The sequence below is a fragment of the Gambusia affinis genome, linkage group LG06 (genome assembly GCF_019740435.1).
Source record: "Gambusia affinis linkage group LG06, SWU_Gaff_1.0, whole genome shotgun sequence".
NCBI classification, from domain to species: domain Eukaryota; kingdom Metazoa; phylum Chordata; class Actinopteri; order Cyprinodontiformes; family Poeciliidae; genus Gambusia; species Gambusia affinis.
Genome location: NC_057873.1, coordinates 21,799,267 through 22,066,896, shown reverse-complemented (window position 1 = coordinate 22,066,896; position 267,630 = coordinate 21,799,267). Strand labels below are relative to the sequence as shown.

Here is a 267,630-nt window from a genome sequence, read left to right as displayed (position 1 = left end):
AAAACGTGCGTGTTCTGTGTGCTAAATGAACACGACATTGTGGTGACACAGGAACACGCTTCTGTAACATCAGGTGTAGAAGTTGGATGAATATTACATTTATTAAGAAATTGGGATAGAGGTGCATTTTCCAAAGGCCAAATATCTTTGCTGGAAAATGTAAAAAAAAAAAACAAGAAAAAAAAAAAACTTGATATCATAATTAAACCACAATCCACATTTAAATTGTTCTTTAAACTGAAAAAGCACCACTACTACAAGTCCCCAAAAGGTTTGTGGAAGTATGTTGCTTATACTTTTCCATATACTGTATGAACAATAGCATAGTGTTATACCGTTCCTGCCGCTGTCACCTAAATTAATATGTATACTATATTAATTGGACTTCAATTACCCTTAGATATGTGTATGTGTGGTGTTAGTTGTTCTGTGTTAGTTGTTGCAGGATGGACTGGTGATCCTAACTCTCATCCTATGACTGCTGGAGATAAGCGCCGACCACACCTCAACCTAGAAGATGGACGGACGACATATATTTTAAAACACACTTTCTTGAAGCCTGTAATTCAATGACTATAAGTACGTCTTGGTTATGACAGTGACACCGATGCTGGGACAAATGGAAATGCTGAAACCTACACATCAGAGTAAAAAAAGCTGGTCAAGACCGAACTAAAAGGTCGCAGTAGGTTAAAGTCTGAACAGGAAGAGTTGTAAAAATGATGATAAACGCCCTTTAGCTGACTGCTGTCGGATGTAGGTGCAGTGTTTGCGGTTAATTGTTTTCACATGTCACTGAACTTTGGAAGTGATTTCTTCCTCCCGATAGATCAGATTTCATTGCCGTTTTCTAAAGAGTCCAACTTTTCATGCACAGAGTTTATTCCTCTCACTTGTAAGGATTCACAGCACTCTTCAAAATATTTAAAGTCCTAAAATTGGGTGCATTGTTTTCTATTAAAATCAAATAAATAGGGCCTGTTGCACTTGTTTTTTTCATCCGTCACATCTTTTTTGAAACGCTTGTGTTGTTGGCATCAAAGTTTGTGTGGCACGCAGAAATTATCCATTGCCATACAAATTCAACTAAACACGTACAACAAGTACGGTCAAGGAAAGAAATAATTAGGATGAAAAAACTATGCCATACCTACACAAAGTACATTTATATTCTAAAAATAATTCAGATTGAGTTTGTTCCCACAGCTTGCAGAGCTGGATAAATTTCAGCCTACGTATTTATAAACTTAAAAAAAAACGTCTTTCCATGGACCAAAGCCACCAACTTGCTGTTAGCTAACACCGAGGCTGCAGGGGTCGCCTGTCTGGCATGTTACAGTATGGCAGTGCAAGCGGGATTATGTTTTAATAAGCTTATGCAAACACCCCCCGCTGTGCGGTCTCATTATGGGAAGCTAATTGAGTCTCTGTGTCCTGTGGTCATCGGGGCCTCTTTGAACCACTCTGCTATAAAGAGGCCCCGTCTCTGCCCCTTAAACATCTGTCCTGTGCTCTTAAAGAACATGTGTCTTTCTGCGTGAGGCAAACCTGCTACCTGACATCCCTGAGAACAATAAAACATTAAAAATAAAAAACAAAACCAGCATTGCTCTTCCTGCTGTTGATGTAAAAGTATCATCAAAAAGAGACGGTAGGAGTTTCATTTTCTTGATTTGCAAAGGGGAAACATTTGCTCTCTAAAGAAAATCAGATCTTCTGGTATTAAGGTCTTTGGTATAAACTGAACACCTAATTCCCAGGAAAGAAAAGCTTATTAATTCTTAAATATGCCAGTAAGATGTCGCTGTAGAGCACTAGTGTCAAGTCCTTCAGGGCCGATATCCAACAACTTTTGGACGGGTATCTGCTGGGGTCAGACGCACATGTAAAAGTTGCAGGACACCGGATCGTGAGGTGATCAGAAACGGGCTGAACAAGAACATTTTCACACATCTCACAGCAAAAATTGAGAAGTGGGGCAGAATCTCCTGAGATTGATGCCAGAGGTCAATAAAGGCGGCTGCGGCTCATTGCAAAGGGGTTCATCCTGTTACTGGTGGGTTCCCAGTTGGAAGACCCTTCTGTATCAGTCATCATGACCTTGAGCAAGACACTTGCCTTGCCCGCTGGTGGTGGTCAGAGGGCCCGCTGGTACACCACAAACAGTGTGTGAATGTGTGTGTGAATGGCTCAATGACTGCATGTAGTAGAAAATGTCTGGATTTTATGAAGCGCTGTTCAAATGCAGGCCATTCATCATTAGGTGCTACAAGAAGCATTTCGCCAAAGTCTTTTTACTTGGCCCAAATTTACGATGTCTTCAAACAATTAGAAAGTATGATTGACGTGTTTTTACGTTTCATGTTTTCAACCACAAAAATGTGGTACAGCTTGGTCTTTGTGAAAACTCCTGTGGTTTTAACAAAATAATGTAACCCATCTCTGATGATGCTTGAGTAACTTGAGTTGGCTGATTTAATAGATTCTTGAAGACGTCATGTCACCGTATCATACCAAACACATTGAGGCCTGATTTTTCAAGCTCTATTTATGTGGCAGCTTCAAACCTATCTTAGGTTCTTGTGATCTGTTTCCTGTCTGCAGCTTCACTGCACAAGAAAAACATCTTTGCCATTAAAGTCTGCAGCTAATAATCAACTTCAGTTAAGTCGGATAGTCGGTCGATGCTGCAGTCATTGGGGTTCAGAGGCGCACTTTGCAGATTTATGCTCTTTGCAGTTCAGACATCAGCCAGATGCTGCAGGCCTCTTGATAAGGACATCTGCTGTTCCTTGAGCGTCTCAAGTTGCCTGCAGTGCTCTTATGTTCTCTGCTTGATGCCAAATTATATCTGGAGCATTTAAGTTCCCCTACGAGCAGCAAGCGATACCGCAGCCGAAACTGGAACACAGACGTAAGAGTCTGATTCGATAAGGTTTTGATCTCCAAGAGAAACGGCTTTGGTCGGGTTTTTATTTATTTATTTATTTTTTTCCTCGGCTGATCAAATTCCCTGTTTGGATCCAACTGAGCCACTGATGTCAGTGACGGTGGTTGTGATTGGCTTATGGCCGCGGCCCACTCAGCTGATGTTATCTGATTGGCCTCCAGATACACACATTGTTCTCTGAGTAGAAACGGCTCGAAATGTGATCTCTTTTAGACTGGGACGTGGGTGAATTTTTTATTTTTTTTTCACCTTGTTCTTCTTTGTCTCTTGCTTTCCCCCCGTGCCATGCCTCTGTTCATGTCATCCCTTATCAGTTCATTTTTCTGCCGTGTCTTCTCTTGGGTTTTGATCCCTCATGTGGGACTGATAAGAACTTGCGTTTATGAACTGGAAAGCTTATATGTGATTTTGTGGTGTTTGGTGTTTTATTACGCTTTACATGTTTACTGATTTATAAAGATTTGTGAAACCTTTGATAACTCAAAAGTGATTCCTACTCACAATGAACATTTCTAAATGTTTAAGTGTACCTGACTTGATTAAAAAAAAAAAAAAAAAGGCACAATTGGATCTGTAAAAGGAACATATTGCATCGAACCTATCCGCAGGCTTGGTAGTTATTGATTATTTCAAAGTTGGAAGCTGATTATTTACCTTCCTCTGCGACTCATTAGTAGCTTAACCAGCTCAACAGAACCTTTTGACCAAAGTGTTTCTTGTTTCCAAGTAAACATAGAAAATGTGGGTCGACACATGGAGGCCAGAATGAGCTTTGTGGTCATAAATTTTAAAGAGCAGCAGTAAAAGTTCCCCTTGAAGGAAAACGGAGCAGATCAGTGAAGATTTTCGAGCAGCAAAAGACCTCGAGCTGTGATTTAGGAACGACATGTGGAGAGCCGATAGTCTATAGTTGGAAAAGTAAGTATTTAAGCTGTATGTATTAGTGAAATGCACCTTTTTGCTTCATTGAGTTGCTAAGGTATTAACACCACTTGATGTTTTTCACTCTTTATCACGTAAAAACCATGAGGTGAGAACAAGGTGGCGTCTGATTGTGAAGTGTATAAAGAGGACGCATGGTCTTTTACATTCTTCCAAATGGATGTGTGAAAAGTAGCACCTTTCTCTGCAATTAAACCCTCCAGGTTTTCTTTGCAGATTTATGGACAAAACTTTTTCACCGTTCTGTTTTTCACTGCAGCACAAGCTCACTCAGACAGGAGAGAATGGAGACTGTCGGTAAATTACAGTTCTCAAGGCTGCCAAAAGGACCCAGTGAGACTTGAGAATCACACTTTTTAACGTTTAGCTGTACGTTCAGAGTCGTTCAACAGGAAGGTGAGCCTCTGCTCTAGGCTGCAGCCTTTAACAGTTTTCATCTGGGATGACTCCCGTATTCATCTCCAGCTATCTTCTCATCCACTCTGACCAGTTTTTATGTCAACCAGAGTATTTTTTTTTTAGGCCAAAAAGTTCATTTTTATTCTCGTCTAACCAGAGCAACTTCTTCTCCTTTCACTTCACAGTTATGCTCTAGCCTATGTTTATCTATCTGGTCCCAAAGAGAAGAAACAGTTTTGCAAAGTGTGCAAAGGTTTTTTTAACACCATTATAAATGCTTTCTGGTCAAAATAAAAACAGTAAATGAGAATATATATTCCTTTTTCGTCATTAGTTTCTGAATCTTTGAATTAAGGTGAATGAGAATGCAATTCCTCTGCATCTACCGGCACACGTCTGAAAAAGCAAGTTGATTCTCGGAGGTTTAGCAAGTCACTGCTTCCAGTATTAGATTGGGACCCCGGGCCAACCAGGACAGGCTAACCGCTGCGTAGCGCCAAGGATGTGTTTTTAGGATTTCAATCAAACTTTTCTTATCAAAAAAGGCAGTTATTGCAAACCAGAAATATTCTCCTATTAAGTATGCGTTTTTGTTTTTGTTTGTTTTTGTTCAAATTGTATGATCCAGAGAGCGGTGTGGAAAAGTAGTTTTTTTGTGTGTGATTTTTTTTTTTTTTAATCATCCAATTAGTAAGAAAACCCAGTGTGCATCTTGGGATCGATTTCCACACTCGTTTCTTCGTCTTCCACTGTGTGACCACCGATACACAGCGTTTATCTCATGCTGAAAGTTTGTCTTTCTGAAGCTGCAACCCATTACATTATGGCATCATTAGTGCTAAACTGTTTACAGTGACTAAGTGGCCTATAAACGAGACTGTGATGTCTTTATTTTTGGCACCTGGTCAGCTCACATGCTCTCCTACTCATCTGCCCGAGGAGGTTCATCCTGACTGGAAACAGAACTTCTCGTGGTCAGGGACACACTGTTCTCTTCTCGGCTCTAATGTACTTACACACATGAAATCTGGACCCGGACCCCCGAAAGGCTTTATTGCCAAACACTTGGAACGAGCCAGCTGTTGGCAGGTCCAAGACCAGTTATGTAAGCGCTCTCCACGCAGCCAGAGTTCTTAAGCGTTTTTTTTGTTTGGTTTTGTTTTTTTCCACCTTGCAATGCTGTGCAAAGCTCCTTATCAGAAACTGAGATAACGCCCGCAGAAAGTGCTCTGTGTCTCTGCACCGGTTTAATTTTACAGCTCGTTGGGAAACAGCAGGATTCAGCTTGAGTGTTTGACGCACTTTCGGGGGTTTGTTGTTCTTTCTTTGGCCCATTTTGTTAAATGTTCTTTGGTTTGTGCCTCCTTATTCCCGGCCAAGTTCTCTTTGTGTCCTTTCACACCCACACTCCAAATCTGCTTCTCCCTCCACAGGTTTCCCTTATCCCACGTATGAATATCTGCATTCATTTTCTCCATAGAACGTGAAAAAAAACAATGCTTCATTCATCAGTCGCTCGCCACTCGCATGACATCGTCTTTTTTTCTTCGTTTTAAATTTCTTCTTTGTCCATCCCCCACCTTTTGGTTTCATAACACAATCATTCATGTTTTTTGGCGGGGTAGGGGGGTTAAATTTCATAAGAATTGTGTAAAGCCTTTATCAAATCTCCAGATTATTCACCAATCCCCCCTCCTTGACCGCCATCACCGCATTAACACGCACGCACTGCGTGTTTTCTGAGCCGCCGATGTAGCTGTCGTTTATTTTCGACAGTGAGCTCACACTGAGGCTGTGTTTGTTCACTCAAGTCAAAATGCAGCTCTGCCCTCGGTGATTGATTGCTCAGTAATCCCACAGAGACAACTCAAAAAAAGAAAAAAAAAAGAAAAGAAAATTGCTGTTTGAGCGTTTGCGCTGCATCCATAGCAGGTAAGGGGCCCCTCACCCCGCAATTTCCCCCTGAGCGCAGAAATAACCCTCAACAGCCACCTTGCCTCCACAAAAGGATATAAACGCTTCCATTTTTAGTGCCTAATTGCGGAAGCCATTACTGCCATCCACAAGACGGTGGACGTAACTACGGAGCTAAACTACCCCACAGCGACCTTGTAACCTCAGCCTCCTGGCAAGCTTTGAAACCTGAGAAAGCGGCCCTAAACTCTGACCTCCTCCCTCCTACCTCCCATGGTAGGAGCAGCTCTCCCCTTGCCCTCCCCCTTCGGACAGGATGTGACCTAAGAGGGGAGCCCTGCAGGGGGGCCTTGACCCTAGACATTGTCCAGACAGAGAGTCTGAATCCAAGTGATTCAGAATGTGGCAACAAAACAGGAATTGTTTGGATAATTGTCAAGAGAGAGGGGGTGAAAAAAGTTGTTCTTTTTAAATGCCTGACTTAAACAAAAAAAATATGTATAAGTGATAAATGAGATTGAATACTAAAAGTGACTAAGAGCTGCACAAATCACCAGATGCTATTTTGTATTTTTGTCAAAGCGTGTCACGGTTTCCTCCAGGCATGAAACCCAGCATTCACACCAAAATGTTGTTTCTCATACAAAATGTATCTTTCATGCCTTTTGGTAAACTTCAGACTGGTCATCATGTGCTTTTTATTAAGTCGCGGCCGCTCTACCTTACAAGCCTGATTGGTGGATCGATTGAGAGATGGTTGTCCTTCTGGAATGTTCTCCTCTCTCCACAGAGGAATGGCGGCGCTCTGACAGAGTGACCATCAGGTTCTTGGTCTCCTCTCTGACTGTGACTGTCCTCTACTGATGGCTCACTTTAAATGAGTCCTGGTTTTTCCAAACTTCTTCCATTCTCCAACCCACTGACTTCACTGCAGCTGAAATGCTTCTGAATCCTTCACCAGATTTCTGCCTCAAGACAATCCTGTCTCAGAGATATATGGGCAATTCCTTTGATTTCATGCTTGGTGTTTGACCTTTGACCTTCTTCTGTAGAAAGTTGTGTTTCTTTTCTTCAGTCCGATCAACTGAAGTTACCACAAGAGGACTCCGTTTAAGCTGCAGAAACATCTCCGTAATAATCAGTGGAAACGGATCAGTTTGAGCTTCATCAGTCGTTTTGCGTGATTGGTATTTGTTTCTGGGAAAGAAATTAATTTAGCATTTTGGAGTAATGTTCCAAAATGTGGAAAAAGTGAACACTTTCCACATTCAGTCATTTTTAATAGGGATACTATCTCGGTTCATTTTCTCTTCAGCTCTTAAGTAAGGTAACTTTCATGCTGTCACAGATTTCTTGTCTTTCCACATTTCCTCTCTGCCCAGTAGCCATCTGTTCCCGTTCCACAAGTCAACATTGTGAACCCATTCAGTCACCTTGTTCAGCAACGTTTATAAGAGCAAACTTTCTTTGTGATGTCAACATGAATCTGAGTCACCCGTTCGCTTTTGTTTCTCTGTTTAGCCAAAGCTTTTCCTCAAAGCGCACCACTGAAAGCTCGCCAAACCAAACCGGCCAATCCAAGCTCCCCTATTGAGTTTCGAAAACGGCTTTGATGCTCTCCACTTAGGTGTTTTTGTCTGTTTCCTTTTCATTTTGGACAGCTGATTCTTCTCTTTGTTGGCCTGTAGAGTGTCGGCCAAACAAAACATCAGGATGAGCTGTGCTGCTGAAAGCAGGGAGAGCGTTTGGACATGTTTGGGAGAGAGGTCATGACGTCTGGTGTGTGTCAAGAGCAAAGCTGCTTTTGATTCAAGAATATTGAGAACAAAAACCTGCTGCAGGGTTTTATTGACTCCAAGCATTCACAGTCCAGCGAAATGCTGCTTGGCTGAATGAAAAGTATCCCTCTGGAATATCTGAGCCTACCAGACATATGGGACTCTGCTGATATGGCTTTGTTCGTATTGTTTCCTAACTATTAATAAACGGGAAAATGCTGTAAAATGTCAAGTGGAATGATGATTATATTTAAGCTTACTTTAGCAAACTCATTTTGAACCACTTGCCACTTGTATGTTTGATGATTTCTGAATCCCAACACGTAAAACAGTAAAACAGTAATTGTCACGTTGTGCGGTGGTGAAGGTGAGGCAGACACTGAGAAACCCAGCTTGGAGTGCAAATAAACGAGTTCAATGAGAACTTGGACAACAGGGAACAGGACGCCAAGTGCGACGAGGATCCGACCAAGACACAGAGACACAGGTGACACTAAATACACATGAGGTAATCAGGGGACGAGACACACCTGGGAACTAATCAAAGGGATAGACAGGACAACACAGAGACTCAGAGACACAGGAAACTCAAAATAACCACAGAAAAACACAGATCCTGACAGTAATAATCATCCAGTGAAAATCTGTGATTTGTTGCTCTAGATCTTTTCCGTTCCATTCAAAAAAGGAACTCTAATGTGAAAATCTTAAAAGCTGTGGGGAAAATAATGAAGCACTAAAGCTCCACTAAGCAGTTTTTGTTCGACAATGCAAAATCCAAAACTGTATGTGAGCATTTAAAGCAGCGCTTCTCAATTCCAGTCCTCAGAACCCCCCCCTGCTCTGCATGTTTTAGATGTCCCTCTACTCCAGAGCAGCTGATTCAAATGATTGCATGACCATCAAGTGCTGCAGAAGCCTGTTAATCACCCACATATTCAACCAGGTGTGTGGCAGAAGGGAAACACCTAAAACATGCAGGGCGGGGGGGAGTGAGGACTGGAATTGAGAAACACTGATTTAAAGTAATATGTTAGCTGTTTAATATTCCTTACTTGGCCTAAAGCCTCTGTTTGTCAATCACAATGAATGGCTCTCTTATAGTCGTGCAAGTGACCAACACAGAGTGGATCGGTGACTTTTTTTAAGTCACTGATGCTGGGTTGTCACTAATAACAAGCACGGATTTAACTGCAGGAACATTTCCCAGGAACCAGAGAAGTTTTCCAGGTCCGTTCTCCACCTCTCCCCCATTTCCGCTGCATTTGTTCGGGTAAAAAAAATAGAATGGAGATATATTTTTATATTTATATGTAATGTTAAAACTGTTCAAATGTATGAGAAATATTTGTTGTTTTCATAACTCTGTTTTGGTTTTTAACCATTTCTATTCTAATGATAGCAAATAAAACTTCCTGAAAGAAGAGTATGTGTGCCCACGTTGTTGTTGCTTCATTACACAGGCACTAATTTAGAAGAAATGCAATGATATTTCCCAGCTGCCAGGAAACACAAAGACCAACATCTTTTGAGACTGATTTGTAAAATACTTGTGCTTCAGGAATAAAAGTCCAGAATTCCAGACAAAATAAACCAGTTTTGTATTGGGAATCACTGCTTGGCTTCTGCTGACTCAGGTCATTTTTTTTTTCTGGCCTGTTTACAGTGAAGAAGGTTGTTGTTTCTCCTATTTCAACAGTGTGTTGTTGCCTCTTATCTTTTACATTTACAGTGACATCGGAGATGATACATTTTCAGTATTTAAAATGTAACTTACTTCCCTCCTTAGTTTTAAAATAGCCTTTGTTTGGAAATGGAGAATTTAAGTAATTCTCCGTTTGCGGATTTTCTTCCCTTTGTATCTCAGTTAAATTAAAATTCCAGCTTTAGAAAAATGATCCAAATGCTGTTGTGTGCCATCCTCACAACAAATGTTTCACGTGCTAAATGACATGGCTGACATTTAGCTTTTAGACACCCTAGTTGACTTACAGGTATCTGACAGAAGTTCATTGTCTTAATCAAGACTCGGTGGATCACATGGGAAAGGGTCACATTTATGAGGCTCCTACAGTGAAGACTTTGCTAAAACTTGTGGTATCCGGGAGGAAACCTGGAAACACACAGCAGATGAAAGTAGAAGGGGTTTAATAAAAGAAATTCTTGCTTTTGGTCTGACTCTGGAGGAAGGAATCAAATCACACATGCCGCCAGACATTTAATTCACCGAAAAGTTGTTTTAGCTGCTTGGTGATATTTTCATCAAAACCTGGGGACTGGGTGGGAGAACAAAATCAGCCTTTACTACTGATGGGATTACGGTGGAGGAGGAGGCAGGCAGAAAGAGATAGGCTGAATACCTCTTTGCAGCAGCTTCCTAATTGGTCTCATTACTGGCTAACTTCCTGAAAGCCGCTCTGACCTCGACCTCCACGGAGTCTCACAGCTACCACCGCCATCGTCTGTTAACCAATGTGTGCCACTGCGTACGCATTTAATGTAAGATGTGTCCGTTTGTAGAAAAAAAAACAGAAGCAGTTGTTGAAGCCAATAAAGGTCAATTTGATGTAAACCTGTAACTTCAGACTATTTTCATGAAACATAAAAAATATGTACTGACTTTATGATGATTTATTACTATGGTGAGAGCATATTTTGCACGTTGCTGCTAATATCAGGCTTCACGTTCAGAGAGTAAAAGGGCTCCCAGTTAGGAAGAAGCGTCCGCCTTTCCAAATTGCACATAAAGACTTGTTGCTGAGAGACCAAAGGCTTTCAGTATGCGGCTTAAAAACTAAATGTTTCCATAAAGTCAAAGTCAAAGCTATATTTAGGCGTGGAAACGAGAAGGCAGAAGCAAAAGCAGGTCTAAACATCAACGCTTCATCTTTGATAGACATTAAACAAAGAAATATCGGTATGTCTCATCATGGCAAGCAGGTTCTTCCCATGCCTTCGTCTCATTTTCTGTCTCATAGACACACACTCAGTCTATCCACGTTTGCGCTAACCATGAATTTGACTGAGAACACACCTCTTCAGTCTGCTGCTTGTCTCTCATTATGGCGCAGTGCGACTCCTTGCGCCAGTCTGATGTGGAAAATAAATGTTTGTCCGTTGACGGCGCTTGCCAGCTGCTGCAGGCAGGTCGCTGTGCAACCCAGACGATGAAAACGCAAAGCAGTCAGAGCCGGAAAATAGGAATATCCAACTCTGAGACTGCAATTCAAAACAACATGCATAATTGTTAGGTGCTGTTCCCCTAACGCCTCCATCAGTCAACGCCTCAGCTTTTCATAAAATCACTCTTTACATTTCAGACTCATCATCTCCTGCCCGTCATTAGTATCAGGTTTCCATTTAAGTCTGTTAAAGGTCGAAGTTCTGTTATTCATGGAAAACCTGAGCGCTAGCGGTGCCTGATATGTGTTTGAACAGTGCTGTCATCGCAGCGTCTGTCTGGTTTTCCATCTGGAGAAGCATGAATAACAATGTGTCTTTATCATCAGGGCTTATTTTAAATTCTGATCCCAAAACAGCATCCTATCTTTGTGGTTGGCAGACAGTGAAATAAAACACACAGATCTCTGGTACGCGTTGTTCCAGTGGAGTGGGCACGGTGGACGGCGCTTTTTGTTTTTAAAACAATACGCTGGTCGCGTTTGGGATCTTTGCTCCGCTTCTTGTTGCTGGGACAAAAATGTAAGCGTGTGCAGGGGTCAGCTGGTGGGAGTGAGAGGCACCATGACGGACGACACAGAGTGTATCTGTGTCTGCGTCAAAGGGCCTTATTGATGAGATGCTGGAGTGTGGCTGCTGATAAACAAGAGGCCTCTTTACTCAACAGGTCGCAGCATGGTAAGGCGCCGTACTGTGTGTCTGCGCGTATACATCGGTCTGCCCCCGTTACGTAACCCGCCCCAATCTGAACAATGGACTGACTGACAGAAACCCATGCAAACAAGATAGAAACACTAGAAGACAAAAGGCTTTATATACAGGACAAATTTCCATCAGACTCCCCTCCCCCCTGCTTCATCCTCCTGACTGTTTTAGCTAATTACTACACTCGCAGCTGCTGCCGGACCCCGCTGACTCGTGAGTGATCCAGAGGCTAGAAACACCCTGGAACATAAATAGAGAAAGATAAACAGAGCTGACAAGCTGCTGGAAGAGATTGCTGCGTTACAAAAAGCCGGTGGCCTATTTAAGAAACTGATGTGAGCGCCGTCTGGTTTCATCTCCCAAAATTAGAGAGTCAGCAGCCGCCACAACAGGCGACCCAGACTTGGTGAATATAGAGAACGGGGCGTGCCAGGTCATGCTGCTGGGGGAGAGCGGGGAGAACTTTACTCTTTTTATTTTATTTTTTTTTTCAAAGCTGTCACCACGGTTTTTGTAAAGTTTTTTTTTTCCACGTTGATGTCTACTCTATGCACTCAATTTGTTTTTTTTCTGTTAATAGTTTTAAAAAATTCGCAATTTTTAAAAAAGAACTTCAGTGTGAACCTCGGTATCTGCTATTGCTGTTACACCTGCAAATTCCATGTTGTGAGACAACATTTCAGTTTCTATTTCTGGGACAGATAACATATAAATTCTTTTGAATCGCATTAGATAGACTCAGACTCAAACTGGCATAACTAAATCTAACCTTTGACTCAGGTGATCAATCCATTTTACTGTACGGGCTTCGAATATCCCAAAGTGATTCAACCTATATCGCAAAGACAATAACTTTTCAATAAACACATGCAACGATTCAGCCACATTTTAGGATTTAAGCCATTTTGTTCAGGAAAGTTCAAGTTTTGGTCCAAAAACAAACTAAGCACATTTCAGGTTGAGTAAAAAAATAAAATAAAATAAAATAAAATAAAATAAAGATATTTGATTTAGATCAGATTTTTTTGCATTCATTAAATGTGTTAAATTATGCATTTTATCATTGAAAGATCCTTGCAAGAATTGTACTGTTTATCCCTCAGTGCAGAGATGCTTTCCCACAATTTTTATAACGTACTGAAATTCATTTCTGGTCAAGAGGAGAATACAGTAACTCCAGCAGCAGAGCTACTTGAAATCTGAGCTGCAGGAACGCCAGCAAGAACCAGTAAAGGAGGTCAGATCACACCAATTATCAAATCTCTGATTTGGGAACATGGGGATTTATGTTGGGGGTTTTTTTGGGGTTTTTTTTAAAGTAATAACACTCTTGCCAGCTTGCCTTACAGGTATCTGTTGTTCGTTTTTATCCTACAAGCCCTCCAGAGGCCCTCAGGCATTTTGTGAAAGTTGTTCTGCTGGTACTGTGGAGAAATATCCGTTCTCCATGCTGAGTTCTTGGTGTATGAGGTTACAGAAGAGTCAGTGAGTTAAATTCATGAATTACATGTATTAGTACCAAAATACAGCTGGTCCATATCACATACTACTTTTAAGAGCTAGCAAGACAAAATGGCATCCCAGAAGAGGTTGTGATCTCCTTTGTTAGCCTCTATCTTACGCCACAAAGGGCTTTCCCTAGAGTGTCATTTCCTCTACCCATAGCTCTCATTTGCATTTCCTAACATGTCCTTTTCTCTAGCTTTAGCTTAGCAACTAGCTAACAGAGATAGAAAGAAAACACAGAATTATTTATTCTCAAAGGTACCTAGAGCTAAAGCTAAAACTCAAGGTAAAGAATCATATATTCAGGAGTGCGTTGGAAATATTTTTACCAAAGGCGGCTGACACCCTTCATACTTACTAAGAAGATTAAATTAAAAACTCACCTTGAACTTCACTTGTTTAATTTTCATCTATATATTGGAAATTCTTAATCATATTTTTCTGTTTATCAATCTTTGCTCCAGTTTTGGTTCTTAAGCATTTTTCATTTGACATAAATACCTTCATTAATAGTTATATTTTAAATTACATTTGATGTGTTTTAGATTTCCTCATTACGTTTTCCTTAACTGACCAATGGAGATGCTTTTTATGTGACTCATTAACAGAAAACGCTGATTCAGTGTCACGTCTGCTTGGTCAGTACAAATGTACAAACGTTGACAACAGCAGATTAACAGGGGAGTCTGCTTCGCAATGGCACACGGACGTCTCTGTGTGTGAAAAGGCCTTTTGTGGGTTTGTGCCTGTGAGCGGATGGAAAGTGGGCAGGATGTGATGAGTGCTACTTTACGGCCCGCTGATTGACACAAGCCCCGAGGCTCCAGAGACACAGAATGACATAACTGGGGGAGAGAAGCAGAAACAGTAAATGATGGGTACAATGGCGCAACTCCAGGCAAGAAACAGTGGAAGGGAGACAGAGGAGGATACAATGGGGGAGGAGGACCGGCAAAGAGGGGGCAGAGGGTAGAGATAAGGAAGAGGGAGGTGAGATAAAGTGAACAAAACACACAAACAAAAAGAAAATTGTAGAATCTTCTGTAAAGAGAGCTGAGAAAACAAAGTGGGGGCAAATAGGGAAACAACATGGTAAATCTTCTGTTAGTGAAAGAGTCAAAGGATATAAAAACTGTCCTCTGGTCCGCTGTGAAATACGCTCTCCAGGCTTGTTGCTACTGTTGTAGCTTTGACTTCAAAACCTCTCAGTGAGAGTGAGAATAGTAAATGTCAGGCCGGCTTTGGAGAAGGTTTGTGGGGATTAGGCCCAACAAAGGACACCTGCTTACCGTAGCTGCTGCTGCTGCAAAAAGGGTATTTACTGGAAACCAGGCACATTCAAGCTGCCTTTGAAGGGTTGCTACAGAAAAAACTAGTGAACTTTGTTCTGTTGTGGAGCAGGCAAAGGCCCTTCCAGCCCTCCAGATAAGAGCGGGACGGCCTTTGTGTCAGTGTGATCATGGGACCATGCAATAAAAACAGCTCTGGAATGCTTGTAGATGTCCATTTGTTGGTTTAAGCCCCCTCTAATACATGCACTGCACACCTGAACAACTTCAATACACCCTGACCTCGTGGACGCCACTGTGACTACAGTAATATGTTCAGTGTCTGGAAATTCAGAGAGTTGCGAGTTCAAACAAACTAATCACACTTTTTTTTTTTTATCTTTATGACACTTAAATCCAATTTGCATAATAATTTCTAACACGGTGTATTGGAAAAATATATAGTTTTTGCATATTTGTTAAAGCTGTCACCATGCAGTGGCAGTATGCAATGAGTCATGTAATCTGTGACATGATCGATGTCCTCCTCCTTCTCCCTGATTGCGACCAAAGAAATTCTCCCCTTCCGGCTAGAAACAACCAATCAGAGCCGGGAGGAGGGTCTTAGCGCTGCCACTCAACGTGACAGGCTCGCGCTGCGCTGCGAGTGATTATGGCGGAGAAACAACTTGTTGTTACAGGAAAACCGTTTATTCGCTAGTATCGGTGGCTGTAATAACTAGCCTAGCATTCACAATGATGAATAACAATTCAGGATGCAAAAACTTTCATCAGCTGCTTTAAAATGTTTATAAAATTGAAATGGGCTTAATTTCTAACATGCAAGAACTGAAATAGGTATTCTGAATCTAAGTGTCCCCTTCATCACATCCTACATATTTATAGTCACTGTTGACCTGAGATGAAGGCTTTTTGAGAAAATGTGGAGTAGATCTTGAAATGTGGATAGTTGTAAACTGGTGATATGGTCATATGTTGTAGCTGAAGTTAGTATCAGATTGAAATTCCTTTAAACTAAAGAGATCTTTCCTACTACCGAGCGCACCTGATTATAAGCTGCACCCCCCTACATTTTTACAGGAAACACATTTTGTACATACATAAGCCGCACCGGTGTATAAGCCGCATGTGCCTACATTGAAACATGAGATATTTACAAAGAAAGACGGTACACAGAAGGTGTTTTTAAAGTTTTTATAATATGCTGTAGCTTTTCTTTCTGAACAGCAGCAAAATATAGCAAAACAACACTAAGAGGGCTGGTTTAAATAACATACGGTTAAAAGTCACGGAGAGCCGTCATCCTCTTCCTCCTGTGCTCTGAAAACCATGGAAGTCTTCTTCCTCAGTGTCTGTTTCCTTCTTTATCTGCCAGCTCGATTGCTTTTAACTTGAAAACTGCATCATATGCATTTCTTCTTGCATTCTCCATGATGACGGTCTGTTCAAGCTAATTTTATTCATGCACAAAGCACGATGTTACATTAGTCTTCCTCTACAGATATATTCCAGCTGTCTCACGCTTACCTTTTCTGCTCCAGCGCCCCTACTGGCCGTTGGAAAAAATTCATAAATAAGCCGCATCGTTGTATAAGCCGCAGGGTCGAAAGTGTGAGACAAAAGTCGCGGCTTATAGTCTGGAAATTACGGTACTCTTTTTGTTGTTGTTAATGAGTCGGGAGGATATTTGATCATTTCTACTGGTCGCTGCTGGTCTAACTTTAAGTTCTACACTAAGCATACTTTTAAAAACCAAGTTTTGAGGTTTATGTAGAAAAACATAGATTTCTGTTTTTATCTTTGGCCTCATTGTAACCTTAGATTTAGTCAGCAGTAAAAAAACAAAAACAAAACCTGTGTTCAAGCTCTTAAAGTCTGTTAACAGCGCTCGTGCGGGAGCTGCCTGCCACTGACTGAGGTGTGTTTCTGCAGAATGTTGTTGTTCCGCAGGCAGGCAAAAACATCTACTTAAGCCTTCTAACACATTTCCCCTTAAAATCCCAACTTCTCACTTTTATGTATTCCAGACATATATCTGCGCCTGCTGGATCAGAAAATAACACCATTAGTGGAAAACAGTTTTTCATGTGGCGCACAGTTTAACAACTGGGAGCGAGGGCTGATCAGTAATTGATAAAACATGTTGAGCAGCAGTGACAATACATTTTTGCTCCATGAGTAAATTGCAAAGTGGTAAACAAGTTTTGGCAGTGGGATAATGAAACGAGACAGGCCCTCCACTGTTCTGGGTCACAATGTTATGTCGCTTATTTAGTCTCAACATGCAGATCATGAATGTGGGCATGATGCGAGTGCACAGGTCTGCATCGGTAAATGCAAAACTATCTATGCTGTAATCGCACAGAGCGTACTTACTTCTCTCTTTCACCAGCAATTGCTCATGCACAGGCCGTACTAAGGCTTCAACAAGTAAAAAGCTTTTTTTTTTTACATTTCTGTAAAGAATGCACAATGAAGTACTTACAGAACCCTAATTGGAGACAACCATGCTCTCCCTTTCGGAGCTACCATAAAATCTGTTGCTTTGGATAAACACCTTAACACCAACTCTAAGTACCAAGAGTCTTTTTTTTTCTACTCATTTACAGATTTTATATATGCCTTTGAGAAGACAACATGAGAGTAAGTCAAAAAAAAAAAAAGTTTAGTCTCAACATAATTTAGTTTAAGCAAGCAGTGCAGCCAAGCATGAAACAGCAAGATAAAGCACCCCTGCTGGGGCATCAGGGCAAATAAATGGCATGTTTTCCTGCTGAGAGCAGAGTCCCTTAAAGCTCGGATTTAAAGGTTTAACTCAGAGTTCAGAATGGTTGATCATGCAGAAATGATGCAAAATATTAGATTCGGAGCTACATGGGCCTTGCATCTCACTAAGAACATTCACCAGTATGTTTTGGCTAAACGTTCTAATCTGAAAAAAGCAACCTTCGTCAACTAGCAGGATCTTTCTTTTTCTTTCCAAATTGGCAAATTCTGACATTTAGAAGGGTTTATAGTGTTCTCCAAGCCCCAGATTAACCCAAAAAATTTCCAGTTCACGAGCCTGTCTCAATATGTCGGCGTTGCTTTTGGAATATTTTACTTTCAGGTTTGTAATTGTTGCATCCTGCTAGCAAACAATCGCAGATAAATTACTTGCTCTCTTAGAAAAACTTGGGATTTCATCAGCACCTTCCTGTTTGCAACGTGACCGTCTCCTCCAGCACACACTGACTTGTCTCAGTGAGTGGAAATGCATAAACACAGGCACGTGGTGACGGCTGCACGCACAAACAGGAGGAAGAAACAGACGGGCGCAATAAGGGTAATTAAACGTTGGTATCCGCGCAGCAGGCTGGGGCAGCGTGACTAAGCTTTGCTGTGTTTTTGACCACCCATCGTCAGCGTTACGCAAGGTGTTTGAGCTTCTTGTTTCCGTCTTTGTCATATTCTCCTGCCACCCCTCTTCAGCTAAATCTTTTTCGACATTTTACACGTGTGCTCGAGCAAAGTGTCGGCTCGTGAAGCTGACTTCGTGAGCCGTTTACGACAAATTCTGAAACCTCAACAGCAATTAAGGCCGTAACGTTTGCATGAGTGTCACCTGACAGATGGGGATCTCTGTGCCTTCTCTGTCAGATGTCAGGCCAGCGCGCAACATAGCCTAATATATACAAATATAAAACAAATATCTGTGAGACAGATAAATGTTATTTCCTTTGCTTGGAAGATGTAAGCACATTTGATGAAATATGTGTTCCCGTCTCCAGTTGTTCGTCCTGGGTGGGATAGTTAAATGGGTTCATCTGTCTTTGTATCAGAAAGTCTAAAATAACTGAAAACACAATTTTCCAAGCTCTCCTTTGTTTCTGCAGGAAAATCCCCTTCTGTCCTGATTCCTTAAAACAAACACAACCCCTTCCTTTAATTTAACGTAACCACAGGGACTCGAGTAACACGAGCCATTAAATCATACCTTCACTACCACCTGTTACTACACACGAGGTGTTGTTGTTTTTTTTAAAACAAAGAACCTCACAACACCTCCTCGCGGGTTGTCTTCGCTTGTGATTCTTGCGAGATGTCAGAAAAGCTCGTTTGAAAGCAACAAAATTAGACCCTATTACACTTTTGCCCAAAGCTTTAGAAGCACACAAGGGAAGTCAAACACTTGTGTTTGTTTTAAAACGCGACTGACAGAAGTCTGAAAGATTTCCTCCCTGCCTTATCTCCGCATCAATTAATCAGCAACTTTTAAGAGGACATGCTCTCAGGCCTGCATGCATGCATTCCTGCGCTGAGATGAATGGCGGCCATTGATGCGTCTCCCTTTGAGGCCCGCTGCCAGAGTGAGCGTTGTGCCGAGCAGGTAAGTGGTTTTGGGGTAAACTGATCTCCCCGTGCGCTCTCCTTCACCCCACCTCTCAACCCAATAGACACACATACTGGATTAATCCTCCGCCTTCATCTTTTTCCCTATATGCGCTGCTTCCTGGGCCTCATGTCTACCTGCCGGCACATTCTTGCTCCATCCATGTCAAACCGCTTTGTTTTTTTCTTTTTGTATTAGCACTCTTTGTTGTTTTGCTTCCTCTCTGTCACTTTGTCTTCATTACCCAGTTTGTCGAGCCGTCTCTACCCGTGTTACCCGTGTATTATCCGTTGTGCTTGGGTGACCCGCCTCTCTCCACCATGACACGAGGTCAGGACGCTGAGACAGAAGCTGTCTGTGAGAACAAAAGAGAAGCCGAGCCAATAGTACAGTTTCTTTCACATCGCTCTAATAAAGTCTGTTGCAAACGCACTCATGCCCATTCGTTTTTCACAGCTTGTCAAGGCCTCAGTCAGTATTAATGAACAAACAGCATCATGAACACAACAGCAGGCAGGTCAGGGATGAAGCTGTTGAGAAGCAGGGCTAAGTTGTAAATCAATATCCAACAACAACCAACAGTCTCATGATTACCCACTCTGGAGGAGCGTCAGAGACCCACAGCTCGGGTACAGGAAAATCTGTCAACACGTCAACTAAGAGTCAGACAATCCACAAATCTGATTTTTATGGAAAGTTGTTTATACAGCTTGTCCCATTGAGATTCAGGATTTTATTTACAAGAGAGACCTGCTTTGATCCAATAAAACCAACAAATTACAAATAATATAAGCAATTAAGAAATCAGACTCGATGAAATAAGACAATTTTGGCTTAATTTAAATTCTTAGATTGAAATAATGAACACATTATTCTTATTGCACAACATAGTTGTGGCAGCATCATTATGTTAGACTGGTCAGGGACAATGGGAGTATTATTGGAACCTTTTTAAAGCTGTCAAATCAAATTTGACAGATTTTAATTTGTAAAAAAAACAAACAAACAAAAAAAAACAAGTTTTAGATCTTTAATCTGTTACAATTCAAGCTGTGGAGGCCATAAGCTGTTGCTTAGTTTGCTTATGCCTTGGGCCAGCTCTAAACTAAGAATTTGAATGTTTCAGATTTTTTACTTTTGTCATATTTTTAAAATCATGTAATCTTACATCTCACTTCTTTATGTGGGTCTGCCAGATGAAGTCCCCAATCCATTAAGGTGTAATAAACTGTAAATGACTGTAGTTTTGGTCAAACCCTGAAACATAATCCTTAAACCTTTTTCAGATGAGTAGGACTCCCTGCAGCCCTTGTTTTAATCTAGCTACTAATACAGCTAGCAATAATAAACATATTTATCAACTGACTATCCAGGTAAAACACGTTTCAGGGTTTTTCCCCCAAGAAATACTATGTCATATTTTTCATGTCATTGATTGTAAGACATACATTATCCAGTAATGCATAACAGTAAACTCCTAAACAAGTTTGTCCTCCACATAAAAGTCTTTGCTTGTTTCCCCTTCTGTTTGAGGTTAAATATTAAGTCTTAGTCTGTTGTGTGTTTTACTCCACCTTTTGAATGGGAATACTTGTTGAATGCTTTTTCTGCACAAACTGTCTGTGCTGTCATAAAATCGACCATATCTGTCGACCATGGTGGGACGCAGATGACCTTTACCGATGTGCACAGGAGACTATTTACGTCAAGCCTGCTTAACACTCCTGCAACAAAAACTGCAGCGCTTCTTGCACAGGAGTAAATCCCGGGAGGGTCGGCGGGGTGGGGCGCACCCCTCCATGCTTGGTAAAGTTTAGAATTGCCCCGCCCAAAAAATAGATATTAATGAAAAAAAATTGCATTTAAATAATATGCCCCCCCCCCAATAATGAGATGGGATTTACGCCCTTGGCGTCTTGTGTGCATGTCTGCAAAAAATCACTTTGTTTTTTAGCGCTTTCTCTGCCTGCTATCAAGAAAGTGTGATGCAAATGCAAAAATCTTTAAATAATGGGAACTCCAGGTGTTTGTGAAAATATTTCAAGTTTTCCTCTGTAAAGGCATAGTGCATTACCATTCAACCATTCGACGAAGAGAGCACTAATAAGAGTAGTAGCCAAAAAGATCTCTGGAGGAGTATCAGAAATCATGAGCTCAGGAAGGACAATATGTTGAAATAAAAAAAGGATTTCTTATAATCCAGTTGTTCTTCTGCCGGGACAGGAAAGCTGGTCAGAATTGATGTTGGAAAACATTAGACCGGTGAGGATGTTCACCTTCCAGCAAACACTTAGCAATTCCTCATACATGACAGAAAACAGTCTTCCTGTTGAAGTCCCGGTCTACGTTGGCATTGCAGTGAAATCTTTTCTTTTCTGAAATGGCTTCTAGATTCTAGGTATAAGCTCAATCTGTCAGATCGTTTAACACCCTGAATGCCTCCACTGTGGCTGAGTTCATGTTTCATGTCATCAGAAGACTGGAAAATGAATTTAAAACAACACAGTTTTGGAGAAAATCAGTTAGTTTTATTTCATAGAGGTTCAGTCAAATAAAGCGTGTTTGGGACGTGCTCCGGTGGCGTAGAGGTTAGCGCGCCCCACGTTTGGAGGCCTTCAGTCCTCGACGCGGCCGTCGCGGGTTCGATTCCCGAACCCGACGACATTTGCCGCATGTCCTCCCCCCTCTCCTTCCCCCTTTCCTGTCAGCCTACTGTGGTATAAGGGAAACATGAGCCCACAAAATAGACCCCCTGGTGGGGGAAAAAATAAATAAATAACTAAAAAAAATAAAGCGTGTTTAACTCCTTCAGGTAGCAGCGGTGAAACCTGACAGGACTTGGACTGCCTTTGTCCGTCCTCCAGTTATTTACCAAAACACTGTTGAACCCAAGCCTCATTTGCAAAGTTTAAAGCCTCCTTCTGTTCCCCCCCCCAATTCTTTGTTAAACTGACCCCCCCTCCCACCCTCCACCTACCATCAACAAATAGGTGTCTCTGATCTCTTTCCCCGTTCCTTAACCTACAGTAGTGGCGTCCCCCTCAAGTCCTGACCCCACACCCCTCTCCCATACCATCCGCAGGGGGCCCCCTAAGAACTCCACTGGGTGGTCTCCTCCCCCGGTTACGATTTTTTTTCGGGGTCAGAAGTCAGAGGTGAGCCCCAACAGTGTGTGGGAAACGTGCTGTGCTGTGTGCTGGGGTTAGGAGCGGGGGGGAGGAGCGGGGGCGGGGGGGGGGGGGGGGAACAAAAAGAGAGGAAGGAGTCCACCCGGTTTCCTCCTTGGACTTTACGAAAGCTGCCTTAATGGGACCCAACGGTGGTCAGCGGGACAGTTTGCAGTTTGGATTTATCGGCTCAGTTTCTCCCCAAAACGTGAGCGTGTTTGGGTTGGTAGGGAGGCAGGGCAGACTAGTTTAGGCCGAGGGATCAGGAGAGACGCCGTACAGGATAAGGGGAGGCGGGACTCGCTCATGTGCCTATGTGTATAATTGTGTCTGATGTCTGTATATGCATGAGGCAACGTAGATCCCTTGCTGAGTGTGTGCTAACTTGAAGTATTTATTAGGGACTGTCTAGCCAGCGCTGTGTCAAAGGAGCTTAAAGTGATTTATTGGAGGGGTCGGTAGAACCTGGTTATTTTTCTGACAAATCTCTGTGTGTTTTGGAGGTGATGGCCTTGATTTCTGTCCAGTGGGAGATAACAAGTCTGTTTTTCAGCATTTGTGCTGCGCTGTGAAGTCTTAAAATACACTTTGAAAGGTCCGTAATTTGTTGGAATTTTTTATTTTTATTTTTTTTTTTGCATTGCCTTATTCTTTATTTGAAGTTATTGATTAAAAAGCATCGCTAAATTGAAGAGTCCTGGTGGCTACAGTGTAATTTGAGGTCAACATATAATGACGCAATGAAAAACAAAAATGTTGTCCCCCCTCCTCCCCCCACTGCAGTGAATTCTGACTGTCTCAGTCTAATAAAATACTGTGAAAACTCTGGAGGAGATTGTTGTGATTTTTTTTTTAAAGTGGGGTTCTGCGGTGTGGTCAAGAGAAGTCAGTATCTTATTTCTAGAGATATATTTTTGCTGAGGTGCTGAGCTATTTGATAATGAGGGTGGGTTTGATGAAGCTTGTATTTCTGTGGTCTTGGTGAGTCAGAGTAGATGGAGAACATCTACCCTGACTTGGCAAAGACTCCTAATTGGATTTAATTCTGGTTGTTATATTGGAAGGTCAGTTACTCCTTCTCGTTGTCCTGTTCTCGCACACTGCAGGTTTTCTTTCAGGAATGCTGAATTTATGCTGAGAATAATTTTGCATAGCTGGACTCTGTTCAATAAAGAGGTGATTGTTAACGGAAATTGGTTGTGCTGGATTTTGTTTAGGCATGCCAGAGTACGTATTCCTGTAAACTCATATTTTAGATTTGCAAATCGGCAGAAGGATTTGGTGCCAACAACACTACTGAGCAACTAAATGTCTCAGAAGATTTAATTGAAGTGAGCTACACTAGCAGCCTGATTGCAGATTGGAAAATGTTCAACAATTAAAAAAAAAAAAGTATTCCAGCAGAACTTAATCTAATCGATGCGACTTTCTTCGTTTAGTTGTTCAGATTCAATATAAAAGCATAAAACGACACCGACCTCCATAACACCAAGACTTTATTTACGCATCGCTGTCCCACATTATGTAGGACATTTTGAAAACAAAGGTCTTACTGTAGATGCGCAGACATCTACCGCTACTAATAATACGCTTAGAATGCAAACAGATAGCATGGAGCATGTGTTTGTCAATGCTCCAGCTATAATAACATGATCTGTTGCTGCAGTAAACCTTGGCACCCTGCTGTTTTTGTGTGGTTGTGTGCTTTCTTGCCCTTCAGGCAGCAACTAAAACTTCAGGACATTGTGTCTTCATAAATGGATCTCCCTCCAACACGGAGGCTGCAGACAGATTAACACTTTGAAAGGCCCGTAAAATGTGGACTTGTTTTTATAAGTCCACATTTGTAAGGTTTGCCTGTTTTATCTGTTGCTCATGGACCTACACTTGCCAAAAAAAATTTGAAAAAATATCCAGTTTGCACAGTTCCAGACACATAATTATAAAACTGGCCTCTAAACAGAATAAAGTATTGTATTTACAAGGTGTCCAGGTTTTTTTCCTCACTCAGTTGTCCTATTGAACGGGGTCCCAATGAAACACTGGAGACAGATACAATCCATGGAAGCCCAGAGTAAACATCCTGAGTTTTTTATTTTGCTGTGCTCTTTGTCTCTGTTGAAGGACACAACTACAAACACTTAAAAATAGAAAGACGTGACGAGACACTGCTGACAGCTCACCTCTGCTGTGACTTCTTTTATTTTTGCTTTGTTTGAACACAGAGCCTTGCAAAAAATATTGGTTTTATATTTTCAGATTTTGCCAGCTCCAGAACATTTCTTTTGGATTATGTACAATCGACCAACACAAAGTAAGACGGTGGCTCAAAGAACTGGACGCATGGATTTAATTTGAAATGAAAGTGTGAAATGCAAATTAATTCAGTCTCTTATTTTTGTTTGAAACATCTAAATAAAATCCACTGCAACCAATTACATTACAGACGCTGCCAAATTGGTAAAAAGAGTCCACCTTACGAGACAAGATGGGCATTTTACTTTACGGTTTTCTGTGCTGTGTGTTTGTCTGTCGTGGCAAAGAACATCTCATATCTCAGACTTGCATAAGATCTGCAAAAAAATAAAAAGAAAACAAACATTTCAGTTCAGGTCATTTCCATCTCCCAACAGATGACCAAGAACCTTCATTCTGACTCTTTTTCAAGAGATCACAGTTACAGTTCGGTGCTGTTTGCTTAAGTCCTGGACAGCGTCGAGTGTAGTGGATAATTCTCAGGACGATGGGGGAGGGATTTTGCACTGGGAAGTGACATCATGGAAAGTAACTGCTGTGCAAACAGAGGCTTCAGCCCCTCAGGTGGGCCCTATGATCAAGAGATTACAAAGGAAATGAAAGAGCTTCAGAAAACACACACCTATATGCCTGTGCAATAACTCAGTCAAGCCTCGGTGTGTTTGTGGGCGTGTGCGTGGATGTGTGTGTGTGTGTGTATGAATGTCTGGAAAGTAAAGTGCGTGAGTCACACAGACAGGCCGGGATGTCTCCAGGAGGTGAAGGGCCGCAGATAGCCGGGGTTGCCCCTTCCTGCCGAGGAGCCACCCACAAGTAATTCAGCATAGCTACAGGCAAACAAATCCCAAATAAGCCTCCTTCATCCATTCTGGTGCGCGCACACACACACACACAAAAAGGAGTTGCATCTATCCGGCGCTGCGATTACTTGCCTTTGATTTTTTTTTTTCCGTACTCCTCAGTTGAATTTTTTTATTTATTTTATTTTTTTTTACCTCCAATCAAACATTCGTTACTAAGGTCTAATCAGTTTCACATGCTGTGTACTTTTACTATTAGATACATGTGTGAGGATCAAAGAGAAGACCTTACTCACTTTCCACTGCAATCACACCAACCCGTTTTACAATCCATCCCACATTCACGTGGGTGAACAGTAATGTTTGCCTTTGCATGTGAGGCCAAAAATAAATAAAAAATAACACTGGCATCTTGTGGGGTTTCAACATGTTGTCCATATGCTGCTCTCGGATTGTTTACAGGAAGGTAAAGTCGCACTTTAGGAAGAGAAACAGCAAAAGGTTTTCACACTTTCGACATGGGAATTTGATCAGCACCTCCGACGCTTCCCACTGAGAAATCCCAGCAGCAGAGGTTATTTGTTTGTGCCCTCGGGGCGGGTCGGAGGGGAGGGAGGGTGTTGGTGAGAGTGTGGTGGTGGGGGAGGGGGTTGTGGTTCTCTGGGAAAACTGTCACAGCTTAAAGGCCTGCTTTTGTCCTCAGAGATGAACAGGTTAATTGGACCCCGACCCTGTGAACATTCCCCTGCAGAAGAGTCGGAAAGCAGCTCAGAGTGCTCAACCCAAAGCAGCGACTGAAGTGATTCAAATGCGTCGCATGTTTACAGTAACTGGGCAGATAGTTGAAGAAATTGCAACTTTCCCACACAGGTGACACCTTGTGACCCCTTCCGCCTCAAAGTGAGTCACTTCTACAGAAGATAATGAACCCCGGGTCTTTTGTGCCTCGATTTAATCTCCTGGAAATGTACCATATAGATGTGAGTTAATCTCTAGTTTCTTCAAGTGCTGCTATGGGACGAGGACTTGCCTTTGTTAAATGAATCACTTAAAGTCACCACTGAGATAGAGCTGGAAAAAAAGTGGTTAAATGTAAGTAACCCACCATTGGTGGACTTACAATTTGAATAGAAGATCAGATTTCAGGGACGGTAAAGAAGATACCAAACTTTTTCAAGCTCCATAACACTGTGTATTATCTTACACTGTATGTTGACACATTGAGAAATAATAATAATACATTCAAATGTTAGGCAATGAAGGAGGAGAACAAATCTTTCTTCAAGTTTAGTCTACAGAAGAATAATTATTACCCTCGAACAACAACGTGCTAGAAGCTGCAGTGTACACTGCAACTTTTCTCTGTGGAAAGATTCTCAGCAGAAACGGCATGCCCTTTTACCGACGAATTCCTGCAACGTGATTGCGATATAACGTGTTGTCTGCATCGATTTAGTTGTTGTTGTTGTTGTTGTTGTTGTTGTTGTTTTTCAGCAAGAACATGTTCATTTTGTTCTAATGGTTGGAGATAGAAAAATGTCATTTCTAGCCCTGCTCTGAGAGCTCAGAGAAAGGAGTTTTTGTGAGCGCGCAGGAGATGGAATCGGGGACGGAACGGTTAAGCCACGTTTGCGTCTATAATTAAAGCAAGGTGACATGTCTTTGGCCAGTGTTTGCGGCAGGGACGTGAGGACACAATGAAGAGGTTGTTAAAGGACATACAGACCTACACACAGGCACACAGGTGCACTCCTGCTGGACATGAGATACAGTTTTGTTTGCACAAACCCCATGGTTTGAGGTGAGGAGCAATGGCAAGTGAGAGGAAACGAAGACAGAGTTGCCTTTAAAATCTCAGGACAACCTTATCATTAGAATCTTACTGCAACACGGTGGTTTGCATCCTCAGTTGGCCTGTAAAAGATTAGGAAAGAGGAAAAAAATAATTTGACCCAGCATCCAGAGCTGAGAACAAATCTTTGTTCCCTTGCTGATTTGTTCTGCTATTTTGTTTTTCTGTCCGACTTAAATGTTTCAGCTGGAAAGCAAATTTTTGGAAATATCTACAGATGAGACATTGTGTTACCTCAAAATTTAAAAAGATTGTAGAAAATGATATATTGAATTATATTAAGATGCCGCGTGAACGACACACTGCCTCTCAATTTTATAAGCTGCTAAGTTATAGTCTGAGTAGTGAATCGTTGAATATTAAACTTCTATGGCCGAAAGATTTGAGAAAAGAGTATACAAGAGAAGGATGGTTGAGGGTACTGTCAGAGAGTGGTAAATATGTGAAAGAGGCCAGAAATAAATTTATACAGTATAAGGTGCTACATAGATATTATCATACACCTACGAGGTTACATAGAATGAAAATAATGTCAAACAATAGGTGTTGGAAATGTAAGAAAGAAGTGGGCACATATTTGCATTGTTTTTGGGACTGCTCTCTGGTTTCACCATTTTGGATTAAAATCTTGGAGGCTCTGAGTGCATGGCTTGGCTCAGAGATCCCTCAGACTCCAGAACTGTGTTTACTGGGAGACCGATCTCAAATGCCAAACACCCCAAAAGGAGCTTTTGCAGTTGTGATGGTCGGTCTGGTGACAGCCTGCAGGATCATCTTAAGACATTGGAAGACCACAAAGTGTCCCGAGCTAAATGAGTGGATTAAATCGATGACGGATACAGCTTCTTATGAAGTCATGCTCAACAACATGGATGGGAACAGGGACATGGAATGGGATAGCTTTTGGGACTCATTGAAAAGAACTATGGCTTCGAGTAATGTATCTGGATGAAGTCTGATTTTCCCGGACAATTACCTTTCTCTCAACTACTGAATGTTTTTGAATTGACACTGTAACATACATATAATATATGACTGTACCCTGGGTATTGGGGGGCGGGGGGAGGTGGTGCACCAGCCTTTTTTGTTTTTGTTTTGTATTTGTGTTTTATGTGAGATAATATTCAGAAAATCAATAAAAATTTGAATTACAAAAAAAATGTTTCAGCTGGCGTGGTGTTGGTGCTGGTGGACAAATTTGCAGAGACTGTCAGTTCTCAACGCGACTCCTCTCGGTTTGACTCTTGGTCATTTATGGGATCTTTCCTTTTGCATTCTTGCACTCTTTCCGTGTCGTGTTCCCGTCAAATAAAGACGAGTGCTTAATGAGCTTTATTTGAACTCTAGTTTTGTTTTCCTAGAAAGTCCGGTTCACTTAGGGAGGTGTGAGTGGACAACTGGACTCTGATGTTGACCAAAAGAGTGAACGGAAACCTACCTACTGTAGGTTTCCGTTCGATTGAAGTGGACTCAGGTGCAGTTCGAATGCACATGTAGATGCCAATAAGACCGGAGACTACTCCAAAAGCAGGATGCGAACTATACCGCAGAGCATTATGGGTAAATACAACAAAAACAAACATGCAACAGTAGCGCTGGCAAGAGAAAATGGCTCGTGGTTTTTGCCAAAGACAAATGAGAAATCCTGAAACTGCCAAAATTTGACGCCATTCCATTTTTGTTTACATTTTGTGAAAAGGGAAGTTAAGCTCAGTGTCTTCTTCAGAGGTTTTTGTGTCATTTCCTTCTGTGGTTCTTGGTGCAGCTCCACTACAGGGGATGGGTAAATAGGTTGTTGAAAAGGGTTGGGATGTGTGATGCAGTGCACTGTGGAGGCGAACCGCAGCAGCTGAAAATGTAACAAATGTTGCATTTCGGTCCTCAACCGAACCAAGTCTAAAAAGTAGACTTTTTGCACTGTCAGGTGCAAAAAACACCCTTAGCATATTGTAGCAATCAATTAGGTTCACTGCAATATTGTGTACAGCTGAATCTAGAGCTACTAGCTCAGTCCCGGGACCATTGCATGAAAAGGAGACGAGGTAAAAAAAAAAAAAAGGGAACCGAGTGAGGTGGAGTTTGGCTTTTGTTTGAAGCTTTTCAGAGGGGATGTGGGCTGAGAGCGTAATTAGAGGAGCTTAAAGGAAGACAGAGGGAGGAGGCAGTATGGGCCTGACCCACACGCTCACCTGCACGAGTGGGCCAACCAGACGACCCCAGGTGCTGCACACCTGCACATCCCCACAATCCAACCCCATTTACACACCAACTCAGCTCAATGACTCTCTCTGTGCTTACACATAGGGAGGAGATTTTGTGAACTTTGTTTAAGATCCACGAGGAGACAGATTTGTTAGGTTTAAAACATGCTTGATTGTTTGTAAACCTGCTTCTTGTTGAACTTCAGAATTTGCCAAAACCCCATAAAAATAGTTACTTATTTTGAGGGGGGGAGGGGATTTTTTGTTTTTGAGTGCTTAACATCATACTTTAATCAGATACATAAATCTTTCGTTGGTCCTGATCACTGGAGTTAGTTTGAGAGCATCCATGGACAGAGCTGACATCTGGCACTGTAAAACAACTTTACTCTCAAAAATATCATATTGGCCTACGTTAACACTACGTTGTCAGTCATCACCTCATTTGCATAGGAGATGTATTAATTTCCTGTGCTCCTATGATTACTTGCACAGGAAATGGGGATAGGCGCTTAAATCAGAAGATAACTGCAGGTGAACTATAAAGCAACTGTGGTGTCGTGTCATGGTTTTTGAGCACAAAAAGAGGAATGGGGGCGTAAAAGTTGTGTGAATGGTCTGCAGTTAAATGTGTGTCCTTTAACGACCTCTTCATTGTGTCCTCATGGCCATGTTGCAAACACTGGCCAAAGACATGTCACCTTGCTTTAATTAAAGACGCTAAACTTGATTAAAATAAATAAATAAATTAATTAATTAAGAAAAAACTTACTGAAAGAATCTTGAAAACTGAATTTAAAAAAACCTGGATTTTGGAGGGTTACTTTGTGATTTGACTTGAATGCATGTAAGTGAAACAATGCTGATTACAATAAACTCCTATCACTTCACTTGAGAGATTAAAGGAAGCTACCCCTTTAAGAAAGTGGAGCGTCTCTTCTTTGATTTGTGACCGTGTGGTTGCTGTGGTCAGTCGGGTCATCCATCAAGGCCTCCTGACATCATGGTTTTCGGGGCGACTGTTATCTCTCACTGACACATGCTGCAGGACAGGCCAGTATTAACTTGCAAGAACACAGAAGCAATCAACAACAACAACAAAAAAAAGAAAAGAAAAAGAAAAAAGAAACAATCACTAATGGAAAACAACTATTCTTCTCCGACTTCCACTGCGAGTGTCTCCAGTATTTTTCTTTTCCCATTTCTCCTCTACTTTTGGCAACTTTGTCTTGCAATTAACCTCGTGATTTCTCCTCCCGTTGCCTTACATTGCAAACAGGCGTTGCAGCAGAAGATTTAATAATCGTGGAATTACACTTGTGCAGAATGGCTCAAGTCTTTTGGCAGATGTGTGAGGAAGGGGAAGGATAGCGTACGTTCACACGTTCAGGCCTGGGGGGGAGGTATATAAAACTAAGAGCTCGTGAGAAGACCAGAGATAACCTCTGGGACAGAAAACTGGTGACAAAAACGTAAATAAAGAAAGGAAAAGATAAGGTCAATGTTTGAAATTGAGTAGCTAATAATTAGTTTGTAATGTTTTTGAGAGTTTTTCTTTAAGGGGGATGTATCGATGCGGCTCAGAGTGACAGATTGCAGGCGATGGGGGTTAAGGAGCAGGGATTTTCTCCCCCTGTAGAGATGCAGCATATAGGAGATTTTTCTTGGTGTGTCCATGTGAAGCTTAACATTCTCTGATGCGGTCTTTCTTTGGTTTGGGGCCTGTTGAAAAGAGATCTGACAATTACATCAGAGCAGAAAACCCATAAATTAAAAAAATAAATAAATAAATAAAAAATAGGAATTCTTCTTCTTTTCGGGGCTTGAGAAAGGAAAACTGAACAAGCACCGACAGTCAAGAAGCAAGAGAAGATATTCCTCCCCTGACTCCGTCCCCCGGGAGAATCTGTATGAATTCCACACGTTGGGAATGACATCATGCAGAGATTCCTTAACAAGTTGCATCCAGCATATGTGCATTGCACTCCGAGGCTGAGATTGATCGTTTTAACAGGCCCAGGGAGAAGACAGCGGGGACGCATCGGGGCATGTTTCTAATCGGGATATTGTGTGGTAATGTTTCACCCCACCACAATTTCAGCAACAAGCTCTGCGTGATGACTCCGAGGTTTGTCACATCCAGCTGATGCGACGTGGAAAAGCAAGAATTCGTTCCAGGCTATAATCGAGGTGAAGTTTGGAAATACGGAGATGTCAAAAGTGAGACCAATTAGCAGCATTATTCCCTTCCCTCTCCCGGAGAGATAAATCTTTGGGCGTAACTGAAATCTCCCCCCGAGTTGGTCAGCGCAATCTCATTTTTACTCATATTTGGATAAACCTTGATGGGAGTCGTAAAAAATGACTCTCTTTTTTTATTATTATTTATTTATGTTTTCTTAAATTGAACAGAAGCTTTCTGAAATTTTTGATATCCAGAACTTTAAAAGAGCATTGATACCACAAAGGTTTGTGTGTATCATAGGGATCGTATGTACAAACAAACACAAAGCAGTGCAGTCGCTAAGTGAAAGACATAGAAAATACGTAATTCAAAGAAACTTCAGACAAATACAAATCTGAAAAGTGTGGCGTGCCCTTGCAGTCAGCCCTCCTCAGTCCGTGTTTTTCCTGTATAGGATCTCCTTTTTCCACACTTACATCTTTGCAGATCTGAAGAGTCGACTGGAAACTGCAGCCCAAGATGAAGTCACAGACAGGAAAACTCCAAGGTGATTTTTGGAGGTAATAATTAAAACGTGTCTCTTTTGAGTCATACAAAAATGTTGAAAGCAATCCTTTCCTCCCCGGTCACAATTTCTAAAAACTAATGATAAACTTTGGCTCAATTGCTTATGTGCATTTTAGCAATGCAGCAGTGCATAGTTTCGGAGCATAACTTTTATGAGCTTGAGTAATGTTCTCTCCATGTTTTAATTCACTGCGGCAATTCTTGTATCTAATTTAAATGGATCATAAATCCTTCTTCCAGCCAGCCGCCTCATATGGGATTGGTTTTGTGCAATTGCCATTAGTTTGTAAAGAGCTAATGTCTGTCTTCTACATCCAGACCTCTTCGTTTCCTGCGGGGGTGAAACAGCCAGAGAAGAAATTTGGTGAAGGGTGATTAGTGTTCTAGCCAAGAGATCAACTCACCATGTTCACGTCAGTCCAAGTAAGAGAATCTGATCCTGATCTAATCCCATCTGAGCTTCTCTGCTCAGAGTAAAAGCTTGAGAGACGTCCAGGCTGGCCAAAGCAAGCTTTCCATTTGAACAACAATTATACAGTTTGAAACATAGTTAATGTTGCAATACGCCGAAACTGTGCACTGTCGCTGAGGATCTATCAGTGATGAAGGATGCGTGGGGCTGAAGTTGCCAACTTGTACACGGAAAATTATTTGGTGCCACTGGCATAAAAAGCCCTACAAAAGCAAGGGATTTTACTCATGCATACATATATAATATGGGGCTGCACAGTGGCGCAGTTGGTAGAGCTGTTGCCTTGCAGCAAGAAGGTCCTGGGTTCGATTCCCGGCCCAGGGTCTTTCTGCATGGAGTTTGCATGTTCTCCCTGTGCATGGTGGGTTCTCTCCGGGTTCTCCGGGTTCTCCGGCTTCCTCCCACAGTCCAAAAACATGACTGTCAGGTTAATTGGTCTCTCTAAATTCTCCCTAGGTGTGAGTGTGTGTGCGAATGGTTGTGTGTCCTGCGACAGACTGGCGACCTGTCCATGGTGAACCCGCCTCTCGCCTGGAACGTTAGCTGGAGATAGGAACCAGCAACCCTCCTGACCCCATTAGGGACAAGGGTGAATAGAATAATATATTTTTTCATTATAAGAAGCAAAATATCCCACATATTTTAGTTCTTCTTAGTGTAGGATTATGCAGGAGAACATTCATTTACTTTACAACTTTTTGCACGTCTTAACAAACGAGTGCCACTGGACTTTTTTTCAGGACTTTTTCACTCATTGTCCAGGCTGCTTAGGAAATTCCTTCTCAAACTCCTGCCGATGTGTGCATCGAATTCGGTGTGGTGATTCAAGCCGAATTCATGCCAGGGATGGTCTGACTATCCCTGCTTCTGACAGGATGGTACGTGTTGTCTCTCCGTTTGATAGGTTGGTGTCAGTTAAAATATGATTAGCCAGACGTATTCAAGCCACCTACTCGTCTTCTTGAGTTACATAATAATAAATCGCTCGGTGAATCAAAGGAAATGATGAATTACATTTCTCCTTATCCTACTGTAAAGATTACAGTCCCGTCCCACACACAGACACAGTTATGCTAAACGATCTCCAAAAGCAACACATGATGATGTAATATAAAGACATTTAAAAACAGATGAGAAACAAAAGCCACCGACCACTTTCTGTCCACTAAGGTTTGCAAAGCCATTTCTGATGCTTTGGAACTGCAGTAAACCACAGTGAGGCCATTCTCCCATAATGTAGAAAACATGGAACAGTGATGAACCTTCTCAGAAGTAGTCGCCCAAATGACTAAAAGTGAGCATCAACCACTTGCCCACGACGTTGTAAAAAAAAACAAACCAACATCAGACGCAGTTGTCCCTTGCGTCATCTACAGTCAGTTTTCATAATTCAACTATAAGAAAGAGGCCGGGCAAAAATGACGTCCACGTTTCAAGAGCAAAAGCACTGATGAACGCACAGAGTACTAAGGAAAACGTCATCATGATCACCAAGACTACGGCCAAAATTGAAAATGTTCTTTAAAATTATGGGAGGAAAGTGTCACTTTGCCAAAACTGTTTTCAGAAAATCTTTAGTTTTCTGAAAACTAAAGATTTCAGAAAACAAGATCACATATTCTACGAGACTTTTTCAAGTCAAGTGAAATGATCAAAATCGTTTTTATTTGCATTCCAGTATAGTAAGCAAATGTTTTCAAAGACACTTCTCATGACTTCTTCAAATTCAGAAACGTACATATACTACGATTATGAGCAACCGACCTTTTGATTGGTTAATAAATAACCTTTGAGCAAGCTGGATGCAGGTATATTTCATGTCAACACTTCAAACACCTTGATTCCTTGTGTGACATCATGGAGAAATAAAAAATAATCTACGCTGGTTTTACACTGGTCAGGTTTCTTCATTTGTTCTAGTTTCCAGATGCCTGAAGGTGCCACGGTTATCTGCTAAACAGTAAAGAACAGTTCTATTCTATTCTAGTTAAAAAGCAACAAAAGAAAAACTACAGTAAGACTGTAAGGATACCAATGACTATCATTGGTATCCTTACAGTCTTACTGGAGATGTAGTTAAAACAAATGATCATATTCATGTGAGTCATCCTGTTTTTCCACTTCTTGCTTGCTGACCCTTCTATAGTTTCTACCAAACCCGTTTAGGATGTCGGAGAAGACGAAGACAAACTGTGGCAAACGACAAACACGTTTTTTTTTAACCACACATTTCTGGTTGATTGGACAATGTTTAAAGTGCGAATTATACTACAATAAAACAAGGGCAAATGCTTTGCATCTCCATTCAGGAGAAACAATAAACTCAGGAATGTTACACGCTACAACGTCTTTGTCAAAGCTTTGACATGAAAAAAGAAAAAACTAAATGCAAGTTGGTAGTTTGAGGGGAAAAAAAACAACACTTTTTGAGCGAAAGCCACTAGCTGCAGTTAAAAGATTTTAAAAACTCAGAAAAAGAGTTGAGAAAACTGCAGCTTAGAGGATTTTTGATGGGAATTAGCTTTTTCTGTGACATGATGCAAGGACATCCACACATTTGCACTTTTAGAAGGGCCTAGTCTGCTAGTGCGGTGTTAAAAGATCCAGCAATTGTTGCTGCTCAGGGTTTTCTGGACCATTGAATGCACTGACGTTATTCTTTTCTTGTCTTCTCCTCTGTAGGGGCATGCACTCATGGCCACCCACAAAGTCGGCTTCAATTTTCGGGGAAAGTTCACTTGTTGGCTCTGTTTCCGTATTGCACATACATGCAGAACTTTGACTGTTGTTTGGAGTTTATTTTCATAACCACAGCATTATTTTAGACAGGTATTCCAGATCTTCAATATATATTTTTTAGAGGGAATAATTTTTATTTGTTATTTTAACTTTAAAATGTTTGGTGTACGCCTACATTTTTTAAATGACATGTATAAGATGCACAAAGCACGGAGACATATGTAGTATCACGTTTACATAGTTTCTCCTCATCGTAACCAAGTAATTTATCAAATAGCCAGTTGTCCACTTTAGAAATGCTCCGTTTTAATGCTGTTGTTTGCTGCAGTTTTACTACATTTTCTGTAAAATTTTATTAAAGAGCAAAAACTTTCATTAAAGTAACATTTAATCAAACTGGAAAAAAAATACATGCAAAATAAAAACATTTGTATGGTTGAGCCAAACTTCTCCACAAAATATAATAAACGTAGAATTGAACAACAAATTACTCTGACGAGAATAATTAATAATAATTAACTAACTCCAGTAATATAGGCTGAACTCATTCAGTCCTACTTCAGTTCTGAAAAAATACATTCAAGTATGACATATGTAAACCAAACCAAGAACTTGATTATGATTTTTTTTATGTTACTGTATTGCTCTGAACTTCTTTTGCATTATATAGGCAGAGGACGTCGCCGATGTTAAGTCTGTGTACTGTTTGTCGTCAAAGTATGTTTGGATGGAGATTACATATTATAGTTTTGTTTATAAGGTGGTGTAAATGACCGATGTGCTCGTCCAAACATTTTTCAATTTGGGCGAAAAAATAATGGATCCCTATTCACATCTTTGTCGATTTTCAGCAGACTGTTTACTGTCTTTCTATGATTCTAGTTACAAGAGGTCTGACTGCATATACCAAACCACAGATACGTGGTAAACAAGACTGTTCTTTTTTTTAATTTTGGTTCATTTTGCGCAACATTCACACATACTGAGGGAAACTGTTTGCACGGCCTGCAACTGTGGCCCATTTTTATTCACGAAACCGCTCCAGTCGCTTTAACAACGGTTGCTCAAATGACCTCCAGTTCATGTTTTCATGCCTGTCTGAGCCAACCTACTGCTGGAGCTTAGCTGATATTGGCACCGCAAAATACAACTTTAAGGGGAGTTGAGGTAGAAATTGACGTGGGCGGCTTGGTGTACAAATAAACTGTTGCACAAGCAGTCCGGTGAAAAGTAGGTAAGGACATAAATACACCCCCTCAGACTGAATCAGAGTTGTGTTCTTTGTTTTCCTCATCTCCTCTGTTTCTTTTTTTTCTTTTAAGATAAGAAACACGTAATGTGTATTTTTATAGTCACCTATACTATCTTCAGTTTTTCAAATCCCAAGCAACAAACATTAAATAAATGTGTCTGCAGCCTTTTTTAGTTTTTTATTTATGCTCAAGAGTTTCTGTCAACTTTTTATTTGCGTTTCTGTGTCCCAGAGGTGAAAATATGATGTGACCCAGAGGCCACTCAACTAAACGGGAAAGAGATGAGAGCATTGAGTTCAAGTAAACCAGGTGTATCTCCTTCTGCATCAGTCAGGACGAGATACAAATAGCTGCAATCTAAATTTGCTTCTGTCTACCATCAGAACAATAATAAAATCAAAGAAAACAGAGACAAGTTTATTTTCCCATCACACACAATGAGGACGATGACAGGAATCTTAAATAAAATATTCACTGTTATCTCATTTTTGGCTTTCAGCAACAAACAGTTTTAGTATTTTGACCTGAAACAAAAAGGATGTTGGGGGGGGGGAATCTATGTTAATTTCTGTGAAAATAATCTGTGAGACTGTGGGCCTGTTCTTCTTACAGAGAGAATGGGAAAACGGTGTATGACATCGTGACCGCTTTAAGATACCAGGTGATTTAATAATGTGAAACATTTTTCCCAAATCAAAACCGAAACGGGAAAAAGACAATCCTTTTCTATGGCCATTTTAGATCTCAGACCAGCCCCATATTATATTTCTGTATCCTAAAACTTTGCAAAATGTAACAAGTGTCGTTTTTCTCACAAGAGGGTGTTAGACAAAGTATTGGAAGCATGGTAGCAATAATTATTTCTGGTGATTTCGTAAATTAAACGTTTCTTCTAAATGCTTCTGCATGGAATTGATCTGTTAAAATAAATGATCATTTCTATTAAGGCATCTTAAAGAGGGGTACAAGGAAATGTAGTTAGCATTGCATGAGAGTTGGACCTGCAGTCACCTGAGTCCATATTCGTGAAGTTTTTTAATTTTTTACCCCTCCAGGGGGTCTTTTGTGGACTCTAGTGTCCCTTATATGAAAGTAGGCTGACAGGAAAGGAGGGAAGACATGCGCCAAATATCGTCGGGAGTCGAACCCGCGACGAGGATTCAACGCCTCCAAATATGGGTTACGCTATCCCCTACGTCACCACAGCACGCCTCGTGAAGTTTTTTTGGCACAAAGCAATAATATGTTGTGGGTTTTTTTCCCCCCTCACAAAATTCTCCCACGTGTTTCGGCTCATTAACGCGTTCGTACATTTCATCTGTTCACACCGTGTTGCATCTTAATAGGCCTGACATCACAGCCATCGCACCTTTGTTCCCTCTACATAAAACGGTGGGGCTTCAACAATCCCTTTATGTTATTATTGTATAGACCGTGAGTCACAGCGTGACAAACACCTTTGTTTTTACATTCATGTCCTCCAACAAACAGAGCTCACCTGTTTAAAGAGGTGATTCACTCAAATTATGCTCTCCAGAGAAAGACTGTTTGCTGTAAACACTGAAAACGGTTTTATGTGGGGTTTCCCTGGTGTGCTCATGTGTTGTGATCGTGTACAAAGGTTGTTCTATGCTTCGAAGCAAGACATGATGCGATTTCAGCTCCTAACTTCTTTTGTTTTTAATTTTCTTCACGTGTTCCTGGTGTTTGGCTTTCATCTGTTAATCTGAACTGTGAATGAGTCAACAGTACAACTCCCACAGATGCACACAAATGCCTTGTTTGCCACACCAGTCAAACAAATATCTGCGCTGATGCAAGAAGACAAGACAGAAACAAGAGACACAAAAACAGAACGAGCATCAAGAAACAAAGGAAAGCACCTAGCGGAAGCAAAACCGCCTGCTTGTTGCACACCTTTGTGGGCAGCCTTTCTTATAGCCCACCTTAGAAAAACATCCGTGCCCCCACACGACGCTGAGCCTTGTGTTTCCTCTTGTCTTTAATCTTTGTGAAAAGAGCTTTTAACAAGGCCAGGGAGGATGAGTGGATCTGCCAAAGCAGAACAAAGGCAGGGAGGAACTGTGAGGGATAGCAGCAGAAAGGGAGGCTCTGTAATTTATCACCTGTTGCCCTTAGGCTGCCCGGCACTCGAAGCTCTGGGCTCCTTTTTTTTCTTTTTCTGCTTGTGTGTCTGTGTGTATGAAAGCAGGCATTAAGAGGTGATGAATGGGTACAGAAGGGGGAAAAAAAGGACACAGTTATAACTCGGTCTTAACACAAACAAACAAACAAAATATTCGGACCAACGACATCACAGTTCTGCATGCCTCTCTGTAGCACAGGAGGATCCTGATGTGTTTTGGGGCCAACAAATAGAAATTAGGTCAAGTAGAGCAAACAGAAAAAGGTTTCCGGAAGAGACTAATATAAATACATTTTAAAAATGACACAATGAGAGTAATATTTTCTTGCGACATTATACGAAGAGGTCTGGACTGTTGTCATGCTTATCAAACTAGGTTAATCTACATTTTGCTGTCTCAAGAAAACTCTGGACGTTTCATTATGTTTTTCTGCCACCCAGTGGCTTCGATACGCACTCACAGAAGTGTGTGTCTAAACGCTTGTGCTTAGATATGTATTTCACAGTATAGTATTTTATGGCATTTTTTCATAAAAGTACTGAGAAATACCAGTCAGGATGCAAGGGAACAAAGCACCTTCTAAACAAGTTTGTGTTTTACTTTTACATGCTGCATTTAAACTTGTCTCTATTGTTGCATATTTGGCTTTTTTGTTTGTTATCTTACTTTATATTCAAGATTGCTCAGGGAGAATGGAGTGTCTGGGGTGTTTCTAAAGGCTGGTTCTATAATAATCAAACAACAGCAGTGTCCCAATGTGGGCCTTGGCCTTCGTGTTTGTACAAATAAGCCACATCCTTTAGCGGAATGTCAAAAAAGAGAGTATGTTCTTTGATGCTGCTTTATAATATTGCAATCCATTTATAGTCTTTCATGCATGGCACTGTACAACCTCTGTTGTTGAACACGTTCCTTTTGTGTTTCAATTACAAAATTGCAAAGAAATTTAGTAAACGTTGGATTATATTGTAAATTAACTTGTAAAATATCACAACCCATTTGTTTCCCTACCAACTCAAGGTTAAATAAGTTTTTAATAATGTAAAAACCTGGAAAGATAGCGTCATCTGATGTTGCATTTAATGGATCTGTTCTAATTTCTAATTTAAGCTTGTTTAACTGCAGTTAATAGTTTTTAAAATAAATAATTTTAAAACCTATTTTTTATGTGTCTCGTCTGATTTAGAAATGACTGAATGCGTTTTAGTTCACCCAACAAATAGGACGTCAAAGGATGAATTAAACTTATGAAACTTTGCTTTTAACAAAGCTTGTGAAACTCGACTCCGACATTTCCGCGGAAATTTGAACGCCACACAACTGGAACGCCGATGACGTAAACACGTAAACTGCAGTGTTTGGTTGTGGTCAGAACGGAGGAAGCCAAGAAGGGGATCAAGGAAACCTCTAGCATCGTAGGTAAACACCCCTGAAGACGTGTGAACCCAGTGGTCACACAGCTGCAAATATACCAAAAAGAACCGTAAAAGGGTCCTTGACACAGCGAGGGTCAAGATGTCTGAGACATACGGTAGGTTTGTGGAGGGTTGGTGTGTAAATTTAGTTGTTAAACGTTCATGGCTATGTCCTGTACTCCTGTGTGACAGGTTGACTCTTAGCAACGCCACTAGCTAGCTTGGTGTAAATATAGCCTATGAGATGCTTCATTGCGCTTATAATGAGCATTTTAAACTTATATCTGTCATTTAACTGAATTACTTTGAGACCTCTGCGTCTGTTAGCTAACACTCTTGTCCAGCATTGAAGGATTATGTTGCCCCGTTAAGCAGTCAGCAGTAACGTGAGCAAACAGATGGAGAGACGTTGTAAGTGAAAGTTGACCAAACTTCTGGCGAAATGCAACAGCTCTTTGTCGGGCCACAAAGATGGTTCTTGCAGAAAATCCGATAATCTGGTTGATTGAATTTTAAGCCAGAGGAATCCATATTGGCTACAGTAACCTCGCCGTATTTTTGAGTGGTGATAGTTTAATAAGAAGTAGCCTTTAGTCCGAGGCCGAGAAAGAGGAAGCTCCTGTTCCGGAGCCGCTGTTCAATTATGCCACAGTTACCTGTATATCTGCAGCAGCTAAATGTGTCGTGCATCAGTTCCCCATCCTGAATCAAAGCAACTGCGAAGTTCTCCTTTTCATTCTGCGGGAGATACGTGAAAACCCAGCCGCTACCGTTTCAATTTCTTTACTTGTACTAATATTTGTCAGTTTTCTGTTCACCTCGACTCTGTCTGATACAAATTCCAAAAGCACACTGATTCTCGCATCACACATGTTTTGAAATGCCACCCCATCATCACCCTCTCCTGTTGCACTCCCAGTCCCACTCTCGCCGTCTGTATCTACTTGAATTCCCCTCGCCGCCTCACTTCTTGTATGAAACTTTATCCACGGGGGTTGTATATTTGAGGAAAAGTGCCAGCACTAATGGTAGCTATAATAGCCTTTCATCGATTTCTGCCTCAGTCTCCCTACACTGTCTTCATTGAAGCATCGTTTCTGCAAACAGCGACAGCGTCATGAAGCAGTAGCTGCATGTTAATTGGTTGCAGCTGGAATTTATTTAGCGTTTAATTTATGTTTGCATGTTGTTGCAATGTTGTTGTTTGCAGTACTAATCTGATAACAATAAAAATGACAATAGGAACTATTAATTACTTATATTTTAGGTAACTGTATGGCTCTGACTGCATGACAGAGCAGTCATATTCCCACAAACACAGATGCTGCTTTTGAAAACCATATCCATCTATAACTGCACTGGTGTGCTATTTAGGACACCAGTCACATAAACAAGTGGGATTTGTATCACTAAGCTGCATGTGGTAACTGCATGTAATCATATTTTTTGAAAGAAAAAATAATAAAGGTAAATAGGTTGAGAAAATAGGAAAAATATACAATTTGACATATTTGGGGGGGTTCCAAACATCATTAATTGGACTTTATTGTGACAATGATAAATGAAAATTCCTAGAAGAAACGATAAATGATGCAATTCACCATAAATGCCCATTCCTGCTCCTTCATTCCTACATTCTTTTTTCCTCATCTCTTGCCGTACTTTTGCCTCTGACTTTAAGCTCCAGAAATTTGAGTCTGGATAAAATATGGCATTTTAGCAAAGAGTTTTGTAGGTACCCCAGAAATACCTGCTGAGTGCCTTTTTTTTAAGCAGCAATATTAACAAATCTGTTCATGCTTAAGCTATACAAAATTGTTCTGAAATCCAAAATATAGCTAAGATTGCAAAAAATTGTGTGTGTGTGTTCTTGATAATTTTTGCAATACTTATTGCTTAATTTAGGCAACATGTGTCATGATGCCAAATTTTATTCATCTCTAATCGAAAGCATTTCATGTACAACTTTCACCGTCACTTTGACAACTTGATGGCTGTTTGCAGTTTTTATTAGGCAAGCTATCAGGTGTGATGTCTGAATAGCTGCGGCAAGCTTTTAGAATGGAAATGTTGCCTTTTGAGTCAGTTTTTATCTGACGGAAACTGTGTGTTTTGCTGCAAAACACTTCAGTGCATTCACCACTGCTAATCAGGTGGAATAAATCTGACCTCTAGCTGGCGTTGTTAATGGAATCACCCGCCTCAACAATGACGCACCATAAACTTGAGTTGGTGAAGGTGGCTACAAAACCGCACAACAAATAAATCTCACAGAAAGACAGAGTTTGCATTGTACTGGTGAGCAGCTCACAGGAGCAGGGTAGCCCAAGTGGTCTGCCCTTGAAAACCTGTCGGAAGCTGCAAAATCGTTGAGACTGGGTGTGGCGGGGTCGTCTCTCCAGTGAGCGGCAACTCTGACATGATGAAGAGCTACAATTAAAAGGTTTAATTCAAAGCTTTTTCGGGTGTTCGTGCGGCCCAGTCAAAGTCCGGGCTCAGAGCCAACTGAAAACTTGCGGCAAGATTTGAAAAAAAGTTGTTCATGCACTTTATCCAGGCCAATGAGTCTGAAATATTTTACAAAGAAAATGGGAGAAAATTTCAGGGCTAAACAGTACTAGGAGAAGTGTTTATAATGCTATTATAGAATATATTTTCTTTTTCATTAATACAATTTTAGTGACCATAGCCATCTCAGCCACTAAAACTTATCAATCATAAGTGGGCATCTAGGGCCATTAGTCCGTCCAACTGGCTATATAGGTAATTGCTGTGTTAATTGTGAATGCTTGACTGTTTATACAAAGTCATATACTATCCCAGTAGTCCTTTCAGATTATACTATTGCTAACTTTGATATGGCATTTAGAGTTCAATTGAAACCTGACAGACTTTCAGTGAAAGGTGATTCAACAAAAATATTGACTCAACGGTTCAGGTTTTAATCAGCTAAACATTTTTGGAAACCATTTATTATTTTTCCCTTTTGCGTCATAGGTGTCAAATTCCTCCTATAAATATCTTCAAAGTTTTTGTCTATGTCCAAGTTTTGTTTGTTTTTTTTCACCGTGAGACATGTAAAGTTTGCTTCACTAAAACCATTTTTAACCTCCGACAAACAGCCGTAGCCTGTACAGCCTGAAAGATTACATGCAAGGTTTTCTGATTAGTGGTGTGATTGGAGTTTGGGAAAGTAATGGCTTTGACAGGATTAGGAGTTTATCCGAGGCTCGTCTCTGGTGCAAAGAGCGACAGCCGATCTGCTGCCAACGTCGATGATTCACGCCGAGCTCTACCTCCTCTCATCTTTTTTGCAGACTTCCTGTTCAAGTTCCTAGTGATCGGCAGTGCCGGTGCGGGGAAATCCTGCCTCCTCCACCAGTTCATCGAGAACAAGTGTAAGTCTCAGTTAAAAGAGGTCAGCCGTCCTTCTTCTGAGGGGAAAAAATATATATTCATTGACTCACTGGTGCACAGAAGGAAACCACAACAAAGTATATGCCGGTCCTGTTTTCTGACATTTAGTGCAAGGTATTAATAACTATATTGTACTCTGCAGCTGAATGGCTTTTAACTGTCTTTTACAGACAATTTTCTGTTTTTTAATTTTAGAGTATTTGATGAAAATTACACTTTTTGTCATTCTGAAGTTCAGCAGTGTCCTGAGTGAGTTTAAATCTGAAAGCTGTTTTGACAGAACAGAACATTATAGCTGCATAAAAGTCAACATTGTTCAAGTGTATATAATAAACCTCTCATTTAGTTTCAAAACGTGAAAGGGACATTTTGTAAAACCGTATTTAAACTGTTTGGACTTTAAAACTGTCAAGATAATGTAAGCGGGACATTATCTTGTCCCGCTTACATTAGGATTACGCTTAAGTAAAACTTTATATTGTAAGTATTTCAAGTTTCCACGTAAATCTCTAGTTTAGTGAATGTTTGGTTTCAGTTTTTCTAGTGAGATCAGGAGAGATGCAGTAGTCTTGGGAAAACAAGTATTTTCCCACTTAAAGATTTCAGATTTTTTGTCACACTTTTGGTTCGGCTAACTCCAAACAAAGTTTGCCGATCCAAAAGTTTCAAACGCACAACACAATAACAGCAGTTGATATCAGGGTTAAAATGGTGGGAACACCTATAAAGCCGTGTGTCCTTCTTTACTGCAGTGTAAACTACATAAATATGACATTTCTTAGTTTTTAAACTATCCCATCACTCCTGTGCAGTCAAACAGGACTCCAACCACACCATTGGCGTGGAGTTTGGTTCCAGGGTGGTCAATGTCGGCGGGAAGACGGTCAAACTGCAGATCTGGGACACTGCCGGACAGGAGCGATTCCGGTAACGTCTCGTGAATTTTCCTGTCGAGGTTTCGGCAGTCTGTGAGCGAGATCGAGGGGTTTTTACCGAGCCCACATGCAGAGTGACAGTTAGACTTGTCACAATAGCAGATTTTGCTGGACGATAAATTGTCCCTGAAGTTATTGCGATAAACACTAATATTGTCATTTAGAGACCATTTTCAAATGGTGTAAAAATAGTAATTGCATAATAATGTAAATACATAGTGTTTCATTTCTAAAGAATATTTGGGACATTTACGGTAACATTTAAAAATCCAAAATAAACAAACAGAAATAGCTTACGAAGGATCTGTAACCAAAATTTAGTTTCAAAAAGTATTTATCTGTCAACGTAGACAGGTTAAAGTGTCAGGTAGGAGCTTTGTAAAAAAAAAAAAAAAAAAAGAAGAAAAAATGCTAACAAACCACATCGTTCTGGATGTCAAATGTTTGCAGCATTTTTCAAAATGTCGGTTCTTCAATTATATTAAAGCGGACCATCTCTTTGACAGTTGTTCAAATGGAAATTATTGAGCTAAGTTTAATTCGTCATGCGACTAATTGAATTATTGCTTATTGTGACAGTTCGTTTGCTCTCTGAAATTATTTTAGTGTATTCAAGTCGAGTATTTACATGACGAGAGCGTTTTTGTCTTACATTGTGTCTTTTCACAGTTCTGTGACGCGTAGCTACTACAGAGGAGCAGCTGGAGCCCTTTTGGTGTATGACATCACCAGGTAATCACTGCACTCATTAACCTCACTTCCTGTTAGACCACAGATCATTTTACACTTAAAATGATCTGTGTTAAGAAAAAGAAAAAAACAACAACTATGTGATGGTAGCCCTCCAAGACCAAATCATTTTGATCTGTTGCAGTTGCATCTGGCTGGACTCACAATTGAAATGTGCTGATGTGTGAAGCTCAACTGCAAATAGTTTTCTGCTTTACTCACTTTAGATTGATCTTCTCTCTGTCTGTTTTTGTATAATATGAGTAACAACCCATAACTATTATAGAGTCCCCAAAGTCGAATGACTAAGTAGATACAGTGAGACAGGAAGACGTCAAAGTTGATAAAGTTTTGTGAAATTGAGGGAGGGGAATGAGGCAGAGAAGGAATGTGATCCAGTTTGGAGTTTCTGTGAGCAAAGTGAGGTCTCATCTGTGGGCAGCCTTGGATTAAGGGAAGGCGAAAGATCATGGGAAGCAGATTGAGGTCGAGTCGCCTCATTTCATCACCGTGCGGACAAGGAGTTACATCAGCCTGTGCTTGTCAGTGAAAACAGCTGTTATACATTAATATACAAGCCTACACCCTGTTTTACCTCACTGACCTCATGTTGCCATAGACACCAAGGCACGCAACAGGCTGTTGTTGAGCAATATTATGTGCCACTACGTATGCATGTGGTAATTACCGACACGTCAACATGGGGAAAAGCACAGATGGACCGCCATATCTTAAAGGTTTGCAGTTGGGCCACTGTAGGATCTTGTTTTATAACCTTCACTGCTATAAGCTTCTCCACAACATTCCCTCTGTCCTGGCTGCTTTGTTTGTTGGTCTTCATGATGCCGTTTCTTCTCACTCATAGTCATTGTCAAGTTAAAAATGATAAAATGCAAATTTGTACTTTTAATCGAACAAAATGTGAAAAATACCCTTTGTCCGTTGCATATTCCACACTGAAGCTACATTCAACTTGTTGTGTTGCAGCCGTGAAACTTACAATGCGCTGACCAACTGGCTGACGGACGCACGGACACTAGCGAGCCCCAACATCGTCATCATCCTGTGCGGAAATAAGAAAGACCTGGACGCGGAGAGAGAAGTGACGTTTCTGGAAGCCTCGCGGTTTGCTCAGGAGAACGGTAACTAGCGTTGGGTTTATCTCGCAAACATTTCGCGGCTGTGTTCGTCTCATGAAATTCTACCCACACGTTTTTTGCCTTGTACACAGAGCTAATGTTTCTGGAGACGAGCGCTCTGACGGGGGAAAACGTCGAGGAGGGATTCCTGAAATGTGCTCGCACTATCCTCAACAAGATAGATTCAGGTACGCCTTAAATTGGTTTGGTAAAGACGGGGACCTCTGTCACCATAAATAAATAATTTATTTTTTTATGGTGACATTTTCTTTCCTTTTGGTTCCTTTTTAAAGGGGAGTTGGACCCTGAGAGGATGGGCTCAGGGATCCAATATGGAGACGCCTCAATGAGGCAGCTGCGGCAGCCGAGGGGCACGACGACACAAAACAAGCAGCAGTGTAACTGCTAGGGGTCGGACTCCATCCTTACTTGAACCCACTGGCCCATACGGAGAGACCGCCCCCTACAGGTAGGTAGCAGGTCATCAACCGAGGCTGGATCACCTCACTGTACAACACCCTGAAACTGATGAGGTGTTTTTTCCAGGTGTTTTTGAGTGTGTGCGACTGCTGTCTTATGCACTTTAGACCACCTGGATCAATGTTGGTGGGTTGAGGGCACTACTTTGACCCCTGACCTCCAACCTCTGGTAAGCCTCCTCACCTGAGTGGTTCAGGTTTTCATCCCGCATCTGGACAGCTTAACCCCCCTCCCTCTCAGTGCGGAGACGGTGCGATCAGTAAGAAGGCACTCCATCATCAGATGCCAGAGGAGGACAAGTCAAGGGTTGTTTGTTTTGAGCTTCTCTCCTGTCGTTTTACGTCTTCGCTTTCCCACGCTGGTTTTAAGCAACCCTAAGATGTTTTCCTGCGTTTGCACTTCATTGACTGTAAATGATTGTGAAGCTACTTCGAGCATTTTCATCACTCGGCCTTCGGCTGATTAGTTAATCGAAGCAAATCGTAACCGATAGTGACTCTGTGATAAACGGTCTAAATGTGTACTCTTAAGAGGTCATCTTCCTCCATAGTTTGGCTTTAAAATGTCGTATTCAGGTTTCCATCAGACGTAACGTCTGTGGTTCGTCATCTTATGATATTTCTCATCTGATCAGAAAATTGAAGAGTAGTGGGGTTCCGGTGGAGCTCAGTCAGGCCCAGAGTGTTCAATCATTGAGTGTTGCAGTGGAAAATGCTTGGTTTTTGTATTGCAAATGCACTGTAATGATGCAGAGCGATGGCTTTTAGGTTATGCTCCATACTTTAAATCCACAGTTCTGGTCGGAGGTTTGCATCCTTTCATCCACCACATTGATCCTGTTCTTTCTTTCTTTTTTTCTGCAGTAATTATATGCCATACATGGTATGGCATATACCATGTATACATGGTATATGCAATGAGTTTTAGAAGCAAGAATTGGGAGCACCAATGTGAATTGATTGGTGTTGTTGTTGTAGTCCACACAGCGTCAAAATTACATATGAACCCTCAAATATAAACATACAGTAATATTTGCATAAATTTCTCTTTGCGAGCTGTAGAGAAACTACAAGTTTTGTAGCCATAAAGACAATAATTCTGCCTGGCCGTTTTTGCCAGTCTTCTCAAATTTGTTTCGGGACGGCTCGAACGTTTGAGCAGAGTTTTCACATTTTCATTAGGGTTCAGATCCGATTCCAGAAGCTTGATGCCAGCCCGTTTTATCAGCTCCAGAACCAGTTTTTTTTTTTAAATCTGTGCTTTGAATCGCTGTCCTGTTAAAAACACTCAATTGTGTGTCCACGTTTCAACCTATTGTTGATCTGAGACGAAGCTGAAGAATTTGTAACTAGTCAGCCATCTTCTTTATTGCACCCGTTTTATGCAGCACCTGGATAAACGGCAATGAAACAGACAGCAGCATAATGCTGCCACCACCGTGCTCGACAGCCTGTTCTGTGTTCTTAGGTTTTTAAGTTTCACCATGTCTCCTCTAAGCATGCAAGAGTCAAAGTTAAATCTTTGACTCTTCTCACCTTGTGTTCACATTTCTGTCAAGGTTAAAGGTCATGACAGTGGAGCAAGTGTTTGTTTCTTTGACACTGGTGTCCCAGCATCTTTCTGAGCTTTTCAAGTTCCTGGGGTTTTCTTGACCAGCTGAACCAGTTTCCTTTCATTGAAGCTGTTATTTTGGGTAAACCTATTAAAAATGTATTTAATAAGCTGGCCAATATCCAATCAGAATTATTGTAGAAGTTTCTTAATGGCTAAAAAAAAAAAAGTGTGGTCCCTCTGCAACTCAATACACACACACACACACACACACACACACATATCTATATGCACATATGTATTTACAATTTTACATCTTCACAGGTGTTGTTTTCGAAGCCATTCAAGCTGTATGCTCTATAATACTTTTATACTCCAAAGAACACTTAAAACAACTCATTTCAGCCCAAATTAAAAGGTGACTATTCATTTAAATATCTGACCTAAATTGTGTTTTACTGCAACGTTTTGCTCCCCTCCACGTCAAAGTGCAACAAAGAGGAAACCTGATTTCCCAAGTTTCCAACATGTAAATATTGAGCGATATTAAAAAGTTTAGGCGGTCAGACATCTCCGACATCTAGTCCTAATTTACTGACAGATTAGGAGTCATTTGCCTTTTTATTAAAACCCGTGTTGCGCTCCACTTCCTGGGCTTTTCCTTCATGAGCTCCCAATGATCCATGCTGCTCTCCAAGCTAAATGCTGGATCGGGAATCTGACGGCAAGTGCAGCTTCCTGCTTTTGGAAACTTTCATGCTCCGTCAGATTCGTCATCAAGCTTTGCGGCCAATTATTCATGTGTGGTTGTGTCGAGAAGTGATGATTCAGAAATCTGTTTGCAGCCTTAAAAGCAACTACTTAAGCACACAAACTATAAAGAAGTATTGGGATAATTTGGAGGAAAACAGTGGTAGATTATTTTTTTTTTTTTTTAATGTATTTTTCTGATTTCCCATTTGAGAATAAAGTTGAAATGTCGAGAATAAAGTCAAAAGAGTTGGTAGGAGTGTCCAGAGTTTGATTTGAAAATAGTCAAAACATTGAAGAAAAAAAAAAAAACAACATTTTGGTAAGATTAGAACATTAGAGAGTTGGAATGTAAAACGTTTTTCAAGAAAATGTGACATGTTGAGAAAAGACCTTTTACCTTTTCAAATTGTTGTTGTGGAAAAAAGTCGGAAAACATTTTCATAAAGAAAGAGAATGTCAAAAGAAAATTGGAATTATAAAAAATTGAGGTGAAATGTTGCAGAGGGGGGCGGAGGGGTATTTTCAAAAATAAATCATAGGAAAGACTGTAATTGTTCAACTAAACAGATCCACAACGGTTGTGAAAAAGAGCTGCTTCAATCCAACACAGCAGCTCAGGGTTTTGTCCATTATTCTATCCATGCTGAATTTTTCAAATATGAAATAGGATTTTGACACTTCTTGAAAATTTCACTTATTCTTGATATTATGACTCAATATTTCAACTTTTTTTTTTTTTTAAAAAAGCTTTTTTAAAAGTTTGTTTTAGTGAGCCAACTCAGGTTATAAATTACTTTAGGGGGGTTGGAGGAATGGATGCAGAATTTCCACTGAAAGTGTGTTTCCTCTGTCCTCGGACCTCTGAGGCAGACATCCTGGTGATGCTGGGGGGAATCGGGTTCCACTTCAGTACCTTTCCAAACCCCCACCACCACCTTTCTACTAAAGAGACAGGCACTGCTTGTGTTAATCGTCCATCCAATGGTTGATGAAAACAGCCCGCTAATGTCTGTCTTTATCCTGAATTATGAGGTTTTGTCCCGCCAGGCTCATGGTGGATGTTTTAACCCAAGTGAGCCGGCGCACTGACAGGAAACTGGGGAGGACTTTCTGGGCTTTTAGGGTATCAAGAGTGGTGAAAATGTGTTGCTTTACATTGTGTGAGTGTGTCATTTCTGAAAGTGCACTTTTACTTTTACAATTTTGTTTTCTGAATATGCTGTAACTATAGAAATGTAAATGTTATTTTACTTGAAAAATATACTTTAATAAAGATTTTAATGTAGATGTTATCAGCTCTTATTGAATTCCAACTGAGGTTCCTAATTTTGGTCTCCTTGTGTCTGTCGTCACCCATGCTGTAGTGGAGCAAAATCATCTTGTTCGCCTTGTGAGAAAGCAACTGATCATTTCTGTTTTATACACATTTATTATTTAAAATGTTTCAGTTCTGCTGACTCGCAGTTAAAGCGCATTAATATGTGTGTCCAGGTTTAAATGGCAGTCATCAGAACACATCCCTTCTTCACTTGTCTGGGCTTCATCACTCGGGAAACACAATCCTGACTGGGTTGTTTTGTAAATGATGTCATATATTCAGCCCAAATACTACTGTACATTTTAATTATAATCTATGTTGTACATACGAATTGTCTTATTGAGGGTGAGTATTGCTCATTGTTTTAATTATGCAATTCCCAGTAAACTGCTTGTTTTTCATTTAAACAGTTCTCTGTTTGTTTTCTTCTTCTGTGGTAACACCAAAGGAGTCGTTGAGAATAAACCAAGCCCCCTGCATCCCTCTGCTGCTTCCAATGAGCAGCGACTACAATTCAGATTTATTGGCAGCTAGCTTAGTGGAGCCTGAAACTTCACGTCGGAATCTCGTTCCTCGTGCCGCCATTCTTCGGTCGACTTGTTTCTTTCAAAGGCCGTCAGGTTGAGGTTAGGATATCAGAGGTCTCGCGAGATAAATAGCATGTGCCGTCTGCCTCCAGTTGTGTAAATTTATGCTCCCGGGTCGATGGAGTAACGACTAGAGGGGCGTAATGTTGCTGATGTGGACACATCGACTGATTGATCGCACGCCTGCTGTGGGGATGACCTCATAAACGAATAGTGGGGTTTACTACATGTGAGGTTTGGCCACGAGATGGTGCTAAATGCCAGCCAGAAAATGCTGCTTAACATTTTCTCCTAACGATGTTAGAAAATAAGGTGTTTTTTTTTTTTTTACCAGTATTTCTGCCTTGCCAAAATAATGCAAGTTTTGAGATCAGTAACGTTAAGAGGTTTCATTAAGATTTAATAGTTTAAGATTATTAATACATTTTATTTGTAAAGCACTTTTCTAAAAACTCAAACAGTTTACAAAGAAAATTAAAAACGGGGGAAAAAACATTAGGTTCTGGATCATTCTGAAACTTGAATATTATTTGATTCTATTTAGGTGTAAGATGCACGAAGTAGAACCTCTGCCTTAGTCTTGGGTCATTTGTATCTTTTAAATATTTTTTTCCCAGGTTTGCCCTCCATTTATTCAGCCATCAACTTTAACCAGCTTTATTCTTTTCTACAGAAAAGCATCTCTGCAGCAGGATGATGCTGCCACCACGTTTCATGGTGGTGATGTGCAAATTTAGTTTTCCACACCACTCAGCATTTCACATGTCAGTCTCATCTGACGAGAGCACCAGCAAGTACCTCTGGATTTCTTTTTCCCACTCTTCCACAAAAACAGGATGCGATGTGCATGACTCACTGCGCTGCCAAATGAACCTAAGCTGTTGATCTCAGCAGCTCCTCCAGAGACACAGAAGTCTGATTAATGCTCTTCCTGTTAGAACTGTCAGCTTAGGTGGACAGTCAGTTATTGATGGTGTGAAAAGATTTTTTAATAATAATTTTCATAGCACATTTTAGCAACAAGGCAAATCAAAGTGCTTTACACTGGAAAAACGCAAAACAATGAACAAACAAAAAATTAACACTGTATGGCATAGAGACTGAATGCTACTTCTCCATGTTTGGTTCTGTGGATACAGAGTAGACTAGAGCCAGAAGACCTGAGTGGCCTGGATGGTTGCCATAGCAACAGGACGTCCATGTATTTTGGTGCCGCGTTGTTCAGTGACTTATAAACTAAAATATTTTAAAGTCCATTCCCTCGGAGCCAGTGGAAGGACTTTAGAATTGGAGTGACGCGCTCCATTTCCTGAAGTGTCAGTGAGAACGTGTGCAGGAGTGTTAACATTTTCAGATCTGGTCGAGTGACGCTCTGGTCGAGTGCCGCTCGGTACAGTCGCAAGAGGGATTGTCAATCCGTAAACTGGGGGTAAACAAGGCACGAGCAATGTTGATGTTTTTGTCAATGATTTCAGCTAAGAACATTTCCCTTGCATGTTTTAGTGCTGAACGGCAGCGTGGCAGGCTCTCTTCGTAGTTTTCATACTGAACTGAAGTTTTGCTCCATTTTCACTCAGCCCTTCGACAATGGCCTCCTTCACTTCTAACTAGTTGAGCACCTTTCCACTGAGATTTTTCTTCCTACCAGACTCAACTTCCGCTTCAATGGGAGCAATAGAATCAGTGATGCTTGATATTTTTAGAAAGTTATCTACCAACTCATCTACCTGCTGAAAGGGAGATGGGAAAGTAAACTTGAAGGTTTCAACTGTGCCGCCCTTAGAAGGAAAAAAATAAATAAATAAATAAATAAAAAGGCAAACAGGTTTACAACCCAACACTGCTTTAAACGTCCCCACAACTGTATACCTGATCTGGGTTTGTGATGCTGTTTGACCACTGATTTTTCTTTGAAGAACCCCTGAGCCATTTTAAATATAAATATAGCTGTTCTCTGATTAAATTACACTCAGGTGGGCTAAGAGACTTGCCTTGGTAAACTGGGATTGATACAAATGTCCCTAACACGTTTTACATTGTTTTAGATCAACACTAAATCACTGAAGTATATAGCTTTAATTGTGACAAAGTGTAAAGAAAGGTGCAGGTTAATGGATACTTCCATGGCAGTCCCATCATTGACATCATAAGTCATACTAATAAAACAGTTTGGTCAATTTTTGTTTATTTACACAAAAAAAAAAAATAATTGGGACATACAGGTGTTGAACAGGAGACATCTTATAAGGCTCACAAGAAAGGAGGTGGCAGATTGTTCACTGTTGTTCGATCGATAATAAAACGTTTGTCAACATGTGAAATCAACTGTGCGACTGGATATGGTTAAAATTAGAACGACATTTTCAATTTCACAGGCGTTTAACTCCAGCAGAGACACGTATAAAAGCAGATCGTTTTGACTTCACGAGGGAGCTTGAAATGCAATTTTCGCTCTGTGGAGAGCCAAAGGAATGTACGACTCTATATGACTTCATTTCATAATTCTCAACAACAAGATGCACTGTATTTACACACACCGCACTGAGCAAACATCACATTACTGCCCTATGGAAAATACTCTGAATGTCTTAAGTTTCGTCTCCATTTTAAGTGTTTTGAGAGGGACCCAACAAGCACCATTTGTTGAAATAATAATAAAAAATAAAAAAATCAGTCAAAGATAATCCACCATGTCATCCACCACCCAGAACGACGCCTGACACGGCGCAGGTTAGCATAACATTGAAACTGTGCTCCATTCTTGTAGGATGAACTCGCTGCGATGAGTTGATCGCTCTAAAATGAATTTCTACTTGTCGTCTGCTTGCAAGCGAGAGTTGAATAAAAAATGCAAATGAGCCTTGAAGAACACTGTAATGTTCCTGAGGCTATTGCTTTTTGACTGCAAGGCTTTCATTACCATCTGTGATCCACATTTTTTTTTTTTTTTTGGTGCTTGTTAGTTCAACGTAGTGCCATTAGATGAAAGCATGGGTTAAAGAGCAACAAAAGGGGACAGGGACAAACAGTTTTACACTGATTTTAACAGTGCACAGAGATAAATGAGTGGATTTACTTGTTAATACACAGAATAACTAGTTTCCGTACCCGCTGGCTGAGAGAGAACACAAACATGACTGCACCTTAATGAGGATTTCAAACAGTGACAAATATAAGTGTTTTTCTGTTAGCCTACTGACAACAATAGCTGTTCCTTGTGTACAGAATATTGCAAAGTCTAATTTTTCAACGGCAAGCAGTTTAGTTTACCTCAAATATATTTGGATATCGATGTTTGGACGATATTGGCTATGTTCTCTAAACACTGCTTCCTCGCGGTCACTGAAGAAGTGGCAGGAGAGAGACGTGGCTGCTTTTCAGAGCGATACAAAACACGGAGAAGCTGGGGGTTGAATGCCAGCGGTTTCAGATAAGTGGGGAAAGAGGGATCAACTTCTACTCTAGTGACTGGAGCATGAGGAGCTGCTTGAGGACCTTGGTCTGACTGGTCTCCCTGATCTCTCCTGCCAGGAACATCTCGTCCACCACGGTGTACACCTTGAAACGCACACAGGAAGTAAGACAAAAACACACAAGGAGCCGTCATCTGTGGTGCATTTGGGTCCTGAAACAATCACAAAGTCTCGACGTGAAAAACAATCTCACCTTGTAAAAGTTGAACACGAGGTCCAGTTCACACACATTGTGAAAATATTCATTCAGCACCTTCAGGGAGAAGAAGAAGTAGAAAAAAAAATCAATGTTCTGATTGAAACAAACTAATTTAATAGCATGTTGAGTACAATAAGGACTTCATAAATCTGCAAAAGTGTCAATTCTGTCTTCTACCGGCAGGAAGCAGTTCTACATTAATGTCGCTCATACACCGAAAAGTGATGGAGAAGCTGCAGCACACTGAAAATATCAGCCACTTTTCACAAAACTGAACAGTGTGTCAAAGGTTCTGCAGCACAGTACATTATGTCAATATGACAAAGAAAACAGAATCATCCCAGAGGGATAAAAAAATTAAAAGAAGAGGCGGAAAACACATTTATAACATATTAGATCTGCATTTGATTTTTATTTCAACCTGTTGTAAAAATGACAGAACTCACTTGGTGTCTCTAACATCTTATTGTATTTTTTTAAACTGTGCACGTCAGATAATGAGTCGTCTGTGGATATATAGGGAAAAGGGGGGGTGGGGAGGAAGACCCATTTTTCTCTCATTTGTCTGAATGGATTAAAGATAAAAAAATTCTCAAGCCACAGCTATAGCAACAAAAGAATGAATCAAAAAAAGGACAAAAACGAGTATCTGTTTTTCTCTAGGTGTGGCAATAAACAACAAGACAGCAGGCTCACTTTAAGATCCTGCATTGCTGTACATTAAATGCCTCTGTCAAGGTCAAACAGTAAATTAAAAGACCTTCACTCCTGAGCAGTCAAGACAAAAATGCTCAACAGTTTGTCTTAGTAAAAAAAACAATACCAAAAAAAACTGATTGTACTTTAAGCTTGAAATTTCAGAAGGGAGTTAACTAAATGATAGAGACGCATAACTTAAGACAAAAATATTGCAATATATTGCAAACTACATCTCGGGCTGTAAAAACGGTTGTACTTCACTTCTAAGTAGTTTTTACATTGTTTTAAGACTTAATATATAAATTTGAGTAACTGAACTATCATTCATTTCAATTTTGCTTTGCTTACATAGGAGCAATGGGGAAAAGTCGTGTTCACAAAACTCAGCGAAAACAAATCCCATGGGATGGCCTCTTTATTCAGTGCACCCTACTAGAGCTGGGTTGTAGGAAATTTTACCTTCAGAACTGCTTTGATTCTTTATGGCACAGAGTGAACAAGTGCTTCTCAGAAATATTGGTCCATACAGACATGAAAGCATCAGGCAGTAACAGTAACTTATTTGATGTCCTTGCGGTGAGATAATACTTCAACTGACTGGCGAAATAATGCAAGTTTGACATTTAGATGCAGCAAGCAAATAAACCAGAAAACATTCTTTGAAAAAAAAAAAAAGAAAAAAGAAAAACAATAAAAAGAACGAGAAACCCTCTGGAGACATTCCTGGAAACCAGCAGACCACAACAAGTAAATCATCACAGTTCACGCGCTCTGTCTACATCGTGCGTGTCTCAGTTAGTTACCTCCACAAAGTTGTGGATGGCTTCGAGGTATGCCAGGTTGTTGTCGGTCACGTCCACACAGATGCAGAAGTACAGGCCAGCGTAGCGCCGGTAAATGATCTTGAAGTTCCTGAACTGTGGGAGTTAAACAAAGAAATACTCTTAATAACTCAGCATCTGGCTTCATAACATCAGCACTCAATATCCACAGCTTTCCCATAAAAAATAAAATAAAAAAAAGCTGCATCAACGTATAAAATCCGCAACATGAAGAAGAAGAAAAAACAAGGTCAGATTTTTGTTTATATCTGATGGCTTGGAGCATCAAATGCATCAACCTTGAATTGAAGGTCGTACAATTCAAGGTTGCACAGAAACTCAGGTTCCTTTGAGTTTAATGAGTCATATTTAAACAAAGGAAAATGACTCGAGTTAATGAAAATGAGTGAATTATGACTCATTTTTAGCCACTCCTCTCCTAAAAAATGCCAAGTACAATAAGCTACAGGTAAACGATTCGCTTGATATGAAAATGGTTAATGTAGGACCCCTACACACATAAAAGCTTATATAATTTAAACATAAATATTTCACATTTTAAGGTGTTTACATTTAAAGCGTTTCCTGTATCAAAACACACAAAAAAAATAGCTTTTCTTTTCAGCGGATACTTTCATTTTAAATAGTGATTACAGATTTCATTTTGAGGGAAAACAACAGACGGCTTCCATGAGAATAGTCACATAGCATAGAGAGACTGCAGCTTTGCACCGACTGGTTGGAAAACAGCAATTATGTTAATCTAGACTCTTAACAAGATCTTTTAACAATAAACACTCTTGGGAAAATGTTCAGAGCTATCAATCTGCTGGAGAAAAAATTGCGCAAAGAATGAACCGCAAGTTAAATATGAACAAATCCCCTTACCTCAACAAAGTTGGTATGCTTGGCGTCCCTGACAGTGACCACGGCATGCACTTCCTCGATCAGCTTCTGTTTCTCGTCATCATCAAACTGCATATACCATTTGGCCAGCCGCGTCTTCCCTGCTCGGTTCTGGATGAGGATGAAGCGGATCTTTACGAGGAAAAGATTACAGAAAAATAAACATTAGTAAAGCTACAACAAAAATACAAAAAATGATCACCTTAGTCAAAGCAATTTAATGTGGGGAAACAAAAACATATATACATTCAACGTTTTAAATGGTAAGCAAAAACGCAGAAGTGTGGACAGTTTGGTAAAGAAATCATTGTAGCTAAAAACTACTATTAGCCTAGCTAACGTGAAATGACAACAGCTATTTATTTAGCAACATAACAGTTCGATTAGAAAGCCAGCCATATTTTTAAACTAGTTTGGGTCTATTGAATACATTTGGACTCTTTAGGTCGATAAATAAATCGCTAACGTTTTTTTTTTCCTGCTGACTCAATGAAGAGCTTATCAGTCCAACCCTCAATCAAACGGCAGCAAACTCCAACTGACATTTTAAGTAAAGCCCAGCAACGCAAAACAATGACATAGTTACCATTTTCGTTTTCCAAATAAAGTCTTTGCGAGCTTAAGAATACCGCGTTCCTGAGCAGAAAAAGCACCACAACTACACTAACACATCAGTATTTCTGCTATTGACCGCTCGTCCGCTATCTTACCAAGCTAACCGGAAGTGCAAAGCTACGCTCAAGTACAGTTGCATGATGGGAATCGTGTTTCTGTTGCACCGGTAGGAACTCAGAGCTTTCGTTTTTAGAACTACAAAACCCATAAATCCTGCTTGACGATTTCCTAATGAGTTGCGTTAAAAGTCACATGAGTCCATCCGTTGGTTGCGATGCAGATACGGGAATTCCGGCTTTTCTTTTTAGATCCGGAAGAAGTGGCTCAGATATTCAACAAGAACTGTTTGGATGCTCTCACACAGTTCTTTGAGACATTAACTATTAAACAACCGCTCCGACATTTCATTAGTATATGTAGCTACGTCCACAAATATCAATGCAGTTCAACTTCAGCTTTATTACAAGCTTTCAAATATTTTGAATGCAGAAATGTCACTCTTGTTATGGACAAGGACATATGAAGCGAAACTATGCCACTCATTGCATTTAGGTACTGGAAAGCATGAGATTCTAACAGTCCAATAACCATTACTGAATATGTCAGTAAAAATATAATATACTGTTAATATACTGTAACTAATCTTAAAACAGAAAAGTAACAACTATTTCAGCCACTTCCAAAACAAGTAATTAAACTAGCTATAACAGTTTTAATAATATTTTCAACAACATGCATTTTTGTAATTTATATTTAAATACACATACTTTGGTGAAAACATAGAATAGACACCTGCCACATTAGTATTTGTTCTCAAACAGTCCCATTCTTCAGAAAGATTAGATCTAAGTCTGGACTCTGGACTCCTATGTTAAATTCTTAATTGCCAACTGTCTAGCAGAAGGCTAAAGGTTCACTGACTGGCCCAGAGAACTGTTCATGTCTAAGCCACCAGTTACAGCTGGAGAAAAACAGCATAAAAACGTTATGATGGCACCACCAGAGGGATTGGTTTTGTGCAGGAATTTTGCTCCCAAAATACCTTCTAGAATTTTGGCCATGAAGTTCCACACTGTTTTCATCAGATCAAAATACATTTGCAAATGTGCTTTCTGTACACTTTGCTAAAGTTCTTTGAAAGAAATGGTCTATGCTGCCACCCTGTCCCGTAGGTGTGATGGGGTGGGGAGACCAGTTTATTTCTCTACACTTGTTAAAACATATTCCTTCAATAGAATGATGAGGTTTAAAGCCTCATTAATTTTTCTGTGTTTTCCTTTGACTGATGCCTTCTGGCAATGAAATTACTAGAAGCTGTTTGTAGACTGTGGATTTTGCTTTGAGACATGGCCAAGAAAATGCGAGAAAAAACCTTTTTGAAAACGTTGAAAGTTACTTAGGGCTCATGAGACACGTTTTCAAATAACGGCTCCAGTTTAGCGTGAGCTTCAATGTGGTGGGTGTTAGTGAACACAGCCTCCGTTTGTGTCCAACAGCACCCTCTTCTGCCATATCATTTTCAATTCTTATTTTCTACCTTTTCCACTATGTTTTTGTCTTCCATTGCACAGGTCAGATTAAAAACAGAGAAAGTTCTAACACATCTGTTTTTCTAACAACACAGTGGCCTGACATTTTACCGGTGGTGCTTAGAGTTTTATGTCCACTGTATGTCTGTTGTGTTTTTAAAACAAGTTATTTGTGCTCCGCTACTTCCTCGCCAGGGGTCGGTTTTTGTACACAGGTCAGGCTAGGCTGCCAGCTCACCAGAGGACATTGTCCAGACAGTTTGGACAGCTTGCCCTGTGAGCACTTTGGGCGAATAGGGAGTCAGAGGGAGAAGGGGAGGTGGTGGACTGTGATTGTCAGGGATTGCACAACTGCGAGGAAAGGAATGTGCTCGTCCTATGGGACCCAGAAATATGTCAGCTGCAAAATGCGGAGAAGAGTTGAGGTGGAACAGCAAAAGAGAGAAAGAAAACAAAAAAGATAACGGAAGCTTGCAAGTGGTTCAACAAAAGATGTTTTTCTTCCATGCAATGCCTGCGGCTGTGTTTTGGCATCAATGTGCTTGGCTTCATAAGAGCGCCATTACTGTGGTATTCTCTAAGCAAGAATGAAATTGCTTAGATGGTATTTAGCGTTATAAAACAACATGAGAAGGAGACAAAGAAGGAAAGGAAAGCAAATGGAGGAGAAAGGCCTTTGAAACAGAGACAGGTTGCTCAGTTGAAACTTTGACCCCTGCTAGCCGTGCTTTGTGCAATCGGGATCGTGCAAATATTGCTAAAAGCCCAGCAAGCAATGTGACGGTAGGTGTGTGGTTTTTTTTAGCACAAGTTGAACATTGCTTTGCTAGGAAGTCACGTTTTTATGCCATCAACGCTTGTACTCTCCTACCGATAACATAACAGCTCAATAAAGTTGGTTGTAAAGCCACATAAAGTATAGTTTCATATTAAACTGATTTTAGATCAAGAGCCTAAAAAGGCATATTTCAGGAAGTCCAAGAACTCGCAGAGAGCGAGGGAGAAAATATTCAGGAGAGGGTTCCAAGTACGAGACATTAAACATCTGTTTGAGCTCTTGTGCGACTCTGCAGTCATTTCTCCAAAGTACAGCGCCGCTGACATCCTCAGAAGATGGAATTATTCATCATTCACTGGCTGAACTTATCAAAGTACCAGTCCCGTCACTGTAATTCTTTTATCAAGTGGAGGACTCTGAGCACAACTCAAGTAATTAGGACTAACCTTTGAGATGATTGATTTTCTAAGGAAGGAAATATTTCCCCTCTCTGCTGCCGCTGAAGCTAAATCAGGCTTCAGGTCAGAGTTATCAGGTGAATCCTTTATTGGGTGAAGCATAGGAGGGACGGCTGAATATGTCAGAGAAGGACTAATGTTTGACTTTGTACGTGTGAATGTGGATCGGCTGTAAAAGAACGGAAGTGGTATGTGTGACCCCTGAGGCCCGGGGAGGGAAATGGAACAAAAATATACTCAGTTAGTCCTTTTCTAAACTGCAGATATACTGCTGTAACAAAGTGAAGGCTCCCCGGGAAGCAATAACCCAAATCCTATTTGAATTATTCCTCACAAAATTCATTTTGTGTGCTTCTGCGCTTTAAACTTACATTAAAGTCAATTTACTCTTTTGTGGCGAAAGGAAAAGTTACTCAGACTTTGCTTATTGGACATTTTTGCTGCTTCAGAACCAAGTCAACGTGTTGTCATGCATAGAACAATGACCTCTGCTCTCTGTCAGAAAAGTGGTCTGCAAGGTTAATGCATCAACAACAGATCTTTGATATAACTTGGTGCCAAACCATTCAATGATTTATGAACTAACAAAAGTATTTTAGAGTCTACTCGCTGAGCTGAGGTGATGTGCTCTAACTTAGGAGAAAAGCCTTTTGGATCATATGAAGGTGTCTGATTGATTTCTTTGGGCAGACCTACGAAGACACTGTCCCAGTATTTAAACTAAGTATAGAAGCATGGATTAGTTTTTCCAGATCATGCTGGGAAATTAGTCCATCTTTCCTAGAAATGTTCCTTTAATGATAAAAGGGCAGTCTTGACATTGATGCCCTGATTTGTTCTATGCATATATTCAGTGGTTGGATGGGTTCATAGTGGTGACATCGTATTGCAGAGCTAAGTATCATCTGCATTATTACATCAGCTTATCATTGTCATATTCTGAGCTACTGGGCGCATCATTATAGGGGCTGAAGATGGAGCCTTGGGAAATTCTGAATGGGACTTTTGTCGACTGCAAAGTTACCTATTGGCATAAAAAAGACAAAGAAAAGGGAATAGTGTTTTTGAAAAGAACCTCCACTGGCTCCCCATTAAATCCAGAAGAGAATTTAAGATTCTCCTTCTCACACACACACACACACACACACATATATATAAAGCCCTTAATAATGAAACACCATCTTACATCAGACACCATCTTCCTAACATGACACTTTGCTCTCAGATTAGGTCCCAGAATTTGAGGAAGATGTTTAAGTTTTTAGTGAGGCAGAAGGTCTACTATACGCTCTTTTTCTCTCTCCTCGCCAGACATTTCCAGTCTGCTATAAAGACTAGCCTTAAAACTTTCCTTTTTGATAAAGCTTATGGCTAAAACAGCGGTGTTGAAATGAAATGACTTCTTTTGTAAAATGCCTTGAGATGACATTTGGTGTGAAATTGCACCACGTATATAATCTGAATTGAACCAATAATGATGTAGGTGCAGATATGAAAGAGTGAAAATCAGAGGGATTAAATATTTCATCCCAAAATACAAAACCTGACTAAGCTTTGTGGCATAAAGCCAAAGTTATGTGAAAATAAAAGAAGATAAAATTTCCACGCAGGGTTGAGATTACTCTATGACTTTATTTTTATACGCTTTATTTAAATACCCAAATAATTCAAAGGTCATATATTATTTAAAATTATTCAGACATCATCGTTAAATTAAAAATAAATCTCTATTTCTGGCCATTCTGGCCTAAAGTAAATGTCATCCATGATGCTTTTGGTCACATATTGTTGTGTTGGGCTGTGCTGTTGTGTTGTAATTGTGGCATCAACCGCTGGGAGGGGAGAGACTCTCTGCTTTCTGTGAATCGGAGAGGAGAACGTCCGCCATTATTGGGGAAGCTGAGGGGTGGGGGGGGGGGGGGGGGGAAATCGGCTCGTACTCAACGTCACGCATTTATCCTGCGAGAGGGGCTTAACATGAGAAAGGAAAACACAGCGCCTCACAACGAGCTGTCCTTACTCTGAAAATAGCGTTGCTGTAAATGACGGCTGAGCTCCCAGTCGGCTTCCATACGGACTCTTTTGTTTTGTTTTGTTTTGTTTCTTTTTTATTATTATTATTTCAGACACAACAAAGGAAACAATAATTGGTGAAAACAACGTGGTGGTGAGCCAAGAAGGGGAAAACACACCGAAACAGCGCTTCCCAACGCCTTCCCCCCTCTTTTTCTCTCTCCTCGCCAGACATTTCCAGCCTATGTGAAAGGACGGGACTTTTTCCTTGTATTTTGGGAAGATTTTCTCTCTCTTTTTTTTTTCTACTGCTGCTGCTGCTTTTAATCAGAAATGAGTCCTGTTTTTTTTTCTCCTGAGAGAGAAAGTGCAAATGCTCATGTCTGAAAACTTCAGACTACAGCGGGGGGTGGACGAGCTCTTAATGTAGGGGGGAATGGGCCAGACGGCGTGTTTACTAGAAAAGCGGAAAACAATAATCGATGCGAGTATTTCTGGGGAGTGTTGTGTGTGTGTGTGTTTTTTTAATATTTAAGAAAAAAGTCTTTCCCTGGCCGTGAGTCGCAGAGGAGCGACATAGAGGAAGAACGGAGTGGACGAGAGCTGGGAAGACAAGACTGCTTGTGGTATGTAGACTCCTCTTTTCCATACATTATCATAGCAATTTAATAAGCCGATATTTTAGGGTGTTTATCGTATTCTGAGCTGTGCTGCTCGTGTTGGGCTGAGCTCCTGCGAATAAGAAGAGAACTGGGAGTCAACCTCATTCCCCCACACACACAGGGCTGGCACGATTTGAAACCCTTAGTTGTAGCAATAATGATTTTCTTGTTCTAATGATGATGCATGGCTTTCTGAAATTCATATTCAGGACCACTCTAAGGTGTGCTGGTTTCAATATGGAATAGGAAGATTGTAAAAATGTGTACCTCAAGCCTTTAAATAGTTTGAATGATTTTGCCAGGCCTGGAGAAACTCTACAACATCACGCATTCATTAAAGGACAGGACATGATAGCTACAGAGGCACATGTTTGCTACCTAATCTGTACTATCAGGTCTTATTAAATAAAGTGGACTGAGAGTATTTCTGTTTCAAAATTGAATGTCCTTGTAGTACTATGGAAATTGGGAGTAAGCTTACAGAGATGAATGAAATGGATAGAAATTGCAACTTTCTGATTTATCCTCAGTTGACTCGGATTGAGCGGCAGGATAAAAACTGAAATTTCTATTTGTTCCCCTCCTGGTTCTTCACTAAATACATCAAAATGAAGAACTTTCACCATTTATAGTCTGTAAGCTGGTTGACCAGCAGCCTGTCCTTTGATGAACTTTTTTGACTTGAATAAGGCCGATCTGTGCTAGGGACGGATGCTTTTGAGAATAATTTAGGTAACTCTTGTAGGTCCATAATTCACCTTGCTGTATCAGGTGAAAAAAAGATAATCGTTTTGACCGGTAAAAACTGATCGGTGCATTTCTGTATTTTCCCATTTCTGTGGGAGAAATAGCTTTAGTCTTTTCAGATGGCATCAATTATGCCTTTTCTACTATTAGGATTGACTAGAACAAAGTCAAGTTGGGAATGATTGCTGTCACAAGCATTTTCTCTTGTATTGCGAGATCATTCACTGATGTGTCACAGTTTTATTTCAACGCAGACTGGTCATCGCTTCTGCAGCCACTCCCTTTCTCTTCGAGTCCCTCTGCTGGACTTGAGTGCTTTTCATTTTACGAGTGGATGCTGGCTGTGAAATTTTCCCCACAGGGTGAGATAACTGTGGCCTGTTTTCGACATGCAGGGGGGACTTTGAGTTGTAGCTGCAGCTACTGCTGTGTCATTGCTTGATAAATGAGGCATTTGCGAAAAAAACAGGAACTTTGTTCGTTTGATTGTCTTTTGTCTGGTGCTATGTGTTGTGGATGGGGCGGCTTGTTCCAGCAAATCTAGTGACTCATAATCCCACATTTGCCTGGCGTGTTTTGACTGAGTACATTTGAAAAGTCTGTCTTTTTTAGATTTAATCCAGGCTTTATTAGGATGACCAAGCAGACTGAGTAAGTACATGCGTATATAAATTTTCCCAGAAAGATGCTGTTTTTATTTTTTTTTCTTTTACTCACAGGTAGCAGCTGTCAGCTCTCCTCTGCTGTGCTTGATTGGGCCCTTTGCAATGCAGTCACACCTCTCTGGGAAGCCTGTCTTACTCTAATAGTTGTGCCATTTGTTCAGGCAGCGGGCTAGCTAGCTGCATTCACCCCTCACATTCTGCCTCAGGGCTGTGGATCGAGATGGGAGGCCTCGGGTTTTGACCGTGTTCCTGAGATTAGAGGATGCAGACTTGACTCATCAGGATGTAGGCCAGGGATGCAGATACATTTTTTTTTCCCCCGCTTTGTTTTGCTGAGGTCACTGGATGATAGATCCTGATCTGAACAGGGTGTGGCATACAGTTTAAATAACAAATTCTCTCTATTTCTTAATATCAGAGTAAGGAAGGTGGTTTGTAAAGATGTACAGACTCAGATTTAGCCAGTTTTCCCAGAATCTGCACTGATTGGTGATTGGCTGGTCAATTGATTAAAAAACCCCAAAAACTGGGGAAACACAACATATTGGCACTACTCACAACTCGATATTGGTCATTTTTTTGACATATCGGTATCAGGCTGTTTAATAAAACTGGGCTGATATTAACAATCACTAGTTGTTTCCATATTGTTGCTGTTTGATTGTTGAGAGAGAAGAGAGGAGGATGTTCATGTGTTGTTTGTTTAGTCGGGTCACAGTGACGCTGTGAAGGATTTTTGGGAGTTTAACCGAAGCAGATAAGAAGTGGTGAAGTCAGCAGTGTGGTGATTTTTTTCAAGTTGTTAATATATATATATATATAATACATATTGTATCGGTAAATATCTGTGATCGGCCATAACAGGATGTCGACATCGGCCCAGATTTTCCTATTGGTGCAAAAAATAAAAAAAAAACACTTTTTCTGTCATTATCAAATCAAAGATCCAAAAATCTGACATTAGGTTTGCTGAATTTATTTTATCAAAGAGTAAGAGAGTTATAATATACCTCACAGTGACTTCCCTGTGTGAATTATCATATTTTGTCCACATTAACCCCCAGTTTTTGTTTGCCAGTGCGCCGCTGGGTAAATCATAGACCACTTACCTGCTCACTTGCATATTTCACAACTGGTTCTTTTCCCCCACTGGTAGTTCAAAGGAGTGAATTTATTATTATTATTATTATTATTATTATTATTATTATTATTATTATTATTATTATTATTATTATTATTATTATTATTGTTATTTCCTGAAAGTCTGTGTTTGGTGCATAAAAGAAGCTAATTATAGTGGCCAGCTTTGGAGTTCTCTGGACCAGATTACAGTCACTCTCTCCTCTCAATGACCGCCTTGTTTTAGTGTCCGATTATTAGGCAGAGAGAAGTGCATTCTGGGATGATTGTATCTGAATTTCCATTAGAAAGTGCGCCCGCGTCAGTCGAACTGAGGCCTCCTCTGTCCCCGCTGTTTCTGTTCCCTAGCTCATTGCAAATTGGCAGATGATTTATAGGACTTCACACAGTTCTCTGCATTAGTCCTTTAAATTAAATGACCGTGAAAATAATTCAAAATTAAACCAGTGATCCAAGTAGATTGGTTTCACTTTATAACTCAAACTCACCTTACAATTTATCACAACACGTGTATTATATTGGAGCACAAAGACATTTCTATTGTGCTCTATACTGTAAATATTTTCTATGTAGTTCTGAAGAAATGCTTCAGTTACTATCCAGACGTTTTTTGTAAAGTCAGACTTGGTTTAGATGTTGTTTCCCCCTTGTAGAACAGCATGTCATAGTCAGTTCTTTAATTTGCAAGTTTCTCAAAGCAAGCTTCCAAGAACCCTTCCTTCTGGTGACTTGACATAAGACTTAAGGCAACCAATCTGAGTTCTTTTGAATAAATCTGTTTTTTTTTATTGTTTTCAATGCAATACCTCCTTTAGAGGTGCAAATAAGTGTTTTGTACAGCTGCAACAAATGATTGAGCTGTGCAATGAGACACATATTTGTGCCAGTTGCAGGTCTGAAGACAGTCTTTGCCATTGTTGATGTCGCCATCTTCAGTAGCATCCGTAGGTTAGGAGATATCAGTGTTAGACTTTGGCTCAAATGCAACTTAAACATTTATGTTGGAATATGACAAAAGTTGATTATCTCCTCGTTTAAGAATCTGCTTGATTCTTAAACGTGTTGGGATGTCACCAAACCAAGGAGACATAACGCTGAATTAGCATTTTGTTTCTTCAAGAACATTTCAGAAACTTTGGTTTGTAAAATAAATCCTACTGTGGAAATCCACACTTTGCTACATAGCTTTATTTTTATTGGGAATGTACATTTGTTGCAGTGGAAGAAAAAAAAAAGCACAGCGTTGAATGCTATCTTTTATTTTATCTTTAGGTCACATTTAAATAAGAAAACAGCAGTAACAGCATTTGGATTTAGTGTGACCATAGAGATGAAGAACCAGGATGTGAGCTGCAGAGGAATGGTGACCTCTGGAAACGATCGGCCGTTGTTTTGCCATTTCAGCTCCAATTACACAACAGAGGAACAAGGGGCTGTGGTAATGTGGAAGAGCCATGGAGAGCCTGTGTGCAGGGAATTCTGGGAAGAGCGAGAAAAAGCAAAAGAGTGACACAACAAAGTCGGCTGTCATTTCGGAGGCAGCAAGAGTGAAACAAAGCGCGAGCAAACTGCTGCCAGTTTCTGCTTCAGGCTGTGTCTCTGGTATGCGCCCTTTTGGTGTTTGTGCTCATGGATCGACCAATCAATGTCGGCCATAAGTAACCCTGCTGCTCAGCTATGGCCCAGCCGAATTCCATGAGTCAGCACGTCCGTAGATAAGATGTTATGATTGAGTCTCTGGCAGTGAAATTAGGCCACTGCTCAGAGGTCAATAGGTCGGACTTGTGCTGTTGTAGTCGCTCACACACTTTGTTTTACCTGCATGGAGCTCCAGCATGTTCTGCAGGTTTAAAGTTCAACCGGGTTGGCAGGTTGCCTTGGGAACTAACTTAAAAAAAAAGACTTGATACGCTTGAACACATCCTCCATTACACATAAGGGGTATAATAGTGTCTGATTGTTTTTGAGATGAGTCAGTGTTGCTACTTACGGCTTGATATGGTGATAGACTGTAGACAGAGGAGTTCCCACTGAAATTCACCTACGCAAACAGTTAAAGATAAACGTGACAATGTTTATAATCTGCAATGACACTGATTTGATTATTTTTTCTGCTGCCCTGATGCTCAGACCCACTCTTTTTCTGTCAAATATGTGGCTGATGCTAGCAGAAGGGGGAGTCCATGATTTCTTGTTTAACTTCCACTGGAGATTCTCGCTGTTGGCGCCCCTGGGCTTCCTGTAGGAAGTCCACCGATGATGCGTGGCCATGTGGGAGGGAAGAGGTGGGCCAGAAGAAGTGGAGAGCACAGGGTCAAAGGTGAGGAGAGGAGCTGGAAAGGGGCAGCGGTCTGTTTTATTATTCATCCATGTTAGGCCAAAGAGGGGATACTTTTGGGTCATCTGATTCTTGTAAAAGCGATAACTCTCGAATGCCCCAAGGGTCTGCCTTTAATACTGGTGCAACTGATAACTTGGATCCTGTAATTGGCAAGATAGAGCGAAGTGCTAAATTATAAGAAATAAATGCTGTCATAAAAAAAGTTGTAGGTAGTAATTAATTATGACACAAATGACTGGTGTTAAGTGATGACCTTTTTAAGCTAAAAGCCTGACTGTGCTCTGTTCCTCGTCATTATCTCAAGCAGTTTTTGATACTTTTCAACAGATAGAAAAAGGCTGAGCTTCTAAGGCTGGAAGTTCATTTAAAGATGCGCCGATAAATGTTCTGTGGCCAATCTCTGCTTTTTGTAAAACTTTAATTTGATTCTATTTAATTTTCTATTTGAGAACCATAATAAAAGATGCAAGGACAGCATTTAAAACTTTATTCCTTTGCCTCTGCTGTAAGAGGGGTTGTTTTATATGTATACTAGACACATAGGCAATGTCAAGGTGCCTTGTGAGAGAGCTCTGTCTTTATTATATGGTTTTGCCAGACTGAATGATTCTAACCTCCCCTGTTATGACCTGTCTTAAAAAGCCACAACAAGAAGAAAGTCACTCCATGTATAAAAGTTTCCTGAAGTATACATTTATTCAACACAAACTAAGTTTAAAATCAAAGTTTCCAATATGGAATGTGGAAGTCAGTGAGATGAGTGGTATCTGGTGTGGACGAGGGGCCTGAATACGTGGAAGTGTTGTAATGTGCAATCAAAATGATCTAGAAAGCAAAAGGCAGCAGGACACCTAAGGAGGAGAGCAGAGAGAAGTTAGGAGAAATAGTTTAAACGACTGAAGGCTTAGCGGGCCCTCGGGCGTCCCAAATCAATTATCAGTGTTGCATCATGGGTAAATGCCCAACCTAACTACAAGGATATCCTGCTAACCTTCTTACGTTAGCAGTTAGTATGAAAAAGACATCTCTCCATGTGTTTGTCTTACTGGGTGAAAGTCTTGCTCTCGCTCTCTCTATCGCAGCATGAATGAGTTGGTGTATCGTGACGTTTTTTACAAGTAATTTTTTTAAAAATTGCTACTTACAACTTTTTGTGCTTTGTTGTTTTTATATTTTAAACTTTTCATAATTCCAAATGTTGTGAACTCTTTCCTTTGAAACAGTGACTCTGCAAAAGTGTGTTGTCATTTGTGTGGACTGAAATTATTTAGCGTTTTGTGTTTACAAATAGTTAGAAATAGCTGATTTCCCCCCCACCCTTTAATTTTTTCAGTCACTAAAAGATTTCTTGTAGCTTCTGCATTGTTCTCTCATCTGACCTAGCTCACCTGCCGTCAGTCAATGGTTGTCATGGTTACTGAACACAGTCCTTTTGGGATTAAACTGTTCTACTGCACTGGGTCGCAGCAAGAGATGTGAACTGTCACCTTGACATTTATTTTGTTAATGCTAACATCAAGTATGGTGAAAACTTGATTTTAAAACTTGACCGTGGTGTGAACGCACAGATGTTGCTCATGTGACTTGCCAACACGCCCAGCATGTGGGTTAATCTCAAAAGACACCAGAAGCACCGCTTGACAAAAAAAATTGGCGAGGAAATAGCAGCAGGTTTAATTGGAAGTAAACGAAAGCAATTTTCAAGTTGCATAAAGTGACAAGAGCGAGGAATTGTCCGAAATATGTCCATCACTTCAAGTGTGGCTAAAAACTTCAGTAAGCCGAATCTATAGTTTAAATTGGTTTAGTTTAAATGACAGCAGTTTATTTTAATTCAAATGAAGCGCTTAAAAAAGACATTTTTATTCCGAGCAGCAATCGAAGCTAAATATTATACATTTTTGCCAAATAAAAGAACAGAATAGAAATAGCCTTTATTGTTCCAGAGAGGGAAAATTCAGGTGTACTACCTCCAACAAAAGTCATTTAATATCTGAAATGTCTTCAGACATTTTCAGAGAGATTACAGCCATTTTTAATTTCAGTCTATCACGGTCATCTATGATGCAATTCTTTATTGTTCAGTTTTTATGTGTCTCTGATGGAATGTTTGCCAAGTCAGATTCGGATCTGAGTATTTGATATGATTGAGCAACATGTTACACCTTGCCCAAAAGAAGAAGAAGAAGAAGATAAAAGAAAACGGCTTAAAAACAACTTGCATCAGGTTCACAAGTGAAGGTTTAAAATAAGATCACACACATATGTTACCACATTGTCAGTGTACCAGATCAGTGGTCCGATGAACAAAACTACTGAATGCTTGTCAACAAGACAATTACTGTCCTGTTGGACTCGGTAGACAAGTTATATTGCTACTACTGGCATGTTGGTCTGGAAAAATCTAATGTCAGGAAATGATGTTTTATAGCATAATATTGCCTCAAGATGAGATGATTAAAACTGCTTGATGTCGCGTCGTTTTATGACGTCTAAACTGAGGAACTAAAAGCTAACTTTAACTTCTGGTGACATACTTATGCGTGCAAAGACATCGATATGATTTATCATGTTTGTGAACCACAGCCTTGTCTTTGACCAGAATCAGCTTTTGTGGTACACCATAAATACACTTGACTATTAAGAGTGTTATACTTGGATGTAATCTCAAACCTGATTTATTGGCAGAGGCATAAAGCAACGGGACAGTAATGCTTGTTTCTTTCGGTAATGAGGACAGTTGGACAACAGCCCGCCTGTTTATAACCACCCTGATCAGGAAAGAAATGTGCCTCATCGACGGGAATGGAGTCTTCTAAGCTGCTGGTAGTCAGTCAGTAAATTACTTTCTGTTTACTAAACACTTTGCATGCCTGCTGCTCTGAATCATGTCAGTTGAGCACACACCTTATTTCCGTTTTCATAGATCCAGTTGTAGTTATGTTTTGGCATCCGACCTACCGCTTCAGTAAGGTTCAATGCCTATTGTTTTCTGTAAGCAGAAAGTCACATATCTGTGGTTTTATTATTGTGTGTGTGTATGCAAACAAAAGTTTGAGATTATCTTAACATTTGTGAAAATGGCAAGGAGAGACTTCTAAACAACAGCCTGGGTGTGTCAGAAAGACACACCCAGGCTGTGGTGTTGGACAGCCTCTAAGCTGCTTGTCCAGTATAATGGTTTTTATTTGAACTAAAAAAAAAAAAAAACCCACAGAACTGAGATTCTCAAATCTGCTTGGTAAATATCATAACTGACAGCAACAATGTCAAACAGAGCTGCCGTTTGGCCCCAAAACGCAGCGTAAATATTAGAAACCATAGCCAGATGGAAACATGGCACAGCATTTGTCAAATAATCAACAAAACATATTTAAAGGTGAAATGTTCACTTGTTGTTACAGTAAGATATGCACATTGGGTGGGATGAGTTTGTCATAGTTTTGGGACATTATGTAAAATAATATCATACGTTTCTGGGTGTAATGTCAGACTAAAACAATAGATCTACCAGATTATTTGGTAAGAGAAGATATGAGAACGCTAAATATACTTTAGCAATATTTCTGGGAAAATGGACAATTCCCACTTTTAAGCATTTTAAGTTGGTCCTGATGCCAAAAGAACAGTTTTGGCATCAGGACAGTTTTTTCAGAACAGTTTTACAAGCGTAAAGCTTACCATCCTAGTCAACCACACCAGTCTGTCATCCGGTCTCCATGGCGTTCACCAGCTTGGTCACACGTGGTTGTGTGATATTCTCCTTCCAGCATTTGTTACAAATCAGTCAGTCTAGAAACCTTGGTCTCTCTGACGCGAACAGCACACCCAGGCTGATGCCACGAGGGTTCAGTAGGGCTCGGGTCTGGCATTGACCTTTTGGAGGATAGTTTGCACTACAAGTTTGGAGATATGGGATTTCCACTTCTGACAGAATCTGGTTGTTTTGTCTCCCTGCTCTGAGATTGTCTCCAGTGATTACTATCCTTGTTTTTCCAGTGAGGGAGATGCTGTACCACATCATCACCGCAAAAAAAAAAAAAAAACAACAAAAAAACAAACAAGCAAAACAGTTTGGCTTTGAAAAAGTGAATTTGATATGGTTTTCATGGGTGAGGATCAAATATTTGTATAACATTGGCCTCATTGGAGTGTAAATAAATAGACTTTCAGATGGTATAAGTTTTATTGCAAAGAACAACTCCAATATTATCAACCGATGCATAAAAATTAGTATGTTGTCATGTCATGCAATGCCCCATACTGAGCTAAAATATTTTTTTGGTCCTTTCCTGTGGATAATTTCTTTGTGGCTTTTAAAATTAAACTGGTTGTAAGAACAGTATTCGATACTTCTGTTAATATTGACACTGTTTGCGCTTGAAGTCTACCTGTCCTTTGTCTTGACTGTTTGTTAGTCAGTCTGTCCCTCCGTGGATTTTGACTCTGTCATTGGAAGTGTACTCACTCACCTGCAGTGTTCAGATGGAGACTGTGAGGCACAGGGGTGTTCTGCTTCAAACGTATTCTAATTAAAGTTGGCAGCTTTAATCACAGAGCGATTTGCATCCGAGAAAAGGGGCAGACAACAGAAGTGGAGCGGAAAGGGATGGAGAAAAGGTTCTGTGGGCACAACCGCAAGGCCCTCTTGAGAGTAGAGCTTCTGACTTCTCCCACCAACTTCATTGATCACTTAGTCCCACCTGCGCCGGTTTTCCTCTTCTCTTGTTGTTTATCTGTCGCTTAATATATATATTTCTTCGGTTCGCTTCTGTTGCCAGCTTCAGTTTTTTTTTTTTTTTGCTGTTGTTGTCCTTGTGGAGCAGGGCTGGCCCGAGTTGTCTTTAAGGATGGAGGAAGGGCACCACCTTGTCATTAGATGTTAGCTTCACATGCCACTGGAGGAGGATCTGCCCACCTGTTTGGCATCTCCCCAGCGAACAGGTGCTGACACAGTCTCTTTTATTTTAGGACACGCTTTACAACTTCTGGATCAGGTATTCCTCCGTCGTAGCTTGCTGCAGGCATTCTGACACGAGGCCGTGGTTATCTTGCCGTTAGTGTTTAGTATTCCAGTTAGCTGTAACTCGACTTTGGGCGTTTGAGAATTGATGCAGGACGTGGCTTGTCGTCGTGTTCAGTCACGAGGGCAGAAATAAACGGTGTTAAAGACTATGGCCCCTCAATACACAAACAATGTAGGCATCCTCATAACTGTCAAGAGCGGTTCTGCGTTGTTGGCAGCTGCGTGACAGTGGGCGTCATTGCCCCTCTGAGGTGAGACGATAAGGTGGCTGTTCATAGCCGTTTGTTATCACAGGCAGCGGGCCCCTGACACCTTCACATCCCTTATCTGGCTTCGTCCCAGCATCTGGCCCGAGCTCTGGCTCCGGCAGGCCCAGGGGCTGATGAGTAAGCGGTGCTCCACCAGCGGCCGGGCCGGGGCCCATGCTGTTATCGATTGCGGTGCTGGCGCTTGTCTTCCAGCCACCACTTAGCTAATGATGTCCGAGCCATTGTCTCACAGCTTGGAAAATGGCTACAAAAAAGAAAGCGGTGGGCGTTTGACGCGGTGGCACGAGAGGGAAAGATGGATATGAAAGATAACTGTGAGACACCTAAAGTAGACTGGGCTTTGTGAAACCTTTTTACTGCAGTCGTCCATTTATTGTTAATATTATTATTTTTTATTACTTTTACAATTTCTGTACTTTCAGTTTCCAGGATTACCTCGCATTTCTTTTAAAAAAATGTGCAAAATAATGCCATTTTCTGGGTCCTTTTTACGTGTCTGAATATGTTTTAAAAAATTTTTGGAAGGTTCTAGGATATTGTCTGAAGACACATTTTTATATTATCTTCAAATAACTTGTCCAAGCAAGTAAACTGAACTTCTGCATCCAACCTGTAGTGAAATCATTTTGCTATCAGAAATGTTACTAAATAATTCACTCAGTTTTATGTGTAATTGGAGACACAGTCTGGGTTTTGCAAACAGGGTAAATGTTGAACAAGGTTAAAATACGTATTGTAAATTCCCAAGTCAATTCTGTATTGACACATTAAAGACATTCCCTGGATGTGATCATTTGAGTCCAGCAGAGTATGGAGTTTTAAAATGGCCGACCTGCTGCCTCCTCCCGTTTTTGTTGTGCTTTGGCTGTGTTTGTTGTGCTGCCGTCTGGTCCATCTGTATGCTAGAAAGATGGATCACTGTTTCTGCCTGTCTCTGTGATAGCCATATCCTGACCTTGTTACTGTAATTATTAGTACTGCTGGGCAAATACAATCTTTGTTTATGCTAAAAAAAAAGAAAAAAAAGCTTCTTACTCATGAATTGGCTGGAATACAGACTGTAGGAAAATAAAAGGTTGCATCATATACAGTGCTGTGAAAAATGTTGAGGAATTTTAGATGGATTTAAAAAACACCTCTTTGGTCCAGATTTTTGTCTGTATAATGTTTAAACCAAGCTTTAAAAAGCACCAGTTACGGTACATTTTTGTGTCATGGCATGCAGCGATGCAACCATCAGGCTTTTCTTGGCTGATGCCAATTATTTGTTTTCCCTGAGGTCAGATCTGCTGATTTGGATTTTGACCAAATCCATTTTTTCCCTCATATTTACAAGGACTATCCCATATAAGACAAAGTGAACCTGATGTAAGTTGTTTTTAAGCCGTTTTCTTTGATCTTCTTCTTTTGGGCATGTTGCTCAACCCTACAAATACTCCGAACCAAATCTGACTTGGCAAATGGTAAATGGACTGAACTTGCATAGCACTTTTCCAGTCATTTTGACCACTCAAAGCGTAAAAACACTAGAGTCACATTCACACACCGATACGCAGATCGGTAGGCAATTTGGGGTTAAGTGCCTTGCCCAGAGGCACATCGACATGTGTCAGGATGAAGCTGGAATCGAACCTGCAACCTTCCGATTCCAAGACGACTACTCTACCAAAAAGCCACAGTCGCTCACAAACATAAAAACTGAACTATAAGGAATTGCATCATAGATATAAGACAAACATTTGACAGAGGAAAACAGAGGATTTGATAAAAAAAAAAGAAAGCATTACATCGTCATTTCTATTTGTGCCTCAAGAGTTTTTGTCGAACCAAAAAACGGTGCATGATGCGCTTAAGGGCCCCAAAATGGGAGGTGGTTTGGTTGTGATGCAATTGATGAACATGGAAAAAAATGTACGTTTTCAATATTCTATCTGCCCATCAGACCCAATTCTGGAAAAAAGATTACTTTTTTTTAAAATCTTTTGGGATTTTTATTTTGACTATTGGAAGCCATTTTATACATACAAATTTTAAGTAAACTAACTTTTTTAGAAAATGCTGTATATTTCTGCCATTCCTTTTTTGAAGACTGTATATATGTTTGTCTGGGTTTCATTTTTGCTCAGGGGAGGGATGTGGGTATTTTTTATTTGTTTATTTATTTTCCTTTCTCAATGCCAGAGTTTTCCAGGACGCTGTAGTGGCCCCAAGGTCCATAGCACTTATGTCAGAGTTCATTTCCTGTTGCAGTGTTCCAGCTGCTCCTGAGGATCCACCATTTCCTAATCTCCCCTGATGAGGAGTGAAATGCGTAAATTTATAACTTTGAATCCATCTGTGATGGGGGATGGTATCAGATGACTCAAGTAGAAAAAGATGAAACTTGCAACAACAAAAAAATTCCCTGAAATTCCCCTAAGATATGAAACTCTGCGATCCAGGAATTTTCACAATGAGTAAACTTTCATTTCAGTCAAGGTTACAGCCTGCAGGGCACGGCACAAGTTTGCTGCTGTAATGGTTCATGAGTCAGCGCAGTGACATAGCTCAAACTTCAAAATGGGGAAAAGTTTGACGTTTTGCTCGTGTTTGTCTTTCTAATAGTACTCTGGCCATCCCACTGTTGGTTGCTAAACTCCACAAATACCACAACCCTGAGTCTGCACAAGTCCAGGCTCTCCCTTTTTTGTATCTTTGCTGACTTTCATTTATGCCCTAACTCCAGAAGATAAAATTAAGGAAAACACAGGCTAAAAAAATGTAAACATTGCTCGGAGCTGTTTTTCGGTTGGAAGGTTATTCGGAGAGACGACGACCTCACCGCGCCGCGGCTCGTGTTAGTCACAGCCGTTGGAGATATTTGAATGCAGCTCTTTTTACCCAATGAGGGAAAAGGTCGCTGGGAATGCAGTCTGTCAGGTCAGGATGAACTGAGTTTGCCTCGTCTTAACCGCATGTGATGGCTAGAAAAGAAGAAAGATTGTGAAAGGTGAGCTTTTAGCTAAGCACGTCTTTAAACCTTGAACGTCAAGACGCTAATAAAAATACAGTAAAATGTGTGCTAAAGGAGATTTAGCGAAGAGAGTTCAGTGTATGCTGGAAGATGTTGAGTTTACACTTTACGTGCAAAGTTGGATTGCAAATTTTGAAATAAATCAAATATTTTGTTTATATTTTTGAGCAGAAGTGGATATGCTGTGTTTATCAAAAACAAAAACAAAAAGAAGCTCTCAAGGCAGTTGCAGTTCTAGACAAAAATGATCAGGGTTCTGAAAGGGGCCAGTTTTGGCACAAAACAAAAAACAGGCAATATTTTATTGTTTAAGATATATTAAATGAGCCACTTGCAGGCTGTAGATCCATGAACTTTAGCAATGGAAACTATGAGCCTGTATCAATATGACTGAAGCTAAAAGTTTAAAATTTTTAATTCACTGTTAAAATAAAAAATGCAAGGGACTGATTACTTATGGTTTCTGTACAAGTTAAGCATGTGCTACCATAATAATAAGGAAATTCTTAGAAATGGACAATAAACCAAAAGGACTGGTTATCGGTTTTTATGCAATAATGACTGAAACTATTTCAATTCTGTCTTTGTAGATTGCATACAGAAACTAATATACTAGTACAACTGACTTTCACATTAAATATGCACACAGAAAAATATAGGCTTTGTCATCCAATTGTAATTCATTATTATTAGATTTTAAAAAAGGGAATTATGATTAATCGGTTAAGAGAGGAAATTACCTTTGACAAGTCTGTAGAAATCTCCCAGAGGCACAAAACAAAACAATAAATACATATTGTTTTGTTGGTTTTCTTTTGCTTTTAGCCTACATTTTTTGATATATTCTGTTCCAGTAAGTAAGCTTTTGATAGAAATCTTCACGTTTACCATTTTAATTCTTGAATGTTTGTTGTATGCAGCACCTACTGAAAACACCGGAAAACACCAGAAGACAACAGCATTTGTGATGCTGTGCAGAACTCACTGTATTTTATTTTATTTTTCTGATAACTTTTTGAGCAAAACTAGACATGATTTCAAGACATGTGTAGGGCGCTCGATTGCTGTGATGTTTTTCAAAGCCATCCTTTGTAGAGGTCCGTCATGAAAGAGCTTGCCATTAGTATTCGCTGTATGGGTTTTACTGTGAGCAGCATCCCTGCATTGATACTAAAACATCCCTACAGGCCATTAACTCCTGTTATTTCTACCTCCTGCTATGTCTATCCACATAGTGAAAATGCTGGTGTGTAAGATCAAATGTCTCCAAGTTATTTAAGGTTATAAACAATGTAGTTTGTTAGAAAATATGCATAATTAAGTAATAATTATCAACGTAGTTGTTGACGTAATGCTATCAGTTCGGTTGTCTCTTTGCGTTGACGATATTTCTATTACGTGTTCTGGTGTGTAAAATAAGCGTAAGAAGTGCCAGAGTAGCATAACCTGCTCCAGAACCAGAACTCAAGGTAAAACACTCGAACATGCTTACTGTCTGACCTTAAGCTACTCTGTTTCAACATACTCGTACAATATTTTAGCCTATGCCACTGAACTATGTAAATATCTCCCTCCCTCTGGTTCCAGGGTGAGTGTTTGACCATAGAGAATCAGGTTCTAGGAAATTGTGCAATCCTAGGAGTATCCAGCTTTTCGACCACAGAGCGGAGCCTTCAACCATGGCCTCGCCTCTTCCTATCTTCCGTGCTGTAGGGCTGCTCCTGCTTGGAGGTCAAAGTTGACAGGAGACATGGGTCAGTGATGTCATCCCACTCCTCAGAGGATTTAGGGAGTCACTGTAGATCTGGTAAGGTTATGCTGATATGCAGGTCCCTCTTGAAAAAGAGTTTGTAGAGGTTTTTATCTGGTTAAATGAAGGTTATTGTTATTATGTGTCTTTTTCAAACTGGGAAACGGGTGCAATTGTGGCAGAGAGCGAAGGAATGACTAGAAGTTGTTCTGTTTGGTTTTTTTTTTTTGTTTGTTTTTGTCTTACGTCACTCTGCTAGTGGGAGACACCGGATGTCGATGGTTAGGACATGCGCATAAATCACCGGGACAATCTGGTAAGCCGCAGGCACGGCAGGTTTAAATTTAGATTATGATTCATTTATTTTTCTACAGTAATTCTGGATAGTTTCTGTTTTTGCTACATAGTCATGTGGAATTTGAAATGTTTAAATTCCCAAGAAGGCTTCGGCCCACGCTGGGCGGGTAGAGGGTGTGAAATGCTAAAAGAGTTACTGAAGAGCAAAGGGAGGAGTAGACACATTACGAACTGGTTTGTTTTGATCACAGCTATGTCATAACATCACTTTATGTACATGTTGCAGTTTATGATATGACCCTCCCTTCAGTGTGTTTTGAGCTTCAGTTGACAAAACCTTTTAGTTTACCCTCACAAATCAAATGTGTCTCCTAATTTGCTCTTATTGTTTTTCGTCTTTCTCGTTTTCTTTCTTTCCTGGTTTTAAAATCATTTGGGAAACATGGCTGGTATTAAGACCGTTTGAGTGGCTTCAGATGCCATTTAAAAATGCCGTTTGTGTATTAAAGTATTGAAGAACAGTAAAAGAGAAAGATTACTACATCACATGGTTAAAAACGAGCGGTGTAGTGGTACATACATGTCTGTTCAGTGTAAATTTGGCTCACAACAGAAAAAAGAAACAAAACAAATGACAAATTTGAGATTCTTAATCTAGTATAAACTAAACACTGCCCCATAGGTTTGGCATATTTTTATAATGAAAATAGTTGAATTGTTTGAGTTTGTTGGAAAGAATTTCGACTTGATGCATCATGTGAGGTAATGCATAGCAAAATAACGTCTCCTATAGATCAGGACTTTTTTTTAAACTTTGATCCATTTAAGAATAGAAGCATTACAGGATGTTTCTGTAGTTGAAAACCTGATAGTTTTAAGGTAAAGAAATGGCTGAATTTCTTCTGTTTCTCAAGAAGGGCATTTTGGATTCTGCAACTTTAGTTTTTCTTAGTGGATATATTTTATCCCAACTAAAGCACTCGCTTTCAGTTTTTGGCCTGCTGCTTTGCTATTATGTCAAAGCTTACTTTTTATATTGTTGGTTTGACCCAAGTAGAAACCTCACTGGTTCTGGGTCTTTAAACATGGAAGTCTCTAAAGTTTAATCACCATGGCCTGAAAGATTGTTCATTCCCAACCAGTAGTAGCACCAGTTTTCATTTCCTTGACCCTGTCTCTTAGCAGGTTACGGCTTTTGGACAAGGGCTACATTTTTATTGGAGGGGCTACAAATTGAGTTTTGCACAAGTGTGGGTTGTTACTTGTGGGGCTCCCTGTCACCCCGGTAGACGGTTCGCACTGCTTGCACAGCTGTGGCACACACTCCAACTCTTACAGTGTGGAAAGTGAGATGTATGCAGGCAGAGAAAGTGGGCTTGGAGAATGATTGAACCAGCAGAACAGAGGAATGCTGCAATGGCCTTTAGGGTAGAAAAGCAACTGCAACACAGAAAAGAAGGAGAAACAAGTGCAGAGGAAACAAGCAGAAAACCGATTATAAAAGACAAATCCCCGGCTCTTCCAACCAGACGGAGTTAGCCGCTGTATCCTGAGGGCGAGAAATCGCAACAGCGTTAGCTCCGGCTCGAATCGGATCTCTTCCATGTTTTCTATGCACACGTGTGTGAGTATCTTGTTGGATGCGCGCGGCTTAAATTCACAAGACAGGAAATTTTTCCTGCTGGCCTCCTCCTTCCTCTCTTCGTTCTTCACCCTGTTCACGCCGCTTGCCGCTGATTGGCTGGGGGGGAAAAGCAAAGGATGAGGTTTTGTCGTCTAATCTGGCAGCAGATCACTACTGATGGGCCTCTGTAGAATGGCTTTAGTAAATTACTGTTCCAGCGCTGGATAAATCCCCTCCATCAGATAGCAGCTCTGCCTTCATCTCTCCCTCTGTTTCTGGTCCGACCGTCTTTCTGTTCACCACGTCGCTCAGGCGCTGACTTTATCTATTTATTGCTTCTCCTCTACAACGATTGACCTCCGCATCGGTTTCTTATGCGTTTTACAATCTGAATACCTCGAGCTGTCCTCATTTGTATTTCTGCAGATTATGCTTGTGTTTTTTTGCCTGTGGACCTTTACACCTGAAGTAAATTAGATAAGCTTCTGTCCGAAAGAGAGCGAAAGTGGATTTCTATCCTAAGGTGATTGACATCAGCAGATTACGGTCTCAGTGAGAACAGTTTCTCCCCCATCTCCTGCCGTGTTTATGGTTCTGAGCGAGGCCATCTTGCTTCTGAAATCGCACAATCGCAGATAATTCTCTACATCCTGCCTTAATACCTAGAAAAGGCTGTTTGTGGATTAGCTGGAATTGTCTGATGCATAGTTCTAGCCTTAGCTGACAGCGTGCCGCTGTCACAGAGGCGATAACAGGAACGCAGAAGATGCTGGATGGGAGTGTTGGTTTTTTTATTTTCTTTTTTTTTTTTTAACTCCCATCAAAGTAACCCACTGTGTGGGTGCAATTTTGCCTGAGGTAGTTATGCTGGTTTGTTTACAAAATCAAGTCGTTTCCGAACTCCATCTGACCCCCTGTGTCTTACTGAAACTCCCTGGGTTTCCACCTCGAACTTCCAGTGTTGTGGCTTCTCGTTGACATATGGCAGCCAGGCTTGTCTGATGTCAAACAATGCTGCTATTCTGGACAAATAACAGGTGGTGTATATGAAGAGGAAGTGGCCAGGTCACACGGGGTGTTTTTAAATGATGTAAGGGTTTCCCTATCAAAAGCAGGCAATGAGATTTGTTGGTATAAAGGTTTGTGCGAGCCTGGGCATTTGCAAAGAACAAAAAAGGCTTTTATTTTGAACCTGTAGCTGGGAAATAATCCTGCTCCTTTGGCTGTTTTACCACCAGCCCAATTGCCAAAACTGTGTGCTAACAGGGATTTTTGAAAAGGAAAAAAGAAAAGAAGAAGCCATTTAGACTTACTCAGCTGATCCAAACTTTGGAGCTGGCATCAGTGAAAAGGCGCCTTAAATTCAGATTTATGGTAAAATGCCAGCATCTAACCATAAATGGTTCTGATAAATCTCTTTTAAAAGTGTAGTTTACTCCCACTAGCTCAGGTTATAACAGGAAATAATATTAGCTACCATAACTATGCAGATGACACACAGCTCTACATTACGATGTCACCAGGTGATTCAGAACCCATCCAATCACTGAACAGATGCTTAGAACAGATAAATGTGTGGATGTGCCAAAACTTCCTCCAGCTGAACAAAAACAAAACTGAATTATTATTTTTGGACCTAAAGAGGAACGATCTAGAGTCAGTGCAAAGCTTCAGTTATTATAACTAAAAACCAGCGATCAGGCCCGAAACCTGGGAGTAGTGATGGACTCTGACCTGAACCTTCAGAGCCACGTAAAGACAGTCACAAAGACGGCCTTCTATCACCTGAAGAACATTTCCAGGATTAAAGGACTAATGTCTCAGCCAGATCTAGAGAAACTCATCCATGCGTTTATCTTCAGTCGTATTGATTATTGTAACGGCGTCTTCACAGGCCTGTCCAACAAATCAATCAAACAGCTGCAGCTGATCCAGAATGCTGCTGCTCGCGTTCTCACTAAAACCAGGAAGATAGAGCACATAACACCAGTTTTAAAGTCTCTCCACTGGCTCCCTGTAGCTCAAAGAATAGACTTTAAAATACTGTTGTTAGTTTATAAATCACTGAATGGTTTAGCACCACAATACATTAAAGATTTGCTGCTGTTGTATCAACCTTCCAGAACTCTCAGGTCTTCTGGTTCTGGTTCTGCTCTGCATCCCCAGAACCAGAGCCAAATGAGGAGAAGCGGCATTTAGCATCTATGCACCAAAAATCTGGAACAAACTTCCAGAAAACTGTAAAACAGCTGAAACACTGACTTCCTTTAAATCTCAACTAAAAACCCACTTGTTTAGAGTTGTATTCGAAACGTAATCAATTGCAAACTTATTGACGGAATCTGACTTGGTGTTATGTTTTTATTGTTGATTCTATGTTGCATTGTGTTTCTGTGTTTGATTTGATGTAAAGCACTTTGAAATGCCTTGCTGCTGAAATGTGCTATACAAATAAAATTTGATAAAGTTTGATAAGATAATAAGTCTGTAAATTAAGATTTCATCTGATTACTAGTTTGTACTATTTCTTTGTCCATAAATAACTAATTTCACATGTCGCATCCAGGTTTTGGTGCAACTTATTGTCTGCGCCGTTAATTAAAAGTTACCCCCTGTAATTACTTTGACCTTTTTGATGTAACCTGGATGTCCAGCTTAGGGATCTGAATTAGGCCTGCTGTTGTTGGATGGTTAATTATATCATCTGACACCCTCTGACAGGCTGCGTGGCCCACATATGGCAGTTGTAGTGTTCACACTAATTTAATTGAACATCTCAGGAGGAGTTCTGTGTGTTGAGCCCCACCCTTTGTTGTCAACCCCTTGCATCCTGCGATGAAGCATCTGCCTGCATTTCTGCCTGCCAGACATGCTCACTGCTAATGTTGCAGTTGCCTTCTATCCAGCTCACACTGATGTCAAATCCTCTAATCTCCCCAGCATAAAGGCTATGCGAGGGAATTTATGTTAGCCTGCCACGGCAATAAAAGGAGGAGCGGAGAATCGTTTGAGCAGGTTGACAGATAAGGCTCTTGTGCTTTCTGTGTGGTGCATTTTAAGCCATGTTAAGCTGCTTAATTAGACATAATCTACAGACCCCAGACTGAGGCGGAACTAATGAAGTTAAAAGACTCAAATCCCATCCTACCATCACACTCTCCTCCATGCCACACCATCACTTGTGCCTCTCCGTCTTATCACCGTCTTCTCCACCGCCTGCCACGGCACTCACTCCTCCTCGCAGCACACTTTGAACTTACCATCCCACTCTTTCCTTTTAGCGCCGCCAATGTCTCTCATCACACCCAAACAGTCGGCCGGGGCAACATGACAACCTCAAGACGCAAGGCGGAAATTTCTCAGTCTGTATATTCATCAGTTTAGTAGCCAGTCTTTTGGTGAAAGTGGGTACTTTTTAGAGCGGTGAGTTGTTTGAAGCAGCACAGGGAAGATTGAAGCTGCATCGGAGGTCTTGGTAGGTTCTTGATGTGCATTAAAAATTGTCATGTCACAGAGCGATTAATTGTGAGCATTATCTCTGTGTTTCAGGGACTTGTAGTCCTAGCTGGAGGCTAGATATTTTAAAAGAACAACATGCCCAAGACAAAGGATTGTGGAAGTGCTGCCCAGTCCTCGTTGTAATCTAATTTAGATACTCTCTAGATGCTTCGGGTGTGTTGGCTTCTTTCAAACTGCAGCAGGGCTTCTTGCTTTAAGCAATGTAAGAAAAAAGGGCAAAGGTGCTACAAAAATAATTTTAAAAAAATCAATTGTTGAAATGCTTAAATGTCTTTAATTTGCGTGGCAGTTCAAATTGAAATCAACAAATGCATGAGTTTGCTCTGTTTGATTAAATAAAGGCTTTAAGCTGCACAATCGCCATATCAGTGCCTACAAGATCGCAATCACAGCTGTCTCCATGGATGCAAAAGTTGGTAGAAAACAATATTTTTAGTGCAGTGCATGTAATACTTAATAATAAATTTTTCTTGTTAAATAGACATTAGGGAAACCTTGATGAGACAATTTTTGTATATATTCTCAGTGGCTGAGATGCAAACGCTCAGAGATTGATGAGAATAATGAGAAGAAGAAACAGAAATAAAAAATGTGGGTTTTTAGCATAATTGATGGTGTCACAATAATATTTAGCAATTTTCACATTTATGTTTTTAAGACATGAGTTTGCATTATTTCTACCGGGTAAAGAGTTGAATTAGTAATATTCACCTCTAAACAGATGGAGTGTGATCAACAATAACATGTAAAGCTTTGAGAATCAAAAACAGCTTTTTAAAGCATTTTGTATAGTTATTCAGTCCAGGTTTAACATAAGTACAAACATCACTAAAATATTAGCAACCGATTAGCAACCATTGTTCAGTCTATAAACACACATGAACATTATTGTATAGTCACTAGTGAAAATAAGAATCTGATGGGTAAAACACATTAGCAGTAATTGATTCAGACAGCCCTGCTCTGCACATGTCAGACTTCAGCTTGAATAAATCCTAAAAAAATACATATTCGGATAAAACTCGGCTGCTCTTGGTGTGTTTCCACATGTTGAGCATTAGCCGATTCCGATGACAAGGGATTTTTTTTTTATTTCATCTCAGCTGCTGTAGGCACCAGATTTCAGTCAAGACAGTCCTGTGAAATGAGGAGCTTCTTCTCAGGGTTACAAACTCAATATTTCTTAGACACTGTGTCTGAGACAGGACCTCAACACCGATTCAACTGCTCAGCGAAGTTAATCAAAAGCAGCATGGGTTCCAGAACTTGGGGCTGTGTTGGTTGCTTTGGAGCAAAATTGAGATGCTGGAAGTTTGACTGAGAAGCCAGGGAGAGTTCTGCATGCTCTGCAGCACTTCTTCTTCTCTCCCTGCCCTTGTTTTGGTTCGCCTTCCTACTTTTTCAGATCAAACAGAATTTTTCGCATTTCAATAACAGTAGCTCCTTTTTCTTTTTTCTGTCATGGTGCAAATATCGCCTCCAGCCTGGCATTTGAATATTTACAGTGCTGCGAAGAAGTCGGATGTTACAGATGTTGTTGCTGTGGCTACTCTGAAAAGATATTTTTAATTTTTGTGGAAATCGCTTGATTAAATAAAGGCTTAATAAATAATTTCTCCCTAAACCAGTGGTTCCCAACCCTCATCCTCACACCGTCCTGTCCTACATGTTGTCTATGTTGAAATGATTGCATGACTTCCTCTGCAATTATGTGTACAAGACTGTTATTGATCGTATGCAGTACTATTAATAATATTAACTCTTTTTTTTTTTTACATATTTGTGAAAAGCAACTTTTGTGTGAACCTATATATCTGCTGCTACTACAGTAATACATTGTGTAGTATTGTGTCGCTTGGTGGGAGGCAGCACAGTGGCGCTAGCTTCACATCCCTGGAGGAAGCAATAGTTCACATAGTCTCTGAGCAAAAAAGCCTTCAAACTCTGCCATGAATGCAGTTCTTTCCAATCTCTAATTGTCGAATCAGGAAAGTGAGGCCAGTGGGGCTTTAGCTGTTGCTTTGTGACCTCCTGGATAAGTTTTTGATTCAATTATTATTATTTTTTTTCTTTTTATGTAGACTGGCCAATTCTTTAAGGCTACATCTCTTCCGTGTTTTCTACAGTTTTGTATAATGGCTTCGTAAGTCTTTCCTGGCTGATAGATGTCAGTGACTTTGTCATCTGTACTTGAATTTCCTCATTTTGGGGCCTGATCTTTTAGCCTACGTCATGCTGCTGTAGATATATTTCAGCGATGTAAAAAAAACCTAATAATAATAATAAAATAATGAATAGAATTTACAACCTTATTTTCAGTTCAATGAAAATATATTTTAAAAACTTCATTTAAAAAAAAAAAAATTTTAACCATTGTCTACTATAGAACATGCAAATGTGACAAAAAAGAAAATAATTTAATGCTGCTTCAAAGCTCTGTGTCTTTAGGTAGAAGAAAGCTGCAGCTGTACATGAGCCCCCCTGTGGTTTCCTTGGTAGGCTTACATATGCCTTGTATCTGTGCGTCTTACACTACCACTACCTTTGATCTATTTTTTTATTTTTATTTGCTTCACAGAGGGGAGGCTCGCACGCTGTCTGGTAAACTTACATTTTCCTCTCAGGACAAGATTGCAGTTGACCAGTCTTTGGTTTCATCATCGTCGGAAAAGCAATGCCGTAATGTTGATAGGCTGTCAGAGAATTTTCTCCGCCGCATCATCTTTGTCCTTTGCTGTTTGCTCTTGTTTAGCTTCTCCGTCCCACCTCCTCTTAACCTGTAGCGCTTCCAGTCCGCTGCATCCTTCACATCACGTCTTGCGTGTGCCACAGTATATTTATGTCAATTTAGATCAAATGCTAATGCAAACATGGGCCGAACTCCCCAGATGGGAGCAGCATTTAGTGGGGATCACATTGTCTCGTGCAGTGTTTTATTCTCGCTCTCTGAGGCAAAGTCGCCCGGGTCTTCTGGCTCCCTGGTATCATGGTTGCTGTTGAGTGGATCTGAGGACTGCTGCATTCTGGTTTTGCTTGATTAGCCAGTGTGTGATGCTGTAGGCAGCTTTGTTTAGTTGCTGAATGGACTGTTCCGCTGAGAGCACAGGAGACGACAAGGAGCGGCAGAAGGAGGGGATGGAGAGGAGTAAGGTGGAGTGGAAAAGCAGGGAAGTGCCGACAAAAACTATAAAAAAAAGAAAAAAGCTAAAGGGGGGAAGGATATAAAAGGAGGTTGCAAATGGATAAATGAGATCGGGGAGAAAAAGCCGAAGCGGGGTGGTGCGGGTGGTGTGGGGAAGAGCAGAAATGAGGAGAGGATGGTGATGAGGAGGAGAAAAGAAGAAAGGAATGACCTCTCCTCCTGTGGAGAGGGAAGATAACTGTGAGTGTTTAGAAATGCTGAGGTGGACAGAAGCCATATCTTCCTCTAACACAGCACCTGCTCGTCTACCATTCACCCGCTGACTTTCTATTGTGCCTATGTGTGCACTTAAGTGTGTCTCGCAGCTCGTAAAGGAGTGTGCATCCGCAAACACTCGTTCACACGGTCGAGGCACCATTTTTGTTTCAGCCATGGGAGAGAAAAGAAAAAAGATATGAAAACCCTGACATGACAAATCCCAGAGTCCCTGTGATTCACTGCCTTAATACATCCACGGAGGGCATTAACAGCTTTTTCTTCTGAAACATGGAGGATTTATTTATGTATTTTTTTATTTAATTTATTTTTTTTACATACTTTTGCTGTCAGCATTTGCACACACACACACACACTACATACTTCCTTCCTGTAAACCTGTGGGATTCAGGTGCATTAAGTACTTTCAGAAGTCAGTTTAAGTAGCCTGATAGTGGACCGCTTAGAGACGGGAGTGGTCGCTGAAGAGGCTGAGGAGCCCAAGGAGAAACATTGCAAAACAAATCCTCCATATTGTGATTACCACTGAAGATAATTATGTCTCTAGATTGGACATTTTCTTTGTGCTACTGTTCTGCTGTGAGCTGCTCCCCGCTGTGGTGGTTTTAACTATTATTTTGACTGAGTGAAAGGATAAACCGTTTCAGGTGTGAACAGGCACGTAATGAAATGTGATTTGTATCACTAAGCTGCACACAGTAACTGCATTTATTCATATTTTCAAATGATTTGCTACCCATTGCTCTCATTGAACAAACAGTGGAGAAAATTGCGAAACTAACATTCTCGACAATTCACACAGTTCTGTGGGGTTTTAAACATCATTAATTGAAATTTTGTTTGGGACAACAATAATCCAAATTCTTATAGGAATCGCATCACGATAAATGATAAGATGCGATGAATGCCCGACCCTGTATTTTACTGTTATATTCCAAAAGCCCTTTGAATGCAAATAAACTGTTTGGCCAATTGGATGGATATCGACTTGTATATTTTTGTAAAGCGTGGTTCAAAGTGTGGCCTGTATGAAGTCTGTCAATTATTCAGTTTACCAGAGAGTGTCTAGAATTACTCATATTTATGTCTGGTGCTCCAGTAGTCAGCACACAAAGCTAAATGATTAGCACAGACATGTAGCTTCAATCCGATGGATTGATTTCAGCTTCACAGTCTTACGCTAACATCAGCAAACATGTTGTCCAGGAAGTGGAAAATCCTCAAGCTCAAATCTCCCTTTTTTTTTAAGTCAAGGATTCATCTTTCACTAATTCCTTTATCTCAGTTTTTATTTTTAATTTTTTAAAATATTTTATTTGACTCTTTGAACTGAATTGTCGTTTCTTCAGCCTCGTTGCTCCTGTAAACAAAGACACGTTGGGACGCACCTGCATCACAAACAGGAGTGTTTTAAATGCAAATCTCCGCTTCATTTCTTCTTTTCCCCCGCTGCCCGTCTAATGACGCCGTCGTGTGCCATCAGGTTCAGATGGAGGATGATGGGAGAGCCAGGAAATGTGGGTTATTTTTCACAGCAGCATGATAAACACTATTTTCTGTGCTTCCTTGGTGCATTTTTCCTCCAGTTTATTCAAACCTAGACTACTTTTGTAGTACCTGAGCTGCCATGTGTTTTCTTGAAGAGGTGGAATAAAGCCTGCTGTGCTTGTTGACAGCGTTGGCTTGTTGGTGTATATATATATATATATATATATATATATATATATATATATATATATATATATATATATTCTGTGCTCTGTTGGACTGAATGCAAGGGAAGCTGAACATCACAGGAGACTTTTCTACATCAATTCAGAGTTTTCTGAGTTTTTCAAACTTAAAGTGAGATATGACAAAGATAAGCCCCGCCCCCGGCCCCCCGATTCCACATCTGCTTCACTTTCTCCTCTTCCTTCTGATAAGTGATTCCTCTTTAATTACCTTCACTGTCCTACAACCCTCTAACTTCCCTCCAAACTTCTCTGTTTCCGCTCCTGCCTTTTTTTTTTTTTTTTTTACAAATGGACCATTTAATAGATGACTGGATGAACACACTCCTGGACACGTTCGATGAATATTTGAAATAAAGAAGCTCCTTATCTCTCCTAGCAGAGACGCCGTCATGTGCTCGCATGCAGATGAATAATATAAGTAGCCCCATTCGACCGGTTGGCGAGGCTGACACGGGCCGTTGTGCGCCGATTGTAGCACAGCTGCGTTTGTGTGCGCGCACGCTCGCCTCTGTGAAGGGATGTAAAGTCTCTAGGGGCCGCGGTGATGAATAGAAGTGTTGTCACTGGTCAGGTCCAGCTGCTTTAGTGCCATCTTCATGCTGGATGTTCTCCTATTATACCACGAGCTCTGCATGTTTGCTGCGTCTGCCAGAGACGGAGAGTCTGTGGGTGGGTTTTAAGTTCATGTGGCTTGCATAAAACGCTTCCTTTTGTTAGGGTGGCAAGCCGTTCACACGTGTGAGTGTGTGCGTGTGTGTGTGTGTGTGTGGGGACAAGGTGTTAATACGCTGGCATTTTAGTGATGTCTTGAAGCTGTGTGTGAAAAGTGTAGACGTGCATATTTGCTTGCTTGTAGCCACACATCCCTTGCATCTAATAAAGAAGTTGAGCTGCCTTCATCTGCTCGGGTAATTACCTGAAAATGCATGCGTTTTTGGCCCGTCGATGGTAAAAGGGGGGGATTCTCCCATGTAAGTATGCATATGCTCTGATTTGTGAGGACTGGGCTCTGAGAAGAAAATGCTGCTGAAGCAAAAACTAAATCATTTGCCTACAGACATTTTTTGTGACATGCATGCATAAATCTGTTTCCAACAGACTGGCTGGTATGGTGTACATAAAATATGAGTGATTTCAGAAAGTCCAGAATTCCCATAATGCATAATGAAGCTCGTCCGAGTACGAGCGCTCTGTGTGATGCACCACACAAGGTTTGAGACAATTTACGCTTCTGTCAGCTCTGTATAGTTTTGACAATTTACTCTTTTCTTCAAGTACTGAAATTTACTGAAACAGTTTGTGGTCTTTCCCAAAAACTAAAGCGAAATCTTACAACCACTAAAATCTGATGCCCAACTCCTTTTGTGTCACAAAGAAGGAAGTTGCCCTCGTCTCTTCAGAGGTCTCTGTGTCGTTTTCTTCAGTGGTTCTTGGTGTAGCGCCCCTGCAGGCCAGTGTGTAAACAGATTTCTCAAAGTGTTTGCAGCGTTGGTCACATCCTGCAGTATGAATGTGAACTGCACCAGCTGAAAGAGTAACAAATGTTGCAATTTTGGTCCCCAATCGAAACCAAAACACACTTTGAGGTTGAAAGACCCCTTTGCCAACACGCTAACCTTTAGCTACATCTTCACATTAAAGTCAAGACGCTTGCGCCTCTTTAAAAATGTTGAAATTGCTTCCAGACAGAAGAATCATGTTGACAAAATCAATAAATAAATAAAAGTTGAATATAGTTGACTAAATCTGCTAGCAGCGTTTCTTCGCGGTGTGTGTGCTTTGTCTGTATGTAAAAAGCCTTTAGTGGTAGCAATGACAATAACAAAGCTACAGCAGTCAGCCTGCATTGTTAAGGCTCCAGGACACACTTGCACACTCGCCTCCTTCTTCTCCTTCAGGGATCTAAATGGGAATCTGACTGGAGGTAAACATGCCATTGCTTAAAGCGGTCCAGCAAACAGTCGGCCTTGACAGACCAGTTAATGGGGAGATGAAGGGATAGGGTTTAATAAGCAGTGCTGCAGAAAACGCTAGAATATATTCAAACAAGGCAACATTTACCATTCGGTAGGAAATGTCAGATTGTGTTTAAATTGGACTTCTTGCTTTTCCTTTCGGCATCTTTTGTCTTCAAAGTGTTCTTCAGTTGCAATCCGGTGGATGTGCCAGGATTTTAACTTTGTTTTATTTTGTCGCCCATATCACTGAGTGAGGTGAGGGCTTCCGTTGAAACCTGTAACACCAGAGTGGATTGTGGGATTGGGGCCAGAAGTGCGACAGTCGCTGAAAGGATCAGAAGGTTATTGGACTCGAGGAGCAGCTGCAGTCACAGAAATCAATGTCAGCCGTGTTTTCCTGGCTGCTTTAATCTAAATGAAGCTGTTTCTGCGACAGAATTTGTTTTGCTGTAGTATAACCTTCAGTAAATGACTCAGCTTTTTGAAACTTTTCTTTTCTTTTAGGCTCCTGCCATGACTGCAAGTCTCCTGAGTGCAATAAAAACAAGGCTTTATCTGGCTTAATTAGTTTATTCCTCTTTTTTTTACCCCCTCTCCGCCGTCCCAGTAGATTTTTATCAACTTCAGTTGTTTGCTCGTGCCCCTCTGGTGAGTGTAGGCTGGCATTATGAATGAGCCCACTGAAGGCCACTCAGTCAGCGTGCTTTTCGAGGCTTTGTACAAACAGCTTGCACATGTATTTTATCTCACAAATGGGGGGGGGAGAAACGTGTCACAATCTTGCACCTTATCCCTTCTTTTCTTTCCTTCTTCTCTACTCAAATCCCCATGGAGACGAGCACTAGAGGCAAAGTGAGCTTTCAGAGATTGAAAGAGAAAAGGAGGAGATAAAGACTAAAAAGAGAGCTTTAAGTCCCTTGTTGTTTGAGTGGATAGTGTCAAAATAATCCCTCCTTAGCCGTACATGGTAGTCCCATTTATTGCCTTACTCTGAGCTCATCAGTAGAGTTGGCATTGTCAGAAGGCGACATTTATTTGTCTGGGTCCAGGGAGGTATTCACACATCTAGGATTAGGAGGCTCTTAATGTTCATCACCTTTCCAGTTGTAGGATAGCTGTTTTCCAAGATGGCTTTAGCTCTGCAAAGAGGGAGGATTTGCAGTAAAGATGCATCAGTTCTTCACTGGTTGACTTGAATAGGCCGCTTTTCAGCCTGACCAGCACCCACAACTTGGAGAAGCAACATCATAGGAAACACAACATCATTCACATCATTTATGCCAGACATGTCAGTAATATCCATGGCCAGATGGACAGACTTTGCATTATTGCTACATAAATAAATGAAAACCTGATGCAGATTTTATCTGCTGTAAGATGCTGATGCTTCAGGACGATAGGCAGAAGTAGTCATTATCCAGTAATGCATGTAGTGGGAAAATGTTTGAAGTGTTTATCTAAAGTAGATAATGCTTTAAAACACAACTAGCTGTATCCAAGTTTTAAAATGTTACGGTTCCAAAAATGGCCAAATTGTCTGTAACGGTTTAGCTTTCTTTTTTTTTTTAGATGGTAGTGAAAGTGTTGGAGTGACTGGACTCTTCTCTCCAGCTGGTTAAGTTAATTATTTCAGCAATCTGCTCCCCCCCTGTCTGCTGCTGTGCATTTCTGGTCAGCTGGCTGAAAGGAGGCTTCGGGTTGAGAAAAATGCAGGTAGAGATGGACTAAATAAATAAGATGACACAACTACAGTACAGACCAAAGGTTTGGACACACCTTCTAATTGAATTCAATCAGTCACCAGCAGCAAGCTAGCTGCGACAAGCAAATATTCTGATTAATTAATCTTTCACAGGCCTTGCATTAAACATTAAAATATGTCTGAAATTCTGTCTTATATTAAATATATACTGATCATTCTTTTCTTTTTGGTTCTGTTTAATGTCGTCCAGATGTTTTACACTGGAATAAAATTAGCCTAATTTAAGCTACTGACAGGCCAAAAGTACATTAAATAGAAAAAACAAAAATTTGTTTATTGCAATTTTTTATTTTTTTGCTATGTTTTGTTTTACCTCCTCAACAATGAAATGTTTTTTTTTTTGTTTTTTTTTTATGAAATCTGAATGTCATTAAAGATACAAAATATAAAGAGGTGCTTTTAGTTGTTATTAAACAACAATTTCCAAATTTTTTGAGTCATCGACTGTTTTCTTTCTTTTGGGCAGGTTTTTTTTTTACCATTCTTTACTTATGTTCAGGGACCAAACTAAATATTTTCAAGGGCCACAAATGCCACATCACGTTTAGTATTTACATCAACACTAAAAACGTGAATCTGTTCCAGACTCACAAAGGTCCAGCAGTCACTTCTACCTTTCAGCGTCGATCTTGGAACTAGCTGGTTGGCTGGAGTTCTTTTAATGGTGTGTAACCATTGAGAAGAGCGATTTAAACTATACGAAACCAGGCTATTTAAAACTTTAAAGGTTAATAATAAAACTCCAAGTCAGACTGGAAGCAGAGAGAGACCAGAGGAGAGATAACAAGACAGCAGGAAAGCGTTCACCTTCTATAGCATGAAAACAATTATAAGCAATGGAGATGAGTGATACAGAGCATTACAGTAATCATGATGTAATAAACAGATACAGAATTTTTCTCTAGACCTTTAATTCAGTCGTAGAAAGCCCTGTGTTGGGTCATCATACCTTGAATTCATATTTCAGTTCAGCCCCCGCTCTTTCAGTAAATATCCCCTTTAGTTTGATGTGCATTTCTTGTACACACAAAGGCACACTAGCGTATTACGCTCTTAAAGTGTTTAACAGACCCCCTGGGGTCTCTGAGCACCACTTTCATACTCGCTGTGTATCATGTACATCCTGGATGATTGTACAGAGCCGCTTTGGATAATTACCAGTAGGATTGCGTTCTCTTGTTTTAGCTAATTAGCTCAGCTGTCCAAATATGTAAAAACGCATTTAATCAGAGGCTTCTCTCACAGGAGGACAAACCCTGCCTTTTTTCCCCCCTAATTTTATTTTAAATATATTTGGAGCACAACCAGGAAGATTTGAACTTTAAAATGTACTTTAGCTGTAAACTTTTAATTTGTGGCTGAAATACGTTACCGTAGAAGTTCATCTCAAGTTTTTGACATTTAAGTTCCTAAAAATAATAATAATAATAATAATAATAATAATAAAGTCAAAACAAAACACGAAGAGCTCCAAACTTTTCTTTTTTATTCCACAAGAGGATTTCAGAGAAACTTTGCACGGCCAGTGCTATTGGCCGGCGGGTTCATACGAGAACCCTGGGACATGAGGTAGTGCAGAGCAACTTTGCCAATGAGAGGGGAGAAACAGGATGGGTGGGGCACAGAGGAGGGGATAGCGAAAGGAAGTCTTGGCATCACCGCTAAGAACAGGAATTTTATGAGGAGTGAGTGTGTGTTCATGAGGTGGGAGGCAGAGCTTGATGCTTGGGTTAGAGCCAGGAGGACTGCTATAAAATCCAACCTGCTTCTTTTTCTGTTTCAGCAGAGACTGGGCTGATTCTGAACCCCCCAGAGAGATGTTGTCTGGCTCCGAGGCTCGGAAAGTTAACAGCAGACACTAGTCTGTGTGCAGAAACTAGTTTGAAAGCGAATAATTAAGACAATACTCCTGTAACTGGTTGAATTGTGGAGGAGGAGGATGTCAGCAGGGGTCAGTATTGATTGTCTCTGGCCTCGCCTGTGGTCCGCCATTATATTTATCACATACTACATCTTTCAGATTCACACTTCTCCTTTTAGTGTGTTGCTATGTAGACACCAATTTGTACCGGCGCTTAAGTAAACATCCATTTCACATTACCGCACTTAGCGCTGCTGAATTGTAGCCACCAGTGCTACAATTCAGCAGACAAATAGGCTGGAGGAAGGGGCTGCAGTGGATTAGAGATGCATTTTAACCTGCCAGTCACAGTTTTAGTTCATTCAAATTTCTCTTTGGCAGCTGCAATATTTACAGTCGTCCTGCTATGAGCAGCTACGTATTGGGAGCAGAGGTGATGACAGCACTGGGGAAGAGAACAGAGGTGTGGACAGTTTGAACTAGACTTAGCATTTCACTGTTTGTGATTAGAAAGGTTAGTGTGGCTCGTTTCGCAGTAGAGAATGTCGTTTCTTCTTGCCTCTAAAATATCCAGCATTTCCAAATCAAGTACGTTCAGAGGAAACGAATCGAAGGGATAAACCCTAGCAACTTTAAATCTATTGAAACTTCCTGTTAACTTCCTGTTGTCTCTCTCTTTCGCTCACTCTTGCTGTGTAAATCATGCCCCTGTTCAATAGCTTCCCTCATCTTTGTGCATCCCCTTCCTTCATTTTCAAACACCTCCCTGACGATGACAATAGTTCACTTTTAGCATCCTGCACTCACTAACCTCTTCAGAATATCGCTAGCATGACTAGCGCGGTATTGTGCGTACAACTTAAAAAAGTCGCGATGCATATTTAAAAGGATTAACAGAAATATGATTAAAAAAGATGGGTTGGTTTTTTTTTGTTTTTTTTTGCCACATCTTGGATAAGCAGCTGAGTTTCACTGTGAAAGGTGAAGGATTTTAATTCATTGGAAAGCTTGTCAGTGCATTGCAGTCTGCGTAGTGAGCCGTGGCACACAGAAGTTGTCCTTGGGCTTTAATACTCTGCTGCTCCAGGCACAACGCTGCGAAATGGCAAAGCCATGCGCTTTAATGCAACACTTGCATCTGCTTGCTGACTGATTTAAATTGCGTGCCCTGCACAGCAACCTCCTTCCTTCATGTAAATTGCAAATGGGACAGTGTTCACACAAACACTGCTATAACTCTGAGGACTTTCTTATGCGATGTCATCTTCATTCTTAGACGGAGTTAGTGGTTTGTAATTAGGGTAATTCCTTAAAAGTCGTATATTCCCCCCACAACCACAGTCACACCCTCAGTGTTTTTTCATACACCTGAGAGTTTTTATTACTGGTTATGATGACAACATAAATAATTTTCTACTCTGGGTTTGTCGAAGCATTTATTGAGTTTGTCGGCTTTTTTGTGCACGTTCATAATTTACTGGCACAGAAGCGGCTCGAAGCTCCCAGAGGAAAAGGAGAAAAAAAAAAAGGTGTGAAATGAAGAGAGTCGGAGAGAGGAGGGGTAAGAAATGTTTGATAGAGAGAAACAAAACACCTCTGCAACCATCTGCCTCTGTGCCAACAGTTGGTTACTACAGCAACGAGTAAAAAGTCATTATCTTTAATTGACTCTGTGGCAGGTTCAGGTGTTTTCAATTGTATCTTGTGTTTTCTACCCCCTCTCTCTCTTCAGTGACTCACCCGTCTTTGGCAGCAAACCTGCGCTTCATTCTAGCGCTCCTTGTTTTTCCCCTGTGTCATCCTTTCTCTAAGCTCACTGTGTACCTTTTTCCCCCAGCTGCCTCGCAGGACAATTTACGGCCTGTGAGTGTTTCTTGCCGTCATCTCCTTCAGTAAGGTTATCCTGCTCCGTGGGGCTTGCGGAGTAATGCCGCTGTGACTTTAGATCAGCATAAAGCATCGAAAGATCGGTTGATGTTGGATGTCGTAAAACGGGATGACGAGAAAGATTAGCCAACGGTGCTTTTAGCTGTGCTGTCGATGCATCTGCGGGGAACATGTGGGGTAAAGGAGTGTGGAAAGTGTCTGTCTATACTTTTCTATGAGGGCTATGACTTTGCAGCAACGCAAAATACAGAGAAGAGATTGTAGAGTCGTAGAGTCGCCCTTTCTGTGTACCATTAACCCACCGCAAGCACTAAGCACTTACCAAAACCTCCTTGTGTTAACTTCCTCCCTCCTCCCATAACAATAAAGCTGGGTTCAGAATGTCTACTTGCTCACTTTGCAGGCCGCTCTACAGTGAGTCAGCCGTTTTTGCAGTGGTATGAACTGAAGTCAAACTTCAGAGGTGTTATTTTTCATCCACTACTCGATGCCGTATTAATCGTGAGATGCAGTGAAAGCAGCGTATGGAGATTATTTTACACTGATGTCATCAAAATAGATCAACTTCTAGCGATGGAGGCGTTGGTGATTGGCGACACCTTAGCATTTCCAACAAACTAAACTCTGTTGTAGCTTTATCCCTAGATATGAATTTTGATTTCTGAGACTAGACTAATGTATTGCAAAATACAAATACAAATCCAATAACTTTAGCACGGTAACTTTGCATTCACTGCCAACTGTTTCGATGTTAGATGCCAAAGAACTCCACAAACAGCTAATCACCTCCTGTTACAAATGTTACAAATGATCAAAAAAATATAAAGAAGAACAGAGCAGCTTGGCTTAATTTTATTTTTTAACTGTGTTTTCATCAAGATTGTTTTCATGCACATTTTGAGGTTTCACATTGGAAAAATTTGATGGAAACAAAAATTCAAAACAATCGTCTCAATTTAAAAAAATAAAATAAAATGTGTGTGCATGAGGCGGTTTCTGGCTTTTCCAAAAAAAAGAGTTAATGTGCTAAAGGAGGGGAGGGAAACCGAATGCTCTCATCCACTAGTGGCTCGGTGCCGTACCAGAGGCACAAATCTCAGAAACGTTTAAGTCCAATCCTCCAGCAGAAAGCGGAGAAATGTCAGCCGGGAGTGGCCAGCGAGAGGCTCTCCTGTCTGGGATGGGAACGGTGGAAGATCCCATCCACTGTTGGGTCAATGTTCCAGCCACAAATTGTAGTTTCACTTCACAGTGAATTATTTTACTGACAGCATACTGCTGGATTTGCCTGCAGACCTTCACTGAAGGACGGTTCGAAAACAGCTAGCTGGTAAAGTAACTCGAAACAGAATTGACCAGGTTGACGTCTCGTCATCTGAGAATTATTTTGTGCAACAAATGTAACGAATATGTTCAGTAGAGCCCATAGACATATCCTAACTTACTCAAAGAAGAAGATTAAGTTCCCTTTAACGATTAATTTTCTCTGCTCTGGTTTGTTCCTACTTAAATGTCATCTCTCTCTTTCTCGTAAAATTGCATTGCTTCAATTATGACTTCATTCTCCAAGAATGCCTCTTGGACTATACGCACTTTAAGCCAACTTCATTTTGTTGCTCTTGTCTTTCTTCTTCTTTTTTTTTTTTTCTTCTTCAATTTTGAGACACCCCGATTCTTTAAAGGCTGCATTTACTGGTGGAAAATGACTTCTTTTCTCAAAACGAAAAATACAATTTAGCTGAGGCGTCGATGCGAGCTTTAACAAAACATTCGTAGTTTTCCAATCCATTGTTTTGTTTCTTTTTTCCTTCACAATAAGCAATTTGTCGCCCGTCAATAGCTCAATCATTTGGTAAAGCACAAAAAAGGTCCAAGTCAATGGGGAAAAAAATAATTACACATACAAAGCCGGTATTGGGATGTTCTTTCTCCAGTTGTTTGAGACAGAGCTGCGCCTTTAATTACAGAAAGCCTGTCAGAAGCAGCTCGCAGCGCTGTGTCCAGGCATACCTTTTTATTACTGCTGGCTGCTTTATTAGCCTTTCTCTGAGCAGAGATGGACAAGCAGGATTGACTGGAGATGCAATTGGAAGTGACGCTTATTGACTAGTTTCTTGTTTTGCTGCTGGCATGATGCTACAAAGATGCTCCCAACCAGGCCTAGCCATTAGCACCTCGACTCCACACACGAGAGCATGATGAGAACGGACCGCATACTGCTGGGCATGCACAGTTCCTCAGTGATGTCCCTCTTCTGGCATCTTTGACATTTTCCCTTTTTCTTTATGGTTGCAGTCGACACTTGGAGAATTTTGTAGAAACCGTCTCGACGGCGTCGTCTTCTACTTCCCCATCCACTCACACTTGTGCATTTTTGTCATTTTCAGTTTTAATTGGTCTCAGGATTCGCTGGTGCATGAATATTTCTCTCGGTGGAGACCAGATTAAACCATTCTATTTAAACTTTGACAATTTAAGCAGAGAGCAGATGAGTGAGAGGGCATGTGTACGTTGTGAACATGCTGTATCTGTGTTGGAACATATGGTGTAGGTGTTAGTTAGGTGCTAGTTGTTTTTTGCGTGTGTGTGTGTGTGTGTGTGTGAACCCCATCTGTCACTTTGTAACAGTTTGAGTTGATCTCTGGTTGATGTAAGATCTCCCTGCAGGCATCTTGTCACATAATCACACACAAAGACTGCAGGTTATTATTCCAGATGGGAAGAGTTTGCAGCACTAACCTTATACGTTTAATTTTAATAAGGAGTGAGCATTATTGTGGTGCTTTAACATTGATTCCCTCTAATATATGGCAGCTGCTAAGCTTCAGATCGTTAATGGTTATGTAGACGGCATTAAACAGACTGTGTTGCTCCTTAAAGCTAATGATGCTTAATCAAGAACTTATTCTTAGAGGCGTTTCTGAAAGCAGCGAAACACTCTTCCTGCTGAGTAGCACAGCATCTGTGAAGCACAGTTGTGATATAGATATACCGCGGATAGGCCTGTCACAATAGCAAATTTTGCCGGACGATAAATTGTTCCAGAATTTATTGCGATAAACGATAATATTGTTGTTTTGAGAACATTTTCAAGTAGTACCACGGTAATGGCATATTAATGCAGGAACATCCTCTCAAAGTTCATCAGACATTAAAGTCCAGTGAACATTTAACACTGGAACTGGAAGACATATCCAAAATATAAACGGAGCAACAGAAATGACCAATAAAATAAAAGATGAAATCTGTTAATAAAAGGGCTAGTTGAGACCGATGCACCAGACTGAAGACTTTTGTCATCCAGGTTTTGGTAGAAAGAGAGAGAAAAGAGAAATGACGAGTCATGCAAATGACAATTATTGAGCTCATTTTAATTTTTCGTCCGATTAATTGATTTATTGTTTATTGCGACAGACCTCTAAAGTCCCCACACATTAAAATCCCCGGACACCAGGACATTTCTGCAAATTAGATGTAAATTAATAATTGAGGCTGTCAACAAGTCAGCAGCAACAGATAAAGAAGTTGCAGGAATTTCCATCATATTTGACACAAAACAGTGGCACGCCTGGTTTTAGTGGCTTCATGATAAGGAGGCTACGTAAGGTGGAACAGATTCAACCTTTCTGCCAGGAAGCTTAAGCGCAGTGATTTTATTTTTAAGCGTCTCGGTGAGTCCGAGGATATTTCCAAACCAACAAAAGACTTTACCGAAAGAAAACTAAAGGTAATGTGCAGAATATATTTGAAGTCATCTGAAGAGAGCTGTGGACAAGAAATCTCCTCAAAGATTGATTTGATAAATTTTGCTTGGCAGAATGAGATCTATTGCCAAGGTTCTCCCACGGCATGCTTGTAAACATCGAATAAATAAAACAGGATTTTTTTTTTCTCCATTTCAACATTGTAGTTTCCCCCCCCCCAAAATTTTTTTATTTTGTTTGCATTTTCTTACTGAATTGTACATGATGTGTTGCATGCAAAAGTATTTTTGAATGTATTTTACTTCACAATTTTGAAATTTACTTGTTCAGACTGAAAAATAAAAAGAGCCTTTTTACTAGAAGAAAACATTTTAATAGCTACATTTGATTGCACGCCAGTATTTTTTTTTTCTTTGTCGTCTCATGCCACCAACCATTTTCTTAGTTTCCTTCTCTTTCCTCTAGCAGGAAGGAGACAATGCAAAAGATTTGTACGAGCTACGCGGCGCACATTATAATCATACAGTGGAACAACCAAGTCTGCGTGGACGTTTCAATCAAGACTCTGCTGCGGTTTTCATCTGGCAGTCAGTGTATCTTCCCAGCAGCAGATAAAGTGATGAAAATTAAACTCTGATGGCATCAGAATTGGTTCTAAGTGTGCACAGCTTTCCTGTCTTGTTCACCATCTGGATAACACACCCAGCATGTTTATTAGACATTCACTACAGCTAAGGATGAGTGCTTTTGTGGAAAATGGGTTAATAACGACGATTTAATTGAATGTAATGGCAGCATGTGACCCGCTATTGAGATTTGACTTCAGATGGACGGTGCTTTAGATTGTAGAGTTGCACATATTCAACACTTAGTTACTGTTAGAGATGTATTTGAAGGACTTTTCATTATTATTGTCAATAAATATGTTTTTTTTTCTTTCATTGCTGGAGCATAATCTCACACATGGAGAATAACCGGGAGAAAAATTGAGATTAAAAAAAACAAAAAACCTGACTGCTTCTACCAGAAGATATGAAAAAATTTCCCATTTTTGGGTGATTTAGCGAGATAACGTGAATCAAAAACATTTGACAAAATCAACAGAGGTTTGGCTCATCAGCCACAAAGTTGACCTTCCACTGTAACCATAAATCCCAAAAATAGTTTCACAAAAACCCACAGACTGACTTTGTGCAATCTCTGGATTGCACAAAGTTCTGGGTTCATTCTTCTGGACTTGTCAACAATCCCACTCTGTTTGATCCAACCTTGTGAAATGGTTTAGGGAAAGACAAAGTTCTTTTCTATTTGCAAGCAGGAGCAGCACAAAGAATAAATAGTACCAAAAAGAACAGATTAATTTATTTTGAGGCTCTTAAAACGTCTTTCTTTTACAACAGTGTCAATAAGTGCAGACGGCATTGTCGGGGCTTGTTATACCTTCAAAACATTTTTCAGAACATTCCTTAGAAATCTTTTTCATCAAACTGAAATTTAGCACACTGGCTACAGAGGGATGGAAATGGCAACCAACAATACTCAGGAAGAGTACGGAGTTTAAATGATACTGAAATAGACCGCTGTACCCCGTCTGCCTCATTGTTCAGTGTACTGAACTATCAGTAGTAAAGTTCTGCATACCTTTGTGTAATGGTTGGCATTTATCTTGAACCAGTCGGCTCATTGTCCTCTGGGTACGAATACATGTGTAAGAGATACTTGTATGGGCAAAATCCCTCAAGCACAGTTAGGAAGTGCATCTAACAAAGTAACCAGTGAGTTTATGTTGAATAAAACCACGTTTTTTTTAAACCGCTGTATTGTTTTAAACTGGTGCCATGATATCATCACCAGGACAGCGATGATGCAGTGGAAAGCTGAAATGCTTACACACACCGTTGCTGTTAAATCAGGTCAACAAGCAATCAAAACTGGAGTGAGAGTCAGTAGGAATATTGTGAGCCAAGGTGAAACCCTCACCTGCCGCCGTCCCTGTGCAGAATGCCATTATATGACTCCAAAAGTGCTGGCCTTGCAGGATTTGTCTGTGCACAATTACTCCAGCTAGTCCCCTGTGCACCTTTTCATACAACCTGATGAGGGTGTTTGGCAGATTTGCATGTACCCGTGTGTCATATAACCGTTTGTTTGTGCTGTTGTATCGAGTTTTTGCTCCGGGGACGGGAAAGCTACACTGGATGGCTGAACGTGTGAATACAGAGGTAGACGAGCCTAACAGCACAGATCAGATGTATGCAAATATCGCCAGCAGACTGTCTTGTTGCTCTGACAGGAGCCCTGCTGCCAGGTTGGGTATTAACGCAGCAGGAGGAGACAGAGGTGTAAAATAAAGACGAAGCGCCGCAGCGATGTGCGTGGACAAAGGTAGAAAGAAATGACGGCAGAATTACGCAAAAGGTCGGTGGCATTGAAAGAAATGAGGAGGAAGACAGCTCATGCCTGGCAGAGGGAATTAAGAAAGAGAGAGAGAGAGAGTCTGTCCACAGATGAGCTTTTGTGCCAGAGGAAAGCACAGGCTTGTCTTTCTTTCTGAACATGCAAGACAACAGTCGTGTTTGTTTATATAGCATGGCCTGATGAACTGGTAAAGCCGGAGCAAGTGTTTCCATGTACAGCACTATATCTGGGATGTACACAGATGGTGAAGGTTGCTACCGAAAATTCCACATCTTTAGGCCAGATTTTTGTCGTCTCTGTGGTAAGTCTACACATCGAGCTGGCATTCAAAAGAAAAAAATGGAAAAGTACTTCCAGCTGTCAAAATTTGTGTGCTTCTGTCGCAGTTTGCAGAGATTCAGTCAGTTTCATTTGACTTGCTGTCAGATTGGGGAGAAATGGCCTTTTAACAAGAAGCTACCACAACATGAATGTTTGTGCACCTCAGCCATGTGTTTGTGCCTGTTTTCAACATGGATATTTTTTTTTCTTTAGCAGTAGTTTGAATATATAATACACGTCATCATTCATGCTTCTAGCACAATATTGAACCGTGCTGTCAGAAACGTGTTCTGTTGTATTTTGTTGTTCTTTCGCTGCTTGAGCTCTCCACAAAGTCTATCCTTTCTCTCAGAAGAGCTTTATTATTCAACTTAAACTTTGCCCTTTCCTCCTTTTTTCTATTTTATGTTTCAGTTTTAGTCTTTGTGAAATACGGACAGGATTTTATAATACAGTTTTATCTGCAATGTCGTTTTTATATCTTGCTGTTTCAGTGTGAGTTTATTTCTTGCTGACCTGGTCCTGCTTGTATTTTTTTGTGCAGCTATCCTGTATTTTTCCTTGATCCCTATTCCTATACTTCTCATGTTGGTTGGGGGTGCTGATCCTTTGAATCTGCAGTCCTTGTCAAAGGATACTGGACATGTAGCTGGGGGTATGGTGCAGTGCTAGATCACTGTGCTGACTTAAAGCTACAGTGGATATAAAAAGTCTACATTCCCCTGTTAAAATGCTTTGTTCAGCTGTTCCAGTAGACGTTCCTTGACATTTTCTCGGTTGCATCTAACGGCAAAAGTCAAAGTCGGCAGAGAGATTCTAAAGCATCAGAAATGTCTCATTGTCAAAATTTATAAATCCGTAGAACGATAGCAGAATAACTTCTATGAGATTGCAAAAAAAGTATGCATGAAACGGGTGCAAGAGAGAAAGTAAACATTTGGAGTTGTTTATGTCTGTGGAAAGGGTTCTTGTCCACATCAGTATTGCGATTTCTTTTTTCTTCCTCTTATTTCTGGTGAGCGTTTCTTCTCATTGCTTTCTCGTCGTATTATCATCTCAGCTGCACTTCTGACTCTCCAAATGGAAAGATGTAAATAGCATCAAGTAATCTACAGCCTGTCTATAATCACAGTAACCAGCTCAATAGGAAATGGGACAACAGGTTGATTGGAGATTATAATATTATTATTTACTGATTTTTGTGCGTTACTTTTTTTCATTTTATGTACTTTTACATTTATTTACTTTTATTTTGAACATTAGTCAAGCGTCTGTATATATTACCCACAGTATAAAGGCCTTGACTTAATATTACATGATGTTGCATTATCTTCTTTACACTGAAATATTAAACACAAATGAAGATGTTTATTTTTAAGAGAACCAATATTTATTCTTACTGTTGCTAAAATAATACAAGCTACTAATTATTGTAATAAGGCCTACTTTCTAATTATTGCAATTGTAATTCACACACTTAAGCTAAAAAAACAATGCTAAATATAGTACATTTGAAGTGCTTTGTGGAACATATGGCACCTTTTGTCTCTGGGCTCTTTATGCAGTAGCACAAGCCTGACAAACTGATATTATCTGTGAAATTATTCAGACTAATATCCACAAAGACTAATATAGAGGCAACATGTCACGTGTGCATGGAAAAATAAAGCAGGCCTTTTCCAGCGAGCAGGCTGGCAGTGTTCAGCAACAAGTGGGGGAAGGGAAAGTGCTGTATTACTTCATGCTTCATGCAGCTAGAAAAAGCCAAACTCCCTGTAGCACTTTCTCTGGCTTCTCATGAAAAGGCCTAAACTGCAGAAATGGTTCGAAGGTGTTTGTTTGTGTGTTGTTGTTTTTTTAAACCATTATTCTTTAAAAACCTCAGGACACCTTTGATATTGATAACTAGTCCATGCCTAATTTTGCGCAGTCCATGTGAATTTGGCTTTCCTGGAGTTTTATGGTCACTTTTTGGTATAAAAATGTCACAGTTTGATATGCTCGTGTGGTTTGTTTGGTTTATTTTGTTTGCCCGGACACATGTGAAACGCGTTAACAGCCGTTTTGATTTTTAGTGTTTATTTTTCTTCTCCTGATGCGTTTTTGCAAGAAATGGAAACGGGGAGGAAATTTGTATTTCCTGTTTGGTGAGTGGCATTTGCGGAAAGGATAAATAACTGCAGGGACTGGACTCCACAGAGGGCTGCTGCAAGTCATTTCTGTGTAACAAACATGTCTTCGCTCTTTTCCAAAAGTCTAAGTTGTGTTTTTCATCCCCTCTTTATTTTTCTGTTCATCTGCTCGTCCAGTGGGAGATCACAGTCTGAGCAGGAAGTGGTATCAGTTTAAAAAAACAAAAACAACAAAAACAAAAAACAACCCCACCCACCCAGAGCCCCAATGCCTTGCTTAGGACCCTCGTGTCTTACTAATGGACTGCAAGTCTCCAGAGAGAAGAGGAATAAAGGGGCATGCAAGTAGAGATGAGTAAGAATGGAGGGGGTGTGGAAAGCTTAAACGTGGGGATGGGAAATCCATATGATGAGGATAATGTTTGTAAAATAATAAGGGCGAGCAGAATGGATATACAATTGACTAAGGACTTGCATCATGCAGTGGGGGAGGTGATTGTTTTGTTTAACACAAACAAAGAGGGCTGGTAACTTTAGGAATAAAGAGATTTTCTTGCTACGCCGACATCCCTAATACTCTGGATTCCTACTGGGACCTTTTTCTTTGTACAAAAATTTGTTGCAACATTTAAGACACTTTTCTGGCATGAAGGGTGCTGAAAAACTCTTGGAGCTAAATTAGTCTCAGAAGGATTCAAAAAGCACTCCATAAGATCTGTATCTTACCAAATGCTTATATTTGTGAGCATGCGTCACAAGTGTGTGTAAAACAGCGTATAAATGCGTATCGCAACATTCACATACATGTAAGCAGAATCTTAAAACTATGCTTTTCAAATGGCAGAAGTGGTAATATTGCTACTCGTGCACCAATCGCAAACTGCAGACAGATCATCCTGCATGGGATGATGCGTTCAAGGCTGGTAAAAAGCTGGAATATCCAAGAATTAGAATTGCAATGCTGCATTCACGACAGAATTCACGTTTATGTAAAATTCCTGTTACTATAGAAAGCATTATTTTCAGAAGCATAATATTATAAATGTGTATAAATATGACTTCTAGCAATGGATGATTATCCAAACCGATGGCCTCAGTCCTATAGTGTTTCTTTTAATACGCTGACCTGTATTTAAGTTATTTAAGAGAATACTAGCTTCCTTTTGAACCACTGTACTTATCGTGGGTTTTCTTTACCTTTGATATCATGACTCTCTCATCCAGCCAGCTGTCAGAGCAGCACAATAAAAGCTCAAAATCAAGCCTGGCCCTGATTTCAACCTTCAGTGCAACGCGCCTTCGCTAACTCTTAAAGCTCTGTAATGAAAGGAATTCAGCTACCCCAGCAGGGCTGCCTGTTCTCTCCTGATGGGCAGTGAAAACAGTCTCTTTTCCCGCTGCCCTTTGTAGCACGTGTAATGATGAACTTCACGCCCTGCCACCCAAGCGTTAGCTCCAGGCTGCACTCAAACACCCCACAGATGCAGTCTGTCTTCCTTGGCTACTCTTATCCTTGAGAAAGCCAATGACCTAGAAAGGGGCTTCGACGATGGGCTCAGAGTGTGATTTACCCATTTGAAACAGACTGTTTTATAAAATTGAGGTAGAGGAAAGACTGGACTAAAATCAGGTGGGGCGTTTGGCCTGCAATGCCGTTCACCATTCGACAAATGCTCATGCAACGCTTCGCCACACCCTGCCCATCTTCCCTCAGGGGAACTCCAGTACGCAGCTTGCCTGACCCAGACCACCGACCTCTCTCCCCTCCCTCCATATCCATTCTTCTCCGTACCCCCATCCTCTCGGTGTTTGCCCTGACTTCCCACCCTGTGTTGACTTTACCAATGCCTTCCTCTCTTTCCTGCAGTTCTTCCTCTTTCCCCTCCCTGTCTCTCTTTCTTCTTTTGTGCTTGCCGACATGTTTCATAGTCAGAGGCAGACTTGGAGTCCCAATCTATCCCTGCCTCCTCTCCTATACACTCCAAGGCCCGAAGACACCGCTATGTGGCTGCAGGTCCATGTCAGACACCAGTCTTCAGGCCGAACTGTGAGACAGTTTGCCTGGATGTGACAGGACTGCTGCATTGGCTAAGCACATTCTGTGTCATTTTTATGAGGAAGAGAATGTTTTTCCCAGACGAATTAGTCTATGAAATGCTGCACTCAGACTTCCAGTGGCTATTCTGTTGAATAAAGCCATCTAATACAGTCGTCGTGTCCTTTTATATTCTCTGATTCCATCCATTTAGCTCCGCTGTGGCATTTAATGAGGCATTTCATATCCTTTTATTATTTGTTGCTGATGTTTTCTAAACCATTGAGTCCTAACATCTCTCATGATTGAATTCTGTCCTGAAGTCTGCCTGTTGATAACTTTCCTTGGTGTAAACCCTGAAGGAAATGCATTGTTAGGCTAGAGAAGCAGTTGGTTAGAGTGCTTGACAAGGTTTTAATTAGGAGAGGTAAAAGCACAATCTATTGTATACATTAACCTAACACAACCTTGTCCGTGTGTAACGTGATGTATATTGTGTGTCGTTCAAGGGAAAATAAACAAATGTGTGAAGAAAGGCTGCTATAACCTGCTATAATTTTCAGAAATGTGTATTTCTATAACTAACACTTTGTTGAAACTCTTTGCACACCCTCCATCAGTCGGTGAGTCTGAGAAAAATGTAATGAAGTTACAATTTTCCCCACAAAAGCACCAGTCAATAGAAGGTACAAAAAAAAAAATCCACAATATTGCCATTGAACTGTGAGGACAGCAAAAAATAATAGATATGGGACGACTGGCTTCACATCAATTAGGCATTTTTCCAAACTTAATGAAAAGATGTGACTAAAACCTCAAGGCCACAGAGAGGCTGAAGGTATCACTGGGGGAACTGCAGGAATTACTTTGTGTATTCTCCATGTTGTTACCTTAGTTAGTAGGTTTGCAAGAAACAAAATATCCCAAAAGAGAGACGGGGACACTGTGAAATATCCAGATAAAACACAAATTAAATTTGCAACATTATCGTCACCATTCTTTACCCACAACGAGCTATGTTGGTGGTAATGCTGCAATCTGGGGCGGCTTTTTGTCAGATGGAACTGTGATTTTTTGTGAAGGTGGTTGGAATAATTCCATATAGTTTCTGTTTTGGTCAAAGGAGAAAGAGAAAAGTTGGAAATTAAACAACTTTTGATTTCCAAGCAGTCAAAGATTACACCCAAATCAAACAAAAAGAAAATTTAATCTAAGAGTTAAAGCCTTTAAATGATTCAGGACTAAATTTGATTTTGAAATCCTTGATCTAAAGAATGTTTGATTTGTACATTTGGCAAATGTACAAATCAAGATAAGTGATGTTGATGAAATAAAGAACGATTATTAGCAAGCTAAATTCGTGCCCTGTTAAGGTGGTAGACTATCTTCAAAGGTCATGTTTTTCTTTAGTATTAGTTATGTCGAGGCCATCTGCTTTGTAATGTGAACTAGTCTGGGTCAGGACACAGGTGCATTTTTAAGCTGCTGATGCCAGCCCTGGATTCTGTCATGTTATTTCACGCTCTGGATGGAAACGAATAAAGAGCAGGGATGGGGTGCTTTAAAAAAAAAAAAAAAAACGTTCAGCTTTGAACCTTGATAAGCACCTGTTCAAATTGGATTCAAAAAAGGAATATACAGAATGTTCAGCTGGCGAATTACAGTAGGTCTCTCACTGTTTGATCTCAGCATTTCCTGCTTCAGCTACGGTAGTTACCTTAATTGTTTTCCCATCTGCATGAGATGTGTTGAGTTTTGAAGTTCATCTTTGAAAATTCACAATGTTCCTACTGTTTGACTAGCAGTAAGAACATTTAGTTTTTTATCTGTGTTGCCTTTTATAAGTAATGTTAGATTTCATGTCACATTGATTGGTGGGGTTTCATGTTTGCCTTACAGCTAAGAAAATGTTTTAATTGTTCCCTTCATAGAGAGTCTGTCAATTAACGTAATCCCCGAACCTTAACGCTTAATTTCCTTTTAGATATAATCTATAATAAATTTTCTTCAGCTTTCCCTCACAGCAGGCCTCTGTGTACAGTCCTGCTAATATATGCCTTTACTCGCTTGCCATACATCAGTTTACTTACTCAAATTGAGATAAATATGTTATTCATCTCTGATCTATTGGATGAGAAACACGGGAAAACATGTTTTTGATGAAGACATGTGAACCAATAGGCAATGCTGCCTTTTAAAATGCAGATGGCTCTCCCTAGTTGGCCAATTAGTAACTTTAGCACTGGAACACTTATCTGCTTTCATCTTCTTGTGTGTGTGTGTGTGTGTGTGTCTTTCATTTTAGAGTGCAGGCAGCTTAGTTTGCCTGTTTCCACAAGTGTGCAGGGGCCGCTGTGAACATTCATGCTGCAAGAGTACTAAACCGTACATACATTTACTGATTCACCTTACACTATGCTATAATCATTCACTGGCACTGAGATGGCCAACCATGCTGTTGGTTGTGTCCTTACGCACATACTACACACAAACACAACTAGCTCATCAACTTCCTAGTATCCATTTGGACTGTGGGAATTTGTCAGGAGAAATGTAGGCAAATGTTCGACTATAAAATCTCAACTGTCTGCACGGTTCATGGAATACACACAGTATGACTCAGTATGTTTCACCACCATTCACCCAAAACTGCTTAAGAATAAAAAAGAGGGCATTGGAATGAAAGGAGAAAATGAGTACTAAACCGTACATAAAATTAAAGAGGAAGTTGTGGATAAAAGAGAAAAGGTGGTGTCACCAGTTTGGTATTATTTTAGATGTTTAAATCAAACTCCAAGACGCTAAATTTTGATATCGACCGATAGAAAATGTTTATATTGTGACACTTTTTTCAGCCATATCAGCCAGGCTTTTGAGAAATGATTCAAAATTCAAAATGCCTTCAAAATTGAATGAGTAAAACTGGTGGGAAAGTGTCTTTCACTGAACTAAAGCTTGGCAAAGTAATGTGCTGCATTCCACCAGCTTTGCCACTGACCTCAATCTTTTCAGGAAACGTTTACAGAGAAAATAGGATCAGAGATGAAACATTAATATCAGAATTTAGGCACATAATGGGAATTTAAATGAGACACACACTGGATTGCCAATAATGAATGTTCTTGATTTTGTTTTATGGAGACTAAGTTTCTGTTTTTCTTTTTCTTTTCATATCTTGCAGATCATGACCAGAGTTCATTGAGCTCCATTTTGCATGGAAACCCTGCTTCCCCGGCAGCCCCCTCCTCTCCCTAAAGCTTGCAGCCAGCATGGCAGGATGAGCTTCTGCCAGCGATAATGATGGCTAAAAAACAAGATGCCCGGGCTCCCATCTACAACCTGGTCGTGGTGGGGTTGTCTGGCACAGAAAAGGAAAAAGGCCAGTGTGGCGTGGGCAAGTCCTGCTTGTGCAACCGCTTTGTTCGGCCAAGTTCAGATGACTTCTACCTGGACCACACCTCCGTTTTGAGCACCAGTGACTTTGGAGGTCGTGTGGTGAATAATGACCATTTTCTATACTGGGGAGAAGCTGGTAGGACGATAGAAGATGGGCAAGAGTGCCGCATGAACGTGGTGGAGCAGACAGAGTTTATTGATGATCAGACTTTCCAGCCACACCGTAGCACGGCACTCCAGCCTTACATCAAGAGGGCAGCTTCCACCAAGCTGGCTTCAGCTGAAAAACTGATGTACTTTTGCACAGATCAGTTGGGCCTAGAGCAGGACTTTGAGCAAAAGCAAATGCCTGAAGGCAAGCTTATAGTGGATGGCTTCTTACTCAGTGTTGATGTAAGCAGGGGTATGAACCGTAGTTTTGAGGATCAGATGAAGTTTGTTGGCAATCTGTATAATCAACTAGCCAAAACGAAGAAGCCAGTGGTATTGGCTCTCACCAAATGTGATGAAGGAGTTGAGCGCTACATTAAAGACTCTCATGCTTTTGCCCTTGCCAAGAAGAACCTACAGGTGGTTGAAACTTCAGCCCGCTCTAATGTCAATGTTGACCTGGCATTCCTTACTCTGGTTCAGCTCATAGATAAGAGCAGGGGGAAGCCCAAGATTATACCATACTTTGAGGCTCTGAAACAGCAGAGTCAACAGATCGCCTTAGCAAAAGACCGTTATGAGTGGCTGGTCACCCGAATTGCAAACAACCACAATGAAACATGGCCTGTTGTCAGTCGTCGCATGCAGACAGCTCCAGAGTACAAGGACTATGTTTTTCTTGAGGGAACGCCAAAGGCCAAGAAACTTTTCCAACAGCATGTTCACAGACTAAAACAAGAGCACATAGAGAAACGCAGGAAGGCCTATCTAAATACTCTACCACAGGCCCTATCTGTGCTAATACCAGAGTTGGATGAGATAGACCACTTGAGTTGGTCTGGAGTTCAGAAGGTCTTGGAGACAAAGAGAGATTTCTCTCAGTGGTTTGTAGTTTTGGATGACACACCTTGGGAGACGACACCACACATTGATAAAATGGATGATGATCGAATCCCCCAGGACCTGCTGGAGACCCCAGCAGCTGAAACCATCTATGAAACCCACTTGGATCAGTTAAGGAAGGAGCGCAAACGGGCAGAAATGAGATGGGAATTCAAAGAAAAGCTAAGTGTTTCTCCTTTCATCACACCAGGGAAACCGTGGGAAGAGGCTCGAAGTTTTATCATGAATGAGGATTTCTATCAGTGGCTGGATGAGGCTGAATATTTAGACATCTACAACAAACATCAGAAGGAAATCATTGACCGGGCCAAAGAAGATTTTCAGGAACTGCTTCTTGAATACTCTGAGCTCTTTTATGAGTTGGAAGTGGATGCAAAACCAAGTAAAGAGAAAATGGGAGCCATTCAAGAGGTGTTGGGTGAGGAACAGCGATTCAAAGCACTACAAAAGCTACAGGCAGAAAGGGATGCTCTAGTACTGAAACACATACACTTTGTTTACCATCCTACAAAAGATACTTGCCCCAACAGCCCCCACTGTGTTGACAGTAAGCTTGAGCAGATACTGGCTTCCAGGTTTCCTACCAGATACGCATCATCAGACAGTGCTAGACTGGAAGGTGGAAGGGCGGAACGGATAAATCTTGTCATCCTAGGGAAAGATGGACTAGCCAGAGAAATGGCTAATGAGATCAGGGCATTATGTACTAGTGATGACAGGTATGTAGTCGATGGCAAGATATATGAGTTAACCCTTCGTCCTATAGAAGGCAACGTACGTCTGCCCGTCAACTCATTCCACACACCTACCTTCACACCACATGGATGCCTTTGTTTGTACAATTCAAAGGAATCCCTCTCTTATGTTGTTGAGAGTTTAGAAAAGCTTAGAGAGTCAACCATAAGCAGAAGAGAAAGGGAAAACAGCTTAGCTCAACTCCCACTTTCCCTACTTCTGGTCACTAAGCGTGGTGTTGGTTCCATTGGGGATATCGGAGGAGAAACGGCTCAGACTCTAATACAACAAGGGCAGCAGGTAGCTACAAAGCTACAATGCGCCTACCTAGACCCAGCCTCCCCAGGTAAGGGTTATGGCCGCAATGTCAGTGAGAAACAGCTTAACCAGATGCTGAGAGGCCTCTTAGAAACTCGGAGAAACATTGGGACCAGCTCCCCTACATTACCTCCTTTATCCTCTGCTTACAGAGACTCTCCATCTCAGCAAGGTAATGAGGCAGACCTACGAATAGTTATGTGCCTGATGTGTGGGGACACATATGATTTAGATCAACTACTGGCACCTTTCCTTTTGCCCCAGCATTGTCGTCCTACATCAAGCCATAGCAGCGGCACATCCGTTCTCTTGGATCTTAATATTGGGGGTCATAGACAGAATGTTGAACTGTCTTTGCTCTCTTTCCACTCCTCATTTTCCCTCCGAAAAACAGGTCTGGTCCACGGCTACATTGCAGTTTACTCTGCCCGCCGTAAAGCCTCCATGGAGACAATGTGTGCTTTCCTTTGTGAGGTCCAAGACATTGTCCCGGTCCAGTTGCTAGCAGTAGGGGAGAGTCAGATGGAGTTGTCAGACTCTGATTCAGCTAAGGAGCAAATCTGTCAGGGAGAGGACCTGGCCCATGAAATCAGTGCCAGATTTAGCACAATAATATGCGGACATGGTGGGGTAGTAGGAGGACTTCATAAGATAGATCTTTTCCACTCCTTCTTACAGGAGGTGATGGAGAAGCGCACTGTTGTTGAGGCTGCACACATGTACGATAATACAGCTGAGGCATGTACCAATGAGAGCTGTGGGTCTCCCAGTCCAGTTCACATCCATGTTGACTCAGAGGATGATATTGATCCATCACCACCTTACCCGACACTTAGGGAGGGTGGTAGTCTAAGTTCCCACCTGGGAAGTTTCAAGTTGCCAGACCTGGAATCAAGTGATACATTTTCTGTCATTTCTGATATTGGTACATTTGAGAGCAAACTAAATAACAAGGTGCCTCCACAAGTAAAGCCCAAGCCTGTGCGTAAAGTAAATCTCGGACCCTACGTTGATCAGCAAGGCACCTCCAACAGGCCCGTCTTGCCCCAAACTGTCACCTGGGCTCCAGGGAGTGACGGAGGCTACGACCCCTCGGACTACGCAGAGCCTATGGATGCTGTGTGCAAACCTCGACCTACTGAAGAGGAGAATATTTACTCTGTTCCTATTGACAGCACTCAAGGCAAGATTGTCACCATCCGCAACGCCAACAAGGGTCATGCCAATGGAAGTGCTGCGGGAAACGGTTCTGACAGTGAAGCTGACAGCAGCTCGCTGGAGCGCAGGAGGAAACTGTCCGTTTTCAGTGAAAAGCCCAAGCTTTACAGAGACAGGTCGCAACGGCTTGGAAAATTCAGCAGTTTTAGGACAAGCTTCTCTCTTGGCAGTGATGATGAGACGGGTGGTCCACCAAAGACAAGCCAGGACGATGGAGGACCTCAGAAGGACAACTCCATAGATGAGAGTGATGATCACAAAACAATGAAGATTCTCCGGGGACTCCGCAGGAATACAAAGGTTAGTAACTGTGTAACCAAGTGTTGTGTAAGTGAATACGATTATATATCCAACCAATGGGAAGTGCATTCATTATTCCAGTAAATTTAAAAATGTTTTAAGAAAGAGATTTCTTATCTTTGAGCAACCTGGTACAACATTAATTTTAAGCATACCTATCAGTCTGGTTAAATTTAGAGTAGAGAGCATAAACACAGGAAAGCAGAAAATCACCCCATCGTAATTATTTTTTGGCTAAGACCCAGTACTGTTAGCTTTGGTGGATAATTGTTTGTTACTGAAGTTAAGAAAAAGCAGAGTTCAGAATCATCTCTCTGCTGTTTAAAACCGAACCCAGAGCAAACATGTCGTGCTGGAGGGACTTCTCTGAAAGCATGCCTGCACGCCATATTCATTTCTTGACCACTCAGCGGGAGTCCCCTAAACTAGCCAGATCATCAGTGGGAAAGAAATCTGACAGAATACTGCTTCATACCAGAATCCAAAATGTCTTAATGAATGGGAACAGAGCCCCATTTGTTTTGTTTCGTGCATATATGTCCAGTGCATACGGTCAGCTCTTCTGCATGATAAAAAAGTAATGAAATCGCATGAAAAGCGAGAATAAAATCTCAGCATGGACGGCTTTTTTTATTCCCAGAATTAAAACCTTTCTAGTGGGAAAAATAAGTATTGGGCAATTAATGTTTTCACAATTTTTTTTCTAATGTGCCTCTTGGCATGAATCTCACTCTAGATGTGATTGAACCCAAATAGTTCACCCACAAATAAATCAGTTCAAATAAGTCCATAAATGAAGATGTGTGAAATGATGTGTAATTACTTTGAACACATTCACTAAAATTTAAGTATCTTGTCAAAGTAAGAGCTTCTAAATTTCTCTTGCAGACAGAAAAGCATGCATTGCTCAGGTGGGATTTTAAACAGCACACAGATTGATTGGTGTTCCTGAGGTTTCATCCATGCTGTTTGATCTTCAGATCTTCATAGATTTTCATTTAAATTCAATTCCAGTTTGCTATTCTAGTAGCTTTGTATTCTTTCCCTGATGCCTGTTGAGTGTTGATTATAAGCATTGTAAATGGATTCTTTTGCAGTACGTTGGTAATAAGTGACTAAACCCACTGATGTTAATTTGCACAGGATTGCTTCTAAATATTGTCAGATTCCACTTATTTTCTTGGCTTTCTATGCTTTTCGCAGGTTATTTTCTTCATTTGTTCAGTCCCCATTTCCTATATCATTCCACTTTATCACACATAATTTATGGACCTATTTATTTACATTTCCAGGCATGGATTACTTGGGTTCCCACTGACAAATAAAGTTAGTTTCATCTGAATAGAACCAGAATAGAACAGCACTTCCTGTTGCATAATTTGCTAAATTCCACATTTACTTTTTTCCTACCCTACTTTTTTTTCACAAAGTTGCCATCAAACAAGAGGCTGTGATGGAGACTAGTGCTATTTTGTAGCTGAGGCATCACCGCTTACTGTTCACTTTTTGTTGTCACTGCGGTGTAGTATATGCCAAAGCCTGTCGGCTTTTTTTAAAGACTCACGATTCTTCCCAGCGACAGCTTGGCTTTCTTTACTTCCTTCCTTTCATTATTCGCCGCTCCGTTTGTTTGTCTTTGCATCTTGCTGATTCATACATTCCGCTTCTCACATTCTCATCATACTTATTGTCTGTTCATTTCACGCCTCCCTTTTGCTTCGCTTGTCTTCGCAGCTTATTATTTTTTTAATTTTTAAAGACTGGTGTCTCCTTGTCACACCGTGTGCTGTTCCCTTCCCACCCTTGATACTTTTGACCTCTTACACTAGACTTATCGGCCCTGGTATGTTGCTCATTCGCTCACATGGTGTGGCGCTGAAGTGCCAGCTGAAGCAAGAGTTGCAGCTGTGCATGTTGTGCTTGTATATCTGTGATAATTGCTATGGCTGTCAGGAGGGTGGAGAAGGAGGCGGATGATGAATGTTTTTAGACACTCAGCCGGGATGTACCTGCACGGAGGTTGTCGTCCCGCATTATTCAGCTGCCTGGTCTACATTCTGCAGTGCTTGAGGCCATATGTCTGTCAGAAAAAAGTACGAACAACTCAATCACGAGAAGACATCTGGGTTTGCAATCTGCGTCTGATGCCAATTGTCTCATTGGACGTTAAAAATCCAACATGTACAGAGGAATCCCTGAGAAAGCCGCAGCCAGGAGAGCGTGGATCTCTGTCATCCTTGTTATTCTTTTAAGTGCCTCTGATTTGTGGCATGCAGCTGGTCTGGGAACTTGATGGCCACATTACAAGCTATTATGGATTTATTATGGTTACAACAAAGGATTAAATTTCTTCACCTATTTTATAAGCAGCTGTCTCTCAAGTAATAGGCCATTCACAGTCTGCTGCAGCTCGAAAGCCCTTTCAGATTACATTTTATCGAGTTCATTTTTCATATTCAGGAGACATGCTGCCGCAGTTGGTGCAGGCTTGTATAAAAGATCCTGTCCCCATTTTTGTGCCAGTTAAACTAAAGCTAGATTTTTTTATTGATTTTTTTTTTTTTTTAAAGTCATACTCAAGGTAAGGATTTGGGTTCACATGCTGCAGCATAAACACTTTCCTGGGGGGAGCTTTAGGGTACTGTCTACCACTCTGAGTCTTGATGAGTTAAAACAAATATTCAAAAAGAGTTTGAGCCTATTAAAAAAAACAAAAAAACAAAAAAAAACTTTTACTTCAGGCATTGACCAAGTCTGTCCGCCATGATCTCCCTCCCTCACTGAGACACAGGAAACATTTCCTCTCTCTCTCCTGCAGCTTTTTGTTGAAATCTCCTCAGGCAGCGAGAGGAATGTTTGAAATTCTTCAGACACCTAGTTCCTCTGGTGTCTTCATTCAAGTGAAAAAAAGGAAAAAGAGCTCAAGATATTGCAGAAACGGGAAACAAATTTATGTCAAAACTCCAGAAGTGAGTCGTGTTTTGGTGTCCTACAGTATGCAGTCTGTGCATGCACAAACTCTCCCCTTGATGTCTGTAGAAGGATGTGATTTGTTTCGTTTTGGTTGTGTGGAGGGCTGCTTTGTCGTCTTAGAGCTGGAGACATATCCTGTCTCAGTTAGCAGCAGAAAGGAGAGGCCAGAAGGCAAAACTGCAGGGGGAGAAGACAAGCCAGCAAGAGTAAGAGAGAAGAAGTATGTGGGTACAGAGACAGTCTGCTAAAATGAGACGGCAACACAGTTACTGTGATGGAAGTGAAATAAATTAGATGCTGCCAAACTGAACCCAGCACATCTCTGCACTCTTGCAGTCTAGTTATTACAACCATATTTTTTTTTTATCCAAACACAAACATATAGTTATTTCTTGTACTTCTGTGTAAATATATGCACCTTGTACTTCTTTAATACATTAGCTCAGAGTTTACATTTGACTGCAGAATGTGAATGTAGATATCAGGGATGTTTGGACAGATTGGACTAGTTGTAGGGACAGATAGCAGGCGACGAATGACATGCAGACATATTTAGAGCCAGATGTTAGTAATCTAGTGATCTGTTGTGGTGACAACACAAACCTAACTAAGTATCAGGAGAGCTAAGAAATTTTAAACACCGCCTACAGTCTACCTATTCTTAAAAAAAAAAATCCTTGGACTACAGTGGCAAACGTATTGGCTTGTCATCCTTCACACACATAAGAATTTGAGTGACATCCCACTCTTAATCCAAAGGGTTTAATAAAATGTCACGCAGTCCTTGGCGGCTATCACAGCTTGAGCTCTATTGGGAAGGTTTTTCACAAGATTAGAGTATATTTAAGGTCATTTTTAACCTTCCCCCAGAAGCTTATTTGTGATATCCTCCTGTCAAGTTCTTTAAACTGCACTGCCCCAATTGAAACGGATAGACGTCCACACAGATGCTTCAACTCCAATGAATGCTGCAACAGTGGTCTTTTCTTTCCTCCTTCAATTATTTTCAGGCAGGAATTGACAGATATGTTTCCAGTTCTTTGAATTCAGTCATTTTTCAGGTGAAAACCCTTAAACAATAGAGAGATTAAAATATAGAACAGTTTAAGGGATTCTCATGGTTGTTGTTTAAATAACGTACTCTGTTTATGACTAAACAACCATTAACTTGAATAAATAATTTAATCAACAGAATTAAACTTTAAACAAATTATGGCTAAATTCAAAATCTGTCAATTATTTCATAATACTTTTTTTTTTTTTTTCTTTACGTCACGTGTCAAACTTAAGGCCCGAGGGCCAAATCCGGCCCGTCATTACTTTCTAATGGCAGGCCGGATTACTTTCTAGTAGGGGCCTGCAGATCCAGGCCTCAGGGGTTGGGGGCCGGGGGACGTCCTTGAAAATATTCCCACTGATCGCCATTAAAGCGCTGCACAAAATAGACACATAAATAGAACCTTCAAGGTAAGAGTTGTATCCTTAAATAATATTTTATCAGGAAGATCATAGCAGTTTTCATCTGTATGCTGCCAAATTACATCAGTATGAAAAGCTGTTCAGTATCATTTAACTCTCAGAAGTACTCATTTAGTGCAGAGACAGCTATTTATCCATATCTTTATGGTTTACTTGCTGGTTTTATAAATACATTCTGCCACAAACGGCCCCTTTGAGGACCTTCATAATCTTGACTTGGCCCAAAATGAAAACGAGTTTTACACAGAAGCTCTGATACAAACTGCTACACGTCGTGTTTTCAACTAGCCGGTAGGACAAACTGTAGAGATGGCTTTTAAAGTCCTGAACTGTCCCTTTAGGATTAAGTGCACAAGTCGCCTCCAAATGTAAAACAGATTTCATTTTTTTATTTTTTAAATACACCAAAACAAATTTCACTTGTGTTGGTTTTCGGTGCTGGCGGTTGTGGAAGATGAAAAGAAAACAAGCTGTAATGACTTCTCTCTCCCTCTGCTTTCTCTGCTTGAGCACTGCTGTGAGAGTAAATGTGTCCATAAATGTGATCAAAAATGTTCGGCGGAGTGAAGTGAGGCCGGTATCTGGAGCAGAGGGCACATTGGTGCTTCTTCTCTCTAATGAGCACTACTCCAGCTCTTTTCCTGTTGTCTGTCCGTCTATCCGTATAGTGCTGCACTGCACCCGCAATCTGTGTGTCCAGCCAACCATGCACCTCTGCTTCACCCCCACCCCAGCCTGCCAGGGCAGTGCCTCTGGGGTTGCTGACAGAGTTACTGCAGATCCAGGCTTCAGGGGTTTGGTAGGGAGGGTTGAAAATATTCCCACTGATCGCCATTAAAGCGCTGCACAATTACTGCTGTTGCCCTCGGCTGTTTGCGGGAACAGGCAGAAAGTGTTGCGGGAGTGTGTAAGAGGGCTCTTAACAGGAAAATAAAGGAGGCTGAAAAGTAATTAACCGCTGAATAAGAGTTTGATTTTGCGAGAGCTGCAATGCAGTGGAGGGAGAAATTCAAAACGGCAAAAAGGAAGAAGGGTAAGAATGAAGAGATGAAGAGCGACAACGGCGATGTATATCTGACTGATGGAACCGTCAGGGCTGAAGATAGGAATGTATGATTTTCTTATCGGCTTAGCCTTCAGAAGGTATGTGTGAGAGAGGAGTGTGTACACGTACGCTTGCCCTTTTTGTACACTAAGCATGAATATGCAGTAACTTTCCAAAAAATGAAAAAGGTCATGGCCTTTGTGACTTTTGTGCTATGGTGGATTTAAAAATAAAACAAGTCTAAAAATTTGCCTTAGCCAGTTGTCCCAATCACAGTGTCACATAATGTTGTATTTTCTGTCTGATTTCACCAAGCAAGCCGTGTTATTTATTTATTTTTTCTTTTTGGTAGAAACAAACTCGGTCCAAGCCCCGGCATTCCAACTCCAAACCTGTTGAGAGCAACTACTTCGGCATGCCGCTGGCTGCTGTGGTCACTCTTGAGCGACCGATCCCCGTCTTCATTGAGAAATGCATCCGCTTCATAGAGACCACAGGTAAGAATCTGCTCAACTTGCCTTTGATACATCACCAGTCAGACCTTTTCTTTCAGTGTCTCTTGTCACGCATCTGTACAAAAGTTTGCAATTACCCCTTCTCACCACATTTTGTCACGTCGGCACCCTCCATCTTTGAAGTGTTTTATTTGGATCGCATGTGATGGTCCGACGCAGAACTCGACACCGTTGTTATGTGTTCAGAATACGATGAATTGTCTTGAATGTTTTTTTTTTTTGTTGTTGTTTTGCAAATTATCTAATAATGGATAAAATAATGCAGTTACAGCTACACGTCCTTTGGAGCATGTGAATTTTACATGTATTTTTTGCAAATCAGCTCAGATTCAGTCGGACATGATGTAGTCCTGCCACGCATCCTCACTCGTATTTAGGTCTGGACATTCTTTTAGCAGCTAACAGTGGGGATGGTGTGTTCAGGGTGATATGCAGTGTTAGTTTTCCGCCTCACAGGACGTTGAACTGTGGTCCCATCTCACCTTTCGGGTGATAGTTTAAACATTTCTCTGAGAGATGGTCAAAGCTTGGGATATTGTTTACCCGCCGGTGTGTGCTGTTTGCTCACTTCTATAAAATCTCTGAGGTCGTTACCGAGCCAATGGGTTTATTCACAGATTATTACACACAGGTACATAGTAGGCTCTTCTTTTCAACTTTCTGAAATGGACTTTATCTAAAAATATCAGAGGAAGCTGGACCAAACGTAAATGCAGGCCACACCTTTCAGATTTTTGCTTTTAACAAAATTGAACAAGTATAATTGACCCCCAGCTTGATCATTATACTGCTTTGTGTCACATAAATGGATGGGGTGTGAATAGTTTTGCACGACACAGATAGCTAGGCCTGTCGCAATAAACGATAAATCAATTAATCATAGATAAATTAAAAGTATCGACGTCATTTTAATTATCGCCTTTATCGTCTCTTCCAGCCTTTTTCTCTTTCTGTTGATGACACTGAATGAAAAAAGGCTCAACTCCGCTGCTCTCCACTGACCCTCCCTTCCTCATTTCCTTAGTTTAATGTCCAGTTCACACTACACGATCTTAGAGCTGTCAGTCGATTGTCGGCCCATTTTCAAAACCTGAGAGATCACACATTAGCCGACAGAAATCCTAGGTATAACGGTTCGATCGATCGTGCCGTGTGGTGTCCAACAATGGGCACAAAATAATGGCTACAAGTCCAGTTAACTAATTTTAAAACCAGGCATTAATCAATGCTTTACTACAATCTACCTGCAGTGCATGTGGCTCTAGTGTCAGCGTAACGTCCTGACTGAATGAAAATCATTACAACCTATTTATGTCACGTTAACGAAGAACAGCTGAAAAGTTACCGGGTTCATCAACGTAGCGATTTCGCTCCAACTCCAATGTCCGCTGGACTTCAGGTTGTCAGCTGTTTGGGATTCCCCTCAATAATTTCCCCTCAGAAAGCAGGAGGAGAATCCGGCTTTCTGATTGGCTACCTGTCACATTCAACAGGCAGGTTAACGATCCCAGTGGGAAAAAACCCCTGATTTAGATCTGAGGGACCACAACGATCTACCCTAACACACCACACACACTACAGCATGATAACAAGCGACAATTTTAGAACAATCAAAGTTCTAAGATTGTCATAAGGGGAAAATGTAGGTGTGAACTAACATGTAGTGTGAACTATTGCATCAGGTAGTCGATGTTCCATCTTCTCTATTTAAATCTAATGATTACTGAAGGGCAATATGGTAAACAGACTTTATAATCTGCACTCTTTTGGTTGAATCCAGTATTTATTTACACTTTGGTGTTTTTATTCAAGTACATTTTTGTTAATGGAGACTGAGAATCCATTTTATTTTTGTTTTTAGTTGTTTTGTTTATTTTATCAGTTCCAGTGTTAAATGTTCTTTAGAAAATAAAGTGTATCTATTTATGGTAGGAAATCACATGTATTATGTCATTTCCATTAAATCAGTGTAAAAAGGTCTTCAAACAATATTATCGTCTATCGCAATACTTTTAGAGACAATTAATCACTCAGCAAAATTTGCTATCGTGACAGGCCTAAACATATATATCTATATATAGATGGATAGAATATCTATCTATCTATCTATCTATCTATCTATCTATCTATAGATATCTATCTGTCTATCGATAGATATATAGATATATCTCTATCCATCTATATATAGGTATAGATGGATAGAGATATATCTATATATAGATGGATTATATAGATAGATAGGTAGATCTATATCTATATATAGGTATATAGTATTGATATTATAAAAGTGTCAATTTGCATTCACTAAATCTTTTTAGACAGTGGCAGGAAGCCGGAGCACCCGGAGAGAAACCTGCAAACTATAAAGTTTAATTCCAAAATTTATTTTTTATCTGCACCTAAAGAGAATTTAGAGAGACCAATTAGACAGACGTGATTTTAGATTGTGAGGAAGTCAGAGCGCCTGGAGAGAAACTTCAGACAGAAAACTGGTAAGATCCATTCATTAGGGGTACAAACGTTTCCAATTCTTCCATTTAAAATCCCAATATAGAAAAACGAAAACAGAAAAAACCAATGCTAAGAGAGAAAAGTAAGGAATTACTCGCCCAGTAAAAAACAACACAAGGAAAAAACACCCAGCACAACAAACTAAACAAAAACAAAAATATTGGCATAAATTTCCCCCAAAAAGTTTCTTCTTCTATTCTGCCGTATATTTCAGGACCCCAATTTTCTGTCTGACTCACTTCAATTTCTGCTTCCTCAAAATGACCACTTGTTTCGTCTTCTTCGCTGTTCTGTTCATCCAAATTTAAAGGTTCTGGCTCTTCTCCAGAACTTTCTTCATCATTCTGGAGAGGAGGCCCAGGAGAAACCGTCACTCTAGTTGTATTTAGGTGGTCACTCTGAGGTTCTGCTGGATTCACTCGCTTCTCGTAAATATAAATGAATCCGTTTTCACACATATCCTCACTGCAGGGTTCACCAGCAGTGAGGACATGTTCATCCACCACCTGTACAGTCTGTCGTCCTCGAATCAAATAAGTGTAGAAATGTTGTGACTCATCATCTCCACAAATGATGGAGGACAAACTGTACAACTCTGTTCCACTTTCTCCTGGTACCTTCAGGACTGGATTGGGAACCACTGGAAATCTTCTTTCGACCCACCGTGGTAGAAACAGAACAATCACATTATTGTTGCTCAGGATGTTTTTCCGATTAAAAACTAACCTGCAGCTTGAGCAATAAGGCTGGCCCCACAAATTTATCCAATAATTAAACAGTGAAGCGGTGTCGTTTAGTGAAGTCGAGGTCGGAAGTACAACAATGGGTCTGTTATTCAGTAGTAGTAAGAACGATTTTCCACATCCGTTGCAAGTGTTTTCACTGTACATTTCGCAATCCGTGCTGCCACCGTATGAATCGAGCCAGACAAGAACAGACTCCAGTAAACAAGAGATTTGAAACTCTTTCCCCAACTCTGGTGATGGTTGTCTCTCCCTCAGTTCCATTAAAACTGGGGAGATTTCTGCTGGGCAAAAGCAATATCCAGGTTGGTGGACGGCAGTGTAAATCAGACTGGCACAGTTGGGGATAGACGATGCCTCTTTGAACAAGTGTCTCCGACCCAGACACCGTCTGGTGACGCTCAGGTTGAGGACACTTTGAAATCCAGCACTCATCCAGCTGATGTTGAAGTGGTTTGCAAATGTACAGATGTCGCTCTCTATCTGTCTCATTCCACTTTGATCCTCATCAACAACTTTCCCATCCGGGTCAGTTTGTTGCTGAGGACCAGAGCAGAAATGCTTTCCCAAGACTTTTCTCTCATTGTGAGAGACAACTACCCCAGCCGGGGTAGTTTTGTCTTTTGGAAACGTTAAAGAACCATCATTATCTGGGGTTTCATTGCTGTTCCTGTCAGTGAAACTAGCTTCCCCGTCCGGGGGGCAGTTTAATTCAGGTTCAGCAGAAACCCTATGCTTTAACGATGAGTTCATAGATAGATCTAGGACTCTGTTTTCATTGTAAACGCTACGTCCCTCTGAAACAAATTCCTCGTCCGAGGAACTTGTAAAATCAGAGGTGCTGGAAAATGTGCTGGAAATCAAAGGTTTCTCAGTGAATTCAGCCCCAGAAAAAACTTTCCCAGCCGGGTCAGTTTTTTCTTTGGGAACAACGGGCAAATTGTTCCCAGAGACTGAATTCACATCCTGAGTTGTGACGACAGACGATGTCTTAGTCAAATCCAATGCAGAGGCTTCATAGTCAACTTTCTGGTTGACGGAGCAAACTGACCCAGCCGGGTCAGTTTGCTCTCGGGAACATGGAAAGTTCATTCCCAAATGAAGTGCTCTTGTCCTCAGTACTGCATTCTGAAATCTCCGTTAAATTATTGTCGGTGTCTTCGAAGGAAACTGACTCCTCTTCCAGGCAAACTTCCCCAGCCGGGTCAGTTTGCTCATTGGGAACCATTGTCGGTTCGTTTCCAAATGAAGTGTTCTCATCCTGAGAAACACTCTGGTCCACGTCCTTCCCTGGGAGGTAATGGTCACACAATTTCTTCATTCCTGTTGTAATGAGGTAACCAAGTCCCCAACCAACAGGAAATATTAAGGGATAAGGCATCGCTGTAATACTAAAAATCTTTGTCTGACACAAAGCTTCGTTTCTCTGCACTGTTTAGATCCTGACTGACGATGAACTGAGTTACACGCATTTAAAGTCTCATAGACCTTCTATGATGTCATCATAGAAGGTCTATGATGTCATCAATGACCTCACTGGAGTTCTGGTGCAAGGTCTTGCTTCTGATCGTTGCTATGGAAACGATCACATCAGTTCTGCATGACTCAAACTATAGTTGAAATAATGACTAAATATTTAAATCATGTCATATTTTTTAAAATGTATTTAACATAAAGAGATTGATAATATATTTTTATATGATTGAATTGTTTCATTTGTAGTTTTCTGTATCTGCTGTGGTATAAATTGTCTTCATCCAATTATCCATTACTATTTTTTAACACAATTCTTTGGTAAGCTAGCTGCACCAAACTATGGTCCGGGGATCCCAGTTGGAGAAAGATTGGTTTAATCAAATCTATTCTACTATTATCAGACACTTTGATCGCTCTGATTTAAGGGGATAAATCAGATGAGATTAACAAAGATTTCCCAAAATGAAAAAAAGAAATTAAATGATCTATGCAGTTTGTCTTCAAGCAGCAAAAAGGTGCATAGACTCTGCAATCATAGTGATAGAGCCTATATTTTATTAAATGATAACCTGATAAAGAAAAACCTACTTTGAAATATATATTTCAGCATTAATGCACTAATACATGATCTGAAAAGTTTCACTCGAAAAGTTTAATTACATAAGTAGCGAACCGTTAAACCGTTTTACGGCGTTAAAACTAACCGTTAAAAAACTAAACTTGCTACTTACGATGCTAGCGCCGTTCCAGAGTCGACTTTTACGTCACTTCCGTTGACTTTATATATTTTGATTTCCTGTTACAAAGGTCACTGATTGGAGATGGAAATATTAGCTGAAGGGTTGTTGTTTACTATACTACCACAGTGTAAGTCACATATTCTGTAATGATTAATAATAATGGATAATTGTTTGTCTATTCTTATTCTAGAGATTCTATGAAGTGTAAAAACTAATTCATTGGGTTTTTCTGTCATTTTTTTAATAAATTGATCAAGTTTTTTTCATTGGACATCAAAAACAATATGTAAAACATTTTGAAATGCCTTGCTGCTGAAATGTGCTATACAAATAAAATTTGATTGATTGATTGATAGTGTGAACTATTGCATCAGGTAGTCGATGTTCCATCTTCTCTATTTAAATCTAATGATTACTGAAGGGCAACATAGTTTACAGACTTCATAATCTGCACTCTTTTAGTTGAATCCAGTATTTATTTACACTTTGGTGTTTTTATTCAAGTACATTTTTGTTAATGGAGACTGAGAATCCATTTTATTTTTGTTTTTAGTTGTTTTGTTTATTTTATCAGTTCCAGTGTTAAATGTTCTTTAGAAAATAAAGTGTATCTATTTATGGTAGGAAATCACATGTATTATGTCATTTCCATTAAATCAGTGTAAAAAGGTCTTCAAACAATATGGCTCCTGGGCCTGCAAGCACCAGGTGAGATCGACACGAGACATATATCTATGAAACCACGGGATAACCTGCCAAACTGGCATCGCATTCTCTGGCTCTTTGTTCCTATCGCCATATATAGGTATACCTGAACAATGTTATATAGAAGTAGATAGGTTTTTCTATATATGTATGGTATTTTGAAAAGCATTTAACACTTAAACTTTATAAAGTTTAATTCCAAAATTTATGTCATCTGCACCTAAAGAGAATTTAGAGACCAATTAGACAGGCGTGATTTTTTGTGATAAGTCAGGCGCCTGGAGAGAAACTTCAGACAGAAAACTGGTAAGATCCAAAGGCCAAATTTTGGAGAGATCCAATTCTTCCATTTAAAAGCCCAAACAGCGAAAACAGAAAAACCAATGCTAAGAGAAAAAGTACATAAGATCCCAGTAAAAACAACACAAGGAAAAACACCCAGCACAACAAACTAAACAAAAACAAAAATATTGGCATAAATTTCCCCAAAATGTTTCTTCTTCTATTCTGCAGTATATTGGACCCCAATTTTCTGTCTGACTCACTTCAATTTCTGCTTCCTCAAAATGACCACTGTGTGCTTCTTCTGTTCTGTTCATCCAAATTTAAAGGTTCTGGCTCTTCTCCAGAACTTTCTTCATCATTCTGGAGAGGAGGCCCAGGAGAAACACACCTCTAGTTGTATTTAGGTGGTCACTCTGAGGTTCTGCTGGATTCCCAGCATCAAATATAAATGACACTGTTTTGATATATCCCTCACTGCAGGGTTCACCAGCAGTGAGGACATCCACCACCTGTACAGTCTGCCTGACCTCAAAAATAAGTGTAGAAATGTTGTGACTCATCATCTCCACAAATGATGGAGGACAAACTGTACAACTCTGTTCCACTTTCTCCTGGTACCTTCAGGACTGGATCCTAACCACTGGAAATCTTCTTTCGACCACTTGGTAGAAACAGAACAATCACATTATTGTTGCTCAGGATGTTTTCCGATTAAAAACTAACCTGCAGCTTGAGCAAAATGAGCGCAGAAACCTGCCCATCCAATTGCTCAAACATTAAAAAGTCACTTTAGTGAAGATGATTAGTACAACAATGGGTCTGTTATTCAGTAGTAGTTCCTCTCACTTCCTCCCTCCGTCTTCAGTCAACAACACATTTATCTGCCGTATGACCGGGAGCCAGACAAGAACAGACTCCAGTAAACAAGAGATTTGAAACTCTTTCCCCAACTCTGGTGATGGTTGTCTCTCCTCAGTTCCATTAAAACTGGGAGATTTCTGCAGCAAAAGCAATATCCAGGTTGGTGGGCGGCAGTGTAGATCAGACTGGCACAGTTGGGGATAGCGATGCCTGTTTGAACAAGTTCTCCGACCCAGACACCTGTGCTGGTGCTCATTTTGTTGAGGACACTTTGAAATCCAGCACTCATCCAGCTGATATTGAAGTGGTTTGCAAATGTACAGATGTCGCTCTCTATCTGTCTCATTCAAAAGTTTGATCCTCATCAACAACTTTCCCATCCGGGTCAGTTTGTTGCTGACGATCGCTGAGAGAATGCTTTCCCAAGACTTCAACACTTGTGAGAGACAACAGACAAACAGACTAGTTAAAGCTCTTTGGAAGCGTTAAGAACCATCATTATCTAATTTGCTGTTCCTGTCAGTGAAACTAGCTTCTCCGGGGGCAGTTTAATTCAGGTTCAGCAGAAACCCTGTTTCCAGTTTACGTGTTGAGTTCATAGATAGATCTAGGACTCTGTTTTCATAGAGGTTTCGTCCCTCTGAAACAAATTTAGGAACTTGTAAAATCAGAGGTGCTGGAAAATGTGCTGGAAATCAAAGGTTTCTCAGTGAATTAACAGCCCCAGAAAAATTTCAACATTCCCATATTTAGTTTCTTTAGGACTCAAATTGTTCCCAGAAGAAGTGTGAACATCACTGAGTTGTGACGACAGGCGATGTCTTAGTCAAATCCAATGCAGACTTCATAGTCAACTTTCTGGTGTCGGATAAACGATAAATAAATTAATCTCGATAAATTAAAACTATGGAAAGTTCATTCCCAAATGAAGTGCTCTTGTCCTCAGTACTGCATTCTGAAATTTTCCTGATATAAAACCCTGTAAGAGAAACTCTCCTCTTCCAGGCAAACTTCCCCAGCCGGGTCAGTTTGCTCATACATAAGGCCGTTTCCAAATGAAGTGTTCTCATCCTGAGAAACACTCTGGTCCATGTCCTTCCCTGGGAGGTAATGGTCCACACAATTTCTTCATTCCTGTTGTAATGAGGTAACCAAGTCCCCAACCAACAGGAAATATTAAAATTAAAGGCATCGCTGTAATACTAAAATCTTTGTCTGACACAAAGCTTTTTCTCTGCTGTTTAGATCCTGAATGAAGGCTCAACTCGATTTAAAGTCTCATAGACCTTCTATGATGTCATCATAGAAGGTCTATGATCATCAATGACCTCACTGGAGTTCTGGTGCAAGGTCTTGCTTCTGATCGTTGCTATGGAAAATCTGAGATCACATCAGTTCTGCATGACTCAAACTATAGTTGAAATAATGACTAAATATTTAAATAATGTCATATTTTTTAAAATGTATTTAACATAAAGAGATTGATAATATATTTTTATATGATTGAATTGTTTCATTTGTAGTTTTCTGTATCTGCTGTGGTATAAATTGTCTTCATCTCCATTACTATTTCATTAACACAATTTTTAAGTTAATTCTTTGGTAAGCTAGCTGCACCAAACTATGGTTCAGGATCCCAGTTGGAGAAAGATTGGTTTAATCAAATCTATTCTACTATTATCAGACACTTTGACCAAATCTGATTTAAGGGGATAAATCATTAATGTTGTTTAACAAAGATTTCTCCAATGAAAAAAAGAAATTAAATGATCTATGTTTGTCTTCAAGCAGCAAAAGGTGCATAGACTCTGCAATCATAGTGATAGAGCCTATATTTTATTAAATGAGGCAGGTTAACTGATCCCAGTGGGGAAAAACCTACCTGATTTAGCATTAATGCACTAATACATGATCTGAAAAGTTTCACTCGAAAAGTTTAATTACACAATCTTAGCGAACCGTTAAACCGTTCTAAGATTGTCAAACTAACCGTTAAAAACTAAACTTGTGTACTTACGATGCTAGTGTGAACTATTACGTCACTTCGTTGACTTTATATATTTTGATTTCCTGTTACAAAGGTCACTGATTGGAGATGGAAATATTAGCTTTATAATCTATCTTGTTGTTTACTATATTTACTACCACAGTGTATGTTATTTCTGTAATGATTAATAATAATGGATAATTGTTTGTCTATTCTTATTCTAGAGATTCTATGAAGTGTAAAAACTAAATCATTGGGTTTTTCTGTCATTTTTTTAATAAATTGATCAAGTTTTTTTCATTGGACATCAAAAACAATATGTAAAACATTTTGAAATGCCTTGCTGCTGAAATGTGCTATACAAATAAAATTTGATTGATTGATTGATAGTGTGAACTATTGCATCAGGATGGCCTACAACTGTTCCATCTTCTCTATTTAAATCTAATGATTACAGCTGAATAGCCTCCTGAGAACAGTCAGGTTCTCCAGAATCCCGCTTTATTTACACTTTGGTGTTTTTATTCAAGTACATTTTTGTTAATGGAGACTGAGAATCCATTTTATTTTTGTTTTTAGTTGTTTTGTTTATTTTATCAGTTCCAGTGTTAAATGTTCTTTAGAAAATAAAGTGTATCTATTTATGGTAGGAAATCACATGTATTATGTCATTTCCATTAAATCAGTGTAAAATATATATATATATATATATATATATATATATATACTTTTAGAGACAATTAATCACTCAGCAAAATTTGCTATCGTGACAGGCCTAAACATATATATCTATATATAGATGGATAGAATATCTATCTATCTATCTATCTATCTATCTATCTATCTATCTATAGATATCTATCTGTCTATCGATAGATATATAGATATATCTCTATCCATCTATATATAGGTATAGAGATATAGGATGATATATCTATATATAGATGGATTATATAGATAGATAGGTAGATCTATATCTATATATAGGTATATAGTATTGATATTATAAAAGTGTCAATTTGCATTCACTAAATCTTTTTAGACAGTGGCAGGAAGCCGGAGCACCCGGAGAGAAACCTGCAAACTATTTATAAAGTTTAATTCCAAAATTTATTTTTTATCTGCACCTAAAGAGAATTTAGAGAGACCAATTAGACAGACGTGATTTTATACGGTGTGAGGAAGTCAGAGCGCCTGGAGAGAAACTTCAGACAAAAAACTGGTAAGATCCATTCACTACGGGTACAAACGTTTCCAATTCTTCCATTTAAAATCCCAATATAGAAAAACGAAAACAGAAAAAACCAATGCTAAGAGAGAAAAGTAAGGAATTACTCGCCCAGTAAAAAACAACACAAGGAAAAAACACCCAGCACAACAAACTAAACAAAAACAAAAATATTGGCATAAATTTCCCCCAAAAAGTTTCTTCTTCTATTCTGCCGTATATTTCAGGACCCCAATTTTCTGTCTGACTCACTTCAATTTCTGCTTCCTCAAAATGGCCGCTTGTTTGGTCTTCTTCGCTGTTCTGTTCATCCAAATTTAAAGGTTCTGGCTCCTCTCCAGAACTTTCTTCATCATTCTGGAGAGGAGGCCCAGGAGAAACCGTCACTCTAGTTGTATTTAGGTGGTCACTCTGAGGTTCTGCTGGATTCACTCGCTTCTCGTAAATATAAATGAATCCGTTTTGATACATATCCTCACTGCAGGGTTCACCAGCAGTGAGGACATGTTCATCCACCACCTGTACAGTCTGTTGTCCTCGAATCAAACAGGTGTAGAAATGTTCTGACTCATCATCTCCACAAATGATGGAGGACAAACTGTACAACTCTGTTCCACTTTCTCCTGGTACCTTCAGGACTGGATTGGGAACCACTGGAAATCTTCTTTCGACCCACCGTGGTAGAAACAGAACAATCACATTATTGTTGCTCAGGATGTTTTTCCGATTAAAAACTAACCTGCAGCTTGAGCAATAAGGCTGGCCCCACAAATTTATCCAATAATTAAACAGTGAAGCGGTGTCGTTTAGTGAAGTCGAGGTCGGAAGTACAACAATGGGTCTGTTATTCAGTAGTAGTAAGAATGATTTTCCACATCCGTTGCAAGTGTTTTCACTGTACATTTCGCAATCCGTGCTCCCACCGTATGAATCGAGCCAGACAAGAACAGACTCCAGTAAACAAGAGATTTGAAACTCTTTCCCCAACTCTGGTGATGGTTGTCTCTCCCTCAGTTCCATTAAAACTGGGGAGATTTCTGCTGGTCCAAAGCAATATCCAGGTTGGTGGACGGCAGTGTAGATAAGACTGGCACAGTTCGGAATAGACGATGCCTCTTTGAACAAGTGTCTCCGAGCCAGACACCGTCTGGTGACGCTCAGGTTGAGGACACTTTGAAATCCAGCACTCATCCAGCTGATGTTGAAGTGGTTTGCAAATGTACAGATGTCGCTCTCTATCTGTCTCATTCCACTTTGATCCTCATCAACAACTTTCCCATCCGGGTCAGTTTGTTGCTGAGGACCAGTGCAGAAATGCTTTCCCAAGACTTTTCTCTCATTGTGAGAGACAACTACCCCAGCCGGGGTAGTTTTGTCTTTTGGAAACGTTACAGAACCATCATTTGCTGGGGTTTCATTGCTGTTCCTGTCAGTGAAACTAGCTTCCCCGTCCGGGGGGCAGTTTAATTCAGGTTCAACAGAAACCCTATGCTTTAATGATGAGTTCATAGATAGATCTAGGACTCTGTTTTCATTGTAAACGCTACGTCCCTCTGAAACAAATTCCTCGTCCGAGGAACTTGTAAAATCAGAGGTGCTGGAAAATGTGCTGGAAATCAAAGGTTTCTCAGTGAATTCAGCCCCAGAAAAAACTTTCCCAGCCGGGTCAGTTTTTTCTTTGGGAACAACGGGCAAATTGTTCCCAGAGACTGAATTCACATCCTGAGTTGTGATGACAGACGATGTCTTAGTCAAATCCAATGCAGAGGCTTCATAGTCAACTTTCTGGTTGACGGAGCAAACTGACCCAGCCGGGTCAGTTTGCTCTCGGGGAACCGCTGAAAGTTCATTCCCAAATGAAGTGCTCTGGTCCTCAGTACTGCATTCTGAAATCTCCGTTACATTATTGTCGGTGTCTTTGAAGGAAACTGGTTCCTCTTCCAGGCAAACTAACCCAGCCGGGTCAGTTTGCTCATTGGGAACCATTGTCGGTTCGTTCTCAAAGTAAGTGCTCTCATCCTGAGACACACTCTGGTCCACATCCTTTCCTGGGAGGTAATGGTCACACAATTTCTTCATTCCTGTTGTAATGAGGTAACCAAGTCCCCAACCAACAGGAAATATTAAGGGATAAGGCATCGCTGTAATACTAAAAATCTTTGTCTGACAAAAAGCTTCGTTTCTCTGCACTGTTTAGATCCTGACTGACGATGAACTGAGTTACACGCATTTAAAGTCTCATAGACCTTCTATGATGTCATCATAGAAGGTCTGTGATGTCATCAATGACCTCACTGGAGCTCTGGTGCAAGGTCTTGCTTCTGATCGTTGCTATGGAATCGATCACATCAGTTCTGCATGACTCAAACTATCGATGAAATAATGACTAAATATTTAAATCATGTCATATTTTTAAAATTTATTTAACATAAAGAGATTGACAATAGATTTTTATATGATTGAATTGTTTCATTTGTAGTTTTCTGTATCTGCTGTGGTATAAATTGTCTTCATCCAATTATCCATTACTATTTTTTAACACAATCCTTTGGTAAGCTAGCTGCACCAAACTATGGTCCGGGGATCCCAGTTTGAGAAAGATTGGTTTAATCAAATCTATTCTACTATTATCAAACACTTTGATCGCTCTGATTTAAGGGGATAAATCAGATGAGATTAACAAAGATTTCCCAAAATGAAAAAAAGAAATTAAATGATCTATGCAGTTTGTCTTCAAGCAGCGAAAAGGTGCATAGACTCTGCAATCATAGTGATAGAGCCTATATTTTATTAAATGATAACCTGATAAAGAAAAACCTACTTTGAAATATATATTTCAGCATTAATGCACTAATACATGATCTGAAAAGTTTCACTCGAAAAGTTTAATTACATAAGTAGCGAACCGTTAAACCGTTAAACTTACGGCGTTAAAACTAACCGTTAAAAAACTAAACTTGCTACTTACGATGCTAGCGCCGTTCCAGAGTCGACTTTTACGTCACTTCCGTTGACTTTATATATTTTGATTTCCTGTTACAAAGGTCACTGATTGGAGATGGAAATATTAGCTGAAGGGTTGTTGTTTACTATACTACCACAGTGTAAGTCACATATTCTGTAATGATTAATAATAATGGATAATTGTTTGTCTATTCTTATTCTAGAGATTCTATGAAGTGTAAAAACTAATTCATTGGGTTTTTCTGTCATATTTTTAATAAATTGATCAAGTTTTTTTTCATTGGACATTGAAAACAATATGTAAAACATTTTGAAATGCCTTGCTGCTGAAATGTGCTATACAAATAAAATTTGATTGATTGATTGATAGTGTGAACTATTGCATCAGGTAGTCGATGTTCCATCTTCTCTATTTAAATCTAATGATTACTGAAGGGCAATATAGTTTACAGACTTTATAATCTGCACTCTTTTGGTTGAAACCAGTATTTATTTACACTTTGGTGTTTTTATTCAAGTACATTTTGTTAGAGGAGACTGAGAATCCATTTTATTTTTGTTTTTGGTTGTTTTGTTTATTTTATCAGTTCCAGTGTTAAATGTTCTTTTGAAAATAAAGTGTATCTATTTTTGGCAGGAAATCACATGTATTATGTCATTTCCATTAAATCAGTGTAAAAAGGTCTTCAAACAATATTATCGTCTATCGCAATAGTTTTAGAGACAATTAATCACTCAGCAAAATTTGCTATCATGACAGGCCTACAGATAGCAAATATTTTCTTTTCATTTTCCGCTGCTTCCCCCCCTCGTCACCTCAGTCGTGGAGCCGAACAGAAAAGAACCCGGTGGGACGGACCGTTGTCTTACTTTATTTTCCTTGGATGCAATTACGTTGCCCTTCAAAGCACATAAAGCACCCTCAAGCCACATTCCCCCATCACAGCGATTTTTAAGCCAACCAAATGGATTCAACAAATAACGTTAGACCTGAAAGACCCATATGCTCAGGTTAATGTTGTGTTTCAGTGTTTAGGTTACAGGTCATTAGTCTGGTGTCAGCAACAATCTATACATCCAGGGTTTTTTTTTTCCTCTCTCTCTCTCTCTTCTCTTGGAGCACAGATATGCACAGACAGCCTCTTGTAGCTTTTCTACCCTGCTGCCCAGATGCCAGGCTCTCTGCCAGGCGGCTCCGATGCCACACTGCCCCGGCTGTGCCAGCTTACTCTGCCACCAGCTGTTAACCCAAACCAGAGGGTGAGCTGTGATGCTGATCTCTCGGTTCTTCTCTGGATCACGATTTCACATGCTCGCCGCTCCCCCTGACCCCCTCCCATTAGTTGCAATTAATTTCCTGCCATCTGCGCACCCCGAGCGCTGTGCCTGATACATTTACTTTATTACCTTTAGTTGCGTTTAATTTTGCCGTCTGAGTGAAAATGATGCTCTTATTGCTGACGGACATTCCAGTGCTTTCCAGTTTAATCTCTGGCCTGATTAAAAGTCTGTGCGTTTGTGGATTACCGTCTTACAAAACAGCCACCTCCTTCCTGCATGCTGGAGCGTATAGGGGCACAGCCCCGGATAACAAGGCATCATGTTTGATTTTGCCTCTCCCTGCTCAGATGTTAACTGAAGCAGTCACAGCAGTTACTGCAGGATAAAGGAGAAAAACTAGTTGAATAGGTATTTACATGCTCTGCTGTACGCTCACGGAGCTGCGTTTGCAGCTCACGCTCAGGTATTCGCTGCCTTTTATCTTCACCTTTTTACCTTTAGTATTCCTCCTAATCCTCTCCTCTTTCAGCTCCCAGGTGTGTCTATTTATTTTTTACCTCTCCTTACTGAATACTTACACCTGTCATATTTGGTTTCTTTCATTCCTTCTCAAAATGCTCTTTTTATTTCTTCCTCTGCTCCTTTGTTCTCCCTCTGACTCCAGCTATTCTCTTTATCTGCTTACTTCCTCTTCAGTGCTTCTTCTCCCGTCTTTCACCAACGTGCTGAGTTTGTATGAGTCAGGATGTGTTTTTTTTGGGGGGGGTTGGGGGTTTCATCTCGGCTCCCTCTGTCCGTTTAACAAGATCAGGAACGGGACGGATGTTTGTGCTCAGCTGTTTCCAAGTTTGTTTAGCTCGTTCAGGTTTATTTATCTAGAAGGAGGGAAGGAGTTGCACCAGTTTTTACTCACCTGACAGTTAAATGTTACGGATCAGGTGTCATTAAGGTCAGATGTGACGGAGCTATAAGTGTTTTTTGAGAGCCCTTCACTTATAGCAATAGCATAAAAACACTTATTGTTTCCCCTCAAATAAATGACAGATTTGAATCCCACTGAATTAGCTTATGCAACGACAGAGGAGCAGTCATGCTGACTCCAATCTCACTACTGTGTTCAGTTGTTGTGGGAGGAAAGGCAGTTTATGAAACAGAAACCCATAGTCAGTTTTTGAAATTATTTTTGCGGTTTTATTGTAAACAGTCATTCAGGAGGGTTAAGATTTACCCACCATCAACCATCAGCACTATTTGTTCATTAATAGAAGATATTCCAGGGTCCAGAGAGCTGAAACCGGATGTTTAACACAAAACCTTTTTACCTTACTGCCTGACATTGGAAGACTAAACACTTCCTACTTTAGATCAGCTGTGATTATCATTCTTATCTACTAAATGCCAGAATAATTAGGTGGTTTTTTTACACTTTCTTCAAATTTGTTTGTTAAATACGCTATGATTAGTATGCATTTAAACAACATGATAAAACCCACATAGTGATCTAATAGGTTTGTAAGTTTATTTTAGGTTAGTGCACAATGTCTGAGTTAAGTGGATGTATTTTATTTTAGTAAATGCACAATTATTTAGAAGAAACTTTGAAAATATCTTTACTTTTATTCGTCATACAGTCTGTGAAACACACGACATGCATTATTTTCACATTTCAGAGTTTTACTTAAGTCATCTGAGCTTTTTCTTTTGTAATTGGACGTATTTTAACACCATAAACATGCCTTTTCCTTGTGTGATATTATAGAAACGTTCATCCATCCATCCATTTTCTAACACCTTTATCCCTTAGTGGGGTCAGGAGGTGCTGGTGTCCATCTCCAGCTAACGTTCCGGGCGAGAGGCGGGGTCAACCTGGACAGGTCGCCAGTCTGTCCCAATTATAGAAATGTCTGGGGGAGAAAAGAAAATTCATTATTTCCATATCGGCAGCATGTTTCTGACTACGTATGCTGTTTGGCTGAGTTGTAGTTTCTTGATGGCTTTATCAGAACATCCTTCCGCCGTCTTCAAATATTTTCAGCTACGTTCAACGCGATTTTATTGTTATGTTTTTTTACTGATGCAGAAAGCCAGAACTCCTGACACATGTCGCTGATTTAGCTCCAGGAATTGTTTGTGAAAATGTAGATTTCGCACACGAATAGTAAACTCGCAGGATATCGAGCCGCCCCCGACATAATAGATCAGAGTCTCTCAGAAATGTTACCAACGCCATGAGGAAACTATGCCACAAAGAATTAATCCAAAATCCAGATTTGCCAGTGAGAGCAGGAGCCAAGTCTGGCGAGAAAATGAAAACATGAGGTGCTTCGAAATATCTGGCAACGTCTCTGACTTTGTATGGTGAACCATCATCTTTAGTTGCTACAGGACCTCTGTCTATTTTCTGCCTGACTACTTATCCTCCAGACTCCTGGCACATTGATTTCCTAATGAAATTTACAAAATACTTTTAACCTGAAAACAGGACTTTGGACTGCGGGCCAACAGTCGGGTCTCTTTTTGTCCTTAGCTCAAATGAAGCGCTTCTGATTTTGGTTTTATAATCAGATGAAGGCTGGCGTTATCCCTTGGAAGATTTTTTTTTTCTTCCACTCAGCTTTCCATTAATATCCATGCATTCTGTGTGGAACCGTCTTATTTTAGCAGTGACCTTTTGTAGCTTACCTTCCTTGAATCCAAATTTTACACTTCCTATTATTCAACTGACGTGAATGTTGACTTTTGATGAAGAGATGTGATTAGACAAGTAGGCATTACTTCCCACTCCGTTCTGGATGTGGAAAATAAATCAATATCCAGATCAGTTTGTATTGTTGCATATCTTGCTTCATTGCTTTGGTTAATTTTTAATTTTTTTTTTCCCAGTCGTAGTTAGGATTTCCATGTAAAAGAGATTCTTAATCTCATTGGGATTTTCCTGGTGAAATAAAGGTTAATAATAAAACATTATTTGTACCCAGAATGCTTTATGTATGTGGTTTATATGAATGAAGTAAATTAAAGTAAAAAATTAAGTTGAATTTTGGATTGTGTGGCCATAGCAGAACATTTTTGTATTAAACATTACGAGAAATAAACACTTGGAATATATCTCTCTGAATGTAATGAATTTATATTTCATAAGTTGTTTTTTGTTTAAATTTAATCGACTGTTGGCTTATATTCTAGCTAGTGTTGAATCAATTAAAGAGATTAATCGTTATGGAAATAATTGTCAACTAATTTAGAAGTGATTAGCTATTAGCAGACTCAAAAATGCCATTTGCTGAAAGAGCAACACCCTCAGAGCAGGAATTAAGAAACTGTTTTATGTATTTCACAATTTAGGCAATAAAATGTTTATTCTCTTAGTTATGAAAGGAGATCAATTTTTTTTTTCATCTTTTAATATATTTCTAATATTATATTTGAACACTTAAGTGGTTACATGAAAAGTCTGCAGAATGTGCCATTTTTTTTCCGTCAGATTAATCTCCAGAATTATTGAAGCAATTGTTAGTTTCAGTCATATTTCCAAATAATTTGAAGGTCTCTGATGTTCACGTCCATAATTTAGGGTTTGGTTGGTTTTAATAGTAACTCTTTGAAACACAATCAATTTTTATCCTTCTTTTTTTTCTCTTTCTTCTCTGTCTTCCTTTTTTTTTTTTTGTTCATAGCTACTTTCCTTTTGTCCTTGAGAATAATTGGAGTTGATGTGGTATTTTGTTTTGTTTAGTTTTTTGTTTTTTTTTTCCAAGGCATTCTGAGTTTGCAGAAAAGCAGTCATATAAAATCAATCCATTGTGACGGCTGTTATCTCCTCTCAGCTCAAGCTTTTCTCGTGGCGCGGTAGTCTCCGGGTGCTCTGCTCATCTCGAGCACCCCAGGTGATGAATGTGCTGCGGCGGGCACAGGCATATCTGCTGGTGGTGGGGACCACCATAGCGACGAAAAGGGCAGCACCCAGCGACTGCCTGTCTCCATGGTGAACTATGAAGTCGGCCTCCAGGGCTGGTGGACCCTCCTCCCTACGCTCCTCCCCGAGGAAACGAAGCCGGGACTGATGCGGGATCAGCTGGTGTCGTGTCGGGCTGCGGCACGCTGTGGAAATGCAGCCGCTAACCCTGAAGACTTTTTATTGCTGTTTGTCAAAGCCTGCAGGTCCTCGGGCGTCTTTCTGTTCGCTTGAGACTCTGACAGTCACCACAGTACGAAATATCGTTGGGCTTTTGTTGTGTTTACTTTACATTGAGTTGGGGGAATGAACTTTGAAGCTCTAGAAATGAGAATCTGTACAGACAATCAAAAGTTTAAAAAAATGACAGACCACAACTCCTAACCCATTTTTTAAAAATTCTTTAACTGTTTCCACTGTTGTAATCTTCCTCTTCCGCATCATTCCTACTTTGATCCTATCTTCCACTCTCCCACTGCGACACGACTCCTTCCCACTATCTGTCCTCCCATCCCTGTTTTCCCCACGTCTGGCTTGCAGAGCTTTTGTGGGGAATTGATTGGCAGAAGGCACAGATCGATGCTGTATGCCTTGACAGAGAGCCCTCTCATTTCTTCCCTGCCTCTCCCATTATTTCGTCTTCTCTTTCTGACTCTGCCCTATTTGCCTCGCTCCCTTTGGAATAACCCTCGTCTCCCCAAGTTGCCCCCAAAGTGTGAGTGAGGGAGTGTAATTCAAGACTGAGAACTGAAACCACATCTTTTTTTTTTTTTTTGGCAATTTGGTGGAAAATATTGATGAGATAAATGCGATGAGCTATCTGCATGTCTCTGCTTTCTGTCCGGCTTCGACTTGGTTCCTTTGTGTTTGTATCGATTTGGGGAGAAAATAATCATCAATTATGCAACTTTTTTTTTTTTTTTTTTTTTTTTAGTGACCCGTGGCTTCTTAGTCTGGCGAGTGAAAATTAAGATCACGAACGCAAAACAGTTTAAATCTGATCTGCTTTGTCTGGAATTCCCATTGGATTCTTGATACTTTTTCACTGTAGCTGCGGTCTGTCGGGCTGCAGGCTGTTCTGGATATGAACTTGAATTTCTTAAAACACCGGAGCATGTGACAACAAATTGTAAACAATTACAACAACCTCAGTGTTCCACAAAACTGCCCAAGGAAAAAAAAATTAAATATTGATAAAACAAGTGTAATAATAATAATTTAACTCAGCTTTAAGACATTGCATTTACAACATTGTATTCTCTACAAAGTTTATTTGAATTATCTTCCAAGGTTAGTTTACTGAGATGGACAGCAACATTTATTCACATTTCTGTAATGCAGCAAAAATGATTTTTCTTTTATTCTTTTTAAAGTAGATTTTATATGCAAATTAACTTGGACACATTTTTGAGACAATTGAAGTTGCCTTTGTTACTGAGTTAACATAAAATGTGAATAATGCAAGAGGACAAATCTCAGTGTGTGTGCATGGTTATCTGTCCTTTTCGTCTCTGCGTTGCCCCTTGATGGACTAACTCCCCACCCAGGTTGTTTTCTGCCTCCTGTAAAGATTGTAGTCTTTTAATCCTTGAGATAAGTTATTTAAATCAACTTTACTTGATAGCCTGCTGTAATAGGCACACATGTAAACCTATATCAAAACATCTTATCTGGATTTTTTTCTCCATAAATTTGTGGACAACTCTTAAACGTTTTTGTTTAAAGAGCACGTTGCTAATTTCCTGGGTCTATGAAAGCAAAAGCTGCTTGTAATCGTAACTCTAAGGAGCAACTTTGAGATTTAGTTTAATTGCTTTCTCAGTTCTCAGAACTCTTGTTTCTGTAATTATGAACTTGTGGTATTTTACTTACTTTAAGATCAGTTTATGGTTAATATGTAATTTATTGTCTACACCTTCACCACTGTTGAAAAAAATAACCTTCATTCAAAGTGCTAAAAATGTATTTTAAATCAGGTACTTTTATCCCACACTCGTGGCTTTACTTTTTATTTTATCAGCACGTCGTTTTTGACCTGTTTCCACCTCAGGTAATTTGTTTTAAAGAAAGTCTAATCTTAGTCCTTCATTGCTAGAAGAATGGCACTTCTCACTGAAAAAAAAACTAAAAAACTAAAGGCAATTCATATGAAAATGAAAAAACATTTGTTTTTTGGGGCTTCAGTAATGAATGGTTTCTTTTACATATATATATGAACAAAAATCAACAAGAATGTCATTTATCTCTATAAATTCTGGGACAATTTGTCCGTCAGAATCTGTTATCATGACTTATCTACCTGCGCCAGTGATTCCTGCAGCGGTTTGTCATAATAAATTGCTTTAGAACTGCGAGAGGAATAAAGAGTCTCTACCTGTGTGCTGCACACCAGCCTTTGGAGGCAACCTGCCATAAAATATTTTTACAAATGAACCCTGAGCTGAAAGCATTTCTCTCTGTCTGTCGCCTCCAGGACTGAGCACAGAGGGAATCTACAGGGTCAGCGGCAACAAGGCGGAGATTGAGGGCATGCAGCGGCAGTTCGAACAAGGTGGGCACTTCCCTCTTAGAGCCTACCGCACACTTTAAAGTGCAAACAAAGTGCGATGAAGATGCATGCGTGTCTCCCTCTGAAACAGGGGTTTCCTGCATGTTTTAGTTCCCTCCCTGGCGGTGGTTTCTACCTCCTCAGCATGTCAATGTTCTGCTAACGAGCCATCATTTGATCCAGGTGTGTTGAACTGGGGAGAGAACTAAAACATGCAGGAAACCGGGACTCGAGGACCGACTTCGGACACCCCTGCTCTGAAAGAACCCTGCTTCTCCCTTCATTGAGCAGGGTGTATTAATTGGCCTTCAGTTCCTCTCAGACTACAGAGCTGCCCCTCATTAATCGTCTACCTGCTCCGGTGTGCATCATCGCACGAGTACAAGCTCTCTGAATGCTCGTCTGTCTGCTGAGGGCATTTAATTGCCTCCAGATTGGTTTGGTTAATGAAGCATGTTGCTGTCGTGATGGATAGCAGACCAAGATGGCCTATGGGTCTGTATCTGCGTGTGTGTGTGTGTGTGTGTGTGTCCACGCTTGGCTGGGGTTAAATTCAACTCAGGTAACCAGAGTTGAAAACCTGCACTGAATCATTCGAAGTCTTTCGCCCAATGGAGAGAGTCAATTAAAGGTGAAACCTTCAGCGCAGGTGGTGCAGAGCTGCGCTGAAGTCGGCCCTTCATCGGCTCCCTGAAGGTGTTTCAAACTTTTCGCAGGTGGGAAGGAGTTGCAGAAGAAACTAAGTTTGGAAATGTAGTTCTTTTTCAAATGTGTGCTGACTTACGTTGTTTAAAAACGGATCATCGAATTACTCCTACTCCTCTGTTACTTTTCTCTTTACTTTAATATTCCCAAAAATGTGTTTAAACTAAGCTCCCGTCTTTTAATAATTTTTTTTGATAAAAAAATCATCTTCAAGTCCGGTTTATCGTAGAAATAATTTAAATTCAAGTTAACCCCACCTGGATGTAATTGCATTGCTTATTACAGAAAGTTGGTAACAATTGTAGTTGACTTGTAGCGAACCATGAGCCATCCCATGCAGATCCTATGTTGATTTAAATTATACAGCAAACGGTTATTATTTATTTTATTAGTTTTTTATTTATTTAAATATTCAACTTTTGATTTTCAAATGTAGCTTTCCCTGACACACAACGGCTCAAAACTGTGCACAGACAGCTGTGGTCTCAATTTCTTGTAGATCTAAAATTCTCCGTCTGAGTTAGTTGAACGTTGTGGTAGAAACGTCGTCCCAATAAATCCTTAAAAAAAAACAAAAAAAAAAACACAGCATACTGAGACGTTCCCTCGCAGAATGACTTTCTACACTTTTGCCCAGAACTCTAACTTTCTTCCTGTGCCGTTTGTCTTCCACAGACCACAACCTGGACCTGGAGAAAGACTTGAGCATCAACACAGTTGCAGGAGCCATGAAGGCCTTTTTCTCAGAGCTCCCTGAGCCCCTGGTGCCCTACAGCATGCAGACGGAGCTGGTCGAGGCCTTCAGTAAGTCCCCGAAGCCTGGAGACGGGGAAGGTGGCTGTGTGGAGAACCGGATTCGGCGCTTGTGTTGGACTTTTGTCCGAAATCCGTTTCGCTTTATTGTAACATTTCTCCGGCCTAACAAGCAGAAAAAAAGAAAATATAAAACCCCGCAATCCAAATCCATCCAAGGGGAGAATTAGATTTACCACTCGCTTGTGGAGTGGAGGAGAGAAGGAGGTGAAGGGGAGAATATTTAAAGCTTTTGAGAAGGACGGCGCGGTGGCGATGGAGGGATCTGAATGAAGTCATTAGAAAACGGTCGTGTGGTAGATAAATGAGGCTGCATTTTCGCTTTGTGTCCCTGTAATCTGTCATAGTGGAGGTTTAAAGCGCAGCTTAGCCTTGCGTAGCGCCAGAGAGATTTACCCGCGGGCCACACGGCTGCTGTCAGTCACAGAGCTCGGCACGCGCGCGTGCGTGTGTTACCCATCGAGACCCTTCAACCGTGACAGAGACCTGATAAACCTCCTGCCGACACAGAGCAGGTGAGGAGGAGGAACCACAGCCTTCATTCTGCAGCAGAAACATCACAAACAAGGTCTCACAAAGCCCAGGACCAGAGTTTATTGGAAACAACGCCACAAAGGGGCGGAGAGAAGGCGTCCAGGACCCAGTGTGCGAGCGGAGAGGAGTGGGTTTAGTTGGATCTCGTCGCAGTGACATTACTTTGAATAAGCAGGAGGAAGTTGCGTTTTAATCTCTGGTGATGGATCTGGAGCAGGAGGGGAACCGTTGCTCTGTAAATTGATCCCGCTTTAAATCTGTTTTTGATCTGAGCTGACCTCATTGTGGGAATACAAACTCCGATTCTCTGCCTGTAAATCACGCCGCCGATGCCAGAGAGGAACATCTGCTCGCTCTGCCTCGCTCGCTCTCGATCACACGCAGGATGGGACTGTGTGAGCTGGTGACGTCGTTTTCTCTGACTCATTCCCGCTTGTCATCAGGCCCAGCACACCCTGTGTGTGTGTGTGTGCGTGTGTGTGTGCGTGCGTGTGCATGTGAGAGGGAGAGAGCTTGTGTGTGATTTGCTGTAATCTGCAGAAGACTGTACTGGGTGGATGTAGGCCGTTTCTGCTCTGGAATGTGTGTGGTCTTTTGTCTTGACTCTTTTTTTTTTCTTCCATTTGTAGTTTGAGGTCTTTTTCTTTTTTATGGTATTTTTCACATAACTGTAAACTTCGGTTTCATCTGTATTTTTCAGTGACAGACGAAATGTTCTCATCATCTGTACTCAGATGTACTCAGCCACCTTTACTCTGATGGCCCTTAAAGCTGAAATATGCGACTTTTACTAACTGTATGTTATATTTTCTGCTAAAACTATAACAATATAATGTGAGATATGTTATATTCTCACATTGCAATATATCTCTTTTATAATGTGAGAATATATTATAAAAATCTTGTAAAAAATCTTTTAATCTGTAGAAAGATTGAGTTCTTTCCAATGCTCCTGTTCACATCTACAGAAATGCATCGCTCCCGGTGAGAAACAACCAATCAGATCCAGCAGGAGGGTCTTTGCGCTGTCGGTCCTGCTCGTGTACACGCTTCTAAATGGGCTACAGGTGGAGAAACAATTTACCGTTCCAGAGAAACTGTTTATTCGCCGTCATTGGTGGCCATGCTAAGTACCGCGAGCATTTCTGGTAGACTGTATTGGGAACTAGCTGTAGCGTAGCAGAGAGAAAAGCAGAGGGTGTGAGAGGCGCGTACAGGGGTATAATTGACAGCGCGAAGGTCCTCCTCCTGGCTCTGATTGGTTGTTTCAGACTGCAACAGGGAGCACTGGGAGAAGGCAGCCCAACTCTTTCAGATTATCTGTCTCATCCCATCCGACCACAAAATAGTGGAGGTTTGAACAATTCTGTAAAAAACTTTTTTTTTTTTTACAAAAGTTTCATACTTCAACTTTTAAAGGATAAAATGTGCAGATAATATTAATGCTGAAGCCCATTGCGTGTGAATGTCTTTTTCTCCCTGTTCATCTCTCTAAATCCCCAGACATCTTCTCCTCAAATTCCTCTAATCTTTCCTCTGTAACCTCTCGTCTCCCTGTGCCGATTGTTCAGAAATCAACGACAGGGAGCAGCGCTTTCAGACGATGAAGGATGTCCTGCGACGTTTTCCCCGGGAGAATTACGAGGTCTTCAAATATGTCATCAGCCATTTGAACAAGTGAGTGATGGGCAGGGGCAGAGATGGCCTCTGGCAGCTGTGCTGACTCCACAGCTGGTCACCCAGTCAGGTGACCTGCAGGTGAATTCACTGGAGCAGCCGCGCTGATTGTATTAGACAGCTGTTGTGTTTGTTTTGTTTTGTCTGGGGTTTTTTTTTTTTTACTTAGGCTGTGTGTTCTGCACATCAGCACAATTTCGGCGTATTCATTTAATTATAAGTATTCCTAAAATTCGACGCAAATTTCACAGAGATGTGATGCAGTCTTTACCGTAAGGAGTGTTTTCATTCATTTGGCAATTTTCAGATGTATGAAGACCTGAAACTACTACAAGCTTTTAGCAACTAGCATTTTTGTTTGAACTATTTGACCTACAAACAATGTAATCTAAGCAATTCTCAGCTAAGGACCAATTTATGACACTATCATGATGTTATTGCTGCGTAATTTGAGTAATTATGGGTGTAGCCGCTCTCCAAACCAAAGGCTGCCTGTATTGAGGTCAACTTCAGCTCTATCTGTACAAACATTACTTCTCATAGCCAATAAAATATTATTTTTCATAATATTGTGACAAAGAGAGGCCCCTGATCTATATTTTTCAACTTTTGCTCTTTCAAACCAGCTCATGTTGCGCTGTAAACATCGGCTGGTATGATGCTTGGGAAATATGATACATTTTGAAAAGATACCGCATCTTCTATTATCATATATATAGCTCGAAAATGTAAGAATTTTTCTTTTTTTTTTTCAATTATTACTGTCATTTTGATGTCACAGTTTATTGCAATGGAAACTGGTGAAGAAATTTCTTTTTCTAAACTGGCTAAAAGTTTCTATTAAAGCTCCAGTGAGCCAGCAGGCTGCCCTGAAATTGTCTTTTTTCATAAAACAGAGGAAGGAGAAATAGAAAACCTCAAGAAAAAATGTGCAGTAAACACCAGATTTATAAGCAGTTCTATAATTAATGCGTTTATTGTGCTAAATATTTTTTGTGTGTGTTTATAAGCTAATGTTGGGAGCCTAATAACCTGATGTTAGCTTTGTAACGAGTCAGGTTAGCTGCACATGTTGGCTCCTAGCATATACCGTTTAATTTAATTTAACAGACTCCGGCTCTGGACATTGGCATTGTTTTGTAATCGAACTGCAATTTTGTAGCTGTAAACAGACCGTTTCCGACTTATACCATCTTGAATTAAGCCATTTTTTTTGTCGTAATTGAGTACTGTCATTGATTATGAAGCTGACTTGTCACAGAATCGTCTCTTGCTTTGTCTAGAATGCAAAAACATGCTGCAGTTCCAGATTGTCTTTTTATTCTTAGGAAAATCTTCACACATTTCGGGCCGATTTGGTCACACTTCATCCTGTCTTAATTTTTTTTGTTTGTTTTTTATTTATTTAATGATGTGTGTCTTTTTCCCAGGGTGAGTCAAAACAGCAAGTCTAACCTGATGACGAGTGAGAACCTGTCCATCTGCTTCTGGCCCACGCTGATGAGACCCGACTTCACCACCATGGACGCTCTAACCGCCACCCGCACCTACCAGACAATCATCGAGAGCTTCATCCACCAGTGCGCGTTCTTCTTCTACAATCAGCCCCTCTCGAACGGCCTGACCGGCTCCCCCACCTCCACGCTGTCCGGGGGCAGCGGGACCTCGGCCTACTCCTGCATGGCCGGAGGCTACTCCTCCTCGTCCTCGTCGGCGCCGTCCCCCGCTGCCTACGTCTTCCCCGCCACCCCTCCCGTCATTCCTCACTACGGCCCTCCCCTCCACCAGCACCACCATCAACACAGATCCCCTTCCCATTCCCCACCACCCACTCCCCAGTCCACGATCCCGGCCCTGCTGCCGCCCTCTCTGCACCCCCATCACCCCCCGGCTGAGCAACACACGCTGTGAACCCAGGCATCAAGGGAACGGGAAAAGGAAGAAAATCAAAAGAGATGGCAGATGAAGACGGACAAAGCGCGAAGAATTCAGAGTAAAACTGGTCAAAGTTCGAAGGATTGGGAGATGTAATCTAAGATGGAAGTCGAACTTGGGAGAGTATGAGCGAGATGCAGTATGTACAGGGAGGAACTGACACGTTTGGGGGGGGGAAGTCAGAGGCGTTTTTAGCCTCCGCTGGTTTCAGAAGACGAAACAAATGAAGAGCCTCTGAACTGACTGAATGAACTTTTCTCTCTTTGACACTTTATCCCCTTTGTCTCTCTGTCTCACGTCACTAGTTCCATCCTCACTGCCTTTTAGCGAATCTACACTAGATTGTAGATACTACGGTAGTGAGGAAGCTGTTCAAGGGTCTCTGGCGGGGCTCGCTTCACAAACACGTCCACCCAAACGACAGTAAAATCCTCAATCCGGGAGCAGACGCGCCGTAACACACGAGCCCACCTGCTGTAACAAAGCACCCCCAGAGGCTGCGGCTGCCACAAGCTGGAGGACTGAACATGTGTTGGTTTATTCCACCGTTGTGCAGAGGACTTGCACAAGGAAACTCGTGCTGAAGCTCACCAGGCAGAATGTTCAGACCAAAGAAGTCGATAAATTCCTATCTGTCAGCCGCTCACACACACACACACCTTGAAAGAGAGGTAAAATTGGGTTTAATCACAAAAGTATGCCAGGCAGAGTTTAAAAAAAAAAAAAAAGATCCCAACCAACTGGATCTGCTGGTGAGGATTATAGGTGCTGTAGCGACCTTTGAATTCTCTGAAAAAAGCTCCTCCCTGTTTCCTGGACTTCTTTATAAGATCTAAAGTTCTTAATGTGAAATTTTCTGATTGGTCCAAATCCCCGTTGAAGTACCTGCAGCTTTGCCTTTTTATTCGGTTTCTTAACCTGAATTTCCCTCTGCTCGACACTTAGCAGAGATAATTCCAGAGTTACCTGTCATGTTTCTTTTCACGCTGTGGTGGTTTTTACAACCAAGCCTCTGTTGCTGCAATTTTTCATAGCGAGGACCTTAGAAAAAAGAAAGGAAAAAAAATAACACTTTTCTGAAGCACAGTTTCAATCCAGGGGCTGCCATGAATTGGCTGTTTTTGTTGTTTGTCCACTTTATCTCTGGGAACACAACACTGACATCTAGAGGAGGACGTGGGTATCACTGCCACATGAGCATGGGCGTAGCACCTTCCTTTTGCTGTGGTTTCTGTAGCATCTGGCGCAGTTGTCAAAATCCTGTGAAATCACCTTCAGTTGCGTGGAAATAGATGTTCTAGAGTAGACTTAAACATAGATGATTTTAACTCGAATGCAAATAAATAAAGATTATATGAAATCCGAATGCATAGCCTCAAAATTTCCGTCACGTTTCAGTTTTCTCCTTTGCTACGAGCTCAAACCTTGACAAAGGAGCCCTGTTCTCTTTCAGACATCGTGTTTTAGCAAAAAAGCGGACACAAAGCGAGATAAAAATCAGAGCTTGAAGGTATTTAATGCTGGAAAAATAATTGTTAGCCACTTCTCCGGGCCTCAGCAGTGGACACAGCTTAAGGCTCTCTGGAATTAAATATCTTATCTGGTGCTCTTGGTGGGCAAGAAATGAATTATAACCACTCCACCAGGAGCTCAGTCTCTCTGAATCCCCTGTCAGAAACAGACAGCAGAGAGAGAACAGACAGCCCATTCATCTGCGCGCACGACCCAAGCGGAGCACTGCTGGATTCCTCAGGCCGAGCCCACCGTTACTGTAGAAACCGGCCGATGCAGCTGGAGGAGAATCGCTGAGATCCGATTGAAGAAGGTTTAGGGTGGAAGTGTTTTGGTTCTGTGAGCCAGACAAAACGACATATTTCTAACTCAACCAGTCAGTGAACAGTGAAGGAGATTCGATCAGCTTATTCGCGTGCTCACTTCGCGTGTGCGCGGGCGTGTGACGCGAGATCCGGCCGAACGTAACTGGAAGGATTGTGACTCTGCTTTTGGTCACTTGCACCGCCGTGTAACCCTGTTAGCTCGCCCCGATTACACGCACTGATCCACAGAAGAAGACGGCTGAACTGGGGGCGGGGGGGGGAGCGGACATGGGAGGGGTGCGTGAATGGGATCATTATCTGGGAGACGGAGGGGTGGGGTGGGGGGAGAGGGAGCGACCACTGGTACTTGTGTGAGAACGCCGGCCGGTGGCGTTCCCTTTGTACATCAACCTGTTAATACTGAACTGACTGTGAGGGCAGCCAAAGACTCTGGAAGGGAGAAAAAGGGGGACAGGAAGTTGTGGAAGCAAAGTGACAATTTAATGAAGAGTTGCAAACTTTGGTTCAGTGATGAAATTTATTGTGGCTGCATTATTATTATTATTATTATTATTATTATTATTATTATTATTATTATTATTATTATTATTATTATTATTTTGTTGATATTGCAACAATTGTGACATATGTCTAAGTTAAATCCAGAAACAAGCAACACTATATTAAATTGTTCTCGTTAGGGTATGGGGGTGGGGGACCTAACACTTTGCCCTTTAGTCAGGGGGTTCATAGAAACACTTTCTTTTTCTTTTCATGTTTAATTTTAAGATTTAAAGATATATTTTAAAAAAAGACAAATTATCTTTTGCCTTTTTTTTTTTTTTTTTTGCAATTTCTTTGTGAGCCACAGAGACCAGCCCAGTATAATGCATGATTTCTTCCCAAGAGAAAGGAAGAGGGCTTCAACACTCTCACTATTTAAGTGGTGGTGGTGGTGGTGATGATGATATAAAATAATAATAATTAAAAAAAAAAGAAATAAATGGGAACTGAGGGAAATTGATGGTGAGAGTGATTCTAAAAAAATATATAAGTGAAGTACTGTAAAGTGAAAAGATGACGTCACACACAAAAAAACTGTCTTTATTTGCTGAGTATGGTAATTTGTCTCAGTGGGAATGGTGTATACAGCAAGGCCTTATGTGACCTGTATCATAGTTAATAAATCAAATCTTGTTAAACTCATTGTTTCTTGTCTGCTTTTGTTATAACAGCTGGCATGCAAAGAAAAACACAAAGTCTTTATTGAGAAAATGTAAGCAGGTCAAATTATTTTACATAAAACGAATGGAAAAATTTCCATCTTGTTGTGAAACCTTTCAATTCAAATTTATTAAATCAGAATTCAACTCAATTTTCAAACCTATTTGTCAAAGATGAACTTAGAGCTGCAGGTTATTGACAGTAGATGTTGAGAGAATGTTCTTATGGTTTATATTACCGAAAGGTTGTGGGGAAACATGGTATAACTTCTGGTAATTAAGAGGACAGCGTGAAATTTATACGTACATAACTGACTGAAAAGCTGATTTTGTTTTGCTTTTCAGCTAGAGTATTTAAAGGATGGGACCAGAAAGAAAATCTGTAGCCACCTGAAATACTTAAAGAACTACTGAAGCAAAAACAGCTTCTTCAACCTGCTCATTTTATGTATTTACTTTCTTTAACGCACCCAGCGATGACCCATAATGCACAGGCAGAACTTCAGGATTTAAACCCAGAAACTTCTTGCTGGAAGACAACATTGCTAACCAGCACCACGCAGTCACATGGAAATTAATCATGTCAACAATGTCAAACAGGAGTTTAGATACTAGAACAGATCATCATTATCTCACTTGTTTCTCAGTCCCCATGTTTACATCTGTCAGGGATTAGTAAAGTCAAATCTGGCTGAAACAAGATATGACTTTACTGAACCGCTTCCCATGAGAAGACTTTCTCACAGAGTCCCACTGAAACTTAGATCTGCTTACAACTAATTTTGCAAATCTTGTACAGTCCTTGTGCTTTATTTTTGTTTGGTTTAGCGTACTTTTTTAACAAACTTTGTTCTTCTGTGAAACTCTGTTTTGTAAATGTGCCAACATTTGCATCCAGTACAATAGTTCTTTCAGCAGGTTTACAATGCTGAAAAGATGATGTTAGAAACCTATATTTAAAAAAACCCCAACTATTGTGCATTTAAACAATGCACATTATTGTGTTTGCTGTAGTTAGAAAGATGTTGACTCTGATCTGTGCCGAAACACAAATTCTTGTAATCAGTTTAAAGAGCAATAAACAAAGCAGCCGTAGCAAAAAGAACTCACCTTTTCCCAATTTTAGGCATTTAACAAGTAAATTCAGTCATTCATGAGGTTCTAACAACGAGCGATGAAGCTGGATTAACAATCCATCCAGAAAGTTTTTTCACGTTTCAATTGGAAAATGTGCAGAACTTTGGATGTGTTGCATATCCAACTTCAACAGTGAACCTGGATGTACATAGATGTGACTAAAACAGGATTTCTCTAGAATATACAGAGCTTTTGCTTATTCATTTTTATTTTTTTTGTCTTTTATTTTCACTGTAAATTCGAAAATAATAATAAAAAAAATATCCATCCAGCCACAAGAGAAGGCTGTTGCCTCTCTCCAGCAGTCATTGAGGAAGAGGCGGGTTGCACACGGGACAGGGCTGAAAATCCATCACAATCCATACAGCAGGTCATGAACACTTACCTGTCAGAGGCATAAAACACAAACAAAACAAATAAAAAAAATATAAAACAGTTGCAAAACGCACAAAATTCTCTTTTGTTATTTGTTGAAACATTTGATAAACGGCTGAATTTTACTATAAAATGGAAAACATTTTTAAAACGTCTCTGCATCTCGCATTAAAAACTGGCTCCTGCTAATGAACTTTGAGAAGATCTTGATCAAACGGGCATTAACGACATAAAAATAAAACAAACAGTTTTGCTTTATACGTGACGCTAGTTGCGTTGTCATGCGTTGCACGTAGATGAGGGACATTAAAGTTCCTCTGGGGAGACCAGATGGGTTCACAGCAGCCCAAACCTGTGAGGAAGGTCCTGGGGGAGATCCCTGAGTGGGGGGCTCAGTCTCTGCCATTTCAGGGTGATGTAAGGATTGTGATCCTAAGAGGGTAGCGTGAAGGCCTCGCTGCCATTTCATGGTGCCCTCAGCTGACCTTTTCATAGAGTCAAACCAAAGGAAATCCATGTCTATGACCTTTGTGGAGCATCTCTTCATGCTGGCACTAGAAGAGGGGTGAAAAAATTAGCTTCCGATTGGGGATGAAAAGGGCAGGCCTCTTTACACACAGGAACGCGACCCTTGAACTCTAACCTTTAGAGCGACGTGGGGGAGAGAGCACAGCCTGGGGGGGGTTGATCACAAATCAAACATGGGGAATTCGACGTTGTTTAGCAGGCCAGTCCGCTCATATTATGTCACAGTGCAACCACAAATTTTAATTGTGTTGGCATTTTATATGGCTGAGTGGGGCATAAGGGATGAGAATGAAAATGTATGTTTTCCTACAACGTAATTTGTGGGTAAACGTAATTTCCTACAGTTTTTTTTTTTAGATACCACAACTTGAGAACAGTTGGCTAATTCAGCTATTTGATCCGGGTCTGTTGGACCAGGGATGCATCTAAAAGTTGCAGAACAAACAGGCCTTGACGCCTGGATTTCAAAACCCCTGGGTTAGATAGAATAATGTTAACTTTTTTAGAAAATAAAAAAAAACACTTTTTTTATTATTAAAAAAAAGTGTTTTTTCTGTTTTGTTTTTTTTCTTCCCATTAACTTATTTTATTATTGTTCTTGTACAGCACTTTGGTGCAGTTTTACACCTGTTTTTAAAGTGCTATATTAATAAATTTGACTTTGACGCTGGCATTGACAAAACAAGGGACAACGCTTGAAAATCGCTGTGCACCGAGCAGTTTTGAAAAGGATGATAGAGAGAAAAAACAAAGTCAGTCTCTAAATGTGCAAGACTGGAGAAATATTCTTAAAGACCGCCAACTGTAATTGAAGTGAAAAGTGGCTCCGCAAAGTATTGCATCACAGTTTCATATTTTTATTTGTTCAAAAAGTAAAACTCGTGCTTTTTGTCCCACATCTTTTGACATGCTACTTTGTGTTGGTCTCTCACCTAGAATCCCAATAAAAGAGGATGAAGTTTGCGGTTGTAACGTGAGAAAATGCAAACAAGAAAAGTTCAAACTAAACTGAGCCACACTCGTTTAGCATTAAAGTTTTTCTTTCCAGAAAACCCTCTCCATTCTCTGCTTTGTGTGTGTGGGTGTGCGTGTGCGTGTGTGTGTGTGTGCGTGGGGGTGTGTGGGTGGGTGTGTGTGTGTGTGTATGCACCGACGCGCCACTAGGGGGCGGCCTCGTCTCGCGCTGGTCCCCTTGCAGCCCTGCTGGATTTTCAGAGCATGGACCTAATTGATCGGGTCAAGTCTTGGATGTCAGGCCGGGATGACACCTTAATCCGGCGCTCTCAGTGAGGGGAATACGAGAAAGCAGCTTCTGAAGACTTTCCCTCCCGATCCTGATCTCCGCTTCCCCTCTCAGTTTGAAGTTAGAGGAGGGAAGGGGGTTTGACTAAACTCCAGAGATAATGTGGGCGAGGAAGTACGGAAAGCTGCGGAATAAAGACAAAAGAACTTAATTGCGGGACGTGTCTGCACAGTATTAAAAGTGTAATGTTTAGGTCTTAAAGTTCTGCGAAACAACAAAGAGGAGGAGGAGGAGGAAAGGGGAGAAGGAAGGGAACATATATATAGAAGGAGGAGTGGAAAAAGAGAGAGAGAGAGAGACTGGTCTGATGATGAGTCGAGGCACGTATCTCCGCTCAACCGTGTCTCCTTTCTGCGCTCCAAGCTCGCAGCTGCGGCGGCGGGTATTGAATTCAGATGCGACCTGTCTCTCCGCTCCGCTCCGGCCGCTACAGGTGGAAATGCTCTTATCAATACAGACTGTCCGAGCCTGACTCCGGCCTGATCCGGCTCATTGATGATTTTAGGCGCTCCTGGCCTCCCCTCCCCTTCTCTGTCTCCTCCCAGAGGAGCCCTGATTGATTCATGTCTGGGTCACAGTGGTATTTTCATATTGATACCACGATTGATGAAGGCGCTTCAGCGCTGAGCTTTTATTGACCTGCAGGAAAGTGACACGTTTCAAGCTGTTCGTGGGATGTAGTTTGGAATAATGGCTCACAGAGACAGGGATAGTAGAATAACGGAACTGGGCTTGGATTTGTGAGCAAATAAATGTGTGAAAACCTTCATGAAGTGTCTCTAGATTCTTCCAAAGGCGTTGCTAGAAATAAAGTCCTCCAATAGTTGTGGTTCTAGCAATCTATGTCCCCTTTTTATTTTTGCAACTAAAGATTTTACAGAGCAACAACTAAATGGCAAATGGACTGAATTTGTAGCTTATCTAATCTGACTTCTCAAGGCTTTTACATCAGGTGTTATCAATCTGGTTCATTAACTAAATGATTGTGTTGCCATACCGACTACTTCATTAACGGAACCGCATTCACAACACTCACATATAAATACACTGATACACAATTTGCGTTGAATTGCCTTGCCCAAGGACACACCAACACATAGTGGAAGAGTCAAATACTAAACCTACCAAAGCCCAAGACAGCTACACTCCCGTGAAAACTCTTCAACAAGCACTTGTGGTGTGATTTCAGGAATTAGTTTTGTTGGGTACATAATTAACAAACTAACATTAATGGAAGTGGTGAGACATTACCAGTTTAAGACAAGTTTTTGATTGACTCCTACCAGAGACTAGATGCATAAATTGAACTACATTGTCCTTTTCATTTTTCAAATCTCCCCTCCAAAGGTATTTAGAGATCAAGATTTAAAACGTCTTGGTAATAACCCAACACATTTGAGTATTCTTCATGGGTTTATTTACAACATCAATACTTTGAACAGCTAAACAAAACGGATGTCTCTAAAACTACACAGACGTTTTGCTTTTCAAATGTCTGCTGGTGTCTCTGCACTATTATTTGACAAAACAAAACAGATCTGGCATCACAAGCTGAATTGATTATTTTCTGATCAAGCGATCCTCTTTGGTAGAAGTCTGTTTCTCAGACTATATAACAATGTCAAGGTTCTGAATTTATGCTCCCTGATAGATTTAAGGGTGTGGAGATGAACTGAATTTTTTTTTGACACTAGTTGCAACCCAAGAGACTCTTGGCGGTCCTTGTACAAACGTCCCATTGGGAAACAGGAGGGCGACCTACAGCGGAGGACTGCACATGCGGCCACGGCTACAAACAGGCATTTGGATCACTTGATTTATGAAATTAGTGTTACCTGGTCTTATTGTTCCCAGGAGAAAACACTGTAAAAGGTACATATTGAATTGTCCAGACTTAATCTTGTTTTTGGTCTTTTACATCATTTGTTTGGTGGATTTGGTACAAGGCTTTCTAATTGTATTTTTATTTTGTCGTCCGCTGTGCTGCATAGAAAAGCACTGTTAAAGGTGTCTGCAGAATTTGCAATATGGATACCGAGGAATGAGCTTCACACAGAAGATGCTAGTTTTTTACTTCAAAGACCTTGAAAGTTGCCCAAATTCGTGAGACGTTTTTCCAAGTCAACAAAGAATAGGGACCTTTTTGTAAGAAAGCGTAACATTAATGATGTTTTGCATTCAGTTGATGAAGAATGCGTTGGTTTTTGACTCTGATTTTTATCATTTCACAGTTTTTGTTTACAGACTCTTAAAATATGCAGTAAAAGGCATATATGCAAACTTTAATCCTCTGTCCTAGTGGCTTCTTCCTAACTCGGTGACCTCTCAGTTTGCAGTGGGTTTTGACCTGTTATATTCCTACCAGCTTCAGTCGGCATCAGCACAAAGTCTTTTGTTTTTGTTCTGCAGGGGTGGCTGATATTTACATTTCACACCAACACATGTTCATCCCTGAGGCACAGCACTGTGTTTGAGGTGTTGCCTTAAAATATATCCACAAGTATAGCCTAACTCAAATGTTGTGAAGTTTTGAGATGAGAGCAGATGTCATTTTTTGTTGTTGTCACTCACACCGATTTCACAAGAACGTTTAAAGTTTGGCTCATTTTCGATCTCAGTTTGGAAAGCCAAAGTAGGCTTGAAATAATCCTTTTGTGTTTGTGTGTAACTTTCAGTATGTAAAGAAAGCAATGAAAATAATTAATCCAGCATTTTACAAGTAGAAACAATTTTGGTAATCCTGACAAGGCAATGTGTATCTTTTTTCTTTTTACATAATCATTATTAAAAAACCCCATCTAGTTTCAGCTGAAAGTGTTTTCCATCTTTGACGTTTGTTTATACTCTCTACATGTTTGCAATGATTATTTTGTTGTTGTTGTGAAATTCCTTCCCGAGGTGAAAATGTAACCCTTCAACTTTGCTTAAGACAGCACTCCCTGCTTTGTAATCTGTGCTTTTAGGATATTCATACAGTACCTGTCTAAAAGGAAGCCAGTCTTTCCATTCTTTGAGTCTAATGCGCTCGCTGTATAATGCAGAACAACTCCGCAGAGACTCCGAGTTGTGAACCCAATTTTACAGACGCCTCGATTTAAAAGAGGGGCATGAAACAATGTGATTCTCTGGACTTGTTTTGTGTTTGTCGCAAAGATTACTTCAGAGGCTGAAGGCATTGTGAAGTTGGAAAAACACTAAACGCACAGGAGAGATGACGTTGCTTTACAAATGTTGGGTCAGCAATCTAAATGGGCGCCCGGCCTTCAGGTCGTTGTGACAAGTATCACAAGCCTCTCAGTGTGTACATGCTGATTACATCTCCTGAAGTGGAAAAAAAAATGCAAATAATAAATGTATGAGCAACATGCTTGTTTTCTTTTTTTTTTCTTCTTCTTCTTCTTCTCCTTTGCTTGATTAATTATGCCGTTTAATTCTAGATCCACCACGCTGCTCTGCCGTATAATTTCCCAGTGGTTTTGGTTGTTTCTTCTCTCATATGTGCTCTCTTCTTTTTCTTTTTTTCTTTTTTTTTCCTCTTTGCAAAATGAATCGTGGATCCAATCGCCTGCACCCGGGGGAAAGCGGAGAGCCGGCGAATGGGCTGACCAATCATGAGCATCAGAGGCAGACGCGCAGACGGAGGCAGCCTTTTGTTGCGCGTGGCGCTCATCAAGTTAGAGGACAACCACCAATTTGCCCTGAAGAAAATTAAAAGATTGAGTACAGGGAGACGCATACAGCCAACTTCAGCTTGTTTGTTGATCGGCTTTTATTTACGGTCTTGTTACGAATCCCATCCTGTCCCCTCAACCGCTTTATCTGAGTGGGTGGCACAGATTCAGTGCCATTCATAATGTGAACTGGGACCCTGGCTGCTCCTCTATTCCCAGCCTGGCCAGCCCTTCTCTCAGCCTCTTGACAGCTCCAGGTTAGCTCTCTTTTCCCTCTTCCCTTCCCTCCAGCGTTCCTCTCCGACTCTCCCAGAGGCCCCACTGAGAATACTGCTCAGATCCAGGCCTCTGAGCCCCCGAAGCCGGTCCTAATCCTCTTCATCGATCGTCCTGAGATTTTTCTCCCCAGCACAGCAGGCCCGGCTCCCCCGATGCCTCACGCTGCTCGACCCTGAGCAGCCAGTGCCTTTCAGTTACAGCGAAACACAGGCGCAGGAACATTACCTGCATCCCCTCAACAGATGGGTCTGGCTAATGCGATGTTTGTTATTAGGTGCTGAAGGCAGCCAGCAGAAATCTCCCGAGACCTGTCGTGTTCCTGCTTTTCCAAATTCATTCTCCTTTTCCAACTAACAGGAGAATTCAGAATGAATAGATACATTTCTGCCAGAGTAATGTTCACCTACTAACACGGTTCGCACTTCGGCGAATGAACATTTACGAACACTAGTTTCTTTTTTTTATTTTAAAAACTTGCACGACGCAGTTAAAACATACCCCCTATTTAACCAAATACCCTGCGAAAACATGTAGATGTTTTCGCAGGGTATTTTGTAACCTGTCTAAGTATGTAACAGAAACATGCAAAAAGAAAATGGTGTCAAATCAATGGAGCTTAGTAGAATTTTAAAACTGGTACCTTACTAATTCATTGAAATCGTCTTGCTCAATGGTAAATGTGGGTTAGGAAATATTCCAAACTTTCTGTGTGCAAAAATGCCTGGTCAAAAGATAGCCAAGCTCCTTTAAATTGTTTTTGGCAAATCCTACCCCTCTTTTCCAGACAGAATCAACAAGTTGTTGCTGTTCTTACCTTTGATACTCTTTTTGTTTTTTCTCTCCTATTAAAGCTAAATCTACCAGCATTTTAACAATGTCTCCTTCTTAGCTGGAGCTACTAACAATACTTTCACTGCCGTATCTCCTGTAGATTTGTGTTTTATTAGGAAACACCTGTTAGAACTGTTATCAACTGTTATCAAACAAGCTATTTCTCTGTCTAACACTCCTAAGAAAAGTTAAGGGTGCCAGTAATGCACTCACAATAAAAAGGGGCAAGAAAAATTAAGACTTATATTTCATATAATTTCCTTCTATGAAAGATGGCATGGTATCTTCTCTGCATAGCAAAATATATTAAATACTACATCTAGGCCTGTCGCGATAAACGAGAAATCGATTAATTGTACGATAAATTAAAACTATCTACGTCATTTTAATTATCGCCGTTATCGTCTCTTCCAGCCTTTTTCTCTTTCTGTTGATGACACTAAATGAAAAAGGCTCAACTCCGGTGCTCGCCACTGACCCTCCCTTCCTCATTTCCTTAGTGTAATGCCCAGCGCACACGACACCATCTTAGTGCTGTCGGTCGATTGTCGGCCCATTTTCAAAATCTGAGACCACACATTAGCCGACAGAAATCCTAGGTATAACGGTTCCGATGGCTGGCTACAAGTCCAGCTAACTAATTTTAAAACCAGGCATTAATCAATGCTTTACTACAATCTATCTGCAACGCATGTGGCTCTAGTGTCAGCGTAACGTCCTGACTGAATGAAAATCATTACAACCTATTTATGTCACGTTAACGAAGAACAGCTGAAAAGTTACCGGGTTCATCAACGTAGCGATTTCGCTCCAACTCCTCCCCTCGTCATTTCTATATTCTTTGTGCGAAATGTTTTATAACCATTAATGTTGTTTCCACATATCATCTCCAATGTCCGCTGGACTTCGGGTTGCGCCGTGTCAGCTGTTTGGGATTCCCCTCGTTAATTTCCCCTCAGAAAGCGCGGAGCAGAATCCGGCTTTCTGATTGGCTACCTGTCACATTCAACAGGCAGGTTAACGATCCCAGTGGGGAAAACCCCTGATTTAGATCGGAGCGCCACAACGATCTAGTGTAACACACACCACACACTACAGGATGATCACAAGAGACAATCTTTGTACGATAAAAGTTCTAAGATTGTCATAAGGGGAAAATGTAGGTGTGAACTAACGTGTAGTGTGAACTATTGCATCAGGTAGTCGATGTACCCATCTTCTCTATTTAAATCTAATGATTACTGAAGGGCAATATGGTAAACAGACTTTATAATCTGAACTCTTTTGGCTGAATGCAGTATTTATTTACACTTTGGCTTTATGTTATTTATTTTTTATTCAAGTACATGTTTTCTAATGGAGACTGAGAATCAATTTTATTTTTATTTTTGGTTGTTTTGTTTATTTTGTTTATCAGTTCCAGTGTTGGGTGTTCTTTTTAAAATAAAGTGCATCTATCTTTGGCAGGAAATCGCATGCATTATTACGTCATTTCCATTAAATCAGTGTAAAAAGGTCTTCAAACAATACTATCGTCTATCGCAATAGTTTTTTGAGACAATTAATCGTTCAGCAAAATTTGCTATCGTGACAGGCCTAACTACATCTAAAAATACTGATATTTAGCTCGCACCCTCATCCTTACTTGTTGGTTTGTTCCCGCATCCAATGCGACCCCTGACCTGCCCTCACTGCTGCTCGACAGCGACGTTACGCACCTGAAGTTGGTGTGCCATCCGCCATTAAAATACCAAAGAAGAAGACAGCGACGTCGTAGCGAGTGTTGGGGAGCAGGTGGGGTGAGTTTTGTACCGTGAGTAACCATTGAAAGCGTCATTTCAAAACGTACAAATTTGCCTTCTGCCCAAGGAAGCAAAATAAGAAAAGGAAAGAAAAAGAGGGACAATATGAAAGAGACTGAGGTACAGTAAAACTAATGTGATGAAATTGCCTTATAATGCCTTAGTTATTTAGCATAGTGTAGTGTTAACTCGCTGCGGTTAGCAGCTAGGCTAGTTAGCCAAGCACAGTGCTAATCGATTTATAACCTTTTTCCTTATTTCGTATTTAGTTGCGTATTTCTTTGTTGTTCAGTGGATGTTACAACTACAACACCACATCTTGACATACGTTTATGTTGTTAGCCTGTGTTTTGGTGTTTAAATGTGTGTGTACAACAGAGGTAGAAAGAGTACACACATAATGTACAGTTATTTTGATAACATCTTAATTAAATATAAGTCAAGGTACCAGTGTAAAATGTTACTCCAGTGAAAGTAAATAAAGTACCTCATTAAAATTTCAAGTAAAAGATTATTTTTACATAAAATAAAATTCCACAGAGGAAAAGATAACATATTGAGCTCAAACTGTTTTGAATTCAAGGATCACATTTATAAATACAAAATCAAACATGTTGACACATGATGGCTAATTGAGAGATATTTTGTTTAGTTTTATAGCTGCAGTATGTAAATTTTATTAAAAAATTAACATATTTGTTGAAACTGTTTTCATGTTGTGACAGTTTAGTGTGAAACAGATATGCCTAGTTTTTAAATTTTTACTCAACACATATGGTTTCAAATGTAAATGAGTAAAATTAGTCACTGAAAACAAACTCAAGTAACAGTAAAAGGTCAAGTTTTGTAAACAGCTCATTGCGTTTCCATACTATTGAAGTATATTGCTTCATTGAGTTAATTGCACCTTGCATTTTAATCCAATTTAATTTGCATCTCATAAAATTTATTGTGTAATTTACATGTACGGTATATTGAACATAACACATCTCTTATGTTTTCTTACTCCTATTTCTGGAATCATGCTCCTCTTTTTTCCCTTCAGATTCAATATTGAGATATTTAAATCCCACCCCTGGGTCTTCTGCAGCTCCACAAAGTCCTCCTGCTGTTGCCTCCACCTCACAGGAGCTGATTCACGCATCAGAAATAAAGGCTGCACCAGTAGATCCAGCTGACTGGCCATATCCTCTGACAGATCAGGTCAGAACATAGTTGCTTTTAGAATTTAAATTCTTTCGCTGCGTATGCTATTTATATTGTGCCTCAATATTTGCCATTTGGGATGCGAAGGTGCCACGTAAAATCTTGCACTGGTCGCCAGGATGGCTAGGGTTGGCCCTGAAATGGCAAAAAAGTATGCTTAATCTACTTTCCATTAGTCAGCTGGGATTTCTTAGACTGATAACTTTAAAAAAGTCGACATCAGACTCTAAAAAAATATCAAAATGGAACATTTTGGAACAAAATGTCGTGTAACCTCATCTCTATACATTGTAATCAACCATCTAAGTGAAAAAGTGAAAGTTAAGTCTGTCGATTTGTTTTACAACTTCCAGACGTCCTAAAAGCTGTGAAATGGAATAAATATTTTGCAGTCAAAAATGGCCAGAAAATGAGCATTTTCAAAAAACAGAGACGGTATCACCCAAAATCAGAATCACTAAACTTTTCTTTAAAGAAGTTACAGAAAACATCCAAATACTTGAGTGAATGTCCCAATCATCTGTTTGCAACATGGTGTATGATGACAAATTTTTTGGATTCTTTTTTAAAATTTATTTTAACAAGAAAATAACAATGACTGGCGATGTTACATCAGCTCAGTAAACATGGAAGGCAGCAGCAACAACAACAACAAAACAATTTCAGAGCCACTGCTGTAGATAAGTTGGAAATATGTGTTAAGCACTACAAAATGAAACATGATCTGACATCTAAAGCATAAGGACAGGTCATGCTTTCATCTAGAGATGAAAATGAAGTGATGGAATGCAATAAATGCAACACGGCTCTGCTGGAAGATGAGAAAGGATCATTACTGCAGCTCTCATGAGAAAGCTACCAAACACCAGTGCATTCTGCACAACATGCTTGTTCATGATTTATTTACACGGCGAGCTTTCGCTTGGACTCTGCTGTGTGTCTTTTACTGCAAGCATGGAGGTTTTCAAGAGGTATTTTCCTCTATTTCTGTCTGCCTGTGAGCGAGAGGAGCACGGTTGTGTATCCAGTAAAACAGCGGATGATTAAACCTCATACTTTATTAACAAGCTTTCCATGTGGTTGCCTTCTTAACTCCGTTCCGATCGTAAATGAGGAGGGGGAAAAGCGGACATTTGGGCTCGTCGGAATGTAGTTGTAGAATCTGAGTCTGTGTTGGCGTTTGCGGCAAGGACAGATGGTAATGTAGCAATACTGTTTAGATAAGGCTCGCTGCCACATTTGTGAATCTGCTCCAGAGACTTATTTGGCACCATTTGGTTGTGGTTCTTTCTTTGGAAAAAAATAATTTCAAGTTATTGTGAATTTTTTTTCACCCGTATTCACATGATGGTGCAGATGCATCTTTAATCTGCAACTAGATTTTATCATTGATGATAAATTTAGATTGGTCTATTAACCCTCTTCTTAAGGTTCATTCAGTGTTTTTTGTTTTTTTTTGGGATCAGTTCGTCACACTCTCTCGGTTTTTACACACATTTCAATTTTTGCTGCTTTTCCATTTCCTCACTCTCTGCCCTCCATCCTTCAGTGCATTGCTCTTTCCTCTCGTACGTTATCCTTTCTGCCCTTTCCCTTCCTTTCCTTGCTCTTTCTTCCTTTTTTTTAAAAAAACTTTCTCTCCTGTCTGCTCCTTCCCTCCTCTCTTTCTCTCTGCCCTCCCTCTTTCTCTTTATTAATTTATCGGGTTGTTATTCTCCTTGCCTGGCTCTGCTAATGAAGGCAGGATGCAGATGAGGGCATAGGTCGCCTCCGTTGCGATCGACCCCACCGCCCCGCAGCATGGCACTCTGACTGGCACAGGTCAGTGGCAGCTGTCAATCAAAACACACTCACTCACGCACACATGGCCAAATAAATCCACTTATACATACAAGCTCCTAAACAAACACTTAAAATAAAACAGAGTAATGATTAAAGACTTTATAATAACCTGTTTCATTTAGAACTTTTGATGGTTTTGATGGTTATCGTCTTTATATACATATGTGACATTTCGGAGCAAACGCTCTTTTTTTCCCCCAACATCACTGCAGTTTATTTGCTTATTCCTAACCTGAAAAAACATGGACAAAAGATCAAATATTTCTATGTTGACTATTCTTTCTAATGGAAATTGTTGCCAAAGTCATTTGGTTTATTTAGATTTCAGCTTGTGAACTTAAACTTTGCAGGCCCCAAAATAAGCCACGCCGCTTTAATTTATAACACCCAAACTTGAGCCTGTGGAAATAGAAATTGAGCTCTTGTTTGTTTTCCAGGATTTTTTTCTGAGCATTGTATATTCTTAACCGTGGGGTGAATTTGATAGGACATCCACTCTTGTAAAGATAGTAGAGCTGTTTTTATTATTTTCTGTGCTATATCATCCAAAATCCAGTCTCGGAGGAGCTGCTTCTATATGAGAGCGAAGTTCTGCTCAGCACGTTCACATGTTTCACAACTCCTCAGATTAAAATGCAATGTTTCTATTCACCAGTACAGTAAAATACAAATCATTTCTCAGTATATTTACTGCTGTTCTCTCGATTTCTGGCTCTCAGCTAAACAAAAATAGACCACTTTACATCACCAGTGAGTAGAAGTGGAAATCACGTTTAAAAGGTTTGTGCTTTTTAACACGATTTGCAACATTTACAAACTTTTTTGAGGAATTCAGAAATTTTTAACTATAGGTTTAAACAATTTTTAGACCAGGCAGATTTAGTGTTAATTTCCAAACCTTTATGAAGTATATCTATATCACATCTACCAATGTTCATATACATAACTCACATAATACGTAATTACTACTTTAAAGCAAATCTAAAGCAAGTTGTCTTGCACAGTTTTTCATTTCCTTTTACAAACAAGTACTATGTTCTCTATTGCATTCTGTCTACTTTATGTTATATTTAAATAACTTTAAAAGATATGGAGGTGTAATTCAATTTTATCATGTTCTGAACCACAAAATCCTGAAACTAAATCCAGTTGCACTTTTCTTTCCTGACTGAGATTATTCATTTCAAATCACCTGACAGAAATGTTCTGCTTACGATTATGTTTTATGACCTAATCGTATAACCAAGACAAGCAACAGTTAAACTTTTATTTGCACTTATAAACAGGAATATCTTTAGCTCCTAAAGCCTGACCCTGATCTAGGTGAAGTTCACAAACAACAACATTAGTGACTTCCCAAAAGTGCAGTGAACACATTTTACCCTCTGAGCTTGCCTATTTGCGTCAAGTTGCAGAGAGTCTCTAAACTGTTACTCGATTATTTTCTCAGGCCGCACATATGCTCTTTTTTTTTTCTACAACAGGATTGGAGTTTTCTCTTGGTCAGTGCTTGAAGAGCTGGATTCTTTGAGGACTTTTGTGTGAAATTTGTGCAAACTGACAGAAAAGACTGGGTGTACACTCAGCTGTGCTGCAATAAACACCCTGAGATTCTTCATGGTACCAGAGACAATCTCTGCTTTGTTGAGCCTGTGCTGGCAGAACCACGCTGCCCAGACGCAGACTGTGTTACTGAGCTGTGTTATTCCTCTCCCTCCAGAGTAAATGGTTCTAGGTGTTTTACATTGAGGGTCATAACCTTGGTTTTGGTCCACTTCATTCTTTTCTAAACTGTTAAGGCCGATTTGCTTCTGCTCTGCACGAGTCAGTGAGTGTATGACAACACTGTAAGGTCACAAAGAAAATCTAAATCTTTCATCTTTTAGAGGAAAACTGATCTAATATCCTTGATTTCCTGCAGCCTAACTAAGTTTATGACAAGGTCAAAGTGTAACTTGATATTTCTGTGCTTTTTGAATAAGGGCATGCAGCCCTCAACCTTATCCTCTCTGTTTGGCGAAGGCCATTGTTCCCCAGGCAGCTCATGAAATTGGCTTGAAAGCTCTTCATGATCTAAGCCCTTTCTTTCTGTGTTTTGCATATTTTCCGGATGCACCAAAAGCCGCACTGTGAACGTTTTCATATGTCTTTTTGACAAACACCTGCCCTTGTTCTCTGATTGACGTGATTCTACAGAAACAGTAGGCAGGTAAAAATTAGCTCCTTGTTCTTCACTCTGATTTGTCTAGAGGGTTTGTACACTTGGTTACTGAGACATAATGAATAATTTGATTCTACCCAATCACTAACATTTGGTTTTGATGTAAATAAAGCGCCAGATTGATGAGACTTGCCAGAAATTGTGTGTACCATAAAAATAGGGCCATGATTTCTTTGCCAACAATAAACTGTCCTATGCATATCTCCTGCTCTGACTTTAATTGCTCAGTATTTGAAAGTGTGGCCAACATGGACTGAATGTCTTTGTTCACTTCCTCTACTGCCATTCCAAACTACAGTCATAGGCAGACTACAATTTTAAAACGTCATTGCTTACAAGTTCTCCTGTTCGCTGATTGGCCCGGTTGAAATTCAACCAGAGAAATTGAGCTCAGTGTGTGAAATCCCATGGAGCACTGAAGGGAGATGCGAATCGAGCAGAACTGCGTAGAAAGTTAATTGCATTGCTAAAGAAATAGATGCAATTTATACTATTTCTTAATTTGCATAATTTGGTACGCATTCTGCCCCTTTCTAAGCAGTAAAATCCTCTTGTTCCAAGATCTGCAAAATTGTCAATGACAGGATCTACTTTAGTGGTAATTGCCCCAGCAGCTGTTGCAGTTAAAATGACCTTCCTCTGTGGAGATTTTGTAAAACTGGTCACTGTTCATTTTCCTGAGAGTGTTATGAACTGCCTCAGTCAGGTGATGATCCCACCTATCTCAAGATTTTCAAAAAGATATCTCTGGCACTAGCGGCCTCTATGCTACACACAGCCGTGTTTTTTCTTCTATTATTGTTGACTTGTCTATTGTCTAGCAGCCTGTCAATGAATTACTGGCTGTATTTTTTTTTTTTATAGCAGCAGGAACTCAGAAATGTTTGTCTGTACAAATATTATTTTAGCATAGAATTGTAGAAAAACCTATAATCTTTTTATTCATGTAAATGTAGTCTTGACCTATCACCTACTTGACTATTGTTGAACATGTACATACTTTCATGGAAACCGTGTTCATTTCAGAGCGTGGCCTCTTCCAGCAGAATAATCCTTTCTGCCAGGAGGCAAAACATAGCTCTGGAGTGGTTTGAGGAGCACAACAATGACTTTGAAGTATTGACTTGACTTCCAATTTTCCAGATATCAGTCCAGTTGAGCACTTGAAGGGTAAGTTCAACGAACACATCTGATACGTAGAGGTTCCACTTAGCTACTTTTAGGATGTAAAACAGGGCTCCAAACCTCAATTCTTGAGAGTCTAGCATGGAACCCAAATGGCTCATGTTCTACAGAGTCATTCTAATGACGTGATTATATGATTCAGATGTCTTGAAGCTCGATTGCAGGGAACCAACTATCAGGGACTGGAGTTTGAGACCTTGTAACTTCTAGGATCTACTGCTGACACCTTTGGGCCAGATACCATAGCACACCTTCAGGGGTCAGTGGAGGGCTGTTTAGGCAGCAAAAGGGTCACCCCCATGATGTCAGGCATGCCGTCATGATGCTATGAGTGATCTACTTATATTCTACTCACAGGAATGTTGCATTTACCATGACAGTATATGCTGTACATGCATATCCAAAAGGTGCAGAGTTCTGCCCCTGTGTTAGGTGTCTAATCCCTGTGAAGACCTTTGCACTGCTCTGTTATGCATCCCAAATCTCTGCACTTGTAGTGTTTACAACCCCTGCTCTTCATCATAGCACGTCGAGTGATTGGGTGTGTTTGCAGATGCGCTCCGCGTTAAGACATCTCGCGTGCATGTCAATTTTGCTCTCTGTTATTGTTGTGTGTTTATTTGAGTGCTCGGCCATGTTCTCGAGCGTGTTCACCTGCAGCTAGGTGTTTGTGAATGTGCATAAGCCCTCAGCAGCCACACATCTCCAGAAACACACACACACACACCCACACACACATCTCTATTAGCAGTATAGCAGTGTTAACAGTGTTATGCCATGCGTGAACTTCTCCACCTTTCCCTCATATCTATGCAAAGCTGGGGTCCTGTCAATCAGTCACCTTGGTGACATAGAGCCCCACCTCCCCAATTAGAGCTGACAGGGCAGGATTAGGAGGGAGGCGGGCCCCCTCCGACCTGCCTACGTGTCAATCACGCGCCGGGCATCCGCGCGCCTGTTTACTGTCAGATCCCATCTCTGTCTGTCAGCCTGCACTGCAACCGTCGCCCAGGGAGGGGGGGAGGACGATGGTGGGAGATGGTAAGAGGGTGGCGTGGAGGGGCGGAGGAGATCTGATCAGAATTAACTATGCTTTCCCCAGCAGACCGGCCGTGCTTTTAATTCATGAAAGGGATGAGAGCAAAGTGGGAAGAGAGAGGGAGTAATGGAGGGACGAGAGCATTTAAAACCCAGAGCAGGGTCTCCTTTTAGAAGTTTTCAGAGTGATGTTTCTTCTCTCGCTGACAATCACTATTCTTCTCCTGCTAACTTTCTTTCCTACTTTGACTCCTTTTCGAAGGTGTGTGTGCCTTGTGTTATCAGCAACCTCCCTCTCCCCTGAAACAGTTTTTGACCCTTTTTCTTTTTTCCTTCGGTATTGTTTTTAAAGCCGCACATTCATGTTTTTGTATACTTTCAGTTCGAGCGTTAAGGTCAATTTATTTAGTTCTGCACATGCTCATGCAAATTTGTGTCTCTGTTCCAGTAGGTGTCTGGGGGTTCGGGTCCTGTCTACGCACATACAGTGTGTGAATGCATAATTCTGTTCTGATACCAAAGCTGCATCCTACCTTCACACAATGCTAATGGCTGTGTGAATGTGTGTATTTCTAAGTCTTTTTTTCTTCTTCTTCTTTTTACTAGACTCCCAGGTGGTGGGCCAACTTTGACCTTGGTGCCCTCGCTCTAATCCTTCAGCAAATGAGGGCTGTGTGGGGCTGAAAAGGTGGTGTTTGGGGGTCTGCGCCAAGCCGCAGTTTTAGGATTAGAGGGACGGAGTGGAGGTCCAGGGGTTATGAGGGATGAAGAGGAGGCAAACAATGGATTGTAGGCGAGGGAACGAAGGGATATTGTCAGCATTGTGTCGGTCACCAGTGGTCTCATTACTTCAGCAAAGGAGGTTATCTTTTCTGCCCCTTTGTCTTACTTTTACTTTGCAGGATCAAAATGTGCGTACTGACCACAATATGCGGAAAGTTAGCATTTTGCCTTGTACATTGTCTTTGTAGAAACAGTCATACTCTTTGCATTTTCCACATTATGTCAGCGTACAACTTCAAACCACATATGGTTACTGCTGCAGGTCTTTTATTGTATGGCTCTACTAAGTTTCCAGATTGTTCTTTGCAGGCTAGCTTATGTTCCAAAAAACTGCATGGAGAATGTATAGAACCCCGATTTTCAAATCTTGCTACAGATTAGATTTAAGTCCCAACATTAACATGGTCACTCTAACACATGAATATGCTTTGATCTAAACCAGCCTATTGTAGCTCTGACTGAGTGTTTAGGGTTGTGTTCTTGCTTGAAGATGAAGCTCTGCCCACATCTCACGTTTTTTGCCGTTTAGTAGGTTTTCTTCCAAGATCACTCTGTATTTGGATCCATCCATCAATCTCTCCATTTTTCCTGTCTTTGTAAAACACAAATACTCCCGCAGCATGATTCAGCCACCACCATGTTTCACCTTGGCAAGGATTTTTTTTTTCTTCTCACTGTATTTTAAATGTAGGCCAAAAGTTTCATTGTGATCTATTTTTATCAGAGTTTAGTTGTCTTTGTTTGCTCTATGAAAGATACTTTTTCTTTTCAAAAGTATCTTTCTTCTTGCCATTATTTAGTAAAGATCTACTACTCTTTCTTGTTTTGGAGCATGAATTGAACAGAGCTCCATAAGTTTTATTCCTAACCCTGCTATAAATTTCTCCATTACTATAGCCCTGACCTCTCCGATGTGTTTCTTGGTCTCTGTTTTACTGTTTGTTTACTAATGTTCTCTTATAAGCCTCAAAGACTTTCACAGAGCAGATATATTTATATTGAGATTAGATTAAACACAGGTGTGCTCTGTTTACTAACTTACCAGATCCTTAACGAAGACGGTTGCTGTAAATTTTTTTTTAGGGGTGTCAGGGTAAAGCGGGCTGAACGCAAGCAAACAACCCACTTTCAAATTATTACTTTGTAAAATTTTTTAGAAGCCATGTACATCTGAAATTTTCTCGCTGGACATTTCTTTCAATCATCCATAACCCAGCAGCGCAGCAGTACACTGCCTGACTTCATTATATTTTATTCTTTTCTTCTGATTCCTAAACACGTCATTTACATTGTGTCTATATGATTGTCAGGTCGAATTAATAAACGTCAGTTCTTCTGCCACAAAACGTTTGTCAGCTTTCCCCCAACACGTCGCTGACAGGCATACGTGTACCATGTCATTTCTACTGATACCTGTGCCTTCCCTGCACTTGTCGGTACCAGACATATGTGAGTTGAACACGCCTCGTGTTTGTGTTTGCATTAGCGATGCGTTGCAGGGCTGTGTCTGAGACGCAGCTCAGGTGTCTGCTGAAACGACCTCGCTGCAGGGAACAGGCTATCAGGCTGAGAGGGAGGCTATCATGTTAATTACTTTACACACACCCTGCCAGCCAAGCGTGCAACACAACCGCTGAGCTCACTCACTCACTCACTCACTCACCCACTCATCCTCCTGCACCCACACACACACACACACACACACGCATCAACAGTCTTTCTTTCATTTTGTCATCTCTCTGTCTTCCTGCTCTCTCTGTTTGAAGGCCTTGGACATCAATTCCCCTTTGCTTTCAAGAAAGATTGTTTTATATTCTAATAAATTCAACTCCGTCCCGTGAAATTAATTGACATTCATTCAATGATTTTTAAATTCCTCTGAGGCCATTCTTTTGTTTCGGGCTGTCAGTGAGCTGCAAAGTGAGATCGGACTAAATGTTTTGTCATCTCACACTCCAGGGTAAGCTGCTCCAAAGCGCCGGCGCCTGAGGTCAACTTAACCTCCTCTCTCATTCTCTGTAGAGCATTGGGAGGAAGGGATGGGAGTGGTGGAGGGAAAGAATCATGATCAGAAACTTTGGTAAAGGAAATTCTTCTCCGGCAGCCTTCATATGTTTCATTTGGACCATTCTTTAATGTGTCAGCGTCAGGAGAAGTCCGACGCTCTCAGGCCGGAGAGGCAGGGGAGCCGTATTGGCTGGGGCAGGCTGCTGCCTTTAGTTAAATGATGCTGGCACGCAGAGGGATTGCTTTGGGAAGTTGTCATCCATCATGATTTTTAGAATGACTCTAAGCAGGTCTCTGCATTTGGGGTTATGGTCTGGGATCTTTGATTGATGCATGAGGGTTGTTGTGTGTGTTGGGAGGGAGGAGTGAAAAGGAGACAGCTTGTGCGCTTCTTGGCTGAAAATAAGTAATGATCGGCCTGCAGTGAAGACTCGTCCTCTGGAGAAGTTTGCTTAATTTTCCCTCTAATCCTTCTTGTGGAAGCTAATGAACAATCTGCAGATTAAAGTCCACTTGGCATTACTGACCAGTGTTAGTGCGTTTTGCATGGAGCTGGATATTTGTACTTGTATCTCTTTAAACCTAGATTTCTCATAAGTGACTGCATGCATCCATTTTGTTTAGTTCAGCTTGCTGTTTCCACTAAGTACTCATGAAAGCTCACAGAGGAGCCATTTACATTCAAGGATTGCTGTTGCAATGAGAAAATTTCTCAGAACTCTAGCTCTTTAACGAAGCTAGTACTTTGCTAAAGAACCCACTACATCCAATCCTATATTTGTCCGTTGCAGTTTGTAGTAGGATCGAAGTACTACATGTAGCCGATGCCAAATTCATTCATCATAAAAGATGGCCTCAGACACCTTCTAAGAAGCAATATTTTCATAGATTCCCAAGTCCTACTTTTGAATAGTTACAAAAAGTTTTATGAAAAAAAAAAGTTTTTCAAAATTTGTCCTACAACTTATTATTATTGTTATTCATTTTCAAGTATTCACAATGTCTTAAGTTTAATTTGTATTATATGTTACAAAATAAAGACGGCAAAACATAAATGTCTGAACTAAGACTTGTTTGTATGAGAAAGCAGAAAACTGTTTTGATCAGGATATGTGGGCTCAAGGTTATGAAATGATGGTCCATCTGTCCAGCTGTTTTAAATGGAAATGCGTGACCAGATTGTCCACTCTTATCTCAGTACTTTGAATACTTTTCTTGATGTTGAACCATGAACCTTGACTTCAACTGCGGCAAGTTAGGCCAGGCAATCCTGGGAAGGTTCACCACTTTTCTGTTTGCTCCATTTTGCTGTGGTTTGTCAGAAAAAACGCATTAGGAATGACATTGTACCCCTTTGAGATGTCTTTCTGTCTCATCTGTTCTGATTTTCTTTTTAAACAGGGCAGGATGTGTTGCCTTTTAAGCATTCTCGGCCTACTTCGTGTTGTCAAACTGGTGCTATTTAGATAGTTCCTTGCTTCTACACATCTGGTGAAATTGAACTCATCTATAAAATGGGTTTAATTCATCATTTAGCAAAACTTTTTATAACTTTTTCCATAGAATGTGACCAAAAATTGAAACACAGGCAATGAAGCAAATATTTTTCACAAGAGTGTATATTCAACACATTCTCTGGAAAAATGTAAATGAAGGTGTAGTCCTAAAAACCTTTTTTTTTTTTTTTTTTTTTTTTACAATGCTGAATATTTTTTCTCAGCAAAATCTGGCATATGAAATATATCAAAAAGAAGATAGCAGTTTCAAGAATTAGTTTTTTGATGAAAGAATCCATTAAAAAAAAGTTACATTTTTAAATAACACAATTGCTACGCCTTTATTTCCTGTATTAAGTGTTAAAGAATTAGAGCAACAGATGGAATCTGAATAACAGAGGTGAAAGATGAAAAGATGGGACCAAGAGAGAAGCCGGGGCCTTGAAGTGGGTGGACGTGAGCAGGGAGTGTCTGGGTCCAAGGAGGTGGGGTGTCGGTGTTACATGCTCAATCAAGCTGTGTGAGGACGGTGTAATTAATCCATTGAAGATGTCTGATTGCAGATGACTTTGGGAATACCATAGTGAGGGCCGGGACCTGAGGGGAAAGCAGGGTGGGGGGAGGGCAGCCAGGAACAAGATGGATGCAGGGAAGCAAGGAGAAGGAAAAGCAGGAAGGGCGAATGGAGGGAGAAAGTGAGATTAATTGAGACAAGGCAGTACCTTTTAAATGAGAAGAATGAATTTCAGTGACAATGTTGGAAAAAAAAACAAAAAACGGGGGAAAGCAAAAAGAATTGATCATGCCCAGGTTAGGTCGGACCATCCCTCACAGCGCTGTGGGGATAAAGACCACCAGCAGAAATTATAACATGATGCTGCTAAGTCATCCTCTAGCTTCTTACTGTTAAAACACTTCCCTGCTAGATAAATGGGCGTCTAAGCTGCTCTAATGTTAACATGCTTTTAAGGCTCTATCAGCTGGCTCAGGTTTGCCTTTATTTAATGGACTATTAATTTGTTTGAATGCATTTGCTTCCTTTGAAGCTACAGTAGAGCTTTATTGTGGCTCCACCTCAGCTCTGGGACTTTTTTTTTTTTTTGTACAGTTTTGGAGGATAATCATTAACAGTCTAATTAAATTTGATAAAGCCAAGCACTCATCAGGGTATTTACGGACGTACTCATCGGATTGATATGGTGATTTATTTGGATTATTTATTTATTTTTTTTCTGTTTGTGAACAGTTTTATTCACTTTGTTGCTTTGGTGTGTTTGATAGCAATTCGAGAGTTTGTATTTTTTCCTGGAAGAAAGTAAACTGCATCAGGCTTTCACAGGATGTCGCATCTCACACATGCCGGTGGAAACTGCTGACAATAGTTTGGCTCCTTAAACGTTTCACTTCTTTCATGGTAGAGAAGACAGACAGTAGAGACAAAAAGCGATTTTCCTCTTTTTATAGCTCAATTCATATGGGTGAGCTCTCCCTTTTGAAACAGCTCTGTTTTGGCAACTTGCTTTTTTTTTGCACGTCTCTTCCTTGCTTTTAATGTAAAGCACCTTCTGATGTCTGGATTGAGAAGGGCTAAATTAAACATAGTTGATTGAGCAAAGTGGATTCTAAATAAGAACAATTATGATCGGATTAAAGCCTGCTTTCAAGTTTAATTTAAGTGTTTAGATTTATAATATATAAACCGTCTGACATTTACAACAATTATTATAAATGCAAGTCTACATGCTTACATATTGAGAGACAGAAGGAGAAAAAAAAATAATTAAAACCACATATTTGCAGTTTGTTTTTTAATTGAAGACGTTTAATTATCTTCTTGTAATTACTATAGTTTTTGGTGTTTCCCCTTGGTTTCGAGCTTTGGCGATGGGGAGTGTTTGCAAACAGACACCGACTCCGGTTTTCTCTCTTTCTGTTTACAAATTCAACAGAACAGAAGTCGAAATAATATGAGAATAAAGTCATAGTATGACAAGAATAAACTCGTAATATTACGAAAATAACAAAAGTAAAGTCATAATATTATCTGAATTAAGTTGTAATATTATGTGGCGATGTTGTGGTAATTATATGATTTTATTTTCGTATTAGTTTCACTTTACTGTCATATGAGTTTATTCTCGTACGAGATCTACTGTGACTTTATTCTCGTAAGTTGACTATTGTTTTTTCTTAGCATGGCCCTATACTCTGTTGTAAAAAAATAATAGATCTTTTAATCTTTTTTTATCAGGTGAACACAGGAGTTGTGATCTAAAACAAATTATATAGTATCTGCTGAATTTAGAAAATGTTTTTAAAGTAAATGTGTCTGTTACACAGAACATTATTGCTTTTTGTCACCTTTCTGTTTATGGAGCAGTACTGGGAGCTCAACAAATTAATATAAGCAGGCCATTTTAATATTTAATATGTGATTTTAAAAAAAAAACACACTTAGGTATTCCAATAGCAGCGGGGGCCGTGTTCGGTGTTCTGATGGCCTAAGGGTAAAAACTGTGCTTCAGACGGTTAGTTCTGCTTCTCAGAGACCCGAGCCTCTTCCCTGATGGTAATGGGTTCCAAAGCAGCTGGCCAGGGTGGGAGGTGTCTGTGCAGATGTGCAGAGCTTTGGGCAGCTGATGATCTTCTCTGCAGTCCCAGTTCCCTTCTGCAGAGTCTTCCTGTCAGCTGCTGAACAAGCGGCAAACCACACGGTGAAACAGCGATTGGTGAAAAGAACCCCAGCAGTTTCTCTCCTAGATGGTTCCTCCACAGCAGCCACAGGAAGTGGAGTCTCTGCCAGGCTTTTTTCACCAGCTCTGTTGTATTGGTCATCCAGGTGAGGTCCTCTGTTATATGTGTCCCCAGGAACTTGAAGGAAGCATTCTCACCCCACAGGCCCCACTAATGGTCAGTAAAACCCGGTTCCCTTCTGAAATCAGTGACCAATCGTCTGGTCTTCAATGTGTCCAGCTCAATATTGTTCTTGGTGCTCCACTCTGCCAGCTTCTATTTTCCTATCTCTATGTCGTCTCATTTTCACATTTTACTTTTTTAGCGGTGTCGCTTCGCCAGGTGTACACCTCGTAGATGGCTTTGGACTTCATTAAACGCCAGTGGACCAACACCAGCAAATGACATGATCCACCAAATCATCACTGACAGTGAAAATTCATCACTGAATATCAAACAGTTAAATTCATTCAGGCTGTCCATACTTCCTCCAGATTCTAAGACCTTGATTTTTAAAGGACGTGCATTGAGTCACTGAGTTTGCAGCAATCCCTCTTCCTCTTGAACAAAGTTGGATCCGGCAAAGAGCTGACTAAACTAAGACGTATTTAAGAAGGGGCCATCATTACCTAATAAGGAGCAAGTAATTGGCTGCAGCTTAGCGTAAAGAACCAGGACACAAAATGACACTAAATGAATACGGGGGTAAAAGGAAAGCTAAGTAGATTGAGCTCAAAATGATCTGCTAAATCTAAAACTCAACCAAACAGAAGGGAAACACTGGGGAAAACAATTACAGAACACTAAGGTTATCTGGAAACAAAACATTTCTTAAAATTACACTCTGTTTATTTCAAACACCCTTGAAAGCTCAGAGCTGGAGGTCGACACTTGGACCTCATTTAAAATCCAATTTACAGAACAGATCCAAACCAATGTAGTCACTGTCTGATTACTTATGGACTGCACAGTACATTTGTCCACTCTCTGTCATCTTCCAGTAAAGATAAGGCAGAGAATGAACATCTTTTCTTTCCACTCAGATAAAAGTTAGAGGTTTGCTGTGCTTCTGCATTTCCCTTCCTCTGTTCATTTACAGCATGAATTAGGATTAATAATTGATGCAAAAATGCAACCTTTAATACATTCAATGAATAATTGAGAATGAATATGATACGATTTAGAGAGTTGCCTTTTTATGCATCTGCATGCAGGGAACGGTCAAGGTGTATTGAAATTACCATGAGGAGAGAGTGCAAAAGCTTAACTGTAATATAGACTTGCGTAGCAAAACTTAGGCCCCTGTAACTTACTACAAAAATCACAGGTGAGATGACACAATGTATGTGTTGCCGCACAATGTTAAGAACATTGTGCACCAAATCATGTTCAAATTGGATTGTTTCGCTTAGATTTACAGTAATATTTATTTGCGAATGTAAATGATTTTGTGTGAAATTGAGATTTTCAAGATTTATGAATTTCAGCAATGTAGTGAAAAAGTGATACTTCTTATAAAATATTGAGAATTAAATCAGTCAGTAAAAAGTTAAAGCAGCAACATACAACAGGTTATTTATGGATTTGATTCAAATGTGTTGGGTAGGGACCCAACCCGCAAAACAAGGACAAGAGTCAACAGCTATGGAGTTGACGGTTGGATGAAATGGAAAGAGACTATTTTGAATCATGGTGCCGATTTTAAAAAGGAGAAAAGCTCACTTGAAGCAGTCCGACTCTCTTTATGCTCAAACTATTGCGGTTCTCATTTCTCCGCCAGGAAGTGCCCCACTTTTGCAATTACTAACTTAAGTAATTGACCTGAAGTTGATGAATGTGTAATGTATGTTTCTTTTTGCATGACAAAAATTATTTTAGACTGATTCAATGTTAAGCGCGGCTGTCTCATTGCTTTTTTTTTTTCTCGTGTTAAACTAAGTTGGTGTAGGATGTGAGACACAGGTATCCAAAACAATCTGGACCAACGTAAAAAAATAGCTGCCCACTTGTTAGATGTAGTTTTTGTTAAATAAAACCTTTCCGACAACATGAAGTAGGCTAAAATGTCTCAAAACGTGACGCATCATGTCCTGATATAACAACATTCAATAACACATGAGACACAAAGCCTGTACAAAGTCCACACAATTAATAGAAACATTGTTGTTCTTAATTTGGCATTCTAATTTTCAAAATGGCCCAAATGTGAGGAGATCAATTTGAACATTTTCATTTAGGAAGTCTAAACATGGAAGTTATCCATGGGACAATGGTACAGTCGATTTCAAAAGCTGAACATCTACCATGTAGAAATTTAAAGGGGTTTTAAAGGGTTACATTTTTGTATTTAAGAGACATAAAAGTAAACAGAATTGTTAGGAAGCAAATGCATGAAGCTTGTTTACTGTGCGACTAAAAAACCCCACTTACAGGCAGTTAAGATTATCTGTGCTTAAATAGAAACATTTTGTATTAATCTGAGGATTTTGTTTCTACTTAAAGTTATTTCTCGACTCACACCACATTCTTTGCAACTGCAACTGATTGATTTGAATCAGGCTTTTGACTCCCTGACTCCGAACTTTCCATCAGTTTACCGGTGGGCCTGAATTGGCTGCGATAACCTAATTTTTAGACGGGCAGAATTGTAGACACATGGGAAACAAAGGTGAACAGAAAGGGGGCAAAATAGAAATTAGTGGGGGGAGAAAGATAAACAGAAAGATGACAGGCGGGAGACGGAGCGATAGAGAGATACGAGAAGATTGCGGAGGAAATTGTTCAGAAAGGAGAAGAAACAGTGACAGGCGAGGAGCGGCGTGGAGTTAGAAATGTAACAGACAGACTTGGGGAGAGGCGTCGGAGAGAGCGAGACAGGCGGAGACAGACAGAGGGAGAGATAGACAGTGACAGAGGGAGAGATAGACGAGCTGTGTGAGGATGCAGAGAGTGTCCCCCTCTTCCCGGCTGCTGCCAGAGGCAAACAGACAGCCTCTCTGCTGGCGGAATGCTAATGCAACAAGCTGCTCCTCTCTTGTCTTCCCGCCCTTCTGCACCTTTCTTCTTCTTAAATCTCCTCTGTGCAGAAAAGTTTAGAGACTGCATAGACTTTGATAATGGAGACCCCGACTCTTTCATGTTATTTGCACTTTGTACTGTTCTGTAAATTGGGGGTATTCTCGTCGGCCGATTAAGAAAAAAAAAAAATAAAATCCTACGATTCTGGAGATCAGCGGCGTGCGAATATGAGTGTATGTTTAACAGAATCTAAATTTTATTATCTGGCCTCTCCCCTGATCCCCTCCAGCCTTTGCCCTGACATTGAGCCTGTTTGTAGCTCAGTTGCACCAGATGCCAACTGCGGGTCAGTCAGCCGACCTCACTCTGTCTGTGTCAGAGTGGGCCGACTCCTGACCTCAGACTCAAAGCCTCCGCCAAAGCGAGACAAAAAAAACGCACTTGTTCTGAGTTGATAAATGTCTCTTGACTTTAAAATCCAGTCAGGCCGCTCCTCCATTATATAGGAGCATCAAATGCAGAAATGCCAGCTGGTAAAGACAACGACTATTCTTCCTGCTTGCCACAACGCTCATTGCTCCAGAGCTTCAGGTAGCCCCGACACAACCTTGAACGGCAAAAACACGCAATCCAACTGCTTGTTTGTCTGTCTGTCTGCGTGCACATGTCAGCCTCTGAGAAATCGCTGCACACTCCTGAGCTGCGATCCATTTAGATAGCAGCAAGGGTTTGCTTCTGCTACACGTTTGTGCGCCCTGAGCCTGACGCAACAAACAGATGCAGACGGGACTCTGCGTGCGCTAGCGAAGACACGAAAGCGTGCTCGTCGGCACCAGGAGACAGAAACGGATCACTCTTTCCTCTCCACACACACACACACACACACACACACATATGAAGCTCCGTCTCTTGGTGCACACTTACTTGGTTGACAAGTCATCTCAGATAAGCCTGAGTGGCAGGTAGGGAGCGTTGACTACTAGTGTGTGGAAGATTCTCCCGGATATCACCACTTTATGATTATTGTGTCATATATTTTTAATCGGATTTGAATTCTTTTTTTTTTTTTTTTCCCCAGGAAAAACCCTGGATTGATTCCTAACAGCCTTGGAGAAACTCTGTTTTTCCGCGTTGCGCTTTCTTTTAAGATCTTCTTATAAGATACTTCTATCCTCCATTTTGTCTCAGTTGTTAATTTTCCTGCCACCGTTTTCTATCTCTGCTCAAATATATTGCACCGTCTCTGTCATCGAGTGGGAATCTCACCAGTTTTTTGGCAGCAGATGTATTCTGAAGCTATATTTTTTTTTGGGAGGATTCAGGCCTTGTATACACACTCGTTTACACTCAGCTCCTCTCCTTCTATATCCCCAGGTCTTCCCTTGCTCCATTTCTCTATTTTCTTATCTTCTTTCTTCTCCTGCTTGCTCCTCCATGTCATTGCCGAATCTCTCCTGTCTGCTTCTTTTTTTTTTCCTGCCTTCTCCCCTATTTCTTTCACGCTTCCTCTTCTCTCTATCAACCTCTCTTCTGTTACTGCGCTGACTGCCCCCTCCCCAAGTGGCACACCGTGTCGTGTCCCTAATTTATTTATAATTAGTGCTCTTTGTCAGGATGCGCAGGGAATGTTAAAGTACATGCCACCTCGCTCTGGGTACAAATGGGCTGGTGTTCCTTCATCCTTCCTGCGTGCCCCTGCTGCCCGGACGACACGGCCGCTGGGATGGTCGGACCTTACATCTCGAACTCCAGAAATTAAAAATGACTCGATAAAGAAAGAGCCTGGAAATTGAAAAAAAAAATTTATTTCTGTTAACCAATTTGCTTACAGTTTGTTGCAAAGGCATGTGTTTTTATTGTGCAGCTACAGCCCAACATTTCACTGAATTTTGTTGGGGTTTTATGAGACAGGCCAGCACAAAGCGCGGCATAATTATGAAGTGGAAGGAAAAGAACATGTGGATTACAACATAAAGATCTAAAAAGTGTGGCATGATTTGTATTTAGCCCCCTTTAATCTGATACAGCTACATAAAATCTTGCATAACCAATCTCTCGTCTATTTAAAAATAATATACCTGTGTTTTATTTATTCAGAGAATGAACACAGCTGTGAAGCCCTCAGGAGTTTTGTTAGTGGAGACCATCATTAATGACAAAGAAACACAGCAGACAGGTCAGATGTAAAGTTTCATAGAATGTCTTCGACCTAAACCCATAGTGCACAGGTCTCAAACTCCAGCCCTCGAGGGCCGCAGTCCTGCAGTTTTCAGATGTGCCACAGGTACAAAACACTGGAATGAAGTGGTTTAATCACCTCCACCTTGTGTAGATCAGTTCTCCAGAGCCTTGCTAATGACTTAATTATTCTATTCAGGTGTGGTGCAGCAGAGGCATATCGAAAAGTTGCAGGACACCTTGAGGACTGGAGTTTGACACCCCTGCCATAGAGAGAGGAGAGGAGGGAAGTAATCAGAGAAATGGCGAAGGGCTCATGGTAAATGTGGAGAACTAACACTGATCTACAGCTCAGGTGGAAGAATGTGTTTGCAGGACACCTGCACTCCCCAAATACTGTCTTTATGCAAGAAAAATGCGTGACACTTTTTGTTTCCTTATTGGTCGGAAGGCGATGAAAACTACCACTTTTGTTTTGGGAGCTCGTTCAAGACGCACCTGTTGCTGCCACAAATTAAATTTGGTGTGATTATTGGAGCACGGCCACAAACAGCACAACAGTTACTTGAGCTCCACAAGGGCAGACGTTTTCCAGTGGCAAGTTGCTCTCTATAACAGGTTAATGTGTGATTCTGTTCGGTTCTAGTCCAGTTGGGAGATTCTCCATCTGGAGCGCAGCAGCTGCAGACATTTCTCCGCTGATTTGCAGCGACACTCGGCAACGGAGAACCTCGAGATTCTGATTGTGATGGACTAAATTAACCATTTTATTATGTTTTTTTGTCTTATAAAAAATGTTTCTGGCCCAAACTTAATGATAAAGACTCAGATCATTAACTTTATTATTTTTTAAATACAAACAAAAAGTAAAATTCACATCACACCAAGCTAATATTATGTAGTTCTGGTGTTTTTACACTGCCGGCTCAGAACGGCAGCTCAGATCTCTGACCAGCTTCTCTGCTTTTCTCTTCTTTATTACTGTCAGCTCTTCAGAGAAACGAGCTGCTTGCAGTGCCGCTAATTCACGGTCATTCCGTTAAAAAACTTAAAGACCATGTTTCTGTCGCTCCCCTTGATTAGACGCCTCTGTACTTAACAGCTCTCTGATAGCAGATGGCGTGTCTGTAAACAAGTTTTACTAAATATTGTACAATAACTGAAAAGAGAGATGTAACTTCTATTATGAATATAGATTAGCAAGAAATCCTACAAATTACAGTGAAATGCTGCTACCTCCTGTGGGCGCCGGAAGTAAGACCCATAATCGTTTCCCCAGTAAGCCTCCCAGGAATAAGGTGTGGATAGTTGAGTAAACCTGTTTGAGACAACACAGCAGAAGACATGGAGACTCCACACCACACTTTTCAGATTTTTACCTTTAAACGTTTTCAAAACATTTTTCAGCCTCCCATTTCACAACCATCATCTACCTTGTGTTTATCTAGACATGAACTTCAGAGAAAAAGACACTGTAGTTTTTGGTCATTACAGATATAAAATAAAATAAATAAAATCAAGAGTTAGAAATACTTGGCAAGGCATGGTGAGATGTGATTATTTAATAAATAAATTGGGCTTTCTAAAAGAAAAAAAATTAAAAAACTGTTCAAGTTGAGGTATTTCAACACACTTGTTTGAAGAAAATTCAACTAAACGACCGCATCTGCTGAGACCCAGCTCTCCCACTTTCGACTGTGCTGGAACACAGCGCCTAAAGTTAACAGGATGGGACAACATGTAATCTAAGGGTGTGATTTATTCAACATACTGCTGAATTTTAATGCCCATCACTTATGACAAAGGCTTGTTTTCCAGTTGCAGGAGAAAATGTATTTTATTTCTTATCACGCCACCGTAGCGTCAGTTCGGTTGTCACACATATCGTACATGACCAGGAATGACGCTGCTGACAGAACTCTCATCGAGAGAGATCAGCGAGGAAGAGCTTTTGTCCTTGGGCTGAGAGGGCACCTGGCTCCTCTTCCTGTCCTTGTGATCTCTCTGTTCCCCTCTCTCACATGCCGCTCTATCCTTTCTCTATCCATCTCTTCCTCTCTTCTCTCAGCTCAGATCCCTTCATCCCTCCCATCCACCCCCACCACCTTCCCGCGCTCTCCCTCTTCTCTGCCCAAGGCGATGCCGTCCTGCAGGCTTTGATCAGGGGGCCAGGGAGGAGAGAGGAAGTGGGTCAGAAAGTTGTGTTGGAGACTGCAGGAGAACAAGGCTGGAATATCGAGTAGGTGAGGCTGGGAGAGGAGAAGGGGGGAGGTAACGGGAGAGAAGGGGGTAATCTAAAGTGATAGAGTGAGGGAGGGTGAAATGGGGCAACGAGAACTAAACGAGTAGAGGGAGATAAAAAGAAAATGAAGAAAGCAACAGGAGGAGATAGAGGAGAAGGACGTGGGAAAGAAGAGGAGTCTTCATTTACCAGGAGGAAAAAAAACAGACAACACATTTGTCTTGGACGTGACGTTCAGCATTTAAACAGCAGGTTGGAGGATAAGGCCCTGTTTTAACTAATCTACACAGTGCAGGACAGATAGTCCAGCTCTGTGGATGTGTGCATTTCTGCAAAAGTATGTGTGTATCAAGGCAGTATAGTCCTGGAGGTGGCTCTTTGTTTTTTTTTTTTTTCTCTCTCTCTCTCTCTCTCTTTTAATACATCATTAAGATGCACAGTTTATTAATATTCAGCCCAAACCATTAATATTCGCGGTGTGTTTTTGCTCTCCTTGTGTCGTCAGCTCACCTGGGACTGAGGAGGGCAGAGGGGGGAAGAATGGATTTGAAAAAAAAAAGGGGGGGGAAAGAAGAGGTGGGGTAGGGGGGCAGATGTTAGAGGCGAAGGTAAGGGTGAGGGCGGAAAAAAAAAAAAGTCAAAGGGGTAAATGAAGGAGGGGAACGACAAGATCACTGCAGAGGAGGGACAAAGTGGAAGCGATGGTGATAATTGAGGAGGACGTTTGAAGATGAGGGGAGCAGAAGGAACAGCGGAGGTCCTGGAGAGGGGTCGGGGCGATTGTGATGGACAATCTGGCAGTGCACAGAGCTGCTGGGGAGGCGCGGGGAGAGGGGGCTGTTTGTACGGTCCACCGCTGGGACCGTGAGGTGAAAGGGGTGAGGGATTTTAGCAGAGAGATGGGGAGCTGTGGGCTTTCGGTTCTGGAGTAATTGGGCCAATGGGAGAGAAACCATAAACACACACACGTAAATTAAAAGCACAAAAACACACATGTCCACTTTGTTTCATTTATATTTAAAACAAAAATTCACCTATTTGCATGCACACAGCAAGCTTTTCAGCGCACCATTAATACCTGCAGATACACCCCTGTGTTTGTGTTTTGGAGCTGCAAATGGTGATTAATTATTCCTTTAATGAGAAAATTAACATTTTTCACGTTAGAAATGTCACAAATCATTGTGCTCTAGTTTTTTTTTTTTCGCTCGTCCAGACACATTCAAATAAGAACAAAGACATGGAGAAAATAATCACATTCGACATGCAAGAATCCAGGTCTGTATGTTTATTTCTGGTTAATAAATTAACAATTAGTTAATTAGCCGCAATTAATTATGCGAAGGCGTCCACATTATTATCTCCACTATGCATACAAGGACCCACGCATGTTGCCAGCACTCCAGTCAGATACACTGAGGCACAAAAGCGGACAGCAAATTAAAGTGGTAATTACTTTTAAGCCTGGAAAGGTGAGGGATTGTATGGCAGGGAGCAATGGGTCACTGTTGAATGGAGAATAGCAGCGCAGGCAGACAGTGTGAGAGACAGATATGCATCTCAATGAAATATGGTGGAGCACACTCAACAAAAGGGGAAATGGCTCCATAATGGCCACATGCCCTCAAAGAGAGTTATTGTCTGATAGATTTTGGAATATTATCTGCCACCCCTGCCAGTTATCTTTAAACAACCTTTTATGCTTATCGTTCATGTGAGCCACTGTAGGGGTGGATGCACAAAATGCAAGTTGATAATGTCTTTTAGGTCAAACAAATGCTTTTCAACAGCGGTGCTCGGGTCTTCATAAGCAGAACAGACAGAAATTTAAATTTACTGCAACTAACATGGACTAGTTATCAAAAAAACAACAACCCCTGATTAAGGTGTCTTGCAAAAATATTCATAACTTGTTACCTTGAGTCACATTACAGCCAAAAAGCTCAATGCATTTTATTGGACGCTTTGGTGGTACACCAACAAAAGCATGTAATTGAGAACAGAATCGCCTCTTTGGAACTATGGCTGTATGCTCTACTACATGAAAAGGTCAGAGTTCAAACTCCTGCATTGCTTTGCATTTATCTCCATCCAGCTTCCCATCAGCTTTCCCTGCTGAAGAATTTAAAAAGCTTCGCACATATCTACCTTAGGTAAGAGTCCCTGAATGTTTGGATATTCAGGAGACCATGCTATTTTGAAAAATATTAATCCTTCAATCTGGAGCTGGATAATAACTAGTTTCATTTACTTGAGTAACATAAAAAAAAAAAAAAAGGACTTCAAGGAGTAGTTTTACTTAACCGTACATTTTAATTTTTACTTATGTAATATTATTGTACTTCAATTGAGTAAAATTTCTGGCGACTCTACTGACTGCAAGTAATTTCACTTATTAAGGAGCAAACTTGTTTCAGCTGAAAATGCAGCAGAGACTCACACCTACAGTTGACGTTAAAGTGACACTTCTCATTTTTAAAGAAAACTTCATTGTTCTTGTATTCATTGTATCTTCTTAGCCTGCTGTGTCATTCAAAGATCAAGTGTATATAGTGCAGCATATATATTGGTCCTCAAAGTACTTTATGCTGCTTTAGCCTACTGCAAATACCGGATTTGTGTTAAAAAACAAAACAAAAATTTGTTTCTTTTGCTTCGATTAATTTTGTACTCATGTTATTTATATGTATTATTTTTATTTTATTTTAAATCCCTTAAATACCAGACGTTGCACTGAATTTAATAATTTTATCTATTTAAGTCATTTTTAAATATCAAATTAGTTGTACTGGCAAAAGTTACTCAGTGCTTAAGAAGCTTTTTTTTTTTCTTGGAAAGCCACTTTTTACTTTTACTTGAGCAAATATATGTTGAAGTTGTGCTACTTTTAATTGAGGGCAAGTTTTGGCTACTCTACCCACCTCTGTTTAAATCCCACATTTCTACAACACACCATCATCCCCCAAAGTCAGCTTGTTGTTTTTAAAATCTACTTTCAGTATTTGGTGCATAACCCTCCCAATGTCGCTTCCCCGTTTAATGGCAACGGTTCAACAGCAGGTGTGTTCGAGCCTGTGGAGAGATTTTTTTATGTCCTGCCACCCAGAGGCCTGGAACTCAAGCATCCGGCGCTGGTTTTCAGCATTTCCTTTTGCGTAGTAATTTTGATTATTTATTTATTTCATTCTTTTAACCTCTTGAACTGTTTAACCGTGGAGTCTTTAAGAAAGCTCCATATACGTTGGCCAAAGCTGCTTCAAAAATGTCGTCCTTATGAAGCTGCAGCCCTTCACCATCAGCAATACACACAGGCTGAATAAAGGCGACTCATTACCGCGTCAGTGTGTGCTTACACACAGCAACCCTGTGTTGAGAAGGCAATAAAAAGACAACAGCTGTGCTGGTTGGAATTGCTTGGGACTCCTCTCTGTTCACACACTGATGCCAGTTCGGCTCTGTGTATGCTTGCCTTGCTGGCTCAGAGGCACATCAAACAGAGATCAACTTTAATCTGTAATTTTGCCTCTGGACTCTCAGATGCTCTGTTTTTTGTGTTGTTTTTTTTTTTGCTTCTGACTCGCATTCCATTAACCATCCCGGTTGTGAACTATTTATGTTAATTTGCTGTATTCTCCTACGGTTTTGCTGATGTCTTCCAATGGGTTATAGTCCGGGTAAATACAAAGAGCAGTTTTCAAATGATGCTTTAATTTATTAAGAGAAAATAAGCAATCCACACCAATTGGGCCCTATGCAAAAAGCAATTGCCTCTCTTGTGCCTATCTTGGCAAAAGAAAACTCGTACCAGGCATTCGTGATCGCTGTCTGTTAGTCTTTTTCCGGACTGTGGAGGAATTTTGGCCTGCTCTTCCTTTCATAGTTGCTGGAATTCAGTCCCATTTGAGGAATTTCTAGCACAAATACCCAGTTTAAAGACATGCCACAGCATCATAACTGGATTTAACTCCAGAATTATATAGGACACTTTAATAGATTTCAAAATTTATTTTTTCAGCAGTGGAGTTACTGCTTTGCCTATGTTCATTGTCGTGCTATATAATCCATGTGCATTTGAGCTTAAGGTCATAAGCTATTTAAGGATTTTTCTCTTTTAGGATTTTCTGGCATAGAACAAAATTTGTGTTTTTCTCACCTCAGGTTTTAGCTTCATGCTTCATGTAACTTGATGTGTACTTTCCAAAGAATTTTTCATTATTGTCTTATTGATCCATTGAATATTCCCTGAAAAGTCTTGGATATCACCTTAATGTTTTATTTTTTTCTCAAATGTGATATGGGCCTTTGTGTTATTTTTCCAGAGCACTAACCTTAAATACCGTATTTTACGCACTATAAGGCCCTCCGCATTATAAGGCGCACCTTCAATGAATGGCCTATTTTAAAACTTTTTTCATATAGAAGGCGAACATAAAATAGGCGCTACAGTAGAGGCTGGGGTTACGTTATGCATCCATTAAATGGAGCTGCGTTGAAAAGAATGTCAACAAAACAGTCAAATAGGTCAGTCAAACTTTATTAATAGATTACAAATCAGCATTCTGACAACTCCGTTCATTCCCAAAATGAATAAACAGCTGTTTTCTTATTTTCCCCGAGGTAAAGTCAGTGACGTGGTAACATGTAGTGCAACATTTATATCACATAGTGGAGAGGAACTTTTCCTCGATTCAATAAACACGTAAAAAAACAGTCTGATACTGTTACAGTAAATCAAACGTTAGTGTAGTCACAATATAGTAACACTCTAAATAGTGCAAAGCAATAACAATATATCAATAACTCAACGTTGTTCAAACGTTAATGTCCATATCCACAATATGACCAACCTTGTTCAGCTGTAAACACACAAAATAAACATGTAAAGTTTACTTTATTAATTTATTCTTCATCCACGAATCCCTCGAATTCTTCTTCAGTGTCCGAATTAAACGGTTGGGCGAATACGGCGTCCAACACGCCCGGCTCCGTCTCGTCAAAGTCGTCATTAATCGAGTCAGTGTCATTGCTGTTGTCCAGCAGCAGCAACAACAATTCCTGTCTTCCTGAAAGCTCGAACCACAGCTGAGAATGACATATCAGCCCAGGCATTCACTGGCAGACAGTGGTGCATGTCGTCCGGCGCTGTCTCCCTGTCTTGGTGAAAGTGTGTTCGCCTTCTGTCATCCACTGTTCCCAGTGTTCATGTTCCCACGCAGTTCGCAGTCTAGCTTTGAATACCCTGTGACACCAATATCTAGCGGCTGGAGTTCTTCTTCTACGGGGTAAAATGAAGTCGGCGGCTGCTTACCGTAGTTTCGAGACCTGTTGTGGCTCAATATTGGTCCATATATAAGGTGCACCGTATTATAAGGCGCACTGTCGGCTTTTGAGAAAATTGAAGATTTTTAGGTGCGCCTTACAATACGGAAAATATGGTAAATAAAGTGAGGCCAGCATGGTTTCAGATGTAGGGATGATTGTGAACGTCCAGATGTGTCTTCAATGTACTTTTGGGGTAATTGTAATAGACAGTCACTCTTGGGAAGGTTCACCTCTGTTCCATGTTTTCTCCAGTTGTGGATAACATTTAAGACTAACAAAAAAAAAAAAAAAGAACTGAATAAATTTGTCAGGAAGCAAATACTATTTCACAGCACTATGCTTCCCATGTCAACGTGATGTCTTTCTATATTTAACAGAGCAACTTAATTTTCGTTCACTGCACAAACACTGTTGGCTTTAACTGTAAAAATTCTGGCATTTTCATTGTGTTTACTTCCCACACAAGATGTGGTGGGTCAGAGGACACATTATAAATTGAATCAGTCTTGAACATAAAAGTGCCAGATGCTTTCCCCCTTTGTGCAGTGACTTGTGCCTAAACGGCTCATATAAATTCTCAGCGTTTTTGTCTTTGAGTAAATAGTCGTCCCCTGTGATCTCAGGGTGAACTTAACTTCAAATGCATGCAGGTCCGGCTGTTGATCGCTCGCTCGGCATTTCTTTTTCGACTGGTGCATGAACTGTGAGGTACACTACGTCTGTCAGCCATGTGTTTCTCTTTGCCTTGATGCCAAGACTTTGCATAAGACTTGTTTCATATGGTACGGTTTGGAACAAATAGCACTGTTTTTGGTGGCTAAGAGGTGCACTCTTTCAACTCTCAAACTGTTGTTGCACAGACATCTCCTATGCTAAAAGGCCAATGGATCCTTCAATGTCTTGATACAGTAAGTAGATAAGCATCAAGTTTTAGTTTTTCTTTTAAGAAAGGCATCAGGCATTTGTGATCGCTGTCAATCAGTCTTTAACATAACTGTGGAGGAAATTTGGCCTGCCCTTCCTTGCAGAATTGCTGGAATTCAGACCCATTGGAGCATTATGAAAGCACAAACACCCAGTTTAAGGCCATGCCACAACATCACTTATCTCATAGCATTACTCTTAGCTATCACGGGTTAAGTCAAGCCAAACTCCTGAGCATACTCTCTTGAGAGTTTTATTGAATTTACACCTCCTTCGTTCCTGAACTTGTCTCTTGCTCTCGGTGCCTCTCAGGTTGAATTTTGGTGGTTTCGGCTTGGAGGACTGAGTGCAGTTCTCCAAGCCTTACCTCTCTCTGGATTTCCTTTGGATTCTCTGTGTTCCTCGATTGTTCTCCTCACATTTGCTTTCTTCATCTATCTTCCACCTGCCTGCTCTCTGACATACACTGTTCAGGAAAGAAGAGAATCACACACCTATCAACCCACTCCAGCCACTTTCCTCCTCCACACCAAAGTCTCACTGTTGAAGTGTAAGACCATACCATCCAAAGTTCTGCATCCCCTTCATAACGTTACCATTTCTAATTGCTTCTGTCTTCCCCTCCTGACAATGCTGAAAGAATTACAATCCCAGACTCTTTGTCATTTGGACATTTTTGTTTTGTAAATAAACCCTTTTACCTTTTAAGAAGTGCCTCCAACTTTTATTCCGCATGCGGGTCAAGAAAATTCCTGAAATTGTGATGCCATCAGGATTTCCTGCTACAGAACAAAATTTATGTTTCCATCAATTGCTGCAAGTCGTCCAGATCCTTAAGCAGCAAAGTCACCCTGAGTCATCACAAAACAATTCTACCGTATGGCTTTGGTGTCTTCGATGTCTTACTGCAGTAAGTAGCAAAACATCTGTCTAAAACAAAACCCCAAAATTTTATTACATCCTTGGTATGTTATTATTTACAGGCTTTATTACATTTAAAATGGCTGGCATTATGTTACCTGCTGTTATTGGCTGCCAGAAGGGGTTTGTGATAAATTGCACAAGATTTCAAATAGTTATAACGAATATTTCAGGGATGGTGTTAAAATCCAGATAAGCCTTATGTTCCTTGACTTATGCAGTCTCAAACTTATTCAACCTTCTGAATAGATTTCTTAAGAGCAGACATTTGCAAATTAGGTGTGGTCTTACGCAAACCTGATGTAACCGATCCAGGGCTTCATTAACTGCACCAGGTGTCCTTGAGGGTAGAGCACCTTGAATATCTGGACTGTTGACAGTAACGCTATTCTGCATGTTCGAAATGCCACTAATGTGACTCCTCAGGAGCGCTGCCAGAAGCTTGTGTCTCGCGATGAACCACGTTTTGTAGCAGGCAGCTCATCTGCTTTGACAAACAGTGCTAAGGTCAATTATGATTTATACTTTGAATTTCTATAGGTTTTGCGGCCCTAAAGTACGCGTGCTGCTTAAGGATGAGGATATTTCTTCTTCCTCCGGTGTGTTTGCATCGCTTCTCGAGGAGCGCAGCGTCCTGTCACGACATCGGACTGACCACAGTCGATAGCATGTGTAGACAGGCGGAGAAACAAGGTCAGACATGGGTGTGACTCTCCTGCTGACTGCAACAGACAGTTACGAGCAACTTCAGAAGAGTGTGTATGCACACAAGCACACGCGTAGAAATAAACTGACTCATGATTTTATCTAACCATTGGATTTAATTACATTACTTATTCATTAAGCTGGGCAATTTCTTATTTATTTATTAATTTTTTTTTTTTTTCCAGCTCTGTGGTTTTTTGTTACTTGAGGAGCGCCGTGGCTTGTGAAGGGAACACCTGTAATACAGCTCCGCGAGGCAAGCCTCGGGTACTGAACTGAGCCTGCGAGAGCTCAAACAATGTCTCACACACACACACACACAAAGAAGCAGACACGGAGTCAAATATTCTCCGTAAGTCTCCTTCAAGGACGCCTGGGGAAGACTTGGAGGACAAAATCACACACTCCCTCTCAGCGTCTCAGACGTGCTGCACTTCTATTGTAGGCAGAAAGCCTCCTCCAAAGAGACTATAGTCACACACACTTACTCACACTTAAATACACAAACAACAAAAAAAGGCCCTGCCACCTTTCCATATGTGTGAGGAAAGTGAGGCGTTTTTGCTTGTGTTGTTTCTCTCGTTTCCGCTCGCTCCTGCTCTCAAACATTGCAGGGTTTATTCAGTGTGTGCGTGGTTGTGTAAGTGTGTGTAAAGTAAAAGGGGGCTCACTGGGATTCTTTGACAACCTCATTCATTTCCTTCTTACCCCCAGCCCCACCCCCGTCCGTGGCAATGGCTGACAATGGGGCGGGAGGGTGAAAATCGGACCAAAAAGAAAAAGGAGAAAAAAAAAAAACAGTGACTGTGTCTTCATTTGCCTCCACTTTTCACACGTCGTTTCCCTTTTTGTCGCTGGCTGCCAGTTCACCACAGCGCTACAAGCACTTCGGCCAGTTTCCGCTGGCAAGACTTTTCCTCCTCCCTACTCTGTCACCCCTTCTCCCCTGTCCCCCATTCCTTCTTTTCCACAATGTTAAGCCCATTTTTAGCTTGACATAATCTGAAATGGTACTTAAGTGAATTTATGTCTACCTCAGTGCATTAACTTCTGCTATTTCTTCCTTTATGTTGCTGGGGCTTTTTGTGTGTGTGTGTGTGTGTGTGTGTATAGCGAGTGTAGCGTCACAGGGAGCAAAGAGGGAGGGAGAGATTTGAAACTCAGACCACGAAGTAGACAGCCTATCAGTATTCAGTAGAGAAAGTGAGTGATGGAGGGAGAGAGAGACGGAGACAGGAGAGAGAAAGGAGGAGGGGGTGATGTATCAATATTCTGAGTAGTGTTTGAGGGCAAGGGGAACGAATAGAGGAGAGGGGGGATGGAGGGAGGGAGAGAGTACTTGAGTGAGTCTCTGAGTGTGATTATTTGTTCACGTATAAGCCAGCATGTGTGTGCATCCTTGATCTCGTCCATGCGTTACATTTCATACTTTTGGGTGTGGAAAATACCAAAGCGCATTTATTTAAGTTCATGCACAACCAGAGCGCCTTTAAAACCAATTTAAAGTGGGGAGGCTGCAGCTCCTGAAGGGTCTCCAGCTGAAGTAATTTCATCTTAAAAAGTTGCGCCTTAAATTGAATCCCCTCGTTAACAGGAGTAAAACCATTTTGCTGTTTCCAGAAGCCCGAGATACCTAAAAGGAAAACTCAGTTTTGTTCACGTTTCACCATAGACTAATGGTGTGGTCAGTGTTTTTTCTTTTAATCAATTTTTTTTTCCCCCATTATAAATCTGTTTGGTTGCCGATTCTTTTTCTTAACCTTCAAATTCAGCATTATACCCGCAAAAAGCGACTGCTGGATTATGTGGCTGAATGGCAGGTGCAGGCCTTCTCAGTGAGAGCCTCTCAATTGCAATCCCTCTGGTGGCTGGAGGACAAAATGCACACTTCAGTCACTTCAGAGAGTGAACGAAAACGTCATCTTGTACACGATGTAGCAGATATCTGCTACTTTAAATGATATTACTGTTCAAAACTCGATCAACCTCATAACTTGTCAAAACCATTACTCCATCTATAACCTAAATTACCTTATCTGTCCATTGACATAACAGCTACATTCACAACAGGAAGAAATGACTCTTACTGTCTATTAAAACAGATGAATTAAAAGACAAAAAAACTTGAGACAAAAGTAAAGTGTTTTTTTTTCTCCACAAGACAAACAATTCTGATTCTCATGCAACCTGTATTGGAAAGCAATCAAAAAAGGAATGCTTGGGGCGTGCTGTGGTGGCGTAGGGGATAGCGCGACCCTTATTTGGAGGCCTTGAGTCCTCGACGCGGCCGTCGCGGGTTCGATTCCCGGACCCGACGACATTTGCCGCATGTCTTCCCCCCTCTCCTTCCCCCTTTCCTGTCAGCCTACTGTCATATAAGGGACACTAGAGCCCACAAAAGACCCCCTGGTGGGGAAAAAAAAGGAATGCTATTTTGTTTAAACATTTTTTTAAAGTATTAAGAACTAAAAGACAATAATTTCTATGTCTCACAAGTATTCAGACTAATTAATCTAATTCAGACTTTTATGAGTTATGGGTTTTATTAAATCATAGAAAAGGGATTAAACCCCCGAGGAGACTCTAGATTCTCTCTCTGGAAAGATTATTCACAGTAATTTTGCTATCAGAAACACACAAAACATCAACCAAATAAGGACCAAATTTGCTGATAGGTTCTTATACCTCACCCAATAGAAATTTATGTCTTAATAAAAAAATATATATTTGTGTGTGTTGTAATGTGCTTCAGTTTAATCAATGGATATCAGAACATCTTCACTGTAGGTTAGCAGGGCAATGCTGTTCTTGCTTTAAATTTTACAAAAAAGGATTCTCTTTGACCATGAAACTGTTTTTGAATGCCCTTGGTTGCATCCTATTAGTACATGAGAAAACATCCAAATGTGAAACTGCACGTCTGCTGAGCTTATCATGCAAACTACGTCTCCGTCCAACGCTCCTAAGAACTGCTTTAAACAGCATAATGGGGAGCATTGTTGTGATGACGTTCTGAAGGCGGCGTCTTGGAAAGAGTAGGAGTAATTTAACACCAGTAAGGCCTTAGATCACAAAATCTGATTTCTTTTAAGTCATGTTTAATGTTCAGCATTTTTATAGCAACTGAAGGTAACATAGATACTTGATTGTGCTATAAAGTTGCGTTATGTGAAAATGCATAAATAATTTGTTTGCTTCATTGCTTTCCGTACATTTGTCCACTAGAAACTTTTCTAGCTGTGTACCATAAGACTGAGAGTCGTTTTGGCAGAAGAGATCCCAAATCCTATTTGAATGTAATGAATAATTCAGCTATTTAAAGAACTGATCTTAAGGTTGTTGTTTTTTTCCTACTTGTTAAAGTTGATTACTTTTTTAAATGTTTCTGTTAAACTCGCATTACACCTGGCAATGGTGTGCTCTGCAGACTGTGCGGGTTCCCTCAGACATGATATTTTATAATTTATAATTTTTGGTAACCTACGTTGGCTCAGCTCTGAACAGTGTTCTTGTCTGACCACATGAATATCCATTTTGGCCACAGTCCCCTGTCTGGGCATGATTGGCTGGTCGCAGACGTTGCGGACACAGATTGCTCAGAGCTATGGGCATTAATGTGATTGGCAGTGGAGGAGCACGGTGAATTACAAACAGCAGAACCAATCAGCAGCAGTTAAAAAGTTGGCCACATAATGAAACAGTTTGACAGGGATGCTACCTCTCTGTCCCTGAAGATGGTAACGTAACAAAATTACTTATATTTTCAATAAAAGGGTTAAATACTAAAATGAAATATACAGAACCCTCCAAAATTCCCATTGAACATTTCCACAGTGACTAGCTGTAAACTCTGAAGTATTTTGGGGGGGATTTCATGTGATAGAACAACACAAAGTAGAACATAACTGTGAAGTGTAAGAAAAAAAAATATACATAATCCATTTAACTTCAGTCAGATTGGATGGAAAGAGTACATGTAGTTCCAAGTCCTGCTTCACATTCGACTGCGCCACTGTAACACATGAAGATATTTTTATCTGAGCTATATGCTTTGTGTCGCTAATCTCTGTCCCAGACTTAAGACTTTTGCAGCCCTGACCAATTTTCTTTCGAGATTTATTTCTATTCATCTTCCCATCAAGGCATTCCCACATCATGATGCTACCACCACCATGTGGGGATGTTGTGTTCAGGGTACAGTGCAGAGTCAGGTTTCTTTCACGCGTAGCATTTTTGCTCTAAAATGTTTTATTTTGGTCTCATAAGCCTTGCACACTGTTTCAGATTTGTATTTGAACCGTTCCCTACCTAAAAAAGCAAATCATTTAGTTCTGGCTGTTATTGGTACTCGTTTTTGTTCACGTAAATTTTGAACTGAAACAAGGATCAAAAATCAGAAAACAAATGACCCATTCTCATTTCTTGAATTTTAAAGTGGTGAAAACCGACAGCAGACCCTAAGAAAAAGTTTTAGATGAGAAGATTTTGACACTGGAAAATGTTGAAATAAAATAAAGTCATTTCAATTCAGAATCTTCTTGATGTTTGATTGAAATGTTGGATACAGATAAGTTTCCAAAGAGAGGGAATCTTAAATTTTCAGAGTAAAATGTCCTTGTAATTCATTTTGATGCTCTAGCAAGTGTCCAGTCAGTGTGGAAGCCCCCCTACAGCGACAAAAACAAGTGTTTACAGAACGCCAGTCACATTGTGCAATCTGTTTGAATGTGATGGAATCTCCCACTTGTTTCAGGCATCCTCTCTCCTTCCTTGTGTGTCTCTCTCTCCCTCTCTTTTTTTGCTGCTAATCAGCATTTGAAAGGCAGCTTTGACAGTGAGAAAGAAACTGAGAAAGGGGAATAGGAGAGGGGGGGAGCTCGTGGAGGTGGGGGTAAACGAAAGCATGAGACACAGCGAGTTAGGGAGGGAGAGTCAGAGGGAAGCCAAGGCGAGGGGCTGTACAAGCATGCCTTTTATATTTACTAGTGACTGAGAGGGAGGGAGGCAGGGAGCAGCTGAAGGCAGAGACAACTGGTGTGCACGGCTTTCCCAAGAGGAAATGAAAAGAAAGAAGCTCAGCGAGGAGAGTGAATGAGTGAGCGGTGGAGAGGAAGGGAGGGAGGGAGCGCGCCGGCTGGAAGAAGGGAGGGTGGGAGGGAGTTAGACAGAGAGAAAGAGATTCTCACACTGGCTGTGTCCTAATCCGAGTCCATCTCCAAGACGCAGCGGAGCAGAGTGTTAGTGAAGTGATTCCGAGAGCCGGGGAGAGCCGCATCAGCTCGTCTCACACACACACACACACACACACACACACACACACTCCTTCCTCCGCTGTCACAGGCACACACTCTTGCAACAGGATGCGTCCGGCTGCGCGGCCACGGCTTTTGTGAAAGTGAGGGGATTGACGGTGCCCACCCCTTCCTGACTGTCCCAGCCGGCCCCCCTTTGGCTCACACACACCGCGTCTGTTTGCTGTGTCTAAGCTCGGGGCGCTGCTGCTTCTGCTGCTGGAGGAGGAGGAGGTGGTGGTGTCGGAGGTGGGGTGGGCACTGCCAGGGCACAGAAGGGGGCACCTTAGAGGAGAGGAGGAGGGGAAGGAGGAGGAGAAAGAGGAAGACAACAAAGTGGATCAGATCAACCGCATGCGGACTGGAAATGCCCGTCAGGTGAGTAGATAATGGATCTAACAACTTACAGTCCACACACACGCATGCAGGCGTGCGGCTGGGCGCACACCGTTCTGGATGCGCACAGTTAGACACACACTTGCAAAGTTATTCTCATCCTTAAACTTTCAGTTTCAGTCGGAAATGTGTTTTGATCTACTGATTTGTTGTTTTATGCAACTAGATGAAGGTTTGTGAAAACTTTCAGGCATCAACAAAGTTCTTCTCAAAAGGGTATAACTTGTCAGCACAGAACTTTTTTTTATGGATTTTGTGAATAAGATGTAGAAATTTTTACAACTATGACCTTAATGTTAAAAAGTCTGACAGTCTTTCCATATAACTGAGTGAGAGGATGGGACTTTTTGGGTACACATGTAATCAGAAAAAAGCATGTAAATATAAACTAATAAATTAACATTAATGCATCATTCGATGAAATTTAACCAAACTGTCATCCCTTGGAGGCACAACATCCATTTTTCTTTCTTTACCCTCTATTTTATTTTTTTATTTTTTTACACAAACTTCTTTGTGTGTTTCATCAGTTTAAACTAGCAAATCAAATTCATTGCTGTTCAGATAAGGCAAATAATCGTGTACGTTTATGTTCGGCGTGCCTGTTTGAATGCGTCTGCTGTTTGGAGATAGGAAGGCTGAGAGTGAACGGCATGTGTGCCCGTCTCCACCTGCAGAGGCTGAATTGGTCACAGCTTACTGGCTCGGTAGCATTCGCTGCCTTCGGGGTGTTTTGCAGCAGGTGGTCCAAATTGGCAGAATGACTGTGACAAACAGGCAGCATTTCACTGCTGCGGTAAAGTAAATAACAGCATCAAACCATCACATAGGAAACCCATGTTTTCATTTATTTCCCCCCCCCCACACCTCTCTCTATGTCTTTTTTAATATTATTTCTCTTTGATAAGTGAAGCAAAAGTCAAACTCGATTACATATAGGTAACGTTTTCATCCGATTCTGTTTAAGCCTATGCGTCGATCTAAATGTAAATATGTGCACGCCCCTCCGAAAATTTATGTTGTGGGTTTTGTGTAAATTGTGCTCTGTTTCAAGCGCCGCCGACAAGTTCATTTGCATCCACACCTGCTGAGGATGCAGGTGCCTCGCAGATACATTCCCCCCACAACATAAACTCGCTCAGATGTATTTGGATGAGGTGTCAAAAATGTTTGGAGAAATAAAGAGGAATTTCTACCTAACCCCGTCGTAGAAATATGTACTTTAAGTTTCATTACACAGTGAATGTTTCTATTTTAAGGATTGTAATTGCTTGAGCACAGATTGGCTGCAAAAGGAGGCAGAGTCCAAAGTGAATCATTGCATGGTACGGTTTATACCCCAGCCTCCTGAGCCGCTGAGCCTCTCCATCCGTTTCAGAAACTGCATGTGCAGGATGTTTTGCTTGCAACCTCTTTTTAGGCCCTTTTTATGAGAGCCAGACACAAGTTTATTTCCTTAGCTTTTTTTTTTTTTTTTTTTTTTTGTATTTAAGGAGGTGCAGGTTTGTGCCAAAGGCAGAAGAAGTGAACTCGGGTTAAGCTCGCGAAAGATAAAATATATCCTGACTACGCATGGAGTATGAGAATCACATGGGATGATGCCCTTGAATAAAAATACCAAGGCCTGAAAGTACAAAACTGGAAAACCCAGGATGTTTGACATGATGTGTTCCTGCTGCTTTATTTTTGTTCATAGGTATAATAATGCTACCCGTGACATCGTCCAGAGTGATGGATTGTACCCCTTTAGTTTCAATATCATGACTGCTATTTTTGTAAGCAAGAGAAATGTGTAAAAGTAATCTTTTAGCCAGCTGATCAGCAGTGTGCAGCAACAGGTGAAGGAGGGACAGGACTGTTCTCCACCCACATTTTCTGGCATTCAATTAAAAGGACTTTAACAAGAAGAAGTGAAGGCGTATGATGGAAGATTTTAGCTGTTTTAGAAAAGTAACTTTTTTTGTTTGTGGTAATTGGTCCTCAACGGTTACCTGCTGCGACCGTTACGAGACGAAATGGGATTTAATGCCATTTGTAAGCTTGTTTCTTTCTTTCCTGGCCTAATTTTTCAAATGCTCGCTTTTAGTGACTTATAATTGCCGTCTTCAGCTCGGCAGGTAAACACCCCGTCTCCTGCTCTCCTTCCGTTTCTTTTATCTCTTGATATTTTCTCCTCTGTCTGCTGCTCTCTTAGAAACACACTCTCTGAGGTGGTCAGTGTGTTGACAGACAGTCGCTCGCACACTTCTTTGCTCTTGCCGTGCAAGCGATTGTGTGCGTGTGTGTGTGAAGAGCGCTGACAGACAGTGTGTGGGTCTGTGACAGAGGGTGTCAGCGCGGTGTCAGGGAGATGTGTTTAGTGTCACAGTCTGCTGACCTGATCTCCGGTTGGACTGTCCACTCCGGCCCCGCTGTGGCTCCTTACATAACCCCCGCTGTCATTCACACAGACGCCTGAAGGGATCTGTGCACGCTCAAACACACGCATGCATTTGGAGATTACAGGAAATGTAAAGGCATGCAGATTCCCCCTTTAAAGTCCAATATCAGTTTTGCGACTTGTTTGAGTTTTCGACATTTCCGTCATTCCGCAGCTGAAAACAGAAATTAAAATATTCAAACAAAGCAACAAGTTTCAAACACTTTTCTTTCAAAGACAGTTTTGCTTTCCAGAAGTGAACACCCACACAGCTTGTGCAACTATCATCAGGCTTTCTGACATGTTTACCACACTCATCAGCATGTTCGCTTAAGCATGTGTGCTTCTTCACAGTGTGTATTTTTACTCCTGAGTCAGTGGCCCCGTGTGCCGTTCTTTGGCCTGTGGTTACTTAGAGGTCAGCTCTGATATAGTGAAGTCTTGCAAGAGTGGATTTACAATCTACTGCCCTGGATAGAGGGTTGAATCCATTTGGCTGACTCCTCCACAGTCAGAAAGGATGTTTTTCTGTCAACTTTCTTATTTTTTCCACGTTTGTTTGCTTTTACAGAAGCTCTAAAATGTTCTTGAACTCTCTTTATTGTCACTTGTCATGACAAGCTCCACATACTGGACGTCCATGGATATTTTTCGGCCAGACCTCATAATTGTTGTTGCCCAGACAAAAAAATGTTTTTCAAAATAATAATTATTATAAATTTTTTCATCAGTTCTATCCAAATGTGTCTTAACAAATACAATGAATGTCCAGCTTTAATAAACCCATGCAGTCAGCCCTAGCCTACTTTAATTCACTTGCAGATGTCAGTGGATATCTTTATGTAGCACTCTTTTTGTGTTTCACTTTTACATTGCTTAGGCCCGGGTTAAAATTATTATGTTTATGTCTGGGCAATGAAACATTTGTGAATTATACTTCTGGGTTGTTGTCATCTTCTACATGTTTTCTCTTTTAACAGTGCAGCCTTTTCAATAGCAAGCAAAGAGCTCTTAGATGCTACTTGAACTCATGATGAAATATTTAACTGAGCAGCTCTTCATAAAGTTTAACCAGAGTGTATGCACATCCTTAAAACGTCTTAAATTCATGTATCTAAAATTAAGCCCCTAAAAAAACTTTGCCTTTAATATGTTAATTACAGATCTTAGATTTTATCTTCGCAGAACAATTCAGTCTCATATTTTCTATATGTATTTTTGTTTTCTCGCGGGGCTTTTCTGTCATGCAAATGTTTGAATTTCACACACACATCTTCATTGCTTTCTTTGACTTGAGGTTACTGGTAACTCATTGCTAACATACCTTTGCTAGCTGATTAGAGTTTTTGAGTCTGTAGCGGTTAAGTGCAAATTTATCTCCAGTTGGTTGGATGAAATTTGTACATTTCTGTGGAAATGCAGGTCTTAAATTTCATTCATAGTTGTTTTAAAAAGTCTTACATTTGAGTTGGTAAAACCTGCAGAATCCATGTTAACTGTATCAAAACCTTAATCATTAAATATTAACAAATACCCTAATTCTTTTTTTGTAAGTTAAATGTTTAGACATTTTTGCAGCCAGCTGACTGGCAGTGTATGGCAACAGGTGGGGGGAGAGGCAGCACTCCATTCCTTCATTCCACCAAAGAAAACTTTAGTCACTGTTAGTTTCTCTTTTACCCGCTGAAAGGACTGTAAACAAAAAGTATGACTCATGAAATATAGTTATACAATTATTAATGACTGTACAGCTCTCATTTCCCTTAAACATCCATCGTGAGACAAAGTCCACCCTCTTTTAGTCCATCTCTTTTTAAGTGTGAAACACGTGAGGCATTTTTTGAGATTAATCAGGACAAAAAAGCTCTTCTTCACACTTATTGTTTCGGCATCATAGTTTATGTGTGCGGGGACAGCTGGAGATTTCTTAAGTGTGTCCTGGGCCGGAGAGGATGATAATTATGACATTCTGTGTTGCTGCACGCCTGTGAGGAGCGGACATCAAAGCACGCACACCAAAGCTATCCGTAATAAAAGAAGAGGCGGGAATAGATATTGATTACAGAAGGTGAACATTAGCAAATCTCTTTCTCTCTACTTATTTGCCAGCGTCCTCATCTGTTCATCACTTCCCTTCCTGTGTTTCTTTTTTCTCCTTATGCTTCCCCCGTCCCCTTGTGTGCTCTCCGTCCACCCCTCTATCCCTCTTTAATCATTTATTTATTTGCTGATCTCTTTATTTTGCGCTCCTTCAGTTTTAGGGATGCTGCTCCCTGTGCTGGCTGTTATCATCATTCCTTCACACCCAGCCCAGAGCAGCTCCTCCTTTGCTCATCACTGCAGAGATACCTGGGGGCGGGCGGGGTCACGCTGGTCAAATCTAACGGCGTATTGATTCCATTAGATAATTAATGACCCAAGCAAGGGCCGCGGAGGAGCAAAAAAGAAGGGGGAGGGGCTGAGGGCGAAGGATGGTGGGGTGGGGATGCGGATTGTAGATGATGGGAGTGTGAGACGATCTTCTGGGGAGGGGGTGGCGGACGCCGGGGCCCCTGAGAGTTGAAGAGAGCCTTGGGTTGGGAATCAACCAGAACTGTCAAGGTCAAGAGCAGCCGTAGCTTCACTACGGAAGCGGAATGCCGAGCGAGTCGGAATAGCAGGAGGCAAGGTGGAAGGGGGGTAGATCTTCATGTCCAGCAGCTGTCGATTGATCAGCGGCTGAAAAATTGTACATTAAAAAGTGTTTTGACTTCCAAATCCTCAGGTCCAACCGCGGCCGTAATGCATGATAAGTAGTTTTCAAGCCCTCCAACCAGAATACCAAACTTCATCTCCCCGGACGCTCCAGACACTCATTTACAAGCACTCAACAACATGAAAGGCAAAGATAGAAAACTAAGTACATCAAATATTCTGCTCATGTTACAGCCAACCATGTTTTCAACATCTTCCATGATATTGAGCGCTCTGTATTTGATAAGAAATTATTCAAAGGAATATCTCACACTGCTGTTGCATGTGTGTGCCGTTTTTACCTTTTACGTTTGATGTAATTAAAGAGGAATGGGCTGCAGAGAACCGGGGGAGAGCTGTCTGCAGATCCTTAGTAGTGAAATCTTTCTATAATGATGAGAATTTGAACAATGCTATTTTGTTTATTTACGCTGGTACAGAAACAAAGAAAAAGTACCGCTATATCAACCACAATTACCCACTGTTTTGAAAAGAAAATTGAAGTTCATATCACCCATGCCTATACAGCATGCAATAAATGGATAAAAAAAAGTTTAATAAAATATTTTTGATGAATAATTCTGCAGAATTTTGACAAAAAATTAAAAGCAAAGACCTTCTGAAGCGAAATCCTTGTTATTTTCTGCAAACTATTGGCTTGCACAGACTTGTTTCTGCTCTTCACCTTCGCATGACTGCAGTGTGCATGTAATCTCTAGTGGGCAATGAGAGCTCCTGTGCCTCTGCATTCGCAGTCTTGGCCAGACTCGGTATTGGGCCCCAGGGGTTGTGGAGATGAGGCATAAAACAACCATGCCCCTACCTAGGGGAGCTGGTGGCAAGGCGGCGGGGCCGTTGTCTGTCGGCGTGCTGTTTGACTTAAATGTGTTCATTTGCCTTAACTCCTGACTCCCTATGGGGAGGGGCAGCTTGGGGAAGAGGAGGGGCGCGCTAACGAACCTCTGACAGCTGGAGGCCCTAATTAAACGTCCCCGCTGAAAATAAACAGAGCCGGAGCCAAGCGGGCAGCAAAGAGCGGCTTGTGAACGAGTGTTCGCTCGCGGTGCCCTCCTCTCTGTTGCTGTTGACACATTGCCAAGAGAGCATGACTTTATAGGGTGAGGGTCTCAAAGGCACCCTCACATATGCACACATACGCCACACTAACAAGTATATAGCACAGCAGCAACACATTTTGAGCACCTGCGGTCACACTTGATGGGAGTTGATCTCCACAGCTGTGAACACAGTATTTTATTTTTTTTACTTTAAAGGGATCGCACCTTGCTTGTCCTATACGTTTCCCGCTGCGCAGCGGCAGAATACAGCAGCCCGGCTCGATTGGGGGAGTTTCACACTCCGTCTAGCAGGATGACATGTCTGACATTCAGCCTGTTGTGCTGCAACGGCTAGCCCGAGCATTAGCAGTCAATGTGGCGGGGTCCATTTGAGCGAGTGCATTAATGGGCCGCCCAACCTGCGACAAGGTTATGAGGCTGATTGAATAATTACTGTGGAGGCTCCTGTCCATTACGGCCCCGTGTCCGCTCAGATAGAGGCGGACTCAGTGAGAGATGCAGAGATAGTTTGAGACAGAAAGATGGGGAGGGCAGATTAGATAAGCACAGATAGGGTCAATTAAGAGATAAACACACAGGTATGGGCTGGAGGCTGGCTGCGTATGTGAGTGTGTGAGCGTGAGGCTGTGAAAACGGTTTCCTGTCTGTGTCTCCTTTTGATCCCTCCGTCCAGCCCCACACAGCCTAATTTGGCATGAAGAGCATTTATCCAGGTGAGGCAGAAAAGGTGACAAAGGTGAAGTTGTTAGACAGAGGTGCACTGCCCTCCGCTTGACCCTGTCGACTCTCCCAGATTCCCAAGGAAGAGATTTGTCGGCTTTCCACTTATGGGATTAAAGTATATAGGTTCGCTGTAGGTGAATGAATATGATGGCAGTGGGAATACTTTAAAAGGGGCTTAACATCAGGCTGGAAAATTAAGCACGTTTGTCAAACAGTTGTACCAACATGACATAGGCCATTATGAAATTGTTTCTGTACAACAGCATTGGTTTATAGTACTTTTTATGCCTTGGGACAAACCAAAAATGTAGGTTCAAACACCAAATAAATTGAGTAGTTAATCTCCAGTGTTTATTGTGCTTGAGTAGCCGAGTCCGTTTGCTAAAACAGCGCTGTTCTAATAGGAGTGATTGGTTTCCAGACCATGTCTATCTCTTTTTTGTCATTGTCACTTTTCTTTCCAAACAACACAATTTAGTTTTTCTTGTAAGCGAGGGAATAGTAAAGCACTGGCAGGACCCAGCACCAGATGAGGGAGAGCACACTTCCTCACTGTAAACTCCACTAAGTTGTAGAAAACTTGATCTGGCCGGTCTGGCTCTCCTTAAAGTTTAAATTACAACCTGGTACGAGCCATTATGAGATTTTCTCTGGATGCTAATGGTGAAATTAACAGTTTCATATTATTTACAAAAAAAGCAAAAATGTAGAATACTGATCAGCTTAATTTACTAGTCACTTCTATACCTTTTTGTGATTCTGCTCCTCTGATTCTGAGTAACTTAGCTATAATTAGCTGGTTAATTGGTTGAGCTATCTGCTGTGGTAGTCAGCCTGCAGTCACTCCACCAATCAGTTGCAGTGATTGGTGGTGGAGCCAGAAACATTTGCAAACAACTGATTCTTTCTTTCTTGTGAGGAGCTAAAAGTGTAAGATTGTAGTTCCTGCCAGCTGAGTGCCAGTGCACAGCAACAAGTGGTGGAGGGGCGTGCCACCCAAATGAACTCCAGAATTTTCTCCGTTATCTCACATGTTGCCATTTCTTTTTTTTTCTTATACGTAGTCATGTGCCACAGAGATCCAGGTTTATTATGCAACTTTTTCAGCCAGGTTGTAAATGACACAGCAAGTCTCTTCATTGTAAAATAACCAAACTAAAGTCAGGAAAAACTGACTACCTCGCTCAGGTAGTCAACTTCTCTCTGTATTTTGTGGATTATTAAGCTCTGTTAGTGTATGTCGTTCATATGCTGAGGTTTTTAAATATTTATGTGAATGCATACAACATCTGTGCCCACAAAGGCCAGCTTTGACATGGCTGACCTCGGATCATGTTAGAAATAGACATCCTACTTTTCTGCTCTTTGCTTTAGCTGCTTAAAGACAGAATAAAACAATGAAAGATGACCCGATCTCTGTCTTTCTTTGTGAAACTGATTATTGACTTGTCTGCCTTTGAAATCTGTCCAGGAAGATTTCTCGCTTGCATTTAATGTTGGCTGTTTAAGGTCAGATTTGTGAAATGATATCTGCCAAACCTGCCCGGCTGCTGCTGACCCCTCTTAGCCGAGGTCAGCATAGCCATGCTCGAACTCGAGACATAATCCATTTTTCTTTGCCCTGGCAAAGCTCTACTGACGTGATTGTGCTGACCCAGCCAGCCTGAAGGAAGAGGGAGATAGATATGGAGAGTCAGAAAGAGAGAGAGAGAGGGGGCATGTGAGGCCCAAGGGCATGACACTGAGGTGCTGGGGGCCACAGCAGCCCTTTAAATGTCAACACAGCACAGAGGGGAGGGAAACTGTTGAGGAGCAGAGCCATGTTTGAGGACCACAGAGAAAACTGGCAGATTCTATGACAGGAGTTTTGAACGTTGGCACAATACAGCAAATAGAGGTGGTGGACAATGTGTTTTGTCCGTAGAGATATTTGGTTGAAACCACAGTCACTAGTTTGGAAACTTTTTTTATGTGAATGGGGCGTTTAGCGAGGTCATTCTATGCATATCTGTGAACGCTTTTGTCACTTTGGAAATGCGTACGTATTCTATTTTACTTTAGAGTTGACAAATCAACACAAAGTAGTGCGTAAATGTGAAGTGGGAGGAAAAATATGCTTTGTTGGTCAAGTTTTTTACAATTAAAACTCTGGAAAAGGGTTGAAGACAAAATCTATTGTTGAAAGAAAGACAATAAGTCCAATTTTCACTTTGTCATGAGCCAGGAAAAACGGCAAACACATGGAAGAAGGTGCTCTGGTCAGATAAGAGTGTTTTGGCCCACATGCAAAATGCTATGTGTAGCAGAAAACCAACACTACACTTTACCCTGAACGCACCATAATGATGGGAAACGTGGTGGTGGTAGCATCCTAGTGTAGAGATAAGTTTACTTTAGCATAGACAGGAACGTTGTTTATAGTTGAGGCAATGTGCAACCGTTGCACTTCTTTCTCTCTCATTTTGTCTCTCGTTCTCTCTTTCTTCTCCAAGATTAGCCCCATCCATCATTTCCATCATATGACCATACCCTTTATCTGATGTTTATGAAATTCAAAACATTCTCCATGAAGATCCAAACCCAGACCAAATAAAGTATGGATTGGTTTTCCAATTGCAATTGATGAAAATGTGGGAAATAAATGTTTATTTTATTATTCCACTTCCAGAACAACAGCTAGAACTGATGAGAGTAAAACCCATCTCTAATCACAGATCAATTTATTGATGCATCATAAATGTAATAAGTTTTGTCAACCAGCTGCCCAGAACCTTCAGATGTTTATTAGCTGATAAGTCACAAGCATGTGTACATAAAGAATGTATCGCTTCACGTAGATGTAGCCACGGTGCTTTTTGAAAAGAAAAAAAAAAGTGTATTTCAAAAGAACATTTCCAAAAGTAAAGACAAAGTTCTCTTCTTTGTTATGTCATTTGTTGCACAGGCTGTCTGACATTGTTTCAACCTTTTTGTTTGTTTAAATGTGCAGATGTTCAGTCAAGTTCTTAAACATCTTAAAGAAAAACCTATTATGTTTCTGGGAACAAATTAGGATAGGTCTATTCACTGTACAAGACATGTTCTTTACCATTGTTTGCTAACATTTCTCAGACCCTGTTTGGTGCTATAACTCTTTCTAGAAGCAGCAAAGACCCAAATGAAAGTACAAGAATATTCAAAAATAAAAATTTTGCATAATAGGTCCCATTTAAAATAATTACTGCAAACATGATGAATCTTAGGAGATCTTGCAATAACTTCCAGTAAAAATAACCAAAAGAAAAAACATCAGGCCTAGAAAAGACTGTCTGCAGCAGACGGACTGTATTTTAAAGAGATTTCCCTGAGGAGTAGCAGGGAAAAAATCTAGTGAAGACCTGAGACAGGACCTAAGACATGCACCTGGCCCTTCACTTCATCCATCTACTGTATGCCAAGTTTCCAGCAAAGAGTCCTTTGGGAATTACCTTGTAGGTGCAAAAATTCAACCTCCACGTCTGTCAAACTGTTATTTTGGGTATTTTCTATAGACTCAGCAATAAAAATTAGGACAAAATTTATGTTTTTGTTATTAGTGACATGCCAAAAGATCCAAGTAAGTATCAGTTCTTCCCTGAATTGATACTAATTTGGAGTACTTTCGTACTATACAAAAATATCAGACGCATTTTTAGACAAAAACACGAAAGCTTACAGTACGTAATAAATTTCAGATCCTCAAACTCGAATGTGTGCTCTCTGCTCATAAACTTTAAGTAGATCATTAGGATTTTATGGCAAATATTGATGACTGAACCAAGGTCACCTGGCTAATTTACGTCTTACACTTTACCCGTTTCTCGTGAATTTCCAGGTCTGAGTCTGTGGCAATCCGAACCGATCGCAGCCTTCGTTAAGGAGCAGCGCCAGGCGCTGGATTGGAGCAAGCATGGCGAGCATGCCGTTTGTCAGCGAGGGGAAATGTGTGAGTGTGGAGTGGGATTTCCTTCAAGGACTTCTCGCCAAACCTCCTACACTACCCTGGTAAGACTCTCCAACACACACGTAGTATATCTATCTATATATTTCTATCTTCACTCTCTGCAAAAGCATAAGATCTTACCAAGTGTTTTATTGTCTAATGTAGTTATCTTTGTAGATTTGAAATAAGACTAAACTAATTTAGAAGTAACTTTTCAGAAGGTTTATGGGGGCTTGTTTTAAGTCAATATTTTTTTTATATAGATGAAAATGTACTAGTTCAACTGGCAGATTATTTGACCTATTGTATGTTCCACTGGCTCATAATCAGTACTTTTTCATCTTCATTAACTTCCACTAATTTTTAATTAATTTCTGTAGCCCAACCCTGACCCAAGCCTAACAATTAAAAGGACATGCCTAACTCTAAAGATCACCTGAACTTAATTTGCACCGGAGTCATAAACCTGACCCCCAACCCAAAAACAGCACCTCACAATGTAAGTATTTGTCGGACAAATGGGCTTTGCAAGATGAGAAATGCTAACACACACACATACACACACCACACACACGCACGCACGCACACACACACACACACAGAGACCAATATAAGCCTGGGAGCATGCCCATGAATTAATCTCCACAAGGTGAAATCCATGGGTTGACACCCTTGCACATACTGACAGCCTGATAAAGAGTTCCCCTTCAATGAAACACAATACAGAAGACGTAAGTCTGTTCTGCTCAGCGCTACATTTCACCTGCGCCGGTGCTCACCTGCCAGTCCTGTCAGACACGGGACCCCCTGCACCTTCCCCTTAAAGGAGATTAAGTAAATTTGGCAGGAATTATTAATGGGCAGTCATTTACAGGCGGATATAAAAACTAAGCAGAATCAATGTGTGCGTATTGATTGTTCTCGGTGGCTGGGGTCGAGGCAGTATAATAATGAGATGTTACACGGGCTGGCAGCATGAGTCCACACACACACTCGCAGGGAGACACACCGATTTCACATGTTAGGGGGGCGAAAAATACAGCAGCTGTGCCACCTGATTAAGATATAACCATATCTGCACACTCAAATTTAACACACTTTTTATTGCACACGCACGCTGGAAATCTCGGCGCGAAAACCCCGTAGACTCAAAAGAGAATATCACACCCGTGTACACACAAACACTTTATTCCAGCGCTGCACTGACACAAATTGTGAAGTGGCTGTGACAACATAATTCCACCACTCAGGCCCCATTGAGGAGAGTCAATACCCAATCACAGAGACAGGCTACCTGAGGCCCAGCTCCCCCCAACCAGCCCCCCGCTCTCTGTCACTCTGCCCCTCCCTCCACTATTGATCCCTCAATCACAGCTACAGCTCACTAGCCCGGGACCAGATGAGGGAGAGGCAGAGGATTTAGACGGAGGGAGGGAGAGAAGGGAAAGGAGCGATAGGCAGGGGAGAAATTGTGTGCACAGGTTCACATATGGATTTTAGAGCAAATAGTATTATTAGGACTCTGGTTGAGTGGATAAATGAAGAGGAGAGTTTGTAATTATCAGGCTCGTCTTCAGGTGATTGTTTCTCTGCAGCAGCTGGATCCAATAAAACTCTATGTATTCGTTTTTTAGGGGGGGTTTTTTGGAGTACAAATGTGGACATTTGTCATACTGATTCATTCATTCATGAAACTTGTGCCAGTGCTAAACCGAAACCTTGGAAAACTTTTAAAGATTTTTCAACATTTTTTTTTACATCTGATGTTGGTTGATAAGGGTTGACATCAAAATCTGATTCATCACGTCCTTTTAAAAATCAGATGTGTTTTGTTAGCTTAAACTCTTATTGCAGGCAACTACTTCTGGTTTAAAATGAATACTGTGCAACCAGGCTGGAAGTGTGTGTGTTGAATGATCCATAACACACATTACGTGCCATTAAACAACTGCTCTAAATAAACACTGACGCAGATTGGAAGACATCAGAAAAAAAAAATCCTGGAAAAAAACAACAGTTTCAGTTTTTGCTATGTTTTGCTACTGAAAGCCTATGAAGTTTAAAATAAATTCTGTACAAGGTAACCCACAGCTTCAATAGAAATAGAAATCAAAGACTGACTAAAAAATAGCAGCACAGAAAATAAAATAAAAGCCATTTAACAAAGATGAACAAATCACTTTCCACCAAATGACTCACTTTTTTAGACTTCAGTAGTTTGTATTGAACACTTAATAGACCGGAGAGAGAGAAGGGTAAAACATGCAGCCAATGAGCCAATACCAGGAATTGAACCCAGGACACCCGTGTCCAGGACTACAGCCCCTCAACATGGTGCACACACGCTGTCAGCTGAGCCGCCCAGCACCAAACGTTAGTCAATCTTTGACAAAGACAGCAAAGTAAAAGTTCATCCTCCTAAATTGTAGCTTTCACAAATCCAGTTTTGATATCATAATATCCAATCCATAATGACTTTGAACTAAAAGTTCATTTCATACAGTACCTCTTTGTTTTCTAAGCATTGTGGCTTGATTGTCAATTTATGGCACATCTGACTCGAATGAAATATATTTTCTGCACTGTTTTAGAATTGTAGTCCTGCTGCAGTTTTAGCAATAACAGTGGAAGGAGTGAACAAAGCCATTCAGTGGGTATTGAATTTACATTAACAGTGAGCGTCAAGCGCATTACATACGTCACAGGCAAACATTAAAGCCTCAACACAGTCCACGCCACGAGGAAGCAATCATTTCTTAACAGCCGAGAGCTCAGACCTTCTGGACGAAGCAAAGTGTAGTACAAGGAGTCAACAGGTCATTACCAGGCTACTGTGAAGTCCATCATCCAAAAATAAAAACAACAACTTCCATAATCCTTATATGAATCTGGAAACAGGTGGAAGAAGCTTTTAACTTCTCCAGATTACGTGTAAAGCACTATATGTGATGAAAACAATAGCATAAAGTAGTCTGAACAGCCCACCCCGTTGGTGAAAGATTGCTGTAGCTCCATTATGCTGTAGGGATGCTTTTCTTCATCAGGGACACAGAAGCCAGCCAGAGCTAAAGGGAAGCTAAATGCAAGACAATTCTTGAAGAAAGCCTTTGAAAGTGGTCAAACAGATTGAGGTTGAAGTTCATTTTCCTGCTGGAGAACAACCCTGGACGCATGACAGATGAAAGTAAATGTGTGTGTTAGAATGGCTGCCCAAAGTCCTGACCTAAGACCAAGTGGGATTCTGCAGGAAGACTTGTTCACAGATGCTCTGCATACAATTTACTGAGCTTAGGCTATTTTCCAAAGAAGAATTGGTAATAATTTCAGTCTCGCTACAGTATGTGCACAGCTGGTGTAGACATATCGCTACACACTTGCAGCTGTATTTACAGAAAAAGGGAGTTCTGTTAATTATTGACTTTGAGAGCCTGACAAAATGCATACCAGCTTTTGTGTACAATGAAACCAAACTAAGTGTTATCATACAAAATAATGGACTACCACTTGAAAAGTCTTATGCTACCAGATCTAAAACTCAAACCATGTGGTTAGAAAACCATATAAATGGTCAAAAGGAGGTATTCACGCTAGTTGCTCTGATTTTGAACTTCAGTTTATAAATTTTTATGTTTTTTTTTTCTCTTGATGCATTTATTTGTCCATTAAGTTTTCTTTAGTCTCTTACTCAATCTACTTGTAATACACTCGTGTTTGTTTCTCAGTCTCCAGAACCTGCGTAAAGAGAAATCTCGCAATGCAGCTCGTTCTCGACGGGGGAAGGAGAACTTTGAGTTCTTTGAGTTGGCTAAGATGCTGCCTTTGCCAGGGGCCATCACGAGTCAGCTCGACAAAGCGTCAGTCATTCGGCTGACTATCAGCTATCTACACATGCGCACCTTTGCAAGTCAAGGAGACCCACCGTGGAGCCCTCTGCTGGAGGGAGACAACAACTGCAACAAAGGTCAGTCAGAAACCAAGAAACCTACAGTAATCCCAGACTCAGTCGTGTTACAGTTGCAAGTTTTGAAACTGACAGGATTTATTAGTTCATCAAGCGCCACTATCCAGTAACTTTTGGATGTGTCTCCAACACACCTGAATCAAATGAATGTTTAATGACCAGGACCTTTGCAAAGCTTGCTGACATGCTGCAGTCCAGCCTTTTGATTCATGGTTAGAGCAGGAAAAGTTACAGGTATGCGTTTCCATCAATGTTTATTTTCTGTGCATTTCAGGAACAGTTGATGGTACTGGCAAAATTTTAAATATCTTCCTCAATTTTGCAGAAAATATTTTTATGGCTGCTTGAGGTGGTTTTTTGGCTTTTTCATAAAAAGGTAATGTCCAAAAGGGAAAATGGAAACACATATGACGATTAAGTTCTGACGTAGCAAACGTTATCGTCCACTGATAGGTTTGTGCCCCATAGAGACACAAAACTGTGAGAAATGTCACTTAGTGTTTTCTAAATGAGCACTCTCTATTTTTCTGAGATGTGTGATTCATAGTAGTTTACAGCTTCTGCCTTTTGCTCATTACACCTAACCGTATCTTCAACGTCTGACAAATTCATGCTCTGCTTAACCTGGCTGATTCGCTCCAAACCAATGAATGGAAAGACGACTTATTCACATTTTCCTTTTTCCTTTTTCTTTGTTCTTTTTTGTGACATTTGAAAAGTTGCATGACAATCTGACGGAAACAAAACTGTCGGCATGCAAAGGCTGGAGTTGCAGACCCCTGACCCAGAAAACTCAAACTCAAGAACAAAACATGCAATCATACTCCTTTGTTTCAGATTTAATGTATTCGTCCGGTAGGGATAAAGATGAGTCAAAGTTGATGTGTTGGATTTCGCAGCCAAGGCAATAAAAAGGTCAAAGTGGCTTTTGCTTGTGTGTAAGCCAGAGAAGCAGTCCAAACCAGCAAGCTCCAACCAGCAACCATGTTGCTGCAACTCTTGCTATTAGGAAGGAAACTCCTCTGTTCACAGAAGAGGTCAAAGGTTCCTGGTACTGATCATTTAAACATGTTTTGACTGGACCTCCTCAGAAGATGCTTGGGATCGAATCTAGACTTTTACCGTTTTTATTTTTGCCATACTGAATTAGCGAAAATCTGTTAGTTAATTTGTTTGTGACTGTTGTGAACTCGCTGTAATCGAATCTGATTGCTTATTTTTTTTGCTAAGTTCCTTGCAAGAACTTTCTCATCAGAATTAAGTTAGTAAGAAGCAGAGCAATAATGAAAACAGCAGTCTGGCCTTCCAGATGGGTAACCTGTGGAGACTTTGGACCTCGGATGAATTCCAACCAAAGTTCCAACCAAAGAAATTAAATAATTTGCAAGCATTTTTTTTATGAGATGAATAAATTAATTTATCAGTGAGCAGTTGTTAATTTTGCCTCCATAATTGTGAAAGTTTGCATAATCTCTTTCCTAAAAATAATAAAACAGAGTTAATTGTGCTAACAAAGAATGCAAACCCTTTTGAGTATGTTTTCTTTGGCTTGAATCTCTCTCTTGGTCAGCTGGTCATTTATTCAGTTTAGTCATTTTAATTACCTCGGATGTATGAAAGCACACAAACATGCTCCTTCACATGGCTTTAAGAGCACCACATGTGCAAATGAAAATGCATACTTTTCAAAGCAGTGCATGAGTATCAGTCTAATTTATGGGTTGTGTGTTTGAAAGAGGAAAAAAGAGGGAAGCAGATGACACACAGAAAGGGAGGATACGATTGGTGCAAATTGTAATTACAGAAATTTACTACATAACGAGGACAGTGTAATTATACAGCCCATTTAATTGCTACCATTACTGAGGGGAAACAATGTAGCTACAATACAATTAGAAATGTGTGTTTGTGTGTGGTGGCGTGTGCGTCCTCGCCTGATCAAAATTAATTGGACTATTTGAACAAACGCTATCCATGTTAGTTTAAGACTTTTTTGTAGAGGCATGTAGGATGTTGTACAACAATATGTGCTGCAGTTTTTTGAGTAAAGTAGGTAGAACATTAACAGCAAGCGCAGTAGTGCTTCACATCCTGGAGCAGCTTGTAGGAAACACAGATTTTTAACAGAATTCAATTAATACATTTTAAAAAAATATTCGTCTGTGTACAAAACAAGTATGTACAAAATACAAAGCTGGTGAATTCACTATATCTGCACTAACGTTTTGAAAAAGAAAGCATTTTTCTGCTCATATATAAAAGAGTAAATGCTCTTAATTTGTGCTTCTCCTTTGCTCCTCGGACGTTTGACCAGACGGGACTGAGGCAGTTTTCTACATAGTGCAGTTTTCTAGAAAGCACCCAGATTAGAATTAAGACTAATCAGGTTCTTGGACCGCAGTCCACTTCATCTACACTCAGTTAATGGGCAATAGAGCAGAAAGTGGCTGCTGCTTCAAACCTCATCTATTGTGACCATTTTAACTTTAATTTCTTGAGTTAGTTTTTTATATATCTTGTTTTTGTACAGGCCTTTGCATAATGTTGCTGTATTTTAAAATATGCTTTACAAACTTCCTGGACTTGTCCTTGCTGAAGGACAAACTAACCTAGTGTTGCATTGATATTTTACTTAAAAATAAATATATATATATATATATATATATATATATATATATATATATATATATATATATATATATATATATATATATATATATATATATATATATATATATATATATATATATATATATATATATATATATGAACATAAACAAATGAGTCTCATAATCTTTCAAAATCAGCTTGAGAGGTAAATCCTGTCATTGTGCCATTGAACAAGCTCCATCACAACTATTTACAACAAAAATACAGTACAATATCTAACAAGCCCTGATGTTTAGTAACATTTTATTTTGATGTTAATAATTATTGCTATGCCGTAACGGGTATTCTTGTTAGCTTTGCCGGCATTGTAAGTATGTTTTGTGAGTTTGTGGGTTTGTGAATGTTGTGCACCAGCCGTCGTTTACCTCTTTGACATGTCAAGATATAAATAATAAAATAAAATTTACTATTATTGTTATTATTACCCAGGGCACCATTCATGCAAGGGCCTCTACAGAATCTTGTCATGATAAAAAATACAATTATGATCATTTTCACGTGTACATTTACTGTCAAATGTTCCACATCCTCATGTAGCTCATGTCTGGAAAATGTGTTTAATCTGTAATCACGTTTTAGCAGGCTGTGGGAAAAATTGTGGTCGCACAATCACAAAGTTGATGGTCTGATTCCAGCTTCCTCCTCTGCCATATGTCTCTGTACCCCTGGGCAAGGCAATTAGAACCAAGTTGCCCACTGCTCTGCATATCTCTGTGCTGCTATTGTGCATAAAATGGCAATGCAGTGAGAGTCAGTTAGAAATAAGTGCGTGAGTGTGTCAGTATTTACTTTGAAGATGAACTCTGAATCGAGTCAAAACTGCTTGGGGAAAATAATATTTTACTTGATTTTTTTTTTTTTTTCTTTATAGACTTTCAACATAATCACATGGTAACATCAAGTAGTGGCATCTGTCCTTGCAAAAAAAAAAAGAAGTTTGAAATAAAATTTAACTCATATAGATCCATTTAATACATTTAAATACGAGCAAAAATACAATTTATTTTACGAACTTTATCAGTAAGCTGGATGTTTTCAAATGTTAAGGACAGTACATCAGACAACGTTACTTTCTAAAGACAAAGCAGCCGTCGCTTTGTATGTAAGCAAGGTATTTTTTAAAAACCTTTATTCTGTTACCAAGAGGGAAATTTCCTTGTTTATAATATTTTACTGTATGTTTCTCACCTAATGGACATAAAGTGAGACCATATCTGTGTCTGTTTGCTTTATGTCCAAATGCAGCACACTTTAGCTGTAGCCTCAGGACTCTGCACTATGTCTTTGTTTATAAACTGTTTTCGAAGAAGGAGAAATGAGAAAGAAACTCCTTAAACATAGTTGAACAATTTTTTTTTAGAGTAAATACTGCATATTGCATCTACCACATGAAAGTTACTGGTTATAAGAGAACTTCTGCAAACAAGATTCCCACTCGGAGTTTCTCTAACATCCACTGTCTACGCGGCCAGGATCTGATATCTGAAATATGTTTTTTTAATGTTTAAGGAGTATTTCAAGCAGGCTGCCGTGCCATGAGGTCAGCACTAAAAATGGAAAGCTAATTTGGACATCAGTTCCAACAAGTCTACCCAGGATGCATTGGCAGGGTTTTAAGTGTGATGCATGACTTTAATTCCGTTAGTGGAATGTGGTCGGAGATGTGGCTGAAAGGGAAGCGAGGCCAGAGAGGAGGAGAAGGGACAAATGTGGAGGGAATAAAGACAGAAAGAGGCTGGAGGAAAGAGGGGCGGAGGGAGGCGGCGGGGATTGTGAGAATGGAGGTGGTGCGGGAGGGGCGGTCGCATTCCTCCACATTCCCTTTCGGATGGATTCTGGATGGACGAGGGCCAGCGGAGAGGGAAGTAAGGTGGAAGGCTGGAGGAGAGAAGAGGGATGGAGTGGGCAGGAGAGGAGGGGCCAGAGTGGCTTTTGTCTGCTTCCCACGTTTCAAAGCCAGTCTTGAAAAATGAATAGACAGAGGAAAATCAATTGCATGACCTTCACAGAGAGGAAAGACAGAAGGAGAGATTGAGAGAGCGACAGAGGAAGAAAGATGGAGGAGAAGCAGAGTATGGAAGGAGTAAACAAAAAGGAAAGGCTAAAGGCAGGAAAAGTAAAATGACCCTTGATGTACATTCCTGTTGTGTGTAGTTGTGACTCTGTGTGCATGTCTATGTGTACATTCAAGGACTTGTTGAAATCATTTATATTGCAATAACGCTTTATTGAATAAATTTTGCTTTGGGGGACACTTTTCCTCTATTTCCTGCTTTTTGTAAATGTCCCATTCTAACATAAGCCAAATTTATTTCAACCAAAACCTTTTCTAATACTTCTGGGGTTATTGAGAGCACAGAAAAGCATCAGCATCAATAACCCATTAGTGGTTCCTACAGAGGTCCAAGATTAAAATTAAAGTTTCATTTTCATCCATTTCCCCTTTGACTTTATGTTCAGAAAATGTTTTCTGAAAGAGAAACAATCTGGAAAGAAAACTGGTTTCTAAAATATTTTTTTTAATAATTTCTTCAGATTCAGTAAGTTACATGGTCTAAGAATACTGTGTTTAAACAATTTGATGATATTGTAATGACTTTCTATGGTTATAAGTTAGTATGGTACATTTCGTGGTGTATCTGAAGGAAAGCATCTTAAACATTCTGCTTCCCATTGTGATGTCACGGAGAAATTGTAACAAATCATCCAAGATGTCTGAAAGACGATTAACGATCTCCAGATGTTGTTAATCCTGGGACACAATGTCCAGGTACCTGAAAGTGCAAAGTTCATCCGTTCAAACAATAAACAGCGTGAGGATGTCACACCATTATCATGTTCAGGAAGAAAATGGGGATTGAGTCCAAGGGAATAATGTGTTTTGGTTCAAAATATGTTCTTCAGCCCTATAACAAAAACAAACCAGTGCAAAGATTTGCTTGAAGCTGGTAAGAGAGTTTTATTATCCACAGTGAAACTGAATCAGAAAGGGAAATTTTATTAATCCAACAGCAACATAAAAAGCCAGATTGGAGTTTGTAAATGTGCTCAAAGAACATAATTTCTGGAGAAGTCTATCAATTTCAGTGTTTGGCCATGATGGCCACTGTTACATTTGGAGGGCTGACTAAGTAATAACTAACATCCATCCATCCATCCATCCATTTTCTATTCACCCTTTGTCCCTAATGGGGTCAGGAGGGTTGCTGGTGTTTATCCCCAGCTAACGTTCTGGGCGAGAGGCGGGTTCACCCTGGACAGGTCGCCAGTCTGTCACAGGGCAACACAGAAAACAGACAGGACAAACAACCATTCACACACACATTCACACCCAGGGAGAATTTAGAGAGACCAATTAACCTGACAGTCATGTTTTTGGACTGTGGGAGGAAGCCGGAGAACCCAGAGAGAACCCACCATGCACAGGGAGAACATGCAAACTCCATGCAGAAAGACCCCGGGCCGGGAATCGAACCCAGGACCTTCTTGCTGCAAGGCAACAGCTCTACCAACTGCGCCACTGTGCAGCCCTAACTAACAATTAATAATAATTAATTATTGTTGACAACTAACAATAATTCACAATTTATTGTGAGAGATTTATAGAAAGGTTCACAAAATAAATTGAACCACATCATATGGCTTAAAGGCATTTCTGCCAAATCCTGATGGGAACTTCTGACCTAGGAGAAAGTGGAGGCGAAATCTCAAGAAAAAAAAACTTCCTTAAGTTCCTTAAGGTTTGGAAACCTTTTAGTAGTTCTAGTAGAAAAATTAATATGTCTGTGTAACTAGACAAATTATATATTTCCATTTATAAATCAGATCTGTCGGTTCTCGAAAGTGCCTTGAAATTCCATTTGTTGTTGATTTTCCCAATATAAATATATTGAAGTGAAACTGAATCTACTGCTGTAGAATGGGAACAGAAGTTTTGCATTTTCTCGTACAGTAAATGAAACGGTCTAAGTTTTCCAGCAATTTTAATAGTTTAAAACAACTTATTAGATAAATGTCGATTTGAATATGACTTAAATATATTTAACTGCATAATTTGAAGCAGTTTAGTGTGTATTTGGTGTGTGTGTGTGTGTGCATGATGAAATAATTTGCTGTTGGATTGAAATCTTCAATTAAAAGTAGAAATTCTTTAGAGAAATCAAACTTCAGCTTCAGGCTACATATTTCCATCTGTGTGACATGTCTCATTAAGAACCTTCCCATGAAAATTAAAAGAAAATAATTCTACTTTTAGGACCATTTGTCTCTTTTACTTTACCTACATAACATTTTTAAGAGAATGGATTCAGAATAAGTTGCATAATAAGCCCAAGTCAGGCTGAAATAAAGAACCACTCATGGAATTAAAAAAAAAATGGAGATGAATAAAAGTAAAACTGGATATCTTGTTTTGACACCAGATGTACAAGGTCACAGTGTTGCAACTCGTTCAGTTTACCTTTTTTCTCCTTTAAAACAATTTAGACATTTAAGCATTCAAACATGGTTGTAAAAGATGACATGTGAGGTTTAGAAGCTGAATCACATAAGAAACAAGAATTGTGGTGGTTTAAATTCGTTTGCTCGCTAAATGATTCATCCCTAAACTCACAGATACTGTTTTCTATTGAGTCATAAAAGTGTTACTAACATATAAAAGCAGAAATGATGAACTAGAAACGGATGTGATGCAAATCCCCCAAATGTGGTGAATGAAAAAGATATACTTGTGTTAGTCTCCAACTAATAGTCGATTATTTTAGTAATTAATTACTCTGACGATATACGATATATAAAAAAATTGGCCACTTAAGCCATTTTTTATTAGAAAGGCACTCACAGATGCAAATAAGCAAATAATTTAATTAAAATAAAAAAATTTAACAATCTAGTTAAATTCTTGAAGTGTCCTTTTGTGTTTCCCTTAGCAAAGGATGCATTTGGAGGTAACAAAAAACTGCTTACTAATCTGTTGATTATTTTTTGGATTAATTAGTAAATAGCTAAAGGTATTTAATAGGAGATGTTTTAATTAATAGAATTTAAATCAAGTGAACATTAAAAAAAGCCATTTGAGGAGTTTTGGGTTGAACATATTTACAGACAAAGATTTTTTGTTTAAATTGCAAAATCTATGTATCTGTTTTTTTTTTATGCAGTTTTGACTTAACTCCTGCTCTGATTGTGCTGTCCAAATGGCCTTTTTTGAGTTTGTACACTCCTGACAACAATCAATTACTACATTCCTTGACAATTATTTCTACAATCCATAAATCACGATTGCTTTTATCGTTTCAGCCTTAATATTGTGCAAATTTGGGTGTAAGATAATTTTTACATTATCTGACCCATAAATGCTTATACCGATGCATTGATGCTGGGTGAATAAAAACATTCAAAGATATCCGTAGATGGACAACTTGGTGAAAACTCGAGAGTAAAGCACGGGTTTTCACAGTTTGTACATCTTAAATGAAGCAGAAAAAGAAAACAACAGCGCAGCAGCTGGAGAATACCCTCGTCTTTACAAGGTACAGTACAGTGACAACTCCCTGGCAGCAACAGGGCCGGCTGAAGTGCTTTACTGTCTCCACCAGTGAGGTCAAACACACTTCTCTGTTGCCTACACTGACGACATTGACTTTCATGCTGTCTCCTCGTACCTCCCTGCGTCTCCCCCAACCTCTTCGAGATGTCCCTGCGTCTGCCTCCCCCCTAATTCACAGTGTTTAAAGCAGCCGGGGCTTTTAAGGGAACTTAATTGCACTCAAATTATGTTCGACCGCAAACGGAGCGAGGGAGTGATTGAGAAGGGACCAAGAGATAGAAGGGAAGGAGGGAGGAATGGATGGCGGAGTGAGAAGATAATTGTGCCAGAGAAATACGCCACGATTAGGGTCACTTTCTCTCACTCACTCTGTCGGTCGGCCTGGAACGTCACATTTGGGTTGTGGTAAACAGCGAGACATGTGATCAGAACTATTCGTCTTGGGAGAAAAAGACGAGTAAGGAGATGCAGAGAAAATGAAAGATTAGCTCAGTGTTTGTTATATGCTTTGTTCCAGTAGTAACTTCCTAACCTGGTTGAAAAAGGTTTACGCTACGACAAAAAGTGTGTACCTGTGTTCACGTTCGTCGAGTGTGTGTTCAGGAGCGTGCTGCCGATCCTTGTGGACTTAACTGGGACTAAATTATGTATTAGACAGCGATCTAATGAAAATCCTTAAAATTTTTCATTCAGTCATTCAAATCTTCTTCTCGTGGAGCACCGGAGAGACCCTGAGAATTGACCTGCGAGTCAGACTATAATTAACGTGTCCAATCACACCCCGACCCTTTCTGTCTCCTATTCCCTCAATGAAATTAAACCTCAGAGCCGAGTCCTGGGGAGCTAATGAAAGGGGAGTGTGACAGAACGATCAAGGATCTCAGCTGTACTCGCCGGTCTACGTCCAGGTCTGCACACAAAGGTGTTTCCTGTAGTTTTACAAAGCCAGAAGTACAAAACATATAAAAGGGAGCCTCTTTAAGACATTTATTATGATTTCCATTCTAATTTCTTAAAGTAATTTGAGTATTATACCAATTCCGTTGACTGCTTGGACAGAGTTGGACAAAAGTTGTTCTTAAGACATCAGTTTCTGCATTTCAGCTGTGGGAACCTTTTCCACATCTGAGTACCAGACTAAATCAGACATAAGCAGACAGAAATCTCCCTTGAAAACAGCCCTACTAAGCAGGTGCAACTGATTAGGTGAACCCTGAATAAAAGTGGGAGCTTCGCTGTGGGGGAATGTCTAACTTTTGTTATTGGTTGATGAGATAAGATTCTGTTAAGAAATAATCATTAGGTGAGACTGAGCTTAAAATAATCATTTTTCCTTAACAATTCTCATCCAGTACCCAAAGAGAACCGACATATACACACATGCAAAACTCCTTGGAGCATTAAAAGCACCCATCAAAAATAACAAACTTTAAATGTGGGCTTTTATTAAGTCCACATTTTAATGTTGGATATATTTTTCATTATGTGGAATTTTATAATCTTAAATGTTATGTTTTCATTTGCTGCAAGCGGAAAATCATCATAAATAACAAAAATAGAGTCTTGAAAGACTCAGTCTGTAGTAATCTACAATATATAACATGTTTCACTTATTGACATTTCCTCTACGGTAAATGACGGTAGAGGCCTGAACAGTATCCACATAGCAAACTTTCAAAAAGATTGTTTAGTTTAGTAGTTTTACTGGTAAAGTCAACTTATCTGTTTGAGTTTGAGCTAATTTTGTTCCTAAACAATGATAAACGTGGCCACAACTTTTCACACAGAAGTCTGATTGAAGTCGCATTTAATTTGTATAAATGGCCACGCCCAAAAAAATCAGATCTCAGCAAAAAATTTAAGTTGAGTATCATAACCTGCTTAATGAAAGTAGGCTAAGGTGGTTTTCGCACCTGATAACTTGGTAGACTTGTTTCGATTGGGGGCCAAAATTGCAACATTTTGCTGTATTTCCATCTGGTACAGTTCACTTTCACACTGCACTCAAACAGACCAAACTCTTTGAAGCACACCCCCTGGTCTGAGGTCAAGAACCACCGAAGGAAACGGGAAGAAAACATATGAAGAAGACATTGAGCGCAACTTCCTTCTGCACAAAATGTAAACAAAAATGAAGTGGCGTGCGATTTCAGTGTTTGTAGGATTTCTCTTTTGGCTTTGGTATCAGACCAGGAGCCATTTCTCCCGTTAGTGCTGAACTCGTGCATTTCTTGGTTGTATTTACACGGTATATCCGGCGTTATAGTCCGCTCCTTAGTTTTGGAGCGGTCTCCGGTCCGCTTGGCGTTCACATGTGCATTCAAACTGCACCAGAGGACCTAGGTTTTTAGGAGGAACAGAGCTAGCTTGTTTGTTCTGCATCAGAGTTTGATTGCTTGTTCACAACTGTGCTCTAAGACTACATTTTAGAGTTCAAGAATAAAAAAATCAGCTTATTCAAACTTATTCAAGGATCCCATAACTCAGTAATACATCTGTTCGAATGGGTTCATGTTCAAGGTTTCTACTCAACATGTTGGTGGCATGCACACGATAAAGAAAAGTTTAACTTACTAAAGACTTAGACTACTTATTTTCTTCATGTATTGGGTTTTTCTCAATTTTACTTTCTGCTGTTTTGATATTTGAGTTCAAGGTCAGACATTTTTCATTGACTTTTAGCTCTATGATAAAATACAGTGTAAACAACCATCGCTCCTGACCTAATGCGAGGAGATAAGAAAACGGATCAATAAATGCCATAAGTACTATCTGCATTAATTGAGAATATAAACAGGTGGAAAACAACAAAAAATATAGTTATAAAAAAACACCATTTTGTACTTTTTCACATTTGTATCTGGCTTTTCGGGAATAAAAAGAATATGTCTGCTGAGGAATATTTTGTATGAAGCATGTATCAGTTGATACCCACCTGCAGCGCTGTTCACCTGGCAACTGAACGCCGCTGATTATCAGCTTGAACCGACCTGAGTGATGACAGACAGAACCTCAAAGTGCAAATATTTTTTAAATCAGTGAACGCACCACAATTTAGCACTATCATGTTAACGACAGCCAACACTCTTTAGTGGGGACGTTTTTATTGGGGGAAGGAGACTCTCTATCAGCAAGGGGTTTATATGTAAGAATACACAAATCCCCTGTGCACAGACGTATAGGTTCACAGCACCACTACAGAAGGATCTTTGTTCTCGGGGTGAGATACCAACACTGCTGTGAGTTCACACATGTGTGCAAGAACACACACACACACACACCAGGTCCAGTGTTTTGGTTTTCTGGCCAGCCCTATTGTGCCATGGCAGTCTGTAATAAATGGTCCTCTGTGTATTTGTCCGCAAGCGTGTGTGTGTGTGTGTGTATGGGTGTAACTCATCTGTCAGCCCTGCCGGCCTCTTGTCACTTCCAACGTTTCCTTCTCCCCGCTGACGCTACTCACAGCGCAACTGATCACCCAGCATCACCTTCACCCCTTCAGGGATCTGTGGCCTCAAAGTCGACACACTCGCACATTCCAAGTATTTTATGCACCAACTCAGATCAGGAAGTGTGTCTCTGTGTGATGCATTGTTTTGAATCTACTCTTATATAGTCACGAATATCCCAGCGCTGCAGCTCCAGCTCTGCCCCAGATGGGAGCCGGACAGGAGGGGAGGAGAGGCTCGATGGGCTCCTCCAAACACCCCCTCTCTGTCCGTGAAGCAACTGACTAGGCTGAAGGGTCCCAGCACCCAGACCCCCTTTCACAGGCCTGAATGGACTTGCCTTATTTATATTCACACTCTGTTACACAGAGGGGACCCCAATCTCACAATGCCACAGTGGCTTTGTCCAGCAACTCTGTATTTATGTGTGTGAGAGAGGGCGTGTGTGTGTGTGTGTGAGTGTAGGGGACTATTTGTGTTGTTTAATCGCAGATCATGCAGTGTGTATTCCTGAAATGTGTGTGTGTGTGGTTGTGTGTTCTTACTGCATATCTGTGTGTGTTTATGTGTTCTGAGTCTCCCTCTGTGTTCAGTTGTAACCCAGAGCAGTGCTTTCATTTTCCTGTCATAACGCTTATTGATTTCTCTCAGCCTTGCAGCAACACACACACACACACACACACACGCCCACGCATAGTTATCTGATGATCCTTAAAGCCATGCATACATACACTCACACACACACACACACGCACACACGCACACAGAGACTCACATGTGCACAATCATATGCACTCTCACATTCACAGTTTGTCTCTGCTATGTAGGGAATGTTGTGTTCTAGAGCATCCCTGTTGGAGCGAGATTAGTTTTCACATATGGTTCCCACCATGTGAGTGTGTGAGTGTGTGTGTGCACCCTTGCAGGTGCTCACACACACGATCCTCCTGCCACACACTCTTTCTGACATAAAACAATAAAGATGCCTGATTGCTAAATTAATCTTTCACGTCACCACAGCCTTCCCTGTCGCCACGTTTGCTTTGGAGAAAGTGATCACTCTCGCCTTATTTAGTGTTTTCTCATTTTCCCTCCCCTCTCACTGCTCTTTTTGCACCTATCCCCCCCAACTCCTCCACCTAACCACCTCCAACTCTATTTGTATTGTAATTGCCTTGGTAAACAGCACCACTTTGGCACTGAAGCAGCTCTGATAGCTTGTATTTGGGATGCATTAAGAGTTGTGATGCAGACACTATGTGTGTGTGTGTGTGTGTGTCTGGCAGAGATCGAGTGGTGTGCCCCACATACCACTTTCGGCAAATTTTTTTCAGAGTTGACTCCTCTCTAATCAGATGGAAGTTATTTTTACAAATTGCAGGTGATCAATTCTTACATTCATCTGTAAGAGAAAAGTTTAAGATTTTTTTGCTTGGACATAAAAATAAATGCATGTTTGTTTTTTATTTGCTTTTACACATGCGTCTTGTGTAACGTCTAACAAATTCAAAGGATTTCATGCGTTCTGACAGAAGACCAACTAGAGACTATGCTGGGAAATTGTAAAGATATCACTATTCAGATTTTCAGAAAACAGCTAAGAAAATAAACCAAGTCTGACTTAAGAGTTATTTATAAAATATTCAGTTAGGTTAAAGCACAGTTCTAGTCTTTTTGGTTTTACTGATATTTCAACAGAATACATGAAACAGTCTCTGCAGTGGAATCATGTGGTTTGAACTTGGTTTTATTCGCAGCTTTTCAGACGCTTAAACTAAATTTGTGATGATAACGGGTAATGGATCTCTGGCAAAAGACGGGATGAAAGTAGTTGTTGGACTTTCTGCTGTTTTGATCAGAAGTTCACAAGAGTTTGTGACGAATGTAAAAGAAGTTTAGAAATTGCGTAACTTGATTGACTCAATAAAGTTACACATCACTTGCTTTTTGCGGTAGAGCAGAAACTTGCCAATGTTTTTATCTTTCAGCAACACGTTTTAAAATACTGTTTACAATAGTCCAAACATGACGAACTGATTCTCAGGCATTTGTGAACCAGTTCTTATCATTAACATGTAATTTGTTTATGATACTTATACACTGACCGGTCACATATTCAATTGCTTGAATACAACCCCATCCACAGTCTACGTGGTGAAGACGACTTTGCTGAAGTTCAAAGTGAGCATAAAAATAAGGACGAAAGGAGATTTAAGTGACTTTGAATGTAAGGTGGTTGTTGGTGCTTGACAGCCTGGACAGAGTATTTTTAAATACTGCTGATTGTCCAGGATTTCCACACAGCATCATCTGTCTGCAGATGAGCTGGTGTCTAAGAAGGAATGGTTGGAAAAGAGAACATATCCAGTGGGCAGCTGTTGTGCAGATGGCCATGCCAGAGTTCAGAGGTGCAGTGTAGGTAGCAAGCGTCACACAAACTAACCACACTAGAGCCACATTCACCTGGTTACACTGACTACTGCGCACACATTCATGCACCAACCTGTGTATCGGTGTGTAAGTGTTTGGCGCATCAAGCATGCAGGTGTGAGTGAACCTCCATCAGTGCAGAGAGAGGATTTTTATTGTGTAGAAAATTGATGCAATATTTTTGCATTGGTTTTAAGTAACTTTTAAAGCATTGCTGCACAGTTGTTGTATGTTGACATGTGTAAAAACTTTCAGGAAGGATATATATATGCAACGTATGTTAGAGAAAGCCCCCAGCAATGTTTGGGGCACAAAATGCATAGGGTTTTGCTTGTGTTTCATCTTGCTATCAGACAACAATTTGCAAATCTCTTTGGTTTTCTAATTTACAACAGAATAAACATTAAAGTGAGTATGAAGTTAATCCTTTAGCTAAATCCAGATTTTGAAGTAAATATATCCAAGTATTGAAGCGTTTGGACTTCCTGACGTCATAGAGGTTACTTTGTGTTCCCAGGATCAAAACTGAACAGGTTGAACTGATTCTAAAGTCAGGAGGTTTCTGGATTGTAGGACAAACACTATAGTGCAGCTACAGCTGCCAGCACTCTGAACGTCCCTGTTTATTTTACTACAGGTTAATAGTTCATATTAAGAATACAATCGATATCCAAATGACAATGTGGTAGAACTTGTCATTGTAATTTAAATCTACATTTTTTTGTACTTTATTCAGTAAAGCTGGCATTTGTTTCATCTTGCACAATTGTGAAAACACAGCTGAACATAGAATATTAACCAAAAAAATCTCTTCTTCATAGTCAAAATGTTAACATTTACATTGACACATGTTTGTCTTTTTCTTTTGCAGTTAGACGATCATCCCATTCTCTGGCCACTGATATGTTTGAGCAGCACCTTGGGGCTCACCTCCTGCAGGTAACAAGCAAAACAAAGTCAAATCGTTTTTGTTTCAACTGGAGCCATCAAAATGTCATGGTACATAAAAAAAAAAAAAAAAAAAAAAAGCAGAAATCACTTAGTCCATATTTTTAAAAATATTTATCTTACAGTCCCGATATTGCACAATTTACAATACTTATAGTACGGTGTTTGAACCTTCCTAAGTTTTATTTTGGTGCTACATTCACAGATTTCTTGAATTTATTGAAATTGTTTGAGAGACACAAACATAAAGCATCACATATGTTTGCAAAGTGGAGAGATAAATAAATACGTATGGTTAAACATAACAATCTGTAAAGATTTCCACGAATTTTTATTTAACCGCCATTACTATGATGCTGTTATAGATCTTCCAGTGTAATCCACTGCCTGTGGCCTAGTTAATAAACAGTAAGGACTTGTGTGATTTACTGTCAGCATAAGTACAAAGCCTCTAAAGGACTGAATGAGTGATCAATGAGAATCATAAAGCTCAAGGAAGACAGCAGACATGTAATAGAGAGGTTTAAAACAGGACTGGGTTGTTATAACAATAACAATATTTCAACTTTTGAACGTCTCACAGGGAACTGAAAACATGACACAGAGGCAAACCTACCAATAAGTAAACCTAGACAAAATGACAGCCTGGGCAAAGAGAAAATTTATTGGTGAAGCAGCCACTCTGTTCATACAGTCCAACCGAGCTTCAGCTGTTTCGGTAACTCTGGAGGAGTCGTAGCGGTCTACAGCTCAGGTGGTGGCAGCATCATGACGTGGGGATGCTTGGTGGAACCTGGTCCGAGTTGATGGGAGATAAATGGAGCTAAATTCATGACAATCCCTGAAGGAAACCTGTTTGAGGTCTTAAAAAATACAAAAACACACGTGTGAAAATGCGCGTTTTAGATCAAAGCAGTTTTATGCTAGAATGACCCATTCAAAGGTCAGAGTAGAATTCACAGATCATCCATGTCAAGAAATGTAATGTTGAATGATGCTCTCCATCCAAAAGGACTGAGCTTAAACCACCTGCAAAAATGAATAAGCAAAAGTTTCATTCTTCAAATGGGCAAAGCTGGTGGAGACGAACTCCAGAAGAAATGCTGGTGTAATAGCACAGAACAGTGGTTCTATTTATCTATTTTATAACACATGCTTCACTTTTCTGATTTTTATTTTTTTTTTAACCATGAAATATGTCTTCCCCTTTACAGTTCTGCATTACGTTTTGTTGGTTTCTCACCTAAAATCCCACTGAAATACCTGCACGTTTGTAGTTGAAACGTGACAAAATGTGGAAAAATTTGCAAGGCACCGAAGCGGGAGTTTATTTAAATGGCAGGTTTTAGTGTGTTCCTCAATTTAATATTTCCATGCAGACTCCCAAGTGAATTTGTATACACAGACGCAAACATCTGATAAAGCTCAGGCACTCGGACACTGTTGTTGTCTGTCTCTCTATTGGATCGACTGATGAATGGAGCCTGAGGGGCATTTTGGGGCAGGGGGGAGTTGCAGGAGTGATGAAATGCAGAATGTACAAAGACTCAGAGGAAGTGCAAAGAAGGTGGTCCTGCAGCTCTTTGCTTTGTACTGGGAGGGCGTTTGGGGGAAGGCGGGGTAGGGGAATAAGTGGGAACAGATAAAGAACTGAAATTGGGAATTTAGAAGTGAGGAGGCCGTGTTAAAACAAAGAAAGATCGCATGTGTCTCCCCTCCTCTGGCATTTTAAAGAGGCTCGGGGAACGGTGCTGATAGAAATCAAATTAACGCTCCAGAAAAACTGTATGAATTTTTTCCCCCCTCTTCTCTCTCTTTCCTCCTCCCTGCCGTCCTCCCTCCCGTAATAGCTTGATAATTGCACTTTAGTTCTCCGACATTCAGACGGCTGGTTTCTCTTCGCTGCGACACATGACGCCCCACACCCTGGCCAGTCATTTGCATACTGGATGTGTCAGTTGTGCATAAATTACCGCCGCCACTTTAAGCGCTTGGGCCGCCAAAACAAGCAATCTTTTTTTTTTTTTCCTCCCATCTCCAAGTGGCCCAGGTCTGTTGTGTGCGTCTGTGAGGCTGCGTCGGCTCATTCCTGGATGCCTGTTATGACGATTAATATTATTCTCTGAAGCAGTAACCTCTAATGGGCTGGCTGTATACCTTTCACTTCTCATTAGAGTCACGGCAGCCTATAATGACTCTGGTTCTGTCTGTGTCTGCTTTGGGCTTAGGTGCGTGTGTGTGTGTGTGTGTGTGCGTGTGCTCACTTGTGTTTGTGGCTGGAGATCAAGGATGAAGCTTTGTCTCTGACTTTATTACAGCTGATTGAAACAGCCCTGGTCTATGAGCTCAGTTTCTCTGTTCTAAATTTGTTTATATGGGTGTGTGTGTGTGTGTGTAACTGTGTTGGTAATGCAGGTCTTGCTCACAGCTGTTGTGTGTAACTGCATAAAGGTGTGTGTGTGTGTGCAGTTGTAAATTGAGAGAAGAGGCCGAAGGGTGATGTGTTGTTTGTTCTCTAGCTCCTTGCAATTTGTTCGATACATGCTAATTGCTCTAATTTGTCTGTCTTGTTTCTGTTTACCTTTTTATGTTTGTGGGTGTGTGTGCGTGCGTGTGTGTGTGTGTTTCTGTGTGCAGTCTCTGGATGGCTTTGTGTTTGTGGTCAGTCAGGAGGGACGTTTCCTCTACATCTCAGAGACAGTTTCCATCTACCTGGGGCTCTCACAGGTAAGGTTACCTCATCCTCCTCTCAGACATACACACACACACACGCCGTCTTGTACCACAGATGTACCTATCAAAATCTCAGGTTTCCAACCTCAGTTTTTTTGTCAATCTTCACCTCCCAATAATGATGTTAGCTATTTCCCTTATTCTTCAAGAACTACGGTATTAAAAAAAAAGAGATTTTCAGAGAGAGCTCACCCAGCTTGAGAGAACAAATATACAACAACGACCCCTTGACCTCTACCTATGTTATTGCTTACATTTCTGTAAACATTTTGCTGTTGCTATTGGTGTTTCATTCACACATAAAAGAATGAACTACTTTCTGCTGTGACTGCAGTTCATTTAGCCTCATGTAGAAAAAAAAAAAAACCTCCCGGAGTTTTGCAGATAGCACTGTGGTCCAAACCATGAAAATCCCAACTTTAAGGGACAATGACCATACGTCCTTCTTCTTCTTTTTTTTTTTTAATTACAGTTACTTTATCTGGGTTTTTCCTCTTTCAAAGTATTTCTCTCAAGCCTCCCTGCAATAAATAACTGTTAATCGTTTACATTAGAGGAGAAGCATCGTCACACTGTGTGTAAGAGAGAGGTGTTCATATTTAAAAACAGACAAAAACAGTAATGATTAGTGCCGTTCATGCAGCTAGCGTCACTGAAATCTCACTCTGCATGCAAGTGTGCTGCCAAGAAAACGTTGACTGGACCTGGTTCTGTGGGTCACTTCGGTGCCCTTCAGATGTCCTTCACTCACCTGGATAAAAACTGCAAATCGAACACGCGTTATGTGTTACTTCTTCACGCGAATCCACATTACCAGCTTTAATTCAGGAAAACCTGGTTTTATTTTGAAGGTGAGACTTTTTGTCTCCTGTATTCATCAGCTGCATCACTGCCTTTGTGCGTCACACATAAATGGAGAGCAATGGGATTTTTTTATCTTGTGATAAAAAAAAGAGAAAGCGACTCAAAATGTAGAGTTTTTAAAAGTACACTTGCATATATATTTACTGAAGTAAAAATGGTCTGCTCAAAGGCATTCAAGCTTGTTCTCTGGGATTACATGTTTGATTTACATTATCAAAAAAAAGCTGTTCAGTAGAACATCTCTGTCATCAGTATGGTGGGCACTAGAATAGTCAGAAGTTTGCTTTTCAAAACATACTTTGCAAATATATTGTCCAGCGTGCGGTTTGCCACCTAACTTGTTTATGCAACACCTAACTTACACTGAAAGTATCATTTTTTTCACTCCATTGTTAGTATTGAGTTGTCACCTTTAAGAGTGTTGTGTTAGTGTGACCTGTTAGTGTTAGCATGGTGCGCTAACTTATATGAAAAAGATTGTTTTAGGTTGTGACTGTCTGGTCATAGTTTCAGGGCCAGTCAAGCTATTTACCTTCTCCTTTCTCTGTACGTACCTGTACTGCATATTTTATTAAATTTTCACACTTTTCCCTATATTCTACCTCTTTTGTTTTTATGTTGCGTCCCCAGGAGTGTGTGTGTGTGTGTGCGTGTGTGCGTTTGTGTGAGTACCTCTGACTCGAGCCCATTCCCGGGGTGGCTCTCCTTCTTTTACTCCCTCCCATCTGCTCCAGGTGTTCACCTCTGTTGATTGCCTGTGGCCTCTTGTACTGTGAATGTTAAGTCCTGCCATTTTGCCCAGATGCATAAATAATAACAGTAATTACTGGCCCAGCAATCAAAGTGTCGCCCCAGTGCGCTGGGCCTGTCTAGGGGAACAAATCGATAGGCATCTTAAAAGCCACATTGATTGTAGGGAGGGGGAAAAAAACACCAAGGGGGATGGGAAGATAGATAGAGACAGCTAGCGAGAGAAAGAGAGTGGTAGGAAAGGAGAGGAGGTGTGATAAGAGGAAGATGAAGAGGGATGGGTACAGCACGAGAGAGGAGGGGAAAGAAAAGTACAATTACAAGAGTAATTGAGTGTATTTTTACATGAAAACTTGCAGTGATTTAGTGTTATTGATGGCAATAAAAAGAATAATGTTGGAGTCTAAACCCTAACGCTGTCCTATTCCAGAGTTTAACATTCACATGGCGACTACACAATGAAAAGCAATTGATCAGCGTTAATCATTCTTTTGTCTGTTGTGACTCTGCAGTAAAGCCTTTATGACCTACAGGAGATGCAGGCGAAACTCACAACCTGCATGAAATACTTAAGCCATGGCAGAAAGTCCAAGTGTTTTCTGGGATGGGGCTAATGTTGAATTGCAACAATTTGGTTTTAGAAGACAGGCCTCTATGCACTAATTGGCAGATCCTGTATGAATGCTACCCTCACCAAACCCCGGGTTCACTGATCAAATATGTGTTTCAGAAAAACTGCAGTATCTTTATATTTAGGTTTTCAAGCCACCTTTAGATCCTCTTGATGCTAAACAAAGAAAATAAATGCTTTCTGTGTTTCACAATTTGATTAAAAATGTTCATATATCTCAGACTGAATCCATTTTAGGGCTGTTTTAAACATCAACAAAACACTCAGTTGTGCTACTATTATCACAATAGTGACAATAGTAGCACACGCTGACTGACGTTTTTGATGAATAAATAGATTGAAGGTAATTCTTGGACTCTTCACAATTTTCTTTTTTTTTTTTTCAAGAAACCCAAATCGCATTTTGTGTGAAAACATAAATCAAGTTTGAGCCATGAAGCCACCGACGGTCCTTCCTACTGGCCGAATATGTTACTAGCAAGCAGAAGTTTTACAAATGGTTAAAATATGTCAAATAACAAATATTTAATGCAGACAGTCCAATATGGCACACAATATTGTGATTCAAAATATTGTGTAAATCTAATCTAGTTAACTTTTGGCCCGTCTGAGTATTTATGCTTTATACTAAAATCAATTATTTCATCTAATGTCGTCCTGATTTCTTAAAAACAGTGAATCGGTCCTTTAATTTTGCTCAGAGTAGAAATCTGGGGCTTTTGCTCTGATCTTGGACACTAGCTCGGTGCGTCGTTTGGCCCAAGCACGAAAGACAATTAATCAATAAGATAAATCATTTTTAGTTAAGACTAACTGGTATTTTTTTGTGTGTGTGTTTTTTTTTTTTTTTTTACTCTCTGTGCTTTTGCCATGACATATTGCCAATATCATAAACGTTTCACACATTGAAACATATGGCCATCTTTAAAAGATCTTTAGTTTTTGTTTTGGGTCGTTGCTCACATTTTAGATCTGAAAACAGAACCTGTCTTTTCTACCAGAACAGTCTGATAAGCAAACATTTTCATGCTGTTTATACTTTGATGTAATAACTTGATGAATAATACCATGAATGTTAAAGAAAATTGTACTGAAGGATGACCAGGCTCCTTTTATCTCCTTAAAGTAAGTAAAATAAATTCAAATATAAAAAAATTAAATAAACTGACCTCTTAGAAGCCTACGAAACCATAATATCATCATCATCTGAGCCTATGGGAATACTAAACATGGTTTAGGTAAGCCTCTAAATTTGAGGAATGGAATAAAAAAGGTCTTTCTGTATTTACTCTGAAATCCTAACAAACGTTTAGTCAGACTTAAAGTGTGGAAAAGATGGCTACACTGTGCGTTCTTTTAAACAATGTCTAAGTTATTTGAACCTGCAGTGGGACCTTTCTAACCTTTTCAAACAGATGTTAAAACAAACACTTGTAAAAAAATAAATAAAAAATTAACAATATTAGACCAGAAAGATGACATGCTAACAGGTGGAGCAGTGACAGGAGGGAAGAAAGAAAGAAGGAAAAAGAGAGAGCCAGACAGACAATTAACAGACAGAGAGAAAATAAAGCGAGGGAATAAGGGAGGAAAAGAGTGAGACAGTGTGTGTGTAAATAGAGCTTAAACGTGCAGTAGGAATGAAATTCGCCCTGGGATTGCCTAGGTAAACAAGGCAGCCGAGACTTCTGTGGAGACGCTAATAAAACAGAGCTGTTCTTATCAGCTGAGCAGATGGCCTAACCCATCACATCTACTCAAACAGGGCCTAAGCCATCAGCATTCTAATGAAATTATTTATGATCGAAGATTACATTCGAAACCTTGAACACACAACGCCACAACTACCTGCCTAAAAAGACGTGAGCGGGCGGAGATAGCAGGAGGTTTATGATCGGAGAAAGAGGGTGCGAGGGAACGCGCCAGAGGGAGCGTGTCGAGTGTTAACGGGCACGAACAGCGAAGACGATAACCCCCCCCCAATATATACAGGAAAGAAAGGGAGACAGAATTGAGGGTAGGAGGAAAAGGACAAAACCACTTTGGTATGCTTTGTTGGCGAGTGGAAGGCGGTCGCCGGGGAAAGGGAAGGACAGACAAACAAACGAGGCTCTGAGTGGAAAAGTAGAACTGGTGGTTTGTTTTAGAGGGCATGTAGCCCCCGTGGATCGACCCTCCTGCTCTGCGTCTCGCGTCCCACTTTTCCCTCCCCACCCTTTCCGCCTGACCCCTCTGCCCCGGCTTACACCCCGGGCCGCTCCCCTGACAGTGGGGTTGCTTAGCCGACTTAGCTTAGGTCAGGCACCTTGACCAAGGGCACAGCCCCGTCTCGCCACCCCCCTCTTCCCTCAACCCCCCTCCCGGCGCCTCTACAGGTATTTATTTATTTGTTTTATTCCCCAGCAATCCTCATATAACATCTCACAGTGGGGCAAAGAATGGGGATGAAACAGGAGGAGGAGACAGGAGGCAAGAAAAGGGATGGAGAAGTAAGAATACTGTCCAGTGGAAAGGGGGGGGGGGGAAGGATAAATAGGCTAAAGAGAAAGGAGGAAGAATGGGAGATGGAGGGAGGAGAGAATTGATCTGCGAATGGTTAGTATGCAGCCCCCCCCCCTCCACCCCCCCGCCAACAGCCCCCTCCCTCCTCCTTCCCTCTCCCATCAGTCAGTGAAGGCTTCTAGTGTGTTGTGGACCACTGCCCGGATGCCTCATACATATTAAAGCCCCCTGCTATTATTTATATCATGTCTCTCCTCCTCCCCCCACCTTGCTCCATGCCCCTCCACACCACCATACATACATGCACGTGGATCTCAGTCTGCACACACACACACACTCACTCACCCACGCACGCACACACAGATGTTCTGACAGACACACACACACACACACACACAATGACAGAAAAAGAACAGACAGTCTGGTCACATACGCAGCGAAACAGAGGCGTATGCGCGCTGTGGGCTCGCACACACGTCCCACCCGCGTGCTTGCACACACACGCACACACACACACACACACACTCGGAAAAATTTGAATGATCTCGGCGTCTCCTCATGTCTCTCTCGCTCTCCATCCCATACCTGTTTTCGTGTCTGAGCCCGACTCATCCTCTCGATTGCACCGTCTTTTTCTCATCTTCTAATTTCTGCTTGATCGTTTTTCAATCCCTCCCTCCTGCCTGTGATGGAGTGATATTATTCGGATAGGTCTTAAGCCCCAGTAAAGCCCATAAGGACCTGTTTGTCTTGCTACCTTGTTTTCCAATGCCACAAGGCAGGGAAACTCTGTCTCTTTCATATTGTTTGTCCATTCGGACTCAGGGTTTGTTAAATTTGTCTTTGAATCTGAATAGATCTTGATTTAATTCAAAGAAAAATGTAAAAAAGCTCAACCTGACCTTAATCCAAGGAGAGACCAAACAATAATTGTTTTAAAGCATTAATGCTGATATAAAAGCATTAAATGGAGATGAAACAGGAGGAGAACAAATAAACTTAATCTCAGAACAAAAAAGAGTCGTCGCAGAAAAATAATTAAAAGTTTGTATACACACAGAGAAGAAAAGAAATCAGAAAAAATAAACACTTTATTGTAACGATGTTAGCATGCAGAAAATATTTACTTCATTGACATTTTTAGACTTTCCCTTATTTAGATAATCTAAATTCTCTAATGAAGGAGCAAAATGAATACATTCAATTTATACAGCAAGGTTTGAACAATGAAATGTAGAATTTTGTCCACTAATGACCCAAAAAATACACATTGCACAGCTAGATGTGAAGGCAACTTACTTAATTCACTGATACACAAAAATAGAAAGTCAACCAAATATTTTTAGTTATTTCCTCGTTTCCTTAAGATGTTTTTCCACTCACCATTAGCTTGATTGTCCTAAAAACGACTCATCAGTCTGACACTTTCAAACCATAATCAGAGCAGCTCTTCTGAAGAAAGGAGAAATGTTTAAAGTCATAGAAGAGAATAACAGAATAGGACTTTTTATTGCACAAATGAAAAGGGGAGGCAGACCTAGAATGACCTCTGCTTTCTACAAAAGCTGTCTTCTTTCTGTTTTATCACAGTAACATCACATTTAACCATTTTAAAAAGGAAAATAAATGAAATCAATCTTTTGTGACAGTACATTTACATCTAAAAAAAGGTTAGATACACTTATTTTGTGTATAAGTGCAACATTTCTTGCCAGTGGTCTCAGAAAGTGAAACTCGTGTATCACACATCCCAAGCTTTTGTTTCTTGCCCTTTTGACAATTATGGCTCCCAGGCCGTGAAAATACAAAATTCTGTGCTTCAGATCATTTGAGCACTGTGAAAAAGCTCATTAATGAAAACTCATGTTGACACACTCTAGTCAGCTCAATCAAAACACCTGCACAGGTTTCCACAGCCTTTAATGGCCTCTCGCTCTTGGTCAGTAGGACACGCAATCATGGAGAAGATCCAGACTGACGTCTGGACAGATGTCCAAAAGTCGGTCATTGTCTCCATTCACTGACAAGAGGGTGAACCACAAAAGGTCATTGCTGAAGAAGCTGGTTGTTCTACATCCAAGTGTATTAACAGAAATGCGGTAATCTGGATCTGGGGTAATCTGGTGCACGTTTTCCTTCCACTGAACTTCCTATGAAAATGCTTGGATTTATCACTGTCAACCAATCAAGTGTATTTGTATAGCACAATTCAGCAACAAGGCAGTTTGAAGTGTTTTACATCACAACAATGTAAAATAATAATAATAATGTCAATGACTTTATATCTGTCAATTCAGCAACCCTCCTCGTGATTGTACAGCTTGCTGATCCAGACTGAGACCCTTGCATATTTTTTGAGTTAATTAGTTGATTAGGTTGTGACACCGTTAGCTTCTAATAGTTAACTTTTAAACAATCTACATGATGTATAAGTTTCACTATCTAAAATGTAACAAAAATATTACATTTTTTCACAATACCTATATTCATTCCAAGTCCTGCGATGTTTATTACTCTGTTTGTAAAGAAATGTGAACTTAAAGCCAATTTCTTTTTATTTACGACGGTGGCCATAACTTTAGCATTTTTTTTCTCAATCAATGCTCAGAATGTTGTATTGGTATTTCAAGCTGCTTTTTCCTAATGTGCATTACTCTGCATATTCTAGTTTTGCTTACACTGAATGTTTTGCCATTTACAAAATGGACAAGACTCATCATCTCTTTCTGGGGGATTTCAAAACTGCGATGAATTTTAGAAGAACATCTATTTTCAACGAAGCTACAGATTTTTTAAAAACCCTAATCAAATAGTTTAACATTACATGCATAGTGTTGAAAATAGTAGTAGTGTTGGTAATGATGCAGCATAGGAACTACAATGTGAAAGTAAAGAAGAAGAAAAGAAAAAAAACACATCCTTCCCGTTAAATGAGATAAAATAGGATTACTACATTGATAATCCTGTTTCTTGAACCACCCTTAAATGTCTATTGAAACTCTCTGGAATATTAAAAGCGGTTTTGTCTGTCACAGTAAAGACAATATTCTCCCTGGGAGATGCACAATCACAGCTGGAAATACTTGAGGGGTGCCAGAGAATAGCGTGCAGAAGGCCCAACATGATGCAAACCTTATGCTGAGGAAATAGGAGTGTTTTATTTAAAGCCCTGTGAGGATGCCGGATGTGACTACCCAGACAGTCATAATGATTTATGCTAATATCTGTACTACATGTGTGAAAGTAGCATGCAAGCCAGCAGGAAGGAACAAGCTATCAGTTGGTTTTGTTGAAATGTTCATGTGCAGAGTTTACACTAAGGTACTGATGTGATGCTAATCTCAAAAATGCTACTATAGTACCTTGTAAAGGTGTTGTTCACCTTCAGAAACTTTTTCACATTTTGTTCTGCTAGAACCACAAAGTCCAATGTGTTTTATTTGTACCCTAAAGAAATGCAATCATGCTGCTTTCAGAAGTCACTTAGTTAGTAATTAAAACACACCAGTGTGTAATTTAACCCCTGTGTAGATAAGAAGAGCCTTGTGAAGGTCAAGGAGCACACTAGAAAGGTCAGAGAGTTGTGGAGAAGTTTAACCAGCATTGGTTTATAAGGAAAAGTCTTTGAGCATCGTCTGCGAACTTACATACAAACTAATATGAAACAAACTAGATAACAAGGCCACTAACCAGAGAAGTAGCCAAATGGGTCATGGTAACTCTGTAGATACCACAGAGATCCATTGATCAAGTGGAGGAATCTGACGACAAGACATACTTTAGTCACGCACTCTACAAATCTAACTTTTAGAATAAAGTTGCAAGAAAAAGCAGCTTTATTGCTTTTTCTGGTAGCAGCGTCATGATGTGGAGTGGCTTTTCTTCAAGAGGGACAGAGTTGGAGCAGAGTTGGAGTTAAGGGGAACTAAATACAGAGCAATCCTGGGGGGAAAAAAATCATTTTAAAAGGCTGTACAAGATTTTATACTGTAGGTACAGCCAAAGCTAAAGATCAACATATTCATGTTTTAGATTGACCTAGTCAAAGTCCACATAAGACCACTGTGATCTTATGTGGAAATTAAAAAAATATTTTTATGTAAACTGAGGCCAAAAGTCTGAAATAACTCATTTTTGCAGTTAAAAAAAAATACAGAAATAAAAAATCCCCTAGAAAACAAGACCACAAAGACAGATGAAACCTCTGAGAAGCAAATATTTTGTGCTTTTGTCTGTTAGACAGTATAAAAGAAAATATTCTCCATGTTGTATGCATGTCTTGTCACTAGTGGAAATGCCAGAGGAGAACATGTTGAAGATGCAGCATGATGCCATCAGTGAGCTAAGGGAAAGTGAGTGTTTTATTTAAAGTCTGCTGAGGATGTCGGATAAGACTACCCAGGTAGCCATAATGATTTATGCTAATATCTGTTCTACATGTGTAAGCATAGACAGTGGAAATAAACAAATTGAAATCAGTATGCAGTCCAACAGCAACAAATATAAACAGGTAATCTTATCACTTTAAGTTATTAAATTACATCCTGTTTTTATTACATCTTCCTGAAAAAAAAGCAAGGTGTGGATGCTCAGTGGCTTGCAGAAGTGTTAATGCTTCATGAACATTTTAACATTTTGTTGATTGCAACCACAAATTTCCCTCCACCTGTGTGTAATTCATTATTGATCTCTGTAGAAATCCTGCGGTTTCGTGACGATCTCAGAGATCTGTCGCAGCATTACAGAACAAACAGAGTCATAAAGATCGAGGAACACAGGGGGAAAAGGTACGCGCGCATTTAAGGAGACGTATGGGGGGAAAACATCATACATGACCATCATGCTGAGGGAATGCTTTCCTCCAGCGCGGGAAACTATGCAGGGAAACTAGTTGGAGTTGATTGGAAGATGGATGGAGCTAAATCGAAGGCAATCCTGGAAAGAAAACCTTTTAGAGGCAACAACAGACTTTCAGACCAATACAGATTTTCACTCTTCCTCATGGACATTCTGTCACAATGTAACATAACTATCTAAGGTCCAGACTTAAATCTCATTATGAGATTCCCAACTTGACAACATTTTCAACCATTATCAGGTTGGAAACTGACAAAAACTTTCATCCCTTTTGTTTCTCTCCCCGTCTTTCCGAATACTGCAAATAAAGGCCAATAGTACCACGGAAACCTTTAAAAATAAAAATCTGTCAAGACTTCAAAAAGCATGTTGACAGATCTCAATCCAATCTGACTGATCTAAGGATATTTTGCCCAGAGGATGGAGGAAGGTTTAACCAAAAGACTTGCAGCAGTAAATAGAGTGAAGGGTGGCACTTGAAGCCACAGAATCTGGGGACGAGAAAACAAACTGCACACATCCAGATGTCATTTGTAAATATTCTTAAAACCCAAGAGTATATTTTCTTCCCCTTTGTATTGGTCTATTAGGAAGTTTGTAGTTGCAAAAGGATCAAATATGAACGCCTTTGCAAGGTTCCATACATGGAGCTTCTCCATAAAGAGGTCCTATTGGCAACGGTTTTAGACCAATTTATGTTCTCTATCTCCACATCTGTGACAGGGAATTGAACTTATTCTTTTGATTCTCTAAAAGATTCTGGCCGTCTCGTCAAATAGAGACTTCTCTTCCGTTTTGCTGAGTTTAGATCCAGTTGCTCTTAGTCTAAACAGTGTGCGATTGCAGATGTTTCTTTAGAGAGAAAAGAAGCTGAATTTGTGTTGATGCTCTTGTAGTCATGCAGGTGATAAATTTCCCCTAATGAAGTTTTGACCAACTTCAGCATTGTCACCCTTTTAGCCTCCATATTTAGATTTAGACACAGTCGCGCCATTTTCCACAAAAACAAAAATTCATAGATTGGGTTCTGTGAAGTTCCTTAGGACCTTTGGCGGCTCTTCTATTTGGGATTTTCTTTTTTTTAAATCCAGCCCTTTTCTTCCATCCCCGCTCTCTCTGATGGGGTTTCCTTCTCGCCCTCCTTCGCCCTCATTCCTCCACTCCCTCCTTCTTTACTCTTCTTCCGCTCTTCCCTGGCTGTGATGTCCTTGAGGACCAGCTGAAGCTCCCATAAAGCCTGCAGTAAATGGCTCTAATCCGGTAATAAATGGTTGTGTCCTACAGACAAGGGTGTGAGGCTGCTGTGGCCATGGGTTTTATCAGATGGAATGGTTGTGCCACACAGACACACACGTTGCGGAAACACACAAACGTTCACAGATGTAACAGAAGCTGCATACCATAATAGAAGGCCTTTACACCCCGATATTGTTTCCTTCTCTCTCACACACACACACACACACACGCACGGACGCCTACACACTCGTTTATACACCTTCAGATGGAATCACAGCGTCTTAGATTGTGCAGCTTTTATGGATGCCATGCAACAGCAGCACCATTATTACCTTTAAATGATTAGAGATGCGACTGTGATGTATTATGATGATAGCATCGTATGGAGCTGTTGCACCACTCTTTATGCCGGCTGGGGAAGACTGTAACTGAAAGAAGGAGCAGGGTGGAACACAATAGGAAGAATAGTAATGTGACCTTTTGAGATAGTTGGAGTTCACCTGTATTTAATCAACAAATACAATTGATTTTTATCTCTCCGGGTTTTATTTGTGTACAACTGTAGTGACATAGCCCTCTGAGGCTGGATTGTGTTATGTGGGTGTGTGGGCGTGTGTGTGGGTGTATGTGTGTGTGTATATGATGGGTGGGGGGATGTCTTACAACCTCCTCATTCCTTGTTGAGTAGTAACCCAGAGCGGTGCTTTCATTTTCCTGTCATAACATATATTGATTTTTTTTTTTTTTTTTTTTTTTTGCCCTACCCATGTGTGTGAGCTGTAGCTGTTTGTGCTCTAAGCGTTAGACTCTGATGGTTGGCCGTGCCTCCGTTCAGGTGGAGCTGACCGGCAGCAGCGTGTTCGACTACATCCACCCGGCGGACCACGTGGAGATGGCCGAGCGGTTGGGGATCAAACCGCACCTGCGGGCCGAAGCCGGCTGCCACGTCGCCCCCGACAGCGCCTCCAGCACCGCCTCCGCCTCTTCACTAGCCGGTACCCCTGAGCCTGGTACTTTTTGTCCTGTAATAAGCAGCTAAATTTAGATTTTTGCCATTTCCCTAGGCAAAGTCTCTCGCCACATAATATAGCAGTGGTGTGGTTTTTTTTCCGTTGCTTTATCAGTCATTAAAATTGTATTTTTATCTTTGACAGCAGGTCCCTCCAGTCCTCATTCTGCTGCTGACGATCCTCCAGAACGTGGCTTTTTCATCCGAATGAAGTCCACACTCACCAAAAGAGGCCTGCATGTCAAATCCTCCGGATACAAGGTAACTACTGAGGAATTCCCCATAATCTCAAAATATTCATTCAGTAACATTCGGTAGAGGTTACAGTTTCATACTGATCATGATAGGCCTGTTGTCTGAAAGAGAGGAAGTGCTGCTATTACCAGAGTTTTTGCACAATCTGGATTTTCGTGACAGCAAATGCTGCAGGTTATTTGATAGATGTATTAGTATTGACCAAGTGCATTCTCTTGGTCAATGTGGTTAAATTTAGACTGAAAATAGTAGGAAATCAATAGTTTTTACGCTTTCTATAACTTGGGAAATGAATTTTGATTTTTCATTGTTCAACCTGCAGATCAGAGCCAATCTCTGGCAATGTTTTATTTATTAATTTTTTTTCAGCATCCGTAGCATTTTCTTCAGCTATATGGAGCATAGAGGCCTCTGGGTAACTTTGCCCCCTCACCAATTTGTGCTCTCATTTTTACCCATGAGTTGCCATTTTGTCCCTTCCTAATTGCGTTTTGTACCTACAATAATTTCACACCCAGCTTACTCAAAGCATTGTGGAAAAAAATGCATTGACAGTCATAAGATGCTCACACAGGATGCATAATTTAACTTAATAGTTTATTATTTTCAGCCCAGTTGCATTTATTTTGTTTGGGTGACAAAATAACCCAGGAAAAAATATTCTACGGATAAAATGTGGAACACACTAGTTCCATTTATTTGGCTCTCATCTTCATTTGGCCTTTTGAGTATTATGAAATATGACAGATTGTGTCCCCTGATTAAGAAAAAGCTGACTTCCTGATGACATTTTTTATCCTATAACTACGAGATAATTACAGAAGGCTGGTGCCCAAACTTGGTGCCAAACATCCTTTCAAAAGTAAAGTCAGCTACGACACAATAAAACGTAATGCTAAACAAAAGCCTCAGGGTGAACTGAGTAGCACACACCATATAAGCCAGCTTCTTCTGTCCCACCTGTTGCTGCACACAACTGGTCAGCTGGCTGAAAGAAGGCAACTACAGATTTCCCTCCCTTTGAAATACAAATGTCCATCCATCCATCCATTTTCTTTACACCCTTCTTCCCTAAATGGGGTCGGGAGGGTTGCTGGTGCCTATCTCCAGCTGCGTCCCGGGCGAGAGGCGGGGTGAAATACAAATGTGTCTTCTTGGAAATATTTCTTTGGGGAAAAAACAGCCAAGTTGTAAAAAATTCAAAAAGCATTGCCCATCGTGCTTTTTAGTTTACACTGTCATAAGCATCGTTTCTGTTTACGTAGTCGTCGGCCACACAGTCCTTATTCAGCTAATTAATATTCAAACAAATGTTATGGACAACTTTTCTTATAACTATAATCATCATTAAGTCACTTTGTCTTAACAAAATTAGGAAAACATTTTTCTGTTTTAAATCGAAACAGTAAGATAATCCTGTACATTTTCACAAAAGATTTTTTGATACTCTGACGTTCTAAAAATCTATGAAAAATTTACCTCAGGTAATTTTTATTGTATCCGGAGAATAAACAGCAGAGATGGAAAGAGTATAAAAATAGTGTTGTCAAGTAAAAGCACAGTTACTTTGATAAAATTTTACCTCGTAAAAGTTTAATTTAAACAAAAGTTAACCTTTAGTCAATACAAATTATAGTCGCAAGCAGCAGATAAAACTGGTACTATTGACGTTTGATGTTTGAATATTGTACAGAATGTTTATTTGGTCATAGCACAGATTAATTTCCACCACTGCTAAACAGGAACATTATGTTTACCTATTTTTGGTTGGACCTCTAGATTTTGTTTCTTGCTGCCCAGAGTTTCACAGCAGTCTTGTTTCCTGGCTCTGACCTTTATCACACACTAAACCAACTCACCTCACAGAGTGCACCGCTCCCGAAGCTGTAATGTCAAATCGGCTCCATTTTTGATTTGGTATTTTGTTTACAGCATTCACCCTGTCCAATTATTCAGTTCGATCTCCACTTGGATTTGTGCTCCTACCTGGCTTTGTGTTTAAGGACCACGCTCTGCTTGTCAGGTCATCCATGTGACCGGTCGGATCCGCTGCCGCCCCGCACTCGTCCCGGGTTCCACGCGCTCAGTCCGTCGCCCGATGGGCTTGGTGGCTCTCGCGCACACGCTCCCGCCCTCCACACTCAACGAAGTCCGCATGGAGAGCAACATGTTTGTCTTCCGAGTGAACATGGACTTGCAGGTCACATATTGTGAAAACAGGTAACTTATTTCATTATCATAATTATTGTGCGGACAGTAAGTGCCACCGCACATTTGTCCAACGTGTGAATTTTTGTTTTATGTAGTTTTGTTTTGTTTTTTTTTTCTTTCTGGAGTGTGCCCACATTCATGTTTTTTCATGAGCGGCTGGCAGAATCCCCAGCCAGCTGGTGGTTTTTAGAAAATACATCTGCCTCTGTTTAGTTGACAAATTAGTTTTTCTTTTTGTTTGTTTGTTTTATCCATTGCTCCACAGGATCTCAGAGTATATGGATCTGACCCCAGCGGAAGTGGTGGGACATACCTGTTATCATTTCGTCCATGTGGAAGATCTGGAAAATATCCGGCAGAGCCACGAGGACCGTGAGTCGCACACACACACGTTTTCACATGCAGACAGCTTCTCACTAGTGATATTGGGATGCCATAGGTGTGCATTGTCTGGTTGTGCAAGGCGCCCTCTGCTGCCACATTTCTGAACTAACCAACTTCTCTGCTTTCTCACCGCTAGTGCTGAGGAAAGGCCAGGTGGTGACGGGCTACTACCGCTGGCTTCAGAGGAGAGGAGGTTACCTGTGGATCCAGTCCACTGCCACTGTCTCCATCAATCACAAAGCCCCCCATGAGCGTAATGTCATCTGGGTGAACTACGTCCTGAGGTCGGTCCAGCAGCTGCACATTCTCAGGCTCTTATCAAATAAAGCTGTTGTTATGTGCAGACAGCGTTATGCCTGTGTGCAGAAATCCTTTTGGGGGGGGGGATAGGTGATGAAACATGCGGGGATTATTGATGGAGATTTGGAGGTTACTGAGAAAGTACTGACTTCAAAGCATATTATTTTTGAGCTTGTTAATTCTGACAGCCTTAACACAAACTGTTGAAATAAAGCACGACTCAGAAATATAAGTGCTTCCAGTATTTTTAAGGATACCTGACAAGGAGAAAGAGAAAGGGCAAAGTGTGGGAGAAACCAGAAATTTGTGTTGGTTTTTTTTTTCCCCAAGTTTTATTTCTTCAGTCCACAGAATATTTTCCCAAAAGCCTTGTTAGTTATGAAGACGTTTTCTAGCAAAAGTGAGATAGCCCTTTACGTCAGTCTTTTTATTATTGTTTAATTGTGAGCACAAGCCAGTGTGGAGTTTAGATGTAAACTTTACACTGTGATGCAGTACGTACATCTCAGAGAAAACTAAACGAGAATGCACAGCAGGAAATTTTGTTAATCTGCTTATTGTATTTTATGTAAAGGAGTAGGCAGCTCACCATGTTGAATAAACAAAGTTCATTAGACTGTAACGAGTGCAGGGCACTGTGCAACGCACATGCAGCTCCGCTCCTATCAATCACACATCTCAGATGATTTGCACTTGACTCACCCGGTGGCCACAACAAGTAGCAAAATGGAGCAGGAAGATTTTAAACAAATCTAAAAGCAGGAGAAGTTATACTGCCTACTAAGACTTAGCTCTAAAAACTAAAACGTAATTAAAATAATATGTCACGTCGACTTTGGGCTCTGGCCTATGATTAAATTTATAGGATCAGGTTCCGACACAATGCCTACAGGCTCAGGCCAAGTCAGGCTGGATTTTTTTGTTGTCCCAGTCTAAACTCTACTCTTTATATGCTGTTTCTTTTGTCAGAGTTTTGCTACTATTTTTGGTGATTTCTGTCCAGGGAAGATTGAGGTTTCGCAGCACTTCCTAAACCAATACATGTCATCAGCACTGTTCTTCATTGTTCCATTTTCTTTAAATTGGTGCATGTTGCATTGCATTTTGAGAGCCTTTAGCCAACTTGATGCTGTCAGACAGGTTGTTTTTATGTAATTTGTGGATTCTTCACATCTGATTGTAATCAGGCAAAAAGCTCATTCGGCATTTAATAAGTGGGGGCATTTTAACTTTCACACGGGGCCGGGTGGCTTCGGATTTCCACCTAATGAATTGATCAAATCATCGTTTGAAAACTGAGTTTACTTCATTCTTGTCTGAATGACAAAAGCAATGTATATTACTTTGTGAAGGATGTTTAGAGTTAAGGCATGGGGGATTGTCACAAAGGAGCCGCAGAGGGGAATCTCATTTTAACTACATCGTCACATTTGTTTCTTCTTTTAAAAGTTACATTTTAAAAATACAGAAAAGATTATTTTAAAAGTTACAGTAAGCTGTTTAAAAGTCCTCGTAGTTTCTGTGGTGTGATCCAACATTATTAGTATGCAGCAATATAACAATGCCTTCTTGTTATTCAGCTCTGTTGCTCCGAATTAGCAGATATGATCCTATTGAAAAGCTTTTAGGCTGAAACGCAACATTTCAAATGTCTTCACCTTGTTTTTAAATATAAATTAACTTTTAAATGTTGTATTACTCTTGGTTATGTCTTAATGTATTTTATACATACACACAAGCGCATGCAGAGTAGCTAAATGCTGGCTCTACAACGACGCAGTCAGACAAAAACAAGAGGAGTAGGCTGAATTTCAATGCTAATTAGACTAAAGCTATATAATTAGTACAAATGGATGTCAGAATTTTAGGTCTGAATGGTGTTTTAGTTAATTAGTGTTGTAATTACAAGAGCTCATTAACTTCTCGAACAGCCTCCCCTCCTTGTCGGAGCTTAACTTTGTATAGGTGGGCTGCTAAAAGGGACTCAGTGTGCGTTTTTGTGTGTGTGGTAATGCGTATATTTGTTTATTAAGGACTGTTTAAGGGGCCAGAGGTGTGTTAGGCAGAGGTTAGAAGCAGCTGAGGTAGTTTGGCTATTGGAGGCTGTTATTTGCCTGATTATATGTTGTTTCTGTCTCTAAGTATTCACTCAAACTAGTGCTGCTGCTTTTTTTATTTTTATTTTTTTTATTTTTTATGTAAGTGGATTTAAGTGGTTGATCATTTGTTTATCTCTCTCTCCTCTCTTTCCATCCAGTCGAACTGAGATGCCCGACACTCCCTTGGATCTGCTGCAGCTACCGGAGAGCATAAGAGCGGAGAGACTTCGAGTCAGCTCGTCCCCCAGCGACGGCTCCCCACAGGCCCGAGGTACTGCACATTACTAGAAAATACCACTTCCCTTCAAAAGTATTCACGCTTTTGAGCCTTTAAGCTGTTTGTCACGTTGCAGCCACAAATGTCAAGCAGTTTTAACAGAATTTTATGTGATAGAGAAGCAAAAGAATGGTGCAAATAAGTGACGTGGGAATGAAATAAGTCTGTAAAGAGGGCATGCATTTGTATTCAGCCTCCGTCTTATTCCACTAGAAATCAAATCCAGAATCCAGGAATTGCTCAAATCTGATGCCACACCTTGTTCATTTACAGAATGTGAAGAGAAAAATTGTGCTCGGTGTCTTCTTCAGAGGTATTATGTATTTTCCAGGCACATTGTCCCATTCTATAGGTCATTTTATTAATTAATTCAAGGTAATTTTATTTATATAGTACATTTTCAGCAACAAGGCATTTCAAAGCACACAATCAACTAACTATCTTATCTTCAGTTGTTATAAAAATGCTGCCAAACATTTGACTTTGCAATTTAGCATTTTTGATATCGGGCCTCTGTCTCTTTAAGACGTTCCTGCTCTTTCTGACGCTCTGCTTTCAGCATGATAGCGTTTCTCAAGTACGCCTTTGGCAGCATTCTCAGGAGCGTTGTACTCCAAAGTATTTTGAACGATGATCTCAACACTTTAATAAGCAAGGAAAACCTGGCACATGGAGGTGGCAGCGTCATGATGTGGGGATCTATTTCTTCGGCAGGAACAGGAATGATTTGTGCAGGGAAATTCTGGACATGTCTGATGGGAGCTTCAACCCACTTGACTCTGTGGTGAAGGTTCGCTTTCCAGCAGGACAATGATCCCAAAGCCACACACAAAAGTACAGTTTAGATGAAAGCGGATTCATTTGTTAGAAGAGCCCAGTTTAAGTCCAAACCTAAATCTGACTGTGAATCTGTGGCAGGATTTGATTCCCCATCAAATCTGAATGAGCTTGGGTTATTTTTGCAATAAAGAACAGATTAAATATTTCTCTAGAAGTCCAAAGAAAGATCTGCAGCTGTATTAAGAATTATTGCAAATATATAAAAACTATGTGTCTTTTTTCTTCAGTCGTTGCTGTTATGCACTACTTTACATTGGTTTGTCGCATGAAATCCTGGAAACATACAGAGAGGCTTGTGGTTGTTGCCTGACAGATATGGGGTGTGAGTACTTTAGCGAGGAACAGTTTCTACTCTCTTCATCGAAATTTCTTTTCCTGCTCAGGTCAACCACCGGTGAAGACAGTCGGAAAGAGTGACCCTGACAGCAAAGGTAGAGAAAAATTTGCTGCCCCCGCCGTCCAATCAGAGGAAAGGAGGAAGCGCCTGCTAAGGTCCGACCACGAGGGAGCGCCTCCTGAGAGCCGCCGTCGCCTGGAGGAACTTCGACACACGGAGGAAGTGGTGTCAGCCTCCTCGGACCTCGCAAGCGAAAGCGAAGGCGATGAGGAGGAAGAGCCGGAGTGGGAGCAGGGGGGCGACAGCGACAGACTGAAGCAGGAAGACAGCGGGGGAGGGGGCAAACAGGGCAGAGGAGGGGACGCCCCGACTGGAGGGGACAGAGCGGGCCGGGTGCACAACGGCCGGGCCGTCATCCAGCAGCTGAAAAGCGTGGTGGCACCGTCCACCCTGCCGCAAAGTCCCACCATCAAGACTGAACACGACGTCCTGTCCACCGGAGGGCGCTGGGGGTCCCACACGCACGCCTCACAGCCCCAACCGACGCACGCGCACACACCGTCCAGCAGCCTGAACGGCGACAGCCCCACCACCCCAATCCCGGATTCCTCGTCCAGCAGCGAGGCGCCGCCAAAGGGCCTGTTCACCCCTCCGTCTCCCGCCCTGTCCCCTGCCATGTCCGTGTCCTCCCCACAGCCCCGCGAGGACAGGGTCGTCTCCGGGATAGTGAGCCGCGGCGCTGCGGGCGGCGGCACCGGAAACGGCCCCGACTTTGAGCTGCTCCAAAGACTGGCGGGCGGCGCGGCGGGACGGGTCCTCTTCCACCCCCTCGCCCTCGGCCCGCAGGGCCCTCAGAGCCTCTACGCCCCCAGCACCATCCGCTACGCTCCACCGGAGCTGCCCCCCTCCCACCACCACGGTGGGGGCCATGGCGACAGCCTGCAGCTACGCTCGGACCACCACAAGGGACCCCCGCCGACCTTCTTCCCGCACTTGCAGCGGCTGGCCGGGCTGCCACCCTTCAGCGGTTTCTCACCGTCTGACAGCCCTTTCTCCTCCAGCCTGCCTTTCTGTATGAACGGACTGAGGGGGGCCGCGGGCACGGAGGAGGACTGAACCTCACCGGGGGAGAAGGAGAGAGGAGAAAATCAAAAATGAAGTGACATGACAGACCGAGAGTCACTGCAAAAGGGCATGAAAGACAGAAATGGCCTCTAAGGACGTTACTAATTGGACAATGAGCTGAGTAACTGCAGTCTCGAAGAATGCGATACAAAAATCTACGGTGAACCAGTGACAGCAGCTCTCAGAGAAAACAGAACACAGACACTTTTGATTGGCTGTCCCTAAAGACGTCTCATCTCCGCAACAACACAGAACTCTGCTCTGTCCTTCTCTAGACGACCGCGTTGCTTTCTGTGTCTCTTCCACTTGGAGAAGCCATACTGTACATAGCTACGAACGAAACCACGAAGACCCTCAGCTTACATCCATGTCACTTTTACTCCAGTTAAACCAGTAGGAGGAGGACACTTGCCAGTGGGGGCGGGGGACGAAAAGAGACATTTGGAGTAAAATGTTTTTATCATTGCAGTATTATAAAAGTATCTCTTCCACTGGGTTTCCCTTAATATAGATAGAGATGACCTTTTGATGTTTTATATCGGATCTCTGAAAGATATTACAGGAGTGTTCATCAGTCAGCCATACTTAAAGCACAGTGTTGGGACTAAACGGTGAGTAACGTGGTCCCAGACATTCCAGTATTATATAAAGAGTGGAAAATTGCATCACAGACAGTTGTTGTTTGAATATAAGATGGTAATTTGTTTGACTAAGTGTTAATTATAGTATATTCTTTATGAAGCCGAGGTTGTGTTTGTGTATGAAAGCCATACCGTTTTTTTTTCTTTTCTTTTCTTTAATTATTATTATTATTATTTTTAAACATTAATTCATTGATGTAGGATCTTTGTTTCCAAACAGACAAATTAACATAGTTTTATTGGATGTGAAATGTCATCCATTTCTTTTTATTTCTGTTTTTTTTTTAAAAAGTATATTTCTGAGAATGCTTAGAGGAGGACGTGGTGGTGCAGGACAGAAATGTTTTTGTCACCTGGACCTCTTGTGTTTTTTTATGAGCACTTACTGAAATTTGTTCCGGTGTGAACTCAATGCACTTGGTGACTCGGATGTTTGATCCTGTTAAAACAGAAAAACAACAGAAGTGGTCGTTAATAATATAGACTGACTGCAGAGCACTGAAAAGGGGGAGGGGCGGCGGTATTTGTGTTTAAAAAAAAAATTATTTAAAAGAAAGACAGGTCGATAAATAGACCCCTTGTGGTCATTAAAATATGACCATTTGCGGTCGATAAAACAAAACTGTCAACTCGGCATAGGGTTTTAAATTAAAGCAGAGAAACGGGGCTCTCGACGTTAATTAGCATCTCCGGTAAAGATGTGCATGTGAAGTCATCTTTTATTGCAGCACCATAATGCCACAATAAATACCTACTTTTAATTTGAGTGCTAATATTCAGAGAGTATTAAAAGCAAAACGCCTGAAGTATGAAGTAATCATTTGCCACAATTAGTGATCCCCTGAAACAAACGTAGCAAGAGCAGCAAACAAAAATGGATTCTCCCCTTTTTGAAATTGATAAGATCACAAAGTGACTGTGGGGTTTGGCACACTCAATAGGAGAACGCTCCTGTTGCTGCACACTGCTGGTCAGCTGGCTGAAAGTAGGCTGCTACACTTTACTCACCATTACAAGGATGACAAACTGAGCTGTTCACAATTATTCATAAAGTAAGGGAGGATGTACTTTATTGTTAGTATCGCTCAGAAGGAATGCCAAGAAAGTTGGAGTATAAAATATAATAATACACATAAGAGTATTCACACATGTAAGTTGAGAAAAATGGACAATCATCATTCTGTATTAACTAAACGATCGTCACTCATGACTAATATTAAGACAAAACTACTAAAAGTGGAGTCACAGAAAGGTTGAATAAATGCTTCGTAGTGAGAAGAAAATAGTCTATGCAGTTGGCACTTGAATACTAATACTAAATTTAGCTGATGTTTATTCCATCAGTTTGCTTTAGTGTACGTATCAAAATTGGAGTAAAAGAATAAATTCTGCGGATACCATTGCTAGAATTTAAGTATCAGTGGATTGCATAAAATTAAAAGGGTTCGGCATAATTGTTGCTTTTCTGTTTCATATAAAAGCTCTGAAATTAATCAGTGTTTAATGTATCCTCATACCAGCCCACATGTGAAAGGGATTTATGTAAATTATTAAGTAAATTATGACACCGTGGTGTTAGTTTTCTTCTTCTACTGAAAGGGATCCGGAGATTTAAATAAAACTCCAGAGAGCAGAGCTAATCAGGCAGATATGCTGTAAAAAGACGTGTAAATGCTGGAACATCAAGATAGAAAAAGAAAGTTTAAAAAAGAACAAAGTGGTTTAAAAACTTAGAATTACATACTGACCCATGCTGACAAAGTCATTTTAAATAATAATCTATAATCTATTCCTGGGGTATACATTGAGACCCAATGTTTCTGTGCTACTTTCTGAAAGGGAAAAGTGAGGAAAATGTTCAATAAAGCAGGAAATGTGGGGGGGGGGGGACTTTTCCACAGTCACAGCAAGGATTGAAAAGTTTACCTGAAACAAAACTAAGCTGGAAAAGTCCCAAAGCTCCTCTTGCCACCATGTACAGTTAGCAGGATGCTAAGGGAAGGAAATATATTTCCAAAGTGTTTCATTTCTGCAATGAAATATGAATTCATTTTAAGCCTCTTTACACATCTTTACCAAGGATGCCAATAAATGTTGTGGGTGACTCAAAGTTGGATTTATACTAATTAAAATGCTTTTCAAGGTCGAGAAAAAGGCATTTTCTACTTTTCAATTTGTGCTCGTACCAGACGAGACGCTTGAGATCGAAGGGGATGTAATTTGAAAACATTAAAGTTTGACATTTTTCACAAAAAATATCTCTGCAATAACGCAGCCAGTACTTAAAGCATTAAGTACTCCATAAATTATATTTAAAGAAAAAAGAGAAATAAAAATTGTTTCTTAGCACTTTGGAATGAGGTCCTTTGCACCTAAAACACTGTAAAAAAAAAAAAAAAAGTCAAAAAGCTTATAATAATGGGGGCTTTTTTTTTTGCCTTCACAATGAGATTATAGTTTAGTCTCCGCTGAGGATTTAGTTCACACACAAACCTGATGTTCCCAGTCCAACATTTGGGAAGGGAGAAACCGTCCAATCTGCTGTGTGCAATACGCGCATATGCTGCAGTCGTCACAAATGCCGAGTGTGGGAGCGCACTTGTTCTCGGATGTTTACCGGTGTAAAACTGCGAGTGTGGATGCGGTTCTGAGTGTGTGTGTGTTTGCGTGTGTGTGCGTGTGTGTCTTTTTGTTTCGGTCTTTTGTTCTCGTTGTTGCCGAATTAAAAAGAAAGAAACAAAAAAAAAAAAAGAAAAGAAAAGCTAACCCCTATGTCCATCACTGTGAATCTAACATGATCCTTCTCACATGTTTGTGAATATGTCAGCCGCCACCCATCGAAGAAAATGAACAAAATGTAAAAGAGCAAAAAATAAAAATAAAAAAATTTTAAAAAATGATACAGATGACGATAACAATAAAATATTCCAGTAGAGGAGCACAAGTATAGATTTTGTCGTATTTTCTTCACTCCTGCGCATATTTCAACCTAATTAGAGTCTGAAATATATCAAAGCCTGGCAGACACTTTAAAGATAAGCATGCTTGTTCCTCATTCATATTTGCATTTTGCAAATTTGTCCTTTTTCAACACACATCTTCCTGAAGTATTTAACAGAATATAAGATGCTGCTCTTAAGCACATTTACACTCCCTTAAAATATATATATATATATTTTTACATTTTATGTAACAACCTTGACTGTGTCACATTTTTACTTGGTATTGGCAGGCAAACAAAAACACACGATACACATTTTATAATTATGAAGAGCGGGGACAATTTTTTCCATGGTTTTTAAATTGTTTATTTTTTTTTTCCTACTACAAATCCAAAATAAATTAGTGTGCACTGACATTCAACATGTTTTTACTATATTTTGTAGAACCACCATTCTCAAAATTACAGCTGCAAGTATTTTAGGGTGATTTTTTTATTGCTTTCAGCATCTAGAAAGACCAACAAATTATTTTTTTCTAACCACTTCTTCCACTTATAGCACTTCAAGCTGAGAGCATTTATGAAGTTTGGTTTCCAAGTCTTGCCAATAATTCTTAATGCTATTAAGGTGTAATACATCCTCTTTCTGCTACAGAATAACATTCCCAAAGCATGATGCTGCCATCTTTTATAACTTGGTAAAGTTTACCGGTGTAAATTCAGACCAGAAAGTTTAATTTTAGCCTCTTAGTTCACCTGCTTGCTGTATCTCCTACATAGTTTGAGAAACCGATGATGTTGGCTTTCAATTCACAGAAAAACAACAATTAGTTGTTGCTTTTCAACATCAGAGTAAGGTTTATCATAAAAGCCTTCGCAGAACAACAGCTTTTTTCATACGGAGAATAATGACACACCGACTCTTTACTAATTAACCAACTTCTGAAGGTGAAGGTTTTATTTTAAAGCACCAGAGTAACAGGGGGTTGAACATAAATCCACACCAAAGTTTTCTCATTGCTATTTATAAAAAGCCATGTATCATTTTCCTGACGTTTCCAGTTACGCTTGACGTTGAGTTGATCAAATCCCCGTTGAGGTTTTTAGCTATTGAACCAGAAACCGGAGGGGCGGGGGGAAAGAAAAGTAGCCTATACACGAAAAATATTTGTGTTACTGAATATGCATGTCCGTGTATTATCAAAAGACCAAGTGGACAATCTTTTTATTTCCCTAAAGTGGACAAAACAATATAAATCCTTAATAAAAGGGCAGCATGTGGAGCAGGTGGGAGCAACCCCCCCTGGCAGGGCATCAACCCAGAGCTCCGGATTCAGGAAACACTCGGCCATAAATTGGTTTGAAACCAACACAGAGGCGTCTCACTTATGAGAAACTATATATGCAGGCACGCGTCGCAATGTATGCATGCGTGCGCGTGCGGCTGCGCGCACGCTCTGCATGCGTCTTGCTGAATGCGTATGTGTGTGTTGTCTGAAGCAGCCCCAGGGAGGGGCTCTGACATTGAAGACGGGTTAAATCCTGTTTTACATTCAAGTGGCGGGCCCTAGTTCATTAGAGTGAGGATCATTCCTCCTCAAGACCAAAGGAAGCGCATACTAAACAAGAGCAGTTGTTGGGGAGAAAATGCCATTGTACGTGCAGAAGTGTATGCACTGTGTGTGTGTGTGTGTGTGTGTGAGGTTGCAAAACAACTTTTCCTCTTTGTCTTATAGAGCCTTTATAAAGTGAGGAAAAGGTGTGGTTTGTGCAACTGAAACCATTGCGTGCCGTTTGCGTGCGCGTGCGCCAGCGAAAGTCATGACAGCCTTCCCCCCCCCCCGACTCGTCTTCAGCTCAGGCTGTCATTGAGTCACCCGTACGCCCTCTCTGTCACTAACTTTGATGGCTTATCTTACCCCCTGAATTAGAGTCGTGCTCCCGGGGGAAATACCTCAGCACATGTAAATGCATTTGAAAAAGTAAAAATATGAGAGGGAATAATAAAGCGAGGCATTGCGGGGAGACAGTTTCTGCCTTGCATGGGATTTACACTCCTTGTCCTTCATTCTTCCTCTTTACATATATATATATATATATATATATATATATATATATATATATATATATATATATATATATATATATATATATATATATATATATATATATATATATATATATATATATATATATATATATATATACATATATATATATATATATATATATATAAAACTCGTAAGGTTTTCATCTTTGTCACCGTTTCCCCCAACCAGCCTCTCCTCAGACGAGTTTAAACTTCACTCCGTCTAAAGCCAGATCCTTTGATCCGTGTGTATGATATTTAACACCTGAGAGCGGATGAGCCGGCTGCTTTTTTGAAATAAAGCAAAGGTGGTGAACCCAACTTTTCAGGGCTGAGGGTCCGTTAATGTGAAATTGAGGTTTTTTCTTTGGAAATTGCACGAGGCCGGGACTCACGGCCGGCTGTGTTTGGCTGTTTCAGGGTCTCGGATAGATGGTGTTTGTCAGTGAGGCCGCGTCTCCTGCCTCTGGGCACCCTGCCCTTTAGACGCGCCAGGCCTCAGGAGCCTCCTGCATGCCAAACAGACCTGTGCAGTCAGATGCAGCCGGAGAAGGGAGAGCAGGAGGAGGAGGAGGGGTGGACGATCGGACGTGAGGAGAGACAAGTGCAGGGCGAAAAGGGTATGGAGGAGGGATCAGAGGAGGAGAGGCCGGCAGAGGAATCGGGGTGGTGGTCACACTACAGCAGAGCCTTCAGTCGGACCTCGAATGAGAAGTCCAGCAACGCTGAAAACACTTAGCAGAGGTGGGAATAGGTGAGGGAAAGGAGAGGAAGACAGGGCTCTTGCTGGGTGAGTCTAAACAGCAACGCTGTGTGTCGATGGCTGGGAGATTTCACAAACCTTTGCCCTAACCCAGTCAGAGATAGTTATCACAGACAAAGCCCACCCTGCCCAACTCCAGTACTCACACACACGCACACACACGCACACACACACACACACACACGCCTACATACAGCCACACGCTGCTCATTTCATCTCATATACATGCGCGCAGATGAGGAGCTCATTATAAGAATTATGCATGTACAGAAAACACAGTTTGTACATCTTTTGACTCCCACTGCAGCAGGAGCATCTACTGACTCTGCATTTACCCATTATCTTCAGCCTCATTTACGAAATAAAAAAAAACAAAAAAAAAACACGACGGCCCCTTATGATGCATTGATTTTAAGCAGTGTGTGCAGTTCAATATGTTTTATTTCTCATGATTTAAAGAACTTTTACAACCGCATCTGACAGTGTTTCACGAGACGTTTACGCTTCTTTGGCGAAGCTTTCATCTTCAGTGATGATTAATGTAATATAAATATGATGAAAACACTGTTTCTGCTGAGGAATAAATCAGGATGTTCCAACATTTATTCTCACTTAAAATCAAGTTATACGACATATTTAGATCCATCGTATCCTGTTCCTGCTGTTCCCAAATGGTAATGCTAACTTTATCCTTTATAAAATTGCAATTACCTAAGCATGCTAAGGTTGTAGGCCTTTTAGAAGTTTGATTTAGATTCACGGTGGACAACTAAAAAGAAAAGCAATTAAATCGAGAAGAAAGAAAGAAAGAAAGAAAGAAAGAAAGAAAGAAAGAAAGAAAGAAAGAAAGAAAGAAAGAAAGAAAGAAAGAAAGAAAGAAAGAAAGAAAGAAAGAAAGAAAGAAAGAAAGAAAGAAAGAAAGAAAGAAAGAAAGAAAGAAAGAAAGAAAGAAAGAAGAGCTGTAATTTTAGCAGCAATCTTCAACAGGGGTTTTCAAACAGCCCTTAATACCTTGGGAAATACCTATTTTTAAGGATAAGAAAAGCAGTTACCTGAATAAACAGAAGATGAAATGACTGAATGCTGGAGACTCTCAGAGAGGCTTAGAGGAGTCTGTTGGTGGAGTTAATGGCTGGATTAAGCTGGTGCTGGGGAGGAGGGCTACGCTAATGCATTCACTCTGCTTCCCTGCAGCAAAATGTGAGTGCAGTGATCAAGAAGGTTAATTAAATAATTATACTAATTAAACATAAAGCAGTATAATTGTTTTGATAATAGACTAATCTGCCATCAGTTTTGTCAGCCAGGTTTCTGGATTGTAAAAAAATTTAATCAGGAGGAATATCAATTTAGATGTGAGGGGAAAAACAACAACAACAACAACAACAAAACATATCAAAGTGTAATCCAAAAAATATTTGGTCAATTAGAGATCTATTCTTTAATATTTCAGCTATATGATTAGATTAATTTGGTACAAAATACGTCACTGTAATTAATTTAGATCATTGTCTTATTTGACAATGTAGCAGTTAAGCTAGCTATGTCTTTTCATAATTTCTGCTCGTCTTTAATTCCACTGACTAAAGTAACAGTACAAAATGTAAAGCATTTGTGTCACTTGTTCTTATTTCAGCATCAGTATGCAGTTTTACAGTCTACTCAGAAGCTAACTTATTAGACACTTCAAGTAAACCCCAGGTTTGCTGCCGCTAACGCTAAGCTAACAGTAATTCAGCAAAGTTTTCCACTTGTGAAAAGTTATTTTTTACTATTTTGAGTAGCGAATAGAGCATGGATTGGTATAAAGCTTTACACCAATCTTTTTTTTAGAGCAGCTATACAAATTATTTCATAGTATTATGAATACCTAGCTAATGTAGCTTAATGCTACATTAGCTAAAATAAAAACGTAACGTATTTCCTAGAGTAATATCTCCAACTGCAAGAAAGAGAAGTTTAAGTAGTTGGGGTCAAGAGAGGTGAATAAAAGACCAGGCTGGGCATACTAATATCAGGGTTTATATTTTACAATTTAGCTGATAAGGTTTACAAAATGCGAGATCCGCTATAGTGTGTGGTTTTGTCTGATCATCTAAGAACTCAATCATCGTTCAAAAGAAGAACTTACACCTCAAATGTGAATATCCCACTGGGGATTAATCAGAAAAAAAAATCTAACAATGATGCTGGGTCTCACTACAGAGTTCCTCTGGTTTTATTATTGTATGCACTGTGGTGCACAAAAGTAAACAATAGTAAATCCCCGTTTTCCACAAACAAATTCAATATAATTACCAGCATCAACTCCTTGCACCCATTAAAACAGAACTTAGAGATAACCTGAAAACAGAAGATTCACTGTAAAGAGTTTTTGGATATAGTTTGGTACTGTACATGATTAAAAAAAAAAAAAAAAAAAAAAAAAAAAAACAGAACAAAATACATAAACAGAGAACTGTGAAAAATATCCTGTTTCCAAACAGTTTTAAGGAAGTATAGTGACAAAAACAAAGCTTGACAAAAGTGCTGTTGCAGTCGTAAAATAATAATAAAAGAAAATTGAGCCCTCAGTGTCATTTTCTCTGATTATTTAAAAAAACAAAAACAAAAAAAACAAACTTTTGAGATAAAACAATTGTCACTCCCTGTTATTTTGAAGACTTAAAGTGAATTCTACCAATCATGTTGCTAAAACAGTCTCCAAAGAAAACTGACAGTGGCACAAAAAGTAAATCATAAGCATAAAAAAAAAATCAAAATTATTTTTAGATGAACTAAAAGAATTTTTAGAAAAAAAACAACCCATGTTTATTCAGGAAATAAACAGATTTTACACAATTTCCAGCATCTTTAAACTGCTTCTTTAAAAAAAAAAAAAAAAAAAAAGTTAAAAGTTTTTCTTCACCTGAATATTTTTTTTATAACAATAGATAACAGCCTTGCATTTTTTTAAGCTCACAGTCTGCACATGAACACATGCATTTTTCACAAACATACAAATAACAGAAACCCTGAATCAGAGCATCAAGAAAAAAAAACAACACACACACCCACACACACACACACAGAGCATTCCTGGAAGATCGCTATTTGTTTTGGCCCTTGCTGCCACTGTCCTCACTGTCCTGGGAGCCTCTGTGACCTCGCTGCTCCCGCCTCTCGCGGCACTCCCGGCACTCTCCCTCGTCCGCCCCGCCGTCCCCCCCCTCCTCCTCGTCGTCGTGGATGATCTCCACCTCCAGGCGGCCGATGTACAGCGATACGGCGCAGAGCCAGAAGAGGGCGACGCTGCCCACCACGGTGCCCTGGAGCAGCAGAGCTGGCACCGACAGCAGCATCAGCCTCCGCAAGGCGAAGAGGCTGCCAACGTAGGATGCGCCGCCAAACGACACGCAGACGCCTCCCAGGATGAAGAAGGCTGCGTAGAAACACATCGGCATGCTGTTACTGCGGAATAAAGCCTCTGCAGAGGTTTTTTATTTGTTTGTTTTTGCAACCTGAGTGAACCTGATGGTGAGGAATCAAAAAGAGTTGAATGATTTTAAATGTATATATATATATATATATATATATATATATATATATATATATATATATATATATATATATATATATATATATATATATATATATATAAAGATCTGCATGTAATATTGAATCGCAGAAATGCGCATCAGTGATTAAAGCTAAAAAAAACACGAAGCCTTGACTCCGTTTCACTACTGATGACTTCAGTCAGAAATCCTTGAGAAATTATACAGTAAAGACCGAAAACTCCAGCTGCTGCATCAGATATCTGACACAATGTTTCATCTGAACACCATTGATTTTGCAGCAGAGAGAAAAGCTGTTTTTTTTTTCTTATGAACAACAATTTTCGAAGGGAATTATTTATTTTTAATAAACCACAGCCCAGTTAGATCTATTAGTTTTGAAGAATTTAATACTACAGCAACCTTCTGTTTCTACAAACATGATTTAGAGACTGTTTAATATATTAGATAGAAATGAGTAAATCATTTATATGCCATGCATTTTCACTTAAGACACAGTACAATAAATACAGCGCCCTACACAACTATAGGAAAAGATACGAAGGTTTCCACACAATCTGGAAAAGTCAACGATTTGATTCGGGTCTGGATGAAAGTATTTAAAGCCTTCTCATCGTCTAAATATGTGTTCTGTAGATCCTTTCTTCTCTCCTATCTTACTTTCTTTCCTTGATTTCTTTCTGCTTTGTTTCCTTCTGTCCTTCTTTGTGTTCTTCCTACCTTTCCTTCCTTAGTGCCCTTCACTTCTCCAAACAGTTATCGCCTTACATTAACATTTTACGGCCTTGCAGAATACTTTCATGAAATTCAAACAAAAGCACCACAAACCAAGGTGGCGGATGTATAAGCTACCACTGGAGCTTTTGATACAATTTCAACACATAGAAAACACATCAGAAGCACTTTGCCGCCTTCTGGTGGTCAGTTATGCCTAATTTAGGTCATTTAGGGGGTTAAATATGCCACCTTTGTCTATACATACGTTTTATGGGCCATTTTTAAATCTCTGACAAATTTGTTGGTCTTTTAAAAACACTTTGTCAAGTTTGTAGTAAGGCTCTACTTGATGTCTCCTGTTTTTTGGGACAGCGAGCAGCATCGGGACAAAATGCCTCCAAACAACACGTTCGCTTTGCATTTCTCTCTAATTAGGGATGTCCTCCTGTTAACGGGAGTTTAAAACTCCCAGCGCCAGCTCACTGTTTGGACGGTCAGTTTAGCCTCTGCAAGGGTTTGGAAAAGAGGCTTTTCTTTTTCCTTTTATTCTCTTTACTACTCCCTCAACACTCTGCGATTTAAGCTCGAGGAAACTCGTACCGTATCCCGCTTCCCGTCCCACTTCACTCTGGACAAAAGCAATGACTCCGATCCCAGTCGCCAGCAAGCCGTTCCTGAACCAGGACAGGAACCCTGCGAAACCACGAGGAGATGTTACCGACCGACAGCTCGTCACACAGTCTGCTCTTTTCACACGCCGAGGGCCAAGCAGGTCTAAGACCACCGTTTAAACACATCAGTGAAAAGCTCAAGAACGTTGAAGTTTTACACCGAGAGTTTCTACACACACAAATTTTAGTTTTTTTTTTGTTTTGTTTTTTTAACAGATTTAAATCTGTAGGTTCAATTAATCGTACATGAAACTCTGATCAGGCCAGTCTAGTAGAACGATCTTTTGTCAAGGCCTAGATTAATGCACATAACAGAATTATTCAACAATAAATAGGTTTAAATGTTCATAGGTCTAGATGCCACATAACACAGAAATTGTCCTATTTGTTTTAACTGGTGTCTGTTTATGGGTTCTTTCACTTAGTGGCTCCAAAACGATGGCCCTACTCAATCTGTGTTACTGCTTTTAAAACTATTTTATTGTTCAGTCCTAGAATTTCTACCTAAATATGTTTTTCTCATTTTGTTAATAAATCTGGTTACCTAAAAAATATTGAATTTTATGGGGGGTGGAGAACTAAAACTAAGTCTTTTTACTTTCTTTTTTTCCCCCCCCTACTTATTCAGCTCTTCCTGAGCTTGTCAGACTGCGTAGAAACCCGACACATATGAACCCTGACAGGTGAATTTCTGACTAAACTGCAGATGCTCAGCAACCAATGTAAGAGACAGATCAAGAAAAAGACTCAGATCTTATTGATCCTTCCAGAACAATAACTGGAAAGTGACACCGTCATGAAGAAGAAGAAGAAAGAAAAAAAATCAAGATAGAAATAAATATATTGAAAGATTCTGAGGATTGTTGAAATGATACGTATTTCCAGAGGTCATGTCTTACTGAGAATCGCTATCCTTGCAAAACCAAACAGTCTATAAGACCCACAATCTGTGTCAAAAGTATGTTGTCATTTCTCTATATTTTCTAAACCTCACAAGATAAAAAGAGTTATCTGTTAGAAGAACTGACGAAACAGAAAATTAAAAGCCCTAAATTAAGGTAATATGTGTGTACCCGGTAAGTGTAAGTGAACTTCTCACTGAAACTGCGTCGTTAAAAGCCATAACCAGATATAACTACTTTAACCTGCTTCTGGAGAAACTCAAGTTCTGCAACAGCGTGTGTGTGTAGAATGAAGATACCTGTTTCATGTGACTTCCTTAGCATCTGCAAAACATAAGAAAACACAACATATCGACACAATGAAGTTTGTCTTCAGAAGCTAGAAGCAAAAGAATCTGAATACAAGATTTAAAACTCAGCATTCCTCCTTCTGAATTAAAATCCTACCAAAGCGTCCGCCTTGTCGAGGTCTGTGAGGTGGTACTGCTGCAGTGGCTGCTCCGGACCCCGCTGGCTCTTGCCCCACGGGCCTTTCTCCCCGACCCGCTGCCGCGCCGAGCCATGCAGCCTCCGCAGCGGGACTCCGCCGCAGCCGGGCCGGCCCAGCTCCACTGCGCGGGCGAAGTAGCTGACGGCCTGCGGCAGCTGCCTTCTCACCAAGAGAGTCAGAGTCAGGAAAGCCATCACATCACCAGAACCGGCTGGCTTAAAAACAAACAAACGTGTAAGAAAGAAGGAAAAGCACAACACGACCTCTGCATGCCCTTTGAACTGTCACGTGGTCACACTCACCCCGGAATCACTTCTGGTAAGCCTGGTGAGGAAACGCCACGGCGCCATCTGCTGACATGTTAGAGAAAAACTTAAATGTATCACATGGAGGTCAAATTTAAGTACTATTTTTGACCACACATATTTCAAATTAATATTTTATCTTAATTTGAGCTGATGTTTATCTTCATTTTCTCAGAATTGTGGGAAATCGATGTCTGGGAAAATTGCAATAACACGGTTAAGCCACACGAGGGCACCAGAGTACAGGATACTGAGACATCATACTCTAGCAAGGGTCTCAGCCTGTCAGCCTCCATAGTCCTAACCCCCGATCTAGTCAAATGTAACCATCTATTTATATCTACCTCCACATTTTCAGCCCCACTGTGACGTCCAACATTATTTATATGTAGTGTCATATTTATGCAACTTGGATGTTAGCATGAGGGCTTTTTGCCCCCCAGATCACACAGAGGAGAACGTTAATAGTTACATTGAGTTAATGGTTATATCTTAAAACTAGTTCAGTCATTTCTGTTGCTTGTGTCTGTGACACTAGTCAAATTTAACGGTCATGAAACTGCAACTAATTAATAAACAAATGACAACAAATGACATCCCTCACAGCTCTTCACTGAGATTGCAGTGAACACAGCTGCCAGACAGAACGAACAACTCAAAGAAACAAACTTCCCTTTTCCAATTTACATACTGCGATTTTTTTCATTAATAGTGTGAGCAGGAATTGTGGCCCTCCACGGGCCTTTAAAACAAGTCACACATGAACCAATCATGCAAAAATATTGCTCTGTTTAATAACAAAATAACTGTATGAACTTCAGAAACATTTACTGCCATTAGGCTATTAATAAAAACACAAGTGGTAAAACAGGCCAGTCAATATGTATTCTATTGTACATTCATTTTTAATGGATAGATGATAAATAGGAATTTCCTCTGCATAAAATGAAATCATCAAAATTGTAAACACTTTATAAGTACTTGGTTGTTATCTGACATTAGCAATTTTATTTACTTGCAAAAATGTCTAGCTATAATAACTTTTAAAAAAATCATTTTTTTGTTGTTGCTGTAAACATGCAACAGATATTAAATAAAATGGGTGTGTTTTTTTTCATATCTACCGACTTACTCGAGTTAATGTTTAGTTAAGCGAGTTACAAACTGAACCCAATAAACGTCACTTATAAATAAATCAAATTTACCATAGTATCACTTACGCCCAGGGATAACATCTGCTATGTATTTAATGTCACACGTTGCACACTGATACGCTGCCGTAAATTCAAGGATCTTTAATAACTCATTAAAGATTTTCAGAAAATTTAAGTATACATATATAGAAACTTAGTTCAGATCATGAAGAAGCTTCACCGAGTAATGTTATTTCATTTAATATTTTAAAATCCATATAAAATACTGTTATTTTTGACATGACACGTATTGTAGCCCGTTTCTCCAATAACTTTCCTCTTTCCCACTTATCTCAAACAGTTCCTCAGAAATGATGGTTCTGACAGAGTTTGTGGCAGAAAACAACACAAAACGTCGCGTCTCCACACTCTGTGAAAATGTGTATTTGTGTGCGTGTTGTTTGCGGAAGGATCAGTGCTCCGACATGCACTCGCCGAGGATGAGCGAGCAGCCTTTTCCGGACCCCCTTTTGTCTCCTGGGGTCCACTGGGATTCAGAAACACTCCACCTCTCATCACATCAGATTGTTTCAGGGTGAGGAGCAAAGTGAGCCGCACAGCTGGGAGTTTGTACGGGTGTTCCTGTGTGCTTTTTTTTTTTAAACAATGTGCGTGCTGTATGATCTTTAAAGACAAATGTTTGATGTAATATTGCAGCTGACCTACTGTCCACTCTCACGCTACAGTTCCCAACACAATGGGAGACTAATGTAGGTGTACGCCCATACTTAGGAAAAAAAAAAAAAAAAAAAACAGGTTCACACAGTGTAACACTTAGAATGGTTTTCACTGGAACTGCTAGGCTTAAAGTTGAAACTAGACATTTGTGCACACTGTTCAAAGAGAAACATAACCTTCTTTATACAATAAAGGCCAGTTAGAATCGTTTAAAAAAAAATTTCACTTCTTTGCTGTAGTATAAAGAAATTGTCATTTCATAAAAACCCAACATTTCACAAATAGACAGAATTTGTTAATCCTATTTGACCTAAAAGAAAAAAAAAAGTTTGCTCTGATTTGATATCAAAAGTTATGTGTTGTTAAATATCAGGTATTCAAAAGTATTTGAACAAACCCTTGACGAAATCCCAAGTTGGGTTTACAATCTCTACCAATTGTACGGTAATATCCTTGTCAAACACATGTGGTTCTGAGACCGCAGTTCATAGACCCTTGGCTTAGAACAGCACTTTGATTAAACTCAATTCAAAAATACATTATCTCAAAGTGAAACTGGATGTTATTGTACCTCATATCACCCAAGTATCTTGAAAGAGTCATTGTGGATGTTGCTTGTGTCTATAGGCAGGACGGATCTCCAGTAGCAGTCTTGCAACAAATCTGAAGAAGCCTCTGACTGAAGAGATTTTTGCTGTCATGACATGCTAATGGCTCAAAATCCAGGCAGTAGAGACAATATTTCATAATAAAAAGTCTTGAATGACAACATGAGTCGTTGGCAAGCATGGCTAATCCACCTCATTTGCTTTGGCTTTAAAATCTCTGTCTGGCCATTTGGTTAAAAAGCAGGGCAGAGTGATGTTGGAGTTGCCCAATATGATCAATGGAAGAAATGGTTTGAACTTCCTCCTGCTCTTTGATCCTGCTTTGCATCCATGAAGCCCTCTTTTCAAGAACTCTGGGATTGGGGAGTCATAAGTCAGGCAATATTTGAGTATTGCCAATTACTCCCGGTTGTTGCAAATATGCATCACAACCACTGTCTGAAATTTTTAAAAAATCACAGCAAAAATCCTTCCAGCTACTCAGCTTCCAAAAACCAGGAGTAATTATCCAAAAAAAGCAATGTCCGAACCAAAAAATTACAACAAAAGTCATACAAAAGAACAAATCAGAATTAAGAAAGCAACTCCAACATGCATGAGTGGCATGATTCCAGAATGGACTGATAGAAACACAGTGGCTCATTTTAAATGAAGCCTGATCAAGGTAAGACCAGTCTTCTGGCTACGAATACTCTGCCACTTGATTTTGCACCAGATAATAAGAAAATCTGAAATTCTGTAACTTTCGTTCCTTGAAAAGGGCAGAAATCGTTTAGATTCATCCGGAAAGATGTTTTCTCGTGTCCGCATTTAGGTTTTCCACGCACCTCAGTGCTGTGGAAAACCATGCAAAGCATATGCCTGGTCAGCATATGTTTTCAGGATGTGTCATCCAGTTCGATGTCATTTTCCTAAGCACACCATCTCATTAGTATCGCTGTCAGGTTTTCCTTGCTTCCTCGCTATCTAAATAAAAACAAACTGTCCGTGACACCCGAGTGCTACCATCTATTTTTAAAGTGGGGCCCTTCTGAATTGACCTTCATCATCTGAGCACTAAGCAGGGTGATTTTTCACTTTTGCCAATTGCCACAAATGGAAGACAAAGCTAAAAGTTGCACGGATTAATAAACAATAAGTCATCTCGACGTGTTGATTTAATTGACGTGTTTTAAACATTAATTAGAAAAAAGATTGCCATTTGATGTTTCAGCCAAATTTCGATTAACAACAACGTGTGCTGCTGACCTATCGAGAAAAATCAGCGAAGAAAATAAAGTTAGCAAGCAAGCAGCTGTAGGCCTGTACCTTATGTTAACTCTTTGTTATCTGTGCTCCAGTCTTGTTGCATCAACAAAAAGGAGGAAGTAGCGGGAGAGACAGATAGGGAGAGGGACAGAGGAGGAGATGTGTATACGTGCAGGGCTGCACTAATCTGCGATACACAGTATGGGGGATTCCAGCCAGCTGCACAGGGAGCGCTGACCTTGGCAAAGAGCATGCAGTTTATCAGCCCCTGGAGCAAACAAGTGTTAGATTCAAGCGTCGACCAGTCAACAGATAAATGATTGGCTCACATTAATGAAGCCAGAAAGATTACACGTTAACAAGAAAGCGTGTTGCTCTGCAAATGCACAGGAATACAAATCGCACGTTGCACATCATGGGAAGATGGCATTTTGATCGTTTTCAGGCGAAAGCGTTTATTTTCGAACTCATTATATTCATGTGACTTTGGCTTTCAGAAAGATTTATTGGATTCATTGTGTAACTGCCTCTTTCTGCAGGAATGAAATCGAGACTAAATTCTGGTTGAGGCTGTGTGTGCTGTTTCAGCACGTCGGGCAGGAGAGGTGAAGAAACCTTCTTCTCTTCCTCGCAATCAAATCCGAACAATAACTTGATTATCCATCTCTCGCTGCTTTTGAGATAAGTACATCTTGCTAAGAGTAATAGCCAAAGACTCGGGTTGTTTTGCTCCGACAAGACCCGGGACTTAAAAATGAACTTACTATCTGCGCTCACTCCTCTGCCCATAGTGAAAGTCACCTCTGGCCAGCGTCATGACATGTTTCCAGAGTCTAACATTCCTGTCATATCTTGCTTTTTAAATGTATACCCATTACATTGCATCACCTGTTAGTGTCAGCAAGCTTTCAATAGTTCGATTTCTGTGATGACCTCTCCAAAACACTGACAATGTTATCCTTTGTAGCTAATTTTGGTAAGATTAGAGTCGTTGCACATCTGAGGAGAAATACTCTAATTGCCTTTCTTGCGAAGAGTTGAAGTCAACTCTGTTTCTTTGTTTTCATGGTGAATGTGGAACCTTTTGTATGGTTTACTTCAAACTGAAAAGGAGGAGCAAGGAGAAATCAGCCCCAATCACCTAAAATGTATTACATTTCATGGTGTATTACCAAAAACGTTCAATTTAGTTTTCAGATCTCAAGCCAGTAGAGCTGCTTTGGGATACAATGGACCGGGATGTGAAAGTACAAATGTACTCTTCTTAAAAATGTGGAACAATCTGGGAGGGTTTTTTTCTGTCAAACTGTCAAAACAAATTTTCTTACTGTCTGCTTTAACTTTGGTCTAAAAACACATTTTATATACAAAGATATGTGACATGAGGGGACTAGAAGTACATGTGCGTTTGTTTATGGCACATATACCATCTTGCTACACTGTGCAGATTTTGAATGAAGTTTTCATTCCACTATACATGCAACATATGTAACAGATGTTGATCACAACCATCACAGATGTGGTATTATGATGTTTCACAACTTGTGAACATCTTAATTTCTTCACATTCATACCTATGTTTGGGTTTAAACGTTGTTTACATTTTAGATATACCAACATGTGTGGTAAGATAAAAAAAATAATAATAAAATAAAATTGTGTGACAAATGTTTTGAAATGATAGCTGAAGCAAAACTGCAATAGTCAGAAGGCGTCTTTTTCTTTTTAAATCAAGTTTATGTCAATAACTATTTTAATTGAAACATTTATGTGGCACAACCTTTGAATTTCCTCCCAGGGATTTCACATGCAGTCATGACAATCAGTCAACTGAAGTCTAGTTGATCAGACCAAGAGACCGTGAGGAAATGACTTCACTGACACATCCAATCAGGGTTAAAGGTCATATGGGAATAAATGACCAGGACAGATAAAGGGGAAAGGATGTAAGATTTTTAGAGTCATAAAGATTTCTGTATTGTAGGATATTTACATATTAACGTTATGCGTTTCCATACTTGCATGTGTTCCTATTGTAGGACCCACAACAGAACCTTGAATAAACTTTTATGCTAAGGTTACATTGAAATGAGAGATGTGAGATGTGGGCTTGCTAGTTCTGTGTCATCACCCTGTGTCCCTAATCCTCCAGGGTGAGGCATTAATCTCAAGCCCTAACCCCTGGCCTGGCTGCATAGCAGAACATAACCTCATTTCCTCCAGCAAAGCAAATTTAGAAGTGAACAAGAAAATGGCCTGTCTATAGGCAAAGATTTATAGCCCTGAGGTCAGAGACGGTTCAGCTTCGTGGGTGAAACAACAAAACGTGGAGTTGTTTGGTTATTTAGGATAGAAGCGATTTGTATTTACTATTTAGATAATCTATTGCTACTAGGTTCTTTAAATTTACAGATATTCACAACAATAGAAATTACACAAAGTAAACAAAAGAGTTTAAAAATAACTTTCAGATTAGACTGTCAATGTCCTAAACAGGCTCTGCAAAAGCATAAGCTTAGATGAAAACAAATTGTCATGGTGCTTATGGTAACATTTTTTTTTTTTATTTCAAGATTATCGTCTAAAATCACTATATTGTTATTACGGTGTCAAAAATTAAAATGCAGGAAACTTATGTTGCAGAGCGCACCATTTTAAATTAATTAAATAATAATTGTAGCTTCATTCGAAATTCAGAACTTGCTATTTTAGCTACTTAAAAAAAATATTTATTCCCGTTTTTCTTCACGCACAAATCCGTTTTGATGTTTGCTAACAATTCTTTCCCAACTATTTTCATATTTTCTTATTTCATATCGGAAAAATGACTATATATCTAACTATCACGTTATTATATAACCGTATGGGTATGATGTTTAAAATTTAGTCTAAATAATCCTTTGCCCCTATCACGGAACAGATTTTTAAAATATCTGACTGTGACTTAGGCCTATTATTTCCACAGCCAATGCAAGAAAAGAAAAAGAAAAGGAGTGGACGTTGAATAGCAGGTTAAAAATAGTAGTTATTGTTTAAATGTATTTGTAAATGTTTAGTATGCATAGGTGGTAGAGAAGGAGGCAGTAGAAGGCACATTCCAAAGGATACTCAAGCCTTCATCTTGTTATCAATGCTTTTTTTTGTTGTTCTGTTTTTGTTTTTTTTGTCTGTTTTGGACAGTTCCATCACTGTCATTGCTAAAACTACAGCAGACTACAATTCTTAAATAGCGCAGAAAATGTATGTCATCTTTCACAACTTCTTCTTC

At 40.4% G+C, this 267,630-nt stretch overlaps 5 protein-coding genes and 1 long non-coding RNA gene across 14 annotated transcripts; 3 read left to right on the top strand and 3 right to left on the bottom strand.

Moving 5' to 3' along the window:
• The first annotated feature begins 40,003 nt into the window (after positions 1-40,003).
• On the top strand, positions 40,004-50,814 carry rab4b (RAB4B, member RAS oncogene family). Of its 3 annotated transcripts, none has more exons than XM_044120684.1 (8): positions 40,004-40,205; positions 43,407-43,487; positions 44,319-44,433; positions 45,111-45,173; positions 46,158-46,312; positions 46,402-46,497; positions 46,603-46,778; positions 50,585-50,814. In XM_044120684.1, exons 1-7 carry the CDS (start codon positions 40,190-40,192, stop codon positions 46,716-46,718), a joined length of 642 nt encoding a protein of 213 aa, XP_043976619.1. In that variant the 5' UTR covers positions 40,004-40,189; the 3' UTR covers positions 46,719-46,778; positions 50,585-50,814. The 3 variants fall into 3 exon arrangements, with proteins under 3 accessions (XP_043976619.1, XP_043976617.1, XP_043976618.1); XM_044120682.1 differs by lacking the exon at positions 50,585-50,814 and adding an exon at positions 46,856-50,380 and having other exon boundaries at positions 40,005-40,205; XM_044120683.1 differs by lacking the exon at positions 50,585-50,814 and adding an exon at positions 46,897-50,380 and having other exon boundaries at positions 40,036-40,205.
• A 3,086-nt stretch (positions 50,815-53,900) lies between these two features.
• ap2s1 (adaptor related protein complex 2 subunit sigma 1) lies at positions 53,901-57,856 on the bottom strand. Its single transcript, XM_044120681.1, has 5 exons — positions 57,683-57,856; positions 57,079-57,228; positions 56,173-56,286; positions 54,665-54,724; positions 53,901-54,556 (listed from the first exon to the last, which is right to left on the bottom strand). The coding sequence occupies exons 1-5, from the start codon at positions 57,683-57,685 to the stop codon at positions 54,455-54,457; spliced, it is 429 nt and encodes a 142-aa protein (XP_043976616.1). The 5' UTR covers positions 57,686-57,856; the 3' UTR covers positions 53,901-54,454.
• A 4,539-nt stretch (positions 57,857-62,395) lies between these two features.
• Positions 62,396-149,777, top strand: arhgap35a (Rho GTPase activating protein 35a). Its single transcript, XM_044120679.1, has 7 exons — positions 62,396-63,115; positions 109,956-113,794; positions 119,644-119,788; positions 141,016-141,093; positions 142,471-142,599; positions 144,714-144,819; positions 146,250-149,777. The coding sequence occupies exons 2-7, from the start codon at positions 110,072-110,074 to the stop codon at positions 146,728-146,730; spliced, it is 4,662 nt and encodes a 1,553-aa protein (XP_043976614.1). The 5' UTR covers positions 62,396-63,115; positions 109,956-110,071; the 3' UTR covers positions 146,731-149,777.
• LOC122833243 lies at positions 66,816-68,178 on the bottom strand. Its single transcript, XR_006370947.1, has 3 exons — positions 67,840-68,178; positions 67,694-67,744; positions 66,816-67,182 (listed from the first exon to the last, which is right to left on the bottom strand). It is a non-coding gene; the product is annotated as an uncharacterized LOC122833243 (long non-coding RNA).
• Positions 149,778-159,684: 9,907 nt separating the features above from the next.
• On the top strand, positions 159,685-251,147 carry npas1 (neuronal PAS domain protein 1). 6 transcript variants are annotated; one of them, XM_044120678.1, is made up of 13 exons: positions 159,685-159,840; positions 160,766-160,923; positions 206,036-206,205; positions 209,866-210,104; positions 225,073-225,140; positions 227,787-227,876; positions 239,558-239,717; positions 239,880-239,992; positions 242,010-242,206; positions 242,463-242,569; positions 242,718-242,865; positions 245,139-245,251; positions 246,481-251,147. In XM_044120678.1, exons 3-13 carry the CDS (start codon positions 206,111-206,113, stop codon positions 247,548-247,550), a joined length of 2,400 nt encoding a protein of 799 aa, XP_043976613.1. In that variant the 5' UTR covers positions 159,685-159,840; positions 160,766-160,923; positions 206,036-206,110; the 3' UTR covers positions 247,551-251,147. The 6 variants fall into 6 exon arrangements, with proteins under 6 accessions (XP_043976613.1, XP_043976611.1, XP_043976608.1 ...); XM_044120676.1 differs by having other exon boundaries at positions 239,558-239,732; XM_044120673.1 differs by having other exon boundaries at positions 239,558-239,732; positions 239,877-239,992.
• A 4,852-nt stretch (positions 251,148-255,999) lies between these two features.
• tmem160 (transmembrane protein 160) lies at positions 256,000-260,624 on the bottom strand. 2 transcript variants are annotated; one of them, XM_044120671.1, is made up of 4 exons: positions 260,288-260,624; positions 260,140-260,164; positions 258,868-258,960; positions 256,000-257,414 (listed from the first exon to the last, which is right to left on the bottom strand). In XM_044120671.1, exons 1-4 carry the CDS (start codon positions 260,522-260,524, stop codon positions 257,083-257,085), a joined length of 687 nt encoding a protein of 228 aa, XP_043976606.1. In that variant the 5' UTR covers positions 260,525-260,624; the 3' UTR covers positions 256,000-257,082. The 2 variants fall into 2 exon arrangements, with proteins under 2 accessions (XP_043976606.1, XP_043976607.1); XM_044120672.1 differs by lacking the exon at positions 258,868-258,960.
• Positions 260,625-267,630: the final 7,006 nt, after the last annotated feature.

What these genes read in the sequence shown, in the direction of transcription:
- npas1 (XM_044120673.1), top strand. Translation starts at nt 206,111, where the DNA reads ATGGCGAGCATGCCGTTTGTCAGCGAGGGGAAATGTGTGAGTGTGGAG. An exon ending in AAACCTCCTACACTACCCTG is followed by an intron (nt 206,206 to 209,865) that starts GTAAGACTCTCC and finishes TTTGTTTCTCAG; the next exon opens with TCTCCAGAACCTGCGTAAAG. An exon ending in GTCACATATTGTGAAAACAG is followed by an intron (nt 242,207 to 242,462) that starts GTAACTTATTTC and finishes ATTGCTCCACAG; the next exon opens with GATCTCAGAGTATATGGATC.
- arhgap35a (XM_044120679.1), top strand. Translation starts at nt 110,072, where the DNA reads ATGATGGCTAAAAAACAAGATGCCCGGGCTCCCATCTACAACCTGGTC. An exon ending in CCGCTTCATAGAGACCACAG is followed by an intron (nt 119,789 to 141,015) that starts GTAAGAATCTGC and finishes TGTCGCCTCCAG; the next exon opens with GACTGAGCACAGAGGGAATC. An exon ending in GCAGCGGCAGTTCGAACAAG is followed by an intron (nt 141,094 to 142,470) that starts GTGGGCACTTCC and finishes TGTCTTCCACAG; the next exon opens with ACCACAACCTGGACCTGGAG.
- rab4b (XM_044120684.1), top strand. An exon ending in CCAGTTCATCGAGAACAAGT is followed by an intron (nt 43,488 to 44,318) that starts GTAAGTCTCAGT and finishes ACTCCTGTGCAG; the next exon opens with TCAAACAGGACTCCAACCAC. An exon ending in CCTCAACAAGATAGATTCAG is followed by an intron (nt 46,498 to 46,602) that starts GTACGCCTTAAA and finishes TCCTTTTTAAAG; the next exon opens with GGGAGTTGGACCCTGAGAGG.
- tmem160 (XM_044120671.1), bottom strand. Translation starts at nt 260,524, where the DNA reads ATGGCTTTCCTGACTCTGACTCTCTTGGTGAGAAGGCAGCTGCCGCAG. An exon ending in TCGACAAGGCGGACGCTTTG is followed by an intron (nt 260,165 to 260,287) that starts GTAGGATTTTAA and finishes TATGTTTTGCAG; the next exon opens with ATGCTAAGGAAGTCACATGA. An exon ending in GGGACGGGAAGCGGGATACG is followed by an intron (nt 257,415 to 258,867) that starts GTACGAGTTTCC and finishes GTTTCTACGCAG; the next exon opens with CCTTCTTCATCCTGGGAGGC.
- ap2s1 (XM_044120681.1), bottom strand. An exon ending in AGCATACCAACTTTGTTGAG is followed by an intron (nt 56,287 to 57,078) that starts GTAAGGGGATTT and finishes TAACTCCCACAG; the next exon opens with TTCAGGAACTTCAAGATCAT. An exon ending in CCATCCACAACTTTGTGGAG is followed by an intron (nt 54,725 to 56,172) that starts GTAACTAACTGA and finishes TTCTCCCTGAAG; the next exon opens with GTGCTGAATGAATATTTTCA.